This window comes from Eubalaena glacialis, chromosome 18 (assembly GCF_028564815.1).
Source record: "Eubalaena glacialis isolate mEubGla1 chromosome 18, mEubGla1.1.hap2.+ XY, whole genome shotgun sequence".
In the NCBI taxonomy this organism is placed as follows: Eukaryota; Metazoa; Chordata; class Mammalia; order Artiodactyla; family Balaenidae; genus Eubalaena; species Eubalaena glacialis.
In genome coordinates, this window is record NC_083733.1 from 14,382,433 (window position 1) to 14,632,943 (window position 250,511).

Below are 250,511 nucleotides of genomic sequence, written 5' to 3' on the forward strand. Positions count from 1 at the left end.
TGTCTGGCATGATGAATTCCACATATCCATAACTGACACGGTCAGTATTAAAGGAAATTAGTGTTGCAGAGTAGTGGCTCACCTCCTTTCATCAAAGACCTCTATCAATTCATTAACAGTATTAGCCACTGAGAGAAAATTAGTTGGAAAAAAATCTAATCTGAATGAAGGCACACAGGTGCAAATCTTAAGCAGATAAATAAGACCAACTGCATAAACTGCATATGCAAGCATGGGTGTGTCCACCCCAAGCTCATACACACTTCTCATGTTTGAGGTTGAATATCATCACTGCATATATTCTACCACATAGAAAACTCTATGCCTGTGAGTGTATATACCCTAGAGGTCAGAACTAGGTGATGGTTTTCCAGAAAAAATGAAACTTTAAATGATGCAAAAGTTGGCCTTTCCTCAAAATAAAAGGTTTTAAATTAATAGCAAAGGGATGCAATACCAACGGAAACTGCAAGAAGCCGTGAAGTTAAATCTCAGAAAAGATAAGTTCAACTTCATAACTGAAGGCTGCTGATGATTTCTTCTCTCTCTCCTTGAATAATCAAATGCAAATGCCTTTTAGCAATGGTAGCATTCAAATCCCACAAAAAATCAAGTAGTGTGCCCTTAAGGAGCACCTCCATTGGCACAAACTGTAAAACCTGCTGGGGTGCATCAGAGTTAACCAAAGCACTCAACAATTCATTCACATTCTGCAGATACTGGAAAACTGGGTTTGGAAGGTCTTGATAACCAACACAAAGCAGGACTGCACAAGTCTTCAGGGGCCCGGAAGATGTGGGGCAAGAAAACGTGATGAATCTAAAACAGCTATGGAGTACAAAGATCAAACCAGCCATAAATCTTGTAAAACAAGAAAGTACAGGCAAAATCATAGTATCTCCTGTATGAAGCTGCTGCAATGAATGTAGAAGGCAGTCCAAAAATAACTGCTGGTAAGTTGGGTCTCCATCATGAAGCAATGAACAGCTAAAAGTCATGAGTTCAGCTGATTCCAAGAGTTGAACTTCCAATGGTATATGTATTTTGACATGTTGGAGAGCTGGAAAACCCACAAGCAGGCACTTTACTTGGTTGCTGGGTTCTACATCCTGCTCATCCTGAAGGCATTTTGTAAGGCTAAACAACTCAGAAAATACCAATTCTTCAGAAAAAATGTGACAAGAACAACAATACTGTTGTTTTGGCCTGAACTTGGAATCCAAATTCAAGGCTCCTCCCAATGACTTTTCAATTGCTTCATTAAGAGCCTTTAAAATTTCACCATCACAGAAAGGAGAACAGTTTACCCTTGGCAGTTTCTTTCCCTGTAAAATCTGCCATAAGTGACACTCAAGATTGGAAGCTGTCCCTTCTAAAAGAGAACTTTGCCCAGGATGATATGCAGCATGTTCTTCAGCCCAACTATTAAAGTACCCTTTGGCCACCTTATCTTTCCATGAAAGGGTTTCCAGCATTTTCCTTTCATTGTAGGTTTTAAAATATCTGTTCCTCTGCCCAAACCATTTTGTATTTGTACTACAACCAATATTAGATTTTTTCACTAGCCAATTATTTCTGGAAAGAGGCTTCAATTGAAACTTTTGCATGAAATACTGAACAGCATAGTCCCTTAAACTATTCAGCTTTGCTTGTTCCCCTTTTCCCATGCACTCAAACAGACGAATGTTCTCAGAAATAGTCTCTAGCTGGTATTTATGAAAGAACACACAACATTCTTCATGTCTTTTAAGAAAAGATTCGGGAATCATGTGATGGGGAAAGAGAGCTTTCCTGGTCATTTCAGGCCCAAAATTCAGCACCATCTTAGATAAAAGAGGATAGATTGCCTCTCTTCCCTTATAGTAGAGACATACCACATAGACTTCTGAGTTTCCTGCCTTGCTGGTAGCAGGTTTGAAAACATGGACTTTGTCAAAAGAACAGTTTAGCAGGTACATCAGGTTTATGGAACAATGTTCAAACAAAGTAAACATCTTCAGAACAAAAGAGCCACCATTTCCAAGAGTCATCAGAGCAGTGACAGCTTCACAGTAATGCAAAGAAGACACTAAAGCTTCTTGTTCACCTGGGTTTCCTTGGCAATCAAAACTTCCATCTGCAGTGATCAAGTGAACGGTAGCCATGCTGCTTATGAAATTCTGAAGTCCAGTCAGATATTTCAGGGTCATGATATCACCGGTGTTATCTGGACCAAAGTACCAGCAATGCAAGGTATTTGCAATAAGTCGGTCATCCATAATCATCGTAAGATTGTCATTTGCTTCATGGTATGGATTCAAAGTATTAGCCACCCAACTCCAATCACAGGGGAATCGATGGGATTTTAAGTAGTGATTGAGACTAGCTATAAAAGCTCCAGGAGCTTCACAAAGGTGTAGAGAATTCAGTTTTCCATTCTGAAAAGCTTCCTGTGGAATAAGTGGAAAGCTACACAAAATTTCATGAAACTTACACCATGCTTGAGTACAAAGTTCAGCGTTCACAGATTTTCTCACATGAGAAATTATTTTCCCAGCTTTATTAGTGAAAGCCGTGTGCTCATGCCACTCATCCAATTTCTTATCACTCAGTAGGTTTTTCACTTCATTTAGGGAGTTCTTCAAATCAAGAAACACACTGAATTCCGTGTGGTCACAGGTGAAAATCTTACTGGAATCTGGTAACTGCCACTCATTATTAAGTGGCTTGCCATAAGAAAAGTTCTTGGCAAAGAGTTCAAAAATATCAGCAAGAACATCTGGGCTGAATGTCTCAGGACTTGAACCCAGTGGTAGCTTTCTCCACTTACTCATTTTCAAATTAAATTAAAATCTAGAAAAAGAAAACACACAATTAAATGAATCAAATTTATTAGTGAGTGAAATCTCATCCACAGCAAACTGGATCACAATCATGACAACCCACAAAAAATGGGAAGACTAATGTCAGCAGAATTCATTACATGATGAGGCAATCTGCAATAAAGAATAAAGGCTTTGCTATCCGATAGACCTGGGCTCAAATCCCAGCACTGCCATTTACAGCTTAGTAAGTGGCTGTGGGCAAATAACTTTACATCTCAGTTTCTTATTTAAAAAATTGAGGTATCATTTTTTTAGATGAGGATTAAACATGCTAGCATATAAAAAGCATATACCAAAGAATATTCATCAGTGAATGGCAGCTCTTATTACCAAAGTAATGCACCTAGCTCCTCTCCAAAGTTCTCCTCTACCCATCACTGAAACACTGCCCACAGGGCCCCAAACACTTACTTAGACTAAGATTCATCCCTGAACATGACCTTTGATCAAACTCTAACAAGTGACTTTTAGCTTTTTTTAGCTCCCTCCAAATCTCACTTCCTTCCAGGAGAGGTTCCTGCACCTGAACCTAGCACTGGTCCTGTTACCAGACCTCTCTGTCACCACCCACTTACTCACCTACAAAGATTGCCAAATATGTCCTCTGTCCAGATCTCACTCTCTTGCTAAATCACACACTTTGGTGGTACCAAATCGCCTTTACAGGCTACCAGCAAACACTCATCACCATATTGCTTGTCAACTGTGGTGTGCCTGACAGGTTAGCCTCCTGATCATTGTTGAAACTGACCTATAGTTCACCCTGGCATGTCTCTAAACTACAGATTCCTGCTTTATATGGTTGGTCAGACAGCTCCATGCTTGTACTATAAAATATTATTTTTTTTGTCACAAAAACTTAATACACTGTGATAGAATAATTTTAAACTGAAGAAATATCCTTAATGAATGTACAAATTACAAATAGTAACCCTACATTCTGTGTTCTAACACTGCCTAAGAAACCAAAAACATCTGTCCAATGGAAAGGGATAGGGGTACAAGAGAAAGAAGCAAGGCTTAATGGCATAGTGTTGGATAAGTTCTAAATTCCAGCAGATAGAGCAATGAGTATTACATGGTACTTGTTGGCACAATGTTAATCAACAGGTGCTTCAGTTCATGACTACTGCATTTACTTAGCCTATTCAATACATTCTACACCAGTCTGAAGATTAAAATGGGAGATAAAGGTGAGCGAGCAATACAATAAACACAATAACAGCCAGAAGACTGTATTCTATTAGCATTTGTACTCTTCTCTTAACACACTTTTTTCATCCTTTTACATTTTGTTTAAATTATTTACAAGTCTGTCTACTCTACTAGCCTGTAAACTTCTTAAAGTAACAAGTATCTTCTTAGCCATTTCTGTTTGCCACCGTATATTTACACATTGCACAAAAATTGTGGATAATAGTCACAGTTACCCATTAATATATTTTTCTTACCTTAGATTTTTTTTTTAACTGTTAGAAGCTATATTTAGACAAACTTCTGAAAGATGGCAAAAAGGAGGCATTCACTAAAACCCTAAATAAAAGTAAACGAAAGTTTACTACAACAAGTTATTCTGTCCTAATTCACACTTTGCTAACTGAAAACTACAACTTTCAGATTTCAACTATATTCTATTTTGGAAAAAGTCTGATTTTAGTCATTAACTTCACATACTAATTAATGGTTGTAGGTAAGCTCTGAAATCTTACTTAAGCTAATAGGTAATTATTTTCACAGGAAAACAACTAAAGAGATTCAAACACTCCATTGTTCTTCCCGACTATACCTGTGGAACACAGACCAAAATTATATACTATATATTTATATATAAATTGTATATTATATTGAATAATGTTCAGGTCAATAATCCACAAATTATCCAAACACTGTTTCCTACTATCAAATTCCCAGAACCCAACTGCTTCTCACCCACCTCCAGCTATCAGCCTCCTGATTGTAGACACTGTCAACTCTCTCCTGGATTACTCCCATAGCTTTCTCACTGGTCTCTTTGCTTCTACCCTTGCCTCCTACATTCTATTCTGAAACATACCCACCACAGTAACTTTGTAAGATCTCAGTTAGATTGTATCCCTGCTCTGCTCAAAACTGGGCTGCAGTGGCTCCCCACCTCAAAGTAAGGGCCAAAGTCTTTACAGTAGCTTACAAGGCCCTTGAAGATGTCTGTCCTCCAGCCCCACTCCGTCTCTAACCTAATTTTCTAGTACTACCCCTCTTACTAATTGTGTTCCAGCCACACAGGCTCTCTTGCTGTTCAGGTAAGACCTCAGACACACTGCAAGGGGAAAGTCTATGCACGAGTTAGTCCCTCCGCCTGGAATGCTCTTCCCTCAGATATCTGCAGAGTTACTTCCCATACCTCCTTCAAGAATTTACTCAAGTGTCATTTTCTCTGTGAAGCCTACCCTGACATCCTAATTTAAAATTGCATCTTGCATTACCAATGGTAAAGCAAAGGTAAGAACCTTGCTCTATTTTTTTTTTCTTTTTTCCATGGCACTCTTTTCCTTCTAACACATAATTTACTTATTTATGTTTACTCTTTACTGTCTTCCCAAAACTACAACCTAAGCTCCACATGGCAGGGATCTTTGTTTTCTTTACTCACTTATCATCCCAAGAAGTTAGAACGGTGCTCAGTACACAGTAAGCACTCTGTAAGTATTTACCGAATAATTGAAGGGATATCAGATTAGCACAAAAGGCACTCCTCCGATTAGGTTCTCAATGTCTTAATGCACTTCAACGTCACTCTAGCACCGCAATGCATAACAATAAAAATGCTTGTGGTTTACAGGATATAAGGGAAAAGTTTCCAGTATGTGTTCCTCTGTCCCTCTCATTAAGCACTCCAAAGAGCTTTGTGGCATCATAATTCTGCTGCGAGGGTCAGTATTACCATTCTTGTTTTGCAGAGTCGAGTAAGAAGTCATGTAGACGCCCTGCTCAAAGCCACGAAGGGAATAACCGCAAAATTCGCCGGCCTAACACAAAACCCGCAAGATTCATATACAACTGTTACTCCTCCAACCAACACTTAAACGAAAGAGTTTTAAAAGTGTTTCCGCCAACCCCTCCGCCTCCTCGCAACGGTGAAAATAATGCCCAGTGTGTATCCAACGCTTTACTTTGAGCGAGGAGCACCCAAGACCTAGTTTCCTCTGGTGGAAGTGAGTCCCAAGCTCCATTCGAGCGGCCCGGTTCCTCACCCGGAGGAACTTCAGTTCCAGCCCCTGCCTAACCCACTGGAAAGTCGAAGGAGGTCCCGGGCTCGGAACCAGGGCCTGGATTACCTTCGCTCACGCCCACCTCAGCCCCCAGAGTCTAGAGAGGCTGCGCTTCACTCCCTCTCCTCACTTGAGGAGAGAATTCTCCACTTCCGCTCGTGGGGATGATTTCCGGGAGCGTCGCTCCTTCAGGCCTTCTGTGCCCCCGACACAGGGAAGGGAGGTGGCTCGCCGGGAGGCCGGGAAGGAGGCAGGGACCCGCCCTCCTTACTCTGGTTGGGTAGGATACGCGGAGCAGAACCACTCCTCCAGGCCGCGCCGCCGCCGAAAGTCGGCAGACGGCAGCCCGAGAGCCCTGACACACACTCTGCGCATGCGCCTCAAGGCCCGGCTGCCGTCACACGTCAACGTTACGCACGCCGGCGACTCTTGCATCGCCGAGACCTCGGCTCCCTAGGTTTCGTTTCTCCGCGGGTGCAGAAGCTGGGAAGCTCCAGCCTCCCGCCCCATGGCTGCTATGGCAACTGCGCGCACAGACGGAGCGTCCTCTGGCCCCGCCCCCTCGAGAGTGGAGGCGTCGGATGGGGCGGGGCCAACCTGTCCGGCACACGCTGGCCTCGCCCACCTGGGCCCTGGACGGCAGAGGTTTTGTCTTGCTGTTGGGTAGAATTGAACTCCTAGTATTGCTTGACTTAAAACTGGTGCTCAGAAGAACATGAGGTTAAAAAGCCAAGCTAGGGAAACTACGAAATAACACTCTGTTATCATAACATACATATATTTATAAACCAATAAGAAAAGATAACCTCAGAAGAAAAATGGGAGATTTGAACAGGCCATCCAAAAACAGTAAAATAGCCAATAAGGATATAGTACAAAGCTGTTTAACTTTTTTAAAAAAATTAGTAATGTTTTCTTTTCACTCAACTTAGCAAAGATCTTAAAAGATCGCTAATGGCTACTTTTAGTGAGAATGTGGAGAAACAGGTTTACATACTGTGAGGGAGAGTGAAAATTGGTACTACCTTACAGAAGGCAAACTTTAAAATGGCCTTGCACCTTAGCCCAGCTATTCCCACTCCTAGCAATTTATCTTTAGAAAACAAACAACTGGCACTCACTTTGGACAAAATGTTTATTACAGCACCTTAATGACATCAATAACAAAACCTGGTTACTCTCTAAATGTCTGCTGTAAAGAAATTAAATTCTTTATGGTACATCCATATAATGAAATACTATGCAGCCATTAATAGGCCATCTGTGCCAACAGTATTGTGTGAAAATAGGAGAATATAGAACTGTGTGTAGAGTTTGATACATTTATGTCATATATATATACACACATATATATGTATATATACACACATATATGTATATGTGTGTTTATGTCTATATATGTATATGTATATATATGTGTGTGTCTATATATATGTTTTTTACAAGTCTTCCAGGATATGCATCAGTGGAGAAAAAAGTCTTTTCAAAAAAATGGTGCTAGGACATTTGGATATCTATACAGAAAAAAACTTTATTTGGACTCTTACCTCACATAATAAAAATAGATTTCATTTGGATTGCCAATCTACATTTTAAGGATCAAACAATAACTCGTTTAGCAGAAAATATAAGAGGACATCTTCGTAACCTTGAAATAGGCAAAAAGTTTATAACAGGACAGAAAAAGCACTAATCATAAAGAAAAAATATATAAATTGAACTACATTAAAATTAAGAATGTTTATTCATCATAAGACAGCACTGAGAGTGAAGAGGCAACCTATAGAGTGAGAGAAGGTATTTACCATACGAATATGTGACAAAGGACTTGTATCCAGAGTATATAACTCCTACAAATAAATGAGAAAAGATGTCCCAGTGGAAAAATGGGCAAAGACCAGAACAAAAACTTCAAAAAGATAGTATCCAAAAGGCCAATAAACATATGAAAATATGCTTAACCTCATGTTTTGGGGGAAATGTAAACAAAACCCAAAATGAAATACAATTACACATCTACTAGCTAAAATGAAACACTGAAAATATAATTGTTGGAGAGTTTGAGGGGTGACCAATGGAAAGCTGTTTGTAAGAAAAAGATCTTCCAAGATCTTCCAAACTCACAGGTTGTTTGCCTTTTTGAATTTTTTCGAGGTATAATATATACAGTCAAATGTTCAGATCTTAAGTGTACTACTCAACCACTTTTGTCAAAGGCCTATTAAATATTCCAGAAAGTTCCCTCGAGCCCCTTCCCAATCAATCTCCCACCCCCAAGAAGCAACCATTAATCTGCTTTCTAACACTATAGTTTAGTTTTGTCTGTTCTAGAATGTCATATAAATTCTATCATTACAGTTTATAATTTTTAGTTTCCAGCCCCTTTCCATTCAGTGTAATTTTTTTTTATATTGTAGGGGAGAAAAAAAATCTTTCTCTTCCACCCTTCTAGGTTCTTGGCTGGGGCTCTGTAACAAGAAAGGCATATAAATTTATTAATGTTTTTTGTGACATGGAAGCCTTCACAAGGAAATGAAGAGCTGAAGAAACTGTTTTTATACTAGGATTTTTGGGTTTGTTTTTTTTTTTTAATAAATTTATTTATTTATTTTTGGCTGCACTGGGTCTTCGTTGCTGCGCTCGGGCTTTCTCTAGTTGCGGTGAGCGGGGGCTACTCTTCGTTGCGGTGCATGGGCTTCTCATTGCAGTGGCTTCTCTTGTTGCAGAGCACAGGCTCTAGGTGTGCAGACTTAAGTAGTTGTGGCATGCGGGCTCAGTAGTTGTGCCTCGCGGGCTCTAGAGCGCAGGCTCAGTAGTTGTGGCACACGGGCTTTGTTGCTCCGTGGCATGTGGGATCTTCCCGGACCAGGGCTCAAACCCATGTCCCCTGCATTGGCAGGCAGATTCTTAACCACTGCGCCAACAGGGAAGTCCTATATTAGGTTTTTATACTAGGACCTGAGTGTTTTTATATAGGTTTGATGAGAAGTGGAAAGTCGTGGGAAAATGTGACAAATGAGTATGAGATAAGGGTGGCAAACTGGGGGAAATTTAGCAAGGTATGTTCATTTAAATTCCTGTTGGGAGTCCTTCCATCTTTGGAGATAAGGATGTTTCTTTCCTTCAGGTATAGGGAGGGCATCTCTCACACAAGGTTCTTATGACCTGCTTCAGAGCAAGGTCAGAGAGTCTTTCCTAAACCTACCATTTCTTAAATTCCTTTAGCTTAAAATATTCAGTATGCCAAGACACCATATTTGGTGGTAGTGTGTTCTGAACCCTGACAGTATTCATCCATGTTGTCTTCCGTATCTGTAGTTTGTTCCTTTTTATTGATAAGTAGTATGCCATTATATGGATAGACCACAGTTTAATTATCTATTCTCCTACTGATGGACATCTGAATTCTGTTTCCAGTTTGGGGCTATTATGAATAAACCTGCTGTAAGCATTCCAGTACAAGATATTTTTGTGAGCATATGTTTTCTTTACTCTTGGGTAAATACCTAGCCATCACATGGCTGGGTCATGAAGTAGATCAGGGTTTCTCAACCTTAGCATTATTGTCATTCTGAGAATCACCAAGGGAGATGTACATGGAACTCTTCAAGCAACCCCCAAACAGTTTTCTAAAGTGCTCACACCATTTTACATCTCTACCCACAGTATGTGAGCATTCTGGTTGCTTCACATCCTCACCAAATTTTGGTGTTGTGAATCTTTTTTATTTTAGCTATTGGTGGGAATTGGTTGCTTTTTACATCTGATTCTTAATAAATAGTAATTAAAAACTAAAAGCTGTGGATATTGTTCTTTCATGGGACCAAAGACTAGATAAAGGATATGTAATCTCTTAAACACAATCACTATGTTCCCCAAAGTTTATAAATATTATCAGGAATATTCCAAATAACAAAGCTTATAGTGAGCCTGTCTTTACTAAAATAATCACAACATTAACATTTTTTGATTACATAATATGTGCTAAGCACTGAAAACTGCTGTTTTTCATTTACTCGTCTCAACAGCTCTATGAGGTCAATATATGTATTGTCCCCATTTTATAAACAGAGAATCAAGGACCAAAGTGATTAAGCAATTTGCTGAAGGTCATGCAGTCAGTCAGTAGTGGAGTCAAGGTTCGGACCTAGGTCTGCCTGACTTCAAGGCCAATCTGTTCTGCAGAGAATTCCTAGAAATTGCCTCCAGTAATTTAAAAACAACTTTATAGTCCACATTCATGGCCAGAAGTGCTTACAGTAGACCAGTAATTTAATTTAAAAAAAAAAATGAGTTTTATTCATTTTGTCCTAAAAGCAGGAAGGTAGATTGTTGCAAAGTTTTTGGAAAAGATGAAATGTTATGAATGAATGAAATTAGTATTTAAAACTTTGAAAAGTTGAAAGAAAATAACCAGGCCCTGCACTAATGTATTTGCAAATTTGTATTAAAATGCACAGTTACATGAATGCATTTAGTTTCAACTTTTTAAAATATATTTTGATGATCATACACAGTACCTGAGTGGAAGCTAGCTACAATTAGTTATTCTTTCCAGTTCCTGAGTGTTCCTTATATTCAACTGGCATGACTACAACATAAGTGGCATCCAAGAATTAAAACAACTGGCTCCCTGGCCTCTACTCTGATTATAATTCTCTGTCAAAGCAAACAAAAACTAAACTGCTTCTGTGATCATTTATCACCAATCAACTTGCTGAGTCTCTAATCACATCCTCAGATTCTGTGAGGCGACCATGTACAAATCGTGGTTCCAAAACTCCAGAGGGAGTTTTCTGGGGTGATGGAAATGTTCTATATCTTGATACGGGATTTAGGTTAAGAGGTATATGTATCTGTCAAAACTCATCAAATGGTACAATTCAGATTAGCATTTCACTAAATATAAATTCTGCTTTAAAAAAAAAAAAAGAGCCACAAACAAATATTGAGCTCTAGGTTAACCATTTGCATGCTGAAATGTTCAGGGGAGAAGTATACTATATCTGCCCCTTACTTTGAAATGCGCTACACATAAGATGGGTTGATGGATGGATAAAAGGACGGATCAATGATAAAGTGAGTATAGCAAAATGTTGACGACTGTAGAATCTAGGTGGTGGACACGTGGCTGTTCACTATGTAATTCTTTCAGCTTTTCTCTTTTGAAATTTTTCATAATAAAATATTGGGGGAAATAAACAGAGATTCACAGCATGAAAGGCAAAAATGGCATCTCTTTCCACTAAAAAACAAATACATACAGTGAGTATCTAGTACTTCCCATTAATGCAGTGAAGAGAGCCTCTACGTGAGCTTTAGGTGAACAGCTTCGACTTGGTGAAGACCAGGTGAATGTCTTTATGGCTCAGTCATTTGACCCACTTATCTGATTTAGTGAACAGCATTCAGGCTTGGTTTTGACCATTACACCATCTTAAACTGTTCCTATTCTTTGTCACATAGTGTTCCGCTTCCTCTCTTCCTTCCACATGGAATGGACTTGTTGTTTAAAGGCAGCAAACCAAGGGAACACTGACGCTGAAATTTCAGAAGTCAATAAAGGTTATAAACCTGATAATAAGTCTTCCAATTTCCCTCATGATGATCTTCCACTAGATCTTTAAATTGTATTCTGATCAAAATTCTCATGCAGCACCTTAAACTGTCAAAATACAATGTTAAAAAGAGAAAATATAGTAAAAATTATAACCAATTTGTCTATTCAGCCATTGGTTAGAACTTATACATGGTGGTATTTGTGGAAAAGTGCTTGAAAACAGCAGCTCATAGTCTATTTTTTTTCTTACTGTTTGGAAACTAAACAAAAATTATTAAAGCAAATCAACTAATTTTTAAGCATAAATGCAAGAATTTTAAATATCTGATCATTAAAGCAGTTTTTGTCTATCTTTGGTGCTGTAAACATAGCTAAACTTCATTCTGCATTTTAAAATACATTCAGGACTAAAACTCAATATGAAATGTTTTTCATAAAATTTATTTTTTAACATTTTATGTTTTTGTTTCCCATATAGTTAAAGTTAACTAAACAGAGTGAGTCACTTACTAAAGGAAGAAAAGTCAAAATGTGTTTTTATTTTGTTTTTTTTTTAAATTATTTATTTATTTATTTTATTTTATTTATGGCTGTGTTAGGTCTTCGTTTCTGTGCGAGGGCTTTCTCTAGTTACGGCAAGTGGGGACCACTCTTCATCGCGGTGCGCGGGCCTTACACTGTCGCGGCCTCTCTTATTGGGGAGCACAGGCTCCAGACGCGCAGGCTCAGTAATTGTGGCTCACGGGCCTAGTTGCTCCGCGGCATGTGGGATCTTCCCAGACCAGGGCTCGAACCCGTGTCCTCTGCATTGGCAGGTAGATTCTCAACCACTGCACCACCAGGGAAGCCCCAAAATGTGTTTTTTATATGTTATGAATAGCATTCAAGATTATATTTTAAATGAACTTTAAAACAAGATTTATAATACAGTCATTGATAATATGCTGACCTAAAATATGTTTTTACTTAAAATTAATTCTTTATTTTTGTAGAAATGACCAAAATGACTTTTTTTTTTAATGTAAGGGTTTAAGAGAGAATGTATATTACTGTGAGATGGTCTCAGGAGGTTAAAAAAAAAATTGGTTGGGAAACACTGACATGCGGAATAGAATACAAGACATGGCCCACCCTTGAAGCATTAAGCAATTCATTGCAGACACAAGATGTTAAAAAATAAATAACATTATACAACTAAGTACTATATTGTTCAGTACAGGTTAAGTGTTGTAGGAGTCTAAAGAAAGGGGGAACTAGTAGGGAAAAGATAGGGGAAAGAGACTTTAATTTTTCCCTTAAAAGGATGCTATTGTTTGGGGAGAGGGAAAATAACATAGGTGAAAAAACAGGGAAGAGGAAGGATAATTGCAGAAAAGGGACGGAAAGTTAATAAGATTAAAATGCTATATAGGTGGTATCTTAGTTCAGGCTGCTATAACAAAATACCATTGACTGGGAATCTTAACCAGTGGAAATTTGTTTCTCATGGTACTGGAGGCTGGGAAGTCTAAGATCAAGGTGTGGGCAGATTTGGTTCCTGGTGAGGGCTCTCTTCCTGGCTTGCAGAAGGCTGCCTTCTCACTGTGTGCTCACAGGCCAGAGAGAGAGTGAGCAAGCTCTCTGGTCTCTTCTTATAAGGGCACTAATCCCACCATGGGGACCCCCCTCTCATGAGCTCATCTAAACCTAATTACCTCCCAAAGGCCCCACCTCCAAATACCATCACATTGAGGGGGAGGGCTTCAACATATGAATTTTGTGGGGACACAATTCAGTACACAGCAGGTAGTGAAGAACCAGAGTATAGAGGACCACTGAAGCCAGACTGAGGTGCCAGAATCTGCAGCAATAGAACATGGTCAAGAAGAAAAGAAATAACTAAGTTTGGTTCTTAGAGAGTTAGGGATGGTAGAGGAATAGCCAAACAGAAATATCCTGGAGGAAGTTTGAAATCAATGGGTGGCTGAAGTTCAGGTGAGAAAATTGAACTGAGGTAACACTCAACCCTGTGAATTTTTAAGTACTATGTTATTATTTATTATTAACATTCATTATGATACTTAATTCAGAAGTGAAATCCATACCAAAAGTTGTTAAAAGCACTAGCCCTCGGGATTCTTTCTGTTAATAGCTCACCTAACACTGTCCCTCCTTGGGCTCAATATGGCTTCTCTTTCTGAATGGTTAAGCATATCAGCTCTAGCATCTGAGCGCCTAGATTAAAATCTTCATCTACTAGCTCTGTGACCTTGGGCAAGAAAGATCTCCAAGGGTCTCACTGAGGATTAACAAATGAATGTAAAGTGCTTAGTACAGGGTTTTTGCACTTAGCCAGTATCTGACAAATGTTAGCTGCTCCTGAAAAATGTCTATTCTTTTCTGGAAGATAGGGTGCTAAAATTCAGGCCCTCCTTGCAGAGTGTTCCTTCTTTTGCTGTTTCTTTTTTTATTCAAAATCCTTAATAGAGCAGGAGAGGAAAAGAGGGAGGGAGACTAAGGAAGAGAAAGGGAAAACTGAGAAGACAATTGAGACCAAATTATTTCACATCTGTCACTGAGAAGCTGTCAGATGTATCTGCTTTCTGGCTTCAACAATTTGGGCAGGTTTCAAAGAACAGAAAGAGGACCAGCTGTAAAATGAATGAGCACACGAATCAACATGGCTGCATCTCAAAAACAGTGTAGAATGATAAAGGCAAGTGGCAGAAGTTTTACATTGCCTTACCATTTGTGTAATGTTTAAAAACACACGTAACAATTCTGTTTAATGTTTATTGATACAAACATAGTAAAAATATAAAAACACAGATGAGGAAGATGCACACTATAACTTCCAGAGAGTGGTAATAAGCTCTGGGAAGATAGAAGGGATGGGAAAGAAGCACAAAAGGGACCTCGACTGTATCTGTAATGTTTTTATTCTTTTTATTAAGCACTGAAGCAGTGGCAAAATATTAGCACTTTAAAAATCTAGGTAGTAGATACATGGGTGTTATATTATTCTCATTACTTCTTTGAATGTCTGAAATATTCCCTAAAAATTTTAAACATTAAAAAGAGGACAATCTGCCTCATTCTTAAATCCATTCAAACTCCCACACACTGTAGAAATCCAGTTGTTCAGCTAAATCACATGTATGAATGATTTTCAGGAATGAGTCTGCTTCTCAGATTCAATTTGAAAAGAGTATAATGAATCTATTAAAAATAGGTTATGTTTTGTGTCATGTTTATGTTATCAAAAGAGATTTCAAATTCTGATATCTGGGTTGAATTACACATACTACCATATTATTGAGTTTGTCTTTCATTTTATTTTATTAACAGTTGATAGTAAGACCACATTACAATTTGGGGGTGCTTTGTAATTAACAAATTGGTTGTATATACCTTAAGATTGTGTATACCTTAAGAGTGTGTATACCTTAAGATCACCAATAGGTTTCATCACAGTGGCAAACCCTGATTGATGGTGGCTGCCTAGAGTGCTGTGTTGAGCCAATTGTGAAACTATATCTGGGCTCCACTGGACAGGCAATGATCAGCTAGGGAGGTATGTCAAGGGCAGAGTGGTAGAATGGGGCCCTGTGTGTCCCACTGATACTCCTGACACTTTCCTGATTCTCCTTCTGCCTCTCTCACCATTTTTTCTCCATCTACCTTCACCTACCCCTTCTATCTTGATGCTTCCAAGAATTTCCCCTCCTTCATTCCCCTTGATCTTCACTCAGCCTGCAACAGTCCCTGGCTGATTTCATCTTCATCCACAGCAGCCCTACATGCTGATGAGTTCCTCCTCTTCTGTTTTCCTGTGAAGCCTTCCCAAGTCCACCTGGGCCAGGTGAGACACCCACCCCCCACTTTCATCCCCATGGCATGCACAGAGCATTTATCTCTCAGTATTCCAACTATTTGTTTACCCATCTATCTCTGCTGTTGGGCTTTGAAAGAACAAGCCTGGGTCTTATTGATCTCTGCACTCCCAGCTTCTGGCACACAGTGAGCAATCAATAAATGTTTGTTAAATGAAAGAATGATTTAATGAATGGTGTCCTTATTTTGCAGAAAAGGAAACAGACTCAGAAGTTGGGGTTTTCTCAAGGTTATCCTTCCTCCAAAACATCCCCATCTTTCCTCTAGAACAGAGGTTGACAAACATTTTCTGTAAAAAAGCCAGATAGTAAATATTTTCAGCTTTGTGGGCCATAAGGCCACTGTCACAACCATTTAACCCTGATGTTGTAGCTGGAAAGCAAACATAGACATGGCTGTATTGAAATACAATTTTGTTACAAAAGCAGGCAGTAGGCCAGATTTGGCCCATGGGCCATAGCTTGGGGACCTTGCTGTAGAAGATGGTAAATAGACACTCCTATGTCTCTGGTTCCTTCACTGAACATCCTCTCTGCCTCAACCCAAATCCCAGAATCCTGATTCCAGTGTTTCCATAGTCCCTGTTGGAGTTAGGTCGACAATCCCTTCATACCTCCAGACCAAGGAGTTGAGGAAGGCTTATGAGAAAACCGGCCACAAAGCTGGGATCAGAAGGGAGGAGAGGACCTTGTTGACAATGGCTCTCAAGAGACCTAGAGGAATCCAAGCCCAACTGATCCACATCCTCCTTGATCACTTGTTTTGTTTTTGTATCCATTCAGCCAGTCTGTGTCTTTTGGTTGGAGCATTTAATCCATGATCACTCATTTTTGAATCCCCTTAACATTTCGAAATGAAAAGAGGTCCATTTCTTGGGTGCGGTGGACAAAGAAGAAAGTGGAACGAATAACTCCTTTCTATTCCCCCAACTCCGTTTCTGTGTTTCCAAATGACTAGTCTTTTTCTCTTCCAGAGACTACCTTAAACTTCTCCCACTCGTCTCATATTTCCTATCCTATCGTCCTCTCATTCATTGTCAGGAGATGACCTCATCTCCTCCTTCACAAAGGAAATAGAAGCCATCAGAAGAGAACTCCTTCAGAATTCTGCCACTCATCCCAAACTTATCTGTACCCACTCTCTATTCCTTTTTTTTTTTTTTTTTTTTTTTATTTTTGGCTGCATTGGGTCTTCGTTGCTGCGCGCGGGTTTTCTCTATTAGTGGCGAGCGGGGGCTACTCTTTGTTGCGGTGTGCAGGCTTATTGCGGTGGCTTCTCTTGTTGCAGAGCACAGGCTCTAGGGCACGCGGGCTTCAGTAGTTGTGGCACGTGGTCCCAGTAGTTGTGGCTCACAGGCTCTAGAGCGCAGGGGCAGTAGTTGCGGCGCACGGGCTTAGTTGCTCCGCAGCATGTGGGATCTTCCCAGACCAGGGCTCAAACCCGTGTCCCCTGCATTGGCAGGCGGATTCTCAACCACTGCACCTCTCTCTGTTCTTTCTTTTAACTTTTTATTTTATATTGGAGTATAGTTGATTAACAATATTGTGATAGCTTCAGGTGTACAGCAAGGTGATTCAGTTATACATATACATGTATCTATTCTTTTTTAAATTATTTTCCCATTTAGGTTGTTACATAATATTGAGCAGAGTTCCCTGTGCTATACAGTAGGTCCTTGTTGGTTATCCATTTTAAATATAGCAGTGTGTACATGTCAGTCCCAAACTGCCTAACTATCCCTTCCCCCCACCCTTCCCCCCTGCACTCTCTATTCTTCCTGCCATAATGCAATAGGTGTCTAAGACTAATCCCTCCTCTCCTCTGTGTCCCGGGTCTTTCCACCTTCTCAGGGAACGTGATTCCATCAATCATTTCTCTCTCCTGTATCTCTCTGTCTCTCTCTCTGAACTTCATCCCAAAGGCACAGAGGAGCCTCTCTCCTGGTTCCATCAACATTTACATATGCGTGTCTCTACCATCTTGAAAATAAGTCTCTCAAACTCATGTCTTGCTCCAATCATTGTCCTATCTCTCCCCTACTTCCTTCACGGCCAAAGTTCTTGAAAGAGTTGTGTGATCATGGTTTTCACTTCATCATCTCACAGCAATTCTTCAACTCATGAAAAATGTTTCTCCTCTATCATATCCCTGAAACTCTCTCATTGAAGACCTGAAATAACCTTGTTTGTTGCTACATCCAACCTGGAATTCTTTGCCCTTATCTTTACTGAACTCCTGACACTATTCAACACTGTGGTCTTCCTTCTTCAAACATTCTCTTTCTGTGACTTTGGCAACAACCTCCTGGTTTTCCTCCTATGCTCATTCTTCCTTAAGCTTCTCTGTAGGCTCCAGTACCGCTGCCTATGCATTAAATGTTGGTGTCCTCAGAGTTCTCCACTAGGCCTTCTATTCTACCCTCCTCAGTCTACATGCTCCCCTAGGATGTCTCATCAAATTTCCAGGCAATCCTTAAATAAGTTGATGATTCTCAGAGTTACTTGTTCAACCCAGAGCTCACTGCTGAGGCTACAGCCAGCTGGCCAACTGCCTAACAGAATTAGAAATTATCCCTCTTCTCCTTTATTCACCACACCCAGTCCCATCTTTACAAAGCATTATCTTGACCCCACCATCCCAGCCAGCTACCTCCCCTTTTCTTCACCCCATATGCAAGAGCGTTTCTTGAAAATTCTCTTAAACTCTTCAATCAAGCTTACTACTATACAACGCAATTGAAACAGCTCTTGTCAAGATCACTCATGACTTCTGCATTGCTAAAGGCAGTGGACAATTTTCAAGTCTCATCTTACTTTGATCTCTCAGCAGCATTTGACACAGTTAATCACCTACTTTTCCTTAATATCCATCCTTCACTTGGCTTTCCAGACACCACCTTCCTCTGGTTTACCTCTTTCCTCGCTGACTTTCCTTCTCAGTCTTCTTTGCTCATTTCTCCTTTCTCCCTGACTCTTAACACTGGGGTTAACAAAGGCTCATTTCTTGGCCCTCTTCTCTACACTAATTCCCTGAGAGATCTTATCCAATCTCAAGCCATAAATGTCATCTCTAGATCTATGATTCCTAGATATATATATATCTTCAATCCAGACCTCTCTTCCAACCTCTATTCTCTTATATACAACTGCTTACACAACTTCTCCACTTAAATGCATCCTAGGCATCTCAGATCAAACCGAGATCCAATTCCAGTCCCAAACACCTCTTCTGCCCACAGCCTTCCACATGTCAATAGATGGGAACTCACTCTCCCAGTTGTACAGGCCCAAACCTTGGTCTCATCATATACAAGTTGACTCATTTCCTTTTACTATGCTTTCTCCATTTATGTCTTTTTACCATGGTTTCAAGAATTTTTTTTCAAGAGGGCTCCTAGGTGAAAAGTTTGAGCAAGCTTAAAAATGTCTCCTTTATTCTCAAAGGATATTTAGACTTTCTTTCCCTCATAAGTTTGTAGAATTTGTTCCATGACCACCTGGTAATGAGTGTTGCATTAGTTCTTCTTTCCTGACCTCTCCATTCATCTTGTGATTTGTTGAATTTCATCACTGAAGTAGGTGGTTTTTTTTTTTTTCAAACTCTTTTCTTATTGAATTCATGTTCTTAATTTCCTCTGTAGCTCAAAGCAATTGCAGGGAAATTTAACTAGCTTCCTTGGTTTTTTTTTTTTTTGGCATCTATTTTATGCCTGCTGTGCTCATTTAACTTTTTTTTTTAACATCTTTATTGGAGTATAATTTCTTTACAACGTTGTGTTAGTTTCTGCTGTATAACAAAGTGAATCAGCTATATTCATACGTATATCCCCATATCCCCTCCCTCTTGCGACTCCCTCCCACCCTCCTTATCCCACCACTCTAGGCGGGCGCAAAGGACAGAGCTGATCTCCCTGTGCTATTCCGTCCACTTTCCTATAGCCTGAGGGCAGGAACTTGGGAATGAGCTTGGCAAACTTCCTGCAGCCTTTGGTATAGGACTGGGCTTACCTTCTCTTCTAAGGTTTTGTCAATGTCCAGGCTAGGGTACCCCCTTTCCATGGGGGTGGGGGAGAAGCAGGTGTTCTGGGGCTTCATCTCAATTCCCTGACTCATCGTGGAATCCTGGCAGATGATAACACCTGGGGACCTTTCCTGGCTCAGGAAAACCTGAGATCATAGGTGGAAACCTCTACTCTTGGAAGAGATTTCCTTGACTTTTCTCTAAGTTCCCTACTCCCAATTTTGTCAGCTTCTATCCAAATCAGGGGCATTGGTGGGAATTCTCAAGGTTTTGCACTTTCCTTCCTTTCTTTGTGTCACTCTCTGGGGAAAGGGGGATGTAGGGGCTGCACTAAGTCACACCAGAATCTGCTTTTCTTTTTGTTGGACGCTTTTCAGTTTATAGCATGAGGATAAGGTCTTTCCTTCTTTGGTTGTTGCTGGCAATTATTTTTAACTGGTTTATTTCACTGAGTGATGGAGGACAGTGATTCTGGAAGCAAAAAAGTGTTGTTTTTTTTAATTGTTTGGAGAGTGGCCATTTCACTCTACCATCCTTAGGGACAGGGTTGGGTGGGGGAGGAGATGAAATGTGGTGAACTTACACAGACCCCAGCCGGGTGGCAGCGGCAGGCCCTTCTCAGGGAGCCTGGTATTTTTTTTTGAAGGATATCTGGCTACCACAACCCTCATTTACTCTTTCTGCTGCCCTGTGTTTTCTCAGCAAGGAGTAGTGTCGCCCTTAACACAGAAAGGGCTTCTATTGTACTTGACTTTAGAACAGCACAAGTGGGAGAACCAGGAAGCTGCTCCCCACTCAGCAGCCAGGCTCAGGAAGGAAGCGGCCCAGCAGTGTGAAGGACTGGAGAGCAGGCAGGCTGAGCCCCAGGCACTGTAATAAAGACACAGCATGACAGAAGGAGACGGGTGGGAAATCCGGGCTTGGGCAGTGGTCTTGGGATGGAGTGAGGGAAAAGACGGAGGTGAGATGGGTGGGAGATCTGCAAATCTGACATCTCCCATCATCACACAAGGTCCACAGCTGCCAGTGGGAGAAAACCAGCATCCCCAAGGAGTAATGAAAACATGGTAACTGAGCATTGGAGCTTGGAATTAATGAGCAAATCCCAACAAAACTCTGACACGATGGGCTTTGGCCTCAGAAAGCAGAAACCTTTTAAGTGCCAGTGATCATCCCCCTGCTCTTCATCTTAGGCTCTGTCTCGGTGATGGATTGCCATCCGCATAGTGCCCTGGCGTTTCGAAGCACAAAATAATTGGCTGCAGAAGGTTGTTGGACGCCTTTGTGGGAAGGAAGCTGCAAAAACAAATTCTATCAACTCAAATATTTTTTGATATTTTGAATCGGAGAGCACAAATTCTGTTATTTGACTTCTCCACGATATGAAATTGTTCTTTACTATAAAACCAAAAAGAGTAAAATGAAAACAGCCCTCCATATTTAGCAGTTAAATAGCCATTTGCTTTAAAGAGATTTTTGAACGTTTTTTGTTCCTCTCTATATCATCCCTGTAAAGTGCATAGAGTTCTCCACTTCTTTGAAGAAGAAACTGAAGCAACAATAACCCAAGAGTATAGAGTTAGCAGAGCTGTGAAAGCTTAGTAACAGTAGCTATACTTTATTGATATTGCTTATATTAGTTAATGAACAAATGAATATTAATATAGTTAAACTTAGTGCTGGCACTGGGTTACTCATTTAGTCCACCCAACAACCAGATTAATACTATTATCTCTGTTCTACAGAAGAGAATGTGACTTGAACAGGTTCAAGAGCTTGAACAAAACCACACAGCTAACACCTGGTGAAGTTAGGACAAGACATAGGTCATCTGACCTCAGAGCTCTTCAATCACCACGTGCCTGCCTAGTTATCTATTGCTGCATAACGAACTAGCCCAAAATTTACTAGCTTAGGGGTGGAACTTCCGGAATGGTGGAGGAAAACTTAGTGGCTTAAAACAACATCTGTTATCTTACGGTTTTTGTGGGTCGGGAATCGGAGCACAGTTGGGTACCTCTGGCTCTGAGTCCCTCCCAAGCCTATAATCAAGGTGTCAGCTGGGACTGCAGTCATCTCAAGGTTCGAGTGGGAAAGGATCTGCTTCCAAGCTCACGCCCGTGCTTGCTGGCAGGATTTAGCTCCTTGCTGGTCCTTGGCCAGATGCCACCCCGAGTTCCTTGCCCCATGGACCTCTCCATAGGGCACAACGTGGCAGCTTGCTGTATTAGAGCAAATAAACAAGAACCAGAGAGAAAGAGTCTGAGCAAGATGGAAGTCCCAGTCTTTTGTAACCTAATTTTGGCACAGTCTGTTCATTAGAAGCAAGAGTCACTAGATCTAGCTCACATTTAAGGGGAGGGGGTTACACAGAGGATAATTCCTGTGGATGCCAGGAAGTAGTGATCACTGAGAGCCACTTCAGAAGCCACCTGTCACCGTGTCCTTCTCTGGTAACTGCCCCTCTCCCATCACTCACAGGGGCAGGCTAAATGGTATGATTGTATAATGTGACTGTGACCCCCTAGCCACAGTCCAGAGATGGACACCTGACCCAAACCTGGCCAGTTAGATACTTCTCCCCCAGGAATTCAGATTTATGATCCAGAGACCCTGGTTGGTTTCTACTAGAGGCTTGAAATGGATTGAAATTAACAGGAGCTATGAGGCAGCCATCTTCGGCTGCGCTCCAAAATAAGCAGAGAGAGCCACATATGAGTGGGGCGGGGGTGGGGGGGGGGAAGAAAGAGAGAGACAGACAGATAGACAATGCTTCCTCCCCTGGATTTGGAGAGTACAATAAAAAGTTTAGGTTTCTGTCACGTGTAACCAGGGGTGATAGTCATAATACTTAACCACCGATAAGGCGCAAATGCCAACCAATCCAGAGGGAACTCACCATAAACATCTAGTGCAGCCCACTGCTGGACTCTGGGTGCTCATCAGCTCTTTGCCACCCCAAAGCTCACCTCTTTCCCACCTCGACCACACTGCTGCCCTCAGAGAGTGAGGCTGCAGGAAAGTGTGACCTAAGAACCTCAGGATCACCAGAGCAGGATCACGCAGCAGATCACACAAACTGTAGTGCGATCACAGGTTTCCTCCGCAGCCCACTGGGGAGTCAGTATCGCTTTCAGACAACTCACAGATGAGTTTTGTGATAATGTCAAGTGCGTTCACTGTGATCCCTGCAGTAACACACACAAGTGGCCTATAGAGGGATGGAAAGCTTCCATCTGATCTGTGTGAGAAGGGGCTAGATCCACTAGTGGGTTACGGGATTTGGGGAACTTGCCACTCCATCTAAAACAGGACCATGGAGCTCCTTGATACACTCCAGGGACTGGGAACCCCTAGACGGCATGCACAGAGTGCTGTGGGTATTCACACGTATGTGGGTAACATCAGGGACTCCAATGACATGACGAAGACAAGACAAAAAGAAAGAGGCCAAGAGGTGCTGTTTAGGGAAAGGATTAGGTTTATTATGACTATTTTTTAAATTAAATCAACTGAGAGTCAGCAAAATCAGTGACTGCTCACCCAGCCTGATTCTGCTCAGGAACAAGGAGTAGACACAGCATTCCTCTCTAGACTGGGAAGAATTTCCACCCTGACTCCTTGTCTCCCCACAATTTTCTTTCTCCATTAGGAATAAACGTCAATGAGTGCCATCTGAAAGCCGGTGAGGAATTGACCACTGAAGGAAGTTTTGCCCTGAACATTAAACCAAAATCTGATTTCCTTTTGAGATCTCCTGTTGAGTTAAACCTTTGCATGAGAGCTATACAGTCAGACGATTTTTTTTCCTACGTTAGATATTGTGGATAATTGCTCTGCTTCCTTGTCCAATGAAATATGGGGTAAATCGTTACAATTTGCAACAAAGACAGATTTATGCCCCTGTCTCACAATTGAGCGTGGTGTGCATGTTTCTTTCTTAAAAAAAATACGGTATATACTTCGATGCACTGAAGTGGAGATCAATATTCATAATTATAAGTCATAACTCACAATACAAATTTTCTTTGAATCAGGAATTTTTCCCTAGAAGAGATTTTTCTTAAGGTATATGTTACTTTTATAATTAAAGGAAGGAGGAAAAAATATATACATATATATGTAATCGTCATTTTTTTATCAAAGCTTTAGATGAATTAATTGCAAAATCCTGTCCTACATTACCAATTGGACGTGCAGCAACCACATGTTTCTATGTCGAGATGTCCTTTGGAGATTCATCATCATCAGGAAGAGTGCATAGTATTTTCTGAGCACTCACTGTGTGCCAGGCGCCACACCAAACACTAGGCATGCATCTGCTCACTTGAGCCTCACAGCAACCCTCCCAATAACTATTATTATCTCCATTTTACGGAAGAGGAAATTGAGTCATCAAAAGGTTCAGAAATTTGACCAAAGGTGCACGTTTAGTAACTGGGAGAGCAGGGATTTGGAACCAGGTCTGTTTTATTCCAGTGTTTACTCTGAACCACTGTCTATGATCCCTAAACTTGAGACTCTAAAAATATCAAGTTGCCTTAAGTATTTAGTAATATAGTTAGTAACCTTCCAAATAGTCTCACCCAGCATCACCCCGCTCCTTCAACTGGCCTACGTAAAACTTTAAGTACCGTATCAGTTAGCTATTGCTGCAGAGTAAACTCTTCCCAAAACTAAGCAACATGAAACAGTAAGTACTTGTTATTGCTCGAGTCTGTATGGATCAGCTGAGCAGTTCTTCTGGTCTCTGCTAGACTTACTCACATAACTGAGGTCAGCTATGGGTCATGTAGGCAGTCCTGCTGACCTGAATTGGGCTCTCTCACACCACTGGGGTCTGTAGGTTACTGATGGCCTGGTCTTGATGGCCTCATCTGGGACAAATGGCCTGTGCTCCATGTGGTCCTCACCTCCAGCAGGCTAGTCCAGGCTTTTTCATACGACAGTGGCAGGGTTTCAAAAGCAAGCAAGAGATTGCAGAAGAGTGCAAGGCACCTGGAGGCCCCGGCTTGAAACTAAAAGATGTCACATTCTATGGCCCAAAGCAAGACATAAGGCGAGCCTGGAGTCAGAGTGGGCAGGGACTAGAAATTCTCACTGCAAAGGGTATGGATACAGGGAGTCATTAACTGGGGCCATTGATGCAATCAATCTTCCACAATGAATAGCTGTGGAAACAGTCAAACGCCTATTTTGACACCAGTAACAATACTGGTTGAATGCAGGGTATGTGTGGACTCTGTCACAACTGCTCTATTACAATTGCCCCTCATATGAAAGGAAATTGAGGCTTAAAGAAATGAAGAAACTTGCTCGCAATCTGACGCTTCTGCACAAAGGACATAGCCTTAGCTTGGCTGGCTCTCCAACCAACTGGGCCCTGAGCCAGAGGCTCTGGTAGCTTCTTTTCTTAAAAAGCATAAAGGGCTTCCCTGGTGGTGCAGTGGTTAAGAATCTGCCTGCCAATGCAGAAGACACAGGTTGGAGCCCTGGTCCTGGAAGATCCCACATGCCTGTACACCACAACTACTAAGCCTGCACTCTAGAGCCCGCGAGCCACAACTACTGAGCCCAAGCGCCACAACTACTGAAGCCCGCGCACCTAGAGCCTGTGCTCCGCAACAAGAGAAGCCACTGCAATGAGAAGCCCGCACACCGCAACGAAGAGTAGCCCCCGCTCGTCGCAACTAGAGAAAGCCTGCACGCAGCAACAAAGACCCAATGCAGCCACAGATAAAAATTAATTAATTAATTAATTATTTTTAAAAAAGCATAAAGATTGATCTGTACCTACCTGGTCCCAAGTGTTTATTCAAGGGTTTAGCCCTTTGATTTTTCATCCTTTCAGTGGAGGGTCCTATGAAATTGATAGGACCTGAGAGCTCACGACTCTGAAAAAGCTCCTTACTGCTTTGGCAGCTTTTGCTCTAATTCCAAAGTGTGTGTGGTGCCTGGTGGCATAATAGCCTTCTCTAGAATGGTAAACAAGATCAGTCTCAGCTATTGGATTTCATGTCCTATAAGTACATTGGAGGAATGAACAGGGGCTAGGGACCAGGCACTTTGGAAGGTCTTTGTTTCTTCATCTGCAAATGATAAATATTTAACCTGACCCTGTCTCTCTCATTGAACATTTAGGAGGACCCAAGGAGGCAATGAGTGTGAGTATGCTTTACGACGATAAAAGGTCTGGGGGTATGATGCAGAGCAAAGGAGGGGAGGAAGCAGAATAGAACAGGAGACAAGAGGAAAGAGGGTAGAATAGGATCTTGGAGAAGAGAAAAGGTGGACTCCTCTACCCAGAACCTGCCCACATAGGCTCAGTTTTAGGCTACAGAAACTCTTACCCAGACCCTTGCGTGAAAAGCAGACAACCCCTTACTCACAAGTAAGACATTGGCTACTCTGCCCCCTGCTGACCATCATATGTAAGAGCACAAACACCGAACAGCCAGTGAAAACAATGAACTTGGGTTTCAGAGACCACCAGACCACACATGTACCAAGGAACCTATGAGGACTTTCTGCCTACTCAGCCCCAAGGCTGCTTATTAGGCCTAGTTCAGAATCTCCCCGCTCCCTTCTCCTTTCCCCCAGGGATCCAGAGAATCGGCATTTGTTCCTTTGCCTCAGGCATTGGTACCATCCACTCTCTAAGTTATGGCTGTAACATGGGACCCAGTCTTCCCAGCTTCTCCGTTCTTTGCAAAGACAAAGCCCACAGGTCATTATTTCTTTCCAGAGTTTTACTGCTAATCACCGTGGAGAAATGGCAGGCGGGGGCGGGGGGAGTGGAGAGGGATGCAATACAGCAAAAACTTCAACCATGTTATTAAAAAATGAAGGGACTTGCCCAACGTCACAGAGTTAGTAAGCAAGGGAGCTGGGATTTGAATGCAGGCTTTCTGGTTCCAACACCCACAAGCTTAACCATGAGGATACACTGCCCCTCACTACAAGTAATGAGACTGATCTTTGAGGCTTATGGGCTCTGGGACTTAGTTTGCATTTTAATCCCCATTCTGCCTTTCTGTCATTTGCCATCTGTGTGAACTTGGAGAGTATACTTAAATTCTTGAAGCTTCAGTTTCCTCATCTGTAAAACAGAAAGAAGAATAGAATCTACCTTACATAATTATGACAACTATTAAATAAAATGATGCATATAAAGCACATTGCACAGAGCCTGGCAACACTAAGCACTTAACAAATGATAATTATTCTTTTATTTTTACATTTTTTCTACTGTACCAAATCCATTTACTGTTAGAAGAAACCTAATTTTTTTTACCCCCGGCTCTGCCATTAACTCACTCTATGACTGAGGAGTTATCACTCATTTGGATCAAAGCAGAAGCCTCTTCCCTATACTCCATGCTTCCCTGTTGCCACCTCCAATAGCCTATTTTTCTTAGACAGCTAGAGTAGCCCTTTCAAAATAATATCAAATCACTTTGCTTCCCTGCTTAACACTTCCCAGTGGTTTCACAGTGCACAAAGAACGACATCCAAAACACTTGCCGTGACTTGCAAAATCATGCATGATATGACCACTGCAGCACCACCCCTTCCCTCACTGTGACCCAGTCACACTGGCCTTCCTTCTGTCCTTGAATATAACAACTTATTCCCACCTTGTGGTATTTGCCAGAGTAGCAGCCAGAAAATTCTTCACTTTGACCTTTGCAAGGCTGACTCCTTGTCAACTCAGATCCCAATTCAAAAGTTCGTTCTAGAGGCATGTTCCCTTATTCCCATGGCCATCCCCTTTCCCAGTCACTGCCTCATTAGGTTGTTTTATCTTCTTCCCAGTATTCACCACTATCTGAAACTATCTTACTTATTTATTTATTTGACTGGTTTTCCCTCTGTGTCACTCCATCAGAATGTAAACTACCGAAGAGCAAAGAAGGTAGTTAGAACTTTGTCTGTTTTGTTTACTACTGAGGCTCTGTAGTAACAGAAGCTCAGTGCCTGGCATCTAGTAGATCTTTAAGACATAGAGATGGAATTAATGAACAAATGAAGGAATTCAATTAGTCCAAGATCCATTTATGAAACAAGATCCCTTGGATTCAGTGGTATCGAAATTTCTTTCTAGCTCTAAAATTTGAAGAACCTTGGAGCATTTTGGGGCCCTAAGCCAAGCACAGGGAATAGAGAGTGATCTGTCTGGATTGTGGAATTCTAGGAGATGTTACTGATAATTGATGTTTGTGCAATGATGGGAACAAGGTTTTAATCATCTTCCATATAACTCAGTCACATTTTGTCCAAATGTCCCCAAAACTTCTCTCACTGTAATATTTCTTAGGTTTAGCTTTATTATCTCTTCTGTATTCCTGTATACACAACCTAGGACAAACAAAAGGGCACTATCAGAAAAGATGGTGGTTGACACTGGCTGATAGGACCTTTGCCTCTAATCCAGAGATGTTTGTTGACTCTCAGAGTTCTCATTTTATGAGTATTTTCTTTCGAGAATGTTCCATTTTACACCATCCAGGAACAATGAAAACCCTTTACAGATGGACCTGGGCTGTATACAACATCTTGGCACTAAAACTACCACGGTGATACTTACCTAGATCAAATTTTTTTTAATTTATTAATTTATTTTTGGCTGCGCTGGGTCTTCATTGCCGCGCGCAGGCTTTCTCTAGTTGCGAGGAGGGGGCGCTACTCTTCGTTGCGGTGCGCGGGCTTCTCATTGCGGTGGCTTCTCTTGTTGCGGAGCGCGGGCTCTAGGCGCATGGGCTTCAGTAGTTGTGGCGCGCGGGCTCAGTAGTTGTGGTGCACAGGCTTAGTTGCTCCACGGCACGTGGGATCTTCCCGGACCAGGGCTTGAACCCGTGTCCCCCTGCACTGGCAGGAAGATTCTTAACCACTGCGCCACCAGGGAAGTCCTCCAGATCAATTTTTAAATTAATCAATTCAACAAACATGTATTCAGCACCTGCCATGTGCAGTCAAAGGGAGATCAAAAGAGATACCAGTACCTATTCTTATAAAGTATCCATTGATCAACCACCAAAACTATGTAAGTGCTACTTGTCAACTCTGGTAAAGATGATGGCAAAACATTCTCAGGAATCCTGTATAGTAGGTAAGAGAATGCAGGCTGAGAACAGAACAATACTTACAGATGAAGAACAAAGGGTAAGAAATATTAACGGGCAATGTAAATAGAGTTCTGAATAGCTTTCTACATTTAACCTCTTTGAAACCACTCTCTTTTGAGACTTTGCTTGTTTATGCGGGTCTAATCAGCATGTTTGTTTGGGAGTTGAGGAACCACAGGGGGCCAAGCCTATCATTTCTACACAGGGAAAACCCACTTCCTTAAAATCCTGATTGTCATCATGTGCTTGTCTCCTTGCACACATTAATTTGCAATCATCTCTGAGGAAAGTAGGGAGGAGTCTGCAGAAACAGAAAATAGAAAGAGACAGGTGAGGTCTCAGGCAATGCACAAAGCCCCGTTAATAGGCAGTTCTGGAGGGGAGGAGATTGCATCAGCTTCAACAGCAGATGAGCCTTGCCTTATTTTTCTTTGCTCATCTGACCAGGTACTCCATAAATGTCAGACAGAAGATGAGAAGAAGTAAACATGTTATTAAGAAAAAAGAAGGGAGCCATCTGGTTCATGTCAGATGTCTGGGCTGTAAAATATTGCAATGCCCAGGTGACCTTGGGGAAGCTTGCACTGGTATAATACCGGCCATTTACGTAGCTATATTGAACTCTCTGGTTTGAGCTAGAGAGTGTATTTACCTCAGTTGCAAATAGAGGTGCTCTTTGAACATGTGTGCTCTCTTCCTACTCTCTTGAGTTGACTGTGTTCTCTTTGGCTGGATTTTCTCTAAGCCAACATATAGGCGTGTGGAAGGTATGTTTTGCTGCAGGAGAGCCTGCTGTGTTTAGCAATCCCTCAAAACATAAGAGAAGCATTTCTCCAGATGGCAGGGTGCTTTAGGTTCAGAGGGATGTGTTCTTGGCCATCGGCAAGGCTTAGTCCTCGCTGTTGGCCAGTCACGCACTGAGCATCACGTGCAGCTGTGCACTGTGACAGTCTGCCACAGATCTGGGCACCGGGCTAAGTACTGTTATCTGAACCTTCTGCGAAAAAGCAAATACTACACAGCAGAATTGAACTAAATTATTCAACTCCCATACTTACACATCTTAAGGAGAACATTTTATTAAAAATCTTTGAAGTCAGAGAGGTCTGGATTTAAATCTCCACTCCACCGCCTCGTAACTGTGTAACCTTGAGCAAGTTATGAAATCTCCTTGGGAATCCACTTATTTATCTTTAAATGGAGATAAGAATGGTGTCAACCTCTTGCAAACAGCGTTATTACGAGGATTAAGGGAGATAATACATGCAAAGTGCTCTGAACAGTGGCTGACAGCTAACAAAGGCTGTTTTCGATGCACAGATTTCCACATTGATACATTCAGCTGTATAGTCAGAGAATATTTTTCAGGGTCGGAAAGAGGAGAAACTGAGCATAAAAGTGCATCTTCTGGTGGCTAGCTCAAGAGGTTTTAGGATGCCTTTTTTCACATACCAAATCTATTTAGTGGGCAGAAATCAGTACTGTGGACAGGTCTGCCAACAGCAGATAGGGCAGAAGGTGCTGGCTTTTAACTTGGCCAGCTATACTGGTGTTTTTAAAACTGTGGATATAGCAAAATCAATACTAGAGGGTTGTGACCAGCATTTTTAAAATAAAAGAATGGAATAAAAATGCACAGTGTTTTTGCACAGAGTAAGTACTATTTCATGAACTCTGTGTGTGTGTGTGTGTGTGTGTGTGTGTGTGTACTGAGATTTATATATATACACACATATATAAGTCAAAAGTTAGAAAACCACTGATCCACTTTTCTTTAGAAAAATGCATTCTCGAAGTATTTCTAGCTTGACTATCAGTGTCTCCCTTTGGTTGAAGTCACAAATGCCATTTCTCCTGGTCTAGCCACAATGAATAAAGCAGCTCCAATGGTCCAGCAAGCCACATCTCTGGGGAACTTAAGTTAGCACCCCAAATATCAAAAACACTGAGTCAACACTTCAGTCAGATATCTGGGGTTTGATCTACCTGATGCTAAATAACCAGGCAAATTCTTTTTCCCCACAAGGCTGATAAATTGAAGAGTACTACCCAAAAGTTGGTTCATCAGTAGGAGTGCTTATGAACTGGGGAGCCCTCTACAGATGCATCTGCTTTAGAATACCAATCTGGGTAAGAACAACCCAGGAGAGACACTGGGAAGTTTGTCTTGGCCTGAGACCACAGAAAAGTTTCCTGGAAGACATCTTGCCAAATATCTCTTCTCACAAGTTACTCAGTAAAAGAGCTGAAGATGGGCCCAGTTTGCGGCCAAAGAAGCATGACAAAAATCAGGGCAAAACAACCCAGCATTCATGGCCCAAGGAAATAATCTCACTTAAGAGGGATCACAGGGTTGGGAACGTCTGCCTAGTTCAGAGTAGGGAATCTAATGACTGTCAAGTCAATGAATGAATTAATGAACTAACAGCTTCCCAGAAAAAGATACAGAAGAATGGTGAACCTGACCTATGGCCTACATATAACCCAGAGCTAGGCATACTCTTCTTCCCTCAGGATTTAGACCTAATGCATTCCACTAATGGCATGCAAAATAAGTGTTATTAATACATGGACAAACATTTACAAAACTGTAATGCTTATGTAATTTATCATACTGTATTGTTACCTTCTATTAATGGCAAGTAATAATGGTAGTGAGATAAATTTTCCTTATAAAATAAATTATTTAAGCAAAAATATGGGTCAGAATTTTTTAAATATTTATTTATTTATTTATTTGGTTGCGCCAGACCTTAGTTGCGGCAGGTGGGCTCCTTAGTTGTGGCATGCAAACTCTTAGTTGCAGCACGCATGTGGGATCTAGTTCCCTGACCAGGAATCAAACCCGGGCCCCCCGCACTGGGAGTGCAGCGTCTTAACCACTACTCCACCAGGGAAGTCCCTGGATCAATTTTTTTAATTGTGTAGGTAAGAGCGCAGGTGGTACAAAGCTGTGGTAAGAATCATTATGGCAACGTAAGAACACATGACGTTTAGGAAATACTGTATTACACATGGTGAGCAAAGAACCTAAATTCAAGATCAAGACTTGAATCTTGGCTTCTTCTTGGTCTCTCTAAACATAGCAGCCCATCCTCTCTCCACTTTGGTGTCTACAGCCACTAAGTAGGGTATGACAATGCTGGTAGCATTTATGCATTTGGTATGAAGGGCGGCGGCACCTAAGCTCAGCCACAAAGTGGTACAGAAAATCCAAATATGACAGCAAATCGAGATCCCAAGTCCTTCACACACAGTCCACTGAGCAGCTGCTGATGTTTACATGTTTTAGACAGTTTGCCTTCGGCTGGATTCAATTCAGTGACCTAGACATGAAAGACTGGCTGTGCCCCAGTTCTAAGTTTCTGAGTTGTGCTGTCCTGTCCCTCTGCTCTTACTGTTCCTATCAAAGTGGGCTCCAAAAGCCCAAAGAGGCTTCCTATAATACATTTCTTTCTGCCTTTTTTCTTAAATGAGGTAGCTTTAAAAATTAAAGTAACACCCACATAGCTAAACGCATGTTCATGCCTGCATTCTCTAGGTACACTTCAGTAATTTCACTAGACAGAAGGCATATTTCAGAGAAATTATTCTTAAGCAGTGATAGTTACAGGGCTAAAGTCCCAATTTGAATTTTTAAAAAGATCAAAGAGTAGCAAGGATGAAACAGTATCTCTTAAATGGGCACTGTCATTCTAGGTAATCCACAGGGTTGCTATAAAGCAAAAATTGCAAACCAACAGCGCATAGACTGGATCAGACCCATAGATGGGGGTGTGGGGAGTGTTGGGGGCACAAAGAGGGAGGACAGGCAGGGGAGGATTTATTAGAATGAATTCCCTAAATCTTTAAATTGGGAGTTCTCACATTAAAATGTTAATTTCCACCTTCTTTTGACAAAATACAAATATCTGACAACACTGGGCCTTGGGACCACATTCAGGTGGAATTCAGGAGTGGCTGTCCCCTTTAGGTGGGCCACGTACTTTCCAGTTAACCAGAGTCCCTGCTTATCCCTTTTGTGCTACACCCAACCCCTCTGCCTTCCATATATTACCTGCCTGAGACCAGAGGACAGTGAAAGGTCACTGTCACTTTTCGCCATAAAATTGGCCTCCTCTGTCCAAAGGTGCTCAGGAAGGCGACTAAGTTTCATGAGGGCAGGCATTCACTGTGTCCATTTTCTATTGTATCCCTAGCATCTAACATATATCAGGTACTCTGTATGTTTCTGGGATGGATGGATGGAAGGAAGGCAGGAAGGCAGGAAGGCAGGAAGGCAGGAAGGCAGGAAGGCAGGAAGGAAGGAAAGAAGGAAAGATCTTGGGCCCCTCATTGGAAAAGAGGAACATATTAAGCACCTCAAAGTCATCAAGAACTATTGCCTTGTTTATGTGGCTCAGGAGAAGTATTGCGGCTCCGTAGCACAACCACAGAAAGGGTTATCAGCTCACACTATATCCATTGTTCTAAAGACTCTTCCTCCTGAAGAGGAAAGAAGCAAATGAAGGAAAGAGAAGAGGGAATTTCCCAAAGATTTAAAAAAGAGTATATTGGCTAAGAACATGGACTTTGGTGTCAAAAGAACCTGAGTTTGAATCTTGGATCCGCCGCTCACTAGCTGTTTGACCTTGGCTAAGTTGCTTGATTTCTCTGGCCCTCAGTTTTCTAATATTTTAAATGGGGATCATGTTTACCTTGTAGGGGTTTGTGAGTATCTGATAAGATGGTACATGCAAAGCAGTCAGCAGTTAGCAAATAGTAAAGTCTCAATAAACATTGTAGCTATTGGTCCTCACTTGCTACTGAATCATCGGTTTTTTTCTTTTCACTGGATTATTCCCATAAGCATAAAACACACAGTAATAGCTATTTTTTTTTAAAAAAAAGGATAAGGTAAGAAAATGCTCAAAGAAAAAAAAATAATTGTGATGCGGATATGTCAAAAAGACATAGGAGCCAAATGAAAGAGCTCTCAACGGTCAAAGCCGAAACAACTTCAGCAACAAAATAAAATAGTACTAAATTATAACTCAAAGTATAAAGTAAAAAACCATGGGTCCATACTAATATACATGACTGAATGAATAAGTAAATAAATAAGTAAATGAAGGAGACTAGCTAAATGCATAAGAATTTCAAATAATTTATGAAGATACTCTACCCTCAAGGAGGTGGAGCATAGCATTTCTTAAGTTTAGACTGTGCAGAATGACCTCCTTTCAGAGAGTACAGCCTCGAAAGGGGGTAAAAGAGTGACTTTAGAGTAGAGAAGCCTGGAAAACACTATCTTATCCAGATTATCAAGCTGAACATCAACATGATAAGTCTTGTTGATAGAATGTACTCTTGATGTGATATGATGAGAAGAGTACTTTTTTTTAACATTTTTATTGGAGTATAATTGCTTTACAATGTTGTGTTAGTTTCTGCTGTATAACAAAGTGAATCAGCTATACATATATCCCCATATCTCCTCCCTCTTGCATCTCCCTCTTACCCTCCCTATCCCACCCATCTACGTGGACACAAAGCACCAAGCTGATCTCCCTGTGCTATGCAGCTGCTTCCCACTAGCTATCTATTTTACATTTGATAGTGTGGATATGTCCATGCCACTCTCTCACTTCGTCCCAGCTTACACTTCCCCTTCCCCATGTCCTCAAGTCCATTCTCTATGTCTGTCTTTACTCCTGTCCTGCCCCTAGGTTCTTCAGAACATTTTTTTTTTAATTCCATATATATGTGTTAGCATACGGTATTTGTTTTTCTATTTCTGACTTACTTCACTCTGTATGACAGACTCTAACTCCATCCACCTCACTACAAATAACTCAATTTCGTTTCTTTTTATGGCTGAGTAATATTCTATTGTATATATGTGCCACATCTTCTTTATTCATTCATCTGTCGATGGACACTTAGGTTGCTTCCATGTCCTGGCTATTGTAAATAGAGCTGCAATGAACATTGTGGTACATGACTCTTTTTGAATTATGGTTTTCTCAAGGTATATGCCCAGTAGTGGGATTGCTGGGTCGTATGGTAGTTCTATTTTTAGTTTTTTGAGGAACCTCCATACTGTTCTCCATAGTGTCTGTATCAATTTACATTCCCACCAACAGTGCACGAGGGTTCCCTTTTCTCCACACCCTCTCCAGCATTTCTTGTTTGTAGATTTTTTGATGATGGCCATTCTGACCAGTGTGAGGTGATACCTCATTGTAGTTTTGATTTGCATTTCTCTAATGATTAGTATGTTGAGCATCCTCTCATGTGTTCGTTGGCAGTCTGTATATCTTCTTTGGAGAAATGTCTATTTAGGTCTTCTGCCCATTTTTGGATTGGGTTGTTTGTTTTTTTTGATATTGAGCTGCATGAGCTGCTTGTATATTTTGGAGATTAATCCTTTGTCAGTTGCTTCGTTTGCAAATATTTTCTCCCATTCTGAGGGTTGTCTTTTCATCTTGTTTATGGTTTCCTTTGCTGTGCAAAAGCTTTTAAGTTTCATTAGGTCCCATTTGTTTATTTTTGTTTTTATTTCCATTTCTCTAGGAGGTGGGTCAAAGAGGATCTTGCTGTGATGTATGTCATGGAGTGTTCTGCCTATGTTTTCCTCTAAGAGTTTGATAGTGTCTGGCCTTACATTTAGGCCTTTAATCCATTTTGAGTTTATTTTTGTGTATGGTGTTAGGGAGTGTTCTAACTTCATTCTTTTACATGTAGCTGTCCAGTTTTCCCAGCACCACTTATTGAAGAGGCTGCCTTTTCTCCATTGTATATTCTGGCCTCCTTTGTCATAGATTAGGTGACCATATGTACGTGGGTTTATCTCTGGGCTTTCTATCCTGTTCCATTGATCTATATTTCTGTTTTGGTGCCAGTACCATACTGTCTTGATTACTGTAGCTTTGTAGTATAGTCTGAAGTCAGGGAACCTGATTCCTCCAGCTCCGTTTTTCTTTCTGAAGATTGCTTTGGCTATTCGGGGTCTTTTGTGCTTCCATATAAATTGTGAAAATTTTTTTCTAGTTCTGTGAAAAATGCCATTGGTAGTTTGATAGGGACTGCATTGAATCTGTAGGTTGCTTTGGGTAGTATCGTCATTTTCACAATGTTGATTCTTCCAATCCAAGAACATGGTATATCTCTCCATCTGTTTGTATAGTCTTTAATTTCTTTCATCAGTGTCTTATAGTTTTCTGTATACAGGTCTTTTGTCTCTTTAGGTAGGTTTATTCCTAGGTATTTTATTCTTTTTGTTGCAGTGGTAAATGGGAGTGTTTCCTTAATTTCTCTTTCAGATTTTTCATCATTAGTATATAGGAATGCAAGAGATTTCTGGAGCACTTTATTTCTGAGGTCTTCCTCCAAAAAAACCACAGCCCTAATTATGAGGGGGGAAAAAATCACACAAATCCTAATTGAGGGATATTCTACAAAATACTTGACCGGAACTCCTCAAAACTTCCAAGTTCATTAAAAAAATTTAAAAAAAGAAAACAAGGAAATGCTGAAAAACTGTCACAGCCAAGAGAAGCCTAAGGACACATTACGGTTAATGTACTATGATATCCTGGATGGGATCCCAGAACAGAAAAAGGACATTAGGTAAAAACCAAAGAAATCTGAATAATGGATGGACTTTTGTCAACAATAATGTATCAATATTGGTTCATTAACATATACCATTATATGTTAAGAACAGGGGAAACTGGGTATGAGGTATATGGAAACTCTCTGTTATCTTTACAATTTTTCTATGTATCGAAAACTATTCCAACATTAAAAGTTTATTAAAAATTAAATTCCTGTCATAATAAAATTCAATGTTTCTCATCTCAATTAATGGAAACTCCATTTTTCCAGTTGCTCAGGCCAAAACTTTTGTTTTTTTTTAATATTTATTTATTTATTTATTTTTGGCTGCGTTGCGTCTTCGTTGCTGCGCACAGGCTTTCTCTAGTTGCGGCGAGCAGGGGCTACTCTTCATTGCGGTGCGCAGGGGCTACTCTTCGTTGCGGTGCGCAGGCTTCTCATTGCAGTGGCTTCTCTTGTTGTGGAACACGGGCTCTAGGCACGCGGGCTTCAATAGTTGTGGCTCGCGGGCTCTAGAGCACAGGCTCAGTAGTTGTGGTGCATGGGCTTAGTTGCTGTGCGACACGTGGGATCTTCCCGGACCAGAGCTCGAACCGGTGTCTCCTGCGTTGGCAGGCAGATACTTAACCACTGCGCCACCAGAGAAGTCCTCAGGCCACAACTTTTAGAGCCATCGTTGAGCCCATTCCCGTTTTCCCATGCCATACCCAACATGAAAGCACGCCCCCATCTCAGAGCCTTTTCACTTGATAATCCATCTGCCTGGAATGCACTTCACTCTGACCACACGGCCTCCTCCTCCATATCCTTCGAGTTTCTGCTCAAACGTCAAATTCATCAGTGAGGCCTTCCCTGAAGAGGCCTGTAAGATAAAAGCACACCCAACCACTATGCCTTATCTCCCTCAAACTGACTTACTTTTCTTCATAGAATTCATCACCAGGAGGAAGAGAAAAGCATCCCTAACAGCCAAGAATTTACCTGGCACCATAAGCTGGGCCATGGTATTCTCTTGTTGACCATAAAGAGTTTCACAGGAAAACACCACCAGACAAGGCCACTCTGTGTCTGTGATGGGTCAAGAAAAAAACAAGTCCACTCCCTAATCATGTTTAAACACAGACAAAAATATGAACATGGTCCAAAACACAAAAAAGCCCAACCATCCCCATATTCTGGCTAATATGAGTGGTTGCTGCTGCTTTACCAACTACAGCTCTGGCTTTGCTCCATTCCTCTTGACTCCTGGATAAGAATTATTAAGATACTGTGGTAGACTGAATAATACGCCCCACCCAAGTGGTCCATATCCTAATCCCAAGAACTTGTGAAAATGTCACCTCATATGGCAAAAGGGAGTTTGCAGATGTGATTAAGTGGAAGATTTTCAGCTGGGCAGATTATCATGAATTATTTAGGTGGGCCCAATATAATTTCAGTGGTCCTTATAAGAGGGAGGGAGTAGGGTTAGAGTCAGTGAAGGAGATGTGATGACACCATGCTGCAGACTTTGAAAATGGAGGAAGGGGCCACAAGCCAGGGAATGCAGGCGGCCTCTAGAAGTTGGAAAAGGCAAGAAGACAGATTCTCCCTTGGAGCCTCCAGAAGGAACAACCCCTGCAGATGCCTTGACTTTTAACCCAATGAGACTGATTGTGTACTTCTGACCTCCTAATATAATGAATATTTGTTGTGTCACTAGGTTTATGGTGATTTGTGACAACACCAATAGGAAACTAATACAGATACCACTTGCAGAATTATCCCTACTTCCTTACAGCATTCAGTCTGGAACAAAGCTCCACTTCCTTGAACTCTCCCCCAAATCACCCAACACAACCCCAAATCCTATAATTAGTCCTTTATAACATCTTACTGAGAAGCCCCATGGTCCTCCAGTATACATTCTCCCTCATTGCCAAGGGCCAATAAACCCAACCTTGCTCAACTACAGTTGTACCTCTGGTGGTCTTTGGCTGTAGGGCACTGAAAACCATCTTATGTTCCAAATATTTAACTGTTTGTTTATTGTCTGACTAACCCAGCACTGCATCCCCCAAGCCAGGATGATAGTAGCATACAGTAAATAAACCATCAACCATGAATAATAAATTATTATTAAGGATACTCAGACAAATATGATGAAAGAGAAGCCTACTAGAGCGGTATATCAGGTAAGCTAAGCCAGTCAAATGAGTTTATGGTAGGCAAACACTTATTTGCCTAATTTTTTATTTTTGGTCATTAGAAGGGTTCATCAACCCTTCTTTTCTTTGTGAAGTTCCACTAGAAAAATTCTGGCTTTGGAAAAACAGGAAAGCATAAGGTCTATATTGAGAATCTGGCTGGATTAGGGGTGAAGGTGGGCAGGAGTGAGTGACCCAGAGACTTACTGTGGTGGTGATGTCACAGTAACCATTACTATTTATTGACCCTCTTATTATTAGGTGCCAGGCACCCTTCATATGCATTTTCTCAGGCAATCCTATAAATCCAAGAGTTAGGTACAACTATTGCTCCATTCTGCTGATGAGCAAACTGAGCCTCAAAAAGATGAAGTGACTGTCCTGAGGTCACACAGCTAACAGGTGACAGAGGCTGGATTTGAACCCAGATGTGCTGGATGCTGAAACTCACGGTCTCAATCACCATGCTATAGCCACCAGAGTCTAGGAAACCTGCCTGTGATGGGACAACGGATCAAGTAACATGTTCGTGCTCAGTGAGGAGAATGCCGGGAACACCCAAGCGCTGGTTTCTTAAGCTCACACTTGTCTCGACTCCAGTATAGCGGATGATTGAATGTGAGTTCTCGGAGTTTCCTGCAGAACTCTCTGGCTTGAATCATTTGTTACCGTATTGTTCACGTACTCATTCATGCAGTTTTTATTCACTGAGTGCCTAGGGTATGCTGCCAAATTATTTATAACTGGAAAATATTCCCAGTAGGTCTGCTTTGCCCTGGAGATCCAGGAGTGGGCAAGATGACTGCAGCATTCCTTTCCAGCTTTGGGTCGGCTGATCCTGGGTGCTCCTGAAACTGATCAGGTGGCCAGTGAAAGCTTCTGAGTGATGGACAGGACAGATAAGCTCCAGGGATGCATTTCAGCCCAGCAGCCCATGCATCCCAAATGCCTGGCTGGTCATAGGGCTCAGTCCTTGAACGAGGCTGGGGAGTCTTGAAATAGCCCCGTGGTGCTCCCTGTGGGGTCTCCAGGAAGCTTTGCTACGGTCCAGTTGGCATTTTCTATAAAGATCTCTTAAATCCAGGCCTTCGTCCTACAGCTAAGACTCTGGGACAGCTGCCCCTGCCAAACAGTGGGGAAGAGATATTGAAGTCACACCATGGGTTGTGCCTGTTTGGTGCTGGCAGAATGATAACTCCATCTGCTGCCTGCTTTTCCTTGGGGGCCACTGCAAGGGCCGTCCTGGAGTCACAATGCTGGAGGACAGCAGCAAGTTCAAGAGCTACTGTATGCAGGGCATGGCAGAAAAAGCCTTCTGTGGCTCTAACCAATTTACTCCTATTGATTTTCAGATCAAAGGGGTTTAGCTCACAAATCAAAAGATGCTTCTCACTCCCTCCTGCTAAGTCTGCAGCCTCTCCCAGAACCTCACCAGTCCTCCTTTGGCCTTGATTAGCCTGGATGCCTCTAGGTTAGAATGGCATGGATGGGGCAGGGATCTGAGGATAATCTGGGCCACATCAGTCAGCATGCCTGGTGTGGTACTCTGAGGTTCTGGGTCATGAGGCCACGCAGCTCAGTGGCAAGTGTTGGGAGCCTGGGTCCTGACAGCGTTACCACCCACTTGGTTTGTAACCTTTTCCAAGTCATTTTAACTCTCTCAGGGTCTCTTTTTCCCAAAGGGGAATAAGAGCCACGTTAGCCTGATGGTTAAGGAGCAGGGGTTTCAAAATCAAACAGAACTGGGTTCAAATCCCAACTATGTCCTTTGTGACCTCAGGCAAGTGAGCTCACCTCTCTGAGCCTCCATTTCTGCATGTGAAAAATGGGCTTCCGGTAGTTGGGGCCTCCTAGGCCACTATGAGAATGAAGCGAGATGAGGCCTTAAAAGCGCTCAGCCTTTCCATGGCGTATCGCAAAATCCACAAACACTACCTGTGATGTTACCCTGAAACCGGGCTTTGGTAAGAATAAAACAGAACCATGTGTGTAAAAGCACTTTGAAAAGTACAGAGTAATTATTGGGAATCACATTTTGGAGGTGGGGACTTGGGAGGGGAAGATCTCCTTCAAGAAGGGGTCCAAGGCAGCGCACTCCAGAGCAAGAAGACATGCAAGACCAGAGGAAACCACTGCAGTGCAGGACAAGTGACTTTTCAGGACTCCAGGATGACTTCTAGGTGACATTGATGCTCCCCACCTCACCCCACAGACACCCCCAGAAATGCCTGTTCTGTGCCAGCTCCTGTTATAGGTAAGAGCAGGTATAGGTAGCCATGCAGGCAACACTGCTGTTGGCAGAGCCTTCCAGCTGAGGCAGGGGCTGCTTGATGCTTATCCCAACAACCTCTTCACCTTCCTCCTTTATAACAGGATGCCAGTTGTATTGGGGCAGCAATATTTCCCAGACTCCCTCGGATCTACGTAGAGCCAGGTGACTAAGTTCTGGCCAATAAGATGTAAATGGAAATGTTGTATGGGACTTTTGGAAAGACTCTTTTTGAAGGAAGGCATTCCCACCACCCCACTTTTTTTCCCTCTGTGACCTGGCCCTACAGGTTGGCATGGATAGCTAATGGCTATGGTGCATGAGGTGACTTAGGATGGCCATGCGCTGGGAGGTGGCAAAGCCCTCATTAACAGGCCCAGAGCACCACCTCTGGACTTTTTCTACATGAGAGAATGAGCCCTTGTATGTTTTAATCTGCAATTTTTTCCAGCTTTTAGATGATGGGAAGGAGTCATACTACCTTGAATTGTTTAAAATTCTGCTCAAGGGCCTAGCATCTGGGTATGTTATCCCCACCTTGAGCCCTGACCCGAGACTCATTTCCAATGGTTTTCAAATCAGCAGGAAACAAGTTTGGGACCTGTTCATCACCCGTATTGGTAAGGTATTGACTAAGGTTCCACCTGTGCCTTGGAGCTAGGAGGGAATGGGGGCTTCTCCACTGAGGCTTCCATCGCCCAGGAAATCCGCAGGGAGAGGATTGCTCTCTCCTGCCTCAATTGGGGAGGGGCAAGCAGTTAGGCTAGGTCCCAAAGAATGAGTAGAATTTCAACGAGCAAAAAAGGAGAAGGGGCACCAGACAAAGGGAATGTGGTAAGCAAATGCACAGGCAGATAATCTTTGGAGAATGATGGAGTAGCATGGGTTACAGACAGCTTTGGAAGTTATACCAGATAATTCAGGCTTTATTGTATAGAACTGTCCCTCTGAGAAGTTCAGTGAGGGATCACTACTTTTTAAAAAATTGTCTCAAGTCAGAATTGTTAAGAGTGCAATCATAATTTCATAAAAATATTTATTTTATGTATATGCATGTAATACACAGGTTATATATAATACATATATACATAAGTTCTTAAAAGATTGGAATGAGCTAAAAATAGCTAACACATTGAACATTTATTACATTCTGGGTGTTCTTCATGCATTATTTAATTTGATCCTCATGACAGCTCGCCAAGAGAGGTATTATTATTATTATTATTATCCCCCCTTTGCTGCTGAGAACTTTACTCACTTGCCCAAGTTCTCACCTTTAATACTTGCCAAGGCCAAGATTTGAACACTGCTGGGTCTAACTCCAAAATCTACTTCTTCACCACCAAGCTCAACTCCTTCCAAAATGATTCACACCAAAATGTCAACTGTGGTTACTTTCATATGGAGTGATCATAGGTGGCCTTTTTCTATTTTGTACTTTTCCCTATGTTCCTAGTTTTCTACTGGCAAAGTATGTTGTTTTTATATTTATATTGTGAAATATTACACATCTAGAAAGACAAATTTGCAGCTTTTGTAGAATAAACACCCACGTAACCACTCCCTATATCTGTACCCCAGAAGTCCCACTGTGTCCCTTCTGACCATAGCCCCATCCCACCTCACTAAAGATAACCATTCTCCTCACCATCTCGTTGTTCACGCCCTGTTCTGCCTCAAAATCAACACTTAATCATGTATCTCTAAACGACATAGTTTTACTCTTTTTGAATTTTATATAAATAGAATAATATCCTCTGTATTCTGTTGTATCTGGCTCCTTTCACAAAACATTATGTTCTTTTCATAATATGTTATTTAATAACGTACGTTATTAAGAATATGTTGTTTTTATAATCTGAAGAAAAAAAAAAATTTGCATTACAAAATATTTTAAAGCTGGAATCACACAAGTGCCTCCAGAGCCAGATTCAGTTGATCCCTTCCCAGTGACACCTTCTAAGTAGGATTATATTGCCTTAAAAAATAGGATTTGTTCCCTTTAAAAGACATGGCCAGAGAAAAGAGGGATCAGGCCCATAGCTGGTCCCATTCCTCAGTTCTCTCTGCTTGTGCTCCTGGCCGCCCTTCCACCGGGCCGGCTCAGCCAGCTGCTCTAAATGGATTATCCAACTCACTGCCATGATTTCTGAATCACTGCCTAGGTCACCAGTCATGTGTCCTTCTGCCCGGCAGGCACTGTGACTTCTGGGACAGAGGGAAGGGCTTGTGCTGCGTGTGTGGAGGTGCCTGGACTTCTCTCTTTGAGGATCACCTAAGATTCCTTTGATTTGGGAGATGTATGGAATCCCCTCCTCTTCTCCTACTCCTCCTTTTCTTTAAAAATTTAAAGCAATTTTTCATGGAAATTTTCAAACATATGCAAAAGTACAGAGAATAGTATTGAAACAATGAACCCCCATGTAACCAATGATCAACCCATGTCCAATCTTTTTTCTTCTATATTGCTCCCCATTTTTCCTCCATTCCTACTGGATTATGCTGAAGCAAATCCAAGAGCTGTCATTCGTGAATACCTTTAAATGATAAGGTCTCTTTTTAAAAGCATAGCCAAAACACAAATATCATAATTGCTTAATTTCATCAAATATCAAACTGGTCTTCAAATTTTCCAATCATTTCAGAAAAGTTTCTTTACAGTTGTTCTGCTCAAATTAGGATCTAAAGTTCCACACGCTGCATTTGGTTGAAATGTCCCCCTTCCAGGGTTGAATGGTATTCGGAGACTATAAACTGAGTCCTGAGCTTCTCATTGCTATGGAATTGGTCATTGTTCTAGGTTTTGGGGGCTTACAGATGTAGGAAATACAGTGTATTTTGTGTATGTGTATATGTGTATTTTAAAAGGGAAAATATATCATAAATCTAAACTATTTCTGAATCAAATTTTAAACTACAGAATTTTTATTTGAAGTCTTAAATTTATATTTGCATCTTTTCTTTCATGCTGAAAATCTTGGTTTCTAATAACATCATTACTTATTTATTTTACTCTGTGTGTGTGTGTGTGTGTGTGAGAGAGAGAGAGAGAGAGAGAGAGAGGGAGAGAGAGAGAGAAATAGTTTTGAATAATCATACTAATATTATTTCTAATGATATTTTTACTGAAAAAAGTTTAAGATCTATTTTTGTTATTTTGTCCTTAGGATACGTTCTACTAGGTATGTACAGTTAAATACTGTGTTTTAAAAGTCCTATGAGGGCTTCCCTGGTGGCACAGTGGTTGAGAATCTGCCTGCCAATGCAGGGGACACGGGTTCGAGCCCTGGTCTGGGAAGATCCCACATGCGACGGAGCAACTAGGCCCGTGAGCCACAACTACTGAGCCTGCGCGTCTGAAGCCTGTGCTCCGCAACGAGAGGCCGCAATAGTGAGAGGCCCGCGCACCGCGATGAAGAGTGGCCCCCGGTTGCCGCAACTAGAGAAAGCCCTCGCACAGAAAGGAAGACCCAACACAGCCAAAAATAAATAAATAAATAAATAAATTTTAAAGTCCTATGAAATAATTTCTCTTTGTGAGCCTACAACTTGGTATACAATCAGGTTCCAATGTTTCATGTCTCGTTCAGTGTTCAGGGATTGTTATTTTCATCTTTCAGTTACTTTGGGGCTTTTTTCCCTTTTTCTCAGTTCATTTTGTTTTGTAATTATGTAAAATACGTACACTGATTCAAAGTCAAATCTACAGAAAAGGTACATTCTGAAAAGTCCAGCTTTGGACCCTGTCCCCCAACCTATGCCTTCTCCCCCATAGGTAACTAGTTTATTACTATCATCATGATTTTATTACTTCATCTGTTAATATTAAAGAATGAATTTCTAAGTGCCAAAGACTCCTTTTTAAACAGTAATCACGGAATGCTTTTTTAATGAACAGCATGGCTGTATGTTTCTTTTAAGATCTTTCGTCTGAGGATTTCTGAGTGTTCAGAGTCACTCCCAAGAAGAGAGACCCACTTTTATAAATAATGAAACAGGAAAAAGAATAAGAAAATTTCCCAAAAGCACACAGCAAATTCAGCAAAGAAAGATTCTCACTGGCTACTTTTTAGGCACTAATCTAGCCAACGGAATATACAGACCAGACCCACCTGAGACAGTCTGCTTCTCTAAGCCTAAAAGCACACATGTGTTTTTACAAGCTCCCTAAGTTTTTCTAAGAGGCAGCCCTGGTGGATAACACCAATATAAGCCAGTGACAGCCAATCAGTCTTCTTTTTGTAAATCTTGAAGCAATTTCTTGTGGCAGGAACATATCTTGTATCCCAGATCAGGCCTGACTGCAAGAAACATTACCTTGTTTTTCTTTAATGTAACAATCTCTACTTTGATCTCTCACCCCACCAGAGAACAAATACCAAATTGTGGCCAAATTGAGGATCCCAGCTCCACTTCCCCACATGCTTGCATCTAAGTTCCCAGGAGTGTCTAGGGCTGGGGGTGGAGTAAGGTCCGATTCTGGATGTCCCCTGTCCACTCAGGCCTCCTCGGATTCAGCCATCACCCCATCCACCTTCATCAATGGTCCACATAGAAGATGGCCCAGAAAACTCACCTGGCCCCAGGATCGGTCAGTTTCAACAACTCCTTGGCCAGCTCGGATGCTATGCCCACAGCACCAAAGTCATCCCACTGCCCCTCACCTTTGGAGGTCCTGTCTGCCTAGAATTACCATGCAGCCCTTTCTTTTCTGGAGCTCCACGGGGAAATGGGACACACATCGCTAAGATTCTTGATTCTGCAAACTGACTTGGGGTTCTTGCCACACCCTCCGGCCCTAACCAGGACTTGGCCCAGGGAGCAGAGTGCAGGGTCCTCTTCCCAGTGAGCCACTAACTTCTATGCACTTGTCTCTTCTCCCTCTGACAGCCCAAGGAATCTTTCTTTATTTAGACTGAGGCTGAAGAATCCTTGTTCTTAGTTATCCAACATTCTCTCATCCTTTTATCGGAACTTGGAGTTCATTTTGTTCCCCTAACGCCAAGGCTTTTGAATGCAAAAATCCCTGCGGCAGGTCCATTTTCTTTTGTTGTTAAATCCCTTTTCAGGGCCATCACACTGCACAGTTCAGGGAGCACCATGGAACTTATGCAGTGCACAAACTGAACAGCTGCATGCATATCCACAGCTGTATGGGTTGCAAAATATTGACCACACAGTCGTACAGTCTGAATGGGGAGGAAAAAAAAATGCCATGGGGAAATAACATTAGTTAATGTTTCAAAAATACTGCCCTGCCACTTAAGAAAGCTCCAGAAGAAGGAGGTACCCATGAGGCTGGATTGTTACTTGGAAGTTAGACTGGAACAGAATGTTAAAGGTGTCTGTGAACCTTCATCCCCCTGCTTGACCAAATCCTTTCCCCAGTCTTATCACCTCGGTGTACCAAGGAAAATCTCACCCTGCTGCATCTGAGCCCCAAACAACCTGGAATCCAAGAGGATAAGATGAAGACGCCACAAATACAATCAGTGGAAGTCCTTAAAGATCCCTTCCCAGAGAGAGGGAAGCACAGAGTCCTGGCATAATGGGGCACTTGGACAAAGTCAGTTCTCACTGGTGAGTTTCCAAACACTAGCACAATTCAAAAGGAGCCCCTTAAAATTTATCTGATCTCTGGTCTGTTCCTAGTCCCCAAGTTCTAAGATTCAGCCTGTTACCATGGCAGCTGCTGCCCGATTGAAATGTTCACATTTATAGAAACTGGCTAAAGCATTTGAATCTGACAGGGCTGGCACACCAAGCAGAGAATGTCATTCCCCCAGACACATAGGATGCTTTATCCAGAAACCATGGAAGTACTGGACTTGAAACCGAGCAGGACCCTTCCGGACCCTCTCTGGTATACAAGCCCCCGATGTCTTCCATCTCTTGAAGTAAAAGGCTTCAGGCTTCCCCTGAATCTCAAAAGGCTGGCTCAAGAATTAATGATTAGGAAAATGTGAACATGTTGTTACAAGAATAGCTGTTGGGCCAGGAAACTGGTAGTAATTTAAACAGTAGATCAGCCATACAGCAGAGTCACAGGACCTTTAGTTCCTCCCTGAAGAACATAGATAACAACGTCTGATGCACATTCCTAAGCTGTTTTTACAGAAACCAGACACCCACCAAATGAAAACTGCTGACCACAAGCACACAGACCCCAGACCAGTTGGGACCAGAAGGTTGATGATGTTGACTTCTGAAATATCACCCTGTTACCTCACCACCAAGCAATCAGAGGAACATCCACGAGCTGATCAGGCACCCTGCAACCCACACCCCTAATGTTGCTTTTAAAAACCCTTCCCTGAAAGCCATTGGGGAGTTCAGGTCTTTTGAGGACTAGCTGCTTGTTCTCCTTGCTTGGTACCCTGCAATAAACGCTGTACTTTCCTTCACCACAACCTGGTGTCAGTAGATTGGCTTTGCTGCCCATCAGGCAAGCAGATCCAAATCCAGGTTCAGTAATACCCTGGGAGACAGAACCTGAGACTCCAGGCCCTGGCACAAATTACCCACGTGACTGTGGGCAGGCATCCCGCCCAAGAGATGTCCCCTGCTGACACTTAATGGTGCCTATTTCATCATTAATCCATTCACTCAACAGTACTGAACACCTTCTCTGTGTCAGGCAAGGCACTGAGGATAAATGGTGAGCCTTGCAGAGTCCCTGGGTTCACCCAGGCAGTGTAGTCGGTGAGGCCAATAAGAAAACAGAGAATTACAATGCAGCGTGAGAAAAATGATGAGAACAGAAGCATGGGGGCAGGGAGGCACCAGACTGGGGAGGGGGTAGTGGGTACTTGCCAGGCAAAACCTAAGCTGAGTCTTGAAGGCTGGGCAAGAGTTAGCTCGGATGGGATGAGCAAATGCATAGAACGAAGGAAAGGTGCTCCAGGCAGAGAGAACAGCATACGCAAAAGCCCAGAGATAGGAGAGAGCATTCAGGGTGCAGCAAGCAGTTCAATGCAGCTGCAGCGTGGAGAATGAGGGTGAAAGAGAGGAGAAATGCAGCTCAAGAAGAAAGCAAGGGCAAGAAAGGGAATGTCCCTTGGTTTTCCATGGGCTTCCAGCTGCCCAACTCCCCTTTAAAATCAAACAGCACAGGTCCATCCATGTTGCTGCAAATGGCATTATTTTGTTCTTTTTGAGAGATTGTCATACTGAGTGAAGTAAGTCAGACAGAGAAAGACAAGTATCGTATGATATCACTTATATGTGGAATCTAAAAAAAGGCTACAGATGAACTTATCTACAAAACAGAAATAGAGTTACAGATGTAGAAAATCTGTACGCCTGAAACTAATGCAAGATTGCAAATCAACTATACCCCGATAAAAATTAAAAAAAAAAAATTAAACAGCACAGGAAGAGATTAGTTGAGAAGTGGCTCTGCATCTGGGGAAGGAGGGACAGTGCCCCTGAGGTGAAGGGTGCTGTAAGAGAACAGAGGGGGGAATCGTGGCCACACCTTCCCAATGCCCATCAGCCCAGCCAGCCCCAACTCCTGTTCCACCAAGCACTGCTCTCTCCTCAGAGCATCACCACTGCTCAGACCCCCTGGAACACGCCTTTTCAACTTCTCAGTCATTCCATTCAGCTCTTCTAGGAGATGAATAACAATTTATTGCACATCAACTTGGGCTTGGCACTGTACTCAGTACTTCAAATGCAAAATTCATTCATTCCAAAAATACTGCTTGTGTTCCTTCTATGCAACAGACAATATAATTCAGATACTGGGGACATGGTCATGAACAAAATAAACTCCTAGCCCTCCAGGAACTTATATTCTCAGGATGGGGTGGGGCTGGAAGAGAAACAAAAGCAAATAGACATGTCTGATATCAGGAAGACACAGTGGTCTAAGAAAAATAAAACCCAGTACAGTGACAGAGAGTGATAGACAGGGGATGGTCAGAAAGGGGCCTGACCATCAGAACCAAGACCTGAGGGAACTGAGGAAGTGAATCATATGGAAATCTGGAGGAATAATGTATCACACTGAGGGAATAGCAAGTGCAAAGGTCCTGTAGTGGACATGCCACTGACACATTCCATCAGTGAGGCTGGGGGAGCAGGAGGGGACCAGGCCAGATCAATGGAAGAGAATCAGGTTGTTATCACTGTAACATGAAAAAGTCAAGCACTCTTGTTGTTCCAACATTACAGACAAAGAAACTGAGGGTAAGTAATACACATAGTGTCTCAAACGTTTTCTAGACAGAGCTGGGAATCAAACCCAGCCGCTCAATCTTTAGAACATGTGCCCTTAATTGCTCCCTTAGAATGTCTTGTCAAGAAGCTGTAGGTAACTAGAACAGATCAATAAGACTCCAGCCCGCCAAAGTTACCCAAAGCCCCAGAGATTCCATGCCTAAAATTGTAGGGGATTTTCAAGGACTTGAACAAAGATTTAGCTACTTTTTTATAATAGCAAAATAACTGGAAACAATACCTTTTCCCTAATAAGAAGGAACTGGTGAATAAAGAAGTTACGATACATGCATGTAAAGAGTGTCTCATGCATGGTCATTTTAAAAGACGTGGAAGAATATGCAATGACATGGAAAGATGGTCGAACTATGTCATTGAAACGAAGCCATATGCACAGTAGGATCCCATTTTTGTAATAAATAAATAATGTGTGAATATATGCATAGGCAAAAGGCTGGAAGGAATTAAATCAAAATGTTGATAAATCGCTAACGCAGGGGGTAGGATTGTGGGTGGTTTTTCTTTTTGTTTAGCAGCATTCACTACGATGAATATAAATTATTTTTGCTCAGAAAAAGTTTACACGTACACAAACACACAGAAAGCTGGCCAGAAAGCTTCCTGGGCTGGCGGCCACTGGGTGGCACCAACCTGGGCTCCTCTACCCCCCACCCCACTCCCTGAGGTGTGCAGAAAGCAAGGATCCGCCAGGTCCCCATCAGAATCACGTTCAGGTTGGAGACCCTCATCATGCAGCAGCTCCCTGGCCTGAGCTGGAAAATTCGGGGGCATACTGACAGCCTCACCTCACTCCTCAACAAAGCCTTCAGGATCCAAAGTTGGGGGAGGGCTCCAAGCCCGAGGGCGGACAGTGGCGGCAGCACACGGGTCAGGGTGCCGGAGCGGCAGGGTAATTGACACTTCACTTGTCAAAAAATCTGGTGCTATTTTTAAAATCATTCCACCGCATAGTTTCACAAAGGATTCCAGGAGTCCTGCTCAGTTCACCCAGTGCTTTAGGAAGGCAAATGAACCGATTAATGATTTAGTAGTAATCACCCAGAACTTCAGAGGAGATGCATCACCCAAGCCCCACTCCAGGGATTCGTTTGCTACTCTTCCTTCTGGAGATGGAGGGGAGTTGAGCCAACCAGAACTTTCTCACCTGCACTGTGTTTGCTTTCACCCTGGAAGACACCTGGAGCCATTCATTTACTAGGCCCTGGCTTCGGTGAACAGTTCAGCATAGAGGCTTCAGAGCCAGGTGGCCGGCCCTGCCACTCACCAGCATGTTACCTTGGGCGGGCTACTTAACCTCTCTGTACCTCAGGTTCTTTGTTTATAAAAATGAGGATATGACAGAGCACCAAGCGTCCAGGGCTGTTGTCTTTAGTCTAAAGCCAGCAAACTATGGCCCCCAGACTAAATACAGCCCACCTCCTGCTTCTTTAAATAAAGTTTTATTAGAACACAGCCAGGCACATTCATTCACAGAATGCCTATGGGTGTTGTCGAACTAGGATGGCAGAGGTGAGTGGCTACGACAGACGATAAGGCCCACAGAGTCTAAAATATGTATTAAATATTTATTATCTGGTCCTTTTATTGCCGACCCCAGCTTAGGTTAGAGTCTCCCAGAAGTGGAACAAGGATTTGGGGGCAGTTATTTATCAAGGAAATGATGCCAGGAGGAACCAGTAAGGGGGTGAAGGGAGCAGGATGGGGAAAGGGAGGAGGCCAAGCCAGGGCATGACGTCAGGTAAAGCCTCAGCCTGGGGACTTCCCTGGTGGTCCAGCGGTAAAGAATCTGCCTTCCAATGCAGGGGATGAAGGTTCGATCCCTGGTCAGGGAACTAAGATCCCACATGCCTCGGGGCAACTAAGCCCACGTGCCACAACTACTGAACTCGCACACCTCAAGGAGAAAGCCTGCGTGCCACAAACTACAGAGCTCACGCGCTCTGGAGCCCATGCCACAACTAGAGAGAGAAAACCCACACGCCACAACTAGAGAGAGAAAACCCACACGCCACAACTAGAGAGAAGCCTGCGCACTGCAATGAAAGACCCCGCATGCCACAAAGAAGATCCCGCGTGCTGCAACTAAGACCCAAAGCAGCCAAAATAAATAAATAAATAAATATTTTTAAATAAATAAATAAAATTATTAAAGCCTCAGCCTGACTTGATCCCACATGAGCAGTTCCCTTGCAGGTGAAGTGGTTCAGGCGGTCCCTGAGGAAGACAACAGGTGTGAGCTACTAGAAGCAAAGCCCACAGAAGCTATCCCAGGCACAGGGCACAGTGTCAAGCACTTTGGGTACATCATAACGTTGACTCCTCACCGCAGTGATAGGAGGTGGGAAGTACATGATGCCCACATCACAGCTGAGAGTTAGAGGAGGTAATCCATGTGGGATGCTCAGCCCATCACCCACCACAGAGGAAGAGGTATTACTGTATCCTGGGTCTGGTCTTGTGCTGAATTCTGGGGCCGCAGAGACAAATAAAACAAGTCTAGGATCAACGTGACTGGTCATGGGGCATCTAGCACGTAACTTCCACCAGAGCCCTACTTAGTGCTCCTATCAGGGAGGTCGGAGGAGGTGATGCTGGGAAGGAGTCTCAAAGGAGACATAGCAGTTGCCAGGTGGGGGAATGAGCTTTCCAACACAGAATACAACATATGCAAGGGCTTGGCCCCAGGGAACAACACACACTCTGGCAACTGCAAGGAGTTTGGTGGGGGTGGATGAAGGCCGCGTCGGGGGTGGTGGGAGATGAGACCGGGGGCATGGAGGCCACGCAGGAAGCAGATCTTCGATGATGGAGAGTCCATGCAGATTTCAAATGGGGAGTTCTGTGGTTCGGCTGGAGTGTTAGTTTTCTGGGGCTGCCATAACAAAACATCACAGACTGCATGGCTTACACAAGAGAAACTTAGTTTCTCATAGTTCTGGAAGCCAGAAGTCCAAGATCCAGGTGTTGGCAGGGTTGGTTTCATTCTGACCTCTCTGTGGCTTGTAGGTGGCTGCCTTCTTGCTATGTCCTCACGTGGTCTTTCCTCTGAGCACCCCTGGTGTGTGTGTGTGTGTGTGTGTGTGTGTGTGTGTGTGTGTGTCTCTCTCTCTCTTTCTGGTGTCTCTTCTTAGAAAGACACCAGTCAGATTGGATTAGAGCCCACCCTAAGGGCCTCATTTTAACTTAATTACCTCTTTAAAGGTCCTATCCCCAAATACGGTCACAGTCTGAGGTACTGAGGTTAGGACTTCAACATATGAATGGGGGACGGGGTGGGGATGGGGGAGACACAGTTCAGCCCATACCAGCAGGCATTTCAGAAAGCTCTCCCTGGTTCTGGTAGAGAGGGCAGCCTGGAGAAACCAGAGGCGGCAGGCTGGATGAAACTCATTGTAGCTCTCCAGCCACTTAGGGCCTGAAGTCAGGATGGCTGAGTCCACAGTCTGGGGGATGGCTGAGCAGCGGTGGCCAAGCTGCACTCGTCCTGCCCTCCGGCTGCGACTGACCTTCAGTTCCAGGTAGCAGAGAGAAGAGGAGGACAAAGGTATGCTTCTGCATAAAGGCAAGCAGCTGGTACCCAGAGCACCAGAGCCCGCAGAGCAAGTGTCAAGGCCAACACAGGCACAAAGCCAGCTGTCACCTGTCCCCTGGCCACACCATGGGGGCTTGACCTCCTGGGCAGCACCTGGGGGGATGTGGTGCCCCCATTGTCCTGACTTGTTCACATACTCCATGTCCTCCCAGCACTATCTGGTCATCAAAGAAGCCTTGTACCATCCGGGTTGAGAGTTCACATCAGGAAGCATCACACGTTCTCTAACCCGCCCTCGGAAGTCCCGGGGGCCACTAAGGGGGACTCACACTGCTCATTCCCAGGTGAGTCCTTCCCAAGGGAGCTACTGATCTATTACATCCTTAGGGCCAGGGCTCTACAGCTTCCTTTGTGATTAAACATTTTTCTCTCCTTACGTCTCTCTCTCTCTCTCTCTCTCTCTCACACACACACACACACACACACACACACACACACACGATCCACAGTTCCTAAAATTCCACCACTCAAAGACTTATTCCTTCAGTTCAATCTCCTGGGAGAAGGAGGGCACAATACATTAAGTCACTAACACCTTAGGGTGAATTTATTAATCAGATTCTTCCCTCTGCCTTAGCCAGGTGTTAAGAAAGTACCAAGCATTTGAAGGGGAGGGTTATTAAAAAGAGATGGAATTGTGGAGGAAAAGCAAATGTAAGCGGGGAGAAGCAAAGTTCCTTCTACCCAGTCTTGGTCAGCCTGATGCTCTGAGTCAGAAGTCAGCCAACTTTTTCTGAAAAGGGTAAGACAGTAAACATTTTTGGCTTTTCTGGCCATACAGTCTCTGTTGCAATCCCTGGACTCTGCCATCGTAGCAAGAGGGCAGCCGTAGACACCAACTAAATGAATAGGCGGGGCTGTGTCCCACTAAAATCTTACTTACGGACACTGAAATTTATCATTTTCATAAAATATTCTTCTTCTAATTTTTTCCCAACCACTAACAATGTAAAAACCATGCTTAGTTTGCAGGCTATGCAAACATAGGAGGTGGCTGGATTTTGCCTGAGAGCCGTAGCTCGCAGCTCCCTGTCCTTCATGAGACAGAATTTGCACCTTTCCCATCTTGTCAAACCGTCCTCTCCTCAAGGACAAGCCCTTGGTCATTCTTTGCTGCTCGCCATCCTTACCTCCCCTCTCCAGCCGTCAAGAAAAAAAAGCGGCTCCTTGTTCTGTGTGCTCTGTCCATGATCCCTGGGGATCTGCTTTCAAATGTGGAGGAGAAGACAGGGTGACAAATGGGCTGGCATGCAGGCAAGCCACCAGCCGCAGGCTGCTGCAGAACAGTGGCTTCGGATTCATGCCAGCTGACTGAGGGGGGGTTCCATCTGCCTACCCCTCCCCAGCCCACATGTGATGTATCAGGCCCCGAGGGTTCCATCTGTCACACTTCTGGGCCACTCTTTATAGGCACCTCTCCCAAATTACCAAACGTACTTTTTATTATTATTATTATTATCATTATTATGACATCTGACTTTAGACGAACCATTCCCATTAATAAAACAACACTAACTTCGTACTGGGTACTCGGTCTGTGCAGGTGCCATATAAACCTTCTGTGGCTAATATTCCGTGAATGCGCCAGGCTCTGTTGTAAGTGCTTTGCATGTACTTGGGGCTCTCAGGAACCCACGGCTTCAGTACCAGCGTTATTTTCATCTTATGGATGAGAAAACTGAGCCGAGAGGGGTTAACAACACACCCAAGACACACAGCTGGTCGGATCTATCTGACTCTAAAGCCAGGTTCTCTGTCACCGGCTCCCCCAGCCCTCTCTATCTCACAGCCACACTCCAATATGGTATCATGATCCCAATTCCTCAGATGTAGAAACAGAACCCCTGAGACGTTACCGTCTTGGTCCAAGTTCACGTAGCTAATAAATGGCGGTGCTAGAACCCTTTGTTAGAACCACTGACCTGCTGGAAATATCCTGCCCTCTTGTGAAAACACAACATTTCTAGATAGTGTCAGAAACCAGAGTCCTAGACTGAGAGTGGGGCTTTCCAACAAGTGGTAAGAGAGGAACCTTAGCCTGAGAGCGTGTCTTAGGTCTGATCTAAAAGCAGAGCCCACGACAGGGATTCTGCGCAGGTGAGTTATTGAGGTGAGGGCACCCAGGAGGAACCCTGAGGAGGCAGGGGAGAAGGTACAGGTTCAGCTGAAGTCTGGCCTCAGCCTGATCTCTGGGGAGCTCTGGAGCATGAATGGGCCACAGAGTCCTCTCGCCCTGAGGCAAGGGGCCAGGCTGAGATATGCTGTATCTGTCAGTCATTGGCTATGGGTTGTCCCACGGTGGGGTAGGGGAGCATCTCTGGGCAAGGTGGCAATTCTCCAGAGAACGGTGCAGCTTTGAGCCCTAGCAGTCAACCCTCACAGCAGCCGGTGGGTGTAGTACCATCGTTTGAAGGGTCCTCAGCAGGGCGCAATTGGCATCTACTGCCAATTGGGCAGGTGACCCTGTAGGCGCAGACCTCACTATCTGTCTCTGTGACTCCTGGAAAACCACATTCCCTTCCCTCCCCTACCCTTTCTCCCCCTGTTCCTCTCTTGCTTTTGGACCTCCTCCTTTGTCACCCTCCAGCACTGGCTGGGCTGGGCTTGGCCCGGGCTTCTGGCTCCTGTATCAGACCATCAGCAATCACAGCCAGAGCTGAAGGTTCCAGGAAGCGCCCCAGTGTGGCTCCTTCCGGCCTGGGCCTGCTCCTTGCCCACCGCCCAGCCCCATCCTGTGTTCTGCCTGTGAGGGGATCCCCACTGACGTGATGGGGAAAGCAGGGCAGGGAAGCAGCTATGAGCCAAGCCTGGGAATTAATGAATGAGGGAGAGGATGAGAGCCAGACAGCTCCTCCTCGCCAGACGGTGCTTCAGCCGCCAGCAGGGCAAGCAGCTGCCCTCCTGCGGGTGACCCCCAGGGGCCCGCTGCCTGGCACTTGATTGCCAGGAGTTGAGCTGGCCAGGTCCATGCAAGGGCTCATTTCTAGAGCTTTCAGAGGGTCGTAATTCTCTAAGTAGAAATATCCTCTTCTTCTCTGCTGCCCTTCATTCATTCATTCATTCACTTAGCAATTATTCATTGAGCACATATGGGCCACAAACTGTGCTGAGAGCCAGGAAAAAGTGATGAACAAAATAGACAAGGTCCCTACCTCCATTCTAGTGGGGGTGACAGAGAAGAACTGAGCATGGTGGGGTCACAAATCACTCAGCTAGATGCACAAGGAAGATACAGTTTCTTGGTCCTGTCTTCCTCAAATGCCTCCACGCTGCCAGGCAGTAGGGGGCGGGAATGGGGGAACACACTTTAAAATTGCTAACTTATGGGAATTCCCTGGCGGTCCAGTGGTTAGGACTTCGCTTTCCAATGCAGGGGGCTGTGGGTTCGATCCCTGCTCGGGGAGCTAAAATCCTACATGCTTCGCGGCCAAAAAACCAAAACAGAAAACAGAAGCAATATGGTACCAAATTCAATAAAGACTTAAAAAAAAAAATTGCCAATTTATGGTACCACCATGCTGTTTTGCTCAGAAGGGCACTTTTGGAGAATCTGGTTTCCTTTGGAGAAACGTTCAGTCTTTTCCATCCTCTCCTCACTTCCTTCTCCAGGGTGGTGTCTGAGCGTGAGGGAGGGCAGTGATAACCGGATAACTAACGGTGGGGGGATGGAGGTCACTTGGAGGAACACTGGGTCCTCCCTGCTGGCCGCTGCTCCAGAGTGGCTGGCCTGGTCTCTCGCTGGCTGGACTGCTGCGATGCACCTGTCCTGTCTGGGGCATAGCAGCTGCTCCTGGGGCCCCACTCCATCCCCTTCCCTAACCAGGGCTCCCACCTCACAGCTGCTGCAGGTGTTGGCTGCTACCTGTCACACCTGCACCCTTCTCCAGGGATTGCCCTTGACGGAAGGAAGGTGGCCACCTCCCCTGGAGATGGACCCTGGCCAACGCCTACCTCTCCGGGGTCACCATCCCACCACACACCCCACCCGCCCTATGCTCCAATCCCACTAGTCTTCTTACAGCTCCTCCACCACGGAGCATGGGGTTCAAATCCCAGGAATGCTCCCCTCCTCCCTTCTCCCGGTTAATTCCCTCTCAGAATGACCTCCCTTAAACACTAGATATTTACGGGACTCTTGTTAAAAACTGTTTGCCCTTCTATGTTCCATTATGTGGTTTGATCACTATCTGTTTCCCCCACTCGACTTTAAACTCCTGAGGGGAGGGACTATTTCTGTTTTTCTAACCAGTGACTCCCTAAGGCCTACTACAGTGCCTGGCACAAAGCCGATGGTTATTAAATATTTTTTTGAGGGCATGAATAATTCAGTTTTAAACGAGCTTATGAATGAATGGAATGCAACCCTGACCTCTGAGCACCTCACTCCAACATCCCTGCTACACCCTGGAAAATCCTGGAAGTGGGACACTGCTCCTCTAGGGACACTTTACCTATCCTTGGTGAAAGGATCCAAATTCTCAGCCACCAGGAAGTCCCATTCTGGCAGGAAATGGAGCAGGTTTGTTTGCAAATCAAGCCCAGGGCTCCCTGCCAGGCCCCCACGCAGAGGCCAAGCCAGCCTCACACAGAGGCCCTGCAGGTTTGGATCCATTTGCAGTTATATTTCCCTCTGCCGGCCTTGCCTGAGCCTTATCTTACTCGATCTCCTTCACCCCGGTCCTTTAGTGATCTTCTCTAACCTTCTGGAGAGAGGAATTATCAGCTCCCAGCTCAGCTCAGAGAAGATGAAGAGACTCTTGTAGATTCATAAAGCAAATTGGTGGACCTAGAATCCAGTTATTCTGAGATCCCACCCAGTGATAAAAAGAATAAAAGCAGCCAATATCTATCTACTCTGTGCCAGACACTATGCAGAGTAATTTATATGCATCATTTTACTGAATCATTACAGTTCTTCTGCGTAGGTTCTATTAGTGTTCCTGTTTCATAGGAGAAGAAACTGAGGCTTTAAGAGGTTAGAGAGAGACTAAAATTCATTCTACTTGGCCAGGAATCAGCAAACTATGTCCCAGGCCAAATCTGGCCCAGTGCATGTTTTTGTAAATAAAGTTTTATTGAAACAGAGCCATGTGTGTTTACATATTGTCCTTGGCTGTTTTTGTGCTACAATGGCAGAGTTGAGTAGTTGAGACTGACACTCTGGCCTGAAAAGCTAAAAAAATTTAATTACGGCCCTTTACAAAAAAAAAGTTTGTCAACCCCTGTTCTAGATGACACCCCCTCCCCCAGCTCTTTTGCATTTGGACTCACTAGTCAGAGTGCTTTTTACCCAGGTTTACAGCAAACATGTCCCACTGCCTATTTGAGTTTTCCATCTTGAGCACCCAAGACTAGAGGTGTTCATTAATGCCACTGTGCCCACAACTCCCTCTAAGGGAAACAGCCGTTTCTCTGCACTGCCCCCTCTTCCGCTCCCCTCACCCCCTTCTGACTGGATCCACAGCTGATGGGATCAAGGGGTGGGTGCCATCCACAGCTGGGCAGCAACTTACGATTTGAATGGCCTGACATAAAGAGATGAACTAGACCGATCAGATCCTTCTCTTGGGATTTGGGAAAGGGAAACAAACAGAGGGGAAATGGAAGCTGTGACTCTTGAGGACAAGTCAAGGCCAGGTGGCTATGATAGGCAAGGAAAGGCAAAGTCATGAGGACAGGTGCTGTGGGAGAGAAGAAACTGGACAAACTGTGCAGATGGGGACAGAATCTGAGCAGGAGTGGCTTGCTGCCCTAAGAAAAAAGGAAAGAGAGGAGCCTTGGTCCCTGAAGGTTTCCCAAGTCCAGGTCTCATGAGAACAACTGTCCCTTCTTGGATTATTAGTTAGGACTTTTTGGTTACAAATGAAAGAAAGTCTAATATAAATGGGCTTAAACACTAATGGTTATATATCAACTCATATAACTGCAAAGTCCAAGGTACTTCAGGCTCAGCTTGATCCAGCAGCTCAAATGATGTTACATGTGACCCAATTTCTTGCAGTCTCTCTGTCTTGCCTTTTGTGATTGGACTGCATCCTCAGTCTCCACTCCGTGCCCTTCTTCATCTTGGGCCACTCTAGACTCTCACTCATGATGTCAAGGTGGCTGCAGCAATTCCAGACTTCACAGCTGCATACCAGTCTGTTTGCCGTAGAGAGGGCATCCCTTCCAGCAGCTCCTTCCCATTCTGGAATGCGATCTCTTACTTCCTATCCTTGACTGCACTTTGGCCGGGGGGTGGGCTGCACTGACTCAATGAGACCCCTTAGCATCTGCCTTCAGTTTCCTCACCTATAATAACAACATTTGAGTGCTTCATATGTTCCAGGCCCTACATCACTCTTTACATGCTTTCCAACTCTTAATGCTCACAAAGGTCATATGAGGAAGTTACTAGATCTTACCAATGAGGAAAGGAAAGCTCAGAGAGGTTGGAAGCCTTGCCAAGGGTCACACAGCCATCACATGGCAGAACTGCTGATTAGCAGCAAAACCAAACCAAAAACTGTGGGATCCTGAAGCCTGAGCTCTCAGCCTCTTCTGTGACCCTGCCAATTGGGGGAGGGTGTCACTCAACAGCCCCCAGTTACTGTCATTCCACCTCCTATTGCTATCCTGGTGACCCAAATCCTTTGCTCAGAGGGGAGTATTTTGTCCACAGACTCTCAGGCTTCAGACTGAGTTTATTCAAAAGTCCTGCTCCCACCTCTGGGTTCCTCTGGACTCTATTCTCCCTCCACCTGATTCGTTTCCATGGAAACTGCTGGGCTCCTGCATCCTTTTCATCCTTCTTTCTGGGAAGCAAGGCCAGCTCTCCGGCACCCCAGTAGCCAGGCCTAACCATTTTAAAGACCAAAGAGGCAATATCTGGAAGAAATATTTCCAGGCAGAGGGAGGAACCAAGCAGGGTTTCTGATTTTTTCTTTGATGTTCTCCAAAATAACACCAGGTGCTCTGAGCAGCTCTGCCAATTACCTCGGCCCAGTGGATACCGGCTAGCAAGTTGTTTGTCATCTGTTCTCCTGCATCTCACCACCTCACAGTCAGCAGGCTTCCCTCCCTTCTTGGGGGAGCAAGTCTGAGGCAGAGGGCAAGTTTTCTTGCCAATCCTTGGTACTGGATTGCAGCCCTCATGATGCAGCTGGTGGCCTGGGGCTGCAAAAGGAAGGATGGCACCCAGTCTGCCCCTTCTGGGGAAGGAGGAACCAGCCATCAGCTGAACTCCTAGGCATCTCAGAAACAGCAGACGTGGTGTCATCCCTTGCCACTAGGAGGCTCCCTGCAGTTCCCAGTGGTCAGGACATGGGAAGAACTTTGTACATATTGTCCAGGGCCTTAGCACCTGGTCCACAAGGACTCCATAGACCAGAGGAGCCAAAGTGTTCCCTATCTCCCACCCCTGGTCTTGGGTGTTCATCTCTCTGAGCTTTGGTTTCCTTATCTTCAAAATAGGCCCAATTCTCGCACTGATAGGCTAGTTGTGAGGACCTAACCAAGCAAGACACAGTAAAAGCCCTCTTTTTAAAGTCAACTACAGGTATCCTTGTGGTCATCATCATTGTTGTCATCATTATAAACATGTGGGGAGATCCTGGAGGAGTAGCAGAACCTCAGACATCCAAAAATAATTACAAAAGTCTCAATTCATTGACACACAAACATAAAAGAATTTTGTTTCTATAGTCGCTGCTTTCAAATATGCTCACTGAAATTCCTTCCCATTCCTGAGCGATTTCTGGATCCATGTTTTTCTTCTCACATTCAGGTATTTAAACTTGGTCAGGTCCAGCTTAAAACTCCAGTTTTTTCTCCTATTCAAAGCTCTCCTCCTCCCCCCGCTACAGACTAGAGTCTTGGCTTGGGGCTGAGCATGGAGAGGAGGGGTGGGCTGGCTCTGAGACATCTCCTCCCTTGGTGGGCAGGGGCCGGGGCAGGGAGGAGATCTTCTTACCTATCTGGTCACCTCGGGTTGTGGGAACCGCAGCTCGTCTCTGGGGAGTTCGAGGGCACCTTGCACGGTAGAATGAAGGCTTTCTTGGAGCCATTTTCAGGTCCACCCTGGCCTCCTTCAACACCAAGGATCAACCAGCAGTATCTAGCTTTTGCTCCTTCTTTCAACTCTGTGCACCTTCCCAGAAGCCACAGCAACCTCCAAGGAAGGGCTGCAGAGAACAGGAACGGGGTGCGATCGCCCCCACCTTCCTTCTAGGCCCAGGACAGGACAGCCTGGGCCTTCAGACAGCTCTAAGTCAGACACAAGGACCAGTTCTGTCTTCACAAGGGGCCCAGACTCCAGAATTCTGCTCCGGGAGCAGGCGGGCCTGCCAGTGTCCCCTTACAGCAGGCACCCCCCATGACCTGGCGAGGTCTTCTGGAGTCTCCCCAGCGAAGTGTGGCTTCAGAGGAGCCACACACGCTGCACTCCCCAAAGACTAAGGCTCCTCCCTCTCCCCCATGCAGCTTCTCCTTTCATAGCCCATGGCCTTGGTTGGAAGTAGAGGGCAGCCCAGCAGATAGGAGGTACCCGGCTCCTGGGGAGAAGTTTAACAAGTGGGATACTAAGCCCCTTTTGTGCTACTCTTTCAGAACAACAAGAAAATTCCTAACATTCTATATTAATAACAATATCCACCTTTTAATTAAGCACTTACAGCTGCCAGGATTCTTACTAACTAACTCCTCGACTACATTATTTTTGGTCCTTACACTGACTTTGTGCCACCAGTATTATTATTACCTGTATTTTTACTAAGGTTCAAAGAGGTTAAATAGCTTGGCCAAGGTCTCAAAGTAGGTTTTGTACCCACATCTCTCCAACCGCAGAGCAATCCTAAACATGACTGCTAAATAATCCTAAACATGACTGCTTCTGCAGGACTCAGCTTGGGAACAAAGGGATCTGCTTGGGCTCTGCAGCCTTCCCTGGGCCTGTATCTGGGAGTCAGGGATGCGTCTCCCAGAAAGAGACTCCAAGCATGCATCTAAAATGAATGATGCAGGGCTATCCTGATGCAGGCTTTGGAGACCACTGTGGTCACCCTGTTGTCATACTCAGGACCTCTCCTAGTCAAGCCAACATCTTCCCCCATCTCAGCAGCTCGGGAAAGTAGGAAGCATGAGCTCCACTCTCTCTTCCTCGCCAGGAAAACCAAAGCAGCAAGGGGGTTACTGGTTTGGGTCTTTAGAGAGCCAGAAATGAGATCCCTCACCCCTGGGCCAGGGGAGGGCGCAGGAAGTGAGCCAGAAGAGCCCAGATGACAGTGTCAGAGCTGGAAGGGGCTGAGCCTGACCCCCAAGGGGCTGGCAGCACACTGGTTAACAGCCTGTGTTTAGCCTTTCCCCTTGGCCTCACTCTGGGGTTAGTCCCTCTAGAAACTATTAGTTACCTCAGGGGAGGGATGCTGGCCAAGGAATTTCTTGCCACACCAACCACTGCTGCTCTTTCTCCAAAAAGGGCAGCCGGAGCATGAGCTCATTTAATCCTCGGAACAATTCTAAGAGGCAAATACCCACATTCGCATTTTGTAGAAGAGAACAATTGAAGCACAGATAGGTTATGTAATTTGCCCAAGGTCACACAGCTTACTCTGGGATTCAAATCCAAGCAACCTGATTCTAGAGTGCCTGCTCTTAACCACTGAGCAATCCTGCCTCTCTAGACCCAGCGGTTTTGGTGCATTCCTCAGCCCTGGACCCTTCGCCAGCAGCATGGGGGAGGGGGATGCATACAGGCCTGGAAAGCTAGCTTCTTAATGACACCTCCTCTCTCCTAGTCTGTTCCTGCAAGGAACTCTAAACACTTTTGCTCTGGGCAGAAAAAAAACAAGTGGTTTTGGAACCTTCACTCTGTATTGCCTCTTTTGGGCTCACTATGGGCTCGTCCTTCCCCCTAAGGAACAACCTACCCCCTCTGTCTCCTCCTGGTTTTCCTCTCTCCCCTGGTGACCTCCTTTTCATTCTCACCTCCTTGCCTTTGCTCTCCTTTTGGAAGGCAGTTCAGCTAACACTCATTAGCACATGATAATGAGCATCAATTCATTTCTCAGTCACTCAGCAGGAGAGGGGAGAAAGTGGGGACAAAGCTGCCACTCTGGGGGTAACGGTCCACAAGGCCAGGACAGGCCCCCAGGCTCAGGCCCCCAGGGAGAATGGGGAGGGAGCCTAGCCCCCAGCTGGGGAGTCCTGTCTATATTCTCGGGCTGTACCCTCAGCAGCTGCTTCTGTCTTTTCTGAGACCAGCGCAGAATATTCCTAGGTCAGCGTGAGACCTTCTCTGCCCACCAGCCTAAGCAAATTCCCACGACGTCCATGGGTGGGCGTGGCTAAGACCTGGTAGAGGAGGATATAGTTCTGCAGCTCTCCGAACGAGTGTCTCAAAGCCCCCAGAGCCTGACCAGGGTGCGGCAGGCACCAGAGGGTGGAGGGAGGTACCCAGGCGAGGGCAATCAGTGGAAGCCCCTCCTCCACTCCCATCTGGATCCCTCCTGGGGGTCGCTGATTCCAGCCACCCCCAGTAAAGCCTAGAGAACCCTCGGCTTCTCCGCAAGACTGGGCCCCATTAAGGAGCTATGAGAGCGAGGAAACAGAGCCGGGCTGGGCAAGTCATTTGGTCCTTTGAAGTCTCAAGTCCCCTCATCGGAAAAGTGGTCCCTGGTCTTCCTGCTGTGAAAGGGTCAGACGAGAGGAGGCATGAGAAAGTCCTAGAGAACTCCGAAGTCCCGGTGCTAAAGTCTTGTCAAACTTTTATTATTATTACTACTGGTGGTGTTGCTGTTACTACTGTTAGTATTATTGCCGCTGCCAGTGATGATACGTGGTGGCTGCACTCAAGATGATCAGAGAGAGGGAGAAGGAAGGCAAGGGCAGCCTCTCTCCCCTTTGCACCCGAGAGCCTCTGTTTCCCTGGCCAGGCGAGGAGTGGTCTCAGCACAGACGGGCGCCCCCACCCCGCGAACCCCTGCGGAGCCCCGGTCGGCCGCCGCCCCGCTGAGACCCAAGCAGATTCTCTGAGCGCGCGCGCCCCCTGCTGCCGGCGGGGCGCGGGCGCAGCCTCCGGATTGTATATAAAGGCAGCGTGGCGCTCGAGACCTGGCCGAGTGCGGGAGAGGAGCCGGCGCGCAGCGAGAGCGCAGTGCTGCCTGAGGTCTCCGAGCGGCTCGCCATGGCTGGGCCGCAGCAGCAGCAGCCCCCTTACCTGCACCTGGCCGAGCTGACGGCGTCCCAGTTCCTGGAGATCTGGAAGCACTTTGACGCAGACGGTCAGTAAAGCTCCCAACTTGTGTGCCCGCTCGCCCCCAGGGGACCTGCGGTGGAGGAAAGAGGGCAAGGAAGTTGCGGGCAGGGGTAAGATTGCCCCAGGGGGTGTTTTGGGTGCAGAGCCTGCTGAGGTCGGGGTCTCGAGTCTGGGAGACACCTGGCTGCCCTGGTGACAACCGCCCGTAAGTTTTCTTCCCTGACAGAGACGACAGAGACCACCGGCTTTTGCAGCCTCATTCTGGGCAAGTTGGGGCTTTCCCAGAGGGGAGGCCTGGGCTGGCAAGGCTCCCCATGACTCCCCCTGCCGTCTTATCTTCCCCGCCTTTCTCTTCAAGGTAACATCCTGCCTTCAGCTGCGGCAGCCACAGGTCTCAGACGCCCACTCATTTCTTCCCTCAAGTTCCCCTTTTGTTGAATACCAGGTTAGCCCCGTGGGGTCCTGGGGCTGGGGCAAGCTGGGGGGTCCTGAAGGGACACTCTTGGCCTCCCCAGCCTGTTTGGTGGGAGCAGGAGTGGAGAGGGCATCCAGCAGTGAGCATCCCCTAGGCTTCTTCTGCCCACGTTCCATCCCTCATGGGCATTCAGGTCCCACTCACAGGGTGTGGTGGGAGGCAAGCTTGGGGTGCCAGCCTGACATGTTCCCTCATGGTGATAATCCTGGGTGCTTTGGGTGACTCCTTCCTTCTCTGGATCGGGGGAGGCACAATCTTAAATGCCTCAGTGACCCACCCTCTGCTCTGTGTGGTCTTGACATTTACTCACCCAAAAACCGAGGGCTGGACTGAACGACATTTGGAAGTTGGCTGTAAGGACTGGGATTCCAAGGGTCTATGATGGCCTGACTCAGGCATAAAGGGAGCCCCCCCCCCCTTTTAGAGGCTTCTGATATCACTAGAGACTTTTTCTCCACCACTCCAAAAAATTAAGTGATCTGATTTCCTTCTCAGAGGTCCTGGCTGGGGTGGGCATCCGAAACGTTCTGGCATCTCAGACCACTGGCAGGGTGGTGGCCCAGGGTGTTTATCCTGGGATTGAGAGCGAGGGGCATGGGAACCAGAGGGAGGACCAGGTGGAGGCTCCCTCCATTCTTCTCCCTTCCCTTCCTCACCTCGGCAGGGCGGGCATAAAGGTGGCTAAACAGAGGCCCTCGGCCCAGAGTGCTGTGGAGAGGCAGGGGTTAATGGGTATGATAACCAATGAAGTTTTGTTCCCTTGGAGCAAACTGAGAATCTGGGGGTGCAGAGGACTGGGCATGTGACACCTGGATTAGGACGGTGATCTGCCTATGAATTACTAAAGGAGGTGGGTAGATTGTTAAATCTGTAAAATGGGGCTAAGGAGGGGCTGTATTTCCAATCCCCGGCTGGTACCATAAAACTCCCTTGGGGGAAAGGGCTGTAAGAAGATTGCAGCCTCTCTGTATTCTAGGTGACACGTGCACTCCCTAAGGCTTCTCCTGCCAGTTTATCTGCACCAGAGACTTGCATGATTCAAGGAAAGTTACCAAGTGGCCAAGGTTATACCACAGGCCTCCTGCCAGATGAGTCAGCTATAAACAGAGGACTCCACAGTTCTATTCTCCCCCAGTTCTCACGGGGCCAACCAAGAGCGCTCTTGATAATCATGCAAATGCTCACATTTGTCTGAGACTTTGTACTTTTCAAAACACAATCGCACCTTGGGTCCTGCACAGTGAGGCTGTGAGCAGACCACGATTCTCCTTGTGCAGATGAGGGAACACACACAAAGTGTGACTTCTCTGAGGTCATGTAGCGAGGTGATGGCGGCACTGGTTCCTGGCCAGTGCTTAATTCCCCAACTCTGGTTTCTGGACACCTGCTTTCCCTCCTGATCCAGCCTCGGAGGTGATGGGCAGTCCCTTTAATACTAGAGAGGGGTCCTATGGCTGGAGCATAGCTAAGCTAGCATGAGGCCAAAGAGTCTTTAAAGACCCCCAAAACCATCGTACCTCTGGTTCAATGTGAAAGGGGAGCTAGATTGCTTCTTGGTTTCTTGTCCCCCTCGGCATCCCATTGCCCGCTCTGGTCACCACTTCACGGAAGTCCCAAGGAGGGACCATGGACCTAACAGAGAAGGAAAGCAAAAAAGGATTAAAATACCAGAGATGGCGCAGAAGGCGATTTAGGAAAATGAGGCTATAGCCAAATTGAAATTCGACTAAAGGACCCAGAATTAAGCTGTGGGTCACCTTGCTCTGCACCTTCCCTATCTGTCCCCTCCTGAACTCCCATGGCTGCCAGGGAGCTTCTCCCTCACCCCTGAGGTCCTCCCTGCCCTGGCTGGGCCTCCTCTTACTAACCCTGGCTTCTGTTTTTATCTTGGGGTTTTTCCCCGACTCTAAGAGTCCCCCTGCCGCTCACAGAGTTAAAGAGCTCCGGGAGGACTCTCCACAGCTCACCAGGTCCCTGGGGTGAGCCCTCTGGAGCCCAATTAGTCCCAGCCACCAAGGAGGGGGAGCATCAACCCACCCCACCCCTCCTGGACTCTAGTAAACAGAGACTAGGAGTCCGTAGAGAAGCTGGATTCCGAGGAGAGTGGGGATGAGGCAGGGAATCTGACCCTCCTAACTCAGCCCATTTCTAATGAGGAGGAAGAGCCGTCATCCTGGTGACTTTGCCCAAAGAATTAGATTATCTTCAAAATTATCATCAGCCTTGCAGTGGAGAAAGGAAGGAGCAGGTGTCTGAAGAGGGGGAAACTGGGACTCAAAGAGGCAACGTTCTTTTCACAAGATCACACAGCAAAGTGAGAGGGTAGGGGGACCCAGGAATCCTCTCCTAGTCCCCCCCACTCCTCCTCAGTGGTCAGCCAAGGTCATGCACTTGGAAGGGTTCAGGTGTCATCTTTCAAAAGCAGAGGAAGGGAAGACGGCAGCCGAGTGCACTCTGTGAGCCAGGTTGGGGCTGGAGGTCTTCGACATAACATCCCCATGCTCTGAGTGACCCTTACATGCCCTACATGACTGAGTCCACCATTCTGTTGTTTCCTGGTCACTTCTTGGTCAGAAACGTTCTCACTCTGCAAGATCCAGGCTTCAGAGGGATGCCCAGCTCAGAGCTCATACTGGCCTCTCTTTGTGGTTCTGACCACACAGCCACCAGGCTCCTATTCTGCTGACAATCAGTACAAGGTCTGTGAGGAGCCAAGTTTTGCCCTTGGCCTTTGCTACCCTTTGGAAGCAATTGCAAGTGTAGGGATATTTTCTCTCCCAGAGGCCAGCAGACATTCACAGGACAAGGACAACGCAGGCAATCCCACTCACTCCAAGAATCAACCTACGTGGATATGCTTGTACATATACATAAAGTTATATGAACAAGGGGGCCTAGTATCAAGTTCTCTGGGATACTGAAATTTTAAGACTGTGCTTCCCTAGGGAACAGAAAAATAAATCCTGCTAATCTCTACAGTGGAATATTATGCAACCAATGGGATTGAGATGGGGCTTTTGTACTGACATGGAAAAGTGTCCAAGATGTATTATGGAGATTTTTTAAAATTATGGCAGGACACTATTAATAGTATGAGCCCATTTTTACTATTAATGAAACAAGTATGCTGGAAAATATTTGAAAGACAATAATAATAGTGGTCCTCTCTACAGAGTAGATGATGTAAAATTAAAAGGTATTTTCTTTAACTTTATAAGTAAATTTCTGTAGTGTTTTACAAGAGCATGTGTTTCTTGTGTAATCAGCAAAACAATAAATATTCAGGAAGAAAATAATTTTATGGGCACCCCCCCCCAAAAGAAATCCATATATATCTCCAGGTGTGGGAATCTGCCCAGAGTTTTCTAGGCCTTTGTCTGCCTCCAGATGGCCCTAGTGATGCAGGAGGCTCTCAAAGCCTTGCACAGGGACTGAGCCTTGTTCCGTGTGGGTGTGGCCCTGAGGACTTTGAAAATGAACGACAGGAAGGACCACCAAGAACTGAGGAAGGCCCTGTGCAGTCTCCCCTCCTCTCTCCTCCTACACCCAGTAGTAGTAACGGAAGCATCCTCCAAACCCATCCCCCATGGGGACACTGGCCAGACAGAGAGTGCTCAGGCAGGCTCTCAGTCACTGAGGAGCTTGTGTCCCTGGTAGGGGAAGCAGAAGAAAGCGGAACAACAGCGCCCCTCAGAGGTGGAGAGAGGCCCGGGCAGCTTGCACTGGAATTCTAAATGAAGAAGTCTTTTGGAATACTAAAAAGAAGACCTCTATGTATAAAATAGATAACTAATGAGAACCTACGGTAGAGCACAGGGAACTCTACTCAGTGCTCTGTGGTGACCTAAATGGGAAGGAAATCTAAAAGAGAGGGGATATATGTATACATACAGCTGATTCACTTTGCTGCACAGCAGAAACTAACACAACAATAAAAATTAATAATAATAATAATAAAAGACCTGCCCCCAAAGGGTTACAGAATATCCAGTATATATTAAGCATTTACACAAATCCTACAGCTGTTACTATGCAATACAACTGTGCTGTTCATAAGATAATTACAGGATTTATAAAAATGATTGCTTCTTGGAGCATTAAAGGCAAAGGGGTCTGGTGCTGGGAGGGAGCCAAAGTTGTCTGAGGGCAGCTTTCTTTTAACCCTGTCGGCATTTCTCTGTGGGGTCCGTGTGTCCCGTTTAGGCCTGATGTCAGGATTTGGGGTTCTTTGGGAGCAGCCTCCTGCCCCACCTGGGGTAAAGCCCTAGGAATAAGTCCCCCATCCCACCTCCGCTTTCACCCCCAAATTCCCCACTTGTTTTGCCAATAGTGCCCTTCGGTGTGGATGTCCGCGGCATGCCAGCTGGACATCCTCTGTGAGGCCCTCATGCCCCATAGCCCAGCCAGCCGATGGGGAGGCAGCTGTGTCTGAGAAGAGCTGGGGCTCCCCAGGGAGGCAGCTGCGGGGACGTTTTCACAAACAGGACACTTCAGCCTCGCCTCGCCTCGCCTCGCATGGGCGGCCACCAGCCATCCCACGTCCCTGCCCTACTCGCCTTGTTTATTCCCCCTTTGACTTCAGTAGTTTCACTACCTGAGCCCCTGGGGGAGGTTTCCAGGGCTAAGGAGACCCCTCAGGGAAATCCCTCCCAATACCCAGGGAGCCAGAATTAATAGAGCAGGCGTGAGGCTCTTCAAGAACTGAGCCTCTCCAGCTCTGGACCTGGTGGCTGTCCTGGAGGATTGCATCAGATCCCGCCTTTGCCCCGCAGGTCCCAGCTGGGGCCTCTGGCTTTGGCCCTCTCCCCCTCCTCTCTGGCTCTCGGCTGCCTCCCCTCCTCTCTCGCCCAATCTGTCCCATCCTTCTGGCCTCCTCCACACAGGGAATTGGCCCAGCATTAGGCTGCCAGATGTCCACAGGTTCAGGGGACCCAGCCCAGTTCCAGAGCCTCTGTTCCAGAAGCAGCTCTGCCCAGAAACACAGATTTAAAGTCAAGTGTCTAAACATTCATCCAGTAGCTGTTTGCACTGGGTTTTTCCCCCCAGGAGCCTCTGGGAGACATGTGGGGGGGGGGGGTGTATGTGTGTGTGTGTGTGTGTGTGTGACTGACAAAGAGAGAAACCAAAACAAAATAGAGATATGGACAGAGGTCGTCCCTGGGGTGAATAGAAGGAAAACAGGATGTTAGCTGTGGTTCAATTTCTTTCCTCTCAAACTCCTCTCTAACACGAGGTCGATAACACCCGTCTGCTTACCTGGCAGCGTCCTGAAGACCAGATGGGGCAGGGAGGGGAGAGCTCTTTGTAAATGGTGAGCACCACGCAAAGTAATATTTATATTGGAGCAGAGCCTGAGGAAGTCAATTTCTTGCCGCAAAGGGTGGCGTTTATCCCAGAGGAACTCAGGCTGGAGGGTAGAGGGCTATTTGCCCTTCCATAAATTTGAACTCCGGACAGACAGCCAGGAGGCCTGGCTTCATGAACACTTTCTTGTGCAGGTAACGAGGAGTCTAAAACTGCATAACTCCCCTCCTTGATTTCCTTAAACTCCGCAACACAGAATAATACAGATTGGTGAGCACCACGCCCTAGGCCCGTGCTTCTCAAACTTAAGCGCGCAGGAGACTGGTTCAAGCGCAGATTTCTCGGCCTCACTCCTAACAATTCTGATTCAGTCGGTCTGGGGTTGGTCTGAGAATTTGCATTTATAACAAGCTCCCAGGTGATACTGACACTGTCAGGCCGCAACCACTCTTTGAATAGTGCTGGTCTAGGCCCCTCTTGTCAAAAGAGGTGCCATCACTTGTCAAAATGAGACCCCAGTCTACCATCTCGGGCTTCACACCAGCCCCCCACCTCAACCTTGAATGTGAAGCCAAAGGCGCTGTCTCTCTAGGGAGACGATGCTCACGTTCAAAAGCAGTGGTTCTGCTTTGAAATGTTCATGCTCCTATGTTGTTAAAATGCAGATTCTGGTCAGCAGGTCTGGGGTGGGGCCTGGGGTTCTGCCTTTCTAACAAGCTCCCAGGTGATTCCAATGTTCCCGTTCCACAGACCACACTTTGAATGACGAGCCCTCATACTTCAGACCCACCAAATTAAAATCTCCATTTTAATACGCTCCCCAGGTAATTCTTGCATACCTTAAAATTTGAGACAGGTCGCACTAAAGCAGTCCTTAATCCTGACTGCACATCAGAATCATCTGGCGAGCTTTGAAAACATGCCCAGGAGACACCCTCACCCCATCAATTAAATCAGGAGCTCTGTGGGTAAGGCCCAGGCAGTGGTGCACTTTGAAAAGCTTCCCAGGTGATTCTAATACATAGTCTGGGCTGAGAATCAGGACTCTGAGGCTGCAGTCATGCTGGAACTCTTTGGGCTGAAGGGTTTACAGCCATGGATTGGTTCAGAAGACCTTAAGAGCAGAGTATAAAAATGATGCTTTCCATTTATGTGAGATTTTACATTTTCCAGAATGCTTTCACAGCCTTATCTTGTATGGCTGTCACAATGGTTCTATAAAGTAAAAAAAAAAAAAAAAAGCATAAATAGTTTTCAGCATAAATAGTTATACCCATTTTAGAGATCAAGAAACTGAGGTTCAGAGAGATTGACTTGCTCGACATCACATGGACAGTCACAGAGCTGGTGGTAGACTTATGACCCTTAATCGGGTTCCTCTTACCTGTTCAACTGTCAGAAAATCTGTACGCACAAATCTCAGTGAGAAACAAGCCCCTTTCCACTGTGAGGCAGGGCATTCTTTGGTCAAGGTTTTCCAAGTGTCTGTGGTCAGATTAATTGTAAAGAAGTGTTGTCTCACTTCAAAATTTGGGGAAACTGAGGCACCATGGTGGTGAAGAATGGTAGCAAGCCCAGAATAAGGAAGGATGCAGGGTCCCCGGCTCCTCCCATCCCCCTCCCTAATATTCACAGGTTGCGGTTTGATATGGGGAATTTAGGAGTGATGGTTGCTATGGTAACCACATCCTTATCAATGCCCATCCACATGAGATTTGCACGGTGGCCAGTCACCCCACCCCCCCATAAGACGGTCATAGAAAAAGCAAACCACTTGCCCAGTGCCGAAGTCCTCCCTGGAAGGAGGTAGGTCAACCTGTCCTCTACTCCCACCTCGTATAATAGGTGCCTCCCGCGTGATGGTTAGGGAGTTGCTCTGAGGGAAGCCAAAGTAGCGAAGGCCTTTTCCCCCAGTGCTGGAGGATGCCCCGTCTGGGCCCTGCAGCCCCTGCCTGCCTATCTAATCTCTGCTCCTCACCCTCTCCCTTCAACTGGTAGATTCCTGCTATTCTTGTCTGGCTGCCTCACCCCCGTAGACCATTAAATGCTCTTGGGGAACAGGCCCATATCTAAACTTGGCTATAGTTCCCACAACGTTGAACTGTTGTTCAGTTCAAAAAAATAAAGGCTTGTGGAATTGAACAACATTTCTGTCCCTCTGCACAGAGTGAGGTGGTACTGTAATTCCCAGCGTGGCAAGAGGGGTTTCTTTCCACAGGGGCACTGGCCCCCACTCCCTGCCTTTGCTAGTAGCTGGGGCTTCTCAGCGAGGCCTTCGCTGCCCACCCTGTGCAAGTAGCCCTCATAGATACTTCAGCCGCCTCCTAATACGCTCACAAAACAGACTCGTACTCACTGACTCAGGTGTCCACCCAGCCCTGGCCCGGGCCCAGCTCTGAGGCCTCTGGTACTTCGAACCCCAGCGCATGCTCACAATGTGAGCTCCACCCCTGCCCCCCGCCCCCCGGCCCCTCCAACCCCAGCCCCTGCTCCTGGACCCAGAGCTGAGCTCAGCTTCCTGCCTGAGAAATGGAAGAATAGCCAGATCACGGCAGGGAGCGACCAGCGAGAGAAAGAGTACTCATTCCTCCAACTCAGTGGCATTGTCAACTGGACCACTGCCTGTTTATCTAGAAAGCCCTTCCTCCCTCCCTCCCTCCCCTCCTCAGTCCCCCTGCTGCAGCTGTCCAGCTCTCCCAAGAAGCTTTCAGAACATCCTAGAAGAAAGATGACCACTCTAGCCTAGGGGAAAAAAGGGAACTCAAGTCTCATCTCTCCCCACCATGCCCCCCCCCACCCTGCAATTACAATCATATCTTTTCCCTGCAGATAAAAATACTTAATTTATCTCACATGATTCCTCCATACACTATGTATTGTGGCATCTTCCCCACTAGAGAGCGCCACTAGGATTATTCATTCCAAATTTAAATTCTCAGGGGACACTAGTGGGGGAGGCTAGGAAGAACACACACCCCGACTCCCACATCGCCCTCCAGCCTCCCAAAGCCCCCACCAAGGCCAGGCTAAATACTTCTTTTTCATTCCCTTTGTTTAGTTTGTAACGCCATTTGCCCTGAAGCAAGCTACCATCTCCCTGTCCTGTTCAAGTTGAATATTCTCTATGGGAACCTTGCTCAACTGCTTTAGATCAGATTTGGAACTTGACTTTTGGTCAGTGGTTTCCAAACCTTGCTATATACATGGAAATTACCTGGGGATCTTTTTTTAAAAATCACGATGCTTAGTTCATACCCCAAACCAATTACATCAGAATGTCTGGGGATGGGAGCCAGATGTCCATATTTTTTTTAAGATTCTAGGAGATTCCCATTCACAGCAGTCTGGGGAGCACTGCCTTAGACCTGTCTGATTTCCCACCCACAAATGATTCCTCCCCATCGCAGACAGACCAGGGAGCTTGGCCATGGACTCAGCTCGCCCTGGTCTCTAGGTCTTTTGGGTTCAGTGGTGAAGAACCTAAAGGACTTCTTACTACGTACGTGATCTTGCAAGTCAGGCCTTGACCTTGGGACCCGGTCCTGATAACGGCACTTTTCACCCAAATTCATTCCCATTTTTTATACAAGTTCTGGTAATTGCACTCAAACAATAGTAACATTTACACTGCACCTGTAACGGACTGAGTGACGGGTTTTACATACAAAAATCCCATTTAATTACCCATTTTGCAGATGACATGGGTTAAATAACTGTCCCAAAGCCATACAGCTCGTAAGTACAGCAGAACCAGGATTTGAATCTACCTCCAGAGACCTCAGAGCCCCCTCTCTTCATTACTGTAGAGTGGGTTGCCTCCCATATGCTTGATCCCTGTGACCACCTCTCAGGTGCCACCATCCCTGCTTTTCTCTTGCCACTCTTCCCTTCTGCATTAGTTTCCTGGAGCTGCCGTGACAAAGTACGACAAACTGGGTGGCTTAAAACAACAGCAATTGATTCTCTCACAGTTCTAGAGGCTAGAGTCCAAAATCAAGGTGTTGGCAGGGCTGGTTCCAGGTTCTGAGGGGTAATGTGTTCCATGTCCCTCTCCTGGCCTCTGGTAGTTGCTAGCAATTCACAGTGCTCCTTAGCTTGGAGATGCACCACTCCAATCTCTGCCTCTGTCTTCACGTGCCCTTCTTCCCTGTGTGTCTTTGTGTCTTCACTTGGCCTTCTTATAAGGACACCAGTCATTGGATTTAGGGCCCACCCTAATCTAGTATGACCTCATCTTAACTAATTACGTATGCAAAGACCCTATTTCCAAATAAGGTCACATCCTGAGTTCCAGGTGGACATGGATTCTGGGGGGACACTTTTTTTTTATTAGAAAGTCTACTTTATTTTATTATTATTATTTTTTTGGCTGCACCGAGCGGCTTGCGGGATCTTAGTTCCCCGACCAGGGATTGAACCTGTGCCCCCTGCAGTGGAAGTATGGAGTCCGAACCGCTGGACCACAAGGGAAGTCCCTGGGGGGACACCCTTCAACTCAGTACACCCTCCTACCCCAAAGACCCAAGTTCTGCCTCTGACCTCATTCGCCCTAGTGACCAGGGTTGCCACCTGCTGACAAATCTCGAGGCTGATGACCTGTTGTCCCCTGTCAGATCTCCAGCTCCTGCTGCTTGCCCAGCTGGCTATGGACAGACAGCTCCCAGCTCCTGCTTCCTCTGCCAGCATGGCCCACACACTGGTCCCTCCCAGTCTCTGACTACTGAACGTATATCCCAAAGGCAACACCGTTATTAATCTTGGATCTCTATGGTTGCAAATGGCCAGAGGGCAGGACCCACATCCCTAACAGTCCAGGGCTGGCCCAGACACCTGCTTGACCAGTGAGGAGAACAAGTTCTCAGTGAAGCCCCCCACTTCCCCACCCCACCCATCCACCATAAGTTTTACTACTTAGCTCTGAGGTTCATTGCTTTTTTTCTTTGCTATCTTTGCAGGAAATGGGTATATTGAAGGTAAAGAGCTAGAAAACTTTTTCCAAGAACTGGAGAAGGCAAGAAAAGGCTCTGGCATGGTAAGCCCAGACCCCTCTCCCATTGTTTGGAATTTTCTGTCATCCTGACCATGGCTTTGAGCACTGTCTGTCCTAGGTCATACATTCCATCAGCAGCCTGACATCTCTGGTCTTGACCCTTAGAGTTTTTCTTTCATCTGGAAGGATTTTAAAAATTGAAATACTCCCTTAAAAGAGTACCTTACCTCACTATCTCTGGGTGTCTGGGATTGAGGGGTGTTCATGGGTACCGGGGGTTGATAAACTCCCCAAAACTGCAAAACTTTGTGTCTGCGTCTGTGTGTATAAAAAGTATTTTTTCCTACGGAAGAGTCCATAGCCTACCTAATATGCTCAGAGGGGTCATGACTCAAGATTGGATGCCTAGAGGGTTTCAAGTGCCTTTATTCAAGACTGGAGTTCTCAGCCTCGGCACTAATGACATTTGGGGTAGACAACTCTTTGTCATGGGGGGCTGTCCATGGCATTGCAGGATGATTAGCAGCATCCCTGGCCTCTACCCATGAGATGCTAGTAGCACCCCTCCATGTTGTGACAATCAAAAATGTCTCTGGACATTACTAAATGTCCCCTGCAGGGGATGCAGAATCGTCCCCACTAGAGAACCACTGTTCTAGACCAACCAAGGTTGGAACCTCGGCAAGGACCTAGAGGAAAGTGGAGGATTGCTCCAAAGCAGCATGTGAGCCAGATCGTACTGGCTCATGTGTGCAGGTGTCAGACTGCCCTTCATGCCCTAAAGTGACTGCAAATCATGTCCCAGGCCCTTAACGGCAGGCACATTGTTTCCCCATGTGCCAACCTGGCACGATTGACTTCACTAAAGCCTTTTGGGGGAACGTCTGAAATATTGAAGAGGTAAGGTGATTGGAGCTAGTCTGTTGTGATTCCCATGTCTGGTTCTCGAATATATGGAGTCAGACCAACTCCCTCCCCGCCAGCTCCTGCGGGTCCTTTGGTCGCAGGGGTGGTCTCTCTACTCTCCCCTGCTGCGTGTCTGTTGGCCAATCCACTGCTTATTAGCGAGTCTTCATGGAGCGCTTTGGGAGATGAGTCACAAATCCACTGGTGAGCCCCTGGTTCAGAGCTCTCGTCAGCGCGCCCTGGTGAGGAAGATGTCCAAGCGATGGGCTTAAGTGATGGAGGTGACTCATGGGTTTGTTTATCAACAGTCCCCCGTCACCCCTCATTACTAGGATAATGAAGCCCGGATCACAGAAAACACAGGCTTCACAACTGGTTCTGGGATCGTGGGGTAGATGGAGGAATGTGTTTTTACAAAGTGCTTCAAATCTGAAATCCTTCTCTTAGTCATTCCCTTCCTCAGATGGCCTCAGGGGTGATTTTCAAGTCTGTCAACAACATTCTCAACTAACATCACCCCGGACTGGATCTCAGAGCAGCTGTTCTGTGGTAGAAAAAATAGTGGCCTTGGAAACAAGAGTCATGAGTTCAAATTCTGGTGATACTAGCTGGTGACCTCAGGAGAAGTCACGTCATCTCAGCCTCCGTTTGTGTGTAAAATGGACAGGCTACTAACATCATGGGGACTGTTGTGGAAAGCAAATAGGATGGCCACATTTGTGATAAGGGCCTAGGCTCATTCCATGCACATTTGTAGATGCAACGCAATAAATATTGATAAACAAATACATATGGGCAAATTGAGACCAGTCCAAAAGGTAAAAAACAATAGAAGGGATTCAGAAAAGACTCTAAGAATTGGTAGAATTCTCCTTGGCCCAATCCTAGGAAACACACAACCCACCAGAAAGCCGTTAGATAAGCGAAGAGGCTTCAGATGCCAAGATGATTCATCACTGATTAGGGATAAGGAAGAGCTCACTAATGGAAATACTTAATAAGCAGCACCCCAAACGAAGAGAAGCTCTGAGAACTTCAAGAGAACCTTAGATTTAAGTTAGGCAATGATGGCCCAATAGAACTTTTGAAGTTCTTTGCCTTTTTAGTAGTCACATTCATCTAGTGGACTATTTAAATGACCCCTCAACTATATAGACTTTCTCTTCACATTCTTCCTAGCCTAAAATCAGAGTGAAAAGCATTGTAGAATTTCCAGTTAGTCTTTAAAGAAGAAAATGAGTGATCGCCTTTGCTCTGGTGTAGTGTCTAGAACTTATTGGGGGCCCCTGCAATAGGTTGGGCTTATTAGAAGCTGCCTCAATGAAATGTTGGGGCCTGAGTTCTCACACCTGAGTGGTGGAAATAAGTCCTCACCCTTCTGATAGACTTATGGTTTAATCCATCTCAAAGGCAGACAGGCATGTTTACTTATGTGGTACAGAGCACATCCATATGTTCTGTTTCCCTTTGAAAATTATGTGATTGAGGCTCAAAGAAGAGAACACTTAGGGCTTCCCTGGTGGCGCAGTGGTTAAGAGTCACCTGCCAATGTAGGAGACACGGGTTTGAGCCCTGGTCCAGGAGGATCCCACGTGCTGTGGAGCAACTAAGCCCGTGCGCCACAGGTACTGAGCCTGCGCTCTAGAGGCCGCGAGCCACAACTACTGAGCCCACGTGCCACAGCTACTGAAGCCCGTGCTCCTGGGGCCCGTGCTCCGCAGCAGGAGAGGCCACTGCAATGGGAGTCCCGTGTACCGCGGCAAAGAGCGGCCCCCGCTCGCTGCAACTGGAGCGGGCTCGCGCGCAGCAACGAAGACCCAACGCAGCCAAAAATAAATAAATTAATAAATAAATAATAAATTTTTAAAAAGAGAGCGAACACTTAGATTTGGAGGAACCCTAAAAAGGGAAAGGCTGCAGCCCTGATTACTCAGAGCATTGGTTCAACCTGGTTCCATGCCTGCATATTTGGGGTGCAGAATGATTCCCCACCATCGCTGCACCAAGAGGGTGAGAGATCCACGGTTCGCAGGGGACCCAGCAGCAAAATCAGCGCCCTTTGTCTTTCTGCAGATGTCAAAGAGTGACAACTTTGGGGAGAAGATGAAGGAATTCATGCAGAAGTATGACAAGAACGCAGATGGGAAAATCGAGATGGCAGAGGTGAGTCCTAGTATCCTGCTAAGAGCTACACGGGAAGGGCCGTCGGTTGCCTGTGCCTCTCCCATGCACAAGAGTCCTTCTAGGGATCCGAGTGAGGTGGTGGTCTTGAAGCCCCACCACCACCCCCAGCACTTAGGCTGATGAAAGAGAACAGATGGAGCTTTTCCTTTGACTCACAAGGAACGAGGAAGCAACAAACATTGGCCTAAGACAGGGATAAAGACTTTTAATGCTCTCAGGGTCCAACGGGTACTATAAATGTGTGATGAGCTCAGTTTAAGACAGAAGAGAGGGTGAAGTTTGCAGAACAGGAGAGTTCATGCCCCACCTAAAGGCATCCAAAGGTGTGTGTGTGTGTGTGTGTGTGTATATATATATATATAATTTATATATGTAGCATGTATAATTTATATATATTAATATATACACACACATACATTCATATGTGTGTATTGATGTGCATAGATATATACATATTGTTAAAAGATAAACTGAGGCATATTAAAAATTTTAAGAGTTTATTGGAGCAAAAATCAATTCAAATGGGCCAGCACCGAACCTAAAATAGTTAGGAACACTCTACCAATGGGAGCTAAGGGAAAGACGTTTATATAGAAGAGACAGTTACAAAGCAAGGAAATTATTTGATTGGCTAGAGTGTAAGTGGCTGCATTATTCAGGAAAGCCTAGTTGGCTGCTTTGGCTGTTTGTTTAGACTTTGGTTTGCTTATGTAGGCTACTAAGGCATTAAGGCTACCTCAGTCTAATGGCCTCCTTGTTTAACAACTTATATATACACACATACACTTATACAGACACATATACATGTGCATGTGTGTGCAGGCCTAACCAGACACCTCTGGAAATCAGTTTGCAACCCATGGTTAAGTGGTCCAGAATGATGACAGCGGCACACAAAGGAGGGCAGAACTCCTCCTGGGGTGGACTGGTTGCCATGGTGCCTTAGGTCAGTGCCCTGGAAGGAGAGACTGAGACAGAGATTCGTGGGTAGGATTTCAAGAGAAGGCAGGAGAGAGCAACAGGAAAGGGCAGAGGAAGAAGCCAAGCAAGCGTGTGGTCTCAGCTGGAGCCTCTTCTTGGCCTGATCTCATGGTGGGCTCTGGAGTGTGGATTGCGCCACGGGGTTGGCCCCACCTTGAAGCAAGGGGTAGGATGGTCCTTTGTACCCCTATGTCAATCAGGCGTTGGATGCAAGCTGCCCCCTCCAGGATGGGGGTTGGAGGGGAGGATGGCTGGGGCAGTTTGGTGGAGGGCAGTTCTCCTGCAGGGGGCAGCTATGAGCCACTAGCGGTCATCCTTCACAGCAGCTGAGGGATGGGCTACCAGCCTAGTTAAAGGTGATCTGTGAAAAGCACCAAGACCATCCCCTATAGATGCCTAAACTGCAGGCCTCAGAACATCCTGACTCAAATGGGCTTAAACCAGGGGTTGGCAGGCTTTTTCTGTAAAGTTCCAGACTATGGTCAGTGTTTTAGGGTTTGCAAGCTGTAAACCCTGCCTTCTTCAACTCTGCCCTGTGGCACAGAACAACCACAAACAGTATGTAAATGAAAGGGCGCTGCCATGTTCCAATACAAGTTTATTTACAGAAACAGGTATTGAGCCAGATTTGGCTCATGGGCCATAATATACTGACTCTTAGCTTAAACTATGAGAGGCTCCTAATGAGAAAGGCCATGAGAAGGATTGGCTCCTGGTGAAGGAGACCAGGTCTCCAGCCCTGCTTCTCGGCAGTTCTCTTGGTTCTCTTCTCCACCCCCAAAATGGCTTCATCCTCAGGCTGGTAGCAAGCTGGCTAGAGCAGTTCCAGGCGTCACATCCAGATGCAGAAGGGGCCCATCTCATTTGGTCCCTGATAAGAATAAGGAAACCTTTCCCAGGGGTACCCGCAGTAGACCTCCCCTCACATTTCATTGGCCAGGAGTAGGTCACATGTCTAGCCATAAGCCAATCACTGGCCAGGGAAATGGGATTATCACATCTAGCTGAGGCTAATTAGGATTTGCCTGTGACTCAAGCATGCTGGGAGCAGAGAAGAGGGGAAGGCCATTGGGGGGGCAGGGGGGCAGCCAACAGTGTTTGCGGCACAAGAGTACTTGCAGTTTTTTAAAAATCGGATTTGTTGTGGTATAATTTACATACAATAAGCAGTATCGATGTGCAGTGTAAAATTCCATGAGTTTAGACAGTTGTATACAGCCATGTAATCACCACCACAATCAAAATACGGCATCTCCATCACCCCCAAAATGTTCCTCTGTCTGGTCAGGCCATCCTGCACTAGCAGCCACCAATCTCAGATTAGTTTGCATTTTCTAGAATTATATGTATGGAATCAGCTATTAAGTATTCTTCTGAGTCTGGATACTTGCGTTTTAAAGTGGCACCACTTTCTGTCCCTCCAGCTGCTCATACCCGAAGGTTTGGGGGTGACCCAGAAGCACTTCTCAGAACATCCTTCTTCCCCTTTGAAGGGCTGCCAGCCCCTGTTCTCAAGGAAGGAAGCAAAATGGAGCAAAATGTGACTCCCATGCTGCCTTGCCACTGGCTGTTTTCCATCCTTTCTGCAGGAAAGTCTGTTTGCTTCCTGGCAGGGCTCTCCATAATGTTACTGTTGCTCTCTGATCCCCACAGCTGGCGCAGATCTTGCCGACCGAGGAGAACTTCCTTCTGTGCTTCAGGCAGCATGTGGGCTCCAGCACCGAGTTTATGGAGGTGAGACCAAGGCGCTGCCTTCTCTCTTGCACATCGGGGCCTGCCTTTCTCTCGTGTTCAGAGCCAGGCCCACCCAATGCCTGGGAATGGTCCTTAGAAGACACTAAACCCCTTTTGAGTAGCTCAGCTACTCAAAATGTGATCCATGGACCAGGAGCATCAATGTCACCACCACCTGGGTGCTTGTTAGAAATGCAGAGTCCCTGACCCACTGAATCAGAATCTACATTTTAGCAAGATCCCCAGGTGACGTGTGTGCACGTTAAAGTGTGGGGAATAAGGTGAGAGGTAAGCTTGGGTAAAGTACCTTTGGAAAATAATGTGGACACAACACTTCCCATTTGGGTATTTGCCATAGATATTTGCATATTACAAGCTCTGAGAAATCCTGCAGTAAAGAGACCTGTTTCACTTGGTTTGCCTCCAGAATCTTTCATATTTTCTTCTCACTCAATAGCACTAGTGTTCCTGGAATTCAGAGTCCCAAGGAGCATTCTTGAGAAGGATGGATTTAGGTACCATTCTAAAACTGAAAAAGCCCAGTGAGAATTCCAGTTTCCAGTATCTTCCAGGTTTGGTCTTTGACTCTGGTCTGGGCTTCACTGTCCATCTTTAAAATGGATGTTGCCATCTTTGCAGTAGCAATTCTTTGAGATCCTCATGGGAAATAGGACATCCAAACTCAAGTGTCTTTTGAGTAACATGCAATTGATAGATTGAACCATGTGAAATTGCTCATATTTAACCATTCTTTATTTACAAAAATTGGAAATTCCATATGGTTTAACCAAATATATTACTAATCCTGATGTCCAGCAAACTACCAGTTATTTTTTGCCATTTTTCTGGGGCTCTGCACCCTAGCCATTCAATGTATGTGTCCCTCAAGGTGAAATTCAACCCATACCACCACCACCACCACCCCCCCCCCCACACACACACACACACACGCTGCCTGCTGTGATAAATAATGACTAGCCTTCAACACAACTCCAGTCGCCATTTGTCATGTTAAGTCCATTTCTAGCCACCGGTAATCCCCTGTCCCTGATTCACTGCTTAAAAATGACTGGAGAGCTAGTCCAGAAACACACATAGCAGTGAGTTCCCCACATAGATAGAAAATCAGTTAGAAATAATGGATTCTTAGGGCAGAAGACTCATATTTATAAGTGGTAGCTTGCCTAAGCATCAGATATGGATTTAATTTTATTGTGCTTTAAAGGATTTTCTCCAGTTTTTTCACGATGGCAAAATTCCATAAGCTGGTCACTGACATGCTGGATTCTGTTCTTAGTCCCCCCTCTTGCCTGTCTAGGAGGAAAAGTCCGCATATACATACAACTTGTCAGGGTGCTGCTTTTGTGAGTGTCAGTTTTTCTGTCTGTAGAAAAGGGAGCGTTTATACTTGATTACTCCTTTCCTGATAGGGAGGCGGCCAGAGATTGGCCTCCCTTCCACCTATGATCAGGAAAATGGGGATGACAGCTTGCAGGGGGCAGAGATGCTTAAAGAGGAGGGGAAGGAAACCCTCTCTCTCTAAATCATCAGTGGTTTCTCTCTGTGTAGTTGACATGGTTCCATATTTTACTTGCCTTTATCCTTTAAGCCCCAGAATAACTACTGAGCCTATACCACCCCCATCCCACAGGTTTCCTGGGACCCCATCATCCTACAGGACCATCCCCTCCTGGGGTTGTCCATTCGTTCCATCTTTATCAGCTGGAAACATGAAATGGCCCCTCTGTAGCCCTGAAAGGTTTGTGCTGTCAGATGCTTCCAGCCCACTGCTCATCACAATATTTTAATTTCTAACGTTAGTGACACCTCAGGATTTCTTTGAGATTTCACAAAGCCCAGGTCTCTTGAACTCTTTTCCTTGAATGGGAAGAGAATAATGACCATACTTTGTGATGGCTGAGCACAAAGTATTGGATGGGAAGAGAAGCCTAGCGTGAGAACGTGGAGCTGGGGGTGGATCCAAGGAGGGAGGGAGAGAGGGAGGTAAGGAGAGAGGGAGGGAGGGAGAGAGGGAGGGAAGGAGGTCAGACCTGCTAGGATGATCTCACTCTGAAAGCAGCTGGCTGCTTTGCTTTCTGGGAGGACTGGGATCCCTTCAGGTTATCCTCCCCTAAGGCAATTTAGGGGGTGTCTGCCTTTTTCTCCCAGTCAAGACTCAACCTAGATGAACTAAATTCCAATACACTAAAGGCATGCAGGTGGTTAGTGAAGTCATATTTGAAAATCTGTACATATTTCTTTGTGCTTACTCAAGGGCGGGCTTTCAGAGCATGGGAAGGAATAGTCTGATGGAGCCGGGCATTTTCTTTCCCCAAAGAAAGAACTCTCCCCTAATCAAAAATCATTTACCCAAGTTGTATGTAGAATAAATCTACCTTTTTATTGGGACTTGCTCATATCTCATAACTTTTTAAAAAATCAGGATCAAATTTTTTGAGCCACTACTATACCATGAGAATTACACAGCCTAGTTTGCTGGTATGGAAGAAAGATCCTAAAATATCTATACATTCTCACACTCCTCACAATAAAAGGGGGACATGCCATCAACAGACAAATGTGTGGTACATATATATAATGAAATATTACTCAGTCATAAAAGAGGAAATAATGCCATTTGCAGCTACATGGATGGAGCTAGAGATTATCATACTAAGAGAAGTAAGTCAGAAAGAGAAAGACAAATACCATATGATATCACTGATATGTAGAATCTAAAATATGACACAAATGAACTTATCTACGAAACAGAAATGGATTCACAGACATAGAGAACAGACTTGTGGCTGCCAAGGGGGAGGGGGTTGGGGGAAGGATGGATTGGGAGTTTGGGACTAACAGATGCAAACTATTATATATAGAATGGATAAACAACAAGGTCCTGCTGTATAGCACAGGGAACTATATTCAATATCCTGTGATAAACCATAACGGAAAAAATATATATGTGTGTGTGTGTGTGTGTGTGTGTGTGTGTGTGTATATATATATGTATATATCTGAATCGCTTTGCTGTATACCAGAAACTAACACAACACTGTAAATCAACCACAATAAAAATTTTAAAGTGGGGGACATGATGTGGAGAAGTTGAGGAGACAGGAGATCAAATTTGGGAAGAGAATTAGTGCCTGCTGACTCTCAGAAAATCAAGTGTTGCTGGTGTCTAGCTGTGCTGTTTGGAGCTGAGGGAGAAGGGAATAAAAATCAAGGGAAGAAAACTTGGAAGAAAATCTAAGAACTGTGATCAGGCACCAAAATAGACCAAAGATTAGGAAACAGGGTTCTCTGGGCCTTTTGTCACAGATACACCCACTCCCACCCCCCACCATGGTATTCCCTCCTCCCCACAAGATAGATTGGGTTAAACACTGGGGTTTCAGGACAGTTGCATTCAGGACCAGATTTTTGCAGGACCATTGTATTAGTTAACTATCGCTGTGTGTCAAATTACCCCCCAAAATTTACCAGCCTAAGGCAACAAACATTTATTATCTCTCAGTTTCTGTGGTTGGAAATTTGGTAACAGCTCAGCCAAGTGGCTCTGGTTCAGAGTCAAGATGTCAGCTGGGCTGCAGTCATCTGAAGGCTTGACTGGAGCTGGAAGATGCACTTCCAAGATGGTGCACCCACGTGGCTGTTGGCAAGGGGCCTCAGTTCCTCACTACATGAGCCTTTCTATAGGGCTGCTTGAGTGTCCTTACGACGTGGCATCTGGCTTCCTCCAGAGTGAGTGATCAAAGAGAGAGAACAAGAAGGAAGCCTCAATGTCTTTATGACCTAGGCTTGGAAGCCACACACTGCCATATCTGCCGTGTTCTATTCATTAGAAGTGAGTCACTAAGTTCAGTCCACATTCAAGGAGAGGGGAACTAGGGAGGTGAAGAATTGGTGGACATTTTAAAACCATTCCTACTGTTTTTCCTTGCTTCTCCTGTGTGATGTCTGCTTCTGCTCAGATGGCCAGAACAGAGAGGAAGGAGGTGGTCAGACCCATATCACCTGCTGAAGCTCTGCTTCTCTTTGATCCCCCAGATGCTGTGGTCAGCAGGCAGTTCTCTGGTCCCTCACAGGGACCCAATGCATGTACTGAATAACTGGGACTCAGATCAGAGCCCAGAACCAGTATGGAACAAGATCCAGTGATGGACCGATTGTCTAGGCCTAGATCACATGCCTACCTCTGGAGATGGGTCAGCCCCTCTTGAACCATGTGGACTGAGCATGAGAGAGGGGTGGTTTCCTAAAAAAAAGGGGGTGATGCTTTTTATCAGAAAGATGGGGGAGTGGCCTTGGGACAGTCTAAACAAACTGATTACACTACCAATTCTGTTCCACCTTCAGACATGGCTGCCATATGCATCATGGTGGAGGGGTAGAGGACGCAGTACAATGAAGAGTAACCAAAGCCTGCTTCTGCCCCTTCCAGAGGGTTCTTACCCTTGCTCCCAACTCCCACGCAGAGAATGAGAAGCTTCCAGAACAGTAAAAGGACACCCATTATACCCACAGCAAAAATGGGATCCAACAGATCATAGTGCTAGTTCTGGTAAAAATCTGCCTGGTTAACACCTTAGAAAACCATAACCCTGGTTACAAGATGATCCTGAAGCCAGTTACAGTAAGGAGACCTTGTCCCAGCAGGGTTTTTTTCTTCTCTATGTGACCTCGGCCAAGACACTTTCCCTTATTTCTTCATCTGCGACATGGAAGGGACTGGTCTAGACCATCTCCATGTCCCCATCTCACTGTAATATTCTTGAATATCAAGACCTGGCCTGGCCCGTTAAAGGAAGATGGAGGGAAGCTTATAGGTGTGGATAAATCTTTGTGAATAGGTTGACATTCCCGTTGCAGGCTTGGCGGAAGTATGACACAGACAGAAGCGGCTACATCGAAGCCAACGAGCTCAAGGTAAGATGAGCCTTGGAGAGGGCATGGAGGGCGCAGAGAATGGGCCTGAGGCCAAAGTGGTGGTGGGTTTAAGAAACCTGGGGAGGGAGGAGAGGGTGGGTGAGGAATTTGGGTGTGTGGTCTGCTTACTCAGGCCCGGCTCTGAATGGTTGGACATGTTCAGCCATGTGAAATCAGCAACACAGAGCTGTAGGAGTTCAACCAGTTCACATTCCTCTGCACGTCAGTGCCCAGGACAGGCATCCTCAAGGCATTCCAGCAGTTTGGCCTTCTGGCTTGCAAGTCTACCCCTAAATTCCTCTGGACCCAAGGAGTCCCAGGCACTGCTTAGCATGTGTCCTGGGCTCTCTGAGGAGCCAGAGCCAGTTTCTACTGCCTGGCCTATGGGGTGAGGTTGCATCCAGCAGCTCCCTCCCCCTTCAGGGTTACTGCACAAGCATTAAGGGGTGAGGGAATTGTGAGGGCTGCCAGCTATGCAAATGACGGGCCCCGGAAAACAGTGTTGAGTGACTGTCTGAAGGAACAGGTAAGTGAGTCAGGGACAGACAGCCTGAACTGGGAGCTCTGAAGAGGACTTTGGTATTCCAGGGATTCCTGTCTGACCTGCTGAAGAAGGCGAACCGACCATATGATGAACCTAAGCTCCAAGAATACACCCAAACCATAGTGAGTGGCTGAAAGTATCCCTCCTCCCCAGGGGTGCAGGACATGGGCCCCAAATCAGTGGGATTTGGGGTTTGTGGGGTCGTTAGTTGGCTGATTCTTCAGGCCCAGGAGAAGTGACTCCCAGTGGCAGCCAGCAAGAGGGATGCTAGTTCATGGGCCCTGCACCCTCTCTCTTGAGGTCCCCACTCAGCCAAATGCTCCTGGGCCAGTGTAAGACTGGAGCATCTGTTTCCATGACAGCCTCCACAGCTCCAGGAGAGGATAAACTTGGAGAGGGTGGGCCTTTGGTGCTGGTCTGCTGTCTTCTGCGGCCCTGTCCCTGAGAAAGGGGGAGGGGAGACATGAGCAAGTCCCTGCTGTCTCCCCAGTGACCGATTCAGCCCATGCTGGTCCCTGCCACCAGGTGACCTCAGAGGACGCATGAGCATACTCCCCCATCCTCCTTCCTCTCCAGTACAGGGGATGGCAGGCCAAGGTCCCACATGAGAGAAGGTCAAAGCAAATAACCCAGGCACCACTTTCTGTCCCCAATAGCTACGGATGTTTGACTTGAACGGGGACGGCAAACTGGGCCTCTCGGAGATGTCCCGGTAAGTGCCTGCCCTCACTCACCCCAGCATCACTTTTCACAAGATCCCTGCAGATCATCCCTGTGCAACCATCCCTATCGCCAAGATCAGTCAGTGGGGAAGGTGACAGGTCAGGTGTCCTGAAGCGCAAATCAAAGTTAGATCAAATCATGATCATCATCACCTCAATGTTCCGTCTCCCTCTTTTTAGAACTTTCCACTGACACCTGATTATTAAGTGCTCAGAGATCGTTTCCATAACTACAGATGCTCCTTCTGCATCCCCTCCCCCCAGGTCCGAGTTGTTCTTGCTTCTGCTCTGTCTCCTAATCGCTGCTCTAACATTCTCTTTCCAGACTCTTGCCTGTACAGGAAAACTTCCTGCTTAAATTTCAGGTAAAATAGCCTCTTTGCTTTTCTTAAGTTCCTCCCTTCCCCTCATCCCTCTGAGCTCACCCTTCCTCAACACACACACACACACACACACACACACACACACACACACACACTCTGCAGGGCTTTGGCTTCTGTCTTTAATACCTTGGGCCTTCCAGGGCATGAAGCTGACCTCGGAGGAGTTCAACGCAATCTTCGCATTTTACGACAAGGTAAGACAGAGGACGGTGTGGATGGAAAAGCAGGAGGCCCATTCCAGCCCCCCACCTCCCCCCAACCCCGCCAGAATGGCTCGCCTTGGTCCTTAGGAGTAAACAAGCTGTCGGAGCAGCAATCTGAGCCAGGCAGTTTCTTCCTGTCCCTTTGGATTCCCTGCAGCATCTTCTGCTGTGTGAGAAGATAAATGTCCTTCACAGCGTGTGGCCTGTGGGACCCAAGGTTTTGGTTCCTTAAAAGTACAGGAGAGAAGAGCTCATGGAAGAGGGTTACGCCTGGAACTAGGGTGTGATTACACTGTTGGTACCCAAAGAGAGGAAGTGCTCAGTACTGCTCCCCTGGTGCCACGTCATAATCTTGTTGTCTTCCTAGGAAGTGGGGAGTGAGAGGCCCTCCGTACCAATGTCGCCCCTCCCTTAGCTGCCCCTGTGTGGGTGACTCCAATGGTCTTCCTTAGAACTACAGGCTTGGGGGTAAACTTTAAATAGCCCGTGTTCATCCTGACATCTTATTGTGGGATTCGACACCCAGGGAGTTAGCGAAATGCTTCTTGAACCTCACTTACAATTTCAATGCAAATGAAAAACACCAGAAGGGAAGGTTACCAACAGTTTGCCCTGGACCCTCCCGTTCCTGCAGTGACTGGTAAAGTCAGAAGTGACACGTTATTTGGGCACCTCTTTTGCTCAGAGTAGAGACCATTAGCAAAGCTAGACTCTGGTCGGGGGGTCGTGGGGCCTGAGTTCTGAGGCTCTGTGCTGACCCTCTGCTCCCCGCCAGGACGGAAGTGGCTACATTGATGAGAATGAGCTGGACGCCCTCCTGAAGGATTTGTATGAGAAAAACAAGAAGGTGAGTGGCTGAGCCCAGAGGTGGGGTGCTGTCCTGGAGGTGGGATGGGGGCGGGAAGGAAGCCAAGGGGTGCGTTTTGCTCCTCTCTGATCACCCCCTAACAACGCAACGGCAGTTTTTTGGTTTGATTTTTTTCTGGTTGAATTGATTGATTTTTTTTTTTTTTTAATACACATAAAGAAGTTTGCCATCTTCACCACTTTTAAGTACAGTTCAGTGGCATTAAGTACATTCACACTGTTGTGCAACCGTCACCACCATCCAGCACTCTTTTTCATCTTCCCAGAATGAAACTCTGTAGCCATTAAACAATAACTCCCCCTTGCTCCCTGCCCCCGGGCACTGGCACTCATCATTCTACTTTCTCTGTGCATCTCACTGCTCTAGATACTTCGTACAAGTGGGATCATACAGTATTTGTCTTTCTGTGTCTGGCTTATTTCACTCAGCGTAACGTCTTCAAGGTTCATCCGTGTTGTAGCACATGTCAGAAATTCCTTCCTTTTTAAGGGTCAGTAACATTCCATGGTGTGTCTATCCCACATTTTATCTGTCCATTCACAGGCAGACACTTGGGTTTCTTCTACCTGCTGGCTGATGTAAATAATGCAGCTATAAGGCCATGGCAGTTTTGATGTGGCCCAGTTCTTGGAAGTGTCCGCCACATGGCCAACAAAAAAGACTTTTTTACAGGAACCGGGAGATGAGTCTTGGCAGCGTTTTCCTCCACCTCCTGCAAATGTCTTTCTCTGAGAAAATGGTTTTGCTGCTTTCTTTAATTAGATGAAGAACGCTCTATAATTCCTTGCATTGTCTAACTGCCTGGGCGGTCAGGCTAGAGCTAAATATAATGCTCAATTTCAGGGCAAAAAATTCATCACAGCCTCTGAGTCTGTCTCCCTTTCCAACTGCCTTCCGACTTCTTTATCCTGAATATCATCCTTCATTTCTTTCACCCTAAATTTATTTTTTTTCTTTACACTACCTACAATTGCTTTTTGAAAGAGGCAGAAAACAAATTATAAGGAAATACTTCCTAGGAAGAAAGGAAGTACTTACCAAGTGTTTGAACTCGGCAAACTTTTTCCTGGCACCAAACTCTAGGAGAAAATTATTTGTGCATCCTTACGTGTCCAAGGAATGTTGCGCACCGTAATGGAAAATATCTTTAACTGTAATTGTATTAATGAGGCATGATTATTCTCCATATGACCCTGCTTTATGCCTGAGGCTGATGGGCCTTGAAGGCAGGCATTAAATCTTGGGAGAGACCCGAATTTTCTGGTCATCATCTAACTAGGCTCTTTCTTGATTACCACAAAAGACAACTCATATGGCTACATAGCTTGACTCGAGATGTAGAAACAAAAAAGAGTCAGGTGTTGGGGCTAGGAAACAACTCTGAAGGTTAGAGAACAAGGATATTAATAAAATTGTTTACCCAGGAGCCTTCCACCTGTACTAAGCTCCAGATTTAGCACATGGGGATTGAGTGAATGAATCAGTAGAGAGAGCTGCATGCTTGTAAATAACAGCCCCCGAGTTGGGAGGGGAATGGCCATTTTTAGGTGAGCCCACATGGCAGATGCATATGCCTTTTTTTTAAAAATAAATTTATTATTTATTTATTTATTTTTGGCTGTGTTGGGTCTTCGTTGCTGCGTGCAGGCTTCCTCTAGTTGCGGCGAGTGGGGGCTACTCTTCATTGCCGTGCGCAGGCTTCTCATTGCGATGGCTTCTCTTGTTGCAGAGCACAGGATCTAGGCGCGCGGGCTTCAGTAGTTGTGGCACACGGGCTCAGTAGTTGTGGCTCGCAGGCTCTAGAACGCAGGCTCCGTAGTTGTGGTGCACGGGCTTCGCTGCTCCGCAGCATGTGGGATCTTCCCGGACCAGGGCTCGAACCCGTGTCCCCTGCCTTGGCAGGCAGATTCTTTACCACTGCGCCACCAGGGAAGTCCGCATATGCCATTTTGACGGTGCCTGCACGGACGGTGATTCGGTTTCTGAGCAGATTAATGTTTGAGGCTCCTGAAGGACAGGCTGATGGGCTCAAACTTCGACATTTCCTAGCACTCCTAAGACAGTTGCAACTTGCTAAAGCCATCCTCAGCTTCAAGCAATACTTCTAGACACAGAAAGTAAGCAGCCCCCTCTGTCCATTCTGCTAAAACTCTTGATGCCATACTGAACTAGAGGGTTTTGTCAAGCTCAGGCTTGATATATGGGGTCACTTCCTTAGCTCCTAATTGAGTGGTAGGTCGCTCAGGCACACCCCGGTGTTATGGACTAGGTGACATTTTTTCCAGGAACTTCACAACTTTAGTGAAGATGCCCCTCAAAAAGCTAGAGATGCTTGCAAAGTGCCTTGGGGCTGGGTGGTGGCACAAACCCAGGAATCAGTAACGTGAGGGGATGTCACCAAAGGATGCAATAAAAGACTGACCTTGGAGCACTGAGGACACGTGAGCCAAGTAAAGAATTACTCAGGGGACTAAGACTCTATATGGCTGTAGAGTTGGTCCCATCCTTTAGCCAATACCTTAGTCTTTACACCTCAATTTTCTCATTAGCTGAATGGAGATAATGACCCATCAGCCTGGAAGGGGAACTATTTAAAAAAAAAAAAGATCTGCCGACATGCTCAATACAAAAGGAGGAGGAGGAGGAAGAGGAAGGAGGGAGGGAAAGAAAAAGACAGTTGTTTAGTGATTTTCCAATGTTGATGATGACTTTGCTCTATTTCAGAACTTTCGGCTATTTCCACCCAAAGCAACACAAGGCATGTGGGTGTTGGTTTTCTGTAAATGTTGGCCTCCATTTTATATGAGACTATGGGCATATGTTTGTGGGTCACCTGTCTTAGTGCCCCTCAAGGCCACAAGGAGCCAGTGAACAAGCAGTAGGCTGGTAGGCTTGCTGCTGGAGGAGAAAGGAGTTAGAATCCCTTGTTTCGCTGGGTGAGGCTTTTAGGGAAGCATGATCCAAGGGGCCTGAAGACAAAACCAGGGAGTTCCCCTGGCATTCTCCTCCTCACCTGCAGGGACCCAGCAGACTGAGTAAACGGAGGCTCACTGAGGGAGAGGAATTTAGAGAAGCTATGCATAGATAATGACTGTCATCAATAGCTACTGTTTGGAGTGATGCTGTGTCAGGTACTGTGCTAAGTATTGTTTACATTCATTTCCTCATCTAATCATCATAACACCTCAATGAGGCAGGCTCATTACTGTACCCATTTTACAGATGAGGCAGCTGAGACTCAGGAAAGGTTGAATACTTTCCCCAAAGCAATGCAGCCAGTAAGTGAAAGGGAGAGCATTTTTCATCCAGGGCTTTCTGACTCCAAGGCCCATGCTTTGTGTGCCTCTAAGCTACTTGCACTGAGATGGGATAAGGGAAGGGTTCTGGCTGAATGAACAGCTGGGCCGTGTAGGTGGGGCATCCTCTGAGCCTCTTACCCTCTCCCTCTCTGTCTCCTAGGAAATGAACATCCAACAGCTCACCAGCTACAGAAAGAGCGTCATGTCCTTGGCCGAAGCGGGGAAGCTCTACCGCAAGGACCTGGAGATTGTCCTCTGCAGTGAGCCCCCCATGTAAAAAGGGGGATGGGGGCTGCTTCTCCACCTCCCCCCAAACCTGCCCCTGCTGCCCTGCCACTTCCACCCAGACCCGGAGATCCTGAGCATCCCTCCCGCTGCCCCTGCCATCTGCACACACACCAGCCTGCAGAGCAGGAAAGAAGATATGGAGAAGGGGCTGCTGACGGGCTCCCTGGAGCCCCCTCCAACCCAATCCTGGCTGACCAGTCACAGTGCTCTGCATGCAGAGGGGCACCAACCGCATAGAAGGTGGGCGGGGGCACAGATGGGGAGTCCCTCGTTCTCTTCGCTGTGATGCATGAGCTCATTCGCTGTATGATTTAGGCTTCTATGTCCAACAGAGTGGACCCTCCCCTCTGCCTCTCCCCCATGCCACCAGCCACCCCGAACCCCCAGGTTCCATGCCCCGCCTCGCTAGTGGTGTAGCTGTCTTCTCAGAGCTCCTTGTTCGTGGCGGGCACCGGCCCTGTCCTTGACTCAGCGTGCTCCCTTTCCCTTTGGGTTTCTTGTTTACCAAAGAAGAGTTTACAGACAATAAAAAGGAAATGTTCCCCTGTGGAAGCGCTCCCAGTTCTGGCTGAGTGGTCAACTTTCTCTCTGCCGCCAGTCCCTGACGAAGAGAGAGCCTGTTCTCGAGTGAGTGGGGAGAGTGGGGGGACCACCCAACTGGGGCATAACCACTAGAAGCAAGGGTGTGGGACCCCAGGACGCTGTACTTTCCCTTGCCACTCACTGCCTTCTCTCCATCAGCCTGTCACTTCTCTGCTCCACGTTTGTTTCCACATTTCTGAAATCATAACAGCAGTTATCAGTTCATTAAAAGTTTGCTAAATGCCAGGTATTATGCAAAACAGTTTGCCTGTGGTATCTCTCTTAGTCCCCTGAGAGGGGTGCTGTGATTGTCTCCAGCGTACAGATGAGGAAACACAAGATTAAAGAGGTCAAGTAACAAGCCCCATGTCTTAGGGCCAGTTGGCAGCGCAAAGCCAGGGTATGAATCCTGAGGATTGGATCCACATTTTTTTTTTTTTAATTGGCCGCACCGCACGGCTCGCAGGACCTTAGTTCCTTGACTGGGGATTGAACCCGAGCCCCCTGCAGTGGAAGCGCGGAGTTCTAACCACTGGACCGCCAGGGAATTCCCTGGATCCACATTCTTTACAGTAGGGCTACCAATGGCCTGTGGCAACAGTGGGACTAGGTGATCTCCACCCAGCAGGGGGACCTCCACCCAGGAGTTCCAGGCACCACGAACTTAACTTCTCCCCCTCGAAATGCAATTTGCCCCACAGCAACATATCAGATGTCCCCTTGGTATAGGGCCAGCATGGCCTTTGGGTGCACAGAACTCTTTGGGATCCTAGAACAGAGAGATACCTGATTTTTTTTAATGCTATCAGATACTGACTGTTGTGACATTACCTCATTTAACGTCCCAACAATCCTTGCGATGGATACGATTTTCAGATGAAGAAACTAAAGCTCAAAGACGTTAAGTCACTTTGGAAGTGTCCATTCAATAACCAGGAACTCACCTGGAGCAATAGAGCCCTGTGGGTCAAATATACGCCTCCTTTCTTTCCCAGCCACGCCCCTTTCTGAGAGAACCTGTCCTGTTCACCCCCTGGATGATGCAGCCAGCGAGCCACCTGACCTCTGTCTGCCTGCCCACAGCTGACGGGGCCGAGAGTGGACATCTGGTCCAGGCGGGGCCCCTAAGAGTCTCCTGGAATCTGAGGTTGAGAGCCAGGGCTGTCAGACAGAATGTGTGGCATTGAAGCTGGGTGGTGATACAGCTTTGGGGGCGAGAGGTGGCAAGACGGCAATCCAAAACCAAGCCCCAAGTGATGCTGAGAAGAGTAGGAACCAAGAGCCTGGGAGAGTCAGAGAGTAGTGGAGAGAAGATGCAGAGAAAAACACAGGAAAGAAGGAAGGGAGGAAGGACAGAGATTGAGAGAGAGAGAAAGAGACAGAAACAGAGTGAGGGGAAGGGGAACCATCCAACAGCTCCCATGAGGCCCTGTTGCACGGCCTAATACCAATTTCCCTGCCACCCCTACGTATCCTACCAGGGGATCTCCTGTCCACTAAGCGCAGCCCCCCACCCTATCATCCCTAGTTGTCCTCGGCCAGCATCCCCCAGGATGAGGCGCTGTAGCCCAGTCTACAGCTTCACACCTGCCCTCCCGACACACACTGCTCTGCCTGGGCTTCCCCTCAAAGCCCCCGAGACAAGATGGGGTGGAGCGGTTGTCACAGCCTGGGATCCATGCAGGGGCAGAGCTGGGTCCTTTTCTACCTGGTTGCAACTCCAGGACCCAGATTTGCTGGAAAGGGAAAGGGCCTGGGAGCCCTTTTTCCCAGGCACAATCTCTATTCAGCACAAGGGGAAACTCATGCCGTCAGGGACACTTGGTCTTTCATAAGCCTGTTTAGTTCATTGTGAATGCAGGTATCTGTCTATTGAGACAAAGGGAGAGGGGAGAGTGATGCCAAGGCCATCACAGTGCTGTGCCGTCCTCAGGGCTGTGCTGCCTCTCTCCTGGCATGTTAGGAGCCCACACCAGGGGAACAGGGGCGTGGGGTGGCATCTGGGATTCATTTCACCCTCTTCTTTCTCTCTTGTGGACACTAGACTTTGTTGCTGCCTGACTCACAGGTGCATTAGGAGCTGGTGAGCTCTAAACATAACCCTTCAGCGGAAGATCCTAGCCCAGCTCCATGCCCTTGAGTGGAATTTCCCATTCCACATACAGCCCTGGGACCTGAGACCGAAGTCCAGAATAGAGCAGTCCCATGCAGACGCAGAGATTTCAACCTTAAAGGCAACTGTCTCCCGGGTACATTCTCCATTCACAAAATTCCCTTTGGAATGATTACCGAAAGCCAGGCACAAACCCATCTAACTCTGTATTTTGGAGGGGGACACCTGCCTTCTACCCTAGCCTCCCAGGACCACCCCAGGAATGCCCCCCCACCGTGAGGTCCAGCACCTTTCTCTTGTCTTGAGTTTCTCCAGGCAACTCTATCAACAGCCCCACCTTCTGACACAAAGGTCAGCAGAAACAGGCTATGAAGAAAAAGGAAAATGCCCAGGAACACCAAGTCCAGTTAGTAAGTCCCGAGGAAGAGGGCTACTTACTAGCCACTTCCTGTGAGGAAGTGTCACACAGCTAACTCGATTAGCTGGAATTAGTTGCATCTCAGGGCCGGGAGAGCAGGCTGGTCAAATCCACAAGGTGCCAGGTCACTGGGAAGAACCTGAAATGGTTTGGACCACTGCAGTTCTTTCCCCAAGCAAAGTGTCAATAATATAATTTTCCTGACAACTACTTTCTACCACGGGTTGCATGGGGAGACGGCAGGAAGACAAAGACATAGGGGATAGGCTCGGTGGCACTGAGAGGGCATGGCCCTGACCCTCGGGGAACACATGATCCCACGATGAGCCTCCCTTTGGCGTACTTGGTGCACCCTTGAACGTGTGGCCCACACGCCCCCTTTGGCAGCAGCAACAAAGGGACTGCCCCTTCCTCTGGGAATCCCTCCCTGGCTTCCCAATGTTTAGCTTGGGTGCCACTCCCATGGGCACCTTCGTTCAATAATAAGTATTTGTTGAGTACCTTCATGGAGCTTATACTCTAAGGTGAAAAAGACAATACATAGATTAAAATGTTCATAAAGTTGTGATACATGCTCTGAAGTTCAACGAGGGAAAGAGACAGGAAGAGGGGAGGGAGGCGCTATTTTAGGTTCTCTGAATAGGTGAAATTCAAGAAGAGATGTGAATGAGGTGAGGGAGTAGACCTTGCTGCCATCTTGGGAAAGGGAGTCCAGATGGAGGAAACAGCCAGTGCAAAGGCCCGGAGGTGGGAGAGTTCCTGGCATGCTCAGAAATGTGGTCACTGGGGCCAGGCAGAATGAAGGAAGGGGGTGAACAGTTGATGGGGCTGGGGAAACAGGTGAGGCCAGGTGGAGGCCCCAACAAAAAGGACTTCAGATCTTACTGTGTCAAAGGAAGCCACTGAGGGGGGGAGATCATCAGAGAAGTGACATGATTTATTTTCAAGGTCACTCTGGCTCCTGTGTCAACACTAAACTATAGGAGGCAAGGGAGAAAGCAGAGGCGCCAGTTAGGAGGCTGACGCACCAGGGCCACTGAGAAATGCTTGGACCAAGGAAGTGGTGGGAGGGGACAGCAAATAGCAGATTCTGGACCTGTTTCTAGGATTGAATCAAAAGGGCTTGCTAAGGACTGGATACGTGACATGCGAGAAAAACAGGAGTCAAGAAATGACTCCGAGGCTGCTAGCTGGAGCAACTGGGTGCGTGGTGGGTGCCAGTAACCGAGACGGGAGAGGAGCAGGTTTGGGGATGGGTGGGGGGGGTAACTGGGATTTGGGACACGCTGCCTGGCATTTGGTGTCTGTCAGGACACCAACGGAAAACAGACTGCACATTTACATTGTGGACCTTCAACAAACATCCATGAGACAGACAAATGCTAGGTGCTGGGGACACAGCAGTGAATAGGATAGTCCCTGGCTGCCGACAGCTTAAAGGCTCCTGGGCCTGAGAGATGAGGAAACTAGCAACTCCGCATGGTAAGTGGTAGATCAGAAAAAAGCACAGGAAGAAGTCCCTAGATTGGGGGCGGAGGTGAATTCCTTGGTGAGAATGCCTGGCAGTTAAAACATTGGCGTCCACAGTGGCACCAGAGCCAGAGGAAGCCAGGCTCAACTGGGGGGACTGCAAGTCCCTTGAGAGCTGAAGCTCAGAGGGGAGAAGCTCAAGGACCAGACAGGACCAGCTTGTGCAGGGCTGGACATCACTCTCTTTTCCCAGGCTGCTTTGCAACTCCTTTCTTCTCCTTCTGGTCCTGGCTCAACCATCACCTCCTCAGTGAGGCCCACCCTGATTAAACTGCAACCCACTCACCCCCACCCCATGCCCCATAACCCCTCCCCACCAGGAATATTTTTCCCCATAGCACATGACCACGTGCCCTGATGTGTGTTCGGGTGCTCCCCCAGCTAGAAGGTAAGTCCTCCAGGGCGGTGCTCACACTCTACTGTCCTGCCCACACCTGCTCAACCCACACACCTGGGGGCACCGTTCCTTCCAGCCTCCTCCTCACCTGGCACCTCTCAGCTCCCCAGAATAGTGGCCCCAAAGATGTCTGAGCCCTAAATCCTCGGATGTAGCGAATACGTTATTTTATGTGGCAAAGGGGAATTGGGACTGTAGAAGGAATTAAGGTTGCTAACCAGCTGACTTTAGGGAGATTATCTCGGATTATCCGGGTGGGCCCAAAGTAATCACAAAGGTCCTTGGATGTGAAAGAGGCAGGCAGAACCCAGAGTCAGAATGATGCAGTAAGCGGGAAGCATTTAGAAACTAGGAAAGGCAGGAAAACATTCTTCCTTAGAGCCTGCAGAAGCCCCGCAGGCCTGCCGACACCTCAATTTTAACCCATTTTGGACTTCTGACCTCCAGAGCTGTAAGGTAATAAGTTTGTATTGTTCTAAGCCACCAAGTTTGTGGTAAGTGGCTACAGCAGCCAACAGGAAGTGAATACAAAACATAAAACGTAGGTCCACCTACTCGATATTTGTGTTCCTGTCACATGATGGAATATGGGTAAGAATGTATCTTCCTGCGAGTGTTTCTGTGAGGATCCAGAGGATGCCAGTCACACACACGCTTCGCACGGTACCCGGCACAGAGTCTCACTAACTGGCAGCCGTGGGATGATGTTTGCTGTGGCCGTAGCGCGGGAGGCTTCCTCTGCTTTCTGCTCTGTGTTCTGTGGCTGCCCCAGGACTCACGGGGACCCAGCTGGTTCCAAATTTGGGAAGCCTCACCTTTTAGAGAAGGCGCCCACCTGGTGTACCGCATCCCCCTTCGGGGATGAGAGTCCTCCAAACCTGGCGGACACCCCAAGGGACAGTTCTGTCTGCCATGGCCCAGGAGCTGATCTCACACACCGGGCCCATGAGGGGGGTCCTGGAAACCACCCAGAAGCCTGGCTCAGGGTGCTCGGTCCTCCTTACGCCTGTCCTTTGTTTCCACTCAGGGATCATAGTCAACCGGGAGAACTTGGCCAGACCGCCCCTTTGTTGGTCTCAAGTTCCCCATCTGTAGAATGGGAAGCTTGGCGTGAACGGTGTGCAAGCCTCCTTCAAAATCTTACCCCCTGACATCTCACTGAAGAGCGTTTATAAATGGCAAACAAACACATCGAAGATGACTGACACCATCAACCATTAGGGAAATGCCACTGTGAGATCCCACTGCACACCAGTGTAAACTGAGTATCATTTCTAAATGTCTTATCCCCGCTTACAAAAGCAGAATCTACTAAATTGTTGTGGATGACAGGAAGCTGAAGAAGAAAAAAGGCTTCCTCATAGAGCCAGTAAGTTGAGTGTTAAAACAACATTACCGACAGTTTAAAAAAATAACCACAGTGAAATTCCCACATCCCTCCATGCAGTGCTCTGTAATTCATTCTTGTTCCACTGGATCTTGGATTAGCAGTCTGCTTTCATGAAGCCATCTGCTTCTGGACCAAAAAGAGTCCTGGAAATCCTGACTCGATCCACATTTATAGTCTGAGAGCTGCTTAACTGATGTCAGCTCAGAAGCCTGCATCCAAGAGTCTATTCTTTATATAAAGTATGAACGGTTTGAAGCACCTGGTATAGTCTTTTATCACAAGGCTCAAAGTCTGTCCTTTTTAATTGACGACACATGCTGCACCCTGCAGCTTAGAGCAGAGCCTTCAGGCAAACACCAGACTAAACGAAACACCTCTAAGATGACACAGACTTCATGGCTGTGGTTAACTGATTACTCTAACCAGTAAGATCAAAATGGAGGAGAGTAAACTTCTCTCTCAGGCTATAGTACAGAATGATTTCATGAGACTTTAGATGAGCCTTTGCCCTGAGGGTAAAAACATATGGGCAGTGAGGCACTGACAAATCACGAGGAGCTTCCATAAACCACACGATTTCTAAAATACTTACATTAACATTTCATCTATATAAGCATAACCTCAGGAAGGCCAAAAACGTTCTCTGATCTGACAAGTCTTCTTGTGCAAATCTTACAAGAGTAACACATCAAACAAACCTAACTCTTTCTGGCACTCTCTTTTGATAAGATGCAAAAACAAATCTTTGTGATTTTCCAGGGCTCCTCTGAGAAATCTCAAAGAACATAGTAGGTGTAAAAGGTATCTTGATAGTTTTCTCTTTTTTCCTATATTTATTAAATTATTTGAAAAGGGAGAATCTAAAGAGTTACCAGAAGGGATATAGACACTTGATTAATATATGATCATGGGTGCCTGAGGAACAATCCTTGGTTACCCACTTAATTAACAACATTTAAAAGTAAACAGACCCAAGAGTATTGAAGGCATATGTCCACATAAAAATTTGCACACAAATGTTCACAGCAGCATTATTCATAATAGCCAAAAAGTGGAAACAAACCAAATGCCCATCAACTGATGAATGGATAAATAAAATGTGGTGTATCCATACACTGGAATATTAATCACTCATAAAACGGAATGAAGTACTGATACATGCTACAACATGGATGAACCTCAAAAACATTATACTAAGAAGTTACACAAAAAAGGCCCCATATTGTATAATTCTATTCATATGAAATGTCCAGAACAGACAAATCCATTGAGACCAAGATCGCACATGCCTCGCGGCCAAAAAACCAAAACATAAAACAGGAGCAATATTATAATAAATTCTATAAAGACTTTTTAAGAAATGGTCCACATCAAAAAAAATCTTTAAAAAAAAACAGAAAATGTTCTGGAATTAGGCAGAATTAGATAGTGGTGATAGTGGTGACGGTCGCACAATCTAATAATATACTAAAAACCACTGACCTATACTCTCTACAAAGGTGAATAATATCTTAATTTTCTTTTAAAATGCCTATGCAGGCATTGATTGTGAAAAAATTAAGTAAAATAAACAGAATTATACACATAGCTTGTTCATAAGTGAGGAGTTTCTATTTTTTGCGTTGTAAAATGGTCTATTCTAGGACACAACGAATTCAACGTAAAGCACCAAAAAGTTTTCTGGTGGGATACAGAATCTCTGCTATGGAGAATAACCTTCTGTATTGTAGGCAATGGTATTAATCAGTAAACCAAGGAGGCAAGCCCACCCAACCTGAGCAAACTTTGCTAAAATAGAATATATTTCACTGTTTCTTTTCAGACAAAGGTATTATAAAGTAATACAAATAAAATTCACTTTCACTTTCCAAACCTTGTCCTTCATGGTGCCCTTTCACTTTCTGGAACAGACTGATGCTTTACTGTAGGACAGAGAGTCTGCAGGGTCAAAACTATTTTCATAATAATGATAAAATGTTATTTATGTTAACATACAATGTGTTCATCATTGTTATTTTCAAAGGACTCAATAAATAAGTAATTTTTTTAATGTGTCCATTTTGATTTCAAATGCAGTAAGTATCGATAGTTTTAACCCACATAAACAAAAGCTCTTTGGGTAATCTCAAGTGAGTTTTAACAATGTAGAGGGGAAAACCACATCTTAAAACAGTGTTAAGTGCAAAAGGAAACAGATTAAGAAATGGTGTAACAATACCACCTATGTGAATTAAAAGTACTTACAAGACAGCAACGATGCTTTGTTAGAGCATTAAGACAACCAAAAGACATCCACTGAGTGTTCCAGAATGGTGGCCTACGGTGGGAGAGGGAGGCACGGGAGTGGGAAAGCTCATTCAGAGGGCCTGAAACAAGGCAGGGACCTTGCATAGACCATTGATAATAAACTGCCACAAACCGAGAAGGGTGCTGAAATTCACCCTAGGCTCCGGAGGTTCCCATGTCCCCTCCCACAGGAAGCTGCAGCTGCCCAGGACAGAGCTGACACCACACAGAGACCCTGTCCTGGCTCCTAGCATCAACATCTTCCCGGAGATGCCTCATCCTGGAGGATTTTCTCCAGCACATCCACACATGGTGAGGAGCAAGGGAGAGTTGGCCTTGGAGGGAGCAGCCCCCAGGAGAGGGAAGGCAGATAGGGCTGGGTAGATACCAGAGAGCCGATGCAAGCATATTTATCATGTACAGACCACCTACATGGACCAAAGGGGTTGTTCAGTTGCCGGGATAAGGGTGGGAGTGCTGGCTGGGTGGGAAGCCTGTACCTAACATGGAAATAGGCAGAAAGTGACAAAAGTGGCTGGAGGGACCGACCACGCTGTCTGTCATCCTGTTAAGTGGACGTTTTTAAAAGGTGCATGAGTTGGAGCGCCACAGTGCCTGCGGTGAGGGGTGGCGGAGGAAAAAGGAACCCAGGAGAGACACACAGAATCCAGACTGGAGGGCCATAAGCTGAGAGAAGAAAGTTCTTCAAAAGGTGCAGAGCGATCCCCGGGGTCAGCGCCACCAGCTCAAATCCCACAGATGTGTCCCAAAGGGAACGTGCTCCATCACATCAAACCAACCATGGAAATATCAGTGATCAACGCCGAATGACCTGCTGGTTTCCGCTTAACCAGTGCCCTGACCGACGACGGGGACCTGGCTGCTTGTCAAAGAAATAGATTTCACTGTCATTCAGCTTGGTTATGAAGTTTGTCATTGTTTGTTTGACGACTATCGTTTGGAGCATTAACCACAGGCTATGAGCTACACTCACACTGGGGTTTATATAATGAAGAACCACAACAGACCTGCCCGGATAAGGCTCCCGGTTGAGGAGACACCAAATAGTTCCAGCAGGCAAATAATCACAGGGGTGTTCTTGCCTTTTTGAGTCCCACACAAAATGCCTAATCTTTCATCCTATTCATCCCGTTGATTTTAAGGCGGCCCCTCTCCCTGTCCCTCCGTGCCCACCCTCCACTCTCTCTCCGCAACCCCAGGCTCTCTGCACAACTCTTTCTCCAGTGACCTGTCCCCTCTTCTTCCCTCACTGCCCTCAGTAATATTCCAGGGACACACTGTGGTCTGTAACTGCCCCTCTTCAGGACCAATCAGGTAAAAGATCTGTAGGGCTCAGTGCTAAAAAGAAAATGCGGGGCCTCCTTCTTCAAAAAAGTATGAAGAATTTCAAGGCAAGGACAGCAGAGCATTACACCAAGCGTGGGGCCCTGTGTGGCCGCTCAGGTTGCACACTCCAAAAGCCAGCCCCGTGCCCCCGAGACGCGGAGACATAAACGAGCTTATCGACCACCAGCCTGGGGCAGAACAGGACAGATGCCCACCTGTGCAGCCCAGTCTGTGACCCATCATCAGCTTGTCATGAGCAGGGGATGGGCTCTCATCACTAACTGCCCCCAACGGGACCCAGAATCTCACCAACTCCCCGTAAAAGGGATCGCTAACACTTGTTAGAGCAGAAATTGCAAATGGAACTCAACAGTTAAAGAAAAGCAAGGATCCTGAATATTAATTTTAAAAACCAAAGTGAAGCTGTGAAGAGTCCTCTGTGAGCACAAAACTACGCTCTGAATCACAAAAGCCTGCATAGCAGGCCCCGGCTTTGGGGCAGGTATGGACAGGGCAGCACGTCCCCCAGGGACATGTCAGCAAACAGAAAGATGACACTGAAGGGGCTCCAGCTGTCCCCAGAGCTGCAGCCTAGAGGAGGATGCCTCATCTCACCCCAAAGGTGGCCTTTCTAAGTCCTGAAGGAAGAAGGCTGCTGCTCAGGACTCCCCTTTCTTGGCCTCTGGTTTCATGAAAATCACTGAAGTCAGGAGGCACTCCTCTGAAGTAGGTTATTGCATCAAAGACTAAGCAGCTGAAACCACAGCCGGGTTAACTGGCAAGGAGCTGAAGAGCCCCAGGCAAAAGTATAAAGGGGAAAAGAAATGGACCCAAAAAGGCAGGGAGGCCACAAGATCTGGAGAGTTACCACCTGCAGAGCATCCCTCAACTGAGAGACTGCAGTCGGTAGGTAAAAACCCCAACTTTCTGGTGCCATTTCCCGTGTCTCACACCCCACCCCCCGCCCTGTGCCCCCACCCCAGCATCCAATGCACCCCAAGTCAGAAAGTAGTTGAATCCCAGGATGAGAAAATCAGAAGTCTGATGAGTCCCATCATGACGAATACGATCCCAAGACAAAATACTGCCCACAATAGTTCAAAAGAGGCAGCCTCCTTCCCATCCAAATGGAGAGAGGAGGCATCACTGTGGCACAGCAGAGAGACAAGGAAGGTGTACAGCCCATGCTCTACCGAAAAAGCAAGAGGAGAGTCACATGGGCCTTCAGAAGGCCATCAGCAGCAAGTCATGGCTCTACAACACAAACAAATCGGGAAGAAAGGGAATGGTTTGAAAAAGATGCAGCCTTCCAATACCAGATGAGATATGTGTCCAGCAGGCAAGTGTTGGAAGAGGAAGGGGAGCAGTGAAGTGGGCAAGTGTTCCCGGCATCTGGCCAATGCTCCCCTGGAAAATGAAGGCAAAACCACACAGGCCTTAATGAAGGCCATTGGCCACGAGTCTGTGCTGGTGCACAGAGAGCCGATCAGGAAGGAGAAAGAGCAGATGCTGCTTGAGGAAGTGAAAATGAATAAGCAGAAAATCCAAGACCTGGAGAAAAAAGTTAGAAAAACAAGAAAGGTCCTCTAAAATGTACATTTGCCTTCTTAAACAGGAAAGCCACAAACTCGTGTTCTGGGTACAGGATGTTAAAAGAGCTCTTGCCACAGAGAAGGTGGGAATTGCCAACTTGAGACATGTTTTAGGACAAACACTCCAAGAAAGAGAGAGACTCTTCAACAAGCCCTGTCTCTTTAAACAGCTCCAAGAAGTAAGCAGTCCACCAGAAACTTCCTGGAAGATGCCCTCAATGACCAGAGAGTTCCTCTGGCCCAGCCACCAGAACAGGTGAAGTCTTGCTCCCAGGATCAATAATAGGCCAACCTGTGGGGCCTTTCTCTTCCTGCTGAAGGAGCCCGGCCCGGACTGGAAGCCCTGACGACCACTCCCAGGGGTCACCTGAGCCCTCCAGTGTGGTGCCTGCCTCCTGGCTGGTTCAGTGGAGTCCCACCAACAGATGCAAGAAACCCTTCTCTTCTAGAGAGATGGATGTCACAGGCCACGTGTCATTTCCACAATCTCCATGATCACACTGAGACAAAGATGCCCGCCCCACCGGGAAGACCTCCTGTGCCCCCTGCATCCTTCCACCTATGGTTCGCCTTAGACCTACTGAGAAAATACAAACTGTGCTCCCCTCCCCCGCCTGCCCAGTAAGAACTTCCTTTTGCCCAAGAGGGTATACGCAGACAACAATCTGAGGTTTGGGTTTTAAACAACCGTCTGACCACTGTAAAGGCCACTGGCTAAACTGTCTCTTCCCACCACCAACAACGAGTCAGCCTACAAGCCTCTCCTCGTCCCTCACTGGAGGAGTTCAGCCTGGACTTGGGTCTGGGCCTGCGGAGGAAGCCCCTACACCTTGTTCTGGGCTCCTCTGAGGTCTCTCCTGATCACATATCTGTGCTTTGCTGAAACCCTTCACTTCTGCAAATACGTGGAGAAGAGCCACTGTGTCACAGCATCAAAGGACAACCAACTTGATTCCCACAAACACAGCCAAGCCAGGGCCAACTCAGTCATCATCTCCCTCAGCAATCCTCCCTGGCTCTTCCCAGTGAGAATTCGAAGACTGTGGCCCCACCTGTGGAGACTGGACATACTCCAGCATCGGCTCTGCTGTCTACATAGCAAATGAGAGGCTTCCACACTCTTATTACAATTCATACCACAATCCTTGGTGCAGTGTGACCAGCTTGAAGAGGTGCTATTTGCAATTAACTGCAAGCCTGAGAGCCCCAGCTCCATGGCTACCACACTTACATGGAAAACCAGAATCTCTGAACCCATACATCGATGATGACCTGCAACATCGACTTGGTCTATATCACGCAGCCCTCAACATCCTAGCGGCATCCCGTGATAACGGCCACATTCACTCTGCAGAGAACCACCACCATGCTTTAAAGCAGCCAGCAACGTTGCCAGGGTGCGCACACCTTACCCAACTCCAGATGCCTCTGAGTACATTACATGTATCGTGGCACAGCCGTGGTGTCACAAGGCACTAGCTCACAGGGCCAGCTGGGCAGATGACCGTCCAGGTCCACAAAATGGGAAGGGGGACTCAAATGGCCACACTCAACGCTACAGACACGTACCTCCCACAGCCCAACTTCACGCTGATGCTGATGCCTGGGGTCTTTGCCAAGATCCCCAAATCCCACAGAGCGCAGGGGTGACTCAAGGCAAAAACCAGCACTCGGTTCCCTCACCCAGAGGTACTCCTTGTTGCACCCACAGCATTTCCAAAGCTTGCTTCTGCTGCCTGGTACCAGGCGTCACAGTCCCAACAATGAGGGCATCTCAGGCTGGTAGACCCACAACTGAAGGACTGCCCGAAGCAGGCCACGTGAGCATTCAGACAAAAAGCTTCCAAAGTCTGGAGGAACATTCCTCACTCCTGAGCAGCAACACATCCTGGAGTCATCTGGGATTCCTGGGGAGCTGTCAGAGCAGGTGTACCAGCAATTAAGCAAGAAAAGGAGAGGCGAGCCTGATTCGGCTATGGAGGATGAGTCATCATATTAAAAAAAAAAAAAAAAAAAAAAAGACCCAAAACCCTCATTGCATCCAGGATGCCCTGGTCTGAGGGCACAGCAAGTGCAGTGCTTTTACACCACCTCCTAAATAGTGGGAACCTCAAATGCTTCCAATTCTTCTGCCACATCCGTTCCCTGCTGGGCCTTCTCCTTAAAACCCTTCTTTGGTCTCTCCCCTGAATGAGTAACTACCACTGCTGAAGTTTGTGATATAAAAAAACAAAAATGTATTCACCACACAAGAAGATTACCTCAAGACCTTGTTCGCCAGAGAATTGTTTAATTTTAATAGCAGCTCAGGTGTCAATTAACAGTAAAGGGCTGAGTGACTTAGAGCACTGCGTGTAATGCTCTAAAAATCTTTGGGTTTGAGTGAAAAGAAACACAATAAAAACCGAGTTCCAGCTGATCCAGCTGCCCAACCAGCTTTAGGAACCAGTAATTCATATCTGAAAGGGCTGGGGTTTGAAAAGTCGGTGTCCGTCAACTTTGAAAAAACGTTTGCCATGGCTTCATGGGAGCCTCCAGACGGTGCACAGAAGAAGTAGGCAGAGACCACCGAGGTTCAGAAAAGTAATCTTGCTAAACTCAACACAGCACCTAAAAGCCGCTTTCTGAGGGCTCACCCCACAGGGACCGCCGCAAAGCAGTAGTTCTCAACCAGAGACGGTTTTGTCCCCAGCTTCCCTACCCGAGGACATCTGGCAATGTCTGGAGACGTTTCTGATTGTCACAAATCGGAGGGGATGCTCCTGGCATCTCATGGGGAGGGCTGGGGACGCTGCTAATCATCCTACGATGCACAGGACAGCACACACCCACCCCAACCACGACAAAGAACGATCCAGCCCCAGGTGTCAGTACTGCTGAGGCTGAGAAGCGCCCGTCCTAAAGTCACGCGAGCCCCCCTAGGCATCCACTCTCTTGAGTCCCTCTGAGCATCTCAGTCAGTAGGCCCTGTCCCTGGTGGTGGTGGGGGGGAGGGGGAGCGAGGTTTATACACAGACACAGACACAAAGCTTCGCAGTTTTGAAGGGGTGGTGGAGGGGCGCCAGTAATGCCTGATGCCCACTCATGAACACTCCCCCACACCCCGCCCCGCAATGCCAGGCACCCAGGGATGCTGAGTTCAAGTACTCTTTAGCACTTACTACCTCATTTAAACTTCACAGCCATCCAGTCGGGTCGGGACTCAGGATCACCATGCGACAGAGGAGGAGACTGGGGTACACAACGAGGTTTAGGTAACTTTTCCAAGGTGACACAGCCCTTGAGTGGCAGAGCCGCAGGCCCGGGCCCTCCGAGTTCCGAGGCCACCGTGGAACTGCGCGGTGCGGTCCCAGCCGACGCGGGAGGGGGGCTTTCCTATCCCAGTCAGGCTTCCATCCGGCTCGCACCTCCTCCGCAGCCACCGCCCTTCCAAGGCGCCGGGCCGGCCCTCTAGCACCGCCCTCACCAGGGAGGGCGGCTCTCGGGGGAAGAGGCGGGGCCTGGGACGAGGAGCGGACACGCTGCGTGGGGCAGAGGCAGCTCCTCCCACGGGCCGCCGCGGCTGCGCAGAGAGGACCCTGTCCCGCCTCTCCCGCCTCGCAGGTCCGCGCAGGTGCCGGTCTGGCGGGCCGCTCCTATTCTTCCGCAACCACGCTCACCTGCGAACGTGGCCAGCGGCACCTGTAGGAGCTACTGGTTCATGGAGCAAGTCAGCTCCAAGGCCCATCACCTGTGCATTTAGGGTCCCCCAAACTTGCCCGCTCACAGCATCCGCCAGGAGCCTCTCTGTGCCCCTCGGAGGCCAGCAGCCAGCCAATACCTAGAAATCAATGAGTAACGGCGAGTCCCTGAGGTTTCCTTATTTTTTCCTCCACTAAACCGCTCCTCGGTTCCCTCAGTCTGTCTCTGTTTTTGTTTCACAGCAAGAGGCTGCTTGTGGACAAGGCAGGCTAGCGGTCCTGCAGGGACCAACCTCACTCTCCTCCTCTGGCTGGGACTGATGCCGGACTTGGACATTCATGCCCCAGGGCTCGTCCCGTGTCTTCATTTCCTGATGGTCACACTTTAGTCTGATCCACAGGTTCCTGTTGAAAACGACCCAGCAGGGCACCTTTGCATCCAGAGGCCTGTGACAATCAAGAGACAGCATTCAGGCAAACTATGTTCCGAGGCACATTTTTTTCTTCTACTTTGCAAATACACGTATTCAAATCTAAAATTTTTGTTTCAGAAAACAACAGCCAACCAGATTCAACAGATGTTACCCCTTTGCCATATGAGCGCCAGACCCATTTTTTAAATGAGTAAACATTACTCTAAAGCTAAACTCCCCCACCGACCACTACCCTGCTATTCCTTTCAGTCACCCACTCCCTCTCTGGGACAAGCACTATATAACCAGAGCATTCCTTCTCTGGATATTTCTTACTGGTATGGGACACTAGTGTAGCCAGAAATCAACATGTCATACCTGCCCGGTGGGTTCTGACAACTTACAGAAAAGGCAGCATACTGCCCACGTCTGGACCCTATTTAGGCTCATTCTAAAACACTCCCAGCACCTTTTCTTGACTGGATGTCAGATCCCTGTAGCTGGGCAAGGGTGGCTTTTTCCATCCTAGGCTGGAAGGGATGAACCCCGCCATCTGATGGAGGAGAAACAGGCCCAGAGAGGGGAAGTGAATGTGTCAAGATCACAAAGTCAGCGGTGAGGTAGGGACTAGACCGGCGCTCTTGGCCTGGGCCAGGGTGCTTTCATGAGCTGGTGACATCATCAGAACCTTCTTCCTCCTCATCCCACATAGAGGAGGCTGTGTAGATGGGGATCCTCCTTCCCCACTGCACTCGGTCTGGAGAGGAGCCAGCCAGCTGCAGACAGCCATGCCGGGAGGCTCTGAGCTGCTGCAATTCCGCTTGTGGGCATCCTGCCACTGGGGTCAGCAATTCTGGTCAAGAGGGAGAGGCCTAGGGCACCAGAGCTAGGAATCTAGGTGAAGCTACAGCGCCCCCCTGCGGCTAACTGCTTAGTAACCCAAACCTTAGGTCTACCTGTCAGATTTCTTGTGGTGCCCACCCAGGAACGCTGAGGGCTGGGTTCAGAGCAAACCCCTCCTGGGGAGATTTTCCTTTTGCTCTGCATCACCCCTGGGGGAACCCTCAGGATCCCAGCTGATAAGAAAATCATGTCCACCTGTACAAGACCCTTTCTCTCTCTGACTGCATCCCTGAATGTGTCCACCCAGCATCATCTATTGATGGCTTTATGTGGGCCAGCCACTGGGTCCAGTACTTTGGGGATGGAAATGATAAGACACTGTTCCACCCACCATGGAATTTCTTGAGTGAGGCAGACAACCAAGGAAACATAGTGAGACAAAGATTTGATGGAGTGCAGTGGGCTGGGGGAGTAGAAAGGAGGATAAAGTACCATGGAAATGGATCGGAGGGGCTCTAATGGCAGACAAGGTGTTTGAGCTGAGCTTTGAGGCAACACAGGAAGACAGATATGGAGAGAGGGGAAGGCATTTGTGGGGGATGGAACATACACAGCCAATACCCCTCCTCACTTGTCCCTTGTCCCAGCTGCTTCCTCTTCCTCCCGCCCCTCCTAATTCACCATGGGTCACAGTGGCTGTCCAGCTAGAGAAGCCACCCGCCTCTCCTGGCTGCAGCTCCCCTCTCTGACAAGGTCCGTGTCTGATCGGATTCCTGTGACTCTCCCAGCCCTCATACCTTGACCCTGCCAAGGAGCACTTGGTTTCCTGAAACCTGCACAAGCCTGTCCACAATCTGGACACTTGAGGATTCAGTACGTGGGAAATATTTCTCATGCAGGGGATTCAGCAAAGTCGAAACCATCCTTTGTCTCTAAGAAAGAGGATTCATCCCAGGAAAAGAGAAAAGGGACAAAGGTGTCATGCCGAGAGAAGTTTCTCTGCACATTCTCTGCAGGCCATTACGGCTGTTAGACACCCTCGCTCATGGCAGAGTGGGTCCTGAAGGTGCAGGGAAACTCATTCACCCTGGACAGCAGCATTATCCTGATATTCCTATCTCCTTTGGAAGAAATCATCTTGCGCTAGAAATCTGTGCTGCCACCAGGAGGCAGCAGAAGACCAAAGCTTTACCTGAAAACAGCTAATTTGTGAAATTCTCTGCCCAGGAGGTAGAGCAGCCGTTCCTAACCTTGGCTGCAAATCAGATTCACCTGGGGAGATTTAAACAACACTGATGCCAGGTTCCCACCCCCCAGAAATTCTGATTTAACTGGCCCGGGGTGCAAGCCAGCATCACACTTTTTGGTCTCCCCACAAGAACTTTAATTTTTTTTAACAGGGAAAGAATAGACGAGGAGAAGCAGCAACCTCTCAGACCATTCTACATTTCAGCCAGGGTTGAGAACCACTGGGCTAGACAGACCATTGTAACTCAAAGCATGGTTCACAGACCACCAGCATCAATATCACCTGGGAGCTTGTTAGAAATGCAAAATCTCAGAACCCACCCCAAACCTATTGAATCAGAATCTGCATTTCAACCAGATCTCCAGGGGATTTGTTTGCATATTAAAATTTGAGGAATGCTGGTCTTAGTAACCAGAAGGGCCCTTGGGGAGATCCTACACCAAATCTGGTTTACAGACGTAGAGGTTGAAGCCAGACGGAAGAGTCCATCTGCCCAAAGTCACTGGCGATGCGTTGGGTGGGACGGCACAGACCTCAGAACCCTGACTCCCAGTCCAGTACTCTTTCTCCCACAGCACCCAGAGCTGGGCCTGGGCACCAAATGGCCATAAACAGTGGCGCGAGTTTGGTGGGGTTTTGGAACTTCCCCATAGCTCTCAGCACGCGGACTGTGGGCATCCCAGAGATGGCTAAGTTACCATCCCGGCTCGAGGCGCTTCCATCCTCATATGTAACTCAAAACACACACACGGTATCAGCCAAGCATAACCTCTCACCTTGAGTCACGCTGTGGGACCATCTCTAAATCTAGGAAGAAAGAGAAGGGAAAAAGATCAGTGTGGACGGATGTGTAGCCAGGGAAGTTTTCCTGCAGGCTGGGCTTGTGAGACGGGGTGGGTGAGATTTCAGTGGCTGGTGGAGGGAGAGGCAGCCTTTCAGGCCAAAAGACCAAGATGAATGAAGGGTACTAATAAGGCAGGAAGGGGATCAGTGTGACCAGGACACCAGGTAAGGATTGGGCAGCAGTGAGAGATAAAGCTGGGTTGGGGGAGTGGCTCAGAACACAGACAAGGCCCTGAAAGCAGACAGAGGACTGCTGGGTAGAGCTGATTCAGTTCCTGGGCTGGAGGCTACAGTGAGCCATAGAAGGTATTGGAGCCAGGGTGGAGTCTGGTCCTTGGACAGGCCTTCTGGGGTGTATCGGACATGGTACCATGGAGGAAGGGGCTACAGGAACCCTCACCCTGGGAGCTCATTGAGGGTACGGCTAGAGGCTCATTCATCTCAAGGTCACCAGCATTTGGTAGAGCCTTGGCCTTGGAAGGTCTCCTCCAGCTGACCATATTCATGGGAGGCCAGCCTTCAACCCAAGGGCCATTTAAGACTCAAGGTCTAGATCAGAACAGGAAATTTAAGTCATGCTCTTGTGACCTTGGGCTTGTTCCACCATAGAGTAGGGATGATAACAGAAACTCCCTCATAAGGTTAGTAAGAATTATCTGTGATAAGACACATTCCATACCTGGCGTCTACCTGGTGCTCCATATCACGATAACTCCCTTCTACTTCTTAACCCCTGCTCTTCCCAGGGCCTCAGAAAGTTAGCACCACTTGGTATCCCTTTGAGTTGCTCCTTCAATCTCTTCTCCTTCCCTAATTAACGGTAGCATCTGTTGAGTACTGTACCCATATAAAAGCACAAGCCCATTACATCCTACAATAATGCTTTGAGATCGGTTCTATTCATTCCCTGATTTAAAGATGAGAAAACTCAAGGACAGAGTTTTACATGCACACAACAAGGGTTTGAATTGGGTTACCATATCAAGCACCCCTCTCCTAACCACGCTTTCATATGGCCTCCAAGTGAGATGGCCCAAGACTCTCCATGGCTCCTCCATGACCCTCAAGCTACACATTCTCCCTCCACAATTCCTCCTCTGACAGTTATAGGGACCAATCTCAACTTTTTGTTTTTGGCCTTGGTCTTCTCCTTTGATCAAAAGACCCACATTTCCAAAGGCCAGTGGGATACAGGTCCACATGGATGTCTGTCTTCCTCTGAAACCTAACCAACCCCAAGTTCCCAGCCCATCCCTCTAGCCTGAGCCTGGGTAGCTCATGCCTTGTACCTCCTAAGTTCATTCTATCCAGAAGGGTGGCCATGCTGGTCTCCATCCCCAGTGTGGGGTCCTGGAGAGCAGGAATTGTCCTCAGGTGCCTCTCACAGAGCCAAGCACAATCAATACAGGACTTACCTATCCCTCCAACCAGCGTCCCCTCCCAGCTCTCCTATTTCGGCTCACAGCACTGTATCGTTCATCTGGTCCTTTAAGATCTGAAACTTGCCCCTGGACCATCCCTCTCCAGCAGCCTCCTCATTCCCCCAGCGGTCCTCTCTGCTCAGAACCGCCTCCCAGCTGCCTCTTAGGTTGTTCCCTTCCCCCACTTTCCAACAGACCAACTGCTCCCCGCCCTCCTGCAAGCTCAGGTCAAATCCAAGCCCCCTTGAGTCTTGACCACACCCTGGCCCCTATTAGAGTTAGTTCCCAGTGTGTATCTTAACACAATGTACCATAAACTCCTTGGGGGCAGGAGCTGTGTCTTTTTATTTTTTGTCCCCATGACACCATTCACAAAAATTAGCACACAAAACCACTAATAAACATATTTTGAGTAAAAGAATTTGGGGATTTAGTTAAAGCAGAAAGTGTCTGATTCAGAGGGAGCATTTTTTTTTTTTTAATTAACAGCATGGAAGTTATATGTATTCCCAACACAGAAACTTATAAAACTGCCCACTCCCACAGCCCAGATCACTCTGCCCCTTGCCATGCACACCTGCCCTATTTTTATTGATTCATTCCTTTATTCTGTTTTCACCCACTGATGTGTGTTGACTATTCACTCAAATACTTCTTGAGCTAATGAATGAAGATGTTAATGGTCACCTGATCCGGGAGAATTTACACTTGAATACTGGAAATACCTAAGAAGTTTGTGAAAAGTACAATCCTCAAGACCATTTCTAAAATTTACTGAATCAGAATCTCTGAAGGAAAGCCTGAGGGCTTCCACTTTTATTTATTTGTTTTTAACTATTAACTTTTCCTTTTAAAGTAATTTTCAGAATTATAAAACAGTTTGAAAATAACAAAGTTCCCATATACCCTTTACCCAGCTTCCCCAAACATTAACACTTAAGTAACTGTCATGCAATGATCAAAACCAAGAAATTGGGCTTTCCTGGTGGTGCAGTGGTTAAGAATCCGCCTGCCAATGCAGGGGATATGTGTTCGATTCCTGGCCCAGGAAGATCCCACATGCCGCGGAGCAACTAAGCCAGTGAGCCACAACTACTGAGCCTGCGTGCCACAACTACTGAAGCCCACGCGCCTAGAGCCCGTGCTCGGCAACACGAGAAGCCGCCGCAATGAGAAGCCCGCTTGCCGCAACTAGAGAAAGCCCGCGCACAGCAACAAAGACCCAAAGCAGCCAAAAATAAATAAATAAATGCTTTTTTTTTTTTGGCTGCATGGGGTCTTAATTGTGGGATCTTCGTTGTGGCACGTGAGATCTTCTGTTGCTGCGCGCGGGCTTCTCTCTAGTTATGGCGCATGGGCTCCTGAGCGCACGGGGTCAGTAGTTGCAGCACGCGGGCTCTAGAGTGCACAGGCTTAGTTGCCCCGCGGCATGTGGGATCTTAGTTCCCTGACCAGGGATCGAACCCAAGTCCCCTGCATTGGAAGGAGGATTCTTAACCACTGGGCCGCCAGGGAAGTCCCAATAAATGCATTTTTAAAAAATAAAAACAGGAACGCCTTTTTCTTTCCACTAGTACTTCCATGGTTTCATTTTTTTACATTTAAATTCATGATCCATTTGAGTTTATTCTTCTATATGGTGTGAGCTGTGAATTCATTTTTATCTTTTTTGAAATGACTACTCAGTTGTCCCAGCGCCATTTATTTAAAAGTCTATCATTGCCTCTGAGATTGGAGATCCCATCTTTGTCATATACTAAATTTCCATTTGCACTTAGGTCTATTTTTGCATGTTCTGTTCTATTCCATTGGTCTGTCTATTCATGTGCCAAGGCCACTCTGTCCTAATTACAGATGCTTTTACAGTTTGTTTTAATGTCTGGTAGCTACCTACCACCTCCACCCCCTGCCCCGCTCTTTTGTTTCAATGTTTCCCTGGATATTCTAGCAGGTTTATTTTCCATATGAACTTTAATATCAACAAACTGTGCCCCCCAAAACAGCTCCAAGAAGTAAGCAGTCCACCAGAAACTTTCTGGAAGACACTCTCAACTACCAGAGTTCCTCTGGCCCAGCCACTAAAAACAGGTGAAATCTTGCTCCCAGTATCAATAATAAGCCAACCTGTGGGGCCTTAAGACTCTTCCTTTTCTGGGAGCCCGGCCCGGACTGGAAGCCCTGACAACCATGCCCAGGGGTCACCTGAGCCCTCCAGTGCGGTGCCTGCCTCCTGGCTGGTTCATCGGGGCCCCACCAACAGATGCAAGAAACCCTTCTCTTCTAGAGAGCTCGATGTCACAGGTCACCTGTCATTTCCACGATTTCCATGGTCACACGGAGACGAAGATGCCCGCTGCACCGGGAAGACCGCTGTCTTATCTAGGAGGACCTTCTGCGCCACCCTTCCACCTATGGTTCCACTTAGACCTACTCAGAGAAAATACAATCTGTGCTCCCCCCAAGTACTAACTTCCTTTTGCCCAAGGGGGTATATGCCAACAATAATCTGAGGCTTGGAGTTTAAAAAAACTGTTTGACAATTATAAAGACCACTGCCTAAACTGTTTCCACCTATAGAATCACCTACAGAATCACCTTCTTAGTTTAACTCCTATCACCTCTATAAGTATGAATGACTTAGAAATTTAATGTCTAAGTGTGATAAACTTCACACTATAAATAAATCCTTTTCTATGGATGATTAGCAAGAGTCTCTCAGTTATTCCAATGTGCAGCCAGGTTTGGGAACCGGGGGAATACGATAGACAGGACTTGGATCTGGCAGCCCCAGGGGTGCTCCTACTCCCTAACAGGGTCCTTGCCAACAGCTGAACCCGCCACACCAGGCAGTGAATAGGGAAGGCTCAGCAAGACCGGGGGAGTCCTCCAGCTCAGAGTGGTCAAACCATCAGTGATGAGTAACTGTCAACACAGCTGCCTTCCCAAGCTAGGTGTATTTTGCAAACTCTAGAATTATATCTCCCTTCAATCTTCCAGCAGCCCAGTGAGGTAAATTCAGGTATGATCACCATTTTATGGGAACAGAGAGGCTAAGACAACCAATCATGGCAGACCTGGGGTGAACAGAGGCATCTCACTCAGCGGCCATGCACATTTATTTCCAAGACCTTGGATTCTAAGGACATTATGAGAGGTAGAAAGCGCAGCACGAAGTCCCACTCCCTATGCTGCATGGCCATAGCCCAAGGTGAAGTTACGTGATGCTGGCTCCTAGAATGGGCGGGAAGGGATTGACCCTGTCGTTCCATAAAGGAGAAACAAACCCAGAAAAGGAAGAGACTTTCTCAAGATCACACAGCCAGTCAGTGTCAAAGCTGAGAAGAGAGTCCAGGTCCGCTAAGCAGGAGTCTTTGCACCCACCTGCAAGGCATTCGGGAGTTTAGAGGCAAGGCAAGGCTGCCCCCTGGAGGAAAGACTGGAAAACTGCAGGCGTCCCTGTCCTGAGACCCTGGGCAGCTTCACTCTGCATGATGGATTTCCTGACCCTGTACCTCCCTGAGGGTTTCTCCTTCTTTACTAGTGCCCCTCTGCAGAACCCCCCAGGACTCTGTTGATGAAGTCATATCAGGGGTCTAGCATACACAAAGCAGTTTTTCCTCTCACTGCATCCTTGAAATCACTGGCTCAAGAAACACCTAGATAGAGATGGCTTTTCATGTATGAGGCACTGGGATGGGTGCGTGGGGACAGAATCTGAGAAGATGACCCTGCCTATTCCCACGGAGGTTATGATGTGTTGGGTGTCTCAGACACAATCTGTGGTGAGCAGAGAGCTGGAATGGGACGGGGAGGCAGGGGAGGACCAAACGCCAACTAAAGAATGGAGGGAGGGACTCATGGGCATCACATCTGAGTTAAGTGTGAAGAGGAAAGGATTTCAGTAATGAAGATGACGGTACAAAATTCCCGGGGAAAGAGGGAAAACAGGGCCAGGGCCTCCCCTCACATTCCCTGGTGCCTGCCCTTCCCCTCAGCTCCTCACTGCCCAGCCACCAATGTCCGACTCCTTACAAAGCCCCCTCCCCTGCTGCACCTGCCTCTTCCACAGGTCCTCCCCCACCTGGCCTTGATCACATCTCCTGCAGTCACTCAACCCCAACCCTGAACCCTCAGATCTTCCAGTCCTTTGTAGGCCTGTCTACAGAGAAATTTCTATGGTAATCAATCAATAAGCTAAAACTAGCTCTTGTGTACCTGCTGCAGAGGATCCAGAAAATTCCAAACCAACCTCTGCCCCAAAGAAAAAGAAATCATCTCAGGGGAAGAGTAGAGGTGCAAGGAAGTGATGGAGAGGGAAACATTCTCTGCTAGTTCTGGGCAGCTGTGCAAGAGGAGCCCAGGCCGGAGGGACTTTGGGGGTGACTGACATCGGATTAGGAGGCGTGGGTAGGTGGCAGGAAGGCAGGAGCAGAGACTGGGAGGCAGGAAGGCTCTGGGTGGGTCTGCAGGTCAGCGCATGGCCTGACTCATCCAGCTGAGAGGCTAAGGGGTATAGCCTTATCGGCCGAATATTTCCCCAAAGGCAGTGAGGAGCCACTCAAGACTGGGTGCAGGGACACCTTGAAAAGTGTGTTTAGAGAGATTCCTGGAACAAACCGTGTCCTTTGCTCTACAGCTTCTCAAGGTGGCGGGGGTGGGAGGAGGGAGCTCTGGCTACACAGCTCTCACAGCCCCTGAGAACCTGTCCCTCTGGGGGAGCTGCCTGTCCTGCAGCCAGTTTCTTCCTCCAGTTCTCGGCGCAGAATTTGTACCACCCCAGGATGACCGGGAGGGGAAGCCACAAGGTCAAGGCTGGGTAGTGGCTGAAAGAGAAGAGATGCCAAGCCCTGACTCCGTGCGGTGCTCTTTGCTCACTGCACAAGCCCCCTCCAGCACTGAGTCTAGGCAGGAGGTGTCAGCAGAGAGTGGCTTGGGGGTGGGGTCCAGAACCTCCCCGAGCATGCTTCTGAAAATGGTGTTTCCAGGGGTGGCTCAGATCCTGTCTGTGGGTCACAGAGCGCCCAGTCAAGGGAGGAGACAGAACTGACATATAGGGAACAATTGACCACAGGATGCAATACTATCACTAAGTGTCCTAGGAAATCAGAGCAGGAAGGGGGAATCAGTGTGAACAGCTGTCCAAGAGATGACCTGAAACCTGTGTCCAACTGAGCACCAAACCCCTGAAAGGGGCAAGTGGGGGAAAGGGGCTAGACCCACCAGATATGAAAATACATTGTTTCTCCGGTGAAAACAAGAATTCCACAAGAATTCAACAAAAAGAATAAGCTGCCCAGTCCAAGGTAGTAATCCTACCCCATAATAATCGTTGGACACATGGGAGGGGGTACTGATTCGTTTGTAGTCATCCCTTCCGGGCATCAGCAACAGAAATTCCCCTGAAGAAGTAAGGAAGGAATGCTTTCTTAGAGATGGTTATATGTTCTGCTCATCTGTCCATTCATCCATTCATCCATCCACCCTGCATTCTTATGACAAGATTTAAAACCTTGCTCTGAGGGAATGCTGCTACTCTTCTGCCCTTCAAAATGCGATGCCCTATATGTAATAAGGAAACAAACAGAACCACAAGGTTTAATAAACGACTAAGATGGCAAGTCCAAGGCAACCATAGTTTCTCCCTCCGTTTTCCAACTGAATGCACATCCAAGAGTCTTCTGGAATCTTCTCTCCCTTCTCCTACCTCACCTCTACCCCCAATCCCGGACCAGGGCCTGGAGAGTTCACGCCCCAAACTGCTCTGAGCCCTTCTCTCCTCTCTCCTCCTCCTCCTCCTGTCCCCGCCTGCCCGCGCCCCAGGGCCTTTCCCACCCTTCAGGGGCACCCTCGATGCCCACCTGCAGCCGGTGTCGCCCCCTCCAGCCTTCGTCCACCGCCGTTTGTCAGCAATACGAACCTGAGCTCACGCACCGCGCGCTCAAGCGACGGTGGCCGTCTGGGCGGACGCCCTCGGCTCGGACAGCCGCTCGCACCGCCTCCTCCGTGCGCTTCGCGTCCCCGCCGCCCTGCCTCGCGCCAGAGCCAGGCGCGTGTCTTCCGGGTTCCCTCTGCGCCTGCGCCCCCGCCTGGCCCTAGCGTGTTCTGCCCCGCCTCCTCCTGTTCACCCAGCCGAACCCCCCCGGCCGCGCCCCTTCCCAACCCCGTCCCCCGGCGCGAGCTGCTGCACGAGCCCACGTCCTCCCCGGGACCCGCTGCGCTCCCGGCAGGCGCGGGCCACCCTCCCACCGCAAGACGGCGCCTCTCGCCGAAGAGCAATCCTCCTTCCCCACGTGTCCGGGGACCTGCCGGATCTCTGCCGGGAGACACTGACACTTGGGAGGTGGCTTGGCCAGAGGAAGGGGCTGCAGGCACTTTCCCTTTATTGATAAGGAAGACTTTTTCTATATTTGCCTTCTTGGTGCAGTGGGCAGCGCGTCAGTCTCATAATCTGAAGGTCTTGAGTTCGAGCTTCAGAGAACTCATGGCGTTTTGCTGCCATTCACAGAAAATAATCTGCATTCTGGGATGGTGTTCACAGAGGCCCCGCGGGGCCCAGCAGGTAAAGAGAATTCCACGTGCTGCCAGAGGACATAAGTAAATGCTTAGGTCCACACAGAGCCCATTCAACCGCAAGCCACGGCCGCGAGGGACGATCATTGTCCCCTCTACCATAATAATAAGATAAAAACCCGTAAATGTGAAAACGTGCAGCGTCGGCGCTACTGCGAGGAAATGGACACTGCGCTGCTGAGTGGTTCAATTCCTCTCGCAACATCCGTGAAAAATCTCGGTCTCCGAGATCACTTCCGATCTCCTTTTTCCCCAACTTCCTCTACTCGAAGCAAGGCCGTGTCTCCGCGTTCTTTTTCGGCTGTCTCCGGAGACTGTATTCTCTCTCCAGTCCAGACCCAGCTTTCCAGACCGGCTGTCAGTGCCGGTCCCCTACGTGGCCCCGGAAAGCAAAGTGGGGCGACATTGATGAGCCGGGAATGGCCAAGCTCTAACTATAGCTTTAGCTGAATCCTTCAGTTTTTGATTATTCAGTTTACAACAGCTTCCAGTTACTTTGTGATTTAGCCTCTACTAATTATTTAGAAATATATTTCTTAATTTCCAAAATAGAGAAATTTCTAGTTTTCTTTTTATTATTTATTTCTATCTTAATTGCATTATGGTCGTAGAATATATTCTGTAAGAATTAAATACTCTGAAATTTATGGCTCAGTATTTGGTCAGGTTTTGTGTTTCTTTGTTATTATTATTATATAATTTTATTTATACTAGATTAATATCAAATTAAACAATATACTATTAATAATGAGTTAATAATAAAAGTATGTCAATTATAAATATAAATAATAAAATTTATTAAACTTATATTATTATATATTATTATACTCTATTATTCCAGTATTTTTCCTCTATTAGTTTGGAAGCTGTACCCTTGTTTCATATTCTTTTAGTAATTAATCTTGAAATTACAACACTACTCCTTGATTTATCAAGACTACTATTAATTTGGAGTTTTACCTTCTTTCCAGAAAAAAAAAATTTACAGTTCTTTTACTTTATCATTTCCAATTATTACCCTCCCAACTTACATTTGTTTTCAATTCTCTTGGGTATATATCTAGGAATCGAATTGCTGGGTCATATGGTAACTCTATGTTTAGCACTTTGAAAAGCTACGAAACTGTTTTTCAAAGTGGCTGTGATGTGTTTTACAATCCCACCAGCAAGGTATGGGGGTTCCAATTTCTCCATATCCTCACCAACACTTGTTATTGTCTGTCCTTTTCATTCTAGCCATCCTAGCACATGTGAAGTGACATCTCACTGAGGGTTTGGTTTGCATTTCCCTCATGATGTTGAACATCCTTTCCTGTGCTTATTGCCATTTGTATACCTTCTTTATAGAAATGTCTATTCAAATCCTCTGCCCTTTTAAAAATTGGTTTACTTGTCTTTTGTTGTTGAGTTGTAAGACTTCTTTACACGTTTTGGATATAAATCCCTTACCAGAAATATTTTTGCAAATGTTTTCTACTCTTCTGTGGGCTGTCTTTTCACTTTGTTGATGGTTTCTTTTGAAGCACTCATTTTTGACAAACCTTATTTTTGAAGAAATAAACATTGCAGATAGAGTTGAAGCTCCCTTTTTATCCTTTTATGATCCAGTTTCTCTACCTCTGTCTCCATAGTTTACCACCATTGTGAATTTGATCTTTATAATTCCCTACATTAAAAAAAAAAGTGTGTAAAATACACATAACATAAAATTTATCATCTTAACCATTTTAAAGTATACAGGTCAGTGACATTAAGCACATCCACACTGTTGTGCAACCATCACCACCATCCATCTCCAGAACTTTGTTCATCTTGCAAAACCAAAACTCTGTACCCATTAAACAATAATCTTCCATTTCCCCCTCCCCTCAGCTCCTTGTAAGCACCATTCTACTGCCTGTCTCTGTGTATGACCTCTCTTAAGTACCTCATATGAGTGGAACCATACAGTACTGTCCTTTTGTGTCTGACTTATTTCACTTAGCATGTCTTCAAGTTTCATCCATGTTGTAGCAAGTGTCAGAATTTCCTTCCTTTCAAAGGCTGAATAATATTCCATTATATATATTTTATATATATAACAATATCACATTTTGTTTATCTATTCATCCATCGATGGACACTTGTTATAGAGACACTGGGAGTCTATTTGTTACTATAGCCCAGTAGGATAGACCTACTGTTGGACTCTACCGTCTGTATTATATTTTTCAATGGATGCTAAATAAATATATTATTTAGAGGCACACTGGCTACAGGAGTCAGCAAACTACAGTCAGCAGACCAAATCTGGCCCACTGCTTGTTTTCATAAATAAAGTTTTATTGGCACACAGTTGCATTCACTTATTTGTTGCCTATAGCAGCTTTCATGCTACAGCAGCACAGTTGAGTAATTGGGACAAAGACCACAGGGCAAAGCCTAAAATATTTACTATCTGGCCCTTTAAGTAAAAGTTTGCTATTTCCAGGGCTATAGTAACAAATAGGCTCCAACATGTATAACAATTCGAATACAAGTTTCTCTCCCATGAAATAACCCAAAGGGGGAAGCTTTTCTCCATGTTTGATTTGTGGACACGGGATGCTTCCATCTCATTGTTTTGCAATCCCCTCAGGCCTTCACATCGCTTGCCTGGAGCTGGTCAAAGGGGACAGAGAGCCTGGAGGGGACACCCCACTCCTTTAGCATTGGCCCGGAAAGGAGACACTTTCTTCATTCATGATCCATCAGCAAGAACTAGGACCCAATAATATCTCAATGCAAAAGATGGTACATTTTGTCCCTGGCTTTGTGCCTCTTCCGGTGAACTCTAAGCTACAAACGTTAGTGGACAGCTAGCTGTCTCAGCCATGCCAACACCAAGCAAAGAGGCAGGAGGATGGAAAAGACTAGAAAGCAGGCCTATATTGCTTGATTCAGGGAGCTGGGGCTTTTTCAGCCTGGCAAAGGCCAGACAAAATATCACACCCACCAACATGAGGAAGTTGCCCTGAAACAGAGACAGGCAGCTTTTGACTGGCACAAAATGCCAGAATTAGGATAGGGACTTTGAAAGCCTCAGATAAAGCGAGGTTTCACGAAGTATGTAGTTAAAAGGACAGCTCTTCCTGGGATATGGTTAGACCAGCGACTGGAGTCTTAACTTGCGTCAAGAGTTGAGTGTTGTTGGTCTACCAACACCCTGATACAATCTGAAAGTTTGTACATGGACATACATTGCTTCTTGAGCTTTCTTAAGAGTCCAAGAATTCCAGAAAAGTTATAAACGAAACTAAGTCTGGTCTAAAATTCCTTCCCCAACCTGGAATTTACTGAAAGGGGGCATAAGCAATCCATCACGACGAGTTTGTTGTTTGAAAGAACTGACCGGGTATCCAAGCCATTTTGGTTTTTGCTTTTCCATTTTATTAATTACAAAATCCAGAAATCAGTGGTAGAAAAACAACAAAGGAAAAATCCCTAAGTTACATAATGAAAACCTGGAGGACAGGCCAGGTGTGTGCTGGGCAGGAGGGGAATGGACAGATGACCGGCCAGGGAGGAGAAGGTGGGGCTGTGGGAGGTGTTAGAGTTGCCCGGCACCCCGAGGTCACCCTCTGAGCACCCTGGTCTTCTTTGGGTCTTCGCCAGCAGGACCGTGGCTTGCAACCTTCAATACAAGAGCTGGTAAACAGTGGCACTGTTCTTGGAGCCCGTGACCAGGTACTGGTTGTTGGAAGACACATCACAACATAGGATGTCTGTAGACTCCTCTACCTGGAGGGAAAGAGAGGCCACAGAGGAATGATATGCAGGGGCCAGACTGGGGCCGGAGATGCACACTTCACGCAGGTCTGTTTCAGGGCTCCGTGTAGACCTGAGGCTCAGTCTGGAGACCGGGCCAGGTTCACGGCTCAAGGTGTAGCCCAGGAGTTCCCAGGACCTTGAGTCCTTGTTCCCTCGATGTACTCAATGGCCCTGTTTGCCATCTCAGAGGTACTTTCCAGCACTATTTCTGGGGCCCGACCAACTGGGATCTGGGGCTGTAAGCTCCAGCTGCCTGGGTTTGCGCACGCCTCCATCCAGTACCTGAAACAATCTTTGTAGAGAAGGTGCAGCTAAGCAGTGGATCGACTCATCCAGTGTGGCCACAAAATAGCTCCCTGGCGAAGGAAAGACAGATGGGGGGGGCCAGAGGCCAAGCCTGCCTTCCAGTGCCAGCTCTGCTCCTGACTAGACCAGGGAAAGGATCACTCCTTCTCTGCCTCAGTTTCCCCATCTATACAACTCAGAGACATGACCCAAACCATTCCCTCATCTGCCCGCTCCCTCCTGCCACTCCCGGGATTGTGGTGAGGGGCACTGAACAACTGGACAGCCACATGGGGCTTCGAGCATCTTCTGTCTGCCGGTGTCTTTCGGCTGTGATTCCATAAAGGAAGCTACCATTACAGACAGAGCCAGAAAAGGAGAGGGGGTGAGCAGAAAAAGAAGGGAGGAAAGGTAGCCAGGCTGGCAGGGGAGAAACACCGGTGACAGGAGGAAGCAGAGGCGAGGGCAGTGGGAAGGTGGCCCTGGACCTTGGCCCAGCCAGTGCTGGGGCTGGAGAGGGGGGAATTAAGAGTCTGAAATAAGGCTGGGCCCAGACTCTACAGGTGAGTAGATGCCTTGTCAGGTGACAGGGCACTCAGAGTTGTCCCCTGCCTGCTCACTCACCACAGGAGGCAAACTTGAGATTGTGGTGGTAGACATATTTCTGCAGGACAGCCTTAAACTTCTCCCTTCGGTGTGTGTGCAGGATTACGATGTCACTCATTCTCAGGCCCACTAACAACCACTCCTCACTGGGGTCGTGGGTAATGCTGAGGATCTGTTTGGAAGGAGGTTTGGGGTCAGCGCTCAAAGCTGCCAGCGCCATCATTCGCGCCCACCTCTTCAAACTCGGGTGCTGCTCCTGCGGGCACCCGCAACTCCCAGTCCCCAGGGGGACTGCACTCAGCGCAGCCGTAGCCGTCCGGGCACCTCATGCTGTAAATCGTGTTGCTGTAGCCTCTGGTAGCTCCTCAGGTCCCAGGAATACAGTCTGGTGTCTTCACCTCCCGTCCAGAACTTATTGCCCACGATGTCCACACATCGGGACCCGTATATGGGGACTTCGTGCTTCCTGGTGGGAAAACAACTCAGAGGTTCGTGCACTGGTTGGACCCTCAGAAGTTTCGGGCCCAGGAAGCCCCTAGATACGTAGCCCAAATGCGTTCTCCACACTGACTCACCTAGTCCTACTGCAGAGGAGAGAGTGAGGTCGGAAAAGGGGCCCAGGCTTCCCCAAGCCCTCACCATCCAGCCCTCCCCCAGGTCATACCTGATCAAGATTTGGTTCTGCAAATCCCAAATCTCAACAAATCCTTTGAAACAAGCCAAGCAGATCTGGGCATTGGAGGAGACAGCCAGGGAATAGCACATGGGGCCTGTGGAGGCCAGCTGTGCCCTGACGCGGGGGGTGGGCGCCAGGTCCCAGAGAGTCAGGGTCTGGGACAGACCCCCCGTGATCAGGCTTCGCTCATCGGGGGACAGCTTGCAGGTGAGGACACAGTTCTGACGGTCCTGTAGGAATGGGTGACATTCTCAAATCATCTCCTGGAAGCATGGGCTCCAAGTATTAGGACACAGGTCACATGTAGGCTCCCTGAGCCTTCTGGACGACCCCTCACCTGTAAGTTCAGCTGGGCCTGGGGGGCGTGGTCCCAGGCATGCAGGGCACTCTCATCCCACACCCTGATGTAGCCATGGCCGCACGTGTACACATGGTGAGTAGAGCTGCTGATGGCCAGGGAGTAGACTTTCTTTCCGTGGCGGAGTTTGCCAACCTTCCAGGACTTACGTGGGGTCATTTGCCTGACCACCACTTCATCTGGAACAGGAGGCTGGGGTGCCCATGAAAGGGTCACAGCCTTGACCTGCCCTCATCCATGGGGGACAGGCTTCCCTGTCCTCTGACTCAACTCCTGACCCTGCATCCAAAGCTCCTCTCTGACCCTCAGGCAGGACTGTGTCCTCAGCTGGGGTCCCCAGACCACTGACATCCTTCTGCACTAGCCCAGGATGGCCTCCCTGATAAACAACCCACATTTGGGACACTTCTGAGTACAAGCAACGAAAGCAGAGCCTGGCTCAGAGTCTCCTAGGATGTAGCTCTAAAAGTGACCTTGTCAGCTGAGGCCCTACACACTGGTGATGGGAGGAGGGCAGCTTGGGTCCAAAGAAGCAGGAAGCCCAGTGCACCCACCACCTGTGGGAGAGAGAGTGAGGATGTGGACACACCGCATGCCCTCACCTTCTTCCTACTAGCTTCTTGTTCCAGGGGTAACAGGAAGGGAAAGATGCCATGTTTAAAAAAAAAAAAAAGACACTTACAATTGCCCTGAGCAATGACCAGACTTCTTCACTGGGACGAGGTGAAGGACAAGGCTGACCTGCAGGGAGACACCAGCGGCCAACCACTCAGAGAGAGGAGGTCTGGCAGCAACAGCATCACGGGATCCAGGGAGAAGACTTCTCTCTCCACCCAGGGGCTCGTTCCAGGTCTCCCATTCCAATGCCCAGCCACGGGCTACACCCTGCCTGCCTGCACCGTCCCAGCTGGGACTTACCGAACTCAGATCCTGGTGGGGAGCTGTGACACACAGAGGAGAGAGGGAGGAGACAGGGCATGAGATGGAGGGAGAGCTCTGTGTCAGGATCCCTCTCCCCGAGACAGTTCGCTCCCCCCACCAGTCTTGTTCAGGTGAGACCTACCTGAGGCCAGGCTCTGCTTCTTCTGATTCTGCCTTGGAGAGCTGAGGGGCCTGCAGCTCAGACCTGTCCAGGGCCTGGGGGGCCCACTGCTGTGGACTTATCATCTCCCGATAAGCCAGGTCATGCTGCTTCGGGGAGCCTGGGGGCTGCTGGGGGGGACCACACGCTTCGCCCAGCTGGGACTGTGCATGGTGCTCGTGCTGGGAGGAAATGCCGGGGCTCTCGGGCACGTTCCTCCTCTTCTCTGGTTCATCATAAATTGTGAGTATACTGAATGAGGCCTCTTCCTTCTCTTCACTCATGGTCTTCAATCGATGAAGTGCCTGAGCTACCAGGTTCGAGGGCTTAGAGGAATGAGCCCGTCACCCAAATCCTGGGTTCCCAATTCGTCCCGATCCCCTGTAGCAAGAGAGAGAACAGATGCTGACATGCAGACGCAATGTCCGGGGTCTATTGAGAAGACTCAGAGAACGCTCCTCTGGGGGAGAGGATTCAAAAGATTGGTCACCAACTAACTTTTGATACTACATGTTGGCAGCAATGGTGTTGAGGGTAAAATTTCGCACACACGTTTTGAGATGTTAGTACCAGGTAAGTTATGTTTTTCCTTCTAGACACACAGACTGCATTTCCCATCCTCTAAAATCAAATTCACCCTTTAATCTGACCGTATACTTTTCAAATGAGGGCTCACCCCCAACCCCCGCCCCGGGTAAAATAAACAAGAGGTGGGACTTCCCTGGTGGTGCAGTGGCTAAGACTCCAAGCTCCCAATGCAGGGGGCCCGGGTTCGATCCCTGGTCAGGGAACTAGATCCCACATGCATGCCACAACTAAGAGGTCACATGCCACAACTAAGGAGACCACGTGCCACAACTAAGGAGCCTGCCTGCCGCAACTAAGACCCCATGCAACCAAATAAATAAATATTAAAAAAAAAAGAAGAATGGCTAACTTTTTTTAAAATAAATTTATTTATTTTTGGCTGCGTTGGGTCTTCGTTGCTGCGCGTGGGCTTTCTCTAGTTGTGGCGAGCGGGGGCTACTCTTCGTTGCGGTGCACGGGCTTCTCACTGCGGTGGCTTCTCTTGTCGCAGAGCACAGCTCTAGGCACGTGGGCTTCAGTAGTTGTGGCATGTGGGCTTAGTTGCTCCGTGGCATGTGGGATCTTCCCAGACCAGAGCTCGAGCCCATGTCCCCTGACTTGGCAGGCGGATTCTTAACCACTGTGCCACCAGGGAAGCCCCTAGAATGGCTATTAAAAAAAAAAGAAAAAAAAAGAAAAAAAAGAAAAAGAAACAGGAGGGCAACAGGAAACTGCACACACATCGCAGTGTCTCTCGCCACCCTGCCCCACGCACCCCCCAGAGGGGAAAGCGTGGAAGAACTCAGTGGTCCTGCAAACAAGACATTCCCTTTGGATGGGGCGAGGCTGCAGAATGATGAAGAGGTTGGCTGGTGGTGATTTAATCTTTCCCATCCTAGGGGATAATTCTGAGAACTGAATGGAATCATGCGTGTAGAATACTCATAATTATATCAGGCCAGTGGCAAACACTCAATACATGGCAGATAGTGCGTTTATTTGGAGACTGTGCCAAGGACAAGAGCTTTGAGGATGTAAGGCAGACCAAATGCCTTCCTTCAGGCTGCCCAATAGCTATCCCCAGAAGGCCCTGAGGAGACCCAGTGTTCCATTCTCAGGACATATTAGAAGCTTCAGGGAGAAGACGATGCATAAGGCTGGGGAGGGGATCCTCCAACTGGAACCAATGCCTTGAAGACCAAGCTCAACCCTTGGCTCTCAGACACCCGGGGGCACCCAGGCTGCCTGCCCTTGGGAAGACGTGAGGGCAGCTATATGGCCAGACTCCACTCCTCTTGACACTTGGAGGTCTCACTGTGTCTTTGGCCCTGAACCAAATACTTTACATAGGTGGTCCCATTTCATCCACACAACTGTGTGGGACACATTCTATAGGTTTTAAACACTGAAGCTCTGAGCAGGTGAGCAAATAGCTAGAAAGCACGGAGAAGAGGTTCAAATTCTGCCCTGTCTGGTTCTCAGCAGTCTGCTTTCTACCTCCCCATCAGAGGAAGGAAGGCAATATCCACCACAGTGACAATGCAGTTACCCTCTAACCCAGCACTTCCACTTTCAGGAATTTATCCTAAAGGTGCCCTCAAATAAAATCCATGTCTAAACTGAAGCATCACAGCATTGCTTATGATAGTAGATGACAAACCCAAAGTGCATAAGAAGGGACTGGTGAGATAAGTCACAGTATATGCATGAAGTGGAATATGACACAACTGTTAAAAATAACAAGGACACTTACGTCTGGACATGGAAAATCCCAAGGTCATTTAATGGGGGAGGGGTGGATTCAATGCACATAATGCACAGATTTGCTGTAAAAAGATGGAAATTAGAACCTATCTTTGCATATGTTTGTATGCACATAAGAAATTAGGAAGGGCACTGCCCTTGGGAATAGAAATGGACATGCAGGAAAGAGGAATGGGAGGAAGATTTGTCACTGCAGAACTTGGGACAGTTTTTGCAAATTTGTGGCTATTTAAACCTAAATTAAAATTGTTGGGCCATGAGCCTTTTTCTTCAACCAAGTCCTTTCTTTGTCATCTTCCCCCAACTGACAATTTGGGGTCCTCATGATTCTTAGTTACTTGTTTAAATAATTTAGCAAATTCGCCCAGACACGCAGCAGTCTCCTTTAATTGGGACCCCAGGGCTGCCTCGGCCCTGGGGAGGGTGAAAGCATGGAGGACACACATTCCCAGCCCAGGGTGATGAGGATGGGCAAAGAGAGATGGGCAGCAGCCCAGGCTCACGTGTCGGTAAACCTTAAAGGCAGGGAGGCCATTTAACCAGGATTTCATGGATGAGGAGGATTTCATCCTAAGAATAAGACAAGGCTTTCTAGAAAGTGTACAAGGAAGAGTCAGTATCACCGATTCTCCTCTCCACTCTACCCTCAGAGCTGGGAATACAGGCAACTCTTCTTTCTCAAGCTTCAACACAAAATGCTAGGGCTGGGGTCCACCCTGCCAGCAAGACGAGCACTCACCAATCCCCTGCAGCATGCAACTCACCTCTGAAGGCAGGTCAGACCCTGGAGATGGGAGGTTAGAACTGCACCCAGCTAGCGCGTTGGGAAGACCTTCCTCCAGCCCCGGTCCGCCCCTCCCACACCCAGGCACTGCCCCTCCCCCGCAGTGCTGCTATTTTACACTAATTGATAATCAAGCCCTGGGTCAGAACCTGGGTCAGGTGCAGGGCCCTGAATGGCTCATCAATTACCGGGCATGGCCTCAGCCAGCACCCACCACAGAGCCACTTGCTGGGCTGCCAGTTCTGATAATGCTCGAGTCCTGGGATAAGACGGGATGTACCAAGTAAATTCACAGCAGGAGGCCAGGTGGAGTGAGACATTTTTCAGGGGATGAGTCTTTGGGTTGGATTCTGGGCGCCCCAAAAGAGCCAGTGTTTGTGCAAAGATGGAGAGTAGGGTTGAGCTGCACCCAAGAGCAGTTTCAAATTCTCATCTCCAGGTGAATCCCCTTTGCTTGGGGAGGCCAGCTCAGTCATCTCTCATCTCTCACCAGTGTCTCTGAAAGGAAAGATCAGGGAAGACTTTCTTCTCTGCGGTGGCCTCATCATGATTCTTACATTGGAGCACTCGGAACTCCCTGGAGGGCTTGTTAGAACAGAGCGCTGGGCTCACCCCCAGGAGATTCTGATTCTGTGGGTCTGGGGTGGGGTCTGAGACTCGGTATCTCTAGCAACATCCCCGGTGAGGGTGACACTGGGGCTGCTGGTCTGGGGACCCCATTGGAGAAGCACTCTGTCTGGTGGTCCCTTTCTGGCAGGAGAGGAAGGGGTGGTGAGACCAGATCCTCTCCAGCTCTGCTCCCCTCATTCACCTCTGGCCACTGGCCACCCTTCCCACTGAACGCACTCTTTTTCTGTTTCTTCTCACTCATCGGCTTCCTTCTTTTGAAGCAGAAGTTCTGAAATGGCTGCTGCTTAGAAAGAAATCTTTTACCACCCCTGACCTCCAATCTCTAAAGCTCTCTGTCTCTCCCTTTCTCTCTCCCCCTTCCTGTACACAGCCCTTGTCCCCAAAACTGTAACGGCTGCCTAGGGCCTTCCAGACAATGCCTGTATTTAAGATCCATCCCCATTCAGGCCCAGCGTGTTCTCACTTTTCCTGTGATTATACCCTAACCTGACCCCCAATGTACTTGACTGTACATTTCCACCCTCATGCTGTTCCCTCATCCAGAAATGCTGTTCCCTGCCCACTCGTGTATTAAATATGTGCTCCCATATACTCTGAGCAATGTGCCAGGTCCTGTGCACAGTACCAGAGATCAGCCTAACACCTGGCCCAAGTCCTTGGGGAGCTTCAATCTGAGAGGAGGGATAGGGGTTGGGGGCGGTCTTGATTTATATACACATAACCCCCCATCGGATACATGATCCACTTTTGGAAAATTATCTCTTTTTTGATTCCCATAGGAAACACAACAATGTGGGATACTGCCATGGATTTGATCCCCAATTTAGAAATATGAGAATTAATTTAGGGTGTCAGAAACTCAGAGAGACTTGTCCAAGATCTCACTAAACAGGTGGAAAAGCCAGGATCCAAATCCAGGCCTATATGATGTTTACAAGGAAGTCTGTGGGAAAGTGGATTGAATCATAGAAGCTCTTTCTCTATGCGGGATACGAACCTTTTGTCAGCTGTGCAGACTGTGTATGTCTCTACCACTCTGTGGCTGGCTTTCTAACTCTTTTAATGGTGTCTTTAGATGAGCAGAAGTTCTCGTTTTTTTTTTTTAACAAAAAAAGTTCTCGATTTTAATTCAATCCAGTTTATCTTTTCTTTTAGGTTTGGTATTTTAGAATCCTATTTAGGAAATATTTGCTGCCCCCAATGTCATGATGATGTGCTCTTTTGTTTTCTTCTAGCAGCTTCTCTATTTTACCTTCCACATCTAGATCTATGAAATTTAGGAACTTGGCACTATCTAGAAAGGGTTGCAGGGAACACAGAGGGTCCAGGACCGAGGCCTGGGCCTCTCTCAATGGGAGGCAATGGGTGCAGGGGCGAGGAGCCCGGCCCTTCGGTCAAACTGTCATGATTTGAAACCCAGGCCTGTCACTTCCAAGCAGCATGAGCTTTGACAGCTTGCCAGCCTGTGCCTCAGTTTTCTCATCTGTAAAATGGAGATGAGGAGATTACATTCCTCCTAAGGCTGTGGTCAGACCTGGAGGTTAACAGGGCTTTGATGCTGCCAGGCTTAAAGTCAATGCTCATTCAGGGTTAGCAATTCTTAGAGGACTGAGGAAAGAAAGAGAGAGGTGAGAGAGGCCAGTGGGAGGACCCTAGTGGTCAGCAAGGCAGCCCATGGAGAAGAGGGTTTGTAGAAGGGGCCTGGGGTCTGGATCATAATCCAGAGCATTGTTAGGCACTGGACATGCATTTTCTGCATTATCACAGCCCACTCTCAGAGCTGACCCAGGAGGGAGGTTTACACTGAAGGAAACTAAGGCTCAGAGAGTTTAAGTAACTTGCTCAAGATCGCACAGCAAGGAAGGGCTGGAGTTAGGGTTTGAGGCCAGGTTCTCACAACCCCACACGGCCCTCCACCAGGCTACAGGGAGACAGAGGAGGATGACAGGAACAGGGGGCCACTTGGCTGCAGCAGCCTGGAGGGGTGCTTTCTGGGCACTCTCAGGCCAGACGCTAGATTGCTAAGAGTTGAATTAGCTGCTGATAAGAATGGAAGTCAGGGTGCAGAGAACTCAACTGAGATATTTGGACAAAAGAAAAAATGGGGCAGCCTAAGGGGTTACAGGGTCAAGGAGAACAGTGGTTCTGAAACTCGAGGCAAGTTAAAGTAACCTGGGTGCTTTAAAAGTACCGATGCGCAGGTATCTGTGTGCCCCCCCTTTCCCATTTAATTAGTAGGGATGCAGGCTGGGCATGGGGATTTTTCAGACCTCCCACTGTGATTCCAATTCCAAAGCTAAGGCTGGAATCTCTGAAGCATAGGGTTTTGTAGGAAAGGAAATAGGGCAGAGGGTAGAGATAAGTGGGGGGGAGATACTGCAGAGGCTGGGAACGAAGGGACAGAAGTGACAAAGGAAGATTCCTGAGGTGCTGGGGACGGCTGAGGTCCAGGGCACAGAAGAGGGAATTTAAGATGAAAAGGAATTTAAAACCCAGATGTGGAAAGACAATATGGACTTACTGTCCCTCAACCATGTCTGTGGATGAAGGCGCTGGCTTGAGCCCAGGCTGTGCGTGGATGAGAGTCAGGTGCACATGGCCAACTGGTGGGACCAAAATGTCTGAACCACGGTGGAGGAACTTCCGGGCAGAGGAAGCAGACTGGGGCCAGGTCGGCAATCAAACACATCTACGCATCCACCCACGAGCCCATCACCTTTCCCTCCAAGTGACCAGTCTGCACTGTGTTTTACTGAGACCCAGGCTGTGCTGGGCTCTGAGGATTCAAGGCTGAGCCTACAGACCTGACCTTGACCCTTGTGGGTTTCAGCCTTTGAAACTGACAGTTGAACTGGCAATTACAAATCAGAAGGGAAAGTGACATGATGAGGAAGGGAGGGTGTGATGGGGGAGCACAGAGAAGGGGCACAGAACCCTGATGTGAAAGGTTAAGGGGAGCCAGTGAGGTCTGAGACATGATGGATGGGAGGCCTTAGTGGGGGAGAGGCAGAGCAGAGCGTAGGAAGATGTTCTAGGCAGAGAGAACAGCAGGTGCAAGGGTTTGCAGAAGTGTCTTTTAGCACTGGAAGAATTTTCTAAAGGCTGGAGCACAGACGGTGTGTGTTTTAGGGGCAGGGAGGGCAGGGATGTGTGCTGTATCTAGGGAGAGTGGGTGGGAGGGCACTGAGGGGTTCTGAACTGGGGGAGACATGATCAGACTTGTGTTTTATAAGGACTCAGCCTACTCTTCAGTGTAACAATTGGAGGAGGGGCCAAGTCTGAGAAACCAGTTAAAAGAGAAGATGCTCAACATCAGTAATCATTAGGAAAATATAAACCAAAACCGCAATGAGGTACCACTTCACACCCACTAGGATGGATGTAACAACAACAAAACTACAAAAAATAATAAATGTTGGTGAGGATGTGGAGAAATTGGAACCCTCACACGTGGCTGACAGGAATGTGAAATGGTGCAGCCACTGTGGAAAACAGTTTGGCAGCTCCTCAAAAAGTTAAACATAGAATTACAATATGACCCGGCAATTCCACTCCTAGGTATATACCTAAAAGAACTGAAAATAGAGGCTCAGATTTTTGTACACCGATTTCACAGCAGCATTATTTACAATAGCCAATAGGTGCAAACAACCCAAGTGTCCATCAACGGATGGATGGATAAACAAGAAATGGTATATCTATACAATGGAATGTTAGTCACCAACAAAAACAAATGGAGGACAGATATATGCTACAACATGGATGAACCTTGAAAACATGACGCTATGAAAAATGCCGGACACAACTGCTCCATATCATATGAGGCCATTTATATGAAATACCCAGAATAGGCAAATCCATAGAGAGAGAAAGCAGATTAGTTGTTTCTAGGGGGTGGAAGGCAGGGGGTATGTGAAGTAACTGCTTAATGGGCATGGGGTTCCTCTTAGGGTGATAAAAAAGTTCTGAACCTAGATAGTGGTGATGGGTGCACAACACTGTGAATGTACGTACTGCCACTGGGTTGTACACTTTAAAACAGTTAAAATGGTAAATTTTATGTTATGTGTATTTTACCACAATTAAAAAACAAACAAAAACAGACATTGTGTCAATGAGTTAGAGGCCTTGCAAGTCCCAGTAGCATTTTTTCCTTCTTCCTCTTTATCCACCAAACCGCAGACACTTTAGCTGGTGGTTTTCTTACCTTTGCTTTCTCAGGAGAAGAACCAATCATATGCAGGTACCCCTGCCCAGAGACCCTGGCCAGCTTTAGTCAAATGGGCAGGGGCTTGAGCGCCCTCTGGTGAGCAATCGGAGAGCAACCCAATCCTAACTTGACCGTAAGACGTTTGTGCTCACAGCCCAGTGCACTCGATGGTTGCGCTCAGGATACTGCTCTCCCACCCCAGAATTTCTCTTTCTTCACTAGAGCCCCCGGAGAATTGACCTGGGCGCCTGTTGTGGATGAAAATGTATAAACCATATAAACACAGGCAAAAAACACTTCTTCCCTTACTAATTCACTTACAACTTCCGCTCAGAAATTATTCCCAAGCAAATTCCGGCCTGGCCCAATGCGCTACTCCCAATGACCTTGCAGTCCACAGGGCGAGCCGGTAAACCAGCAGCTCCAAGTAGAGAAGGCAGAGAGTGGTAAAGACTAGACGGAGGTGAGAGCAGAAAGCTGGCGGAGGACCCAGAGCAGGGGACCCAATGCCAACCGAGGAGACCAGGGAGGCCTGCGAAGGGGAGGTGGCGTTTGGCTGAGCTCAATTTGAAGGGGGAGGGGGAGAGTTCTCCGGGTATAAGGGACACTCCTCATTGTTCCCCTCGTCCCTGCGCTTCCTCTCTCTTCCTCCCTCCCTGTCATGAGGAGCCTCCAACTCACCACTCCTTCCCAGGAGCCATTCCCAGGAAAGCAGGGTGGCGGGTCCCACCTCCCCCATCTTGTACGCTTCTTCCTGCCCACCTCGTGCCTGCGGCCTGGCTATCGAACGCTTGCATTCTGAATCCTGCGTTCCACTTTCCAGCCTGGACCGACCTCTTACCTCCCAAGGGACGTTTAAGCAAAGCCCCTGGCCTTCACTCCCAGGGGCCCGCTGGCAACTGCCCCCTCCTCACAGTCCTACAGCAGCTGTACATATGTGCATTTACAATATAGACCTCTAAGCAAGATTTCATGGGTGAGGGGGGAGGGGAGTAGGCTGTGCTTCTTTTAAGAAAAGTTTGCAATGCGTTGTGTGCGTTCTTCCGACTGGCCTTCAGGGCACGGGGTCCCGGCCGCAGCCCGGCTCCGCGCGGTCAGGGATCCCTGCAGTCCTCCCGGGCCTCTAAGACCGTGTCCACCCCCACCCACCCCCGCCACCCCGCGGGTCCACAGGAGATTTTCCGCGGAGAGCTCAAACCGGCTGCCCCAGGACTCCGCGCGCGAGACTCCGCGGGATCAGAGCAGGGAGAGCCGGCCCGCGCCGAGGGGAACCCGGGCAGTCTCGCGGTCGTTTCCTTCCCGCCCTGCAGTGAGCGGACCGGCCGTCAGGGGCAGCAGGGGGCCCAGTGCCTCCTAATGGCTTCTCGCGCCCACAGCGCCGGCCTCAGGGCCCTGGACGCGCAGGCCCGGCCTCCCCGCTCCGTCTCACTTCGAGGCCAAAACGGGGTCCCAGGGCGAGAAGGCGTGCGCCCAAGGCCGGCGGGGAGGGAGGCGGCAGGCGGAGGCCGCCACCCGTCTGCTGGTGCCGCGCGCCTGTGGCCCAGGGCGGGGTAGGGGAGGTGGAACCCAGAGCCTCGGGTCCCCACCTGGAGCACGTGGGCCCTGGGCGCCCGGGCCACGCACGGCTGGCAGACGCGCCAAACCTGTGGCAAGACGACCCCTTACCGTGGCGAGCTGAGGAAACCAGCCGGGAGAGGCGCGTGCGGCCGCGCTGCCGGGAGGGCTTCCTGGAGGCTGGCTCGGGCTGAGCGTGGGTGGGATTTCAGTGCCCGGGAGGAGGTGGGGGCCACGCTTCGCGAGCACTGGAACCTCCCAGGCTCCGGCCTGCGCGTGCACAGGCTGGCGAGTGGTCCGAGGGAAAGCCAGAGCCGGAGGGACGACGATCAGGCCGCGGGCAGCCCAGGAGCAGGCGCAAAACGCAGGGCCCCGCGGAGCGGGCTCAGACCGGGGCGGAAGCCTCAGGAGCCCCGTGAGGTGTTGGATTTGTTGAGACCACGTGGTCTGTGGTGCCAATGGGGCGCGAGAGCAGGCGGAAGGGGCTGCGGGGAGCTCGCCGAGAGGAGACGTGGCCGAGGTTCCCCCATCTCAGGTTCCCTGGGACTTCGCAAACCCCGGCCCGTAGAAGGGCGTGCAAATGTTCAACTGAATTGAATGGATTATGTAAGGGAAGGGGGGGTCCTCAGTTCCTTGTCAGGAGAAAGGATAGCAGATAGGGTGCGGTTGTGGTCTGGGGAGAATGGAGACCTAAGAGGCAGAGAGGACAGAAGAGCGTCCAGGCGCCTCTCCTCAGAACTCCCAGCCCCACCACCAGGAGAGGGCTGCCAGCCCAGGGAGAGCTGTGCTGAGTCTCTCGTCCCCCCACATGACACCCAAGCCCTGTCTCCACCCACCCATGGACCATCCCAGCCCTGTTTGGACCTCTCTCACCAGGCTTCCCGGACCTGCTGGGGCCCCGCAGCAGCCGCGTTTTCCACTGAGCCTGTTTCCCCTCCTGACCTGGACAGGGCAGGACCAGATGTTCTCTGAGGCCCCTTCCAGGGTGACAGGCCAGGGTGGGAGGGTGCCCTGTGCTGCAGGGACAGAACATGCTGACCTGGACTGAGGGAGAAACTTGCTTTAATCCTGACCTTTCCAGGCTCATGGCTCCCTTTCAGAACAGAAGTGCCTTTGTGAGGGGAAAAGGGTATCCAGAGCCATGGCTCCTCTTTGTCCTCATAAGGCCTCCACTGAACCCAGGCAGCTCTTGGCTGGAGTAGTGAACATCAAGACTACAGGGTGTCAGGACTCCTGGGCCATGGGACCACGTGACTTCATGATACTTTGTGGGTATCTGCCTTCTTCACCCTCGTATCCTTGGGATCTGAACAGAAGGACCTGCTGTGGACAGTAACAAAGCTACAGAGAGGGAGAAAACCTTCAGGGACCGACTGGGTGAGAAGGGTGTTGAGCCCTGGGACTAGCCCCCACCCTGCACTGAGAAAGAGCCCGAGACCCAGAGGCCAAGGTCACACAGGACATTGGTGGCAGATCTGGAACATCTGGTCCTGTCCTCAGTGCTTCTCAGCCCTCCTACAGTCCCTGCCTTGGTCCTGCCGCAGCAAGCAAACTGCCAAACCCCACTGGGAGCCAGGATGGCAGGACTTCCAGTCACCATCTTCCCTGTCACATCTGGAGACCATCTGGAGGCTATTCATGATCTAGGAAGGTTGGGGTAAGCCATGGCCTTCTGACCTCTCCTCTGGCCTGGGTAATGGACCACCTCAGCCACTGATTTGCTGTGTGACCAGGGGCAGTGCCATCCGTCTCTGGTCTTCAGTTTCTCTATAAGTAAATGAAGGACTTGGACCCCATGGCCCAGGGCACTTCTGGGTCTCTTTGTGTGGTCTGGAGCTGCTCACAGGAGCAGGGCCAGATGGTCAGGGGAAAGGACTCTGCTCCCTCCTCTGTGTTCTGGGGGCTCCAGGATCTGCCTCCACCCATATGCAGGTGGGGTGGGGGGAATGTCACTTACACAATGGCCCTGGACACTCTGCTGAGGTCCTATACCATATCAGTAGCTTTCTGACAGGAGTGGCTCCTTTGAGGTACGCAAGACAGCATTCCCAGCCAACATGGGCCTCCGAGCTACAGAGAGCACAGCAGCAGGTATGGGGAAAGGGGCGCTGTGGGGATACGCTGTGTGTCTATAAGAGGGTCTGTGTGTTTGTCTTGTCAGTGGGAGAGAGGTTGGAGGGCTTCCTATGTGTGACTGTATGCATGTTTTAATTTTTTACTCCTAAGAGTACTACTGAGACTGAATATCTTCCTTTATTAGTCATTTTTATATCTTTTTAAAAGCTGCTTGCTATTGTCATTTATTTTTCTCATAATTTAAGACCTCTTTGTATGATACTACACTTTTATATCACAAATTTTACAAAGGTATTTCCACTTTTTGTGCTTTATCTTTTAACCTTATTTGGGGTTATTTAAAACAAAAATATAAATATTTCATTTTGAAGTCAATTTATCAATATTTTCCCTCATGGTTGGTTTCTGGCTTTCATCTGATGCTTAGAAAGGTTTTCTCCATACCATGAAAATAAAAAGATTTACTCATATTTTTTCCTTAAGGAACTCTTTATTGTTTTTCCTCTTTACAAAAGTGATGCATGCTTGTTGTCAAAAGTAAAAGGGCAATAAATTAATTTAGGTAGGTAGTATCTTTATCAGTTTTTCTATCTAAGAACAAGGTATCACTCTCTCTCCCCCCCCCATTTATTTAACTTTCCTTTTGTGCCCCTCAGCAGAGATTTATAATTTCTCCACATAGGTCCTACTAAGTTTATATCTAGAAAATCAACTTTTCTTGATGCTGTTGGGAATGGGATATTTTCTTTCATTATATTTTCTATTGGTTGTGGGTATAAAACAAACTATTTATTTTTGGATGTTATTTTAAAACTGGCTGTCATTCTTGATCTAAAATTGAATAAAATGGAAAAGATTTGTTTTCTTGTGAAGACTCTGCCATATCCATTTCTCTCTCAGGGTTTTCCACCAGGGTGAATCTGAGGATACTTGATCTAGTTCAGCATTAACCTTGACAGTTTTCTACATCCTTCTCATTAGGACTTTCCTTCACTATGGACACTCTGATGCTGACTAAGTTGGAAGCTAAACCTGAAGGCTTTCCCACACACATTACACACATAGGGTTTCTTCCAAGTATGGACAGTCTGATGTATAATACAGTCAGAACTATAGCTGAAGCCTTTGCCACACTCCACACATCTGAAGGGTTTCTCCCCAGTGTGGCTTCTCTGATGCCGAATTAAATGGGCATTAACATGGAAGGCTTTTCCACACTCCTTACATTGAAAGGGTTTCTCTCCAGTATGGATTCTCTGATGTACAATATAGTCAGAACTACAGCTAAATGCTTTCTCACATTCCATACATTTGAATGGTTTCTCCCCCGTGTGTATTCTCTGATGCCTAGTTAGTTTGGCATTGATGCTGAAGGCTTTCCCACATTCCTTACACTGATAAGGCTTTTCTCCAGTGTGGATTCGGTGATGATCAAGTAGGTTTCTTTTAGAAGTAAAGCATTTCCCACACTCATTACATTCAAAGGGCTTCTCCCCAGTGTGAATCCTCTGGTGCTGCATTAGTTTTGCATTAACGTTGAAGGCCTTTCCACACTCATTACACTCATAGGGCTTCTCCCCGGTGTGGATTCTCAGATGCTGCCGAAGCTGGGAGTTACACCTGAAGGCTTTCCCACATTCTTTACACTCATAGGGTTTCTCACCCGTGTGGATTCTCTGGTGCTGGATTAACTTCCCTTTGACGCCAAAGGCTTTTCCACATTCAGTACACGCATAGGGTTTCTCTCCTGTGTGAATTCTTTGATGCTGAATGAGTTTTGCATTATTACTAAAGGCTTTTCCACACTCCTTACACTGATAGGGTCTCTCTCCAGTGTGGATGCTCTGATGCTGCCTAAGCTGGGAGCTGCACCTGAAGCCTTTCCCACACTCATTACATTCATAAGGTTTCTCTCCAGTGTGGATCCTCTGATGTTGAATTAATTTTGCATTAACATTGAAAGCTTTCCCACAGTCATTACACTCGTAAGGTTTCTCTCCAGTGTGGACTCTCTGATGTGTGATATATGCAGAACTGCAGCTAAAGCCATTCCCACACTCCTTGCACTGATAGGGCCTCTCTCCTGTATGGATTCTCTGATGCCTACTCAGACTCCCATTAACGCTGAAGGCTTTGCCACACACCTTACACTGATAGGGCTTCTCCCCACTGTGGATAGTCTGATGTGTGATATAATGGGAACTGTAACTGAAGCTTTTTCCACACTCTACACATTTGAAGGGCTTCTCCCCACTGTGAAGTCTTTGATGCCAAATTAATTTTGCATTAACGCTAACGGCTTTGCCACACTCCTTAGGTTGATGGGGCTTCTCCCCAGTGTAGCTATCTTGATCCTGATTAAGTTGAGAGTTACACCTAAAGCTTTCCACTAATTCTTCACATTTGAAAGGTCTTTCCCCAGAATTAATTATTTCATGTTGAATAAGTTTTGTGTCAAAGCTGAAGGCTTTCTCCAATCCTGTACACTCAGGGGGCTGCTCTCCAGTGGAGATGGTATGACACTGATTCAAGTTTGGACTTTGCCTAAAGAAACACTCCTCCATGGGGCTTATATCGTCTTTCACTGTCCCATCAATGACACTCCTGTTTTCTTTCTCCATACTTCCTACCGAGTGGACTTCCTGCTGTTTCTCTAGAATATAGGTTTCTGAAAAGTCTGTTTCCTGGGAAGAGTTCCTTTGAAGTTCAAATGATGTATTATGTTTTTCTTCATACATTTCCTCTGTCAAATTATTGTCAGTCTGGATATCAATATTTACTATAAAAAACAGAAAACATAAAATATCATGTAAGAACCATGTTAGAAAAAAAAAAGAACTGTGATAGAAAGAAAAAAGGATCAGGGTAATCGGGGGGGGGGCTCTTTAAAATCACCAGACTAGGTCAAAGAATCTAAGATTCATCCATAAGGTGGAATAACATGCAGCTGTTATAAAATGAAATAAATCTATATGTACTGACATGAAAAGATGTCAAAGATACACTGTTAGGTGGAAAAACAAGTTGAGAAATGGTATGTAGAGTATCTTCCACTTGTGTAAAGGAGAATAAAAAGGGCTGACATAAACACATATATTTGAATATGCCTAGAAAACTACTGCAAGAATACACAAGAAACTGAGCAAACTGGCACAGGAAGTTTGGGAGACTTCCCCACTGCTCCCACTTTATGCACTTTTTATACTGTTTTGAGCATGTACCAATATTACAAATTTTAAAGTAATGATTTTAAAAGATCACCAGTCTCTAAACCAATAACCAGTAACAAGAAGGTTAAAAGTGACAGCAGTGGAACAAAATTCTAGGTCTTATCTGCCAGATCAGCATTCTTTCCATCACACCATACTTTACTACACTCTGCAGTTCCTATTAATAAAAATGGAAACTGCTTAAGAAGGAGAAGGCACAGAATCCAATAACATGCGGCAACAAGGGATGGCAGGTATTAGCACTAGGAAGCAAATGGGAACAAATCTTGTTTCTTTTCTTAGAACTTAAACTCTAGGCTTTCCAAAACTTCTCCTTTAACTTCTTTTTTCTCTACTTCAGAAAGGCTCTGTTCAGGCCCATTTGATCCCTTTGATCCCATCTCTTCCCACCCCTCCAGAACACTGCTGCATTCTCCTTGCCTTTCCTTCTACCTCTTCCCTCAATCCTAAAATTGGTCACTCCCTAAAATTCTTTCTGTAATCTTATTAGTCTTTCTATAATCCCATAGTCCTAGTAGAGCTAATGATCTCTACGTTTATTCTCAAATTTCTCAAAATTGGCCCCAAAATGCTTCCTTTATTTTTTCATCTCTCATCTCTCCTCAACCACATGTAATATGCCCCCTACCCCAGTATTTCATTATAATTGTCCTCAACAGACCCAAATGACCTGCATTTCCCTAGCAACCATTTTCAAAATAATATTGGTCTTTTCCTGATTATAGAAATAATATTCATCTGTAGTATCAGAAACTTACAAAGAAAAAATTCAAATTACCTGGAAAATTTTTTTTAAAAATTAACTCTGCTGACATGGGTCTTGTGCCCTGTGATTTCCCCTTCTGCCTGCCTAGAACCCATTTGATTCCCGACCCCAATTAACCTACATACACTGACTAGATGAATGTTTCTATCCTCAGCTGACATCATGATGGGTTGTTCAAAGACTTCAGGACTGTCTGCTGCCTATAGAATGAAATCCAGACTTCTTTGACTAAGAATCTCCACAATATCACTTTCATCCCCCTCTATATGTCAAGCACTTTAAGCTCTCCATTTCCAAAACATGTCTTCCTTGGTCAGTGAACATATGGTTGAATGATTACAAGGAACAAAAAGCCACTGAAACCATCTTTTCAAAAAAGAGGATTCATCAAAAGGATGCAAGAGTATCTTATGGGCTCCAAAGGCAGGAAGTAAAGCTGGGCCTCATGGGAGATGGGAAATCACCTGGCAGCTACTCTGCGTGAGCCAATGAGAACCTCACTATTTCAAGAGTGGTCTGGGAACCAGAAGCACTGGCATTACCTGGGAACTTAACAGAAATGCAGAATCTTGGCCCTGCCCCAAACTAACTGAATGACAATCTGCACATCTGCAAGACGCCCAGGTGATGAGTTTGTTCATCTTTTGAGAAGCACCAAATTGATAGCATTACTTCCTCCCACCTTATTTCCTACAGCTTATTATATACAGCTTTCTCACCCCCAAAATAATAATAATAATAGTAATAATAATAATAAAAACAGAATTTAACTGAGCACACACTATAAGCTAGGCACTTGGTACATGTTATCTCATTTTATCATCAAACCTAGCACCATTACCTCATTTTATAGTTATTATTCCATTATCAAGGGTGAGAACACTAACTCTTAGAGAATGCAGATAATTGACCTGCTCAAAGTCACACAACTAGGAAGTAGTACAGTTGGGATTGGAACTCAGAAAGTCTACTCCAAAGTCTAAGTAAAAAGACTTTTAATTCTGTATCCTTCACATTAAGTGGACAGTGCTTAGAAAGTAGCAAGGACCCAAAAAAAGTACTGAATCCATTCATTTTGTCTGAGAAAGGTAGAATTCCAAAATTAGGATTGAAAATAATTACAATAAAGCATTTGAAAAAAGATCTCTTCTTGGAATTAGAAAGAAATAGCAAACTATGAAAATAGTCAGAAAGGTCTCAACTGTTCCCATGTCTAGAAAACATCAAAAATTATTTAAATGGGGCTTCCCTAGTGGTGCAGTGGTTAAGTATCCACCTGCCAATGTAGGGGATACGGGTTCGAGCCCTGGTCTGGGAGGATCCCACATGCTGTGGAGCAACTAGGCCCGTGTGCCACAGCTACTGAGCCTGAGCTCTGGAGCCCGCGAGCCACAACTACTGAGCCCATGTGCCAAAATTACTGAAGCCCGCGTGCCTAGAGCCTGTGCTCCAAAACAAGAGAAGCCACCTTAGTGAGAGGCCTGCGCACCGCAGCCAAGAGTGGCCTCCACTCTCTGCGACTAAAAAAAAGAAAGCCCGCGTGCAGCAACGAGGGCCCAACGCAGCCAAAAATAAATAAATAAATAAATAAATTTTAAAAAAAATTTAAATGTTACTCTGTATGGTTAGCTAATAAATGTGGCACGCTTATATGTTGCTAAAGCTGACTTTCTTCCTAAAGGGTTAAACTTTCCAGCATAATGGGCAATGTGTGCCACCTTACCAGTCCAGAGGCCCTGGGGGCCTGTGCCTGTTCCAGAGACCAGTGGAGATGGGCCCTCCAGCTCACCTCCTCCCTCCAGCTGTGAGATCACAGTAGGTTTGAGAAGGGGAAATCCTGTTTTGGGGAAAGGAAATAGGAAAGATAGGTGAATAATCTCCCACAGCTGATTTCCTAAACCTCTTCTCAGATTGTGTCAGCAATGGGGAGGGAAGGAAAGAGCCCCAGAGGGTCCCGTGCCTAAGAACTATGGGAAAGTGGTGGCGGGGGGGGGGGGGGTGGGGTGGGAGGAAGAAGCTTGAGAAGATGCGGGAGGAGTTGGGGAGGGCCCGGACTGTGAGACCTCATGCAGGGCAAACAGGGAGATTCTGCCTAAAGGGATAGGTACCATTTTTTGACCAGGGCCTAAAATATTACAAGTACACCGAGATCCTTGGAAACACTCAAGAGATCCAGGTAGGGTGAGGGGGAACCTGAAGGTAATGCTGTAGAACAGGAAGTAACTTTTTTTCCACTCTGTGTCCAAAACACAGCCTCTATCAGGTGGATCAAGAGTGCACACCAGTCCCAGTAAAGTCCTATATTGGCCCAAAAAGGGCTTGGGGTTCACCCTTCCTAGCAACCCCGGGTCTAGGGGATTAGGAATCAGCCCCTGGGGTTCCCACTCAGTAAAGGATTACCAGAGGCCCCACCTGCAACCAGTAAGGGGAAAAGAAGCCAGGAAACCCTAATCAGCAGAGTCTGAGTCCCCGGGGGAGAAAGGCCTTACCCAGGGAGGCCATATTCCCATAATTCTCCAGCATCACATCCCTGTACAGAGCCCTCTGTGCAGGGGACAGGCCATCCCACTCCGTCTGGGTGAAGTACACAGCCACGTCCTCAAAGGTCACCGACTTCTGAAACAACAGGTTCCTGCTGCCCTAGGGGCCAATTCCATGGCTCATGCCCTAGGTGAGGGGCAGAGGGCAGTATGAGGGCTTGAGGAGGGGCTTGTGAAGAGCACAAAATTAATAACAGGGGGAAAGATTTGAGAAAAACACTTGGAAGGTAAAGCATGGAATATCTGACTTGGCTCACAGCAGAGAAACCTCATGCCATATTTCACACTTACAAAGGATGACATAAGTTGAGATGAAAGAAAAAAACCTCCCATGACCAAGTTCCCCTAACGCAACTGCTTTCTTTCAGTCAGGCCATGCCCTCACTGGTGGAAGCAGCTCTGGACCCACCCAGAGGCTTTCCCACTTCCTCACCCTCGCCCTCACCCTCACCCTCAAGCCCCGCCCAAAGAACAGCCATGGCTTCCATCTCACCCAGCCCCACCTGATTTCTATCATGGACCCCCTACAAAAGGCTGCATAGCCTCTGCTCCAGCGCCTTCAGTAGAGGAAGCTCAGTGCTGCCCAGATCGGCTGGGCACCGCGGAGGTGGAGGGAGAGGTGAGAGCAGGCAGCCCATCCTGCTTCCAAATGGCTCTCGCTGAAAACCCATTTTCTGTTACCCTCTCCCAGTCAAGCCTCATCCTGTCCGACTTCACCCAAGACTTCACTGTCTCTCCAAGAAGGTTTGGGAAAGAAGGGAGGTCAGCCATCTTTTCAGCTGCTCCTCTGCATCACTCGGCACTCGGCACTCAGCACAGGCTCCACCATCAGGGCTGATGGCTGAGCCGCTCCCAGGCCCACCTCCTCCCCTCTGGGCAGCTGCCACTTCTAGCTGCTCTCGCTCTACCCACCTCGGCCTTCTGTAACAACCTTGGGGACACACTGGCAGCGATTTGCCTCTCAACTGCTCTCTGCCAGGACCTGTCTTGCTTGATTCTACTGGCCTCCACCCATCAACAATTCTAGTCCAACTTGTGGGCACTTCTGTGAGTCATTCATCGTGTGACTTGGATAAGACAAGAAATTCTCTGTACAAAATTAAATGCCTTCGCTGTCGCCCACCATCCCCTTTTAGCCCACAACTGGTGCCTCCTCCTTAATTCAAACCTCAGCTGGTGTCACCCACCACCATCCGCACAGGAAAGAAACCTGGGGATTCGTTCCTGACTCCTCCCTCCCCCTTACCCCACCCCAATCTTTTGACTCTTCCTCCTAGAGATTTTTATGTTAAGCATTACTTGAATTGGATCTCCCTCTTTAGCAACTACTTGCCTTAATGAAGCCAATGTCACCTAGACCAATAGGACTCTTTGTGAAGTAGTCACCTTGCTTTTAAATCTCTCCTCAAATTATTCCCCACACAGCCATCAGAAAGCTGACCACGTTAACTTCACTGGCTCCACACGTGTCATAGGGCTGAACAGTTAAGTCACACAATGACAAGTCACTTCACTCCCCTTTGCCTTTGTTTCTTTCGTGGTAGAATGAACACAACACAGCGCCTATCTCCCAGGGCGGCTGTCAGGACTAAGTGATCCATGTAAAGGGCTTAGTATGGTGCCTGCAGCATAGTAAGCCTCAAATGGTGTAACTGGAGTTACTGTGACTATGATTATTCCCAAACTGTAGCCCATGGAGGTCCATGGATGAGCATCAGGGGGTCCATGAAATCCCTGAAATCATACGGAAATTTTCATTTGCATGTTATTCTGGGGGAGAGGATCCAGAGCTCTTATCAGAGACCTAAAGCTTGGCCACTGCACCCCAAGCCCTGAAAGCCTCTCCAGGACACAATGAGACACAGGACTTTCTTTTTTCCCTCCCTTGATCCCACTCCCCTTATGTCCCCTTCCCCTGGAATTAGAGGCACAGCCATTCTTTATGTGGATCTGGTCCTGCTATTCCTCTTTACCTACACCCCCCTCCCTGGAATCCTAGTCCTCTGCTATCTTCTTCCATTCATGGGCAGCTTCCATGTCTCTCATTCACCAAAGCCCTCTGCTGGGGAAGCAAAGCAAACTGGTGTGCAGAAGACTACACTTCTGCCTTCCAGACACTTCTGTCTTCCCTGTCCTGGTCTCTGGCCCCTATCCCTCCATATCACCGCTCTTCCCACAAGCTCCAGTCCGGCAGGCAGAAGCATGGAGGGCCCCTCCAGCTTTCATAGCAAGGCTCACCAGATTCCCTTCTCAGTTTTCTTCAATGTGAAACTGCTCAGAGGAAGAGCTGAAGGACCCACAGCTCACCTGGGGCCAGGCTGTCAGGAGCATGGCTGCCATCACCTGGTCTCCCTCTCAGAGAAGGACTGGAGCTGAGGGAAAACAGGGGGACAAGTGTGAGACAAGCCACCCCCACCATGAACAATACAGCCCCTCACAGAAGATCTGAGATGCAGGCAGCCAGCATCCAGACAGAAGTGCGAGTAGGAGCTGCCATGGGAAGAAAGGAGTGATCTGTTCACTGGCTCTGCGCCCAGGGCTCCTCCTAGCCATGACGTTGACGCTCACTGCCAGGAACCCTAGGATTTTTACAATTCTGACACATATCATACACACACAAGAGTGTGCATAAAGTGCAGGTAGAATCTAAAGAATAATAAAACAAAGACTCATGTAGCAACACGATGCTCTAAATGAGCATCCCTCTCTATTATACTGCAAGAGAAGCCAGGCTGGAGGGGCTGCAGCCCCAGCACATAGGCCTCAGAGTCAGGCCCCAGGGAGGCACCTCCTGGAGAAAGGGACAGCTGCTCCCTCCCATATGCCCGTTCCCTCACACAGCTGACTGCCCTCAAGAGTCCTGATACCTCTGTAGAGATCTTGGGAGGTTAGGCTCCTGCCCGGGCCAGGTTTACCGTGAGGAAGCTAGGCCACAAGTGAGGTACCAGGCTGGCTCCTCATACCTTCCAGCCTTCTGATGGCAAAGAAGCCAAGACCTCAGCTTCCTGAGAGAGGGGGTCACTATAGCATCCAGGGTCCCATGACCCAGCACTCCTTGTTCATTGTATTCAAGACCACATGGACCGGTTATTTTCTGATTTTTAGTGCTCCCAAAGTCAGTCTTGAAATTTTATATTTTCCTAAAATATTGTCTATATCTTCCAGAATTTAAACTTGAGTGTAGAATTGTGGGAAACAGTGGCTCATGATTTTTTTCATTTCCTCCATACCTTGAGGTATACCTTGCTTTTCCTACTTCTTCTCTGAATATATATACTCTCTAGACCTTTTAGCCTTAGTTAATGTTATGGACTGAATGTGTCCCCCCAAAATTCGTATGTTGGAGCCCTAATTTCCAATGTGACTGTATTTGGAGACAGGACCCATGAGGAGGTAATAAGGTTAAACAAGGTCATAATCTGATAGGGTGGGTACCCTAATAACAGGAAGAGTCTCCAGAGCTGTCTCTGCTGTGAGGACACAGTGAAGGCAGCCACCTGCAGCCTCACCAAGAACCAAATCGTCTGGTACCTTGATCTTGGACTTCCAGCCTCCAGAACTGTGAGAAATAAATTTCTGTTGTTTAGGCCAGACAGTGTATGGTATTTTGTTATGGCAGCCCAAGCAGACTAATAACATTAGGCTGAACCATGGTTTATCTAGTTTAATGTTGTTTTATTTTCAAAAAACCAGCTTTTCTATTTAGAACACCACTCCCTTTTCTACCTGTTTGGTTTTTTAAAATTAATTAATTATTTATTTTTGGCTGCGTTGGGTCTTCGTTGTTGCGCTCAAGCTTTCTCTAGTTGCAGTGAGCGGGGGCTACTCTTTGTTGCGGTGCGTGGGCTTCTCCTTGTGGTGGCTTCTCTTGTTGTGGAGCACGGGCCCTAGGCACACGGGCTTCAGTAGTTGTGGCACACAGGCTCAGCCGTTGTGGCTCACAGGCTCTAGAGCACAGGCTCAGTAGTTGTGGTGCACAGGCTTAGCTGCTCCACGGCATGTGGCATCTTCTCAGACCAGGGCTCGAACCCGTGTCCCCTGCATTGGCAGGCGGATTCTTAACCACTGCGCCACCAGGGAAGTCCCTCTACTTGTTTTCTTGGCGCCTTTTTTTTTTTTTGGCTGCATTGGGTCTTTGTTGCTGCGCACGGGCTGCGGAGAGCGGGGTCTACTCTTCGTTGCAGTGCGCGGGCTTCGCATTGTGGTGGCTTCTCTTGTTGCGGAGCATGGGCTCTAGAGTGCAGGCTCAGTAGTTGCGGCGCATGGGCTTAGTTGCTCCGCAGCATGTGGGATCTTCCCAGACCAGGGCTCGAACCCGTGTCCCCTGCATTGGCAGGCGGATTTCCAACCACTGTGCCACTGGGGAAGCCCCCTCTACTTGTTTTTAATTAAGCTCTGCTTTTTAAAATTTGTTTCTTTAGCTCCGTACGAGACACCTTATGTACCTCACCAAATCCTCTTGTCCACTCTTAGTCCAGTTCCAGAGGCTTTGACCAGCTTTGCACAAGTACAACCTACAAATGCCTCCTCAAGGGTCTACACCACACATACCTGGCTCCTGCCCTGGGGCTTCTCTGTCCTGTGTGGGACATCTGCGGACACCTGCTGGGTCCTGAAGGACAGGGGAGTTAATGCCTGTGATGCTACCACTGACCAACAGGAGACAGAGGTCAGTGGATAAACGTTTCCCCCTTTAGTCCTCCATGTGGGCAGCCATGAGATTCCAAGGCTCCTCAAAGATCCTGCAAGTCAGAGCACCAGTCGCCTGTGGAGGGGCCAGCCTGACAGCGCATCCTTGTATTGGCTGTCCCTCCTTCTCCGTTTCACTCTCCTTGTCTTTCACTCTGACCCTGGGACTACATTCCCAAATAAACTGCCCACACACAAATCTCTGTCCTATGTTCTGCTTTCGGGGGAAGCTAGACTACAAAAACCTTTTTTCTACCTTCTTGAGGCTACATGATTCATTCATTTTCATTCTTCCTGTGTAGCAATCTAAACCTATAAATGTTCCTCTGAATACATTATTCCCTACATTCCAGAGGCTTTTCATATTTTAATTACTATTTTATAACTCGTCAGCAACTGTGTTTTGTCTCTGGACAAAGAACTGTTTAGGATAATTTGTTGTTGTTAATTTATTGTCTGGCTTTATTGCATGGTGTTTAAGTAACCTGATCTGTTTACTTCTGCTTTACAGATTTTTAAAGGTTTTTTTTTGTGGCTGCAGTGTCCATTTTAAAAATATTCCATGGATGCTTAAAAAGAAAACTTATTCCAACATAGATGGACCTAGAGATTATCGTACTAAGTGACGTAAGTCAGAAAGAGAAAGACAAATACCATATTATATCACTTATATGTGGAATCTAAAATATGACACAAATGAACTTATCTGTGAAAGAGAAACACAGACATAGAAAACAGATTTGTGGTTGCCAAGGGGGAGGGCGGTGGGGGAGGGATGGACTGGGAGTTTGGGACTAGGAGATGCAAACTATTTTATATAGAATGGATAAACAACAAGGTCCTACTTTATAGCACAGGGACCTATATTCAATATCCTGTGATAAACCATAATGGAAAAGAATATGAAAAAGAATGTGTATATATATATGTGCATATACATAAATAAATGAATTACTTTTGTGTACAGTAGAAATTAACATAACACTGTAAATCAGCTATACTCCAATAAAATAAATTTAAAAAAAGAAAACTTATCCTGTGATGGAAGAACGTATAATCTATCTGAATCTAATAAATCAACTCTACCAATTTTATTATATAGATTTTTCTCCATAACCCATGATTACTTTTACCTAATTGTTTAGAGAGCCAGGAAAGAGTGAACTCTCACAAAACACTGAGCCCTTATGTATCATGGGAAAAGCCTTTCAAATCTTTAAGAAATGAATAATTCTAACACTATTTAAACTGTAGCAGAGAACAGCAAAATAAGTTTCCCAGCCCTTTTTATGATGCCAGCAAAATACGGATACAAAAACCATAAACTAGTCTCATTTATGAATACTGATGCAAAAATCCTAAATATTGAGGACTAGACTCCGGTAGTTCCTTAATGTGACATATCATGACTAAGAGGGATCATCCTATGAATGCAAGTAAAGTTCAATATTAGCACAGATTGTACTTTTCCACATTAATAAATCAAAGAAAAACATACTCTCCACCTCAGTGGATGTCAAAGGTATTGGATAAATTCAATATTCATGCCTAAATTTTAAAACTTATACCCTAGGGAAACTCTCATATGTAGGTGATATACATACAAAATTATTCATTATCAGCAGTATTTTAATAGCAAAAAATTGGAAACAACTCACATGTCCACTGAGAATACACAAATAAGCTGTCATACCATTTTTACAATGGAACATTACCCAGTAGCAAAAATGAATGACTCACAGCTACACACACAATATGGATGAATTTAGGAACATAATATTGAGTCATGCAAGTCCCAGAAGACTACAGACACCATGATGCCATCTTCATAAAGCTCAAAAACAAAATTAATCACATTATTTACAGACACATGTATATGTGATAAAAATTATTTTTAAAAATATGATTAACACAAATATGATATGTGTTATCAAAAATCAAAAATATGATTAACACAAAATTCAAGTGAGCTGTTACCTCTTGGGGTGAGAATGTGGGAACTGGGTTGGGGAGGAGCACACAGACAGATGCAGCCATATGGGCAGTGTTCTCCTTCTTAATGGTGTGGTGTGTTTAATGGGTGCTCACATTACTACTATGCTCCATAAATGCCATGCTAGATGCAATCTTCTGTATACATAACATTTAAAATATACATACTTATCTTATGATATGAAATGATTTTCAATGTGCAAAAGGTAGTGTGCTATCTTCTGTGTAAGAAAAAAAGGGAGTATAAAAAATACATGTGTATCTGGTGATTTGTGCAAAAAGAAATATAAGGAAAAACAAGAAACTAAGAAGAATAGGGGCCTCAGGTGTGGATGGGAAGTAGGTGAAAGGAACCTGGGAACAGAAACAGGATGGAGGGAAACAGAGCAGAAGGAAATGATACTTCTCTGTGCCTTTTTGTTCTGACTTTCATAACCACAGTAATGTTTCACATATCTATACCTGTATCTATCTATCTATCTATCTATACATATGTATAAATATCAACCAACCAGAATGGGATGGGGGGGTGCGACATCCAAAAAATACAAACAACAGTAAATAAGCCTAACTATACCACACCATAACCACACTGAAGTGGTGGGAAAGAAAAGAACTAAGTAACTCTGCAAAACAGTATTTTAACTAAATTCTGTAAGGCTAAAAAGACCTGTAGCCAAAGACTTCTTGAGGTTGCATGATTTTTTAAATCTATTTTCATTCTTTCCTATTTGGTAATTAAAACCTATAAGGCCACAAAATTTCCTCTGAATACATTACTAGCCACACTTCATGTTTTCATTACTGTTTTATAGTATATTTTTTTGTAAACTTGCTGTCATGAGGGTATGAATGAGTCATTCTGGAACTATTTTTTGTGTATACTAGGACTAAGCAAATCAGTATATTCTACATTGTAAAAATCATTCCCAGGTCATTGTCATCCCACCGCCCAAGAGAAGTTGGGCCGGGTTACCTTTTGGAACTGACACGGCTCCAGAAGACAGTGCCCTCAAAAGTCGGGCTTCTTCTGTGGCCTGGAGGGGCTCTGCTTTTTCTGCTCCCCCACTGGCCTCGATTCACACCCTGTGTTAGGAGGCGGGGCGCATACAGTCCATACTTGAAATGCATAAAACCTGCAGGTAAAAGCCCCTGCACGACCTCAGCATGTCAAAAGACTCATCATATCACCACAGGCCGCTTCACCCCTGCAAATATTCCACCCCCTGGCTGCTCCAACACAAGTTCCCAAAAGGCGAGTAGCATCTTCCCCAAAGTGCTAAATGCTCGGGGCTTCGTGGCTGTGGCAGTAACCCGGGCTTCGCCTTCCACGAGACGGAACGTCATTCATCGGCCACCAAGTCCAAAGTGGGAGTCGAGGATGGGGAGAAGAACCGGGGAAGAACGCCCCCCCCCCCCCCACACACACACAGGAAACCCACCGCCAACGCAGGGGGAAGGAGCGTCCCAGCCGCACCCAGGGCCTCGGAGGCAGGCACCGCCCCCGCCTCCCGCAGCCCATACTCACCTCCGCAGCGGGCTGCTCGGCGGCGCGGCCGGAAGTGCGTCACCAGGCCCCGGCCGAGCCTCTCTAGGAGCACCTTCGCTCCTTCTCGGCGGTGCTCTGGCCCCGCCCCCTGCAGCCGAAGCCCTGGTACTCGGAAGCCTGGCTCCTTTCTCCCCGCTGCGCGTCCAACGAGAAAGCAGTTGCTCCTCGCGGTGAGCTAGGGAAGACAAGAATGTGGCGAGCGCTGGGCCCAAACCAGGGGTGGCGCCGGGGATTTGTATCTTAGTAAAGCTGCAGTGCAACCAGATTTGGGAGTTTCCGGACTGGACGCCTGGATCGAATGCTGTCAAACCCAAGGCCCCCTTTCTGGAACAAATATTTCCTAATGACCAGCGGACTCTCCTGTCATGAAACTCATAGGTAATGGCTTAGAAGATCATAGACAATATAAACAACCTGCATTATAAAAAGTAATGTTATGTGCTAACATTTATGTAATAAAGGAGAAATAAAAGGAAAATTATAATTTAAAATATATATTTCAGAATGTAAATGTTTGGTCGTGACTGGTATAGGAGACCTAATAAGTGGTCAGATAATTTGCCTCTACACATAGAACGTGCCTGAATGCCACAGTGCTGTATCTCATATTGGTATTTCAAAAATCACAAGTTGTTATCTAAAATGGTGAGCACAGGGACTTCCCTGGCTGTCCAGTGGTTAGAACTCAGCTCATCCAAGCTGCAGGGGGCACGGCACGGGTTCGATCCCTGGTCCAGGAACTTAGAGCCTGCAAGACGGGCAGCAATGCAAAGAAAAAAAAAAATGGTGATCACAGAATCTTCTCTTGATTATACAGTAGTTATATTTCTGGAGACTCAGCTATGTTAAAACTGTGCAAAAATACACTGTGTTCACCTTGATTTTTTTTTAAAAAGCTCTAGATTCAGGTAATTTATAAACAGTTTTTACCTATGTGAATGTTCAGGAAGACATATGAAAGTCTGTGAAAACTTTTTCAATAGGCAGGTCTGTGTTGTGCGTTGCAGGATTTGTGGTACTCCTGGCTCCCATCCAACACCCCCAAATCTTGTGACAAAAATGGCCCCGTAAAATTCCAAAATGAGGCCTGGGGGAGGGGGACAGCACCAAAAGCCACTGGATTGACCACCCTTAAGTTCCCTCCCAACCGTGACAGAGCTGGCCTTTCTTCTTTCAGCTGCACTGGAAGGTGGCCAGCCCTCACTGTCTTCCAGCCTCGTAGCACTCCCATTCTCCTCTCAACTCCAGCCCCACTTGCTGAACATGCTGTTCTCTAAGCCTAGAATGCCCTTCCCATTCTCACCCTCTGTCTTGACTGTTACTTGAAGTCTCAGCTCATATCCCATTTACCGTGGGAAGCTAGTCTTCCCTGACCACCCAGAATAAGGCAGGTCCCCAGTCACATGCCAACATCACCCTGTACTTTTCAGTACATGGCACATGTGTAATTATTCAATGGTGACAGTTTATTTAAATCTCTTGTTTTCTCTGATCCCTCCAGGGAGCAGGAGCTATATCTATCTTGTTCAACACCTTTGTCCTCAGCTAGAGCACAAGGCCTGGCGCAAAGGAGGTGTGCAGTAAACGTTGGTTGCTGACATGATCCAAAGGCTTCAGCCCCAACTCCTGGGTAGAAGCTTTCTTTATTTCTGTGCCACTAGAGGTAGGATACGTCTTATGCCTGGGATCATGACACTGACCAGGAGCTCTTCTCTGCTTTGCCCTGACTCTGATCATCACTGTTGCCCAAAATGAGCACTTTATATGGCTCATCTCCTTCAGATAGGAAAGTGGTCTCATGATTGGGCACAGTGATAGCTGGGGATTACATTGCTCTTGGCAAGGACTGCTGTTTCCACTTCTTCCTAGACTCACAAAGCAGACCTTTAGCTAGGAATGAGGACTCGTCTAAAGAAGTAAGGAATTAGATCACAGTGTCACAGAAATGATGGCCCCAAGTGTTGGATCATAAACCAGTTGCCTAATTTTACACACAAAAAAATAAGTCCTCCTAAATAATCATGAATCTTCTACTACTAAGAGTGCTAGGACAGGTGCATGCCAAGTTTCTAAGGCTCTACAGAAGGCCTGCAGAGGCAGAGACCACTCCTCGTCTGCCAACCTCTGTTCTTCCCTTCTTATATGTAACAGAATCTCTAGCAAGGCAAAGACAGTCCAGAAAAAATAACACACTTACCAGCCCCCTTTATAGCAAAGTGTGGACATGTGAGTAACTTCTGGCAAATGGGCTGTAAGAAAAAGCAGTGCTTTGCTCTTAAAGAGTAGGGGCATGCTCTCCCTTGCCCCTCAGCCAGGGAATGCTGGCAGGGGTGTGAGCATCTTGGACTATGAATGAGGATGTGGCCCCTGGAGATGACAGAGCAGCCAGAAGGAAGAGTCATGGAGCTGCTATATCAGCCCTAGCAGCCCAAATCCTAGCTAATACCCCTAGAAATAAGGACTGGTGAAAAGAATCACACAATAGTTCAGTGTTCTGCAAGTCCATCTCTATGCTGGGACTATAGCCACTTTTATTCACACTCAGATCTAAGGCTTATTCTCCTGGACCCTCTGTCCTCAAAATCCCAGGGCTTCCCCAGAGCCCTTCCTCCCTGCCTGCTAGGGGAAACTGACGGTCTTCTCACATTAAAAAATCTCTTTTGCTGTTTCCAGTTTTAAGATGACAGAGTAAAGATGGTTCTGCCTGTATCTCCTCTTGAAAATTGTGGGAAAGAAATAAGAGCCTGGTTGGGGTTCATTCCAAGAGTTCAAGGATGTTTCAATATTATAAAATCTTCCTTTATTTATTGATATTGTGAATTAAATTAGCAGATCATTCAACTTACTATGTGGAGACATATAGTCACATGCCCGGTTTTATGTCACGTGCCCTGGTTGGTTTTTTTTGGTTTTTGTTTTTAAATTTATTTATTTATTTATTTACTTATTTTGGGGGGCTGCACTGGGTCTTTGTTGCTGCATGCGGGCTTTCTCTAGTTGCGGCGAGCGGGGCTACTCTTCGTTGTGGTGGGTGGGCTTCTCATTGCTGTGGCTTCTCTTGTTGCGGAGCACAGGCTCTAGGCATGCGGGCTTCAGTAGTTGTGGCACGAGGGCTCAGTAGTTGTGGCTCGCAGGCTCTAGAGTGCAGGCTCAGTAGTTGTGGCGCACGGGCTTAGCAGCTCCGCGGCATGTGGGATCTTCCCGGACCAGGGAACGAACCTGTGTCCCCTGCATTGGCAGGCAGACTCCCAACCACGGCGCCACCAGGGAAGTCCCTGTTTTTTGTTTTTTTTAATAAAACTATTATTATTTGTGGTTTACAAGAACATGTAGATGAAAAAAATAGTCAAAAGAATCTGCATACAAGCTGATAGAATTAGTAAATTATTTTAGCTAGGTAGGTCCCTGGATAGATCAATAAACAAAAATTGTATTTCCATGTACTTACAACAAAAGAATTTGCAAATGAATTTTAAAATGAATTCCATTATAAGAGCATGAAAAAATATTAAATACCTAAGCATATAAGTATATCCCCCTTATCTGTGGAGGATATGTTTTAAGACCCCCCCAATGGATGCCTGAAATCAAGGATAGTACTGGACACTATGTATAAAGTTTTTACTATACATACATACCTATGATAAAGTTTAGCTTATATATTAGTCACAGTAAGAGATTAACAACAATAACTAATAGTAAAATAGAACAATTATAACAATATACTGTAATAAAAGTTATGTGAATGTGCCCTCTCTCTCTAAATATTTTATTATACAAATTTAATGCCTTTTCCATCTTTTAACTAAGCACTTATCACACACTGTGGCCATATCTTTCGCAGCCTGAGGTTCAGCAAAACTAGCACAAATTTCTTTTTCTTTCTTCACAATTTCATAGACAGAACATTTGTTCTTACTAGATCTTAGCAACCTCAGCATAGGATTTTTTTTTTTCCTTTACTAGGTCAAGAGCTTTCACCTTTTCACTTAAAGGAAGAACTTTATGGCTTCTCTTTGGCATATCCGAATTGCCAGCGTCTCTACTCCTGCACTTTGGGGCCATTATTAAGTAAAATAAGGCTTCCTTGAACACAAGCACTGTGTTGCTGTAGTAAACAAGCAGGACCTACGGGGCCTTCCCGGGAAAGACCCCTCCCCCCAAGTCCTCTGCTTTGGCTCCTCTGTGAAGTACCTAGATAACAGTATCTGATGCACATTTCCCGAGTTGTTTTACAGATGCTAAAACCACCACTAAATGGAAGAAGTTAACTACTTGATGACCATGATGAGCACGTAGCCCCCAGACCAACGGGAGCCTCAATATTGATAATGTTAACCCCTGTGACACCGCCCTCTTACCTCACATCAACCAATCAGAGAATTGTGTCCCAGCTGATCACCTACCCTGGGACTCCCCTTGCTCAACTTGCCTTTTAAAATGCCTCCCGGAAACCCACTGAGGAGTTCAGGTGTTTTTGAACATTAGCTGTCCTGGACTCCTTGTCTGATGCCTTACAATAAACACTGCACTTTCCTTCACCATAACCCGGTGTCAAGTACATTGGTTTTACTGTCCGTGGGCAAGTGGACCGAAGTGTGGTTCAGTAACACAGTGACAGTCGGTTTGATAACCACGACGGCTGCTAGGTGAATAACGGGTGGGACAGAGCAGGAGGGCGCGAGATTTCATCACGCTACTCAGAAAGGCTCACAATTTAAAATTTATGAATTGTTTATTTCTGGAATTTTCCGTTTAATATTTTCAGACTGCGGTTTGGTGCTCTGGTTTTGCATAAATCTCGTCTGTATTACTTAAAATGGCTCAGCATCCTGAAAATTGACCATAGTGAACTTTAGGGTTTAACTTGCTAGCCACTTGTCTCAAATCCCTAGATTGACTTTGAGTGTCTCCTAATGGTCTGTAGTCATGTATCAGTTTTATGTTGAAGCAAACATCAAACCTCAGTTATGGTATTTGGAGCTTGCTTACTCATAGCATTAAAAATAATTTCAGGGCTTCCCTGGTGGCACAGTGGTGAAGAATCCGCCTGCCAATGCAGGGGATACGGGTTCGAGCCCTGGTCCGGGAAGATCCCACATGCCGTGGAGCAACTAAGCCCGTGTGCCACAACTACCGAGCCTGCACTCTAGAGCCCGTGAGCCACAACTACTGAGCCCGTGTGCCGCAACTACTGAAGCCCATGTGCCTAGAGCCTGTGCTCTGCAACAAGAGAAGCCACTGCAATGAGAAGCCTGCACACCGCAACGAAGAGTAGCCTCTGCTCGCCACAACTAGAGAAAGCCCATGTGCAGCAACGAAGACCCAACACAGCCAAAAATATATGAAATTAAAAAAAATAAAAAAGATTGGAAATTATTAAAAAAAATAAAAATAAAAAATAATTTCAGAGAACTTAACTGAAAAAAATAAGACACTACCAAATAAAAATAAATCATGACTAGCTTGTTACCAGGGAAATAAAAATATGGGTCTATAAAACTGAGGCTGCCTCCAGGGGACACCTCTACATCACCTGGCTCTGGTGGCCGTGGGGCCTATGCTTTCAGCCCCACAGCACTGTTTATATTTGCATGTTTTAAAATCTTCTGCCTGAGGGTCTGGCTTCCAATCAGCCTTAATCTAGGTGCAGACTGAGATTCCCCTGCTTTGGAACACTGGTCTTAACACACCCTCAACTACTAGGAGCCATTAAAAATAAAATAAGCTGCTTGGACAATCACTGAGGTTTGAGAGACAAGAGTGAGGCAGGATTGGGTCAGGCTCATCTCCTGCAGGAGGCCACTCCTTTAAGTCTGGCTGCTTTATCTAATGCATAGAAACCAACAGAGAGTCAAGCAAAACGAAGAAACAAAAGAATATGTTCCAAACAAAAGAACAAGATAAAACCTCAGAACTAAACCTTAATGAAACAGAGATAAGTACTTATTAGACTGAAATAGAGCTGTTCAAAACAAAAATAAAAAATTATTGAAACACAAGCACTTGTGTGGTTCTGGATTAGATACTAATTTGGACAACCAGCTATAAAAAACATAATTGGAACATTTGGAAATTTTATATCATGTTTCAGGTATTAGGTGAGATAAAATTTATTGATCTGTAGAGACCAAGATAGTCAACTGAAAAAAGCATATTATTGTACAATGTGTATGATCTCTATAATTAAAAATATAATATTACAGAGGTTTATTAGGGCAGTGAAAATGCTGTCTGTGATACTGTCATGGTGGATACATGTCATTGTACATTTGTCCAAACCCATAGAATGTACAACACCCAGAACAGACTCTAAAGTATGGATTTCGGTTGATAATGATGTGTCAATGTAGATTCATTAGTTGTAACAAATGTGCAAAATCTCTGTTTCTTCTCAATTTTTCTGTGAACCTAAAACTACTCAAAAAGATCCTTTAAAAATATAGATACATAGACTTCCCTGATGGTGCAGTGGTTAAGAATCCGCCTGCCAATGCAGGTGACATGGGTTCGATATCTGGTCCGGGAAGATCCCACATGCCACGGAGCAACTAAGCCCGTGTGCCACAACTACTGAGCCTGCACTCTAGAGCCTGCGAGCCACAACTACTGAGCCCCTGTGCTGCAACTACTGAAGCCCGTGCACCTAGAGCCTGTGCTCCACAACAACAGAAGCCACTGCAATAAGAAGCGTGCGTACCACAACAAAGAGTAGACCCGGCTCACCGCAACTAGAGAAAGCCCGCACGCAGCAATGAAGACCCAACACAGCCAAAAATAAATAAATAAAATAAATAAATTTATTTAAAAAAAAAAAAAGAGAGAAGAAAATGGACCAGAAGAACTGTTCCCATGCACAATGGATGGCGTCTGTGAAAAGAAACACCTGTTTATTTGGATGCTATTTCTTTATCAAGGTGCTTATTCACTGATCCTCCCTCTAGGAAACATGCTAAAGATATTGCCAACATATTACATCAGCACAGGAGCTGAGAAGCCAATTGAACATTTCTCTGACCAAAAATATCACATTTTCAAGGCAACCATTTCACCTGTGTGTGGGAAGAGATGGGACTCTGCTTCCAGGGGATACCTATGTATTTTAGTTTGCTCGGGCTGAATTTACAAATACCACAGTCTGGGTGGCTTCGACAAAGAAGTTTTTCTCTCAAGTCTGGAAGCTGGAAGTCCGAGATCAAGGTGTCAGAAGGGTTGGGGAATTCCCTGGCAGTCCAGTGGTTAGGACTCTTCGCTTCCACTGCAGGGGGCATGAATTTGATCACTGATCAGGAACTAAGATCCCACATGCCACGTGGCATGGCCAAAAAAAAAATGGTGTCAGCAGGGTTGATTTCTTCTGAGGTCCCTCTCCTTGGCTTGAAGATGGCAACCTTCTCCCTGTATCCTCACATGGTCTTCCCTCTGTACGTGCCTGTGTCCTAATTTCTGCTTCTTAATTGAGTTAGGACCCATCCCAATGACCTCATTTTAACTAAATTACATCTTCTAAAGCCCTATCTCCAAATACAGTCACATTCTGAGGTACGGGGGTTAAGATTTCAACATGTGAATTTTAGGAGATCTAATTCGGCTCATAAGACTGTTTGGATACTCATGCTTCCTCATCTCTCTACCATATTCTGAGCAGACTGGGTATTTTGCAGCCAAGACATCAATCACAGCAGTCCCATTTCTCAGAAGCCACATGAATGACTTAAAAAGCTGATGATTTTCTGCTGAAAGCCAGAAGACCTAAGGAGAGAAAGATTTTGACTACAAAATAAAGATCTCAGTTTTCTAAGCTCTTATGTGACATAAATATGAATTGAGAAAAACCCCAAACTAGAATCATAATAACAGGAATAATAGTGACCCTCACAGGGGACCAGAGGATGTCCTGACTGTGACCATGGCATCCAGTGGTCAGATAACAGGATGTGACAACATTCTGAGTGTGACCTCAGGGCTAGGGGTCAGAGGACAGGATGTGAGGATGTCCTGGGTGTGACCAAGGTGTATGAATGTCCCCTCCCTCCTGTCACAGCCCAGGTCTGAGTGTCCCTCCTCCCGTCACAACCCAGGGTCTGAGTGTCCCTCCTGTCACAACCCAGGGTCTGTGTGTCCCCTCCTCCCGTCACAGCCCAGGGTCTGAGTGTCCCCTCCTCCTGTCACAGCCCAGGGTCTGGATGTCCCCTTCCTCCTGTCACAGCCCATTGCCTTTCGACAATGTTGAAGGTGACCTAAAGGTCCAGAAATCCCCTCACCCTCTGTGTCTGGGAAATGGATTCCTGAAAAGACCCTTCCCCACAAAGACTCTGCTGAGACTCAGGAGCCCCCCTTTCCTGATCAGGCCACACAGATCCAGTCCCTCCCCGGGCTCATCAGCCAGGAGCTGACCCGCTCCTTCCCAGGATCTGTCAGAACAAGGGCTGGTGACCCACGCGTCCCCCTCCTCCCCGGCCCGAACTGCAGCCGCCGGGTCAGAAGCCCTACTCAGGGCACCTCCTGAGTCGGGGCCCTTGATCCACGTGCCGTCAGGCCACCTTTCGTGCCAACCCCTCACCTGGGCCTTTATACTTGTGTTTATTTACTCCTCTCCACGGAGAAACCGCCTTTGCCCCACCTCTCCAGATGCTTCCATACCTTGTCTCTTTTCCTCCAGATTTTCAGTCTCAGAGTTACCTGTCACCACTCACATTTCCTGCAGAGCCCAGAGATTTCTCCTTGAAGGAAAGGTTCTGGAGAAATCGGAGGGTTAAATAAGGAGTGCAGCCATTGCCCGCCTGGTGCTGCTGCCCAAGAGGGTGAAGAGAATGAGTGTTTTGTTAACGCAAGTTCTTGTGCCCGACACACAGTGAGGTCAAACAAACTGAAACGTTGGAGTCTGGAGCAGAGAAAGGTTTACTGCAAGGCCATGCAAGGAGACGAGGTGGCTCACGTCCCCAAAAGCCTCAAGCTCCTGGAAGGGTTTGGCAAAGCATTTTTAAAGGCCAGGGGGTGGGGTGGGGTGGGGTGGGGTCGGGTTGCACGATGTGTGGTCAGCTTGTGCACAGTTCTCTGATTGGCTGATGGTGAGGCAGCAGGGCGTGTCACAGGGCTAACATTTTCAGTCCTTAGGCTCCAGGAGGCCTGGGGCTACGTGCTCAGGTCATCAAGTAGTTCTTCCACCTGGTGGGGGGAGGGGGCGGGGGGCGGGGCAGGTTTCACATCCGTAAAACAACTCAGGAAATGTGCATCAAATACTATTATCTAAGGACTTCAGAGAGGAGCTAAAGCAGAGGATACGGCGGAAGGCCTGTCCCGGGAAGGCCCCATAGCGTCCTGCTCCGTTACATTTTCTCGCTAGAATTTTAAAATCCTCCAAGTAATAGATCTTTTGGGAGCATCCTGTGTCTTCCTGTTCGTTCTAAGAGCATGTCCCTCTTGAATTTTAAGGGGGGAAATTCTTTATCTCTTAACTATGCGGAGTGGGAGATCCATTTATAAAATATTATCAAGGCCACTGCAAAGGTTTCCAAAAAACCAGGACACAGCGCCCGGTGCTCAGACACTGGCTGAGAGGTTCCCGCCTGGATCCTCAGGCCCGTCGGACGGCGGGGCAGTCATGACCCTCCTCGCACACGTGGGCCTCTTCACTCGGGCCCAGATTGGCCAATGGCAGGCAGCTGGCTACATTTGCGAACGAGAGAAAACTGCTCAGCAGCCTGGGACCACCCCTGGGCGTGGCCTAAGGAGCCTGGTCCAACCTAACAGCTCCTCTGCGGAGCGACGCGTTGCGCCAGGAGCTCCTCTGGTCCGGCGTGTGGCAGGAAACTGTGAGTTGAAAGGAGAGGTGTTTGCGGGGGTGGGGGGAGCTTTCCGCTGAAAATAACTTCTGCTTCCACCCCTGCCGCCGACTTGGTGTTTGGTCTCCAACAAGCCCCTTCCCCCCTTGGCCTGGGTTTTCTTACCTGTGGAGAAATGCGTTAGATGCCGGCTTATTGAGTTTCCTCTGAGTTTGAGGTGCTCCTGCGAGACCCCCCCAGCCCCACGGCCCCTCCTTCCCACTCAGGCACCTATTGGTTTGGGGTTCTCAGTTGATGCAATTTTAATAGGTTTCCATCATTTCCTGAGGGAAAAATGGGAGGGAGGGTGGTTTGTTGCAGAGACGGATCTCACTGCACCTGGGAAGGCGGGACACTCATTTACCCTTTAGCTCTGCTGATAACCCTCCACTTTCATCAGCAGGTGAGTGAATGTGGCTTCTTCTTCCCAATCATGGTACAAAATGTATAATTTCTCCTAATGAAATTTGATTTTAATGAGAGACTAGATCATAGGAGAGAGTAATTATTTAGATGGTATGCACGTGCTAGGTTAATTTTAAATCAGCTTTTAGATCAGTCTTAGTTATCCAATTAAGTGTTTTCGACTAGCGACTTCAATAGTTGTATTAGCACAATGCCTGGCAATGTAATTGCTTTTTAGATCCTGATCATTGTGACATCAAAGTCAGTGCCTGGGCTCTTTCTCTGGGCTGGTTTAAGTGTGTGTGTGAGAGTAGAGTGTGTGAGAGTGTGTACACACACGCTGGGGGGAGGCTCTTTCTCCTGATTTTTTTTCCCTACATTAGGACTTGTTTATTTTATATTCAGTAGTTTGTATCTGCTAATCCCCAACTCCTAATTTATCCTTCCCCTCCCTTTCCCCTTTGGCAACTGTAAGTTTGTTCTCTATGTTTGTGAGTCTGTTTCTTTTTTGTAAGTAAGTTCCTTGTGCCATATTTTAAATTCCACATATAAGTGATATCATATGGTATTTGTCTTTCTGACTTACTTCACTTAGTATGATAATCTTTAGGTCCATCCATGTTGCTGCAAATGGCATTATTTCATTTTTTTTTATGACTGATATTCCATAGTAGATATATACCACATCTTTATCCATTCCTCTGTTGATGGACATTTAGGTTGCTTGCATGACTTGGCTATTGTAACTAGTGCTGCTATGAACTTTGGGGTACATGTATCTTTTCAAATTAGAGTTTTCTCCGGATCTATGGGGTTGGCGGAACCCCAAGGACGTGCAGAGAGGAGGGGTTCATTACCGGGCTCCTCTGACTCTCCGGCCCAAATTGCCTCGCCTCCTAGAGGGGACATAGGTCTGCCTTCAGCACGTGATGGGGCACTTCTAGCCTGGCAGGGTGGCCCACTGGCCGGACAGCCTAACAGGCTCTCTGCAGTCTGACTGCCCTTTGTTTCTCTAGAGGCAGAACTCTAGACCCAGAAATACCTGGCTTGACTCTTGGGCTTGCAGTTTTCAAGCTGCAGGCCTGCGTGGGTTTTGGCATCTGGAAAATGGTGCTGGTGGTCGTGAATACGAAGCATGTAAAAGCCGTGGTATTTTGGTGCGCAGGCTGTGCTCATCCCTGTGCCCTTTCTCTTGAGAGTTCTCCGCAAACTTCCTTCTCCCCTTTCCGTCTGAGCCTCTTTCTCCTGTCCCTGTTAGCACAAGTTCGTGTGCGTGATGCACAGTGAGGCCAAACAAACCGAAACGGAGTTTGGAGCAGAGAAGGGTGTATTGCAGGGCTGTGCAAGGAGACGTGGCTCATGCCCCCCAAACCCCGAGGTCCCCGAAGAGTTTCACCAAAGCATTTTTAAAAGCCAGGTGAGGGAGGGGTGGATCAAATGGTATGTGATCAGCTTGTGCACGGTTCTCTGGCTGATGGTGAGGTAGCAGGGTGGTGGCACAGGGGTTAACATTGTCAAGCCTTAGGCTCCCGGAGGCCTGGGGCTGTGTGCTCATGGTCATCAAGTAGTTCTTCCACCTGGTGGTGGTGGTGGGCGGGGCCGGGGGTTCAGATCTTCAAAACAACTCAGGAAATGTGCATCAAATACTGTCATCTAAGGACTTCAGAGAGGAGCTAAAGCAGAGGATACGGGGGAAGGCCTGTCTCAGGAAGGCCCCATAGGGTCCTACATCCCCACACCCCTCCCCTCAGCAGAAGGTTCTCACTTATCCGTCTGTTGAACAATCACTGATAGCCTCTATGCCAAAAGCTATGTTAGGCCCTGGAATCAACAGGAAGTTCCAGTTTTTGAACTCCTCCAGCTTTTGCAAGATTGAGGGGTAGGCGTGGCATAAATCAGGGTTAGGTGACATAAAGCCTGGGAAATTGATATAAACTAAGTCTGTGATTGTGCCGTAAAGCAGGGCCAGGTGCTGTAAAGTAGGGTCAAGTACCGTAAGGCACGGTTTTAGGTGCCGTAAAGCAGCGCCAGGTGATGTAAACCAGGGTCAGATGACGCAAAACCCGGGAAATTGATGTAAACAAAGCCTGGGGGGGGGGGGGTGCTGTAAAGCACGGTCACCGGCCATAAACCTTGGGTAATTGATGTAAAAGAAGCCTCGAGAAAGTGCCGTAAATCGCTGGTGAGGTAATGCCTGGCACCTGACCAAACGGCTCCTGCAGCAAACCCGGGCACGTGACGTATGAATTGGGATATATGAATACCCCAATTATAAGCCAAATCCAAAATTTTACTTAATGTTTAGTGCATAGTTTATGGGGATTAAATACATTATTCATGTCAGACATGACATTCCATGACATTCCAACTTGAGGGATCAGATTTCTTGAATGGATACCTGCACAGGCCTTTTGTCCAAGTTCACAGACCAGTATTCATTAGGAAGAAGTTCAATGGCAGAGAAGAAAGGACACTGGGAATTAGGATGTTTGTGTCCTGATCTTGGCACTGCCCCTGGGAAATTGGCATCAATCTTGTGTCTCTGTTTCTTAAGCTGTTAAACAAGGCAATTGGACTACATCTGTATTACTCAGGGTGCTCTAAAAACCGTCTTTGTAACAGCGCTTCTGGGGTCAGGAAAGTTGTTAAAAAAAAAAACAAAAACCTGCATACTCCATGGGGTATTCAAACTATAATATTAGAATTCCCTGGACGTCCAGTGGTTAGGACTCTGCTCTCACTGCAAGGGCCCGGGTTCAGTCTCTGGTGAGGGAACTAAAATCCCACAAGCCGCGAGTGGCGGCAAAAAACCAAACCAACGCCCCCCCCCCCAAAAAAAAAGTATAATATTAAAGTTTATATAGATAATGTTTAAGAGATATATCATAATATATTATGTACATGACATAAAAATTTTAACATGATAAATATTAAAGTTTATAGTATTTATTATATATTGTGATATGCATTCTATTAATATTGTAAAATGTATAAAACTGTGCATTTTAGCAACCACGAGGCTCTGAGAAGTCTGTGGGGTCAGAAAAACAACAACGAGCCACAGATAGTGTTGACTACAAACCGTATTTTCTGAGAAAGCTGTTAGCATCATATGGGCCACCTGGAGGATACTGGATTTGATGAGTGTAATATCCTCTCTACCTCCAACATGCTATGGATATCTTTAGAAAGATCTGGCTTTGGTGAAATGCAACAGTGGCTTATCTTTCAGGAGGCTGAGGTGCTTTGTCTTTTTGTCTCAAACTGTGCAAACAGTGAGGAGACCTGGAATGTTCAGAGTACACAGTGACTATAGGGAGGCTGGTGAACCTCCTTTTGTTTTCTTCAGACAACAGCGGCACCGTCGATAGCATCTTCTTTGGCTGTTAGGAAGGCTGCATCAATTCAGGTGTAATCTGCCCTTTCCAATTTTATTTTGATTCTTTGATTTGACGAGGGTGTTGTAATGGGAGGTTTTGTGTTAAATTAGAGAACACATTTAAGTCTTCTGAGGGAGTAGTGGCTCCCTTTCTCCACTTCTCAGCTCCTGGTCCCTGCGGAGAGGATCCGTGGACCCTCCAGCTGGGCAGTGCTGTGCCCACAATGACGTCCCTTCTGAAGTTGGGTGTTTGCTCTCTGTGTTGCGCTTGGGGCAGGTCAGCTCTGAGAGGTGGCTCCTCCCACACCCTCACAGGAGTGGGTGTTTCACATCCAATCACGGCCCAGGAGTGTTTCGGCAAGTGTCTGAGGCTCCCCGGGAGAGGGGCAGGGAGAGCCGGTGGAGCTGCAGCCAGAAACGCTCCTGAAGTCAGCTGTCGTGGTGAGTACCGCCTGCCTGTCTCAGTTCAGAGGCTCGAGATGGGGCGGTGGTGAAGGGTGGTCCGCGCTCCCCTCAGGTCCTGGCTCCTCCTTCCTTCCTGGGACCCAGGGGCTGGAGGGGCAGCAGAAGAGCATGGAGGGCGCCGGGGCGGGGGGCAGGGGGCCCCCAGGGGGAAGCGTCCGCTCGCAGGCTCCGGCGTTCCCAGCGCAGAGGGTAGGAGACCCGCTGGGTCAGAGCCACTGAGCCGGCAGGAGCCCCTGGACAGTGGCTCACGGGGGGGCTTTGACAAGCCTACTGTCTGCTGTGCCGCTAACTTAGTCTGTAGGACAGGTCTGGGTCAGGCACGAACTTGTTGGCTGAGGCCTCCTTTCCTGTCCTTATGCTGCGGGGACAGGGTCATCTAATCTGGGCAGGTGGGTGTGGGTGAGCGTTTGGGGAGCCCACTGAACGTTCAGGGGGTCTGATGAGTACTTGGGGAGGCCGCTGAGTGTTTGGGGAGCCCGCTGAGTGTTTGGGGAGACTGGTGAACATTTGGGGGGCCCAGTGAGTGTGCAGGAGGCCTGGTGAGCATTCGGGGAGACTGCTGAGTGTTCGAGGGCCCGCAGAGTATTCTGGGGGCCTGGAGATTGGGGAGCCCACTGAGCACTTGGGGAGCCTGGTGAGCATTCAGGGGCCTAGTGAGCATTTGGGTGGCCTGGCGAGCATTTGGGGAGCTCGCTGAGCATTCCGGGGGGCCTGGTGAGCATTTGGGGGGCCCGCTGAGCGTTCGGGGGCCCAGGTGAGGAGGAGGATGGGAACTCCAGTGGGTTTGCCAGCAGTGTGTACGTCCATCCATTCCTTTACCTGAGAACTATTTCCTGAGTGTCTACTCTGTGCCAGTCACCACCTGCAGGTGAGCGTGGGCACAGGAGGAGCCTTCCTGCCGTAGTCACAGGTTGGCCGCTCAGATTTCTCACCTGGTCACCCAGGAGGGTCAGCGGGACCGGGGCCTTAGCTCGTCTTGCACCCACTGCATTTTGTGCAAGTGTCTCCTTGTGCTCACCTGAGTCCCATGTTGACTGAGAAGGCAAAGGGTGGAGTGGATCCAGCTGAGGAAGTGCTGGGTGGGGAAGGCATCGGGGTGTGCGGGGGGCACCTGGCTTACTCCCAGGGGTGCTCTCCCAGGGCTCGAGGTTGGGGCTGCACCTGGGGAGCGGGGATCGCCTGGGCGGTTCTGGGATTGCGCTAGTGCTGAGCACACCTGAATCTGTACTTGGAAACCAGAGAGCTGGGGTCTGCAGTCGAGGGAGAGGGTGGGTAACTCACACCTGTGCACCTGGGAGGAGGTGAGTGCCTGGCAGGTGCAGGATTGGTTTCCATGGGGATAGGACGATTTTCCTCCCACCATGGACAAACACATGACCTTCTCAGGCGGGGGCAAATGGGAGGATGAGGGACTTGTTACAAAGTGACCCAGATTCTGATGAAACTGGGGGATGTGGGACAGGAGGGGACATGATACTCAGTGCTCAGGTGACCTGAATTATGGGGAGAGGCCTGGGGACATGGGGACAGGAGTTGACAAGACATCCTCAGTGTCATGTGACTTGTGTTTGGGGAGAGGTCTTCTCTGTGATGGGGATGCAGACACACACCTACAGGTGTCCCCACAGTGGTGACAATCACACACACAGGTGCCCCACGGTGGTGACACAGGCACACTAACAGGTGCCCTACATGATGGGGGACATACATCCACAGGCGCCTCTACACCACCCACGCCTGGGCCCTGCAATAAGTGTTTTGCTGTATGTCACCCTTGCAGTCCCTTGAGGCCTATAAAATAAAATCAAGTCTGGGTTAGAAAGGAGACTTTTATTTCAAAAGAATTATTGCGAGGAGGAAGGGGGACTATTACAAGGGGATGAGAGTGTACTAGTAGAAGGAGGGACTATTACAACAGAGGGGGGACCCTTACTGTAGAGGAAGGACTACATCTGTACAAGGGGCAATGTTAGTGTAGAGAGGTGACTAATATCATAGAGGGGGGAAGATGACAATAAATGGGGGCTCTGACAATGGGGGGATATTACTTTGGAGAGGGGACTCATACAGTAAAGTAGCACTGCTGTAGTGGGGGGACTATTACTGTGGAGGGGGGAATGTTACAATGGGGGGGACTATGATAACACAGGGAGCTGTTACAATAGAGGAGAGACTATGACAATACAGGGGGAACAATTATAATAAAGGGGACGATTACAATAGAGGGGGACCACTCTGTAGAGAGGGCCTATTACAATAGAGGCAGCACTATTTCTGTAGAGAGGGAACTCTTACCATAGAGGGAGGACTATTACAATAGAGGGCGACTATTGCTGTTGAGAGGGAACTATTATAGTACAGGCGAGACTGTTACAGTAGAGGGAGGTCTATCACTGTAGAGGGGGGACTATTACTGTACAGAGGCGACTATTATAATAGGGGAGGACTATTACTGCAGAGGGGGGACTGTGATAATAGAGCAGCATTGTAACTATAGAGCGGGGACTGTTACTAGAGAGTGGGGTCTATAACAACAGAGGAGCACTGTTACTGTAGAGGGGGGATATAACAATAGAGGAGCACTGTTACTGTAGAGGGGGTCTATAACAGTAGAGGAGCACTGTTACTGTAGAGGGGGGATATAACAATAGAGGAGCACTGTTACTGTAGAGGGGGTCTATAACAGTAGAGGAGCACTGTTACTGTAGAGGGGGGATATAACAATAGGGGAGGACTATTACTGCAGAGGGGGGATATAACAATAGGGGAGGACTATTACTGCAGAGGGGGGATATAACAATAGGGGAGGACTATTACTGCAGAGGGGGGATATAACAATAGGGGAGGACTATTACTGCAGAGGGGGGATATAACAATAGGGGAGGACTATTGCTGTAGAGGGGGGACTATGACTATAGAGAGAATTCCTGACAAGGTCTGGAAGCATCTGGAGAGTTGGGGCAAAGGCGGTTTCTCCGTGGAGAGGAGTAAATAAACACAAGTGTAGAGGCCCAGGCGAGGGGTTGGCACGAAAGGTGGCCTGACGGCACGTGGATCAAGGGCCCCGACTCGGGAGGTGTCCTGAGTGGGGCTTCTGACCCGGCGGCTGCAGTTCGGGCCGGGGAGGAGGGGGACGCGTGGGTCACCAGCCCTTGTTCTGACAGATCCTGGGAAGGAGCGGGTCAGCTCCTGGCTGATGAGCCCGGGGAGGGACTGGGTCTGTGTGGCCTGATCAGGAAAGGGGGGCTCCTGAGTCTCAGCAGAGTCTTTGTGGGGAAGGGTCTTTTCAGGAAGCCATTTCCCAGACACAGAGGGTGAGGGGATCTGGACCTTTAGGTCACCTTCAACATTGTCGAAAGGCAATGGGCTGTGACAGGCGGAGGGACACTCAGACCTGGGCTGTGACAGGAGGGAGGCGACATTCCACAAACCATTGACTCTGGACCCAGCATGAAACCATAGTGTGACGTGCATCACAGGTGGCGTCGGGGCAGACCCCCTGAGAGGCTGCAGAGACAGAAGCGTCTCAGCCTTCGTGCAGCTGAGTGGAGACCACCCATTCCATCCATGTTCCCAGATAAACAAGCACTGTTGTCTTCATAATGGAGGCGGTGTTGTGTTGGAGCCAGTCCCCAATGGACTCAGGCCTCTCCTCCCAGGAGCAGGGAGACGTGGTTTCCTTCTCCATCACATTTCAGACACACGCCCAGGTCTGCAGGAAACATTCTGAGCTGTGGTAGTGTCAGAGGTGTGTTCTGCCTTTAAAAGATGTGCACACGCTTCAAAGAGACAGAGAAGGAATTCCCACATTTTCTAAAGTAAATGTCCTACAAAAGGGGAAGAAAGGAGTCTTCCTTTATTCTCCAGGGAAATTAAGCCCCGTGGTTCGGATTTGGATTTGCTGTACACTGCCTACTGTGCGTCCCAGGTGGGCTGTGTAGGAACCGAGTTCCCCAGCCTGCTTTGCAAATGCATCTGCACTGTGGATGGATGATGTTTTTTGTTCTGTCTCAGTGTAGATGAGGCCCCAGGAATTATTTCACTCGGTTGAGGATTCAAATTGCAAAGCAATATGCGAGTACTATGCGAGTACTGTAGTGGAACAATTACCACCACCATCCCCACTTCTGGAACAGCTGCCACTAATATTAGTCACAGGCACATCGATCAGGTGTGTGTACCTGAGGATGCAGAGCAGGTGGGCGGGCCTAGGGGAGGTACGAGGTAGGTACAGGGAAGGGGTGATCTTTCCATTTTCAAGTGCACGTTTTTGATGGATTTTCCTGCAGCAACACTGGATTCCTATAAATAGAAATGTCTATGTGCTTCTATGGTACAGGGGTAATCTTAAAAGGTAGGGGCTCTTGTGACTGTATCTGGGAGTGACATTTGTTCGTTTACTCAACATATTCATGTTTGGGGTCAAGGAGCATGTGTGAGGGCCTGCAATGCAGGTGTCGAGGTGAGCTCCCTGTTGGGAGTGACTCTGGAATTTCTCTCGGGGAGGGGCTGGGGTCCCTGTGGATGCCCTGCTGGGTTACCACCAGTTCCTTCCTTCCTTCATTCTTTTCTTCACTCAGGCATGAGTGAGGCTGAGGTCTGCTGGAGTGACCCTTTCTCCTGTAGTGACAGTGCCCGGACGCAGACGTCCTGAAGCAACAGCATCCTTGTCTGGTTCTCAAGTGAGGGTATCGGCTTCACCACGGCCATAATCATGGACCTGCTGGTCGGACACAATGTTTTCCTCCTCTTCCGTCTCGTAGGAGCACTGCCCACTGCCCTTGCTGACATCTAATGTGCAAAGTGGCCGTGTTTATCCAATTTGGCAAGTTGTGGAATTGAGGTGAAAATCTGGAAAATCCATACCCCTGGACACCTAGGTTTTGGGTGTGAGTCCAGCCATGTTTCAGGGTCTGAGTTCTGCCAGGGGGTGGTGACAGGGTCATGGGCAAGGACGTACTGGCCAATGGTCAGGACCCTGCTCTCCAGGGAAAGAAGAGCCAGCATGCCTGCACAGTTTATGATATAAGATTATGTGAAGGACAGTGGTACACAGATAACAAAGATGATGCTGTGCTGATATCATGTGATAACAGATAACACACAATCCTGATTCTCAAGGGCTCCCCCAAAAGGTGCATATATGGGCACATACGTTTATTAGCTAAATTGATACCCAGGATGTAGCAAACAATTAACAAAAAATACTAGTGGATAGGACTTTGGTGTAAATTCCAGAGAGACCAGGGCTTCGCGGGATGCTTTTGTGGATTTTTGCCCGGCTCCTGTTCCCCCACCACCCGTGGTCCCCTAGTCGACACACGAGAGCAGTTCTGGTATTGCTTGGAATTTTCTTGTAATTAAAGAGTAAGACTACGAACTCCACGTGTGTAGAACCTCACTCCTTCCTCCACGACGTCAGCAGCCTCTGCTGAATTGCGTCCTGGGTTTCGGATGCAGAGTGTTCTCTCGGTCTTTACAATGCAACACCACAGGCACACACCTGCACATCCGGTCTGCATGAGTCACACTTCTCCCATCACTTTCTAAGTCTAGACCATCAACAAAACAATCACCCAAGGCTGGATGGTGGCATCTGCCGTTTCTGTGGTGTAGATATTCCCACGGTGGCCAGTTTCGAGTTTCCGATGTGATGTTCGTGAACACGGAGCCGGGAAGAACCCCAGAGAGAGTTTCCACCACACACACTGTGGGTGGGAGAGGGTAAGAGTGAGCAGAGACGGTAGTAAATGCAGTACGATAACCAGTGAGGTCTACAGTAATGGTAGTGAGTTTTGAGAATTCGCTGCCTTTATTCTGAATATAGTTTATTCAGTGTAAGGCTGTAAGTTAACTGCTAACGCTAACTGTGGTTAACAATGGCTCACGCCATTCCTGAAGATTCCAATATGGCTTTCACGATGGATGGCAGGCAGCCCGCCCCAGCGCCCTCTCCCCTTCCAGGTTCAGTGCCTGGAACCCAGATGTTAAACTGAGAAAAGGCAGACTAACAAGAGGGGAAAAAAAGATGGAATGTGTGAGAGTTTATAAAGCAGTATTCCTCAAGGAGGCAGTGAGAATTGGGGGCTGAAATACCGTCATGGGCTGGACAGAGAGAAGGGGTTCGGGGTTGCGGGGGGAGTAAGCCGTGGGAGGTCAGTCCGGAAAGCCCGGTGAACAAGAGTGTTAGTGCGGCTTGTGATGCAGATTCAAGTCGGTGCCTTTTTTACTGGTGAGAGTTGTTATGCGGCCTCCTCTTCCAGGTGTGGGAGAAGAAGATGTCCCTACAAGTGGGCATTTCCTTTATAAATGTGAATTTCCTTTATGGAAGGAATGCTTGTGCCCTGTTCTCAGAGTGTTTCCTGAGTCTGCTGGTTCTCAGTGGCCTTCTATTCAGAATAATCCTTATGCCAAACATGCACATTTGGTTTGGTGAGTCCTGGTTACTTTCATTTGAAACTCAGTGGTTTTCCCTTAAAAGCAAAACGGGGAAGTCCCAGGAGTCACCTGAGCCCCTCGGTCTGGGATCATTGCGACCTGGCCCAACTTGGATAGGATCCAGGAGGGCTTGGATTCCAGTCAGTACTCCAGTTGGCTGTGAAGGGGGCCCGCTGGGGTGTGTGGTTGGGAGGGGCGCAGACCCAGCCCTGTTCTCCTAAGGACAGCAGAGGTGTGTCTCCCTACATTGAGGGTGACCACACTCCTAATTGGGGTCCCTATGATGCAGCCATCCCACACTACAGAGCCCTGAGTGTGGGGTTTTGGGGCCTGAGCCCTGGCCCTGATCCACCAGCATTTCAGAAACCTGCGTGGGCGATGTGCGGGCCATTGTAGCTGGAGGGCACTGGGATGGAATCACCCCCGGGTGTGCTGCATGACAGAGTCCAGCTCCAGCCACCTGGACACTTGGTGCTGGAATGTCACACCCCCCCCCCAGGTGGCCTGGGGTCCCGGGTTCTCGCCTCGGGGGACATTTATGAGACAGGATGTGACTGAGGGAGCCACGGGACAGGCTGCGAGAGAAGATGGAGGCAGGGGTGCTAGTTGAGTATCTCATAGGTGGGGAGAGGGTTGGTGTCTGTTGCTGCTGAGGCAGAACAAGAACAAAAGGGGGGTTGGCTGTTGGTGTATTTGACACGGTGTAGGGGATGAAAAATTTTTCCTCTACTCTCTTATGTTCGGTCCCAGGGACCTGCAAATTAAACTGACAAACAACAGATTAACAGAAGCAAAAGGTTTATTATGTCTGTGTACAGAGCCCTGCACAGAAAAGAAGTGGAGATGCAAAGAGACAGTTAGACTTAAGGACTTATGTGCCATGTTAACACAGGGTGGTAAGTTTCTGGAGAAGTGACAAGACAAAGGAAAACAGGTTTCAGTTTCTAGGGACAGGAAGTTGTGGGAAGGTAAGTAAGTGGGGGAAAACAAGAGAGGACAGAGCTGACTTAGTGAGGTTTGTTATGCAGACTGAAGTCAGTACCATCTCAGATGATAAGATTGTTTCTTCCCTTCTTGGAACAGGAGAGGGAGGGGGACATCCTCACAAAGGGATCAGGCAGATGGAGGAGGGCAGAGTTTTTCTTTTTGCAGCTTCTCAATCACCTCAACTCCAAATAACCCTTATGCCAAAGTGACATATTTGGGTTGGCAAATTCTGAACCCCCTCAGCTGTATACAAAGAGTTTATAACAGCTGGTTGTGGTACCGGTGGATGGGCCTCCTCTAGACTAGAGGGAAGACTTCCCTACCAGAGGAGAGGGTCCAGAATGTCGGGGTGATGGCCAACATGCTGCAAGGTTATTGTGGGCCTCAGTTCTGAGTGCCTCACATGCTTTAGCTCACAGAATCCACCCTGCGACCCTGTGAGATGGGGTACTATAACCAATCCCATTTTACAGGTGAGAAACCGAGGCCCGGATGGTGGGGTGACTGGTCCAAGGGTGGCTCGCTGGTGGTGGAGCTCAGGTGCAAACCCGGCTCTTCACCGCTCTCAATAGAGGATGGTGTCCGTGTTTCCTGGGGTTGCCATAACAAACACCACAGACCAGGTGGTTAAACAACAGACATTTATTGTCTCCCAGGTTCCGGAGGCTGAAGTTCCATGTTCAAGGTGTTGGCAGGGTTGGTTTCTCCTGCTGTCTCCCTCTTTGGCATGTTCTAGAGCTTTCCCTGCATCTGCTGGTTCTTGGTGGCCTTTAGCTCAAAGTAATCCACATGCCAAAGAGGCACATTCTGGAGTGGGGTGTTCTGGTGCCCTCATTTCTGCACTGACTGAGCAGGATTCTTGCTGAGACCGGGCTGTGCAGGCCCCGCAAGGATGGGGCCAAGGTGGAGGCCAAGGACAGGGTCTGGGTGAGATATGGTTCAGGAGAGTCTTGGTCACCTTGGGTGGTCCTGGGCACGTGCCTGGTGTCTCTGTGTCCTGATCTCCTCTTCCTGTAAGGACACCTGTCATATGGGATCTGTTACCTTAGAGTGAAGGGGGATTGTGTCTGCCCACCCCACCCCCACCCATGGAAAGAGACAGCCACATCCTGACCCCAGGGCCTCAGGACATGACCTTATTCGGAAGTAGGGCCCGGTGCTGTAAGTAGTTAAGACAAGGGCATTGGGGTGGCCCTCATCCTGTGTGACTGCTTCCTTATAAGATGAGGGGAGATAACAGACACAGAGGAGAAGCCACATGAAGATGAAGGCAGAGATGGGAGGGATGCAGCCACAGGTCTAGGGATGCCTGGAGTCCCCAGAAACTGGAAGAGGCAGGAAGGACCCTCCCCTGCAGCCTCAGCACTTTGCAAATAGACAGTTGCAATGGGTGGGCCTGAACTGAAGGCAGTGCTGTGGCCCTTGACCGTTCTGTGTTCCCCACATGGTGCCCTGAGGACAGCTGTCACAGGACACTGACCAGCAAGTTGGTTTCACATGAGACTGCAGGGCTGGTCCTCTAAACGTGCAGGCCTGTCTCACCCTTCCTCCTGGGCTCTGGTCACACAGGATGACTGTGCACCGTGTGGGGCTGGGCTTTCAGCTCCTGCACAGGACCCCTGGGTGTTGGTTAAAAATGCAGGTTACGGCCCAAGAATGACGGGAGGTGAATTTCTCATCAGCCCTATACCGTGTGGGCAGGGAGTCACAATAAATTATAGAGTTAAAAGTAAGGGGGCGGGGGCGGGGGCGGGGAGTATTAACTCAGCCATGAAAAGGAGTGAAGTGCTGACATAGGCTGCAACATGGATGAACCTTGAAAACACGATGCTCAGAGAAAGAAGCCAGACACAAAAGGACAATTTATTAATTCCACTTACATGAGACATCCAGAACAGGCAAACCCATAGAGACAGAAAGTGGATTAGTTCTGCGCTCAGATGGCTTCTGTGCTCCAGCCTCTCCCTGTGTTCGCCCCTCACATCAGTCCTGGTACACGAAGCCACCTGGCTGGGTGCTGTAGGAGCCCTCACCCCTCCCCCGCACATGCTGCCGGGAAGCAGGACCTGTGTGCGGTGCTCTCAGCTGCCCTGAGCGTGCTCTCCCGATTTGGCCCGCGGGATGCACTGTCCTTCCTGGGCTTCCAGTGAGGCCGCCTCCTGTTGGGGGCCTGGGATGCTGGAATCAGGCCACTTCTTGGACTGGGCTGCACTGCAAGAAGTTCCAGGGTTACCCCGGGATCCTGACCATCACGTGGCCAGAGAAATTGGTAACGTTTTTGTTTTGCACGTTGAAATGTTTAATGTCAGAAAGATTTTGTTTAGTTTCCTGATGTGGGTGAAGTGTGCGAGCCCAATGTTGATTTATTCTCCCAGAAATGTACATCCTGGTTCCCGCACGAGGGTGAGCCCCTGTCCAGAGATGAGAGACCCCACATGTGTGACCTGTGCCTCCTGGGAGAGCAGCCCTAAGCTAGCTTAAACCTGACCAAGTTCTGTCTACACGGTAGGGTTAGACAGCTCCATGTCCTGTCTACACTGAGTATGTTTAGACCTGACCATGTGCTGTCTACAATGAGAATATTTAGACCTGACCATGTTCTGTGTGCGCTAGGACATGGAGACCTGGCCTGGCCTCTGTCCTGGGAGCTTCAGGGGGACGTGGAGACCTGGCCTGGCCTCAGTACTGAGAAGCTCCATGCCTCTGTCCGAATGTCAGTGCTCAGACGTCTGGGGTCTGGAGCTGAGGTGGGCTTGTCTGGGTGACAGCCCTCTGCTCTGAGTGTGGTTACATGGCCCTCCCAAAGCAGCCATGGTAGGGGCCTTAGTTCTTACCCCTGCAAGGTTCACCTTCCCTGCGGCTGGTGGAGACTCCTCAGGTGGGCTACCTCATGATTATTCCAATTCACCGGCCCACGCAGAGCGAGTAGGGAGGCAGGTTTACGTGGTGAATTGATTGCCGGCACGTGGATCTAGGTGTAAGGCCATTCGGCAGCAGGTGAGGTGTGCCTCTGTAATCTCCTTCTGGTCAACCATCTCTGCTCAGCAGAGTCCGGACCTGCCCCTCCTCTTTCAGCCCTGCTGTCCTGTGAGTTTACTCAACACCCCAGCAAATCAGGAGAGGACCGAGCCTGCCAGAACCAAGGTAGTGTGTTCAACTTCAGCACAAAAAAAGTTAAAAACAAAAGTGAAAACAGGAGGGGACTGACTTCTCTGGGGCAAGTGTTAGGCGAGGAGACAGACCCTACACTTCTTTCTCTGGTCCCAGGGACCCAGCTTGTTCCCACGTTGGGGGCTCACGCAGCACAGCCAAGGTATCCTGACCAGGGGGATGTGTGACCCTAGTTGCGGTGTCTGGGGATTGTGTGGGGCTCACCCCATCCGTGTGGGTCAGGCTCATGTGCAGACCGCATATCTGCTCTTTGCCTGCAGTGTGTCTTGTCCCCTCTGAGATTTCCAACATCCGAATTGAGGGTGTTGCCCTGATTAACCTGTGGTCCCTTTTCTTCTCTTAACCTTGTCATGTTCATATGAGGACAGGCACCTTTGAGCAGGGTGGTCCTCCTGCTGAGTGACAACCCTTGGTGGTATCATGCTGATATCATAGCAGATCATATGTCTCATCTATGGGGTCGCTGCTGTCTGGGTCCCCGTGGACAGAGCTCAGGTAACACAGACTGGCCCCCCCCTAAGAATGGTCCTCCACATGCCATGTGCCTGAGGTGGGGGGACAGTGCTTTGACCTTGCACATTTGTAACAAAGGGGTCAGATTGGAGTCTCAATTAACTAGACATTTTAAAATTTTAAATGAAATAAAACACACATCACATACCATTTACCATCATCATCATTTTAAGTGCATGTTTCTGAGGCATCAGGTACATTCACCTTGTTGTGGAGCCATTACCACCATCTCTAGAAAATTCCACAACCATGAAAGTCTCACTTCCTATGCCCTCCCGAAGCCCTGGTACCAACGACCACTTAGGTCCATGAGTTGTCGACTCTTGGGCCCCTATTTGAGTGGAATCCTGCAGTGTTTGCCCATCGGTCATTTTGGAAGAGCTGACTTTCAGTCTGAAGCTCTGCCTGTTTGCATCTGAATACCCTATATTTAGGGAGAGGGCGTATGAGGAAGAGGCTGTACGAGGGACAGGGTGTGCAGGGCACAGATGAGCCAGGACCCGACCAGCCGCCTCTGGGGCCCTCTGCTCCCGTTTCTTGGGCTGTTCCTCATCTGCATCATTGCTGTCCACGATGGCAGCCCTGGGACACTGATGTCTGAGTGAGTGAGATTCCTCTGGTGCCCCGCCTTCCACCTGCTCTTCCTGCTGGTTGGGGAGAAGGCTGCTAGCTGGGTGGTCTCTGCTCCTGCGGCAGGAAGGACCCTGCAGGGTGGACCCACAGAGTGTGGAATGCGATCCCTGGAGCTTGGGGGGCGGGTCACAGCGTGAGGGCCGTGGCAGATGCTCAGGCTGCCACATCACTGACAGAATGTTCCCAAGACCCCGCTCAGGAGGGAGTGGTGGGTGGCCCGGGACCCCAGAGACCCCCTTCCTGTCCTGGAGCTCAGAGAGCACATCCTCTGTGGGCTCTGGATTCACTCCGTGCCTCACGCCATCTCCCTCTGTCCTGTCTTTGAATGAAGGAAAATGATTTCTACTGATTAGTGTCCACAGTATAGGTCTGGTCCTGTCGATATTATGGTTCTTTAATTTAGGCGTCCTGGAATAGCATCTGTTTTTAGGCCTAGAGAAGAAACAGCTCATGAGTATAAAACATTTTCAGATGAAACTAATATTCAATGACTATGCTACTTCGTTGTTGAATTAGTCATAATTCTCCTGGTTTTAGATCTGATGTGGGGATTATAGAGGAGTAAAAATTTAAATCTTCATAATCTGTGTATTCGTAGCTTCAGTATCATTGATGACCCACAGTTTTTATGGTTAGGGAAGGGTTACTGATTTCATGTATCAAGTAAAAGATTCGTAATGAGGATAGGGCAATTAAGATTCGAATGATGGCCGGTACCTGGTCCACATCGTCTCTACTTGTGCATCTATTGTGTGTACATGAGTCAGTTTAGTTGTCAATATTAGTGAAATAATACAGAGGGCTAGAGAACTTATTTCAAAAGTGATTATTAATGTATGATCATGAAAATGTAAAAGTTTTTCCATAATAGGTGATGTTGCATCTAGAAAGCCTAGCTGAAATGGATTTGCCGTGTTATACAGTATTTTTGTCTATGATTCAACTTTGACAAAGTTACATAATTTTTTGCTATTATCTCACTTATTAAGAAAGACATAATAGTTATGGTGTTGGCTTGAAACTGGTTGAGAAGGATTCAGTTCCTTCCTTTCTTATTTTAAATTTACATAGGTATGATCTTCAAGTATAGAATATGGTGGAGGGCATCCATGTAACCATTCTGGGTTAGTAGTAGTTAGTTCCTCTTCTGAAACTTCTCATTTAGATGCAAGTACATCTCAAAATTTGAAGATTATTAGCATTACTGCTGTTAATGAGATGAATGAGTGAAATATTTCTTGTTGTGTGTGCATGAGGGTAGCTGGAGTAAAGTCGTGGCATCCCTGAAAAGCCAAGAAAGTGCTGCAGGGGAAAAAAAAAATCATATTTTCTACTACAAATAAAATTGTGAAGTGAATTTTTGCTCATGTTAAGTGTATAACCTGAGGTTAGTGGAAATCAGTGTACAAAGCCTCCTGTAATAGTGAAGACTGCTCCCGTTGACATTACATACTATGCAGTAGCACGTTCCGTGTCATGGAAGACAGTGTCCTGGGATGAATTGGCTAAGATGATTCCTGTCAAACCACCTACTGTAAAAAGAAAAATAAAGCATAAGTCTCATTATGCTATACTATACCATAATCTCTATGAAGAGTTGTTAATCAGACACTTTTACTGCTAAAGGAATAGCAATAGTTATGGTCGCTGATGTAAAGTATGCTCATGGGTCAACATCTATTCCTGCGGTAAACATATGATGGGCCCACAAGATAAATCTTAAAAAGCCAGTGGACATGGCTTATACTGTTCCCATGTATCTGAAAGGCTCTTTTTGTCCCAAATAGTATGTCATGATATGTGAGATTATTCTGAACCCTGGCAGGATAAGAAGATAGATTTCAGGGTGACCACAGAATCAAAATAGCTGTTGGTGTAGGATTGGGTCTCCTCCTGTAGGGTAAAAGAAAGCAGTGTTTAGATTTTCATCTGTAAACAGTATGGTAATTCTGGCTGCTAGAACTGAGAGTGATAAGTATAGTAATATGGCTATAATTAGGGCAGATCAAATAATGGTGTTTAATATTGGGATAATGGCTGTTGGTTTATATTAAAGACGGCAGTAATAAAAGTAACAGCACCAAGAATTGAGGAAACATCTACTAAATGTAAGGAGAAAATGGTGAGGTGGACAGAGGCTCCTGCATGGGCCAGACTGCCGGCTAGGGCTGAATATACCGTTCCACCGGTACCAGAACCAGCTTCTACTATTGATGATATGGGTAGGAGTAAGACTGATGGGGGAAGTAGTCAAAAGTTTATATTATTTATTCGGGGAAATGCTAAATTGAGTGCCCCAGTTATTACGGAGACAAGCCAGTTTCTGAACCTTCCAATCATAATAGGTATAACTATAAAGAAAATTATGACAAATGCATGTTCCGACTACATTATGGATTTGGTCAGCTCCAAGCAGCACTCTGTTGGCCTAGCTCAGCACGGATTAATGGACTTAAAGTGGTGCCTACTATTTCAGTTCAAGCACCAAATAATAAAGTCCTGATATCTTTGTGATTTGTTGAAAATAATCAGCGGTTTGTGAGCATAGGTAAAAAGGCTGAGCAAGTGTTAGACTGTAAATCTAAAGACAGAGGTTATGCCCTCCTTTTGTCAAGCACTGGGGTGAATCAACAAATTGAACTGCAAATTCAAAGATGCAGACGTTGAGAACGGACTTGAGGACATGGTGGGGTGGGGAAGGGTAAGCTGGGACGAAATGAGAGAGTGGCATGGACATATATACACTACCAAATGTGAAATAGCTAGCTAGTGGGAAGCAGCCGCATAGCACAGGGAGATCAGCTCTGTGCTTTGTGACCACCTAGAGGGGTGGGATAGGGAGGGTGGGAGGGAGGCTCCAGAGGGAAGAGATATGGGGATATATGTATACATATAGCTGATTCGCTTTGTTATACAGCAGAAACTAACACACCATTGTAAAGCAATTATACTCCAATAAAGATGTATAAAAAATTTATTTTAATTTAAAAAAAAGAAGCAGCTTCAGTTCTGCTGGATCTTCTTCCACCTCTTTTTTTCTTGACGGTGGGAGAATTAGATTCAAGCCAGTTGACTGGAGAATTTACCTGTTAACTAAAATTTTGTGGGGTGGAAGCCCAGCAATCTAGTAAGGATTTAGCTTGAAGTGTTTGATTTGCATTCAACTGATGTAGGATAGAGTCTTGCAATCCTTATTTTCAGGAATTAAGTAAATTGTACTTGCTTAGGGTTTTGAAAGCTCTTGGTCTGTACTAACCTAAATTCCGAGTCCAGCGCTGATAGAATGGGTATTAAGGGTGGTAATAGTGTGCATATTGAGGATTAGTAATGATAGGAAGGTTATTTGTTTTGTATGTTTGAATTGTCATTTTATTTTTAAGTTATTTATTGAAGGGAATATAGTTAGTAATATGGAGTATGTTAGCCGAAAGCAGAAATACCTGTTGAGTAGTGCTCTGATGGCTGTTAGTGTTGGCAGAATGCTGTGATTGTTTTTTGTTTTCTGTTGGATAATTACTCATTTGGGTAAAAACCCTGATGGGGTGGGAGACCTCCCAGTGATAATATGATGGTAATGATAAGGATTGTGTTGAAAGGTGTTTTGTTTAATGTGTGTGATAATGACAGTGTTGCAGTACATGAGCTGGGCATAAATAGTAAGAAGATAGTGTTATTCTGCACTGATGAAAGAAATGTTCACATATTGAGGTACGGGGAAGTCATTCTGGCTTATACATGATTTAACTCAAATTTTATGCTAACTTAAAAATAGCCAGTTTGTGGGCTATCAAACATACATTGTTCACCTGCTTTAATTGTTAAAGAAAAGGGCACAGTGACCAGAAGTAAAGAATGTCCATGTTAAAAATAAAGATTAAATGCCTCCCTTCCTGGGATGCCAATGCTGGTAAGACCCTTCAATGATAAGACTCTTTCCCAGGTGTCAAGGCCATACTGACTTGTTGTGTACATGTGTGGTTTTCTTTTTCTTTTTTATTTATTGATTTTTGAAACCTTGAAGGAATGTATCCCTGACTTTAATGTCCTTTGTTCTGACGAGATATAAAACTGTACTGAAAACCATGCTTCTCTGAAGCAGTTCCTCAGAGTTATCTGAGAGGTTGTCTTCTGGGTTATAGTCTTCAGATTGGCTCTTTTATAAAACAAAACTCTTTTCTATTCCTATTCTAGATTGTTTATTGATTATTTTCACTGAAACTACTTGGCATAGTCGGCAGGATATCAGAAAAACCCGCCTGAGGTCACCTGGATCTACTTTGGACCGGTGCTCGGGAGACCAAGCCTGGGCCCTTTGAGCCCCTCCGGCTTCAAAGCACCCTTCAGGTGCTTTGGTGAGTTCTTCCTCATATCTGGATCTCCTTGTGCTAAGTGACAGTTTGACTTTTATTTGAGCTGTTATCTTAAGACTTGGAGTCTTAAGGGGATACTGGTACATTTCCTAGGTGAAGAGGTCCTAGGGGTAAGTTTCCAGGGAGAGGACCTAGGGGGGATTCCTAGACAGAGGACCTGGGGGAATTTCTAAGCAGGAAGGCCTGGAAGAAATTTTGGAGTGAACTGCGTTGGCTGACTTTTTTAAAAAATGGCTTAAAATTGGAAATTTAAATTTAATTTTAGATGTGTACTTTATAATAGAATGAAACTAGAAGAAAGCGGGAAATTGTGCTTCTAAAACCTACCAGCTCCCGGGCTGGCATCCACCCACTGACACTCTAGCTGGCTTCGACAATTGGTATGGAGCTAATACTTACAAGTACTTACCTAATCCAAAAATGGCCAGGATGGAACTTTTTTGACATTCAAAACTGATTTTTGTGTGCACAATTAAAGAAAGCTGGCTTGATACAACATCTTTTCAAAATTCTGACCCTGTAAGAATAAAAGTACTTCTAGGAGAAAACTTGTAATTATGACTCTTATCATGTCCTTGAAATGCGAACGCAGCCCACATTGTTTGAGACTACAGCCTTGGCTCAATTAGTAGAATGTAAAACTGAAGGGGATAAAAAGGCCTTTTAAAACTCAGGCAGGAGAACTACGAGATCTCTGTGTCTATCTGGATGTGTGTATGTCTGTATGTACGTTACAAGTATGTTTCTACTTCCAGATGATATCATCAAAATGAATTCATAAAAGAGCTCTATTTAATTGACTTAAAAATAAGCATTTACAAATCAGATATTTCTATTCTACTTCCAGATGATATCATCAAAATGAATTCATAAAAGAGCTCTATTTAATTGACTTAAAAATAAGCATTTACAAATCAGATATTTCTAATTGTAACAAAAAGCTAACCCAAATTTTTAGAGGAGCATGCGATCTAGGATTAATCTTCAGTAAATGAAAATAAGTTTAAGTTGTTGGTTTGATTAATACAAACATGCCTTTAGGGTCATCAGTATGAAGTATAATACTTGTATTTGGTACCTAGGTTTCCTAAAAGTCAATAAGCTCATGCTACCTGTTACAAAATTTGTCAACAAGAAAATTAACTTACTATGGTGATATTTTCATAAGTAATAAAATTGAGATAAATGGGATAAAAGCTTTTAGGTGAACTCTTTAAAAATGACCACATTTTTAAAAAAATGATTATGCTTTATGGTATGTATACCTAAAAAGAGTTTGTCCAGAGTTTGGGTAACTTTAAACTTTGGAGTTGTGCTAAATTAAATTAAATGATGGGAATTCACTAACTATCCAGATCATTTCCAATTAAAATAAAAATACTAAAACATTAATTGCTCAACATGTCTAAATTTACCTACTTTGTCTTATCAGAGAAAAACTAAAGATGTTTGGGTTTATTGGACACATGTCTTGTACCACATTGAGAAAAGAAATCATGCTATGAGAAAATGTATGTTTCTAAAGGTTGTTGAAATATGTTGATAAGCTTGCCAATCAGTAAACGCTGGTATAACAGACAGTTCACAATGGACTGTTTCTTGGTTTTTGTTAGGGATTAAGGTTTTCAAGGGTTAAATATTATGTATGTAATTAAAGTTAGTAGAAATAATAAGGTAAACATTTGAGTATTCAAGGAAAAAAAAGATGTGTGTTTTCAATAAAAGGAGGATTGAAGAAAGAAAATGGATTTAGTTAATGGAAAATGAAGTGATACTGTCCTGAAGTGTCTCAAAGAGAGAGCTATTCAACTAATTATGCTTATTTGGTCTATTATATTACATGGGAAGCATTGTCAACATTAAGCCTTCTTTATGTCTATAAGTATATAGTGTAAATGTTCCAGAAATTATACGAAATTCCTGAAAATCTTATATGTCCTGACATAGAATGTTTCTTTGTCATCAAAATCGAGGCTCACACTAAAGGGACTGAACCCCCGAGTATCAGGGAGATGCTCTTTCATGCAAAGGCAACAACAACAGAGCTGATGGCACTTCTAGGTGAAGTCCATTCTGTGTCTACAAAAAGTTAACCCCTCATTGTCAGACTCTTGCCGTCCTGATGTCCTTGTAACACGGCAACAGTCTGCTCCTAAATCAGAGAAATTAAGATGGGTAAACAATAGCTGTGAATTAAACAGTCCGGGATATGGGAAACCAAGACGGCTGCTTGGCTTTTCCTGGCTTCCTGGCAAACCCCATTTCTATTTGATGGATTAAGGCCTTCCCTGGCTGCAAGGCTGATGCCCTCACAATAACAAAGAAACTGTTGGAAAATGTGTTTTCCACTTGGGATATACTTTCCACAATCTCCAGTGAACAAGGCACCCACTTCACGTGACAAATCATATAAGCCGTAACAAAAACCTCAAAAACTTTTAAAAAATATCCTCAATCATCAGGCAAGGTCACCAAAACTAATGGGAAAACTGGACTCAAGCAGAACAAAAATTAATTATATGGGATTGAATGAGCTTATAAATATGATTATAATTTTTATGATTTTTTTGTCTGAAATATTACTGGCTTTTCATCTTTGTTTTCCAGATATAAGGAAACCTTTCCCCTTAAGCAAAGTATGACTTACAGCAATTTGGTAAATTATTCCTTTGTAAGCAGAACTGAAGCATTTATCTTTTCTACCTGATTCCTCCTGAATGTAGGATCTCTTAGGTTCCTCGCAGCCTTTCCAGGTGAAAAAGGAAGCCCACTTCCTGGCAGAAATAAGAACCTCAAGATATTTTGGAACATAGTTAGAGAGGAATCCACCTAAATCTGTAGGTATTGCAGGTAGAATCTAATGGCATGGCTTTCCTGGCTTTGAGAGGCCTTTTAAAAGTTCAATTTGAGATCCCTTATGAAAAGTTGCAATAAAGCCAAATTTAAAAGGGCCTATATGATCAATTACACTTACCTAAATAATCAGGGTAAGTGTATAAAAACCAGATTTATTCTGCAAACAAATTAGTCTTAATTTGACTATGTTTGGTCAAAATGAAGATAACTTATATAGAAAAATTAAGTTTCAGTGATATGCCTTTGTTGATATTGAGGTTTTATATGTACTGAGGTGTTGTACTTACTGCCTACATCCGAGATGCCACTTTGTTATGTCACATTATTGTAAAGTTTAATTGAATTATTAACAGGATATTCCAAGCTTGCTTCTGAAGCCGATCACAGTGTTCTATCTTCGGATGAAGATCAGATGCTCCATGACCTGCACCTAGGAGACTGGGAATACTGGAAAAGATATCATTTAAAGGACTATCTCAAACCTAAAAGGAAGGATCCTTATCAGGTACTCTAAACTAGCTCATGCACAGTAAAACTGGAGGGAATTAACTCTTCAATTTTTATTTCTCACTTAAAAAGGGCCTCTGCATCAGACTGGTCTAAAGAGGGGACTGCTGACCTCAAAGTCACCTTAAAACAACCATCAAGCTAGGACGAGAAGACGATGACCACAGTGGTGGACAGCTGACCCAAGAATCCAGGCCAAGCCTGTAAGACCCATCCTACTAGTTCGATTGAACTGTTATTCAAATGTTTGTCTCCCTATCAAAACTGAAAGTTACTCTTTTACTTCTAGCTATACTTTTGCCCCAATATTGAGGATGGAAAGAAAATTCTTTAGTAAAGTTGTCACAAAGCATAGCTACTGGGATAGGCCCCTCATAATACCTGTCACTGACTTTTCAGATGTTGCTAATGTTACCACTCACCCAGACCAACCTGTCTCTGACCTAATCTTTCAGGTTTAAATTCTTCAACGTATTAATATGGCTATTCCTTGTCTGATACTATCTTCAGTCCCTAGAGACTGAGCAATACTTACCCCAGGACCCCCTCCCTCTGTCCCTTACTTAACTGAAAAATGTCTTAATAGCTGACAAATAGAAGGTTTATATTTATTAGAATATTATGTTATCCCATTGTCTATACATCAGGAAATAAATGAATCTCCTTTCTCTCTTCATTAAAGAGTCAAGCAATCTATGTTAGCAAAATACCAAGATACCAGTGGCAAATCTTTTGGTAATCTTGGTTCCTAATGCAGGAGTGTATGTAAACAAAACGATGATCAGAAATTTATCAGCTACCACTGGTCAAACAGCCAAAAAGATTGCACTGCAGCACAACAGATACCCCTAAATTCCTTAGCCCAAGTAGTATTAGATAACTGGGTTGCCTTAGATTTTCGACTGGTATTTGTGCTATTGTTCACACTTATGGGTTAAATTTTTTTTTTTTTTTAATTAGGATGGGGATAATAGTAACCTGTGTGAGCTTGTTATTTCAATTATAATTCCTGAGATAATGGTTAGTAGAATGATAGTAAACACAAGAGGGTTTATTAGTACTGGAAGGATATAAACCAACATTTTTGGGGTATGGGCCCAATAGCTAGTTAGCTGACTTTACCGTGAAGAATTTAAAATTCTTAAGGGTAGGTTCAATTTCTATGATTCTAGAAATAAGAGGGTTTAAACCTCTATTATTAACTCTATCAAAATAACTCTTTGTCAGACATATTTCTTATGTTTGTGGTGGGATGCCTGATGTGATGACAGGTAGTGATACTTCTCATACACATAGGGCTAATGTTAGTGGTAAAAATTTTTTCATAAGAGATATATAAGCTGATCTCATCAAAATTGTGGGCAGGATGCTTGAATTCATAGAAAGGAGATTGTTAGGAGGAGTGTGTTTTTTTTTTTTTTTTTTTAAGAAGTAATTCTCTCTTTTTTTTTTTTAATTAATTAATTTATTTATTTTTGGCTGTGTTGGGTCTTCGTTTCTGTGCGAGGGCTTTCTCTAATTGCGGCAAGCGGGGGCCACTCTTCATCGCAGTGCACGGGCCTTTCACTGTCGTGGCCTCTCTTGTTGCGGGGCACGGGCTCCAGACGCACAGGCTCAGTAGTTGTGGCTCACGGGCCTAGTCGCTCCGTGGCATGTGGGATCTTCCCAGACCAGGGCTCGAACCCGTGTCCCCTGCATTGGCAGGCAGACTCTCAACCACTGCGCCACCAGGGAAGCCCTCAGGAGGAGTGTTTTAATGATGACATTGGCTGTATAGAATTCTAGCATGTAGGGGTTGTTAAATGCTCCTAAAAATAGGATTGTTGTGAAAATATTTATTATAATGATATTGACATATTCTGCTAGGAAGAACAGGGTGAATAGGCCTGCTACATTTTCTACATTGAAGCCAAATATAGGTTAAATCAAATGGGACTCCATTGGTTTCTGCTAGAGTAGAGATAAATCACATTCTGGCTAGGGGTCAGGATGGGAAAATTAGTCATAGGTATTCTTGTGTAATAATTACTGCTGAAAGTGTAAATGATCATTTATCACTAGAACTGAGAAGAGAATAATTGCTCCTGTTACATCATATGAGATTGTCTGTGCTACTGCACGGAGACCTCCGATGACTGTGTATTTTTAATCCAAAGCGCATCCAGATCAGAGGATGGAAAAAATGGCTAGGCTTGATATAGCTAGTATAAATAGTACACCTAGGTTTATATTAACTAGTGGAAAGGGTAGGGGGAGAGGAGTTCATCTTGTGAGAGCCAGGCTTGAGGCTAGACTTGGTGCGATAATAAATACAGAAATTGATGAGATTGATGGTCATAGTGTTTCTTTAATAAATAATCTGACTGTATCAGCAATGGGTTGTGATAATCCATAAGGGCTGACGATGTGTGGCCCCTTCTGGATTTGTATATAGCCTAGGAATTTCCGTTCCATTAATGTGAGGAATGCTACAGCTAGTAAAAGTAGAATTAGTGAAAGAATGCAGATTATAAATATTTCCGAAGGAAAAGGACTTGAACCTCTGCAGATAAAGGTTTTAGTTTTACACAATTACCGGGCTCTACCACCCTAACAAACCCTGTTCTATAGTGGGGTATGTATAAATTAATTGAATTGAGATTATATCATCAATTCGTTTGAAGACATTTTGTAAAAGGCCTTATTTCTCTTGTTCTTTCATACTGAGAGAAATATAGAATAGAAACCGACTGGAATTACTCCAGTCTGAACTCAGATCAAACAGGACTTTACTAATCACTGAACAGACCGTTAATAGCAGTTATACTATTGGGATGTACTGATCCAGCATCAAGGTCATAAACCTCATCGTCAGTATGAACCCTACAATTGTGCTGCTACTCCTAGGGTAACTTATTCCACTTATCAATATTTTGGATCAATAGTGATAAAGCATTTTGACTAGCTGGTCTAAATTTTAATCACTCCGATGTTTTATTCTCTAAGGTTACCCCAACCAAAACTGTTAATCCATTAAAAGCTATGTTGGAGGCTTTCAGGACGGCAGAGTGGCAGGACCTTGAGCTTACCTCCTTCTCATGAACACGCCAATATCACAACTGACTGCTGAACAACCATTGATTAAAAAAAAGACTGGAACCTACCAAAAAATATCTTGTACATCTAAAGGGATAAAGAAGAGACCACAATGAGACGGTAGGAGGGGCGTACTCGCAATATAATCAAATCCCCCCCATCCCCCCACCCCCACCCATGGGTGACCCACACACTGGAGAATAATTACACTGCAGAGGCTCTCCCACAGGAGTGAGAGTTCTGAGGCCCACATCAGGCTTCCAAGCTTGGGGGTCTGGTGTTGGGAAGAGGAGCCCGCCAGAGCATCTGGATTTGAAGGCCAGCGGAGCTTAACTTAATGCAGAGCTCCACAGGACTGGGGGACACAGAGACTTAACTCCTGAAGGTATCGCACAAAATCTCACGTGCACCAGGACCAAGGGCAAAAGCAGTAACCTCATAGGAGCCTGGGTGAGACCTACCTGCTGGTCTTGGAGGGTCTCCTGGGCAGATGGGGGGTGGCTGTGGCTCATGCTGGGGTCATAAAAGCTGGTGGCAGAAGGGGATTGTTCATCTGCATGAACTCTCCTCGAGCACCAAGACCCGGCCCCACCCAACAGCCTGTAGGCTTCAGTGCCAGATGCCTCAGGCCAAACAACTAACCGGGTGGGAACACAGCCCCACCCATTAGCAGACCGGCTGCCTAGAGACTTCCTGATCCCACAGCCGCCTCTAGACACGCCCCTAGCCCTGCCCACCAGAGGGCCAGGGCCCAGCTCCGCCCACCAGTGGGCAGGCATCTGCCCTTCCCACCAGGAAGCCTACCCAAGCTTCTAGACCAGCCTCACCCACGGGGGGCAGAAACCAGAAGGAAGAAAACTACAACCCAGCAGCCTGTAGTCTCAAACGCAGGCCGGACACTACCCTGGGGCCCCTGGCCCTTGAGTGACGAGAGAGGAGTGCACTGCTGGGACACACAGGACGTCTCCTACAGAGGGCTACTTCTCCAAAGTCGAGAAAGGTAATTAACCCAAAATGAGGTGGCAGAGGAATGTGTTTCAGATGAAGGACCAAGATAAAACCCCAGAAGAACTAAGTGATGTGGAGGTAAGCAATCTACCTGAGAAAGGGTTCAGAGTAATGATTGTAAAGGTGATCCAAGAGCTTGGGAGAAAAATGGATGCACAGATCGATAAGTTACAAGGGTTTTTTAACAAAGAGTTAGAAAATATAAAGAACAGCCAAACAGTTGAAGAATACAATAACTGAAATGAAAAACACACTAGAAGGAATCAATAGTAGAGTAAATGAAGCAGAACGGATCAGTGAGCTGGAAGACAGAGTAGGGGAAGTCACTACTGTGGAGCAGAAAAAAGAATGAAGCACGGAGAGTTCCATACAGGATAAACCCACGGAGGAATACACCATGCTGCGCTGTGATCAAGATGACAACAATTAAAGAGAAAATATTAAAAGCATCAAGGGAAAAGCAACAAAATAACATACAAGGGAACTCCCATAAGGTTATCAGCTGATTTTTCAGCAGCGACTCTGCAGACCAGAACGGAATGGCACGATACTCTGTTCACTTATTATTTTAAGTGTATCTGTCAGGCAAGAGCTGCTGTGATGGTTTACAATGATGCCAATAAAAAGTGGGTACCAGCTGGTGGTTCAGCTGGGTTCAGCACAGTTCATATGTATTGTCATACATGGAACAACACATTCAGAGTGGTGGGCAGGAAGATTCAGGACCATCAGGTCGTGATAAATTGTGCCATTCCTAAAGGGCTGAAGTACAGTCAAGCAACACAGACCTTCCACCAATGGTGGGACGCTAGACAGGTGTATGGTCTCAACTTTGGCAGCAAAGAAGATGCCAGTGTCTTCGCAAGTGCCATGATGCATGCCTTAGAAGTGTTGAATTCACAGGAAACGGCCAACGTCGCCTAGACAAAATTCACAGCTACCTGCCCAAGTTCAGAATGGCCCATCACAAGAAGAATTGGAAATTCAAAGAAGGCAACAACGAGAACAGCAACATCAAAAGGAGCTGGAGTGGGACAGGCTAGAGAGAAAGAATGGAAAGGGAGAGACTGGAGAGGGAGAGGTTAGAAAGGGAAAGGCTGGAGAGGGAGCGACTGGAACAGGAACAGCTGGAGAGAGAGAGACAAGAAAGGCAACAGCAGGATCACCTGGAGTGGGAGAGGCGAGAGCGGGAGAGGCTGGAGAGGCTGGACCAGGAAAGGCAAGAACGAGAGCATCCAGAGCAGCCAGAAAGGGAGCAGCTGGGATGGGAGTGAGAGCAAAGAATATCAGATGCTGCTGCCCCTGCCTCTGCCTCTGTGGAGACTCCTCTAAGCTCTGTACTGGGAGACTCTTCTGCTTCTGAGCCAGACTTGCAGGCAGCCTCTCAGCCAGCCGAGACTCCAGCCCAACAGGGCATTGTCTTGGGGCCACCTGCACCTCCACCCCCTCCTCCACTCCCATCAGGTCCTGCCCAGGCATCAGCCGCACTCCCTCCTCCCCCAGGACCCTTCTGCCTCCTCTATATCCAACCTCAGGGCCCCCGCCTCCACCTCATCCACCGCCTCTTCTTAATCAAGTACCTCTCCTTCTCCACCACCTGCTCCTCCCCTCCCTGCATCTGGATTTTTTTCGGGATCCATGTCTGAAGACAATCGCCCTTTAACTGGACTTGCAGCTGCAATTGCTGGAGCAAAACTTAGGAAAGTGTTGCGGATGGAGGACGCCTCCTTCCCAAGTGGAGGGAATACCACTGGTGTGAATTCAGCATCATCTAACAGATACGGGTCGTGGAAATGGACCCCTTCCTTTAGGGGTAGTGGTTTAATGGAAGAAGTGAGTGCCCTGCTGGCCAGGAGGAGAAGAATTGCTGAAAAGGGATCAATACAAACAGAACAAAATCAGGACAAAAATGAAAATTCAGAGCCTGTAACTTCTAAGGCCTCTTCAACAAGTACACCTGAACCGACAAAACCTTGGGAAAGAACAAATACAATGAATGGCAGCAAGTCACCTGTTATTTCCAGACCAAAATCTGCGCCCTCGTCAGAGCCCAGTGCCAGCGGAGTCCAGACAGAGGGACTGGACTATGACAGGCTGAAGCAGAACATTCTAGATGAACTGAGAAAAGAATTAACTAAAAGAAGAGCTCATTGATGCAATCAGGCAGGAACCGAGCAAGTCAAACACTGCACGGAGAAACAAACTAAGGAGAGATAGGACTTCAATCTGGAGGGAAAAAAAAAAAAAAACCCGGGCTTCCCTGGTGGCGCAGTGGTTGAGAGTCTGCCTGCCAATGCAGGGGACACGGGTTTGAGCCCTGGTCTGGGAGGATCCCACATGCCGCGGAGCGACTGGGCCCGTGAGCCACAGCTGCTGAGCCTGCGCGTCTGGAGCCTGTGCTCCGCAGCAAGAGAGGCCGCGATGGTGAGAGGCCCGCGCACCGCGATGAGGAGTGGCCCCCACTTGCCGCAGCTGGGGAGAGCTCTCGCACAGAGACGAAGACCCAACACAGCCATAAATAAATAAAAACCCAAAGTTTAAAAAAGAAAAGAAAAGTTGTTTCAGAAAAAAAAAAAAATTAAAAAAAAAAAAAAAAAAAAAAACCCTACAAACAACTGTTAATAACAACAAAACCCCTACATTTTGTGAGCTGTAAGAAGAAAATGGAAATAAACAGTCAGAAGGAGGGAAAAACCAACATACTTTGAAAGCCTTCAGACATTACTACTCTGGCGATAAGCCATTTCCCTCCCAGTTTGTTGCTTTTTTCTGACTTTTACAACAGGATGGAAGAGAGTCGCATAGGAGTTCTTGTATCAGTTATGCAGAAAATACTAAACCCATCAGGCAAGATGACTGCAATGAAATATTTTCATGTCAAGAGAAAACCGCACATTTTCCACAATCCATTGCTAAAATAAAGAGGAGAAAGGCTTGAGAAGTTTTTTTCAGAGAATGCTGATGAAGAATTTAGCAAGTTAGGCTATTGTATTGTAAACGCTTCTCTCAGGTTTGTCTTCCTATCATATTTAACATTCCATGAATAATTGAGATCAGCCCTGTGTAGTTAAGATCATAAAGTGTGGAACAAAAGGAATTGTATTTGCTTTCAAAGGGTGATATTTATAAGAAAGAGTCCTAGAAATGATTTGTCCAGAGTGAGGAATTTTAGAATGATAGAAGTCTCTCGAGTTAGCCTTCATGCAATTTTGTAGATTCAAACATAAAATTCATCCAGAATTTAAAGATTTAGATGCCTTCCTGAATTGTTACAGTGCTTTACCAAATCTATGACTCCTACATAACACAAACCAGTGGTCAAATGTAAAACAATATATTGTAGATTTACTGTAGGTTTTTGACCTTTAGATTAATGCCTGCAGACATTTTTGTAATGTAATTACAACCTCCACAAAATTAGCTTTTTAAATTGCAGACAGCAATGCATGTCAAACTAATATATAGTGGCCTTTTCAAGGCTTAGTCCTAGGGAAAACATTTTGTAGAGTATAGAGGAGTGGGAGGAAGGGAAGGAATAATTTTTTATTTAAAGTTAACTTCTGTACTATCTTTTTTTCTCAATTATCTGCATGAATAATAATGAGGAATATTTTGTGACTTTGATAAATATCTTAACAGAACCAAGTACTTAATCTTTTACATCATGTCTTTGGCTATTTGTATTTTAACTTCAGTAAGTTCAATGGTCTGAAACATGATTCTGAGCTTCACATGAATTATATCTTACTGTGGAACTCAAAAGTTCGATCCCTGAATTTGGCAGTTATTATTACCTAGGGGCCCTGCAGTTATACAGGTGTTCAGGTACACGTTCCTGACTACAAAGCTGCTTTTGAATTTTTGTTATGTTGAAATACTAAAAAAGTAACAATGATGGCAGCAATTAATGTCACAGAAATCATTATATAAAGGGAAAACGAGGGGTCCTGCATAATTTTCTTTTAATAGACTTAGGTGGTGGGAAGAAGGAACTAGATACTCTACTTACCACCGTGTGCATGTGTGCGTGCGTGTTTGTGTGGGCACTCACATGTGTGTATGTTATGCACTCCCTTTTCTTTGACACTTTTAAGATTAAAATAGGGGAGAAATCCTGTATGTTGCAATGATAGAATTTTTTGAAAATTTAGGAAATCAAAAATTCTCCAGGCTCCATCTTGATTTATGCTTGAGTTATGTGCCATATTTGCTTTGAAATCTTTGGTTATCAGTAGTTGTACTAAAATTTTGAAGAAATAATCCACTTTCATCTGCTTTCTAGATTTCTTAATCTAAATTCATAAGACAGAGCTTGTTGATAGCATAGTTTTCTAAATGCTGCAGGTTTGCAGCCATTACCACTTCAAAGAGGTTTGAATGAAGGAATTTTTTTTCCTTGTTAAGATAGTTCCTGTTTCTGTAGAAACTTCATTTTTAGATTAATTTGTGACGGATGAGCTATCATAATTCAAGTATACAGTTCTTTTTTTCTACCAACTATTCATTGTCATCCAATAGTAAAGACATTAAAGATGCAGCAAGCTTATGAAGTACTACTTTCTAAAAGAAATAGGAGGCATTTTCATCTTTATTATTGTACTTTTGGTTATGCAAACACTTTGATATGAATTTTTTTTAATTAAAGATTTATTTTTATTTTTGGATGCATCAGGTCTTAGTTGCAGCATGTAGGATCTTTCATTGTGGCGCGCAGGCTTCTCTCTAGTTGTAGCGCGGAGGTTCCAGGGTGCGTGGGCTCTGTAGTTTGCGGCACACAGGCCCTAGTTGAGGCGCGTGAGCTCAGTAGTTGTGGCGCGTGGGCTTAGTTGCCCTACGGCATGTGGAATCTTAGTTCCCAAACCAGGGATTGAACCCGCGTCCCCTGTATTGTAAGGTGCATTCTTTACCACTGGACCACCAAGGAAGTCCCGATGATATAAATGTTTATGTCCCCCATAAATCTAGTCAGAAATCACTTTGGATTTTGTTGATTAAGTTAAACAATCTATAGTAGGATAGAGTATTGGGTACAAGTGGTCCAAAGTAAGATAAAAGACTACGATAAAAATGCTAGATCTTAAAAAAGAAACTGGTTTTTTTTTTTTTTTTAATTAATTTATTTATTTACTTATGGCTGTGTTGGGTCTTCGTTTCTGTGCGAGGGCTTTCTCTAGTTGCGGCGAGCGGGGGCCACTCTTCATCGCGGTGCGCGGGCCTCTCACTATTGCGGCCTCTCCTGTTGCGGAGCACAGGCTCCAGACGCGCAGGCTCAGTAGTTGTGGCAAGCGGGCCCAGTTGCTCCACGGCATGTGGGATCTTCCCAGACCAGGGCTCGAACCCGTGTCCCCTGCATTGGCAGGCAGATTCTCAACCACTGCGCCACCAGGGAAGCCCAGAAACTGGTTTATGCACTAAACGTTTTGTGCCTTGGTCTAATAGTAACATGATGTCTGTGTAAAAACAACAGAAAGAACCAGTGTTGAATCACGTTTTATTTCCTGTCATTCTGCATTATCTCAGATTGCTAAATGTGTTCTTTCCAAGAAGTTTTATTGAATTACTGTATACATTTACTGTCCTGTGACAGTTTTGTCATTGTTAGAGATTTCAGTAATTAAAATTGGAAACAGAGGCTTAGGTTATTTTCCTTATCAAAACTGTTACTTGGAGCCACATTATTATGATGGTTTTCATGCCCTTGTACATTGGATGTCTTAAGCTGAGTGCAGTTTAGGGGATCCTTTCTAATTACAGGAAGGTGATCTGACCTGTGAGAAGTCTGTACTATACACTATTTAAATAGCTAACAAGTCAATTGCAAACCAACTGAATGTACAAATTTTAGTGCTGGTGCTGAAATCTCTTCAGAATAGTCATTATGATCTCAAAGTTTGTTTCAAAATTTGCAAGCATTAAGTGTCAAACAAAACTGACGATGAAAAACTAAACACTAATTCTTGTGCTTTAGGTGTACTTCCTTTTTAGAGTTTTTGGTTCTCTGCTATTTTTACTGTACTGTTTCATTTATATTTCCTACACGAGAACTTCGTTTGTGCAACTGAAATAAAACTGCAGTATACACGTTAAAAAAAAAAAAGGCTATGTTTTTCCTTAAAGTACAGTTATTGTTTATTTTTTTGGATTAATTAATCAATTAAATCTCCATAGGGTCTTCTCATATTATTCCTGCCTCTTCACGGGAAGGTCAATTTCACTGATTAAAAGAGACAGTAATACTCTCGTGTGATCAGTTATACAGGTCCTTATTTAGAGAATAAAGGACTATGCTACCTTTCCACACTCAGGATACCATGACTGTTAAACAGATGTCACTGGGCAGGCGGTGCCTCTAATACTAGAAGTGCCAGAGGTAATGTTTTTTTATAAAGGAGCAGGGTTTGTGATTGCTGAGTTCCTTTTACTTTTTAAAATCTTTCCTTAAATGCATGCCTGTGTTGGGTTTAACAGTTGTTTTAATAAATAACTAGGTATTGGTTTAGGTTTATTTTACTGTTAACGCTCAGTAGGTTGATGTTCTGATAGAAGCACGTGCAAGGAGCAATACTACTTGTTACTCATACTGACAGTATTGCTTCTATTAATTAATAGATTAGTCCAGTATTAAATTAGGGTTGGTTTATTTACTATTGGTATTTAAGATGAATGTGTGGTTGACCTTGAACACTTCTGTAATTGGTGGCTGCTTTTAAACCAAGTATTGTTTATGCTTACTCTCTGCGGAACTGTGTATCCTGATACTAAAAGCTGTACCTTTTTTGAATAACATTTAAAGTCATAATAAAAGTTATGTTTCTTAAGTAATATTTAAAGTTGAACTAAAATTCTTTTCTAGACAACCAGCTATCATTAGGCTTGTTAGGCTTGTCACCTTTACTTGTAAATCTTCTCACTATTTTGCCATATAGGTGAGTTTGTTCTTGTAAACTGTTCATAAGTAGCTCATCTGCTTTCAGGTTATCTAACTTACGTTCTCTATGTTAAAGTTTTCTAGTTAAATCATTATGCAAAAGGTAAAAGAGGTAAGCTTTGCTTTTTGGTACTTTTAGTACTTCTTTCATCATTTCCTTAGCATACTTTGTCTGTAGCACCAGATTTAAATTTCTGTCTCCTATACTTTAGATGTTGAATGAATGTTTAATTCACTTATGGTAGTTGAATTTGGTGGGAAGTTTGGGCTAGTTTCAGTACAAAGTGTTCATGCAGTATGAAATCTCCTGGGTGTAAACCAGGTACTTTTCTTTAAGCTACACTTTGATTCATCCAAGCATACTTTCCAGTATGCTCATTACAACCTACCTCCTCTTGTATGTTTGGAACTTATTACTGGGATATGAAGTTATCACTTCATAACTTCAAAGGGGGGAGTCAGTGTGTGTGTGTGTGTGTGTGTGTGTGTGTGTGTGTGCGTGCTTCACTGCCTGATTCAATTAAGCACACTATTCTCAATTTACTAGTAAATCCTCCTTTGGTTTTTTATTTCATACAGACTTTTATATAAATTATTTTATGTTCCTGAGGTACAAAATATAGCCTATTTCTTCCCCTCCCAGAGGTTACAACTTGATCTAACGTTTTGATGTCTGATAATTTTGCTTACTATTGTTCTTTACCAAAGTTTCCTGAGGATGGCAATACTTAGGGCTGGTGAGGTTTATCAGAGTTTATCAATTACAGAATAGGTTCCTCTAGAGGAGTATGAATCACTGCCAAGTCTTTTGACTTTTAGGTTGATGCTGGTAGTATTCTAGCAAATCATTTTATTGTTATAATTATTTGAATTTACGGCTAAGCATAGTGGGATATCTAATCCCAGTTTAGATCTTAGCTGTCGTGTAATCAGAAATGTGAAAGTCACTTTCATAGCTTATTTTTGTTTTAGCTATGGCTTTTTTTTTTTTTTTTTTTAAATTATTAGCACCTTTAATTATTATTTATTTATTTATTTATTTATTTGGCTGTGTTGGGTCTTCGTTTCTGTGCGAGGGCTTCCTCTAGCTGCGGCAAGCGGGGGCCATTCTTCATCGCGGTGCGCGGGCCTCTCACTATCGTGGCCTCTCCTCTTGTGGAGCACAGGCTCCAGACGCGCAGGCTCAGCAGTTGTGGCTCACGGGCCTAGTTGCTCCGCGGCATGTGGGATCTTCCCAGACCAGGGCTCGAACCCGTGTTCCCTGCATTAGCAGGCAGATTCTCAACCACTGCGCCACCAGGGAAGCCCCTAGCTATGGCTTTTTACAGCTTAGCTAGGACTTCATTTTATTTTGGGGTAATCTTTAACACGCTTTTCACTGGATTTCTATTAACATGGGTTAATCTTATGACCAAGGTGGCTGACACGAAATTTATCAACCCTAATTAGTTAAAAATTAAGCCAAAAACAAAAGTTTTTGAGTAAGTTATATTATCACTGCCATTTCCCATAAGGGTGTAGTTAAGTAAGTTGTTTTGAGCTACTTTTTAGTGTGCTTGATGCCTGCTCCTTTTAATCTTTTTGGATTTAAAGGACATTCTCACTGGGATGCAGATACTTTCATGTGTAATTTTATTTGAAATTAATAGAAAGTGTAGGACCAAATCTATGGGCTTATGGAGTTAGTAAACTCAACTAGGTATTTACAGTGCCTTGCTTTAATTATTAAGCTTCATCATGAGGTTGAGTAGGATTCTGTATGTATCATATTTATGTAATTAATTGACAATGTGTTGTTAAAATATTGAAATAATTTTTTTCTTGTGGAGATTATTAAAATGTAATTTTAATTTTGTTTGAGGTAAATGACAGATCAAGGGGGATGGCTGTCTATATAAGCCTTACATATGTACGTAATTCAATGGTATAGTTAAGAGGCAAGTTTGGAGTTATGCTTACTTTGGGTTGGCGAAGTGAGGGCAGTATGTTTGTTAGGTGAGTTAGTTGAATCTTATATGCTTTGACTTGTTTTGGGGGTTTGGCAGGGTGATAATGGCATATAAAGTATGAGAATTAGTGGGGTAGGTGTTTGATTAAGCAAGCTGTTTACCAGATATGAGTGTGCCTGTGTGGTATGTGTGTAATTGCTCTATATCCTGTGACCATTGACACAACAACATATTATGGTAGATGATGTTGGAAAATAATACTCAATTCAAGCTCAGCTACAAGTTTCTCGGCAGTGTTAAGACCTCTGATGGCCAGAGCTGAGTCACAGCATGCCCCCCAATTTAAAAATACCAAAAGCATGAAACCAGTTATGTGTGTACATGGCTGATTAGTCATTAGTCCATCGAGGTGTATTATTGAAGGGGAAAGAGTAGACGATTTTAGGTGAGATGGGCCTGAAGTAATAAGAACCAGATGCCAGATATAGTTCATTTATAGAAATCCTCATGGTTCACTGGCCTAGAATGAGGAGAGACGCATGTCTGTGGACGGGTTGATTGATTGTGGCTTGATGATTAAGCTCTGGTTATCAGTTATGATAAGCATGATGACTGGAAATGATTTGACTATGTGATATGTATGATTAATAAACATATGTCCTGTGTAATATCAATCACTTCAATTACCGCTGGAATCTAATGTGAGTTGAACTGTTTAATGTGTATGTAATATCACTAGGCTGATGTACTTGCTTGTATACATGGGATAATTAATTTATGATTATACATATCATGTATTATGCATAAGGTGTATATACTTACACATGTGGAAGGGCACAAAATGCACAAAGTACACAGTAATGTTAGTTTTCAAGATGTCACTTTTAAATACTTACACAGTACTTAAAGACAGTGTTAATGTCCCATAAGCAAGTTGTTCAGGGAATTGTTGAAGTGGAATTTCAGCTTCGGGTGTTGATGGTGGGGCTGGAGCTTCTTCCTCGAGTCTTAGGGAAAAATGTTGTTTTCCTTTTCTGGTTTAGAAGAACAAAGTAATAAATATACTACAAAGACTCTTCATTTTCTGAGGTTATTTTCAATAATGGTTGTTAGTGGTATAAGGGCTATAATTGTAAGAAAGTATAGAATAGATCCTGTTTGTCCGATGATAATAAATGGGTGATCAATGGTTTGTCTTCCAATTCATGTTACTGTTAATAGGTCCCCTACAAGTACTCAGAATAAACATTGGCTAAGAGGTCATAATGTTGTACTTCATTGTTTCACTGTATGAAGTACTGGGACAATCAATCAAATTAGGAATGAGATGGTTAATGCTAGTATACTTCCTATTTGTTGTGAATAGATCACAGAATTGCATATGAAAATAAGTATCATTCTCGTTTGATGTGAGGGAGAGTGCTGAGGAGGTTAGGTGGAGTATAACTGTCTCTACCTAGAAGGTCAGGTGAGACTAGTACTAGTATTAGTAAGATTACAGATAGGAACAAGGCACCCAAGATATCCTTAATTGTGTAGTATGGATAAAATGGGATTTTGTCCATATAGGATGAGATCCCTGTTGGATTATTAGAGCCTGTTTCATGAAGGAATAATAGGTGAAGAACTGCTAAAGCTGCAATAATGAATGGGAGGATAAAGTGGAACGTGAAGAATAGGGGAAGGGTGGCTTTATCAACTGAGAATCCTCCTAAGAGTCATTTGACTAGGTTAATGCCAATGTAAGGAATTACTGAAAGGAGACTTGTAATGACTGATGTTCTTCAAAAGGATGCTGGACTATTACCTTAAATAGTAGGATGATTCCGTTGTTTCATATCTCTAGGAAGGTGTAAGATCCATAATACAGGCCTCTCCCTACATGGATAAATAAGCAAACAAACAATAAGAATAGGAAAGGTCCGTTTGCATATACATATCAGATAATTCATCCATAGTTTATGTTTTGGTAGATAGGAGTTATAGATGAGAAGGCAGTTACTGTATCTGATGTATATAATGTATTGTTAAGAATAACCCTGTCAGGCTTCCCTGGTGGCGCAGTGGTTAAGAATCCGCCTGCCAATGCAGGAGACACGGGTTCAAGCCCTGGTCTGGGAAGATCCTACATGCGGAGCAACTAAGTCTGTGCACCACAACTACTGAGCCTGTGCTCTAGAGCCTGCGAGCCACAACTACTGAGCCCATGTGCCACAACTGCTGAAGCCCACGCGCCCTAGAGCCCGTGCTCTGCAACAAAAGAAGCCACTGCAATGAGAAGCCTGCGCACCACAACAAAGAGTAGCCCCCACTCACCACAACTAGAGAAAGCCCATGCACAGCAACAAAGACCCAACGCAGCCAAAAAAAAAAAAAAGAACCCTGTCAAGATTTGTAAAATTAAATATAAAGCAGGGATGAAATTTTCATCATGATGAGCTATTTGATGGGGCTGGTAGATCATTATATGCATTATTAACAATTCTGATTAATGGGTGGGATTTTTAAATGTTGGTCATTAGTGTTCCTATAGCTGAAATACAATGATGATTTTTCAAGTCATTGGCCATGATTACACTGCATTTAAGAATAATGATGACACACACTGTATTTGTTTTAAGTACTATTTTGGTAGTTTTGTAGGTCTTTCTTCAAAACCTTCACAAATTTATGGTGGGCTTGGGTTAACTGGGTTAATTGAGTGGTTGTGATATTGTAATGAATTTTGGTGGATCGTTTTTGTGCTTAATGGTTTTTAAAATTTGTTTAAAGAGAATGTGAATAGTTTTTGGTTATACAACAGCTATGTCTACTAAGCAGTATCCTGAGGTTTGAGAGTCTAATAAAACCCTCTTAGGTATATTTCTTTAATGTTATGATGGACATGCAAATTAAAACCACAAAGTGACATCCACTTACATGTAATAAATGGTTATAATCAAGAACAAACAAAAATGCTGGCAACAATGTAGAGAAATTGGAACCCCCTTACACATTGCTTGTGGAAATGTATAGTTTGGCATTTCCTCAAAAAAGGTAAAATACAATTAAGAGTCTGGTTCAAGAACTCAATGCCTAGATATATGACACAAAGAATTGAAAACAGGAGTTCAAACAAAAACTTGTACATGAATATTCATAGCAGCATTGCTGACATTGGCCCAATGGTAGAAACAATTCAAATATCCATCAGTGGATGAATGGATAAGCAAAAGAGGGTAGATCTATAAAGTTCCATATTATTCTGCCATACACAGAAATATAGCAAAATGGTGCCATCTGCTGTGGAAAAACAGTATGGCAGTTCGTCAAAAACAAAGTATGATTCATCACTTCCACTTCAGGGTATATACCCAAAAGGTTTGAAAGGAGGGAGTTAGTTAAACAGATATTTGTACACCCATATTCACAGGAGCATTACACTGGCCAAAAGGTGCAAGCAACCCAAGTGTCCATGGATAGATGAATTGATAAGCAAAATGTGATATATACACAAAGGTACATTATTCAGCCTTAAAAACTAAGGAAATTCAGACACATGCTACAACATGTATAAGGCTTAATAAAGTCATTATGCTAAGTGAAATAACCCTGTCACAAAAGGACGAATATTATATGATCCCACTTCTATGAGGTATCCAGAGAAGTGAAATTCAGAGACAGAAAATAGAATGTGGTTGACAAGGGTTGAAGGGAGTTAGTGTTTAATGGATGCAGTTTCACTTGGAAAAAAAAGTACAGGAGATGGATGGTGAGGATATTTGTACAATAATATAAATGTGAATGTCATAGAACTATATACTTTAAATGGTTTAAGTGGTAAATGTTATGTTTGACATTTAATCACAATGGAAAATGTGAATGAAGTACTGATACAAGTTACAACATGTATGAATATTGAAAACATCCTAAGAGAAAGAAGCCATGCAGAAAAGGCCACCCAGATCATACTCATCTTGTGTGCTTTAAATCCATCAAGGCTGTGAAAATGAGGGGAAGTCTCAAGATTGCTTACAGAAAAAGAAAACTGGGTCAGAATGGAAAAAGACATCTTCATGCTTTGGGGCAGGTGATGGAAGTGGGCCAGTGGACTGGATTAGAAGGTAAAAACCGTAATGATTTCTCATATGGGGGTTACAGGGGTGTTCCCTGGGAGAGTGTCCCTTTTTGGGGTGAAACACAGTGGAAGCAGTCATTTAAATTGGCATATGTGGTAAAACAGTGATGACTGGGGAATCTGAACTTACAAATAAAGAGTACATTGTACTGCTACTGCAAGTTTCTGTATGTTTGAAGTTAGTAGAAAGTAAATAACTTTTCAAAACATGTCAACACCATGCCAGAAGAATAGATAAGACATCAAACTTCATGATGAGGCCAAGCCCTACCCAGATTCAGTTCACCCAAAATGGTTAAGCTAATTGCTCTTGTAGGAATCATATATTATTAAGAGGTACTGTGGGAAGATTATATTACTAGTAGTCACTATGTCTTGGGGGTTGTGGATGACCTGGGATGTGGTAGAAACAAAGGGATTTTTGAATTACAATTTTCCACATCAAACTGCCAAAAGTTACAAGTAATACATGAATTTAGTAAAGTTGCATGATACAAGAGCAATACACAAAAATCAGTTGAGTTTCTAAACACTAATAAAGAAGTATCAGAAAGAAAAATTAAGAAAACAACCCCATTTACAGCTGCATCAAAAAGAACAAAATACCTAGGTATAGATTTAACCAATGATGTGAAAGACACGCACAATGAAAACTGTAAGACACTAATAAAGAAACCGAAGAAGACACAAATAAAAATATTCTGTGATCAGGCACTGGAAGAATATTCTTAAAACGTTCATCCCTCCAAAGCAGTGTACACATTCAGTTCAATCTCTAACATAATTAAAGTGGCATTTTTCACAGAAACAGAACAAACAATCCTATCTATCCTGTGTGGAACCAAAAAGGACCCCAAATAGCCAAAGCAATCCTAAGGAAGAGGGCACAGCTGGAGTCAACTCGCTCCCTGACTTCTAACTACACTATGAAGCTACAGGAACCAAAACTGTGGAATTGGCATAAAAACAGGCACACGCACCAGAGGAACAGAACAGAGAACCCAGAAATACACCCACCTGTATGTGGTCAGTTAATTTATGACAAAGCTGCCAAGGACATACACTGGGGTAAAGTCCCCTCAATAAACTGATGCCAAAGAAACTAGATACCACACACCAAAGAAAGACACTGGAAACTGTCTACACTACACACAAAATAACCTGAAATCCACAGTTTTCCACATCAAGCCCATTGTCTGCTGGCTTCTCTGAAAATAGACCCCCTTTCAGCAGTCAGCCACATACAGGAAGCTTCTCCCCACTTTTTCTTTACCTTTTACTCCCGCAGCGGTGCCTCCCAGCAGGTCCTGAAGACACTGGCTCCTGTCTGCACGGACTAGTATGTCCGGAGGAGACCAACCTTCTGTCTGTGTTGACTCAGCCAGTCATTGTCCAGAAGCCAAAGCCCTGGAGAATCCTGAGAAGACCAAGCCCCTGTCAGCTGCATGGAATCAAGTCCTCCAGCTGAACATGCACGAGCCTCAAAAGTCAGAGAGGTGGACTTGGCTCCACCTGCTGGCCAGTTGGGAAGTGCAAGCCTCAGCCACTTACCTTCCACTGGAGGCCCTGCTCTCAGCTGGCAGGTCTGATGAATCCACTAAATTTGAAAATTCAGACTCAAATGGAGCCCAAAATCCCATGACGAGCCACAAATGGAAAGAAAAAGATTTGCAAAACACTTACCTGATAAAGGATTTGTACTCAAATTATATCAAGAACTATAGAACAAACAACCCCATTAGAAATGGGTAAAATCTGAATGGAGACCTGGCCAAAGTAGATAGTAAGTAAGCATACAAAAATATACTCAACATCATATATCATTAGGGAATTACAAATTAAAACAATGAGATAGCACTACACAACTATTAAAACTGCTGAACTCCAAAAAGAAAAAAAAAAAAGACACTACCAATTGATGGAGTGTGAGGAACAACGGGAACTATCCTTCACTGCCAGTAAAATGAATATGCAGCTACTCTGCAAGACATTTTGGAAGATTTTTGCAAAGCTAAACAAATCTCACCTAAAGAGCCAACATCCTGCCTCCAGTATTTAGACAACTGCTCTGCAGAACTAGGTCCAAACAAAAAGGATGCAATTAAGCATAGTATCTCTATTCAGAATGGCTAAAAACTTAAAGAAATCAGCCCTTCAACAGATGAACACATAAGAAAACTAGGGTACATCCATGTTGGGGGAACAGAATATGCCACCCCAAAATATGCCTGTTTGGTGTAAGGATTATTTCAGCTTGATTGATTGTGTTTAAAAAAAGACAATTTCTGAAAACCAAGTCAAGATTACACTTTTGTGAAGGAAATTTACATTTATAAGGGAAATCTCCATTTAAAAAGTTGTCTCCCTCTCTGTACCAGGAATAGACAGATGAGTAAATCTCATAAAACACTTATCAGTGGAGAAGGCCGGGACTTAAATCTGCATATCAAACATACCCTTCTTTTTTTTTTTTTTTTTTAAATTTTAATTTATTTTTATTAATTTATTTTTGGCTGCATTGGGTCTTCATTGCTGCGCGTGGGCTTTCTCTAGTTGCAGCCAGCAGGGGCTACTCTTCATCGTGGTGCACAGGCTTCTCATTGTGGTGGCTTCTCTTGCTGCAGAGCACGGGCTCTAGGCTCACGGACTTCAGTAGTTGTGGCATGCGGGCTCAGTAGTTGTGGCTCATGGGCTTAGTTGTTCTGCGGCATGTGGGATTTTCCCGGACCAGGGCTCAAACCCGTGTCCCCTGCATTGGCAGGCGGATTCTTAACCACTGCACCACCAGGGAAGCCCTTCTTTTGTTTTTTAGGTGAAGATGGTATTTAAGGTGATGACTTAGGCCATTTCAGGGACTAACTTTTCCTGGGCATCTCCCATGCATATAGGAAGTACAAATGTTATTAAACTTCTCTTTGTTTTTCTGATGGTAATCTTTTACTATGGGGGGCACTTCTCAACCAAGAACCTAGGAGGGTAGAGGGAAAATTATTTTTCCTCTCATACACATGCAATGGAATACTATTCAGACACAGAAAGGAATAAACCATCAACCCTTGCAAAAAACATGGATTAATCTTACATGTATACAGTATTGCTAAGTGAAAGAATCCAGTCTGAGGAGGTACACACTGTATGACCCCACTTATATGACATTCGGGAATAGGCAAAACAAAGATGGTAGGGCTTCCCACTGGTGGCGCAGTGGTTAAGAATCTGCCTGCCAATGCAGAGGTCACGGGTTTGAGCCCTGGTCCAGGAAAATCCCACATGCCACAAAGCAACTAAGCCTGTGTGCCACAACTACTGAGCCTGCGCTCTAGAGCCCGCAAGCCACAACTACTGAGCCCATGAGCCACAACTACTGAAGCCCGTGTGCCTAGAGCCCATGCTCCACAACAAGAGAAGCCACCGCAATGAGAAACCCATGCACTGCAATGAAGAGTAGCCCCCACTCACTGCAACTAAAGAAAGCCTGTGCACAGCAATGAAGACCCAAAAATAAATAAATTTATTTAAAAAAAAAAAAGATGGTAAACCAGTTATGGGGTAGGGGTTGAAATGTTCTATATGGTACTTTGGTGATGGATACTTGCCACTATGCATTAATCTAAACCCATGGGTTTTTACAACCCAACAAGTAAATCATAATCAAATTTATTTAGGATATGGGAGTGTCACAGGATGGAATACAGAATGTGACAAAGAATCTAACTGATTTAGAAATGTACGAAAAAACACTGTTGGTAGGGCAAAAGGTGCTCACTTAAGTAACTATGGAAATAAATGGACTCTGTAGAGCAAAGGCAAAATGTACCATACATAAATACTGGACTCTATAAGTTCTTTCCTATGGTGGTAATAGCTAACAATAGTAAAACTACTATACCTGTAATCTGGAAGGGAGCAAGCAATGAATTCAATGTAGGACAGAGGTGGTAGGTGGGCATCTTACATTTGGAATCGGAAGTTACAGATAAGCAAAGGCAGAAGGTTACAATAACCATGCAATAATGGATAGATTGTATTTCCTCAATTTTAAAAACTTTTGTGCATCAAAAGATGATATCCAGAAAGTGAAAACACAGTCAGCAGAAAGGAAGAAAATATTTGTACATTGTATTATAACAGACAAGAATCTGTTCTTCAGAATATATAAAGAACGTTTACAAAACATCAACAAAAAGACAACACAAAGTTTAAAATGGAAAATGACTTGAATAGACCTGTCTCCAGGCAAGAAAAGCAAATAATCAACAAGCACGTGAAAAGGTGTAAAACATCAGTTGTTGTGATGAAAATGCAAAGTAATACCATAATTCAGTACTCCTTCACACATACTAAAATGGTTATAATCAAAAAACAGAAATTAACATGTTAATACTGTAGAGAAAGTGAAACCCAACATTGCTTGTGGAAATGGAAAATGGTGCAGCTTATGTGTACAATAGTTTGGCATTTCCAATAAAAGATAAAAATACAATTATCATATGGTACAACAACACCACTCCTATAGACCCCAAAAAATTGAAAACAGGTATTCAAAATGTTGGAGAGGATGTGGAGAAAAGGGAACCCTCCTACACTGTTGGTGGGAATGTAAGTTGGTGCAGCCACTATGGAGAACAGTATGGAGGTTCCTCAGAAAACTAAAAATAGAACTACCATATGATCCAGCAAGCCCATTCCTGGGCATATATCCACACAAAACTCTAATCCAAAAAGATACATGCACCCCTGTGTTCACAGCAGCACTATTCAGAACAGCCAAGACATGGAAACAACCTTAATGTCCATCGACAGATGAATGGATAAAGAAGATGGGATACATATATACAATGGAATACTACTCAGCCATAAAAAAGAATGAAATAATGCCATTTACAGCAACATGGATGCAACTAGAGGTTATCATAAGTGAAGTAAGTCAGAAAGACAAATACCATATGTTATCACTTATATGTGGAATCTAAAATATGACACAAATGAACCTATCTATGAAACAGACTCACAGACATGGAGAACAGACTTGTGGTTGCCAAGGGGAAGGGGGGTGGAGGAAGGATGGATTGGGAGGTTGGGGTGGGCAGATGTAAGCTATTATACATGGAATGGATAAACAACAAGGTCCTACTGTATAGCACAGAGAACTATATTCAGTATCCTATGATTAACCATAATGGAAAAGAATATTAAAAAAAAATATATATATATATGTATAACTGAATCACTGCTGAATAGCAGAAATTAACACATTGTAAATCAACTATACTTCAATAAAAAATAAAAAATAAAAACAGGTGTGCAAACAAAAACTTGTACACAAATATTCATAGCAGTGCAGTTCACAATAGCCAAAAGGTAGAAACAAGTAAAATGTCCTTCAAAGGGTGAATGGATAAATAAAATGGGTAAATCCATAAACTAACCTATACCATATAAAGGAATAAAGTAAAATGGTGCCACTGTGGAAAACAATATGGTAGTTCCTCAAAAACTTAAACAGACAATTAATATATGATCTGTCAATTCTACTTCAATGTATATACTCAAAATATTTGAAAGCAGAAACTGAAACATATTTGTACAACCATATTCATAGCAGCATTATTCATAATAGCCAAAAGGTGGCAGAAACCCAAGTACCCATCAACAGATGAATGAGTTAACAAAATATGGTATGAACGAATAAACACAATGGGACATGATTCAGCCTTTAAAACTAAAGTAATTCTCATACATGCCACAACATGGATGAACCTTGAAGTCACCATGCTGAGTGAAATAAGTCAGTCCAGAGAAGTCAAATTCAGAGACAAAAAGAATGTGGTTTCCAGGGGCTGAGGGCTGTGAGTGAATGGATACAGAGTTTCACTTGAGAAAAATTTTTAAAGTTCTGGACATGGATGGTGAGGGTATTTGTACAACAGTATGAAGGTAGCTAATGCCACAGAACTGTACACTTAAAATGTTTAAATGGTAAATGTCATGTCATGTATTTTTAATAACAGTGGGGAAAAATGAATTAAGTACTGATAAGTGTTACAACATGGCTGAACACTGAAAACATCCTTACTGAAAAAGCCATACAGAAAAGGCCACCCTGATCACATACTTGTCTTGTGTGCGTTAAATCCATTAAGGTTATAAAAATAAGGGAAAATCTAAGTAATCATTCCAAAAATAAGAAAACTGGATCAGAATGGAAAAAGATACTTTCAAACATTTGGACAGCTGGTGAAAGTTAAAGTGGGCTTGTGGATTAAATTATAATGTGGATACCATATAATTTCTTGATTTGGGGGTTATGTGCTGGTTCTCAGGGAGAGTATCCCTGTTTTGGGTAAAACACACTGGAGTATTTTGTGTGAAGTGGGAAATGTGAATACTTTTTACCTTTGTGGAAAATTTTCTGTATGTGTGAAATTACTAGAAAGTAAATTACTTTTCAAAACAACCATGTCAATACCATGCCAAAAAAACAGAACACATCGAACTTCATTATAAATGCCAAGACTTACCCAGATCCTGTTCAATGAAAGTTGTGATGTTAATTGGCCTTGTAGGAGTCCACATGGTATTAAGAGACACCGTAAGAAGATTACATTAGAAGCCACCATGTCTTGGGTGTTATGGATGACCTGGGATACAGCAGAAACAGTGGGATTTTAGAATTACAATTTTCCACATCACTCCACAAAAAAAAACTGTTGGAATAAAATTTAGTGAAGTTGCAGACTATAAAATCAATATACAAAAATCAGTTAAGTTTCTATGCATTAATAATGAACCACTAGAAAGAAACAGTAAGAAAATCCGATTTATAACTTCATCAGAAAGAACAAAATACCTAGGAATAAATTAACCAAGGACATGAGAGACCTGTACTCAGAAAACTATAAAGCACTGATTTAAAAACTGGAAGAAGACACAAATAAATAGAAAAATATTCTGTGCTCATGGATTGGAAGAATTACTATTACTAAAATGTCCATTCTACCCAAAGCCATCTACAGATTCAGTGCAATCTTGATTAAATTTCCAATGGAGTTTTTCATAAAACTAGAAATAATAATATTTGTATGGCACCACAAAGGACCCTGAATGGCCAAAGGGATTCTGAGAAAAAAGAAAACAGTTGGAGGCATCTCCCCCTCTGACTTCAAACTGTATCACAGAACTAAGGTAACCAAAACAGTGTGGAACTGTCACAAACACAGACACACGGAATAAAGGAACAGAATAGAGAGCCCAGCAATAAACCCACATGTGTGTGGTTAGTTAATTCATGACAATAGGGGCAAGAACATACAACAGGGAAAGGACAGTCCCCTGAAAAAATGGTATTGGGAAAACTGGACACTACCCTCCAAGTAATTAATTAGAAAACACATGGAATGAAATGAATATAGACACAAACTTTACAACTTATACCCAAACTCACCCAAAACTGTCCACAAACTTAAATTACAAAACTATAAAAATTCTAGAAGAAAACGGAAAAAAAATCTACATGACCTTGGGTGTGGAGATGACTTAACACACACCACCAAAAGCCTATCAACAACAACAAAAAGTTAATAATGTAGATTTTATAAAATTAGAAAAAACACAAATTGAGAGAAAAATATTTGCCAAGCACATAGCTAATAAAGGATTTATAATCAAATTTTCCCAAGAACCCTAGAACAAAAAAACCTCATTAAAAATGGGCAAAGAGGGGCTTCCCTGGTGGCGCAGTGGTTGAGAATCTGCCTGCCAATGCAGGGGACACGGGTTCGAGCCCTGGTCTGGGAAGATCCCACATGCCGCGGAGCAACTAGGCCCATGAGCCACAACTACTGAGCCTGTGCATCTGGAGCCTGTGCTCCGCAACAAGAGAGGCCGCGATAGTGAGAGGCCCGCGCACCGCGATGAAGGGTGGCCCCCGCTTGCCGCAACTAGAGAAAGCCCTCGCACAGAAACGAAGACCCAACACAGCCAAAAATAAATAAATTAAAAAAAAAAAATGGGCAAAGATTGGAACAGACTCCTGGCCAAAGAAGATATACAGAGTGTAAAGAAGCATACAAGAATACACTCAACATCATATACCATTAGAGAAATACAAACTAAAACAACAATGAGCTAGCACTGCACACCTATTAGAACTGCTAACTCCAAAAAATGACAATATCAACCGGGGGAAGAACAACAGGAACTTTCCTTCTCTGCTGGTGGAGTACAGGTACAATCACTCTGGAAGACAGTTTGGCAGTTTTTTCCAAAACTAAAAAAGTCTTAGCATAGCATAGAAAAATCAGACCTCTAGTATTTAGACAATTGCTTTGAAAAACTGTGTTCAAACAAAAACTACCATAAAATTATACACAAGTTCTATTCATAATGGCTAAAAGCTTAAAGATATTAGGATGTTCTTCTGTAGATGAATGCGTAAGATTATTGGGGCACCTACATGTCGAGGGTAAGAGCATATGGACCCCCAAATATGCCTGTTTGATAGAATTATTTTAGGCTGATTTTTTTAAAACTGCGAACATGAAACAATATAAACCCATCAGAAGTTGCTTTTTATGAGGGCATTACAGGGTGGGATCTGAACCAAGAACAAAGAAGGGTAGAGGAAAAATTATTTTTCCTCTCCTATATATGCAATGGAATACAATTTAGCAATAGAAAGAAACGAACCACAAGCCCAAGCAAAGACAAATATGACTCTACATATATATTGCTAAGTGTGTCAACCAAAAAAAAAAAATAACATAATGCAGGAGACAACAAACAGGAAAAGAATTTATTTGGGGTCTTAAGAATTGCTGTTTGGGAGACACAGATTCAGGTAACCCTGAAAGTGTTCCTGGTGAAAGGTTCTTGCCTCGTCCCAAGCAGAATTCAGAGACGAGACAGTGAGGTCAAGAAAGTAAAGTGAGGATTTATTTAAGCTATAGTACGCTCTTGGGGAGAGCGGGCAGGCTCAGGTGAGTAGCTGCCCTGAGTTTTTTCGGCAAGCCGGTTGCATGGGGTGTAATATTCATTGGGGAGGGAGGGATTTGGGGGTCATATTCCCTGATTTTCACCCCAGCGCCACCTTCCCCGGGGGAGGAGGAATTTTTGTCCTTATTTAGCCTTGATCAGAAGTGTCATGGCTTCTGTGCATGATGCGTACTTATCTGCAAGGCTAATTTTATTGTAATGAGAGCATAATGAGCAAAAGGTTACATTCGGACACCAGATTCCCACCTTTTCCACCTTTCTTTGCCTCCAGGACACTTATCCCAAAATGTATGGTTTCCTGCCAGTTTGGAGGTTCCAAGGACCCCACCCCACCCCCACCTTTTACAAGACGCATGGTTTCCTGCCATCTGGCCCATGCCCCCCTTTCTCTGCTCACATCTAGCTACCTTCCTGCTTTAACAAAAGAATTTCTGGGGAAGAGAAAGAGGGGCTTTTAAAAACAAAAAAGCAATGAGGTTGATAAAAGTTGCCTGGCAATAAAAGCAACTGACTCTGTTGGAAGTCTGAATATATTTGTCCTTAAAGAATCGCCAGTTGTTAGAGGTAAAATAAGTTGATAGATTTTCATGAATTATTTTAGTGTAGGAGTCCAATAAGTATACAGACTGTCAGGAGTTTCTGGCAGATGTTCTGGATGATTTCAACAGGTGAAAAACACCCCATGTAATATGGAGAATACAAGCAGACCAATTAACCATCCTCTGACCCTTTCTCCCTGCTAGTTCTCCTCTCCGTGTTCTGGGATTTCCCTCTCCTGGGACACAGAGAAAACAGGGACAGAGTTGTTTGGCAGCTCCCCTTAAATCTGACCCCACCCAGTGTCTTCATCTTCCCCAGACATGCCCTGCCCAATGAGGACACCATGCCAGAGGGAGTCTCACGATGATCCTGATGTGGGCTTCCCTGGTGGCGCAGTGGTTATGAATCTGCCTGCCAATGCAGGAGACACGGGTTAGAGCCCTGGTCTGGGAAGATCCCACATGCTGTGGAGCAACTAAGCCCATGTGCCACAACTACTGAGCCTGCGCTCTAGAGCCTGCAAGCCACAACTACTGAAGCCCGAGTGCCACAACTACTGAAGCCCGCATGCCTAGAGCCTGTGCTCCGCAACAAGAGAAGCCATTGCAATAAGTTCATGCACTGCAACGAAGATTAGCCCTCACCGCAACTAAAGAAAGCCCGCGTGTAACAATGAAGACCCAACGCAGCCAAAAGTAAATAAATAAAATTTAAAAAATGATCCTGATGTGTCAGGACTTATTTATTATAAGGGACTAGACACGCTTACTCAAGTAAAATAAATATTTTAAATGATAGAAATTAATCCTTACAAGAGACAAGTTGAAGACTGGGTTCAGAGGTGTCAGGTTCAAGGGCTCACATGCTTGTAGTGTGACCTGGTCCCTCTCCATCAGCCTGCTGAGTGCCTTGTGGTCCCATTCACAGGCACAGTTTCTCTCATTGCATCCAGCAACTCCAAGATGACACAAGCTCAAAGTCCATACTGGGAATGGTTTCTCCTTCAGTAGGCCTCCTTGAAAACTCATGGCTTGGAATGCCTTTGGCCTGGCTTGGATAACATTCTCATCCTTGCACTGATCACAGCAATCAGAGGATGGAAAATGGGATCGGCCAGGTGGGTGGAATGTGGGGTCAGCCCTCTGAAACTATTTGGACTGGAAGCAGGTAAGATGTAGCTCCCAAAGGAAAGCTGAGGTGCTGCACTTGGACATGAGGACAGATGCTGGCTCACTGAAAGCAGCAGATTCCCTATCACTGACCACCCACTGCACAGCACAGAATCTGAAGCACAAGGTAGAAAGGGATTCACTTAGGGTCAGGGGCTGCAGCCACCCATCTAATGTTCTTGCTATCCTTTCACAACAGCAAGAAGTTTTTCCATTTGCTGAAAAACAAGGTTGATGATGATGGTAAACTCGAGGCTCCTGCCTTGGGCATCGGGTCCTTGCATCTCAGAGACTGGCCCAGAATAGCTCATGTGCCCTAGGAAGGCACACAGACCTCACTCTTGTTCCTGGGGGGTGGTAGCCCAGGATTCATGCCTGCCCCCTGGCCACATTAATCAACCACTCCCAAAGAACAAACATTGCTCATTTTTCCAGCCTCCTCTCTCCATGACAAAGAGCAGACACCAAATGCTAAGAGTGGTAGAAAATTCTTGTTCAGTGAAGTACTGGGAGGTTCGAGGATTATTCAATACCATGAAATTCATAATTGGCAGGCTTTCCAAAGTCCACATGGGTGCACATGGCTCTCCAATACCATTCAGCCACTGTGAAACTGCCCACTAGGAGGCCCAGCTGCTTAATGAGTATGAATGATTAAGATCTTAATGAGTAGGAATGCCAAAAGTTTGTTAACAACTGGAAGGCGAAAGGACTGCCAGGCCACAGTCTGCCGTCTGGTTGTTGTCCCAGGGCCACACTCACCATTTACAAGGTTATTAACTCTTGCCAAGTCTGGGATTCTAACTGGACTATCTTGGGTTATCTACTGACATCTGAACCAACAGCTATAGCTTAAGGAAAGGAATCTGCAGCTGAGCTGGGCCTGTGTCACAAATTCTACCCCTGCGTGGAAGACGGAATCCAAAAGGAAATTTAGTGTACTATTACCAGTAAAAGGGGGTAAAAAATTCTGGGAGGCCAAAACATCCAACATCCAGCACTGGCTTCTCTCCAGGGTGGACATGATCTAGCTGGGAAGAAGTCCTAAAGGTTTTTTCATACTTGACACATTCACAGGGTTTCTCTCTAGCATGGACTCTTTGATGCTGAAGCAGATTTCTTTTGCTAGTAAAGACTATTCCACACTCATCACACACATAGGAAGTCTCCTGAATATGTATTCTTAGATGCCTTTTTAATTGATCCTGAGCACTAAAGGCCTTTCCACAATCTACACAGTCAAAGGGTTTCACCTCACTGTGGACTCGCTGATGCCGAGTTAGTTTTGTATGAAAATTGAAGGCTTGCCCACATATTTTACAAGAATAAGGCTTTTCCCCTGTGTGAATACGCTGATGCTGACTAAGATGAGAAGTCCGTCCGAAGCTTTTGCCACACTCATTACACTCATAAGGTTTCTCTCCAGTGTGGATTTTCTGATGTCGCAGCAGTGGTGAATTACCAACAAAAGCTTTTCCACACTCATTACACTCATAGGGTTTCTCCCCAGTGTGAATTCTCTGGTGTATAACAAACTCAGAACTACTGGTGAAACCATTTCCACACTCCTTGCAGAGATAGGGTCTGTCCCCACTGTGGATTCTCTGATGCCTGATCAGATTTGCGTTATCATTAAAGGCTCTCCCACACTCTTCACACTGATAGGGTTTCTCTCCAGTGTGGATTCTTTGATGTCGAATTAATGAAGAATTGCCATTAAAGGCTTTTCCACACTCATTACACTCAAAGGGTTTCTCCCCAGTGTGGATTCTCTGGTGTCTAACATAGTAAGAAAAATAGCTGAAGCATTTCCCACATTCCTCACATCTGAAGGGCTTCCTATCATAGTGGATTCTTGGAACCTTTCCTCTAATATTTTTCACTGTGGGGATTTCCTGGTGCTTCTCCAGTTCACATGTTTCTAGGAAGCTGTTTCTCTTAAGAACATTCTTCTGTGGCCCATGTGACATCATCATGTCTCTTTCTTCAGAAACTCCCCATGTCGGTGTCAATTCATTGTCAGTGTTGGTCCCGGCATCTGACATAACAAATAAAAAACAAAAATGCCACCTGAGGATTATACTAGAAAACAAAAGAACATTGAAAATTATTGTCATCCCCCCTTATCTGCAGTTTCCCTTTCTGTAGTTTCTGTTTCCTTGTCAACCATGGTCTGAAAATATTAAATGGAAAATTCCAGAAATAACAATTCTTAAGTTTTAAACTGTGCACTGTTCCGAGTAACATGATGAAAACTAGAGCCATCCCACTCTGATCAGATGTAAATCATCCCTCTGTATATGCTACCTGCCTATTACTAAGTAGCTGATTCAGTTATCAGATTGACCATTGCGGTACTGCAGTGCTTGTGTTCAAGTAACCCTTATTTTACTTCATAATGGCCCCAAAGTGCAAGAGGAGTGATACTGGCAATTTAGATATTCTCTTACTGTGCCTAATTTATAAATTAAACTTTATCATAGGTATGTATGTTTAGAAAAAGACATGGTATATACACAGTCGGTCCTCTGTATCCATGAATGAAGGACCCGCAGTTACAGGAGGCCTACTGTACTATGCCATTTTATGTATGAGACTTGAGCATCTGCAGATTTTGGTATCCACAGGGGTCCTGGAGCCAATCCCCCACAGATACCCAGGGACAACTACATAGGGTTCAGAATTATCCGCAGTTTCAGGCACCCACTGGGGGTCTTAGAATGTATGCCCCACAGATAAGGGGGGACTACTGGATAGAGATTTTAGAGATTACTAAAACTCCCAACATCAGCCTGCTATTGAGACAAGACTAATAAAATGAAAGTGCCAAATATTCAAAGGCAGAGAACAGTTGAGATGGAAGGTTGTTTATATATTTCAGATACTAGTCTCTGTCAGATATTATATTATGCCAGAAATTGCAGTGGATCTTCTATTCCCTTCCTCCGGTCAGACTACCTTCCTTTTTTTCCCATCTGCAACCCATTCTTATCTGTTGAACTCAGAACAAATGGCCCTGCCACTGAAGGAGCATCACCTGAGCGTCTAAACTGAAATTACTGACCTCTCCTCCTGCTATGCTTCACAGCCCACTGCCTATGTATCAACAACAGCACTTGACACAGTTTTTGCAGCTCTAAACATCTGTCTCCATAACTTGTATCCTCCAGAGCTTCTAAAACAAAGCTTGGCACATGGCAAGTGCTCAAAAACTGCTCCTGAATAAATCTATCCCATCCAAGGAAGGAGGGCCTCTGAGACAGGCAATGATGAAACTCAGAAAGGAGCAATGGACACAAAAATTAACTCAAAATGGATTAAAGACTTGAACATAAGTAAGACCTGAAACCATAAAACTCCTAGAAGAAAACATAGGCAGTAACCTCCTGACATATGTCTAGGAGATGATTTTTTGAACCTGACAGAAAAAGCAAAAGCAACAAAAGCAAAAATAAACAAGTGGGACTACATTTAACTAAAAAGCTTCTGCACAGCAAAGGAAACCAACAAAATGAAAAGGCAACCTATGAACAGGAGAAAATATTTGCAAACCATATATCTGATAAGGGGTTAATATCCAAAATATATAAAGAAGTCATACAACTCAATAGCAAAAAAATCCCAAACAATGCAATTAAAAAATAAGAAGATCTGAACAGACATTTTTCCAAAGACAAACAGATGGCCAACAGGCACGTGAAAGATGCTCAACATCACTAATCATCAGGGAAATGCAAATCAAAACCACAATTACAGAGAGGGGCAAGATGGCGGAAGAGTAAGACGCGGAGATCACCTTCCTCCCCACAGATACATGAGAAATACATCTACACGTGGAACTGCTCCTACAGAACACCCACTGAACGCTGGCAGAAGACGTCAGACCTCCCAAAAGGCAAGAAAATCCCCACGTACTTGGGTAGGGCAAAAGAAAAAAGAAATAACAGAGACAAAAGAATAGGGACAGGACCTGCACCAGTGGGAGGGAGCTGTGAAGGAGGAAAGGTTTCCACACACTAGGAAGCCCCTTCGTGGGCAGAGACTGCGGGTAGCAGAGGGGGGAGGCTTTGGAGCCACGGAGGAGAGCGCAGCCACAGTGGTGCGGAGGGCAAAGCGGAGAGATTCCCGCACAGAGGAGCGGTGCCGACCAGCACTCACCAGCCCGAGAGGCTTGTCTGCTCAGCTGCCGGGGCGGGCGGGGGCTGGGAGCTGGGGCTCGGGCTTCAGTGCTAGCCGAGAGGGAGTCCGGGAAAAAGACTGCGGCTGCCGAAGAGGCAAGAGACTTTTTCTTGCCTCTTTGTTTCGCGGCGCGCAAGGAGAAGGGATTCAGAGCGCCGCCTAAACGAGCTCCAGAGACGGGCGCGAGCCGTGGCCATCAGCGAGGATCCCACAGCAACAGGGACGCAGAGGGAAAAACGGAGAGATACCCGCACAGAGGCTCGGCGCCGAGCAGCACTCACCAGCCCGAGAGGCTTGTCTGCTCACCCGCCGGGGCGGGCGGGGGCTGGGAGCTGAGGCGCGGGCTTCGGTCGGATCCCAGGGAGAGGACTGGGGTTGGCTGCGTGAACACAGCCTGAAGGGGCTAGCGCACCACAACTAGCCGGGAGGGTGCCCGAGAAAAAGTCTGCAGCTGCCGAAGAGGCAAGAGACTTTTTCTTGCCTCTTTGTTTCGCGGCGTGCAAGGAGAGGGGATTCAGAGCTCCACTTAAACAAACTCCAGAGACGGGCGCGAGCCGCGGCTATCAGCGCGGACCCCAGAGACGGGCATGAGACGCTAAGGCTGCTGCTGCCGCCACCAAACAGCCTGTGGGCGAGCACAGGTCATTCTCCACACCGCCCCTCCCGGGAGCCGGTGCAGCCCGCCACGGCCAGGCTCCCGTGATCCGGGGACAACCTCCCCGGGAGAGCGCACGGCGCGCGCCATCGCCTCAGGCTGCTGCAACGTCATGACGCCTCTGACGCCGCAGGCTCGCCCCGCCTCCTCCGTACCGCTCCCTCCCCCCGGCCTGACTGAGCCAGAGCCCCCGAAGCAGCTGCTCCTTTAACCCCGTTCTGTCTGGGCGGGGAACAGACGCCCTCAGACGACCTACATGCAGAGGCGGGTCCAAATCCAAAGCTGAACCCCGGGAGCTGTGCGAACAAAGAAGAGAAAGGGAAATCTCTCCCAGCAACCTCAGAAGCAGCGGATTAAAGCTCCACAAACAACTTGATGTGCCTGCATCTGTTGAATACCTGAATAGACAACGAATCATCCCAAATTCAGGAGGTGGACTTTGGGAGCAGGATATATTAATTTTTCCCCTTTTCCTTTTTTTTTTTTTGAGTGTATATGTATATGCTTCTGGGTGAGATTTTGTCTGTATAGCTTTGCTCTCACCGTTAGTCCTAGGGTTAGGTCCGTCCTTTTTTTTTTTTTTTTTTTTTTTACTTAAAAAAATTTTTTTCCCCTAATAAATGTTTTCTTAATAATTTTTTCCTTATTTTCTATTTTTAAAAAATTAAAAAAATTTTTTTAGCAAGTTTTTTCATATTTTTATTTTAAAAAATTAAAAAATTTTTTTCTTAATAAATTTTTTCTTAATTTTTTTCTTATTTTTAGTATAAAAAATTAATAAATCTATTTTTAAAAATTAAAAAAAATTTTTTTCTTAATAAATTTATTCTTAATAATTTTTTTTCTTATTTTTTATTATAATTGCTTTATTTTATTTTATTTTATCCTCTTTCTTTCTTTCCATTTTTTCTCCCTTTTATTCTGAGCCGTGTGGATGAAAGGCTCTTGGTGCTCCAGCCAGGCATCAGGGCTGTGCCTCTGAGGTGGGAGAGCCAACTTCAGGACACTGGTCCACAAGAGACCTCCCAGCTCCACGTAATACCAAACGGCGAAAATCTCTCAGAGATCTCCATCTCACCATCAAGACCCAACTTCACTCAACGACCAGCAAGCTACAGTGCTGGACACTCTATGCCAAACAACTAGCAAGACAGGAACCCAGCCCCATCCATTAACAGAGAGGCTGCCTAAAATCATAATAAGGCCACAGACACCCCAAAACACACCACCAGACGTGGACGAGCCCACCAGAAAGACAACATCCAGCCTCATCCACCAGAACACAGGCACTAGTTCCCTCCACCAGGAAACCTACACAACCCACTGAACCAACCTTAGCCACTGGGGACAGATACCAAAAACAACGGGAACTACGAACCTGCAGCCTGTGAAAAGGAGACCCCAAACACAGTAAGATAAGCAAAATGAGAAGACAGAAAAACACACAGCAGATGAAGGAGCAGGGTCAAAACACACCAGACCTAACAAATGAAGAGGAAATAGGTAGTCTACCTGAAAAAGAATTCAGAATAATGATAGTAAGGATGATCCAAAATCTTGGAAATAGAATAGACAAAATGCAAGAAACATTTAACAAGGACGTAGAAGAACTAAAGAGGAACCAAGCAACGATGAAAAACACAATAAATGAAATTAAAAATACTCTAGATGGGATCAATAGCAGAATAACTGAGGCAGAAGAACGGATAAGTGACCTGGAAGATAAAATGGTGGAAATAACTACTGCAGAGCAGAATAAAGAAAAAAGAATGAAAAGAACTGAGGACAGTCTCAGAGACCTCTGGGACAACATTAAACGCACCAACATTCGAATCATAGGGGTCCCAGAAGAAGAAGAGAAAAAGAAAGGGACTGAGAAAATATTTGAAGAGATTATAGTTGAAAACTTCCCTAATATGGGAAAGGAAATAGTTAATGAAGTCCTGGAAGCACAGAGAGTCCCACACAGGATAAATCCAAAGAGAAACACACCAAGACACATATTAATCAAACTATCAAAAATTAAATACAAAGAAAACATATTAAAAGCAGCAAGGGAAAAACAACAAATAACACACAAGGGCATCCCCATAAGGTTAACAGCTGATCTTTCAGCAGAAACTCTGCAAGCCAAAAGGGAGTGGCAGGATATACTTAAAGTGATGAAGGAGAAAAACCTACAACCAAGATTACTCTACCCAGCAAGGATCTCATTCAGATTTGATGGAGAAATTAAAACCTTTACAGACAAGCAAAAGCTGAGAGAGTTCAGCACCACCAAACCAGCTTTACAACAAATGCTAAAGGAACTTCTCTAGGCAAGAAACACAAGAGAAGGAAAACACCTACAATAACAAACCCAAAACATTTAAGAAAATGGGAATAGGAACATACATATCGATAATTACCTTAAATGTAAATGGATTAAATGCTCCCACCAAAAGACACAGACTGGCTGAATGGATACAAAAACAAGACCCATATATATGCTGTCTACAAGAGACCCACTTCAGACCTAGAGACACATACAGACTGAAAGTGAGGGGATGGAAAAAGATATTCCATGCAAATGGAAATCAAAAGAAAGCTGGAGTAGCAATTCTCATATCAGACAAAATAGACTTTAAAATAAAGACTATTACAAGAGACAAAGAAGGACACTATATAATGATCAAGGGATCGATCCAAGAGGAAGGTATAACAATTGTAAATATTTATGCACCCAACATAGGCGCACCTCAATACATAAGGCAAGTACTAACAGCCATAAAAGGGGAAATTGACAGTAACACAATCATAGTAGGGGACTTTAACACCCCACTTTCACCAATGGACAGATCATCCAAAATGAAAATAAATAAGGAAACACAAGCTTTAAATGATACATTAAACAAGATGGACTTAATTGATATTTATAGGACATTCCACCCAAAAACAACAGAATACACATTTTTCTCAAGTGCTCATGGAACATTCTCCAGGATAGATCATATCTTGGGCCACAAATCAAGCCTTGGTAAATTTAAAAAAACTGAAATCGTATCAAGTATCTTTTCCGACCACAACGCTATGAGACTAGATATCAATTACAGGAAAAGATCTGTAAAAAATACAAACACATGGAGGCTACACAATACACTACTTAATAACGAAGTGATCACTGAAGAAATCAAAGGGGAAATCAAAAAATACCTAGAAACAAATGACAATGGAGACACGACGATCCAAAACCTATGGGATGCAGCAAAAGCAGTTCTAAGAGGGAAGTTTATAGCAATACAAGCCTACATCAAGAAACAGGAAACATCTCGAATAAACAACCTAACCTTGCACCTAAAGCAATTAGAGAAAGAAGAACAAAAAAACCCCAAAGCTAGCAGAAGGAAAGAAATCATAAAGATCAGATCAGAAATAAATGAAAAAGAAATGAAGGAAACAATAGCAAAAATCAATGAAACTAAAAGCTGGTTCTTTGAGAAGATAAACAAAATTGATAAACCATTAGCCAGACTCATCAAGAGAAAAAGGGAGAAGACTCAAATTAATAGAATTAGAAATGAAAAAGGAGAAGTAACCACTGACACTGCAGAAATACAAACGACCATGAGAGATTACAAGCAACTCTATGCCAATAAAATGGACAACCTGGAAGAAATGGACAGATTCTTAGAAATGCACAACTTGCCAAGACTGAACCAGGAAGAAATAGAAAATATGAACAGACCAATCACAAGCACTGAAATTGAAACTGTGATTAAAAATCTTCCAACACACAAAAGCCCAGGACCAGATGGCTTCACAGGCGAATTCTATCAAATATTTAGAGAAGAGCTAACACCTATCCTTCTCAAACTCTTCCAAAATATTGCAGAGGGAGGAACACTCCCCAACTCATTCTACGAGGCCACCATCACCCTGATACCAAAACCAGACAAAGATGTCACAAAGAAAGAAAACTACAGGCCAATATCACTGATGAACATAGATGCAAAAATCCTCAACAAAATACTAGCAAACAGAATCCAACAGCACATTAAAAGGATTATACACCATGATCAAGCGGGTTTATTCCAGGAATGCAAGGATTCTTCAATATACGCAAATCAATCAACGTGATACATCATATTAACAAATTGAAGGAGAAAAACCATATGATCATCTCAATAGATGCAGAGAAAGCTTTCGACAAAATTCAACACCCATTTATGATAAAAGTCCTGCAGAAAGTAGGCATAGAGGGAACTTTCCTCAACATAATAAAGGCCATATATGACAAACCCACAGCCAACATTGTCCTCAATGGTGAAAAACTGAAACCATTTCCACTAAGATCAGGAACAAGACAAGGTTGCCCACTCTCACCACTACTATTCAACATAGTTTTGGAAGTGTTAGCCACAGCAATCAGAGAAGAAAAAGAAATAAAAGGAATCCAAATCGGAAAAGAAGAAGTAAAGCTGTCACTGTTTGCAGATGACATGATACTATACATAGAGAATCCAAAAGATGCTACCAGAAAACTACTAGAGCTAATCAATGAATTTGGTAAAGTAGCAGGATACAAAATTAATGCACAGAAATCTCTTGCATTCCTGTATACTAATGATGAAAAATCTGAAAGTGAAATTAAGAAAACACTCCCGTTTACCATTGCAACAAAAAGAATAAAATATCTAGGAATAAACCTACCTAAGGAGACAAAAGACCTGTATGCAGAAAATTATAGGACACTGATGAAAGAAATTAAAGATGATACAAATAGATGGAGAGATATACCATGTTCTTGGATTGGAAGAATCAACATTGTGAAAATGACTCTGCTACCCAAAGCAATCTACAGATTCAATGCAATCCCTATCAAACTACCACTGGCATTTTTCACAGAACTAGAACAAAAAATTTCACAATTTGTATGGAAACACAAAAGACCCCGAATAGCCAAAGCAATCTTGAGAACGAAAAATGGAGCTGGAGGAATCAGGCTCCCTGACTTCAGACTATATTACAAAGCTACAGTAATCAAGACAGTTTGGTACTGGCACAAAAAAAGAAATATAGATCAATGGAACAGGATAGAAAGCCCAGAGATAAGCCCACGCACATATGGTCACCTTATCTTTGATAAAGGAGGCAAGCATATACAGTGGAGAAAAGACAGCCTCTTCAATAAGTGGTGCTGGGAAAATTGGACAGGTACATGTAAAAGTATGAAATTAGAACACTCCCTGACACCATACACAAAAATAAACTCAAAATGGATTAAAGACCTAAGTGTAAGGCCAGACACTATCAAACTCTTAGAGGAAAACATAGGCAGAACACTCTATGACATAAATCACAGCAAGATCCTTTTTGACCCAGCTCCTAGAGAAATGGAAATAAAAACACAAATAAACAAATGGGACCTAATGAAACTGAAAAGCTTTTGCACAGCAAAGGAAACCATAAACAAGACCAAAAGACAACCCTCAGAATGGGAGAAAATATTTGCAAATGAAGCAACTGACAAAGGATTAATCTCCAAGATTTACAAGCAGCTCATGCAGCTCAATAACAAAAAAACAAACAACCCAATCCAAAAATGGGCAGAAGACCTAAATAGACATTTCTCCAAAGAAGATATACAGATTGCCAACAGACACATGAAAGAATGCTCAACATCATTAATCATTAGAGAAATGCAAATCAAAACTACAATGAGGTATCATCTCACACCGGTCAGAATGGCCATCATCAAAAAATCTAGAAACAATAAATGCTGGAGAGGGTGTGGAGAAAAGGGAACACTCTTGCACTGTTGGTGGGAATGTAAATTGATACAGCCACTATGGAGAACAGTATGGAGGTTCCTTAAAAAACTAAAAATAGAACTACCATATGACCCAGCAATCCCACTACTGGGCATATACCCTGAGAAAACCATAATTCAGAAAGAGTCATGTACCAAAATATTCATTGCAGCTCTGTTTACAATAGCCAGGACATGGAAGCAACCTAGGTGTCCATCATCGGATGAATGGATAAAGAAGATGTGGCACATATATACAATGGAATATTACTCAGCCATAAAAAGAAATGAAATGGAGGTGTTTGTAATGAGGTGGATGGAGTTAGAGTCTGTCATACAGAGTGAAGTAAGTCAGAAAGAGAAAAAGAAATACAGTATGCTAACACATATATATGGAATCTAAGGGAAAAAAAAAAGGTCATGAAGAACCTAGTGGCAAGATGGGAATAAAGACACAGACCTACTAGAGAATGGACTTGAGGATATGGGGAGGGGGAGGGGTGAGATGTGACAGGGTGAGAGAGTGTCATGGACATATATACACTACCAAATGTACAATAGATAGCTAGTGGGAAGCAGCCGCATAGCACAGGGAGATCAGCTCGGTGCTTTGTGACCACCTAGAGGGGTGGGATAGGGAGGGTGGGAGGGAGGAAGATGCAAGAGGGAAGAGATATGGGAACATATGTATATGTATAACTGATTCACTTTGTTATAAAGCAGAAGCTAACACACCATTGTAAAGCAATTATACTTCAATAAAGATGTTTAAAAAAAAAAAAAAAACCACAATTACATATCACCTCACACTGATTAGAATGGATATTATCAAAAAGACAAGAAATAAGGTGTTGGCAAGGTTGTGGAGAAAAGGGAACCCTTGTGCAATGTTGATGGGCATGTAAATTGGTACACCCACCATGGAAAACAGTATGGAGGTTCCTCAAAAAATTAAAAAGAGAACTACCATGTGATCCAGGAATTCCAAAGTAAATGAACACACTTGGTATTCAACCAAAGAATATGAAAACACTAACTAGAAAAGATATATGCACCCCTATGTTCATTGCAGCATTATTTATAATGGCCAAGATACTGAAGCAAGCTAAGTGTCCACTGATGGCTGAATGGATAAAGAAAATGTGATTGATACATACATACACACACACACAGAAGAATGTTAATTCAGCCATAAAAAAAGAAGGAAATCTTGCGATTTGTGACAACATCGATGGACCTCGAGAGCATTACGCTAAGTGAAATAAGTCAGACAAATAAAAACAAATACAGTATAATCTCACTTATATCTAAAATCTAAAAAAAAGAAACCACACACACAAAAACAAATAAACCAAGCTCCCAGCTGAGAACAGGTTGGTGGTTGCTAGAGGCAGGGGTAGGGAGTGAGAGAAACAGGTGAACGTACAAACTTCCAGTTATAAAATAAGTCATGGGAATATAATGTACAGCATGGTGACTAGAGTTAACAATACTGTACTGCATAATTGAAGGTTGCTGAGAGTAAATCAAAAGTTCTCATTGGAAGAAAAAAAATTTTGTAATTATGTAAGGGGACGGTCGTTAACTAGACTTCTTGTGGTGATCATTAATGCAATGTATACAAATATCAAATCATTATTTGTATACCTGAAACTAATTTGTTATATATCAATTATACTTCAATAAAAAACATTTTTTTTAATTAAAAAAGAAGAAAGGAGCAATAGATTCGAGAATTATGAGATGTGTTAATTGGAAATATGTTAGGAAGAATTAAGATTGGTGGAAATGGTTTCATATTTTACCTATTTTGAGAAATCATCTGTTTTATTTAAATCCTTCCCAGCATGGTTCATTTTAAAATATACTGCTCTGTAAAGCTCTGTAGCTGCTGTTCCTAAACCTGCCTCACTTACTTTTACAGATGTCTTTGGTCCCCTGTGCAGGGGGATCATCCCGTGTTTCCAGGCCCCAAGGCAAATCCCCTCTCTCCAGAAGTGAGACCAACACAGGTTTGGGAACTGGGTATCCTGAAAAGGGGTAGAAAATGGCACCTTTCAGTTGTGTGTCTGCTGTGTCAAAAGAAGGAAAAGCTCAGGAGTCTCAGTGAGAATAAAATAGATCCACAGAATAGGGCTCAGGACTGGGGAAAGCCAAGATTTTTGCTCAAGTGGAAACTGAGCATTTGTGACCTCTTCCTAAAACAACACGTAAGAGTACGTAAGTTAGTGATCCTGCAGGACATATGCAAACACAGGGAAGGGGTCATACCCTTCCCTAGACTACGGGGAGACAGCAACAAGCTGAGAACTTATCTGGCAACGGATGCTACTTATTCCTTACTGTGCAGAGCCCCTGGGAGGACAGATCATACTCTTACCAGGCGACACCAATTCCCTATATTGAGACCAAACTGACCCAAGACTTGTCCCTACCCAGCAAGCTCTCAAGTGGGTCATTTGGTCTCAGTCCCAGAACCATCAGTGAAGGATACAAGAGATGACTCCTCCCTTTCCACACCACACCTCCGGCTGATAAGAAGGAAAAAAGGAAGGAAATGGGAAAGCATAGATCTGAGTCCCAGGAGAAAAGTGGCCTTACCCAGAGACGTTAAGTTCCCATAAATCTCCAGCATCACACTTCTGTACAGGGCCCTCTGTGCAGGAGAAAGGCCAGCCCATTCTGTCTGGGTGAAGTATACAGCCACGTCCTCAAAGGTCACCACCTCCTAAAACAAGAGGTTCCTGCTGCCCCAGAGCCAATTCTCTGGCTCAGGGCCAGAGTGTGGGGTACAGGGGACAGTACGAGGGAGGGGTCTTATTAAGGATGAGTAATGAGAAAACGTGAAAGAACTGAGTGTTAAATGACTATTGCTACAACCAAAAATCTGGAACTTCTCTCACTACCAGAAGAGTTTCCATTTGGACACAAAATTTAGTGTCATAAAACACGACACATTTTGAAAACCCTGGAAAGTCTCCCATTATTTAATATTCCTAGAGCAAAATCTCTTTGATTTTATAAAACTTTGTCTTTTATTGTTGCACCTACAAGGAAACAATTAGCTTCAGTCTCTCCAGACACCACTCAGAGGTGGCATCTCAGGACTGACCTGTTCCCCCTTCACTGCCCCAAGTGCCCAGTCAATCCATCTTTTCCCCACACCTGCTCATTCTACCCTAAACCTCAAGTCCACGTGACAGGAACAGAGTCACATTTTGCCCTGATGACTGGTCTCATCCAACCCTCATCTGTTGCTTGAAGAAGGGGTTGTACAGCCTGTGCTCAAGAATGTCCAGTAGAGAGAGCTCAGTGCTGCCGGGGGCAGTCTATTCTGCTTACTGATGCGTTTTCCTGGGAGAAGATGCTTCTGGAATCAAATTGCTGCTGGGTAGTTCTTTTAACTGCTTTTCTTTATACCTCCAAGACGATCTGTAATTGTTTCTGCCAACTAAGGTTCATGCTTTTTTAATAGTCACCCTTTCCCTTCCCTGATGGTCCCAACTCTACCTTCCCAGAGAGCTCAGGATCTGGTTTATAAAACTCTTATTCATTCCCCAGACTTTGGTATCAAACCTGGTTACCTGAATGTGCAGTGAACATCCTGCCACCTTCCAACACCTCAACTGATTCTGCAGATCTCCCCAGCACTGCCTCAGACTCCCTGGGGGACCTAACACATCTGACCCATCTAACACCAAACACATCCCCCCTTCCTGCCCCCTGCCAAACTGACTCTATTTTCAATTCACATAACTAACTGGCACAGTGACTGACAGTGCTGTTTCTCAGTTAACAGTGCAAATTTCATCCCAGTCTCCTAAGTTAGAAAACTGAAATTCATACTAGACTAACTTGCCCTAGTCACTACTCATTTCCGATAAATAGTCAGTAATCAAATCCTGCCAATTTTATTGCCTAAATGTTTCTGGAATCTGACTCCTCTTCACTATGGTACAATCAGTACAGTAGTACGGGCTGGGGATACTTAACTCCAATTCCAGGTCTGTCCTGTTCTGAATCCATCCTCAGCCAGCCATACAATTAACAACTTAAAATGACAAACTGACTCAGTCAACTGAATGACTTCCTTGAATGAGTCACCACTAACTACAACAGTGGTTCTCCAAGTGTGGTTCCCCAGAGCAGCAGCAGGATCACCTAGGAACTTGTTGCAAAGGCAAATTCACAGGCCCCATCCGAAAGCAATTTCTGCTTCCATAAGCCCTCCAGGTGATTCTGACGCACACTGAAGTCTGAGAACCCTGGACTACAGGACAAAATCCGAGCTCAGGAAACCAAGCTTTATCAGGTAACAGGTGGTGATGGGAAAGCACAAGACTGTACACAGAGAAACTAGCTGGGAAACTCTGCAAACAAAATCCCAGAAAAGGAATGACAAACCCTGAATGAGGGCAATATAAAAGATAGGACAAGTGGAAGAGATAGTAGGCAGAAGCAATGAGACTTGGTAACTCTCTGAAAGTGGTATCAAGGGGGAAGAGAGTCAACAATTACTCAGCAACCTAAAAACTGAGTGGTCAGGATTGCGACACAGTGATACCAATAACTCACTAACAACTTACAGAAGATCAGAAGAGGACGGGAGCAACAAGAAAGACAATGTCTTGGTGAGATAGTAGACAGAAGGACCTGCCAGATACCAGAAATCCAGGATTGGGACTTAGGATATAGTTCATAGATGCTAAGTTACTGGATAAATAAGTCCCAGGAAGAAGGAAATGGTTAAGGAACACCCAGCAACTCATCAGTCTCAAAAAGTGAAATCAACTCAAGAAATCAATTTCCCTGTCCCACAAATGTAAGGTACTTAATGTTCACCTCATAGATGAAGTTAAGGTGCAAAGAGGTTAAGTGACTGGCTCAAGGCCACAAAGCCACTGAGGCTTTATGGGGTCCCTCACTTCAGGTGTTCTGTCCTAGTGCAGATTTTTCCTATTATAGCCCCCTGCCTTGATTAGCCAACAGCACTGACCTCAAGGAAAATATATTTTCCCTGATTCTGAAGCCAACTTCTTCAATAAATGGGACAAGCCCACTTTTTCTTGTCTTCTTCCTGCCATCGCTCTGCCCCTACTTCCCAAGAACCTTGTGACCTCGCTAATCTCGATTACTCTCACTGTGTAATCAATACCTACAGCACCAGCCTGAGTCCTTCATTCTCACAGGGCCCTCTGTAGGAGGAACCACTGAACCTGGGAACCATCTAGCTCCACAGATCCTCAGAGTGCAGGAGCCTAGGCTTCTGCTGCCCAGGACACTCTCTCCAGCCATCACTTGCTGGGTTTCTGGCTGTTCAATCCCTCATCATCAGCTTTCCCTGGCAGCCAGTCCTACTGAAAAGAATCAACAAGGGTCTTCCTACTGCTTTGGCTCTAAGACTTCTGCCGGAATCATCTCTCTCATCCCCCATTTCCTTCAAATCAGATCTCTCCAAGGCTGACCTGCGGGAATCACAGCTCACCTGGTGCCAGGCTCGCAGGGGCATGACAGCCATCACCTGGGCTTCCTCTCAGTGAAGGGCAGGGGCTGAGGGAAGAAGCAAAGAGAAACAAGAGTGAGCCCAACCCAGACAAAGGCTCTCCTTTAAAACAACAAACTTGCCAGTAACAGTAGCAATCATTTACTAAATGCCACTGGGTAAGTGGTGTATGAATATTTCCTCTTTTAATCCACACTATGCCATGAAGTTTGAATTCTGAGGAAACTGAGAATTTGAAACATAAGTAACTTGCCCTCAGCACCATAGGCTGTACTCACCAACATCATGCAATGCTGCCTGTCCTAAGACATGAGTACAGGGGAACATGAATACACAAAGAGCAAAACAAGCAAAAGACACCAGAAAACTCAAAGCAAACCCTAACAAGAGGAAATCCAGACCTTCATTTTTAAAAATAAAATTTTACTGAGAAACATACAAGGTAAAAAAAAAAATAGAAATATGTTTTTGGAGGAAAAATACATATTCTCTCATTCAATCTCCACAATAATCCTTTGAACCTTTTCTTTTTTCCAAATAAGAAAACAAGCCTAAGACAATAATTTTCTCTACCAAGGTCAGTCACCCAGTGGATGGATGAACTTGGATCCCAAACCAGATAAGCAAGATTCCAGAGGCCAAGCTTTTAATAACTACATCAAAGTGCTTCCAATAGTAATCCCAACAGGATTTTTTTTTTTTTTTTAGAACTCGATAAAGTGATTCTAAGGTTAATACGGAAAAATAGGTAAAAGTAGCCCCCAAAAAATCAGAAAAAGAATCTTAGAGTAAGGTTTCCTTTTCTTGGACCTTGGGGCAGGCATCTTTTTTGATCATCACCCCACTCTACACCCAGTGATAACCAGAAACAAATTAGCAAAGGACCCTGAAGAGGCCACACAACATGCCAAAAGGTCTGGGTTATTACTTTAATTATATCATCCCCTACAGACACTTTGTATTCTTGTTAAGCAGTCATATTCTACCAAAAAGCCAGCATCTTCCGAAACTCATTGCATGCTGCAATTTCCTGCTAGCCTCATCTTGTGCCACCATCCTGCTTTCTATTAGTTTAGCCACACTGGTCTTCTTTCAGTTTCTCTACTATGCTAATTCAGGATCTTTGTACCTACTGTTCCTCTGCATGAACCACTCTTCTCCAACCTTAGAACCTTTGGAACTGACAGTCTCTGTATGCAATACTCTCCAGCAGCCTGACCTCTCTTCATCTAGGTAACTGCCTGCTCACCCTTCAGATCACCGCCTGTCTCCACAGATCAGGTTGGGGGCCCTGGGTTACACACTCCACTAGCACTGTATTCCCTTTCTTGTATACCACCTCTCCCAGTTTGAGATAATACACTGATGTATGTTTTCTTCATCCCACAAACATTTATCACATATTTATTTCATTCCAGGCCAAGCGTGAGACACAGGAGATAACAGTGGAGAGAGAAAGGTTTGATCTCTTCCATCACGGAGCTTAGACTAAAGAAATCAAAGATTCTCATAGTTAGCTTTAAGACCACAATCGTGATTAGTGCCAGGGAGAATTTATCCTAGATGGGGAGGCTTAAGAATAGGAATCAACTAGGTTGAAAGAAAAATCTTTCCGAAAGTAACAGCATGTGCAAAAACACGTTCTCGAAATTAAAGTCCAAGAAGACTAGCAGAGCCAAGGGAAGTGTGCTGAAGACGAGGGTGAAGAAGTTGCAAGAGGCCAAGTCCCGCATGGCCTCTGCACGTCAAGGACTTCGTCTTCAACCTAAAAGCAACAGACCGCAACTACAGGGTTCGGAGCAGGTGGAGTGAAACGATCGCACTGGATTAATACGGGGCTTTCCATTAAACTGAAAGCTCCCTGGGGGAGGGGCCCACGGCCGTCTCATTCACAGCTACATTCTGGGAACCTACAAGAGCAACTGGCATTTAGCTGCTCAGTATGTAGCTGTTGGCCCAGGGAGCAAGGGAGGCTGTGGCTGTGTCGGGTCAAAGGGCGCCTCCTTTCCATACCCAGCCTCCATTTCCTAAGGCGGCCGCAGCGGGCTGGGGAAAAGGCGCCAGGGCGGGCTGGATTGCCCGGCGGGCGCCCTCGCTCCCCGGATCCGGTGGCGCCGCCCGACTCTCTCCACCTCGGCATCAGGGACTAAGGGGACAGCCTCCTCCAGGGGAGTGAAGAGCGTGATCCCAGCACCTTTGCTGGGGCCACAAACCCCCAACACTCACCTCAGTAAAGGCGCAATGTACGGCGTGACCGGAAGTGCGTCACTACGTCGGCTGCGGCGCCCAAGCTTCACGAGCTTCCTCTCTAGGAAGCCAGAACGCACTTCTCTGTGGACTCTGGCTTTCCTCCCCTGCCGCACGTCTTTAACCACGGACCTAGAATAGAAAAAGCTTATCCTTGTTTAAGCTAACCTCTAGCTGAAACTTAGCATTTCCTTCAATTATATGTTGGCAAAAACCACAGTAGTATCAGCAGTGCCTTGCGACTTTGTCAGCAATAGAAATCATAGATGTTTTTATATCACATTGCAATTGATGAAGTTATAGTGGAACTTAAGTATCATGCATGGTCATTTTTGCCTTGGCTGACAAAAAAAAGTAAAGTTAACCCAATGTTTTGTTGCAGTACCTATATTGACTACATTTGATGTGATTATCTCCTTGCTGCTGAAAACATACTTAATGGTGAGAGAATGCCTTCCCTGTAAGGTTGGCAACAAGGCAGGTATGTCCGCTCTTCCCATTACTCTTCAACATCCTCTTGGGAGTCCTAGCAAGTGCAAGAAGGCCAGAAAAAGAAATAAAAGGCATAGAGATTGGAAATAAAGAAATAAAACTGTTACTATTTGCAGAGGACATGATTGTCTACACAAAAAAATCCCAAAGAATCTACAGAACTTCTAGAACTAACAAGTGAGTTTAGCAAGGTTGAAACAGGAGGGAAGGGGGCAGGGCACAACCTTTAAGGGAATGACAGCCGTTGAGGATACGACATAAACTGGTTAGAACCAACTAGGTCCGGACTTACCTGACCGGCCAGTGGTTGAGACTCTATGCCCCCATTGCAGGGGGCATGGGTTCGACCCCTGGTGGGGGAGCTAAGATTCCGCATGCCTCACAGAGTGGGAAGGAAAAAAAAAAAAACCAACTAGGTCCAAGATAGCAGAAGATTCAACTTCCTGTAAACCTTGAGTCTCATTATACGCTCATTGTAACACACTGACATATGCTAATGACACACCCTCAGGTGCCATGACAGTTCCAAGGCTAACCCTAAAAGGCCAAAAAGTGGGCAGTGGCCCAACTCCTGGAAATCCCCACTCCCTTCTCCAAGATAGTTGAAATAATCCTCCCAGTCATTAGCCTATGAAATTACCCAGCCCATAAAAACTAACCACCTCATATTTCAGGGCCTCTCGCCTGCTGAGATGGCCCATACTCTCTCTGTGGAGTGTGTATTTCTCTCAATAAATCTACTTTGCCTCTCACTGAATTCCTTCCGCGCAGAGACATAAAGAACCTAAACTTCAGTAGGTCCTGAGACCAGGTGTGTGATTTTTATTAAAAGACACTGGGTCAAGTCCCAAACTGAGTTGTGTGGCTTCAAGGTCACAGAGTTAAAGGTGCAAAAAAGATCAATTGTTGGAAACCAAAATTTCCAGCAATAAAATTTCCTGCAACCGTAATAAATTTTTAAAAATAGTACCATCTACAACAGCATAAAAAACATGAAATACTTAATGCCTAACAAAATATGTACAAGATATGCATGCTGAAACTATAAAATAATGACAAAAGAGATGAATGTATACCTAATAAATTGAGATACTGTGTTCATTGATTGAAAAACTCAATATTATTAAGATGTCAGTTATCCCCCAAATTGCTCTATATATTCAAAGCAAGCCAATCAAAATCCCAGCAAGACCTTTGCAGAAATCAATAAGCTGATTCAATTGCATGTCAATCATTTAACAGAGCTGAAAAAAAGCAGTGGAGAAAGGAGGGATTTTTCAATAAATTATGCTGGAACATTTGGATATCCCAATAGAAAAATAAGATTCTTACTTCACACCATCACTAAAATAAATTCCAGGTGGACAAAAAATCTAATTGCAACAAATCTACATCTTTGATGAGAAAGTATGGGCAGTATGATTTCTACAGATGTGTTAATCCTGTCTGCCCACACATCTGATGCCTGAACCCTGTAATGGATACCTCAACATGGGGCTGCTCAAGCTACAGTCCAGCATCCCCGGCAGATGGACGTGGTGCCTTCAGAGGCATCTCGCATGGCCTCCCTGTACATGTTTGTACCCACTTGCCACCAACCTTGCCATAATGCCCAGTGGCACTGATTACCTCTTCATGTCCTGTGTTGTCTCCTATGACTGCCCCTCCTGCCCTTCTGCAAGCCAAGGAGAAAGGCCTCAGGAGAAATCAAACCTGCTAACACCTTGATTTTGAACTTCCAGCCCCCAGAATTGTGAGAAAATAAATTTCCGTTGTTTAAGCCTCACAGTCTGTGGTATTTGTTACGGCAGTACGTGCAAACTACTTTAGACATATAAAGTTAAGATATGTTGGCAGTGTCAGAGGCTGCTAGCTGCCTGTACAAACATCTATTTGTCCCTCTTATTTAGTAATAGAAAAGTGCATCAGGGGTTGGCACCTTGTCTCTCATCCAAGGACATTTCTTGCCATCCTTGTAAGTCTGTGGCTCTCCCAGGACTAAGTTCTGCACAGTGAAGTGGAAGTGGAAGTGTTCTCAGTACTTACAGGATATTTCCTTGAAAGGAAGGTGACATGCTCTTCTTCTTTTCCTCCATCCTGCATCCTGGAATGGCTGGAGCTCTAGCTGTTGCTTTAGACTATGAGGATATTGCCCCATCTGATGGATGGCAGTGCAGTGAACTGGAAGGAGGCAGGATTCCCGCTGCCAGTGTGCAGCTGCCTATCTCCAGATTTTTTATTTTTTTATATATATTTTTTAATTAATTAATTAATTAATTAATTTTTTGGCTGCCTTGGGTCTTCGTTGCTGCGCGCCGGCTTCCTCTAGTTGAGGCGAGCGGGGGCTACTCTTCATTTCGGTGCCCGGGCTTCTTATTGCGGTGGCTTCTCTTGTTGCGGAGCACAGGCTCTAGGCGCATGGGCTTCAGTAGTTGTGGCACGTGGGCTCAGTAGGTGTGGCGCATGGGCTTAGTTGCCGCGGCATGTGGGATCTTCCCAGACCAGGGCTTGAATCCGTGTCCCCTGCATTGGCAGGCGGATTCCCAACCACTGTGCCACCAGGGAAGTCCCCAGATCTCTTTTAAAAAAAGGAAAAATCAACTCCAGTCTTATTTTAAGCTCTATTATTTTGGATTTTCAATTATGTGCACTTGAACCTAACCAAGCCTGATCCAAAGACAGTAAGTCAGTTAGAGGGGGACTCCAGCAGTGGTACCTAGGTCACATATCATGCATCATCTGCTAGATACTCAAGTTCAGGAAGATGGAGCTACTCCAGTACATTAGAGATAAAAGACACCTTGGGGGTCCAGCTCTCTGGCTCAGGCACTTACTATGAAGGTACTACTTTCAAATAGTTGTAGCAACAAAAATGCCAGTGCCACGCAGCCACTAAGCCTTACTGGGGAATCTAGGAACCAGGTCCTCTGCCTCCTAGAGCTGTATTTTCAACTTCTGCACATGCTACCTCCCTGACAACAGCAGTTTTGAGGCTGTCAAACACACAATGAGCCACTCTGTACTAGATATGCCTCACTGTTTTATCTCAACCCATTCACCGCCCTCTTTTCTCCAAAGCCAATATACAGCCTCCCTTTGCCTTGACCTGATCCCCAGTGTCTTCCACTCACAAAGAGCATACGAAAGTCACCTCAAATGTGTCTTTTCTGTCACTGAATTACATTTGTTACAGATCTTGCATCCAGCCTTTAGGGCATCACTCTGTGACAGTTAGAGCATGGGCTCTGAAGCCAGACTGCCTGGGTTTGAATCTCTGCTCTTCCATTTACTAGCTGTATCTTTGGGCAACCTACTTAACCTCTCTGTTCCTCACTTTCCTAATTGAAACAAGACAACAGTACTTCAAAGGCTGTTGGGAGTTAGTAAGTTAATGCATTGTGGAGCACCTAGCAAAGATAAGTGCCACAAAATGTTACTGGTTATTAGCATTTATTAAAGAACAGCTATGGCAAATTAAAGACTAGTATTCTGTTGGGGAAGCAACAACAGGAACTAACAAACCTCAACTCAAGTGACTTCAACCATTTCTTCATCTGAATCACTTTGGTTTCGGCAGAATTATAAGTCCACTACTAAAAATGATTCCCCTCCCCGGGCAGGGGTAGATTGCTGTCAAGAAAGAGGAAGTGGTGAAGTCATTTTCTCAGGCCCAGATTTCAGACAACAGGTTAAATCTGGAATTGAAAACTGCCATGACAGTAGATGACAGTACAAGGTGGCATGGGAAGTAACAAGGCACAGGTTGACAGGCATCCAAAGAAGAGAACTTCCTCCTTATTTTTACAAAAACATATCCTCAGTATCTCTTTAGACCAGTGGAAACAATTTTGATTGTTATGAATGAGGGTAGGGGAGAACATCACAAATAGTATCTAGTGGGTAGAGGCCAGTGGGTAGGCTAAACATCCTACAACTCACAGGACAGTGTCCAGCAAAAAATTATCAGGTCCTAAATGTCAACAGTGCTGTGTTTGTAAAATCCTGCTTCAGACTGAGAACCAAAGCCATTTCCTTGGGTGTAAAAGCCCCCTAACCAGATCAAAGGGCAGGGCAAACATGCTATGCTGGGCACTATAATAATAATATCAAGCTTTTGCATGCAAATATGAGTAATAAAAATCTTCCTATAGGTTTTATAGACAAACAAACTTAGGAATGACAAGGGGCATATTTGAAAATATTTTTTAAAATAAGAAAAATAACTTGGGTACAATGCTAAGCTAATGATTTATAAAAGTCAGTAGGAAATTATAAATTACCAACACTGATTCAAGAAGAAATAGACAATGTAATGGACAATGGCAGGGAAGGAATTATTAAAGTAGTGAAAGTTCTACTCTGCTCTACACTACCCCCAACAAAAGCAACTGGTCCAGGCAGCTTTATAGGTGAACTTTTTTCAAATTTCCAAAGAACAGATAATTGCTAGGCTTTTGAAACCGTTCCAAAGCACAGAGAAAGAATAGTCCCCAAACTATTTTTAGCAACGTGGTATAATTCAGGTCCCAAATCTTGACAAAGAGTGAAAAAAATTACAGGCCAATCACACTTATGAATATAGATGCTAATATCCTAAACATATTAATATAATCCAGCAACATTTAAAGAAACTTAACAACACTATACCCAACTAAGATTATGAGAACATAAGTATGACTCAATATTAGGAAAAACATTAATATAATTAACTATATAAATAGGTCAAAAAAGAAATATCATCTTTAACAATCTAAAATAAGATAAAATTCAGCATCCACTTCCATTAGAAACTGAGTAGGAAATAAATACTTAAAAAAATATTTTCTAATTAATACGTTCATCTACCCTACAGAATATTCGATAGAGATTTTGTTTTATAATAACTTGAAATTTTCATTAAAGTGCTTAAATTGCTGTAACTTCCAACCATTTAGGATGCCTGAATGTTGACCTGGCTTAATCGAGGGTTAAAGGCTTTCCCACATTCACAACACTTGAGTGGTTGCCTCTGTATGAACCATCAGAATCATAGCTACATCTTTTCCAATACATCACTCACATGAAAGGTTTCTTCATAGTGTGGATTCAATGAAGCTAAATCAAGTTTATGTTAACTCTGAAGGTTTTGAAACATATGAGACATTGAAATGGCTCAATATCAGTAAGGATTCTGTTACAAGTGAAAGAAATCCCAACTCAAAACTATTTAAGCAAAGAATTTAATTTTTTGATTTACATCACTGAAAAATCCAGAGGCAAGTTTAGTTCTCTCCATCTCTGTTTGCAGGGCTGGCTTTCTTCTCAGCCTTCACGTGGGTCAAGGCTAACATCCATGTCCAGCAGAAAAGAATGTCACTTCGTGGTAGGTTTTGCACAAAGGGTCCATTCTGATTGGATGAACTTGGGTCACCTGAACCCACCATTGTGGTGGGTGGAAGGAACAGTACAGATGGGCCAGACTAGGCTACATGTTCCACCTTTGCAGTAGGGAATAGAGCCCCACCCAAACCACATGAACTGTTGTGTTGGGGCAGAGTGGTATTTTCCCAAGAAGTAGGGCAGTAATTACCATGAAAATGGGGTTAAAAATGCTGGGAGGCCAAAAGAACCAAGGTCCAGGGCAGGCTTCTTTCTAGGGTGGGCATACCCAAGATGATGTAGCTGGGAGGAAGTTCTAAAGGTTTTCCCACACTTGCTACACTCATATGGTTTTTCTCCACTGTGGATTCTCTGATGCCGACTTAATGTTGACTTAACAGCAAAAGCTTTGCCGCACTCATTACATTCATAAGGTTTCTCTCCCGTGTGGATTCTCTGATGTATAACAAGGTTCAGAACTACTGCGGAAGCCATTTCCACACCTCTTGCAGAGATTGGGTCTGTCCCCACTGTGGACTCTCTGATGCCTGATCAGACTTTCACTGTTATTAAAGGCTCTTCCACACCCCTCACACTGATAGGGTTTCTCTCCAGTGTGGATTCTCTGATGCTGAATTAATGAAGAATTGCCATTGAAGGATTTCCCACACTCCTCACGTGGATAGAGTTTCTCTCCAGTGTGGATTCTCTGGTGTCGAATATAGTAAGAAAAAAAGATGAAGTATCTCCCACACTCCTCACATCTGAAGGGTTTCTTTGCATAGTGGATTCTCTCATCCTTTCTTTTAATGTTTTTCACTGTGGGGATTTCCTGGTGCTTCTCCAGTTCACATGTTTCTGGAAAGTCAGGTTCTTGAGAAACTCTTTGGCAGTCTACAGGATATCATCACCTCTCTTTCTTCAGAAATTCCCTGTGTTGATGTGGGCTTGTTGTCAATGTTGGTCTCAGCATCTGACATAGGAAATGAAAAACACATGTCACATGAGAATTGTGACATGTGACACATAAGAATTGTATCAGAAACAACAGAGCACTGAAATTATAGGGTCTTTAGAGATTCCAACCTCCATGTGGCCTGCCAGAAATATGAAGCTATTAAAATGGAAGTGCCAAATGTGACAGAGGCAGAAAATAGTAGCTGTGTTACAAGAAATTAGATTTTGAAGCCAGGTCATTACATAAGCTTTTCCAGACCTACATAGGATACATATCCCTAATAATTTGTGAATTCATAGTACTTAAATGCCTGAAATGCTCAAGGTGGAAGAGGCATTCCCTGATGGCTTACAAGAGTTGAGTGAATGCCCTAAAATGGTTAAAAACTATCGAGTCTATGTGCTGTTGTCAGACTCAAAAGTGTATGCTGGATACTTGGAAAGGAAAGAGCATAGCTTGCTTCAAGACCCAGGAGACTTCCCAGTGCCCCTTTTCACATTGAAGAAAATGAAAACCTAAGGTGAGAAACAAATAGTAACAGACTGTCCGATGGCATTCGTATTTCCAAAAACTGGATGATATTTTAACTAAGTTAGTTTAAATTTAATCAATATTTTAATTAATTTATTTATATTTTAAATTATTTATTTATTTATTTATTTTTGGCTGCGCCAGGTCTTAGTTGTGGCCCGCGGGACTTCGTTGAGGCATGCGGGATCTTTCCTAGTGGCGCACGGGTTCTTCATTGCAGTGTGCAGGTTTTCTCTTTAGTTGTGGCATGCAGGCTCCACAGTGCGTGGGCTCTGTAGTTTCTGGCATGCAGGCTCTCTAGCTGAGGCGCGCGAGCTCAGTAGTTGTGGCGAGTGGGCTCAGTTACCCCGCGGCATGTGGGATCTTAGTTCCCTGACCAGGGATCGAACCCGTGTCCCCTGCATTGTAGAGTGGATTCTTTACCACTGCACCACCAGGGAAGTCACAAAATTTAACCAATATTTCTAAATTTTTGAGTTGTTAAAAAAATAAATTTTATATTCAAGTGTTGATCTTTATCAATTTGTACACTTTTGTTAATTTGTATTCTAAAATATTAGCTTTTTATATCTTTTGCAAAATAAAACTATGTGCTGAACACCTGCTTTATTTTTCCTTTTCTTTACAAACTAGCTGACCTTGATCTTAAACCACTAGAACATAAGCTCCATGAGAGCAGGGACTTTGTTTTCTTTCCTGCTATCTTGGGTGTCTTGAACAATACCTGGCACATAGTAGACACTAAATAAGTATGATAAATAAATGATTGAATAATTGTTTGTTACTCTGTATAAATAGGCATACAACTCATGCACTGCAATAATAAAATTATTCTGGCTCAAAAATAACTGTACAATTCCAGACCTGACCTCTCCCCAAGATTACAGAGCTGCATTCTCAACAGCCTGCTATACCCAGGGAGGTGGGTGTCCCAAAGAAACTCAAACTTTGTGGCATTAAGTCTAGTGTCATCTACCATAAAAACTGTTTTTATATCAGGACTCCCCTATGTTACCCAACTCACTGACACTTTTACTAAGCTCTGTCAGTGGTACCAGGACATTTCTCACAATCCTTTTCATCCCTCCATCACCCTGTCCCCAAACTTGTGTAGGCCTCCGAAGTTATTAATTGTAATATAATGACAAGGGAACAGGGGTTTATGCCTTCATTTTCTCCTCAGTTCAATCAAATTACATACTATTTTGAGTTAGTATTTCTAAAACAGAGTCCATTACGGAACTCTGTCACTATGGCAAAGGCACCGTGGTGGGGTCACTGCTCCTGCTCCACACTCTCATTTGACTGCTCTCTCATTTTCTGAATACGTGTTGTCAGGCCCGAGGGCCTCTTCCATCCGGTCAAGGGGAGTGCTAACCTTTTCTCCTTTCATACAACACGACTGCTCTCTCATTTTCTGTTCCCTAGGACAGAACTCTTCAGGTCGGCCATAAACTCTGTGTCCTAGACTTTCCACATGCACCAACAACATTTATGCACGGATGGCTAAGTAAGGGGGCTTAAGGATATGCTCTGTAGTAGAAGAGGGATGTCCAAAGAAATATAATGTGAGCCATAAATGCAAGCTACATATGTAATTTAAATTTTCTGGTGGCCACATTAAAAAAGTAAAAAGAAAATGGCAAAATTAATTTTAATAATACATTTTATGTAATATATTTAATATATTCAAATAATATATTTTAACCCAATATAACCAAACTTTTATTTCAACATGAAATCAACATAAAGATTATTAATGAGGTCATTTACATTTTTTTACTTTTTACTTTTTTTTATTTATTTGGCCGTGTGGAGTGGCATGTAGGATCTTAGTTCCCTGACCAGGGATGGAACCCGCGCCCCCTGCAGTACAAGCGCAGAGTCTTAATCACTGAACTGCAAGGTAAGTCCCCTCAATTACATTTTTTTATACTAGGTCTTCAAACTCTGGTACTTACAGCATCTCTCAATCTGAATCAGCCCCACTTCAAGTGCTTAAGAGTTTAAGCACTTTAACAAGCACATGTAGCTAGTGACTACCATGATAACAGCACAGAAGTAGAGAAAAGAAAATCTTGTTAGGTTTTCAGTCCTAAGCCCTATGCTTTTGAATGCTTACTAAGAAAGTCAGAAGAATGAATGCTTGAAGGAGAGACCCAGAAATATCCATTCTTTTTTTTTTTTTTGCTGACAAATCAAAAGACTTTATCGGGAAGGGGGCGCCCGGGCAGAGAGCAGCTGGGTAAGGGAACCCAGGAGAACTGCTCTGCTACGTGGCTCACAGCCTCAGGGTTTATCAGAAATATCCATTCTTACAACAGAAACTAACACAGTATTGTGAAGCAATTATACTCCAATAAAGATCTATTTTTTAAAAATATCCTTTTTTTAAAAAATTAATTTATTTATTTAATTTTTGGCTGCGTTGGGTCTTAGTTGCTGTGCGTGGGCTTTCTCTAGTTGCGGAGAGCGGGGGCTACTCTTCGTTGCGGTGCACCAGCTTCTCATTGCAGTGGACTCTCTTGTTGCGGAGCACAGGCTCTAGGCGCGCGGGCTTCAATAGTTGTGGCTCGCGGGCTCTACAGCGCAGGCTCAGTAGTTGTGGCGCACGGGCTTAGTTGCTCCGCAGCATGTGGAATCTTCCCGGATCAGGGCTCGAACCCGTGTCCCCTGCATTGACAGGCAGATTCTTAACCACTGCTCCACCAGGGAAATCCGTCTGAAGTGTAATTATTTCTAAGAACTTGCTTGTTTGGTCAGCAGCATTCCGTAGCAGGGAGATCACCTTGCAGGGTGGTTACAGAAGTAGGAAATGTGTCATAGATCACTGCACAGTCAAGAATGAATGTGCAGGGACTTCCCGGGTGGCACAGTGGTTAAGAATCCACCTGCCCATTCAGGGGACACGGGTTCGAGCCCTGGTCCGGGAAGATCCCACATGCCGCGGAGCAACTAAGCCCGTGAGCCACAACTACTGAAGCCCACGTGCCTAGAGCCTGTGCTCCACAACAAGAGAAGCCACTGCAATGAGAAGCCCGTGCACTGCAATGAAGAGTCGCTCCCGCTTGCCGCAGCTAGAGAAAGCCCACGCGCAGCAACAAAGACCCAAAGCAGCCTAAAAAAAAAAAAAAAAAAATAGAGTCATGTACCACAATGTTCATTGCAGCTCTATTTACAATAGCCAGGACATGGAAGCAACCTAAGTGTCCATCCACAGATGAATGGATAAAGAAGATGTGGCACATATATACAATGGAATGTTACTCAGCCATAAAAAGAAACGAAATTGAGTTATTTGTAGTGAGGTGGATGGACCTAGAGTCTGTCATACAGAGTGAAGTAAGTCAGAAAGAGAAAAACAAATACCGTATGCTAACACATATATATGGAATCTAAAAAAAAAAAAGAAAAAAGAAAAAAATGGTCAGAAGAACCTAGGGGCAAGACAGGAATAAAGATGCAGACCTACTAGAGAATGGACTTGAGGATACGGGGAGGGGGAAGGGTAAGCTGGGACAAAGTGAGAGAGTGGCATGGACATATATACACTACCAAACGTAAAATAGATAGCTAGTGGGAAGCAGCCGCATAGCACAGGGAGATCAGCTCGGGGCTTTGTGACCACCTAGAGGGGTGGGATAAGAAGGGTGGGAGGGAGGGAGATGCAAGAGGGAAGAGATATGGGGACATATGTATATGTATAACTGATTCACTTTGTTATAAAGCAGAAACTAACACACCATTGTAAAGCAATTATACTCCAATAAAGATGTTAAAAAAAAAAATAGATCATCTACAAGGGCCTACTGTATAGCACAGGGAACTCTACTCAATACTCTGTAATAATCTATATGGGAAAAGAATCTGAAAAAGAATGGATATATGTATATGTATAACTGAATCACTTTGCTGTACACCTGAAGCTAACACAACATTGTAGATCAACTCTACTCCAATATAAAATAAAAATTAAATTAAAAATTTAAAAAAAAGTAAGTTGCAGAAGAAAACATCAAGTATACTATTTATATACATTCAAAACATGTAAAATAATGTTATGATGTTTATGGAAATAACCATATATAACAAGTTTAAAAGCATCTATGAGCATGAGTAACACCAAATTCATATGGTAACTACCTCTGGAACCACAGAGAGGTAAATGCAATTCAAAAGATGTATACAGGGGACTTCAATTCCATCTGTAATGCTTTAGTTCTAAAAAACACATGGAACAGCCATGACAAAATGGTCAGATACGATAAAGCTGAGGGGAGGTGCATGGGTGTTGGTTATTCTCTTAATTTTTCTACACCTGAAGTATTTTAAAGAACTTTAAAAAAATCTCAATAGTTCCATTAGTAGAATAAAACCAGGAGAAATATCTTTTAAAAAATTGAGAAAAGAGAGGGACTTCCCTGGCAGTCCAGTGGTTAAAACTCCACCTTCCAATTCAGGGGGTGCAGGTTCAATCCCTGGTCAGGGAGCTAAAATCCCACATGCCTTGAGGCCAAAAAACCCAAAAAACATAAAACAGAAGCAATATTGTAACAAATTCAATAAAGGTTTTAAAAATGGTCCACTTCAAAAAAATCTTTAACAGAAATTGATAAAAGAGCAAAGAAAGCAAAAGGGACAAAATAGGACACAAGTAATCATTAAAAACCAAAAGCATTCAAGATGACAGATGTCAGACCAAAATTTATCACAATAAATGTAAGTTGGTTAAAATATTCTTAAATGCATCAATACAGGAAATGTATGAAACATACTCTGCCTAGATGACTGGGCTACTTTCCATAAATCCAAGGGTAAATAAGCCTGTGAATAAGGAGATTGCCTTTACCTAGACATCCCTCACAAACCAGAGAGCTTCTGTTTCTAATTACCTGGAGAGCCCTTGTTCTTTTCACTGAGGACAAGACCCCATATACTCATGAAGTACACTATCCTAAACAGAAATTTCTAAATTACTAATGCAACTAATTAAAATATTAGTGAGGTCTCACTAATCATTTTCCTATATTCCATATACAATATGTGCTTTCCTGATATTTCTTGCCAAAGCCCAGGAATCATTAAAGACTTTGGGGAACAATAACTTCTGTGTTACATGTCATGTACCAAACCGCTGGGTTTGGACGCTCCAAAACGACATGTCCACAGCCTTGGTTAAAGCCTCAGCTTTCAGAGACAGCCAGGGGGTGTTCTGTCTCTCAGGGCCAGGAGGTTTCCTCATTCTAAAACTCTGCACGGCCTCCTCGCCTCTTTCCCTCTCATGCAGGGCAGTGCCATCTGCACACACTTCCCTCGAGCTCCCCATCCCCAGGCTGCTCTCTTCCGAGCTCAGGCTGCAGTAGTGAAGCTTGCAGCTGTGTGGCCTCCGACAGAGGGGTTGGGGTGGGGGAAGCTAGCGCAGGTCCGAGGCAGAGACCCAAAGGTGGGAACCGCTGCACGGGGAGGCCCTCCACCAGGAGCTCTGAGGCCGGCGCCCTCCCTGGTGTCTCCCTTCGAGCTTGGACGGCCTCAAGCACTACCCGGCTCAAGGGATGCGGAATGAATCATACGCATGAGAAAATCAAGGTTCAGGGAGTTTTAATAAGGCCACAGTAATCATATACTGGGATCAGGAGAGGGGAGAAATGAACAATTTCAAACACTTGAAGGCTTCCCTCGGTCCTGAATATTAAATAGAACGCCTGAATGTCAGCTACATTTTTCACAGCACAATGGTGACATCTAGTGTTAGCTGGGTAAATCTCAGCCTTGCAATTGACCTGAAATTCAGAGAGAGTCTTGGTGCCTCCTTTCGCCTCAGGATTCTCACCTTGGCCTCCTGCAGAGCCAATAAATTTGTTTTTGTTTTTTTCCAATTTCTAACTTGCCTTTTAATTTTCTTACCAATTGCTCTTTTATTTTTCACACTGTTGAAGTAAAATTGATGTACAATAGACTGAACATTTAAATTTTTTTAATTGAAATATATTTGACATAACATTGTGTAAACTTAAGGTGTACAACATGCTAATTTGATACATTTATATATTGTCATATGATTGCCATTGTAGTGATGATTTGCACCTCTTCCACATTACATAATTATCCTTTTCAGTGGCTGGAACAATTAAATTCTAGTCTCTTAGCAAGTTTGATGAATATTGTTGTCTATATTCACTACACTGGGACTTATTTACTACTTGTTGCAAATTTGTAGCCTTAAACATCTGTCCTATCCTCCCACCCAAATTGGATATTTTTAGGGTGTACAACGTGGTGAATTTTGACCAGCAGAGAATGAAACAGACAAAAATCCCTGTCCTCATAGGCTTGCATTCTTTTTTTAAAAATATTTATTTATTTATTTTTAACTTTGGCTGCGTTGGGTCTAAGTTGCGGCACAGGGGATCTTTCGTTGCGGCACGTGGGCTTCTCTCTAGTTGTGGTGTGCGGGTTTTCTCTCTCTAGTTGTGGCGTGCAGGCTCCAGAGCACATGAGCTCTGTAGTTACAGCATGCGGGCTCTCTGGTTGTAGCATGCAGACTCAGTTGCCCCTTGGCATGTGGGATCTTAGTTCCCCGACCAGGGATTGAACCCACGTACCCTGCATTGGAAGGCGGATTCTTAACCACTGGACCAGCAGGGAAGTCCTGGCTTGCATTCTTTTTTTTTCCGGCTTGCATTCTTAATGGCCAGAATTATGCCACATGGCTACTCCCAACAGCAGAGGAATTTGGAAGGCAAGTTTTTAGCTTTTTGGCTTCCACAATAGAAAGAAAATGGAAAGGGTGTTGTGTGAACCAACTTACAGCTCCTGCCACAGTGGGACTGAGGAGCATGCTAGAAATGTGTAAATGCTTATGTGCACCAGTTAGGTTTAAAACATGTTTCAAAAGTATTGACATACCTACTCCTTCAGCCAGCCCCATTCATTATTATTATTACTACTGTTAGTATTAACTTAGATGTCTTCTTATTTGATGACATGTAAATAGATCCCCTAGCACAAGACCCTGGCCCGCAGGGGACCTCCATTTAATGGTAGATACTATCTTGGCACCAATAAGGTACCCCCCAATGGTCCTTGAGTGTTGTTTAGACCTTTCATTACTTCAGGTCCCTTTCATTAGCTCACTGTAAAGATTCCTTGTTAAGTTACATGCTCAGCTGGCTTTGCTAACCTCTCATGATGTTCACAGCCTCTTCGTTTTCCAAAGTCCCCTTAACAGAAAGAAACAGATGCTTACTAGATACGATGAATGGAACTGCTCATCTGGCTCAGAAGATACTCATTTTTACTGAATCAATATTAAATCACAGTTTATAAAAACCCACTCCAAAACTTCTGGGACTTTCCACCAGGATACGCTTCCCAAAGTAAATTCCATCAGATCACAGCTCTTAAACTGGAATGCATATTGGAATCACCTGGGAAGATTTTTTTAAACAATGATGCCTGGGTCTTGCCCCCAAGCAGTGATTTTCAATTGGGTGATTTGCTCCTTCCACCAGGCAACACTTAGCAATGTCTTTTGGTTGTTACAACTGGGAGAGGGTTCCACTGGTATCTAGTGGGTAGAGGCCAGGGATGGTGCTAAACATCCCACAATGCAGAGAAAGAGAAAGGCCTCCATAGTAAAGAATGTCTGGTCCCAAATGTCAATATGGCCAATGCTGAGAAACCTCATTAAAGATTGGACTCTCTAGATATGTGTTCACCCTGCGCGTGGGAGTTTTTTTATCAATTAAAAAAATTTTATTTTATATTGGAGCATAGTTGATTAACAATGTTGTGTTAGTTTCAGGTGTACAGCAAAGTGATTCAGTTTACATAACCATGTATCTATTCTTTTTCAAAGTCTTCCCATTGGCATGGGAGTTAAAACCTTCCCAGGTGATTCCATTATGCAGCTAAGTTTGAGGGGAAAAAAGCTAGAAACCTGTTGCTAGAGAACATTTGCATAAGTGGCTAAATTGCTTTCAACCCTGTGCCATTGAGTTTCAACTGGAAAATTTCCACATCTTCTCATTGGATCGTGAGTTGGGTTGGAGGTTGAAGGTGGTTGGAAGGAGGAAGAGTTGGTTGCTTTTGTAAGGAGGAACCTAAGTTTCCCACAACATGCTAGAATGGACAGCTCCACAAATATAAGTTTTGCTACTTATTATTCACCTACTTATGAGTTGGCCTCGCTGGTGTAGATCAGGATCATTAACTACAAACAGTCACATCCTGGGAAATTGGCCACTAGGAGTCACACATGGGGGAAGCAAGCTAGCTAATCATTGCCACTGCTCTGGGAGGTGACAGCTTCTTTGGGGGGAACTCCAGGAAGGGCCACTGCAGTTGCACAACTTCAGGGGCACTGTTCACATAGAACACAACATGAATGGTGCTTCCTGGCTCCATAGCCCCCAAAGTAAATTTTTACATTCACCAGGTTGCCTAGACTTTTAAGCTAAACCGTTTTCAAAATTTTTGCCAAATGAAAATAGCTCTATATAGTCTATTTTTTTTTTAGATTTTTTTTTGATGTGGACCATTTTTAACGTCTTTATTGAATTTGTTACAATATTGCTTCTGTTCTATGTTTTGGTTTTTTGGCCGGGAAGCATGTGGGATCTTAGCTCCCTGACCAGGGATCAAACCTGCACCCCCTGCATTGGAAGGCAAAGTCTTAACCACTGGACCACCAGGGAAGTCCCTATTCTGATATTTACACTGTCTCAGATAATGCTAAGGAGAATATATTTTATATTATATATATGATATTTGCATGTGTATGTGTGTATATATATAATATAAACAATTTTTAAACAAAAATGGCATCATATTATACATACCAACTGCAACTTGCTTTTTTTTGGCCATGCCATGCAGCTTGCGGGATCTTAGTTCCCCAACCAGGGACTGAACCCGGGCTACGGCAGTGAAAGCGCAGAGTCCTAACCACTGGACCGGCAGGGAATTCCCTGCAACTTGCTTTTTCATTTAACTCTCTATATTGCCCACTCCACAGGTTCAGACATGTAGCTATGTTATTCCATCTAACAACTACAGAGTATTACATTGTGTGGAACTGATGACCTTAAAGAGTAGTTGCTTATTAAATAAGGGTGGACTGAACACAAGAATTCCTGGAATCCCATAACATGACACTAAAAGTACAACAAGGATAAGGATTTACAAGGACAAGAGAATGAGAAAGGAGATGAAAACCGATGAGAGACGTCAACACAGCGTGAGCAGATGGAAAGAGAGAAAGAAGTGGTAACCAGAGAAAACCAGAAGCCTTGCATGTGGCAAGAGTGGGGAGGAGGGTGGCTAGGACACGTGGATAATACCACAAAGCAAACTGATTCACCCAGCAGAAAGGCTCAGGAATCAGGCGTCAGACACTTTGCACAGCAGACACAAGACACAGGGAAGAGGAAAGAGGGAAGAGGTATAGGGACAACTGGACCTATAGATCCCATCCCTATGTATACAGCCCAGAGATTTCTTCCCCCAAACCCTGTAACACAGGAGGTTTATTCTCTGGGGGAAAAAAAATTACAGAGGGCCAGATTGAAGCAGTGGATTTAGAACAAGGAGATGAATGAAAGTCTGCAAACTGTACAGAGAAACACCACAATGCCTCAACTCCTCCTCCCGCACCCCCCCAGATCTATTCTCGCACCTGGCTCTCAAACTCTATCAACCCTGCTTTATACCGTCTGCACAGGAGCTTGGAAGGGCCTTCTTTAGAGGCAAGGAATAACACCCAATAAACCTACAGACATCTGTGGTAAGGGTCTATCAACAAAAAATTCAACAGTCTCTCGAATTCTTCTTCACTACAGAGTGTTGGATTCTAAGGTCCCAAGCATGGCCATGGCTATGTGTAGGTCGAAGGTAATAGAAATATAACGGAAGTAGAGGGAATGCTCTAGAAATAATGATCAAGGATATAGGGGATATTTTATGTTTAAGCTGGGAATCTTAGGAACACAGTGGTGGGGGTAATGAAGAGCTGCTGGAGGATGTCAGACTGAGACGGACAGGAATGAGCGAGAATCAGGACCAGCAACCAGGATGTCTACTTCCTAATTCCCACCAAGGAGACAGTCATCATGGGTCAGAGTGTCACCAGTGCACTTTCCCATTCAGCAAACATCCTGTGTGTACCTACTATGAGCCAGGTTCTGGGTTAGGGAACATATAAAGATATAGACTAAGATGCTGTTCTTGTCCTCAAAGAACTAACTATTGATCTATACAGAGGATATTGCCAATTGTACTGCTGTCCTAGGGTAGACATGGGGTCCTGAGACTCTCCTGCTACTTTCACAGATCCCTGCCTAGGCACAACTTTGTGCAGAGCCCTCCTCATTTCCTCACTCTCCTCCAGCCTGACACAAAAATGTCCTTCCCTTAGCATTCCCTCTCAGTCTGTGAGAACCACAATTCGGCACAGCTGAAGGTCTCTTCTGGCTGTCATGTCAAACTAACAAATAAGCATGGAAAAAGCTCACTATGTGCAAGGGGCTAGCTAACTCTGGCATTCAAATTTCATCATATAGGCTTGGAAGTTGTGCATTTATAATGATGTCTTCAAAATAGAAGAGGGCTAATAAAAAGAAACGAAATTGAGTTATTTGTAGTGAGTGGATGGACCTAGAGTCTATCATACAGAGTGAAGTAAGTCAGAAAGAGAAAAACAAATACCGTATGGAACACATATATATGGAATCTAAAAAAAAAAAAAAAAAAGGTTCTGATGAACCTAGGGGCAGGACAGGAATAAAGACACAGATGTAGAGAATGGACGTGAGGACATGGGGAGGGGGAAGGGTAAGGTGGGACGAAGTGAGAGAGTAACACTGAAATATATACACTACCAAATGTAAAACTGATAGCTAGTGGGAAGCAGCCGCATAGCACAGAGAGATCAGCTCGGTGCTTTGCGACCACCTAGAGGGGTGGGATAAGGAGGGTGGGAGGGAGACGCAAGAGGGAGGGGATATGGGGACATATGTATGCCTATAGCTGACTCACTTTGTTATACAGCAGAAACTAACACAACATTGTAAAGAAATTATACTCCAATAAAGATGTTAAAACAAAAATAGAGGAGGGCTAATTTAGTAAATAGCAGAGAAAGAAGATTTTTCTTTTCTTTTTATTTTAGATTTGGTTTTCTAGTTGTAGTTTCAGTCTGCACAGACTCTCAAACCACCCCACTGGGAGGGAAGTTTTTTAAATTGCAGTTCTGCCCTTTGAGAAGGTAGAAGGATTCCTCAGACGAATTCTCCCAAAGCCTCGGGGCCATAGCATGATGCTGCTGGAGAACAGTGGCACAGTCTGAGCAAGAACTTCAGAAACACAACAGCTTAGGGACTTCCCTGGTGGTGCAGTGGTTAAGGATCTGCTTGCCAATGCAGGGAACACAGGTTTGATTCCGGGTCCAGGAAGATCCCACATGCTGAAGAGCAACTAAGCCAGTGTGCCACAACTACTGAAGCCTGCGTGCCTAAAGCCCGTGCTCCACAATGAGAGGAGCCACTGCAATAAGAAGCCCGCGCACCGCAAGGGAGAATAGCCCTCTCTCGCCGCAACTAAGGAAAGCCCACACACAGCAACAAAGACCCAACAAAGCCAAAAATAAAAAAATAAGTATTTTTTAAAAATCAGAAGATGAAAGAGGGGGGTGATCTGCTTTATTAAAAAAAAAAAAAAAGAACAGAAATATAGATCAATGGAACAGGATAGAAAACCCAGAAATAAACCCACGTACATATGGTCACCTTATCTTTGATAAAGAAGGCAAGAGTATACAATGGAGAAAAGACAGCCTCTTCAACAAGTGGTGCTGGGAAAACTGGACAGCTACATGTAAGAGAATGAAATTAGAACACTTCCTAACACCATACACAAAAATAAACTCAAAATGGATTAAAGACCTAAATGTAAGACCAGACACTATAAAACTCTTAGAGGAAAACATAGGCAGAACACTCTATGACATAAATCACAGCAAGATCCTT

At 45.3% G+C, this 250,511-nt stretch overlaps 6 protein-coding genes, 2 long non-coding RNA genes and 2 pseudogenes across 18 annotated transcripts; 3 read left to right on the top strand and 7 right to left on the bottom strand.

Annotated features, from left to right (window-relative positions):
- Nucleotides 1-446: 446 nt before the first annotated feature.
- CMTR2 (cap methyltransferase 2) lies at nucleotides 447-6,391 on the bottom strand. Its single transcript, XM_061173243.1, has 2 exons — nucleotides 6,179-6,391; nucleotides 447-2,832 (listed from the first exon to the last, which is right to left on the bottom strand). The coding sequence occupies exon 2, from the start codon at nucleotides 2,811-2,813 to the stop codon at nucleotides 513-515; it is 2,301 nt and encodes a 766-aa protein (XP_061029226.1). The 5' UTR covers nucleotides 2,814-2,832; nucleotides 6,179-6,391; the 3' UTR covers nucleotides 447-512.
- A 22,554-nt stretch (nucleotides 6,392-28,945) lies between these two features.
- Nucleotides 28,946-65,883, bottom strand: LOC133078317 (uncharacterized). The gene is made up of 3 exons (XR_009697860.1): nucleotides 65,806-65,883; nucleotides 63,775-63,883; nucleotides 28,946-28,991 (listed from the first exon to the last, which is right to left on the bottom strand). It is a non-coding gene; the product is annotated as an uncharacterized LOC133078317 (long non-coding RNA).
- Nucleotides 63,692-91,925, top strand: CALB2 (calbindin 2). The gene is made up of 11 exons (XM_061173325.1): nucleotides 63,692-63,838; nucleotides 74,548-74,624; nucleotides 77,562-77,651; nucleotides 80,307-80,387; nucleotides 85,266-85,322; nucleotides 85,911-85,988; nucleotides 86,523-86,578; nucleotides 86,914-86,953; nucleotides 87,112-87,165; nucleotides 87,950-88,021; nucleotides 91,502-91,925. The coding sequence occupies exons 1-11, from the start codon at nucleotides 63,742-63,744 to the stop codon at nucleotides 91,616-91,618; spliced, it is 819 nt and encodes a 272-aa protein (XP_061029308.1). The 5' UTR covers nucleotides 63,692-63,741; the 3' UTR covers nucleotides 91,619-91,925.
- A 13,668-nt stretch (nucleotides 91,926-105,593) lies between these two features.
- On the bottom strand, nucleotides 105,594-118,232 carry LOC133077612 (uncharacterized). Its single transcript, XM_061172419.1, has 5 exons — nucleotides 118,145-118,232; nucleotides 117,859-118,046; nucleotides 117,651-117,759; nucleotides 110,246-110,276; nucleotides 105,594-107,411 (listed from the first exon to the last, which is right to left on the bottom strand). The coding sequence occupies exons 1-5, from the start codon at nucleotides 118,230-118,232 to the stop codon at nucleotides 107,180-107,182; spliced, it is 648 nt and encodes a 215-aa protein (XP_061028402.1). The 3' UTR covers nucleotides 105,594-107,179.
- Nucleotides 118,233-121,957: 3,725 nt separating this feature from the next.
- Nucleotides 121,958-125,382, bottom strand: TLE7 (TLE family member 7). Its single transcript, XM_061172420.1, has 9 exons — nucleotides 125,081-125,382; nucleotides 124,936-124,958; nucleotides 124,700-124,758; nucleotides 123,997-124,209; nucleotides 123,648-123,889; nucleotides 123,308-123,449; nucleotides 123,002-123,155; nucleotides 122,375-122,448; nucleotides 121,958-122,062 (listed from the first exon to the last, which is right to left on the bottom strand). Exons 1-9 carry the CDS (start codon nucleotides 125,380-125,382, stop codon nucleotides 121,958-121,960), a joined length of 1,314 nt encoding a protein of 437 aa, XP_061028403.1.
- Nucleotides 125,383-137,190: 11,808 nt separating this feature from the next.
- ZNF23 (zinc finger protein 23) lies at nucleotides 137,191-151,391 on the bottom strand. Of its 5 annotated transcripts, none has more exons than XM_061172905.1 (5): nucleotides 151,343-151,391; nucleotides 145,527-145,591; nucleotides 143,169-143,295; nucleotides 142,403-142,516; nucleotides 137,191-139,462 (listed from the first exon to the last, which is right to left on the bottom strand). In XM_061172905.1, the coding sequence occupies exons 2-5, from the start codon at nucleotides 145,557-145,559 to the stop codon at nucleotides 137,661-137,663; spliced, it is 2,076 nt and encodes a 691-aa protein (XP_061028888.1). In that variant the 5' UTR covers nucleotides 145,560-145,591; nucleotides 151,343-151,391; the 3' UTR covers nucleotides 137,191-137,660. The 5 variants fall into 5 exon arrangements, with proteins under 5 accessions (XP_061028888.1, XP_061028889.1, XP_061028887.1 ...); XM_061172906.1 differs by having other exon boundaries at nucleotides 143,169-143,346; nucleotides 151,343-151,390; XM_061172904.1 differs by lacking the exon at nucleotides 151,343-151,391 and adding an exon at nucleotides 150,877-151,247.
- A 9,821-nt stretch (nucleotides 151,392-161,212) lies between these two features.
- LOC133077859 (uncharacterized) lies at nucleotides 161,213-185,655 on the top strand. Of its 3 annotated transcripts, XR_009697797.1 has the most exons (4): nucleotides 161,213-161,264; nucleotides 181,456-181,616; nucleotides 184,844-184,995; nucleotides 185,070-185,655. It is a non-coding gene; the product is annotated as an uncharacterized LOC133077859 (long non-coding RNA). The 3 variants fall into 3 exon arrangements; XR_009697796.1 differs by having other exon boundaries at nucleotides 184,844-185,655; XR_009697795.1 differs by lacking the exon at nucleotides 184,844-184,995.
- Nucleotides 185,656-187,999: 2,344 nt separating this feature from the next.
- LOC133077614 (protein enabled homolog) lies at nucleotides 188,000-203,542 on the top strand (annotated as a pseudogene).
- ZNF19 (zinc finger protein 19) lies at nucleotides 199,765-231,155 on the bottom strand. Of its 5 annotated transcripts, none has more exons than XM_061172616.1 (8): nucleotides 231,129-231,155; nucleotides 228,885-228,949; nucleotides 226,001-226,127; nucleotides 225,316-225,429; nucleotides 213,726-214,815; nucleotides 208,596-208,715; nucleotides 203,348-203,491; nucleotides 199,765-199,835 (listed from the first exon to the last, which is right to left on the bottom strand). In XM_061172616.1, the coding sequence occupies exons 2-6, from the start codon at nucleotides 228,915-228,917 to the stop codon at nucleotides 208,676-208,678; spliced, it is 1,404 nt and encodes a 467-aa protein (XP_061028599.1). In that variant the 5' UTR covers nucleotides 228,918-228,949; nucleotides 231,129-231,155; the 3' UTR covers nucleotides 199,765-199,835; nucleotides 203,348-203,491; nucleotides 208,596-208,675. The 5 variants fall into 5 exon arrangements, with proteins under 5 accessions (XP_061028599.1, XP_061028601.1, XP_061028600.1 ...); XM_061172618.1 differs by having other exon boundaries at nucleotides 212,421-214,815; XM_061172617.1 differs by lacking the exon at nucleotides 231,129-231,155 and adding an exon at nucleotides 230,916-231,019.
- An 8,624-nt stretch (nucleotides 231,156-239,779) lies between these two features.
- Nucleotides 239,780-239,888, bottom strand: LOC133079218 (U6atac minor spliceosomal RNA; annotated as a pseudogene).
- Between the last annotated feature and the right edge of the window lie 10,623 nt (nucleotides 239,889-250,511).

What these genes read in the sequence shown, in the direction of transcription:
- CMTR2 (XM_061173243.1), bottom strand. Translation starts at nt 2,813, where the DNA reads ATGAGTAAGTGGAGAAAGCTACCACTGGGTTCAAGTCCTGAGACATTC.
- CALB2 (XM_061173325.1), top strand. Translation starts at nt 63,742, where the DNA reads ATGGCTGGGCCGCAGCAGCAGCAGCCCCCTTACCTGCACCTGGCCGAG. An exon ending in GAAGCACTTTGACGCAGACG is followed by an intron (nt 63,839 to 74,547) that starts GTCAGTAAAGCT and finishes CTATCTTTGCAG; the next exon opens with GAAATGGGTATATTGAAGGT. An exon ending in TGTATGAGAAAAACAAGAAG is followed by an intron (nt 88,022 to 91,501) that starts GTGAGTGGCTGA and finishes TCTGTCTCCTAG; the next exon opens with GAAATGAACATCCAACAGCT.
- LOC133077612 (XM_061172419.1), bottom strand. Translation starts at nt 118,232, where the DNA reads ATGGCAGCAAAACGCCATGAGTTCTCTGAAGCTCGAACTCAAGACCTT. An exon ending in CTGCCCACTGCACCAAGAAG is followed by an intron (nt 118,047 to 118,144) that starts GCAAATATAGAA and finishes GTCTCCCGGCAG; the next exon opens with AGATCCGGCAGGTCCCCGGA. An exon ending in GTCCCACAGCGTGACTCAAG is followed by an intron (nt 107,412 to 110,245) that starts GTGAGAGGTTAT and finishes TGATTGTCACAG; the next exon opens with GCCTCTGGATGCAAAGGTGC.
- TLE7 (XM_061172420.1), bottom strand. Translation starts at nt 125,382, where the DNA reads ATGAGTGAAGAGAAGGAAGAGGCCTCATTCAGTATACTCACAATTTAT. An exon ending in CCCACCAGGATCTGAGTTCG is followed by an intron (nt 124,759 to 124,935) that starts GTAAGTCCCAGC and finishes GTCTCCCTGCAG; the next exon opens with GTCAGCCTTGTCCTTCACCT. An exon ending in AGGCCCAGCTGAACTTACAG is followed by an intron (nt 123,890 to 123,996) that starts GTGAGGGGTCGT and finishes CCATTCCTACAG; the next exon opens with GACCGTCAGAACTGTGTCCT.
- ZNF23 (XM_061172905.1), bottom strand. Translation starts at nt 145,559, where the DNA reads ATGGCAGCCATGCTCCTGACAGCCTGGCCCCAG. An exon ending in TCCTGACAGCCTGGCCCCAG is followed by an intron (nt 143,296 to 145,526) that starts GTGAGCTGTGGG and finishes CTGTTGTTTCAG; the next exon opens with AAGTCGGTGACCTTTGAGGA. An exon ending in TGGGAATATGGCCTCCCTGG is followed by an intron (nt 142,517 to 143,168) that starts GTAAGGCCTTTC and finishes TCCCCAAAACAG; the next exon opens with GATTTCCCCTTCTCAAACCT.
- ZNF19 (XM_061172616.1), bottom strand. Translation starts at nt 228,917, where the DNA reads ATGGCTGTCATGCCCCTGCGAGCCTGGCACCAG. An exon ending in TGGGAACTTAACGTCTCTGG is followed by an intron (nt 225,430 to 226,000) that starts GTAAGGCCACTT and finishes ACCCCTTTTCAG; the next exon opens with GATACCCAGTTCCCAAACCT. An exon ending in GACCAAAGACATCTGTAAAA is followed by an intron (nt 214,816 to 225,315) that starts GTAAGTGAGGCA and finishes TTGTTATGTCAG; the next exon opens with ATGCCGGGACCAACACTGAC.